Below are 247,182 nucleotides of genomic sequence, written 5' to 3' on the forward strand. Positions count from 1 at the left end.
CTAAAACTTAAATTTCCACCTGTTTACTCACATGTCATTTTTTCCCCATCTCTCTTTTTTTCCATCTTCACTACTTTAAAGTTTCCAAAAACCCACAGGCCTGTTTATTTTTTCAATTCTGACTTTCCCCTATTGTACTTCAATTTTTTTTTCCTCTGCTGTTTTTAACCTCTTCTGTTTCTTTTTTTCTTTTCTTCTCTCTCACTCTTATGTTATCTACCTTAGTGCCATCAATGCAAACTTCTCTAAATGCCAGTTTTGGAGAGCTGAGTGTAAGACAAACAACAATACAATGATGACACTTCCTCATTTGCCATTGGTCCTGAGCAATAACCACCCCATTGCTCACAGAACTGTATTCTTGATAACAGTGGTAAATATATTCACCAAAATGTGTTCCTTGAACAGTTCTTGTTCATTTAGAAATATTCCACCTGTTTACTATTAGGAAAATATAGACTAGTTAATTTCCCACTTATTAGGTGTTTCCCTCTGAAATAGAAGTTATCATAAGGATTAGCATACAGCTGCAGAATTGCAACAAAAATGTAAGTTTAATAGTCTTCAGCGTTGAGAGTAAGCTGTAACAGTTCATTTGGGTACATGTCCGGAATAAAGTGCCAGAAACATTCAAACACACAAAATATCTTTATTACATGTTTATTATTGTGTGGCCTTAAAACCAAATGCTACAAACAGCATTTATAACATGATATTAACTAGTAAAAAGGGAGTTTAAAGGGATACCAAAAAGAGATCTTAACACAATATTACGGATAACTACTAACATGATATTGGTTAGTAAAAAGGGAAATTAAAGGAAAAATACTATGAACAACTTATTTATGTAACAATATTCAATGATAAAAGGGGAATTAAAGGGATATTAAAAAGTTTGTTCTCTCAGTTGCTTCCTATCAATAAACTGTGCTTACCCACACAGACAGGCCAGGGCTGTCAGTATCTGCAGCAGCTGGTCGGTACCCAGGCTTAGCGGGCGTCCCCGCGGAGCAACACGGTCTCGGTGGCAGGATGGGTATCACTCCACTCAGCAGTCCCGACAGCCCATTTTTATCAGCTCCACATTACACTACGCAGGGCCAGTAGGCAGTATAAGGTGATGCCTGAGTGGCAGCCAAACACCGCCTAGTCATTACCTCATGGCAGCAGTCTGCGCATGCCCTACATGTAGGGCAAGGGGAGAGTGACCCCTGCCCACATAATCTTCCTCCCATCATCATCTTTCTCACCCCTATGTATGACCTCTACCATTGTGTTTCAAGGGTAGATGTATCTATCTTGCAATGTGTAGCAAAACCAAGGAAGAACTCAGCTCTGATAATAGGGGATATCAAGCTGACTTGCTAAAAAGCACAATGGACTTTACAATTAACTTGCACCATAAAGTTACACTGTACCATATTCTAGCTGGTTTCACATCCTAATATGATTTCTTTCTCACGCCTCTATGCTCCATTGATCATCTAATTCAAAAGTACCCCCCTTACATAAGCACACATATTTCAGTGTAGCCAAACCTTTCACACTTTCTTAATGTGTTTACAGTCTCATGGTCTTGTGAAAAATACCAATGTCATTGCACAACTCAAGATGCAGTCCTTAATGTGTTCTGTTATCTCCCCAAGCTCTTACACTTACATAATTCCCTGTGACCTCTTTGGCTATGTTCCCCTAGGACATATTGAGGATACCTGTACTATTGATTAACAGTAGGTACCTGCCATTTCTGTGTTAGCTGCACACTTAGTGTCACCTACATGTCACTGTCAGACCTAGAAGCTCCACATATCCTAAACTGCATTGCTAATGTCTTAGAGGAGGCTGAATACACCATCCATTTACCTCATACATTTCATATTAACACATTATACATAAAGTGCATATTGCTTTAGTCTCTACTGACAATACCATATGTTGCTTTCTGTAAGCCAAGACCTCACATTTATGTCTGTATTACATGTGGGGCTACACCTCTCAGGGACATTGTTTTGTGGAGTAAATGCTTTAGTACAGGCAGCATGCCCAGCTGCCTATATCAAGGTGGGTATTCACACCATCTGCTTTAAGCATGTAAGCAGAAGTGCTGAGGCAGGAGCTACAGCTGCCTATGTAGTCAGCAGAGAGGCTCTTTTGCTCTGCTGAATAAAGTAGTGCTAGTGAGAGAACTTGGGTGCTGATCCATAAAAGGTAAATGTACAAAATTTTAGATCACTTCAGCTTCTGTTTTGGAGAAAGCCAACAGGACCTGACACAAAACCTGGGAATGGATTGCTCCTGGGTCCATTCCCAGCAGGCAGTATGAATGGGCCTGCACCAGTTGTTGTTCTCTGTCTCAGACAGTCCTCCATTGTGGTCCCAGCACTTCTCATGCCACGTGCACTCTTGGTGGTGAACAAACACCACTTGCACAGTGGGCAAAGCTGTCTTTTTATCCAGGGCGCCCCTGTGCTCCCTCAGATAAATGTTCCAGGAATAACAAGGAACTACCTGTTCCCTAGGAGATCACTCAGGCTGACCTACAGTTCTCTCTATCCTTCTTCTTGTCTTTATTTTAAAAATATATGTAACATTAACCTTCTTGCAGTCATCAGGGTCCTCTCCTGCTTGCCATAACTTTCTGTAGATGGTGACAGTGACCTTGCCATGACACTGGCCAGCAATATTGATGCTGTGGAGTGACCACCACCTGACTCTATGGGTTTGAATGCATGCAAGATGTCTCAGTGCTCCCTAACTGCTGCTCTCCCACTGCCCTTCTCCTCCCAGCCTGTGCTGATATGTGCAAAGGCCAGACAGCATGATTCATATGTGACAGCTAGTACAAAAAAAGCTGCTGATTTCTTCAACCTGTTCTGTGTTGTCTTTCCCATCCACTTGTGGACCCATGTTATACCTGTAAGCCAAGGTGTCTTTTTACCTTAGTACCCTTTACATCCCTCACTAATTTTAGTTCCAGCTGGACTATAGCCTCGCTGATTTTACCCCTCAGTGCCTGAGCAGTGCTCTTTGCTCCTGCTCCTGCTTCTGCATATTCCCTGTCCATATTGTAGGTCCTCAAGATGATCCTTGCCTAGCCACACAGGCTGTCAGCTGAAGCTTCCTATGCTCCTGCACAAGGGTATAGTTCATGCACGAGCTCTCAGTAAGTCCTCTTTAAAAACCAATTAGCTCTTCTGGGGCCCTTCATGGCTGCTTCCCACAGGCTATTTCCTGAATAAGTCAGTCTGCTCACCCAGAGTCCCAACTCCATGGCTCACCTTCCTGGCTCTCTGCTGCATCTGTCACCTCATGGATGCTGCAGCCCAAGCAGTGCTCTGTGACCCCTCTCACCCCTTCTTCCCTGCTTCTCAGCAGAAAGCCAGGCCAGCATTAAGCCATCAGCCGTGACTGCCTGCTCTTGCATTTGTATTAGGAAAATATCACCACTCTCAAAATCTCCTGGACTGTCTGCCCAACGCTGTGTTGTTCTTCCAGCGCACAAGCAGGTGGCTGAAATCCCCAGTGAGGACTGGGGCTCCAAGTGGGAGGCTTCAGCCCCTGCCTTCTCATAGCCCACAGTCTGTAGCACTCATCTATCACAGCATCCCCCAGGTTGCTCCTTGACCCAGAAACTCCCACCAGGCCTGTCTCCAGTTTGATACTGGGACACTGCTTTGTCAAGGAGCTTCTCAGTGTAAAGTGTGATGCCCCCATGTCTTCACCTGTCCTTCCTAAATACTGTGTATCCATCCATGTGCCAGCTGTGTGCACCACACCACAGAGCCTGTGTGTCCCTGAGGGCAGAGACTCTGCGACTGTGCCTGATGGTGCAGCTGCTCCTCCTGATTGACAGGCATTGTGCATCACGGTACAGGCACCTGAGGGAAGCCTAAGAATGCCTGTCTGTCAATGCAAGCAATAATGGAATGGCTCAAATCTGCCTTATATAGGCATATAATTTGTAGCTGTAGAGAGAAGCAGTGAAAACAGCCTGGTACCTTGGAAAGCCTCTAGAAAGATATCCTGCATGTTTAACTCCCAGTCTTTCACCTTTCAGATATATCCAGGGCCATGTGGTAGTTAGTGTCAGATTGTAAGCGGAGTCCTCACTGAACGTATAGAGGCTTTTTAAAAATCAGTGGTATTACTTTGTGATGAATATCAGCTACTTCCTACTGACGGCATTAACCTGCCCAAGGGATTAGCACATACTCATATTAACTGCTTTGAAGGGATAAAAAAATCACTATTAATGCAATTTTCATGAGTGTTTAATGTTATATTTAAAATTATTACTGTGGTTGGTGTGATGCTTGTCAGGGAATGGTTGAAATTTCTAGATAGAGTTCCATAAAACATTTCACAGAAGACCTATTTTAAAATGCAGCAGCTTTTAATACCACAGTAGAAGAAAATAGATTAAAAAACCCCTTACATTGGTGGAAATAGGACTTTTCAAGTACAGATAGAAGAAAGAAATAAGCAAGGAGGCAAAAAAAAATCACAGCTTGCTGCTTCTCCATCCTCTTTCCCAGCCATGAAAAGTGCTAGTTTTCAACTTCCACATGCCAGAATGATGCCCGGCACGTATCAGCCAACTTTAGACACTCTCTGCATGTATTTTGCCTTTGCACAGGGAATCACATGGCCCAATTTCCTTTTCAAAGTTACTTATCCCTCATTTACAGCTCTCTCAGAAAAAATTCACCAAACAACTTTCGACGGATTCACTATCTGTCAGATCCAAAGGGTATCACCAAATAATGAGTCAGTTACTGAATTCTTCCTGGGCAGTTTCCCATTTCATTTGTAAACTCAGATAAAGCACTTCTGTGCAGTGTCCTGCCCAGGGGCAATGCAGTGTCAGGACTGACAGCAAAGTCAGCTTTTAACCTGCTGCTTTCAACATATGGCTTCTACTTCTTAGAACTCTATTTGATGGAAAGATTTTGCACTGATTAGGTAAAATTTTTTAAATTAGTGAATTCATGCTGAGTCAACCACTACTTTTCTAGGGATGGGGAATAGTTTGCAGTCATATATAAGCCTAAAAGCCTTTCTGATTTATTTTTCAGGTTTATTTCCTTAAATGGTAGACAACTGATGTACTGGTCTTATATAATCCATAGAAGGATTTGGTTTAGAAGTACTGTTAACCTTTTAGGAAAATGGACTCCTATAAATCGGATCTGTTTTGTGAGCAATAGAATTAAAGGGCTTTGGACTGAAACTAATGGTTTTGAATGTAGTTCTCTTCTTCCTGGATATGTCTTCCATGTACACCAGATGCTAGGTGCTCATTGGAAGAGAGCATTACTCTGACCCCAGGAATGACTGAGGGATGGCCTGTTGTTCTTCTGGGCTTACCTGCAGCACTTGAGGAGGTTTCAGTTTGGCAGACAGACAAACAGCTCTGTGTTGGCACATGCTTGTTTGAAGATACGGCGTATGAAGAGCGGTGTTTCCCTGGTATCTTGCAGTTAGTGTGCCAAATCCTTGATTTTCATGCTGCCATGTAATAACTAAAGTAAATATAACTTTTACAGGCTAATAATGACTTGATAAGGATTGTAACCCAGCAAATCATCTTTGCAAGTACACAAATGTAAAAAATACTAATTGTACAATAATAAAACTCTGCTTCCCCCCTCTCACCCCACATTTTGCACTGCCACTGGTTTTCAGCAAGTGTTGGGCCCTGATTTTTGAAGCAGTGCATCTAAATGGGCTGCCTGACTCTCACCCCTGGACACTTGCACAGAGGTCAGTGCACAGCTCTCTGTTTAATGGCTGCAGACCTGCTCGGGGCACACTGGATTTAGCAGCACGTTCTCACACATGTTGCTGCTGACTCTACCCAAGACTCTGCTTCAGTCAAATCTCATTAGATCTTCGTTTTGACAGCCAGAGGCAGAAAGGAACTGTTCTCCTGCCAAAAATCGAGTCCCGGCTCTAAAGCATGAAAAAGCTGGAGATCTTAAAAATAGAGAGAAAAATTTAACTTCAAAACCCATGTGTTTTCTACAATTGCATTTTCAATGGGTCTGAAATGGGCTTGCTGGAATTCAGATATTTAGCATGAGAGAGAGTGAAATTATGCAAAATGTGAGCTCAAATGACTACTTTGGTAAAGTTACCTGAGATTAAAAGAGCCTGTGATGTGACGTCTTAGGTAACCTTAGCTGTACTGCTGCGAGCTCTGCCTGTCAGGTAAGGAATGCATCATCCCACAGCTTGTCAGCTTCTTTTTGCAATCACCACCATGGCACATTCTCCAGCGCTAAGACGGTAACTATTTCTACTTGTTAAGCAATTTATCTCTTAACACTTGACCAGTAGGGTTAAATGCATGATGCTGGTAGGTTCCTTGCTAAAAAATTCTGATGTTACTTTCATTTTGAAAAGATTTTACAGAGGAGGTCAATAGTGATGTCCCAGTTTACAGCTTCACATAACTGCAGTAGAAGGTAAATAATAGGCTGAAAGTCACGTTGCAGACTAGGACAGCCTGGAATGAAAGTCCCACATAACAGCATCCAATTGAGAAGAAATTATGTATATGAAGGGTGACTTCTGTTGAGGTATTGGACTAGGGTCTAATCAGGATCTGTACATATAAAGGAGAACCCAAAGCAAACACTGGAAGGATTACAAACAACTAAAACTGTATTGAGAGCTCTGAGATAGGTACATTCAGATAAATCAACAACTCTGTCAAGATAGAGAAAATGGATGGAGAAGGGATGTTAAATGGGGACCAGAAAACTATGGAATGTATCTGAAAGTGTCTTCTTTCCAAAGAGACCAAACAATGTTGCAATAGGATGAACTTTGGAACAAAAGGAAGGTTTATGGCAATACATGGCTTATTTAAAATTGTTTCTAAACTCCTATTTTCAGACCCTTTTTTTCTCTTTTAAAAACTAGAGTAGTCCTTATAGTCCCAACCTTATATTACCAACACATGTACGAAAAATCAACAAACTGGTGTTTGTTTCTTCTCAGCAGAAAGAATATGTTTTGTATAAAGTGGTACCCCACCATATTCTTTGGCACACTGATAATGTCTAATTCTGTGTAGAGAAAAGGTTTCTGAACCTTGAGACCTGCAAGCAAACTTAACTTGTAAGAAAAGGTTCTGTCACTACTATCACTACTTTTTCAAAGTTTCAGACATCATATCAGCTTCTATTATAAACTGTATTTGCTGATCTGTTTTTGCATATTCAGCTAGGCAATTTCCCTCAGCCCAGCACAGTGGTATTTCTCAACTCACACAGCAACTCTGTTTGTGGCAAAATAATTGACTATCAGAGCAGGCTGCTTAACAGAGTTTAAGGCATTATAACAGTAACAAAAAAAATTATTTTAGAGCCTAAAAACACAAGAGGTTGCACACTGTATTGCTAAAACCCACATGAGGCTAAAGCCACAGCACTCACTGAGATGGGAAAAATTCTTGGTTTGGAGATCTGCTCCTTGTATTGCTCTTTTTTTTTTTTTTGGTGCAGCCAGTTTTATGTGAAGAATATAACCACTAGTGTCAGGGCTGGACCTTCTTTTGCCACAGAGTCACATCCTTTTCTTCTTCGCTGTCTGTCTAGCCCCATGGCGCCTACATTCTTGTCTGCATCGCAACACAATTTCCTTTAAAAATCCATCTTTTCCCCATTTAACCTACAGTCTTCTTGAGAGGTGAAAGATTTCAATCCTCCTGGGCTGAACCAAATCTGTGAATGTGGCCTCCCACTTGCTGGGTGAGGCTATCAACCATCAGGCTATCACACAACAGACCTACAGCATCTCTCTGTGCCTCTTGGCTGGTTTGAAGTCCCCAGGAGATTTCGGCACTCATCCACCCGCTTCTGAGTGCCAACAAAGAGACAGGAGCTTACTCCTAGCAATTCAGGTCTGGCAGAGTTCTGGGCACATGTACAAAGTCTCAGTAGTTTCCTGGAAGACATTTTCTGATGTATGCCATGTATCAACAACATAAAACCAGTAAAATCCTGTAATTATTCCTGCTCTCTGTGAAACACAAAAAAATTGAGTTTCTTAAAGGTGAACTAGCTCTTTGATCTAGTTCACAGTATTACCTGAAAAACAACTGTGCAAACTCACCTTAAAGGAGAGAATGAGGCAGTGCTATGAATCTAAACAGTGTTTCAATTAAACATTTAATCTCTTGAAAGCATAACATCATGCCTAAGATCCACCTAAATCCTTCTTTGGATTTGACTCCCCATCTTAGATTACTAATCATACCTACTGCATTTTGCATTACTGTGAAATTGTTTATAAGTCAGCTCTTATCATGAAATCCAGTACTACAGAAAAATTATCACAATAATGAAAATCTACAAACCAAACAAATCCTCTCTTTTCCTCATGAAGTCAGTCTTCAGTGTAGTGCATCCCAGAGCTGAACTTTTTGTTGCATTTCTTCACAGAATCCTTTTAAGAGGTAAGCTTGACAGCCTGATCTGATAAGAAATTATGTCTGTTTGTGATTGTGTTGGGCCAGCAATGGAAAAAATAAAAGCTTTTTGTTAGCTCTCTTGAGCCTCTATTAACTGCAACACACAGAATGCCTCCAGCTTCTGAGGTGACTGTTAAAAAGACAAGTTGTTTTTGTGACAGCCAGCTGTTGTGACAATATTCTGTGAAAGCATTCCTTCTAGCTGGCTAGGGATTTGGTGTGAACGCTTTCTGTGTAATGCACTGTGTCCTGCATTTTTATTTGGGGCTTACATAAAAAAACTACTGAATGTGGTGCTTGTGCTGGAGAATTCTGGAAGATTACAGCTTTTCTCCTGATGGTGCTGTAGAAATGTAAGCCAGTGTGCTTGTGGAGAACTGCCAGACCTCAGGGGACAGCTCCATGTAGCACAACATAACTTCATTCCTGATGCTACAACCTAGAACAGCTTCTTGCTCTAATGTTGGGTTGGCCCCTAATGGTCTTTGCCAGAATAAGGAATGCCCTGTGCCATATTACCCAAACCTTGATTAAAAATAACTGAACGTTAATGCACTTAATTTTGACCTAGTTCAGGCTTCTCACATGCTCAAACATGGAAGCTAACCTATTGTATTTAGAAATGCACTGCCACATCTGTCTCTAACTGGATTAACTACATAGACAATTGTTATTGTAAGTCATTTCAGTAACTACAGCTCACTATATTATTGAGTTGGTATTAACTGGACCACAGTATTAGCATGTCACAGCTTGCTTTGAGGAAGAGGCAAACCACCAAAGAGGCTGTGTGCAGCTGGCCATGTTGGACTTTGCTCCCTCATCTAATTTTTAAATTCACATGGCTATGACTAGTACTGCTCACAAGGTGTGGGCTGGGAATAACTGATCCAATTAATCACCAAAATTCTCCAGCTACTGGCTGGCCTTATTATGAGGATCTTTACAGAAGACAGTCAAGTCAGAAGAAAAATCCTGTTTAATGGCATATATGTACCATTATATACACAATGAAACACAAATGATAATATTGTGCTGTGTCTGCTTTTTCCACAAGGTCTGTATCGCACCTGGAGGCCCTTCCGTGTGCACAGATGGCACAGACTGCCCAGGTCCCTGCAGAGCTGGGCACCTCTCCCCACTGACAGCATCCCCACGGTTCAGCATCCTGGTGAAAATCCCAAATATGTTTGAAAATGGAATTACCAAAACGTGGTGTTCTACGTCAAGCATAAACAGGAGAAAAAGCTCCAAGCTCTGCTCCTGTATGGTAACAAAACCGTTCCTTTCTGAACAACTGCTGGAAATTTCCCCTTCTTTTTTTTTTTTTTTTTTTTTTTGGTTGTCACAGAATTGATAGGGTTGGAACGGACCTCTGGAGATCATCTAGTCCAACCCCTGCCAAGGTAGGGTCACCGAGACCAGGTTACACAGCAACGCGTCCAGGTGGGTTTTGAATATCTACAGAGAGGGAGTCAATGGGGAAATGTCACCCAGCACTTCAGAAAATTGCAAACGCGGACGTCGAACGCTGTCTCCGCTCAAACCGACCCAGTTAGTAAGTTAACTGCGATCTTTACGTGCGCTAAGCACCTGGACAGCGCTTACCGGGCAGCGCCGGCACCGCGCGGGGGGCGGCCCCTTCCACTGGGCACAGGCGGGGGCTGCCAGCAGGAGCATCCCTGCCCCAGTGTGAGGGACCGGCCCCCGGGCTTGCCTGGCGCCCACCCGCCCAGCATTTCCTTGCCTCCCTCCTTCCTCCCTTCCCCGCGTCCCGCCCCGCCGGCCCCGCCGCCCGTCCGCACCCCCGCCAGTGCGCGCGGCGGGGCGCTCGGTGCGCACGCGCTCTGGCCGCGCCTGCCCCGTTCCGCGCACCGAGCGGAGCGGGGGGGCCGGGCCCGCCCCCTGCGCCCGCCGGGCCGCGCTCGCCGCTGTCCCCGCCCGCCTCCGCCTCCAGCTCCGCCCGGGCGCTGGGAGCGGCGGCAACTTCCCCTCAAGTCCGCCCGGCGGCGGGGGGATGATGCGACCCGTCTGAGCGCGGCCCGAGAGGGGCGGGCGCGCCGAGGACAGGCAGCGCCGGCAGCAGCGGCAGCCCCGCCGCCGTGGTCAGAGCAGCCCGGCAGCCGCCCGCCTCAGCCCCCTGCCCTCCCCCGGCCGGGGCGGGAGCCGCCGCGGCCGTCCCATGTCCCGCAAGGCCAGCGACAATGTGGAGTACACGCTGCGGAGCCTGAGCAACCTGATGGGCGAGAAGCGGCGGCGGCAGGCGGACGGGTCCGCCGGCTCGGGCGCGGCGGCGGCGGCGGGCGAGCGGAGCCTCATCGCCGCCGAGTCCTGCTCCAGCCTCAACAGCGCGGCGTCGGGCGGCGAGCTGGAGCGGGCGGCGCGGCGGCAGTTCCAGCAGGACGAGACCCCCGGCTTCGTCTACGTGGTGTCGGTCTTCTCCGCCCTGGGGGGCTTCCTCTTCGGCTACGACACCGGCGTGGTGTCGGGGGCGCTGCTCCTCCTCAAGAGGGAGCTCAACCTGGACGCGCTGTGGCAGGAGCTGCTCGTCTCCGGCACGGTGGGCGCCGCCGCCCTGTCCGCCCTGGCCGGCGGCGTTCTGAACGGGCTGTGCGGCCGCCGGCCCTGCATCCTGCTGGCCAGCGGCCTCTTCACGGCGGGGGCCGGCGTGCTGGCTGCCGCCCGCGACAAGGAGACGCTGCTGGCGGGACGCGTGGTGGTGGGGCTGGGCATCGGTGAGTGCCGCGCCGCCCCGCCGGGCTCCCTCCCCGGGGGGACCCGGCTCCTGCCCCGCCGGAGGCAGAGCTCCCCCGGGACAGGTTTAACCGAGGCAGAAATCCACTCTTGCTGTGGGGCAGCCCGCGGGCAGAAGGCGAAGTGGCCCCTGGGGTGTGCGGGGCGAGGGGGCTGGCGAGGGGAGCGCTTGGCTGAGCCGGGTCCGGAGCGGGGTCCGGTGGCGATCGCGGCGAGGTGTGCGAGAGGGCGGTGTGTGTGTGCTTGCCCTACTCGATTTTACTTACAGGTGGTGTAGTCCTGACCCTTTTTGGGGAGAGTTGTCCCATTTCTGTACGAGGAGAATAGTCTCGCATCCTTTCTGCATTTTCATCTTTCTGGTGGTCTGTCAGTGTCAGCAGCGCACACCGCAGGCTTTGCATTTGAGGGGGTTCTGGGAAGTTAGGGGCGACGAGGAGATCACGCCTATCTTTCCGAACTGTAAAGACCTCCCTTCAGGTTCACTGGTCAGCTTTGCTTGGGCACTTGGGCGCTAAAGGAATGCTTCTGGGACAAGATGAGGTAGTAATCTCTCTGGTCTAAATGAGATGACGCTTGCTTTGGAAGGCTTTGGATTTCATTAATGGCATCCTGAACGTGAATTGCTGCTCTTTGATTACCTTCCTATATGCATTGCATAACTTGCAAAAGCAGTAGGTTCGGGTAAAACTTTATAGTTGTTGCAAAGAACTTGGAGTGACGGCTGTTTCCTCCAACACATGAGATTGGTTTCTGTGCCAACTATGTCCTAAATATTCTCCAAATTTTGGTTACTCTTCAGCTTCAGCTGCCATCGTGTCAGGCAGTAATCTGAATTATACTTGTCATCAAAGATGGGCTGTATGAGGTTAATCAGAATCCTGGGACTATAGTAGGTATTAAAAAAAAAAGGGGAGGAAGAGAGAAATGAATCTTTGTTATTGTGATCTTGCAACCCTTTCTACGTAAAAGCATGAGGACAAACTGAGAATTAAGACTTTTTTCCCCTCTAGTTAGCAAAGTTCTGTTTCTTAGCCATTGAATAAATATTTGAATCCTCCGGCTTGTTATAGACACACTTGCTGTGATGCGATTCATGGTTTTATTAAGGCAAAAAGTTAGTGAGTCATAATGAGGGCTGTCAGAAATAAATTGACTCTGTCTACAAAAGGGCTCATGCTGGTTTTCCTGTACATTAGGGGACATCTTCAGGTTGCAGTTTACCTATCCCAAGTTGGGTGAGTTTTCTTATTTTTTAAATGCTACCTCTGTATTATTTTTGTTTAATCAAGACTTCAGACTGCAGAATATTGATAACATTTGTTATAAAGTTCAGTAGACAAGAATACTGAATTTCACTATGAAGTGGCATAACAGGAATTTTGATGGCAGTATGTAGTGCATATATTTAGTGGTAGATAGTAAAAATATCAAATTTGACATCTTTTTGTGTTTGTAAAGCTTCTCATGTTCTTTGACAATAACTGGTTACATTGACAACTTCAAGGAGGGGGCAGAAAAAGGAAAGGGATGGATGGTTTTCTTGACTCCCCTGTATGTGTGTCTTGTAGAGACATACACAGACATGTTGGAATTGTTTTACAGTGGTGCAAATAAATGACACTGGTATTGTTGGAGAGATACGAGACTTGGGGCTTAATATAGTTAATATATAAATCACAGAAATGGAAATTGGGAGATAGGGGTTGTTCTTTTGTGCAGCTGTAGATCTCTTTTGTGGTCAGGGGAGAGCAGTCTCTCTTTGGCCTCTGTCCACATCAGGGACAGAGGTGGTGGTTCTGTTGGGGCTCTGGAGAGCTGAAGAACTGAGATATTTTCTGAGGACTCTGAGCACAGAGACACTGTGTGCCTTTGTGATGTTTTCTCCTTTTTTTTTTAATCAAAGATTGCTCTTCTTTATGTGATGGAATATATGACCAGGAACAGAGCTTTGCCTCGAATTGCTGTAGTGAAGCATCACAAGAGACTCTAGGAATTGCAGAGTCCAATGCTAACAGTTTATTTTACAGAAGAAAAAACCCATAGTGGTTCAAGGCTGTTCTCATATAGCAAACTGCAACAATCTCTACATTGAATTCCCCACTAGAGGGAGCCTGGATAATTTCATGAAGGCATTAGAAATTGGAACTTTTTCTTTCATATCTTGGAGGCTTCTGACTGTCATTTTACTGCCCACAGTGACCCAGAACTTCCTAATGTTGATGTAAAGAAGTCTGCTTAGTAACATGACATTTCCGTGATAGTGTGAACTGCTAAAATGTGAGGGTGCAGTGGTGTGGTGTTATGAATGCTTTCCTACCTGAAAACCAGTAAAAACTTCTTGACTGTGTATAATTTTATACATTTTTGAGGTCTCTTTCCTGTAGCTCTCTGCAAATTGCCTATCAAGAGATCCACTCCAGAAATATGTGTTTGCTTGCATTTAATAAATTAATTACTCTGTTATGGGCAGTACTGTGGTGCTGTAAAAGCAGATGTGGTGGTTACCTATGGGACTTCCCTCTGCCCTTGCTGGTACAGGGTGGATCTGTGTTGATTTTGTCCATTTGAGAAAAGGGCCTTTTTTCTTGTGACTGTGATTTATAAAGGCCTACAGTTAAATTTTCAAGGATGAAAACCACAGGATGTATGCTGAAATGAGGAACATCTCTCATTTGTCTGTCTTGTCCATTTCTTACAGTTTTCTGTAGAGATGTTTTGAGATGAAAAACTGTCCTTTTCAGCAATTATAGAAAGAGATGTTTCTGGAAAATAAAGACCTTCTCTCAAGGACAACCCCAAATCCTCTTTTATTGCAAATGCTGAATATATTTTTATGGTGGAAACAGATATGTTCCCCTTCTCTCCCACCTTCCCTCGTGTAAATACAAAATATAGGCAATGCATAACAAGGGGATACGTGTTCAGCATGTGCTTAGAATATCCTTAGATCTTTTCAGGTCTGAATTTCTGAATTCATGACAATTCCAGGCTAAATGGCTTAAGGGCAAGGTTATAACCATTATTCCCTCCTGCCTACCCCTTCCTGAGGGTGTCCCTGACTCTTTTTGTCTGAGCCAGATGTCAGGAATGCAGCATTTTGACAGATATTCATTGCAGCACACGTGAGCAAAATTCAGACATATGAGAAATTGAATTGCATGTGCTCGGTAGCACTTTGTATGAGCTTAGCTAGGAAAAAAATGTCATTGGACCTTCTGCATCTGATAATGCTGAAGGCCTCAGCCTGTTGCTGCAGGGTGCCCAACCACACTTGGTACAGGATTGAGGGTCAGCATAGTTTTGCCCTGTGTTGGCTGCTGTAGTTTGTGTGCTTGACAGGAAAGCCACGTCCTTCACTTGGCTCATCTTCGGTCTGAGGCCTTTTGGCCTGAGGTCAGGCCAGAACTGAAAGACATGAACAATCATTAGCTGGATGATTAGATTCTCCTGTCTTGTTTGGCATGCAGAATAAATGGTGCTCAATTAATGATCAGCTTTTCAGTGTTTTGTTTTCTTGCTCAGTGTATGGCTTAGGCATTGCTTAATGGACATGCTACCCAAGCATAGTTACTTAGGACTACAGTATGTGCATGTTACTGGGTCTGCAGTGCAAAAGGCACCTGCCTGGTTAGGTGCCTTATCTTCTCCTTGACCCCTGTCTTTGGTATGTCTTCACAATGTGAGCCTCCTGCTCAGTGCTTTGTGCTTAAAGTGTCTGTAGGTTTTGTTGGGTTTTTTTTAAAGGCTGTATTTGAATGTGACATATGTAGTGTTCCTGGTAGCATCTTTTTAGTACATATGTAGGTCATTTTCTGAGCAGAGAAAACAAGATTGTACGCAGAATTAGACAGGAGTGAAAAGCGCTGGCATATGGTTCAGGGCTCCCCTGGTGGGACTGCCTTCTTCTGACAGTAAGGTTCAATAGCAAATACAGCAATAACCAAATTTAACCGAAGGACTTGGATCATATAATACCAGCTCTGTATTATGTTTCCAGTGTTAAAATAAAGGTCCACCACATTAGCTGGACTACCAGATGCACTGTGAAAATATTAGAAAGTAATTGGTATGACCTGTTGCCTGTGAAAGATGAGGATACGTGTGCCGGGTTTTATTATTACTTTTTTTGTACACTACTGAGCTTTTTCAGGTGATACATATTTTTATCTTGGAAAAACAGATTAATCTTCTCATTCCCCTTACCTAACTCCCCATGGAAAGCTCTAAAGCTTCAATCTGTTTTCATAACTGAGTGTCCATCAGGTTTTTTCAAAGGAGTTTACAGCTCAGTACATTTTAGAGTCACCCTCAGCCGCCAAATATGCTGGGCTGCTTCTGACAGATGCTTGTAATTTTCAGTCCAGAGTTTCATAGGCTATTTTTTGTGCTGGAGACAGTGGTTTGTTAATATAAGCTGGCAGTAGGGATGGAGGGGAATGGAGAGACAAATTGCTGGGTTGTTGGAATCAGCTCTTTTACTGTCTCTGCCCAGAGGTGCTCACCCAACTTTCCAAGGCCTAAAGCTACTGACGTTACTGTGTGTGTGCAGGATTGAATCTCTGTATCTTAAGAGCGTAATCTCTTCTTGTGCAAAAGCATCTGGAAGGATACATTAGCTTCTGACTGGAGCTGTGATCTTGCAGGGTACCAGGATTAATTTAAGATGAAAAACTGTATCTTTTGAAGTCTCCTCTAGTTTTGTGTGCGTTGGACAATATACGCGGTGCTATGCTCAGTTTGCTGTCATGTTGACAAGCACTAATTCCTTTATTGTTATTAATAAATCTTAATTAATAAAACTTGAAATTGTTTTTCTAAATGATGTCTCTAAAACATGGGAATTTTGTGAAAAAGTTTTCCCTGTACTTGGTCAAACTGTTCTATCAAAATGTAGTTCCTGTTGTATTTTAAGTATTTTTGTTTATTTTGGAAAAAATAAAAAGCATCCGTTTCATATGTGACATAAAAATGAAATTTTTATGATCTCCTTACTCCTGCTAAAAAGGCAACTTGAAGGAAACTTGCAGTGTTAAACACAGGTGTTTCCTTACCTAACTTGAAAAATTCATGTGGACACCGTATGTGGGTTTATTTTCAAACAAGGGACCAGTGGCATCCACTTACCATGATGCTGAAGACAGCAAATCATTCACCTGGGACTCTTAGGCTTTCTGATGTGAAGCTTGGGAGGAGCCTGGGTCTGCACTGAAGCTGCTGAAAGCCTAAAAACAGTGACTGCTGGAAATTAGGGGAGCAGAGAAACCTTTGTTTTCTTTTTGCAATGATTATGGCTGTGAACAAGTATCAAGAGAAGCAGCTGTTAATTATAGTATAAAATATGGTAACAGGGCTTTGGATGAGTGTGTAGCCATTTCACTACTTCAGCTAAACTCTCTTTCTGTAGGTCTTACGATGCACCTTGAATTCAAACTCTTCTAAAATACGTTTTGCATATGCTAACTGTAGAAATGAAGGGTTAAAAACACATTCCTGTTCTTTCGATTTCTGATCTTCCTCTGTTTTGTTGGCAGATTTAGACTGGTTTTATGAAGGTTTTATTCAAAATGCCTGTTCTGAAGGGGAATTTTTTGTCCTTGGTTTCTCATTTTGACTGTTTATATAGCAAGTCACTGAAGTTGGGTTTCTTGGCTCAGACAGTCTGTCCATTCTTCCTTCAAAAGTCCCTTACAGACATGCTGCTGGTGTGGATGAAATGCCACATGGTGACCTTGGAGCTCCCCACAGATCTATCTGGGTGTGGATAGGCCACAACATGCTTTCAGCCATGGTGTTAGCCAATGTGTTCCCACTCCTGCCTTGGGTTGATCTCTTATTGGACTGAATAGCAAGGGTGCCTGCCTTTCTGCAGCTGGGGACAGACTTCTTTCTCGTGTTCCTCCCCTTCAAACAGCGCATTCTTTTTTGACGTCTCTGTGTGTGTGCCCTGGTGGTTGCTCCTGGGTTGACTTTCATTGAAGTTCTGCTGTCTCTTTGTGTGACCATGTGTTAGTGAGCTCAAACACAAGTAGTTGTGTGAATTACAAAAAAAGAAAAAAAAAAAGGTGTATGTTTATTGATATGTTCAGCCTTTTACTGTAGGCTTTTTCTTTACTTGTCCTTCAGGGGTCTTTCCCACCATCCCCTGGAGATGGGTCTTTCAGTTGTGTCTATTCAGGATATGTCAACCCAGCTTCTGTACTTGAACTTTTCTTCCCCCCTCCTTTATTTTTCCACTGTAGTTCAGCAAGGGAGCAGCTCTCTGGAGGAGGTTTGTCTTCTGTGGCTAATCTGAAAGTCTCCTTGGTCCTCATAGAGCTGATGTTTTCCAGGAGCACCTGGCACCGACCTTGGGGCTCATTCTTTGTGTTTTACAGCAATAAGTGAATTCTACTTCTGCTCCTGAGTGACAGGACTATTTCAAGGCAAAAAAAAATTTCCAGGCAGTGTGGAGAACCCCAGTGATACCTGATGCTTTTAGCACATGGGCTGACAGGCTGAACAGTCTTCAGGGAGAATTGGGATTTCTCTGGGAGGCAATTGCTTCAGGCCCCAATTCTGGTCTCTTTTCAACACTGTGTTTTTGGGGAGGTCTGAATTTTCACAAGCCTCATGCTAACTGGTAGCATTGAGGAGCTCTCTAACCTAATGAACAGTCAGCCAAGGACATACTCTGTTGTCTTTGAGGCAGGAGTGATGTGGTTGTCAATCTCCACAGACAACAGACACAATAATAGGAGATGCCAGAAATGGAGGACCTGCTGTGTAAACAAAAATGTGTATCTAAAAGTAGAGTCACCTGGCATTGCACATATTTTCATAGTCTAGACAAAATTAAATAGCTTTAGAAATCTGTACCTTAAGTGGGAGCCCTGTGGCAAGAGTTTTCAAGCCTTTTCCCAGAAGTGGGAGTTTCTGCAGGCTAACCTGCAGAAACAAGAAGTAACAATCCTTTTGTTTCCCTTTTCATTTGTTCAGGAGCCTCATGTATGTGGTTTTCTCCACTGTTGTTTCCCTTGCAAGGGAAGTAAAACCAGTAATTGTGATTTTAATGTGTCTATGGACATAATCACTTTGGAAAAAGATTGTTTTCTGACAACTGGAAATATTAGGTATGTCTTTGTGTTTAGCTACAGCTCTTCTACTGTGGTATCATACTCTGGAAATACAGGGGAATATATTCCAAGTCGGAAGAGCAGAAGGGCCTGCCTGGGGTTACACATGTTGTACTGCCCATGCTGTGAGGTGTGTGGCCTTGTAAATAGGGAACATGTTGTGGTGAGCACTGCTCTGAGAAACATTTACTGAAGTGATTGCTGGCATGTGCCAATGGAAAAAGGGTTTTAATTTTTGGTTGTTCATAAGAAGTTCTTTTCTGTTCTTTCACTTAAATATTTGTTCTGTGCAAGAACAGCATAGAAACCCTACAAAGCCTTGAACAAGCTACCTTGCTTGGTAACCTCTGATCATTTTCTAGGTATGTTTTTGTAGTTTTAGCACTCCTACTCTTGGTTCACCAGATAAGGACTTTGAACTTAGGCCTACTCGAAGGCACCAATAATTTGAATTTGAAATCCATCTTGAACTGATTGCATCCCTAATGAATAGTTGGATGTAGGATTTTTGAGTTGAGTTGAATGTTGGCTCTTTTTGTGTTCTCCAACCTGTTGGTTGTTCCTGTCTGACTGTCTTTTTTCCTTCAAGTTGATGGTCATAAAAACGTGAAGGTGACCTTAGCAAGTGTCATTAAATGACTTCATGTTGTTAGGGCTGATACATTGCTGTCAGAGCAGTGCCATCATTCATAAGCCATCAATCACATTTATTGTAATAGAAAAAAAGTTAGGTATTGGTAGTATTTGAAAACTATAGCAATAATCTTGATTCATGCCCTTCTCTGAACTGCCTTTTACAGTTTAGTCAGGTCTTGCTTTGGCATCTGTCCGACTTCTGAGGGCAAGAGATGAACAGGTCTGCAAGTATTCTTCCTTTTCCCTGGTGCAGTACCAGAGCAGAACTGCTGGGCCCAGAGGATGAAGAAGGGAGAAGGAGCACTAGTGCTATCCTGTTCTCGTGCCTTGTGGTGCAGTTTAACCTCCAGCTGGTGGAAATGGGCTGCTCCTGTTCCCATCCCTCTGATTTCCTCCCCAAAATTATCATTAATTCTTGTCCAAAACATGTAATGGTACCACAGTAGTTGGTAGTTATCTGTGATTCTGTGGGGTTTTTAACCAATATTGTGAAAATTCAAGCAGTATGGCCCACTAGTTTTTTACAGCTTTAATCCTGGAGGAACTTGCAGTACTTAACCTGGAGAAAATAAATTTGTTGAATTACTCTCTCATCAGCTGCACATTCAGAAATGGATGGGCAGTCAGGATTCAGTAATTTTTTTAAGGAAGATTATCCTCATACTGAAGACAATTAACTTCTGAGCCTGTTGCAATTTTTTCTTCTGCTGTTGTACCATAGGCTTCACATTCCACCATTCAATTGCAAAAATTATCAGGAATTATGGAAGGAACAGAAAACTACTATTTTAAAGATGCCTATAGAAAGTTGGAAGCAAAAGCTGTGTATTGAAGCTAATAAATATACTTAATAAAGTAGTTATTCCTGAGATTTTGATAGGAAAAATGGTAGATAACCAAATATATTGTGATGAAAGCCATGACAATGAGACCAAAGCAACTTCAGAAACCTAGAAATATAACAGAAGCACAGAGCCTACATGAGGTGTTGAAGACAGGGAATGTTTTTGCTACCTGTTTGAACATCTAACTGGGAACGGTGAGAGCTGGGAGCCTAAGTTCTGGTATAGCTAATGGAGGATGGTATACTAGAATCCCAAAGTCAGATAACTCGAGTCAATGCTAGTACTCCTTTGGAATCTTTTTGTCCAGCATGTGATAGTAGGAAAGAAATTCTGCTTCTTATGGCATTTTTTGCTGTTCCTGGTTGTATGAGGACTTACTCTGCCTAACTGTTATTTTGAACTTACTTTTCTATTTGTAGCTGCCCACCTAGGAGGTTTTATTTAACCCATAGATTAATACATAATCCATATATTAAGGAGATAAAATCGTAGGGACTTGCCATTAAGTACTTGCTCTCTAATTTGGTTAATTTTTTTTTTTAGGGTTGTTGGTTGTAGCTGTGATGGATCATGTAGAGTCTAAAATCTGAGGAAGGCAGTGTGGTAATGAATGAGCTAGAGCACAGTGAGCATGGAGGAAGTACTGGTTAAATCCAAGGCTGTGTGTGCTTTAAGCATGCAGTTTGGCAAATATTGGCATATAAGTGACCTTTTTTGTTTATTCACAGGTCCTTGGTTATTGGACTGTTGAGGTCAGTAGTAGCTATGGCAGCACAGGAATGGGGAATCTGCCTGAGGGGAAAAGGTAAGTCTGGTTTTATTCACTATGGAGTTCAGCTAAGTCTTTTGCCTCATAGATTCCCCGCTCCTGCATTAATCATAAGCACTGCTGACCTCACCAGTCCAATTCACATTGGAACAGCTTGGTACGAATGGAAATCCAAAGCCACCTGTGCAATTTCAGGATCTTGAAGATAGAGGTGGAAAAGTCGAAATGGCATTCATAGGCATTCATGACGTCTTAGCCTAGGAATTCAATCACTATGATAATATTTTGAGTTAAAAAGTTGGGTCTGGTTTTGTGCTGTATGTAGTTCTTGGGTAAGAGGAGTAATAAAGCACAGATCCTTCCTCTTGTAATGATTGACTGGCATGTTCCTGGAAAAAATCATTGGTGCATGCAGCAGAAATGTGGGCACACATTGAGTAGACCATTACACAAATAATGACAACTCTTTTAGTGAGTGGGAATGTACTAAATTCTTTTCTAAAATTCTTTACTAAATTCTATGATAGCTTGGACGAGAAGATACTGTTTGTAAAATAGTACCTATTGGGGCTGGGCAAAATAGTTGTTTGTACCTATGCTCTATGTATGCTCTATGTGATTTCCCCGTGCATCTTACTGTCCTGCAGGTTCAGGGCTTCCCTTCAGCTCCTGACCCCTCTCTGCACATTTACTAGCTAGGTTAAACAAAATATTATCTTCTGAAAAAGCTATAGTTTCAAGGCATATTTTTTACCTCATGCTCTGTTATTTTACTTTCCTTTGCGTCTGCTGGTGGTGACTTTAAAGTAAGAAGAGATACTGTTTGTGTTTTGGCTTTGAATCTGCCTACTCTGTCCCCACCTACTCCTTCCCTTCATTCAAGAGCTGTCTGTTGTATCAGTCTGCAGAGCCTCTCCCTGATTCAAATTTAATTGCTTTGCCTGACACCTAAGTACTATCTGGGCTATTAATCATTATCCTCTTAGATGTGGAGTGTTCCTTTGCACAGAAGGAAACAGTGCTCTGATCTTGTAACCCAGGAGTGTTCAGATAGCTTTTCCTCATAGCTCAAGACCAATAGGGTTGTTCTCCTCTGTAATACCAGTTGGATCTTCAGCAAGATCTGAGCCTGCTGTTTAGAATAGCTGCATTTAATCTATTCAGAAGTTAATTCTCAATAATTCACCCTGTGGTGGTAAAATTTCTGAGGGACTGTGTGCATGTTTTCTGGTGTTCCTTACCTAGAATCTTAACCTGTTTCTGGCTGACTTAATAGAGCCTCTGCCCCTGGTCACATGCTCCCTTATATCTTTGATCCCTGAGTATGGATTTGTGTGTGTGACTTTTAGATGAGTAGTTGAGGCATAAATCCCTCTGGCAGCTTGCTGGTTGGATGTTGGCCTGCCTGTTAGCCTCCTGTCTCAAGCTTTGGTAATTCATTCTGCTTTTCTTCCTAGAGACTCTTTCCAGGATACATGAAGTGAAACTGTGCTTGTTAAGTGTGATGAGGACTTCTTGTGAACTACTTTGCTACAGTCAGACTAGTCAGTTTTTCATTTTATCTAGCTGCAATGGCTTATTATCCCCAAGTTTCCCCTACAAGAGAAGCTCATTTGGACTGTGTTATAGGAAGACTACAGTTCTTGCACTGCTGCATAGAAGGAGGAACTGGAAATGTGTGTGCTAAAGTAGCACTACTTGAACCTCAATAACTCATCTGCCGTACTTGTCTTTCCTGACCCATGTTGGTGAGAAGGAATGTCTGATCCAGGCCTTCTAGACAACCACATTGGGGAGTAGGAATGCAAACATCTGGAGAAGTCTGTGTATGTGTGCATGCACAGGAAGAATTGAATAATGAAATAAAATTATGTTGGTGGATATTTTAATTAGGAGTTGACTGTATTTTTGTGGTGAGAAGAAATGAGATTGAAGGTGGATGTGCAAGAGGGTACTGTGAACCAGTTGTGCAGATTTTCAGGATTAGGGTGTTTGGAACAGATTCCACAGCTGTGCTCTGGAGGACAGCAGAAGGTATGAAGAACTTCACTGAGGTATGGGGCCATTCTTTCTGCTTTATTTTTTTTCATCCAGTGGGAATATGCTGTACTTGGCTTAATCCTTTCTTTTTTGTTAAATTTTTATCAAGTAGGGATGTATGTTTCTTGACTTAGATAATATGGATTTGTATGTTTTAATGCCTGCACAGGGTAACTAGTTTTCATCTGTGCTGTGGCAATGAGCAAGAGAGAGAGCTTCAAGAGGCCTGAGGTGGTAGATCTGAATATCATACTGAGCTACAACTGCAAAATGTAACTTTAGGCAGATTTTCTAGGGAAGTTTGGAAGACTTTTAAACTGATATTTGAAGATAACACACATCATATTATTTATTTGTTAATACTTATATTTATCTTCTATGGTATTTTGCCTACAGCAATGCTCTCTTTCTTACTTAAAGTAAATGATTCAGCTAGTTGTAGTAAAACATAAAACTGCCTGTGTGTATGCTTCTCAGTCTTGCACAAATATGTTCCCAGTGTCACTGAATCATCCAGAAGCAATGCATGGCTCTTTATTTGGATTTCTGTTTGTCCTACATTATCAGCACTAAAATACACGTATCCCTAAAGCAATAATAGTTTGAGAAGTGTTAGGTTTACTCTGTATGCTTTTCACAGTTGCTCTGAGTGTTCTTTGGTTTGGATTTCTATTTGTCATGGATTATCAGCCACTAAAATACGTACATCCCTGAAGCAACAGTATGCCAGGAAGCGTCTGGTCTGCTGCATTTCACTTCCACCCTTGCTCTGTGTGTTTTATACTCTGGAAATTTGTCCTGTTACTGGGTCTGTAGTCATTATTTTATAAATAATGGTAGCTTTTACCACTGCAAATACCAGATTGGATTGCCTGTTCTAGGTCCTGGAGCCCATACAATTTGCTTGTGTGCTCTAGAAGCAATTAGGACACTATTGCAAGAAAAAGAATATTGTTTCAAGCTGATACAAAGAGCTACAGACACGTAGCCTTGAACACATCTTGCCATAACATGAAGTTTTTCTGTGTTATATAGTTTTGCAGCCTCAAGCTTTAATTACAACAATTCCTATGTTAAAATAAGTTAAATACATGCATGTGGTGGTTTCATTTTGCCATTCAGAAGGCTTTCTGACTTTAAGTACTGCAATGAGGGTGGTGAGGCACTGGAACAGGTTGCCCAGAGAAGATGTGGATGTCCCATCCCTGGAGGTGTTCAAGGCCAGGTTGGATGGGGCTCTGAGTAACCTGGTCTAGTGGAAGGTGTCCCTGCCTGTCTCATGGCAGGTGGGTTGGAAATACATAATCTATAAGGTTTCTTCCAACCCAAACCATTCTGTGATTCTATGAATAAGAAAATATCTGTTGTACTGTTGAAAGACTTGACTTGCACAACGTGAGATCCCAAGTGTCTGATGCACTTTTACTTAGTAAACATAAAACCAGCTCAATTATTCTTGAATTTGTCACTTTCTGGCATTTGGATCTTCAGGTGACTGTCGTACTTTATGCCTCCATTTTTCCTTCTGTAAGGTGTAACTGATGTTTGCATTTTCAAAAGGTATTCTTAGACTTATTTAAAAACAAATAATAATCTTTATTTTTATCAGTCATAACCTGTTCAACACTGCAGTTGCTCTGAATGCACTTCATATTCTGATTTTCAATTTCTTAGGTAGTTTCCTCCAGTCAGATCTCTTCTCTCCTCTGTCCCTCCTTGCTGTGCGTTTGGCCTTTAGACATGCAGTACTATTGGTGGTACCAGTCAGAGAAATCTCTGGAAAGCCTAACAGTCAAATCTTAATGAAATGCAGGTAAATTATTTGTTACAAATAACAATTAATGGCTGTTACATAATTCCCACTTGGCTTTGTAACTGTAGGTACTTCTATTTAACTGGAAGTGCAAACCATGCATTGATAGATACATATATATATATATATATATATATATATATATATATATATATATAAAAATTGTCACATACTTGTCATTGCACAGAAAAATTGCCTAAAATCAACCCACCTCTAAAAGCATTCGAAGATGTATCTCAGTGGAATAATGTAGGCTTAACTTCCAGAATGTAATCTGACATGCTGTATCACTGGCTGCTTATTGTTCAGTTACTCCCACGAGCCTATTCTGTACTTTACAAGCAATTGGCAGAAGAATCGTTAAAGGACTTTGCCACTAAATGCTTTTGGTAATTTATACCTAAGCTTGAATTTTCTGATATGGTGTATTGAAACACTACTCAGATGGTCTGTACGTATTAGCAATTAAAAAGTCCTTTGAACTAAGCAAGGAGAAGAGTGTAAACTCGGAGTGAGCAGTTGAATGTGGATGTGAACTTGACAGTATTTGAAAGGTAGACCTGAAGATAATGAGCAATAGACATTTAAATTGCCGGAGGCACACACTGCATTGGAAGCACAGTCTGTGTGAAGTTTTTCTAGCTGTCATAGTATTGTGGTAGGTTACAAGTGTTAGGGAGGGGGATTCTGTTCTTAAGGAAGTCATCTTTGGTAGCAGGAAGAGTAACATTCTGGTAGAGCAGAGACTTCTTCCCAACATCATCTGCATATAAGCCTGTCATCCACATGTGTGTTTTGCAATGGATTGTAAAACTTTATGAGGAAAATACTGTGATTTTATTATTTTCTTACTGCACACAAGTATAAATGGTACTAACTGGGCAGGTAGGAGGGGGTAGTGAGTAATTCAGAGATCCAGTCACCTATGAGCTGTTTTGTGCTTCATTGCCTGTTCCTAGTGCTTTATTAGAAGCTATCACAACTGGTTCCTTTCCTACTCACAGTTACTTTATTAGTGCTCAGTTTAATGATTCTTCCTCAGTGGGTAATTAATTCTCCCTTCTGATGCTGCTCTCCTGGAGTATTGTCAGTAGTCCCTACCTTTTGTTTTGAGAAATAAGAAAGAGGAAGTAGACCAAAAATGTTTTTAAAGTGTAAATAAAGTAATTATTTTTACTTTTCATTGAAAATTTAATTATATGTAACTGAGTTTTACATAATTGATGTTTCAATTAAATCTTGCTTTATGAATTTTAATTAAAACATCAGGTGAAATGTGATATAGGGAAAATCAAGACGGGAGACATTAATTACTTCATAGTGTTTCTTTGGAAAGAGTCCTGTGAGCATTCAAAGCTCCTTCTCTGCTCTGATCTTTGGATTTTCAGTTATCCTCAAATAGGGAAATTTCTTTATAAATTTTTCACTGTGGAAGTGGAATAATGCTAGTGTGTAAGTGCAGAACTTCCAAAGTTTGTATTTCAGAGAGATTTTGGATTTAGTTGTGTTTCTTGGTGGTAGCTTGTGCATGAATCTTTTCACTTAAAGCTTGAATCTTAAATGAGAATGTCTTGTCACTTCGAAGGAGGATGTGGCTTCATTTTTAACTGTAAACCTTTCAGTTTTAGGGGTGGAATCCACTTCTTAGTGGGGACGGATATGAAGGAGTTAAATTTATAGGAGACTTTCTGTAGTAGCAGTGCCTCAAGTACAGAAAAGCTGGGTCACTTAGAGGCTGGGGGACAGGAAACTGAACCAGTGGAGAATTTAATTGGCTGGTTTGTTATCTTGCAGGTTACACTGATTTATTGCAACTTGTGTGGTGCAAGTCACAGGAAAAGCAGATTTTATCTTTAAAAGGATATTTGCTGCATCTGTGTTAATTGGAATAGGACTGTCAGATATGCTTTTTTAATTTTCAACTCCTAATTTTTTTTAAAATTTCTTGTTTTCAGTTTTCTCACTGAATAGGGGCAACAGAGCAGACTGCTGGGTAGGAGAATCAGTGCAGTGCAGTGAGTTACAGAAGGGCGCTTCAGATACCCATCTTTATTTCCTTTTAATCTTTAGATTATCTAGAGTTACCAGGATCTTGTATAAATTAACAAGAGAACATCACGGTGTTTGCCCAGCTTTCACTGTGGGCTGACCTGGAGCTCTGCCTGAATCCTCCCCTGCTAACATGCCTGGAGAATGAAAAATAGGGCAGGAAAGAGCTCCGCTGCAGGGGCTGTGCTCTGACCTGCAGTTCTTGCATCTGTTTGAAAAAGCCCTCTTACCAGAATCACATCTGTTGTTTGGAAGGTGACTGTCCATTACAATGCAGTTCTAGAGCACTGCAGATTGTCAAAAGCTGAAAGTCACGAGAGCAGCATTTCCCAGGAAGCTCTTTGGCAGTCTATTTCCCTGACGAAATTTAGCAGTAATTTCTTCCCACCTGCAGCATCCACCTACTCCTGGTTAGCTGAGGCTTCCTCAGCTTTTTGTCCTTTAGATGTTGGTAATGGAGCAGTTGATCTGTTCCTTTTTTTCCTTTGGCACTTGACACACTACTGTCTTGCTTTCCCCCCCCCCCCCCCCCCCCCCCCCCCCGCAAATGCAGCAGCTTCATTCTTCACTTGTAACATGTCCTTTTTGTCGGCATGAGCCACTGATGGAAGTAAATATGCACCAAAATAGTTTAAAGTAACCTTGTATCTCTTGACGGCTTGAGTTGTAGTTGTGATAGTCTAGGAGAGCAGTCATTGCTATGAGTAAACCTGTGCAACCTCAAGTTCAGAATTGGCTTATCCCTCGACTAAGAACAGTCTAATGCAAGATCCTTGTTGTAATAGTTAAAACCCTCTCTGAGATGTAACCGCTTTACTTGAGAGATCTTTAGCTGGGATTCCTCCAGGTGATGTTCTCTTATTACAGCTGCATTGCACTGGCACCGATCAGCTGTTATTGCATTGGTAGCAGGGAAACTCCAGATCATAAGGAGTAGGATTCATGGAAGCTAGACATTTAAGCTGAGCTGCTTTTCATAAAGCAAGGTTGCCTTAACCCACGTGCACTGGGAACACCCTTACTCTTCCTAGCATGCAAAACGTGTGCCACAGAAGGTGTCTTGAGGGAGAAGTACTATATTGATTTCTACCACCACCCACAACCTCCACTACTGCAAATATTTTCCCATATGGTCAAAAAGATGTTTTATTATCTCTGTATGGATCACTTGTGTTTGTAGGCACAAGCTTGTTTGTGTATGAAACTGCTAGTATAGAAGAAAACTGAGCAATCACTGTGACTTGTATATTTTCATTATAACCACAGCTATATTACTGTCATGAGTGCTACTTGCGTTATAAAGATATAATTGAAACTTAGTTTTTAAAATCAAGCCTTAGGCTGTAAAAGGCTTACAAGACTTTTGTTTATTTTTTAGAGCAATAGTTATAAAACCATAAAACTGGTATGTCTTCCTACAAATCATGCTGTTTCTTGCACAACTGGATAAATAAATGTAGTAATTAATATAAAAATATAGTTCTCTGTGTTGATGTTTGCAATGTATTTACCCATGGCAAGCATGAAATTACTGGGAATTATAAACTAGACAGACAGTATTTTTATGAATGGCTTTCCTGAATAGTGAATAAACTCATTCAATGTTATTTTTTTTCTCTAAAATACTAAGTTTGCAATGAGATCAGTCTTTCTAATTTTTATTTTTAACTGCAAGGGGTAGGTAAGAAAATGCATTCTTCTGCTCATCTTCATCTGGAGCTTCATGTTTAGAGTCAGTTGCTGGACTTCTGGTTAACTCAATGAAACCTAAAGCAGTTTACAGAGAAGTTAGCCAGTGTCATTGTTTTAATAACTGCACTTGTAGAAAGAGGCACAGTTGAAATCAGTTTATGTCTTAGTTGAAGAGGGCTTTCAGGTATAAGCTGAAGGCATGCTCTTAACTGAGCTAGAGTTTGGCTTCCAAAGCTTGTTCATGTTTGCACAGATACCAGTTCTCTTAGAATTATTGTAAGTTGGATAAAGCATCTCTGTAGTAGGACTAGGGGGAAAATGGTTTATAAGCAAAAGTTTAAAGTTAAAAAGGAATATCCGTTTTATGTGGAGCTTTCAAATCATTACCCTTTTACTCTGAAAATAAAATTTCTCTGCCCAGAAAATACTTGCTAATCCTTGAAGCATTCAACTCTTGTTCTGGGTTTTTCGATGTGGGATTGTTGGGTTTTTTAACTGTGTAAAGGCTGTGTGCTGTTTGTAATGATGGCTTTCTGGCACATATGAATGGTTGTGTGGATAAGCCCTGCCAAATCTTTCTGGGTCATTTTAAAACCATACTTCCCTGCTGGAAATTGCTGTTTGCTTGGCTAAGTCAGCAGAAAGAGCCGGATTGCCACCCTTCAGCTGCTCAGTGCCGCAGCACAAGTCCTTGCCAGCCACCAGATCAAAAGACTCAAATGGCAAATGGGGTAGTAGGGATGTGGATACACATCCTGATCTCCTCCCTTGCTGGAAGGGGAGGAGCCACTGAATGGGGAAGCAGCTCCTTATCTGTGGCTGGGGGTGCCTCAGGCCTTGGCCACATTCAGTGGCGAGTTTTTCCTAAGTGTAAGCGAGCAGCCTGTACAGTGAACAGTCTGCATGTGCTGAAAAAGGTCTACAGCAAAGCACTGCTTATCTCAATTACTATTTATTTAAACTAAAACCATCACTCTTAAAGTAGATTAAGTAGTACTTGAGTTACGTGTTTATACAAGCTGTAATAAAGAAAACTACTATTGTATTCATAATTTTCAAGTGAAAATAAAAAATGCTCTTATTTTCTGAAGTGAGAAGCTTTTGTTATGTGTTAAAAATAAAGGTTGTTTTGAGTGGTATAAATATCTTGACTGTTTTTCACAGTGTGAGATCTGCATCTTATAAGTTTACAGAATAGTTCTTGGTCTTGAAATTAATTTAAGAAACAGAATAAATTAAGACTTTTTACTAGTTGCTTTTGGTAGATTTTACTCACTTCTAGGGCTGATTGCTAATCTTGTATTCTTATAACAATTAAAAAATGCATTTCTTCACAATTTCTGGTACCTTTCTGAAATGGGAACTACAGCTGTGAATGACAGGCACAGGTTCCCAGTGTGGCACACTCAGTGGGATACTCAGGAACTAGGGAGTGGAGAGATGTCTGTCTGGGTGCTTCACAACCTGGATTAATAGGAACATATGCTAGCCATAAAGAAAGACTGAATACGGGTAACTAGTTCTGGGTTGCTGGGAGGTGTAAACTATGATGTGACATGCATAGTGCTAGTCATTCTCATATGCTCAGACACTTGCAAAGACCTTTGCTTCAAAATTTCTGCATTTCTCTAGTTAATTAAATCCCACTCTTTCCTTCTGACTTTGTCTCTCCAGATAAATTTTTTCTTGACTTGTTACTGTGGCCTTGAATAACCTCAAAATAACTTTGGATAAAAAAAATTATTTGTTTAAAAATATTCTCTTTCCAAATGAGCTGTTCTATATATAGTACCAACACTGAGGCTGAATTGAATAGGACCCTGCTGTTGAAGTGGTTCTAACACTTAGAATCATAGAATATACTGAGTTGGACCCACAAAGATAATTAAGTCCAACTCCTAGTCCTGCACACGTCACCCCAAGAATCACACCATGTGCCTGAGAGTGTTGTTCATAGGCTTCTTGAACTCTGTCAGGCTTGGTACTGTGACCATTTCCCTGGGGAACCTGTTCCACTGCCCAGCCATCCCCTGGGTGAAGAACCTTTTCCTAATATCAAACCTAAACCTTCCCTGACTCAGCTTCACACTGTTCCCTCAGCTCCTGTCACTGGTCACCAGAGAGAGAAGATCAGTGCCTACCCCTCCACTTCTCTTTGTGAGGAAGGTATAGGCCGTGATGAGGTCTTCCCTCAGCCTCCTCTCCTCCAGGCTAAACAGACCAAGTGCCCTCAGCCACTCCTCATACAGCTTCTCCTCAAGGCCCTTCACCATCTTCGTTGTCCTCCTTTGGACACTCTATAACAGTTTAATATCTTTCTTTTACTGTGGCACCTAAAACTGCCACAATATTCAAGGTGAGGCTGCACCAGTGTAGAGTGGAGCGGGACAATCCCCTCCCTTGACTGGCTGGCGATGCTGTGCCTGATGCCCCCAAGGACATGGTTGGCCCTCCTGGCTGCCAGGACACTGCTCACTCATATTCAACTTGCCATCAACCAGAACCTCTGGGTCCCTCTCCTCAGTGCTGCTCTCCAGTGTCTCATTCCCTAGTCTCTATGCACATCCAGGGTTGCCCCATCCCAGGTGCAGAATCTGCCACTTCTCTTTGTGAGCTTGTGCTGCTGACTTGAAGAATCAATAGCGGATAACAAAGTGCCATACTAGACTGAAGAGTTTTCTAGTGACATCCCTTACCTGCACTGCAGGGAGACAGAAGACTTCCCTGTGGGGTGGCTCTGGTCAGCCTATCAGACACTCTGATCCCCTCAGGAGGGTGTCACCTATGACAGCTACCCTTCTTTTTTCCTTAACAGGTAGCTGTTACTGTTACTGTTACTTTCATCTGACTTCAAAAACTTTCTCAGTTGGCTTTCATGTAGAATTCTCCTGTTTGTCAGTTTTCCCAGAGAAGAAGCATTTTTCTTCTCTAGCTCTCCTTCTTAAGTCTTTCGGTGTCCACAGATTGTGGCATGTTTTGTATCTCCCTGTGCATTGGGATGTTATTTTAGTAGGACTGAATGGCTTGGTTGCCTGGCTGTGGGTAGTGTTTTTTAAATTACTGCCTGTGTGCTATTAAAGATTACTGCATTTTTTGGTATGTTTTCTTTTAATAAACTGAATAAACTAGGCTTTACCTTCACACTCTAACCTGTACAGGGTTTTGTCTATCTTCTGTCTAGTGTCATGGCTCACTTACTTTTTCCCATTTTGTAACCCCCCGTTTCCAGATTAAAAAGATTCCTTGATTTACAGAATTTCTGTGTAGGAAAATAAGTATTGTGATAAATAGTCCCTCCTTGATTATGCTTTCTTGAATGTTCATGTCTCTTTACTATGATATATGATTGCCTTAGGCTGTTCTGAGATACTGTCCTGGAGATGCTAGAGAAAGGCCTCAGCACTTTAATTTTACAGGAATTGTATTCTGTGTTGGCCTTTTAAGTTTTTTATGAGCTGGATTTAATTCTGTATCTTTTGAACAAGGAAGAGCTTGAAACTTGAAATTACTTTTGCGTAAGGCTAATGCTAACTTTTTGGGGCGTTGCATTTACTGTATGACAGCTGTGGTTGTTTCTAGTGGACACAATTTGAGGTTTTCTTAAGCAAAGAAGGGTTTTGTGGTTTTGATCCTTACTGATAACACACAAGAGTGAGAAAACCTTCTCGTGGTCAACAGAAAGAATTATTCATCCAGTCTTATTAAGATATGATTGTTCTATATATCTGAAACAATATCAACTAGTGAGGAGCTTCCTTTATATTTCTCCAGATTGTTCTGGTCCTTGACTCCTTCACAATCGGATGCCACATAGTAACATAGGTTTTTTGGCATCAATTACAATATTGGCCACACTGTTTTGGGCTAGTGACTAGATAGGGACATAAAGATCTGCAATTACTTGGTGTATTAGATGTTCAGCAGCACAGGTTCTTTAACTATAATGAACCAGCTCTCTATGATTCAATGGCTTAACGTTACAATAAAATACCAGACTTAAATGAAGGCTGCTGATGTTGACCCCTTTTCTAGAAGAGATGTACCTAAATCTGTCCATCACTGTGATTTATGTTCTCACAAAGCAATGTGGTCTTAGTGCTAGCTGTTTGTCCCACTGCCCTTGGGCATTTCAGGGCTCTGCTGTAGCCAAGTACGGTTGTGCCACTGCTAAGAAATGGACTTCTACTAATCTGATGTGGGAGAGAGATTAAAAGGGAAAGTGTGCTGCCAGTCATCCTTGAAATAACTTAAAATAACCAGTTATAAACTGCTGATAATGCCTTTACTAGATATGTGCAATGGGTGGGTGTCATGGTTTGAAATTGCCCCCCTGGGAGCTGGGGGGCCTAGAGGTGTTTGGGTGCCAGGGCAGTCTCCCCTGGAGGGCAAATCACTGCCCGTTTTGTTCGCTCCTGTAAAAAATCATATATACACAACCGGTGGAAGTTGTTGGCAGTCGGTTGGTCTGGCTGCTGCTGTGTCTGCTGCTGTGTGGGTGTGTGGGTGTAGAAGGCCCAGGGGTGGCAGGGCCCCCTTTCTTCCCCTCTGGAGGGAAAGGGGGCCCTGTGGCCCACAGCCCTGGCTAACCCAGGGTTGGAGGCAGCATTGGAGTGAGTGTGTGTTGTGAGGGAAGGGACTCACAACACCTAAAGGTAAGTGGGAGAGAGGAGCCAAGCCCTCTTCCCCCCCCCCTCCTTTGCAGCTAGACTGCGGAGGGGGCTTCTTCTTTTCCCTCCCACTGTCAAGTGGAGGCTCAGCTCGGCATTGGAGCTGAGCCGAAGTGGACGGGCGGAATGCAGCCTGGTGCCAGGGAGATAACTCCAGGTGAAATTGGAGAGGGACCAGAGAAAGACCCGGAGGATGTCCTTGCAGTGATTTAAATGGAGGACAGCCGAAAACTCGGAGGAGGAATGAAGATTCCAAGACGTGTACTGTAATAAGCTGAACTAAACTACAGCAGCATGGAACCGAGGTATGAGAGAGAGAATGACAGAGCAGAGATGGCATGGAACCAAGGAGAAAGGACTCAGAGCTACCTTCTTGGACTTCGTGAAGAAGAAAAGACTTCAGCAAACAGCTGGAGGTTGGTGGGGGGAGTGAACCCTTTTCCCTGAACACTCCCACGAGAGAAAGACTGCTTTACCTATCAGCCTGAAGAGCTTTTCCTGGACTGAATTGAGGGAAAAGCTTAAAAGGACTGGTAGAAGTGTGTAATATTATATATATAGTTGCTTTTAGCTTGTACGGTATTTATAAATGTAATAAATGTAAATATACTTCCCCTTTCCCCCTATAGAAGCCTCTTGCCTGAAAGTTTCTCTTCGGTGTTGAGATAAAATTGTGGGAAGGGGTGGGGGAAGCCTGGAAATTGGATCTTGGATTTTTGTGGTGTCTCAAACCACCACAGTGGGAAACCTAGATATTAGAGGGGGCTTGAGCTTTCCCTGATGTTTGCACTCAAATACAAGCTGTTCAATGAAGATTTTAGCTTTATCTGCCAGGGAAGTGGTTAGTGTAGTAGAACAACATTCAAATGCACTGCTTTCTCAAGTATTTCCTATTAACATGTTTCATAAGGCACTCTAATATCCCCTTAAGTTGACTGTCGTTACTGAAAGCTGAAGTGTTAACTGTAACAGCAGAAAAGGACTCTGTGAGACTATGAAAAGGCTTAATTTCTGTTTAGGTTGAGCAGTACAATTGTAATATGTTGTGGAGCTGTTAAAATGTATCCCTTTTCTCTTGATGGATGTTCTTTACTCCACAAACTATTTAAATTGATTCTTCTGTAGACTCACAGTAAAGACTATACAATTACTGTAGAACTTTTTTCAGTTCTTTCAGAAAGTTAACCAGTGTGTTACCCTTATCCTCCTGAGTGTTACTAACTAGTCAGATGTGAGCAATGTTCTAAAATTATCCATTGGCAAGAAAGCTGTTTTTGTCAGAGTAAAGCAAAAACCTTAGAGTATAATTTTGTGGGAACACAACTGAAAGAAAATACTTGATGAAAGTCTCTTTGTCTGTATAACCTGACATACTTCTGGGGTCAACTGTGTTTCCGAGGCACTAAATTTAGATTGCATGTCCAGTATCCAGGGTGTAAGAAGTTTATTAGATTTTGTGCAAAGTTGCTGGAAGAAAACATTAGCCTGGTGTTCAGCTGTGGCTTGGCTAGTTTTCCCCTGTCACCTTTGGAATTTACTATTTAATTACACTCCCTCCTCACCCCCACAAAAGACTCACCTTGACTTTGCATTCAGACTTTCTCGTAGCATAGCAACCTCTGCTAATATTTAATTCCTGATTCTCTTTGCCATAAACTTGCTTCTTCATCAGGTTGCCTCCACAAAATTTTAAAGTTGGTAGCATTAAAGTTTAACATTTTGATGAAAACTTGCTCTTACAAATTCATTCTAAGCTATGTGAAATATTTTGCCTTGGTGAAGTACCTCAGTACAGTTTTATGTGTTAGTAAAGGATGCCTCATTCCCATGACTATTCTAAACCTTTTTCAACTTTTATTTTTGCCTTTTCATTTGGAACTCCTAACTACATATTTCTATAATGAGCTGTGTGTGTTCTTTGTTGTTAATAGAGATTAATGACTGAATTGCTTTACTCTCAAATAGGAACAGAGATATCCTCACTTTTTTTTTTCTGATTATTTTGATTATTTCATATCCTAATTTTGGTTTCCAACTGGACAGTCTGGAGTCCTTTGGCAGTTCATGCCACTCCATTGTCATACCTAGTCCTGCCTATGGGCCAGTACAGTCTTTTGATCTCATTGTGAACTGTTTAAGGGAGCCAAGTGGTACAAACCCCACCAGGCAGGTGGATATCCTTTTAGCTGACAGTATTCCCTGGTTTACCTGGTGTTAATGCAAAGGGCCAGCATCTGCTGGACAGAAGGAGGGACAGAACCATAATGCAAAGAGACACCAGCTCCTCGATGTGCTTCCTTAGCACTTCTAGTTCACCATTAGTCCTCTTTATTCCTAAATATGAAAAGCTAATTGAGATGCATGAGGTTTTTTTTTAAAGTTACCCAATTTTTGTCACCTGTCTCTTGTGTTTATGAACCTTCTGGGTAGTAATCTGAACAGCAACAACAACAGTTTGTCAGGAATCTTTCCCTATGTTTTTGCTGCTTCTGACACTGGTTATTGGCTGATGCCAAGGAAATGACTGACACATCCCTACTACCTTAGGGCTTTTTTATTATGCAAGGAGTAGAAGTGGATCTCATTTAATATCCTGTCTCCAGCTTTTTTTGCTCATCTGTTATTTTTGTGATGCACCTTCCCTCCTATCTGCTAGAGACATGACTGGAGCTGTAGTGTAAGTCCTGATCTGGACAGGGGTGCATTTATATCCATGTGATCTTGCAAAAAAAAAAAAATCTTTAAAATTATTCCGTCTCCCTAGCATTTATTCTCAAATGCTTTTTATAAACAAGAACTCTGATTCCTTTGTTAGTCCTTGTGTTTTGCTACCTAATTTCCTTTCTTAAAATATATTTTTAATTCTAATTATCATAGGAGTTGTCCTTTATTGACCATTTTATCTCTCCTGTCAGTAGGTTTACTGACTTCATTCCTGAATTTCTTAATGAATTTTTTATGATGCTTACATGTACATACTGGAAATACCTTTCTGGATGGTAATGTGATTCTAAAAATGTCTTTTCACACCTGCATTCTATTGATTGTCCTAAAATTGAGCTGTGTACTGTCTTGTCTCTGCTTTCCAGTGGTAAATCTGCAGATTATCGGAGGAGCCTTAATAATTAGTCTCCTAAGTGATTTTAGAAGTGAAAAAACATTTAATACGATGATTTCAACCCATTGTGTGATTTAATGCTTCCTGTATAATAGTTAGATGCATCTTCTGGTCTAAATTTAAGGAACCTTCAGTTATGTTTTTTCTAAGCTATATCCTTTAATGAGGACAAAATGTTCATGTCTTGGTTACTCAAGTGAAGAGAGACTGGACTTGCCTGCTCTCTTGTCTCAGATTTCCTAGCTGTGGTGCACAACCTCCTCTGACAGATTTCCAGTTAATTGTTTTAATTTTCTTTCCAATGTCTTGTCACTTATCAGCTTTATTAGTTAGGTAGTAATATACTTGCCTGCAGCAAGAATCTTTTATTTGGTGGGAGCAGTTTAACAGTGAGAACATATTATAAAGTGTAAATGAAAGCATTCTCATATGAAAGATTAAGGAAAGATCCTATTGCAGCCATATTTGTTTTCCTAGGAAAGCAAATTTTTTCAAATTTCTTTAATATCTAGCTATTAAAATAATCACATAACAAATACTGGTTATGTATTTTAGAGATTTTGATACTTGGCTAACATTTAATGCCTTGCTTCCGACTATACCTTTTCAGAAGAACTTACTGTCCTATGGTCTAGTGTGTCTTAAATTGAAATTAGAGGAGGAAAGTCTGGAGAACATTGACGCATTCTAAGGCAACTAAAAGCAAATCGGGAATGTAAATACCACTATGGAATCTAAAGCATTGTTTCCTTAAAGTGATAGGATTTTTTCCCCTTCATTTGGTCTGTTTCATAATAGCCGTTTTTACTCATGTTGGGTTTTTTTAGAAAGAACTTTGCTTTTGTGTGTGAGTGCTTGCTGGATGGCAGTCAGATAAACTGAGGAGGCTTTCCTAATTGCTTCCTGTTTCCTGAAACTTTCTGCTGCACTCTTCGGACTCAGAATAGAAAAGCATGTGTTTTGACATTGAAATGATAACTGAAAATATGTAACAAACATGTCTTCTGCATTGAGGCTTTTGCTTAGATGTTTTGAACCTACAGGTTTTGGGATGCACAGTAGAGGAAGTAAGGTCTAAATAGAAATCCAGAAAGGCTATTTCTGACAGCAACACTGTGAGAAGTCTCAGGGTGAGAAAGCTGGTGTGGAAGCCACAGAATTGCAGAGTCATTTTGCTTGGAGATCCACATGTGGAGATTGTCAAGGTCTAACTGAGCATGGTTCTGGACGGCCTGCTCTAGCTGACCGTGCGTGAACAATAGTTGGACTAGATGATCTCCCAGTGTCCCTGTCAATCTAAACAATTCTGTGTGATTTTGAACTAATACTCTTAACTCCTTAAGCTTCCCTAACAAATATTGTTCTGTTCATTGCAGGTTTGATAATAAATAATTTCAGCTATTGTATTAATGCCAGCTGGATAGCTGGTATCACTGGCTTGAGATGTGCAAACTTCGCCTTTCTCTGCTTATTCCTGTAACCATTAACTGTGTGGAAAGAATGCAGCAGAAACAGTAAATCTGTTGTCATCATGCCTCTTGTTCAAGACTGTTCACCGACATGTTAACTTTCATACTACCCTTATGTTATGCAGCAAGCTTTAGTTTCCCTTGTATGTAGCAAGTGTCATGTTAGCTGTGGCTACCAGTGGTTCTAGCTGGTAGTTCTCAGGGCTGATGATGTGTGTTGAACATTAGTGATAGCTGATGATCTGGTCAATGGCATGGCTCTACTTTTTGGATACCAGAGAAGTGTTTTTGTCTGGTATGTTTTGAACAAGATTTCTCTGCAGGTTCTGTGTAAAATCAGTCTTCATTAATAGTTGAATGAGGGGGAAAAGTAGCTTTTTTACAGGGCATATATTGGTTTTGGTTTCCTACTGCTTTACAATGAAAAACACATGCAGATGTTTCCATCTTTACCTCTCAAGTTAGCCTCACTACATCATTACCCACGTTCAAGATATTCTTCTTAGGACTGTATGTTAAGATATATGGGAAGATGGCCACACTGCCACACTGCAGCGGGGGAATGAGCATGGGCATGTGGGGTGGCACACCCAAGGCAGAGTGGTGACTGGGAAAGCCCAGTCTCCCTGGGCCAGGGCTGCCACAGCCATAGGGCACTTCCCCTCTGCCCCAGTGGCAGCCACTGCCTTGGATGGGTTCTCAGTGGCTTTTCTTTGCAGCAAATGGACACACTCCTGTGCTTTCCTGTAAAGGCTTTTCCCTTGTATGTGCACTGTCTCCATCACTTTGATTATCATTAGTTCAAATACTGACATGAAAGGTGCGAGAAAAATATCCCTAATAGTGAGTTGTGCTTGAATATTTACTTCTCTGTCAAACATGCAAAGGACTATTTGAATGCTTCTTTCCATGGTGCCTTCTGGTTGGCTTTGAAAAGTGGTTGAATAAATTTTTAATGCTTTTTTTTTTTTCCTGACACTTTTATGTGGGTTTTTTATTCCGTGTGGGTTGCTCAGTCAATAGGAGGAGGAGGAGGCATCATTGGTGTGTCCTGGGAGACTCTGCCAGGAACTGGGTTCTCATGCTGAGAGGCTGCTGTGAGTGTTTACCTATCGCAACAAAGGATCTTCTGATGCCATTTTATTATTAAACAATATATATTCCTTGCTTGAGCTTTTGGAGGCTCCCAGCAGTCCTGTCAGGCTAACCTTGTTGCTAAAGATGGTTTTGTGCTCTTAGTTTGGTGAGTGAGCCAGGCAGTGGGGAGCTGGCCAAAGCCCCCACTGTTTTAAGATGAAGCCCTTCTACTGTGACATGAGCCAGGAACTGTAGTTGTGCTTCAGAAGTCATGTACATGCCTTTAGTTGACCCCTTTTCTTGCCGAGGCTGTGGCACTGGCCCGTGCTGGTGTGAGTCCATGTGGACTCATTGGAGCTGTCCCAGGCTGGAAGTTTTGGTGTCTGATGGTGCTTGGCTGTGCTCGCTGTGCTCAAGTTGTAACTCATCTGACTTCAGCTGAAATGTGTTTTGAGCATGTGTTGCCGATGTACTTCAAGTTTTAACTACAAAATAAATTGCTGTTGGTTGTCACTGTAGGTTCTTTTAAGGAAATAAGGATATAATTTGCTTTAAATGAGAGCGCAACTTTGTTGGTGGATTTGGACCACCAAAGCATGTGCCACACCCAGCTCTGCTCTTTATACTCTTGAACTCTGTTTTTACAGTTTGTGTGTGTGTGTCCTCCTGTGTGTGTTCCTCGTGGGCATTTCTGTCTTTTGCACAAATAGCTGTGTCCCCTCCCAGCTCCTTGTGCACCCCCATCCTCCTTGCTGGAGGAGTGGGGTGTGAGGCAGAAAAGACCTTGACTCTGTGCGAGCACTGCTCAGTAAAAAAACATCCCCGAATTATCAACACAGTTTCCAGCACAAATCCAGAACATAGCCCTATACCAGCTACTGTGAAGAAGATTCTCTGCCTCAGCCCAAACCAGCACAAAATGGTATTTTATGATGAAAAAGCAATGTAGCGTCTCTCTCAATTTTATAACTGTAACTGAATTTATTCTTGTAGGTGTAGCATCTATGACTGTGCCAGTGTACATCGCAGAAGTTGCCCCACCGCACCTAAGAGGCAGATTAGTCACCATTAACACTCTATTCATCACTGGAGGGCAGTTTTTTGCAAGTGTCGTGGATGGACTCTTCAGCTACCTCGCGAAGGATGGGTGGAGGTTTGTGAGTCTTCCTTGCTAAAAGCAAAACTGGCATAGTCTTGTTTTGGTTGACAGCTATAGTAATTCTTGTTTACATATAAAGTGGTCAAACTGTATAGTGGAATGGAACTTTAATAATTAGTTCTTGCCAAAATAGATCCATACTGCTTTCACTTAAGCTTATTATTCACATATGACTGTACTAAACTTTAAAGTGGAAGAGCAATAAATATGCATCAAAAGCTTGAATGATTGTCATGATGTTTATGAAAATAGCTTGCCTTTTGCATTTAGAATAATTAAATGCTGATTATTCAAAAGGCAAATTTCCAGTAAGTATGATGCTGTATGTGCAAAATAGAGGTGAATTTCAAATATTCTTAATCTGAGCAGTAGCAATCTAATCAGAATTGAAGGGAAGGCTATTGTAGCATAACTTTATAGTTAAAAGTTTATGTTACAGGATAATATGAATCTCTTTTAGTCTACTTTATGGATATTATGTTCTTCCTGTAGACATCTCTTAAGTGTTTCTGGACTGCAGTCTTATACCTGCTATCTTTGCAGTGATGTGTCATTTGAGAGAGATGACAAATTTCAGTGGCTCGGTATTTCACTTGCAGAGCTGACTTGAGTAAAACAATTAACAGAAATGTGTAGGAGGAATAACTTATACTCTAGATTCCAACTCTTGGAAATTCATGCTTAATTATATGTGCTTTTCTTTTGAAACACTCTTGGGAAAGGGATGCATGTTGTTGTAGGGCCTTAGATTTCTGTTGCTACAACTTGGAATCATTTTGCTATTGGAACTTTCTAATTTGAAGGATCCTCTCCCCATCCCCAAAAACTTGAAACATAATATGTTTATGTTTTCTGGCTTTTAATGAAGTTGAATAGGGACTTCTAGGTGTGCTGATGTTTGAGGTTTAAGTTAGGAACAACTTAATTGGGACCAAGTACATAGAAGAACTTGGAAGCTGATCTTTTCATAGTATATAAATAAATACACATAAAAAAAGTTAATGTTTTCTTAATGAATTTATGGCTTAATCTGTGTGTGACTGAAGATTCAAGAAGTTTGAGATTTTTACTTTTTGTCCATATAATTGTTTCCTTTATCTCTTTTGTAAAAAGATATCACATTTTGACCTTAAGGAAAATGTTACTTCATGCCAATTTTGTTTAATTTTAATTGAATTTTAAGTTTTAGCTCTGCTTTGTGCATTCTGGGATACTAGAGCTCAAATGAAAATAGCATTTTGCATTTTACATGAAATTTTTGATGACCTTTTCATTATAATGCAGCTACATTCTCTGGCCATATGTCTACTTATGGAGAGCCGACAAACATCCTTCACTGAAAGAACAACTTAGTTTAATAGACTTGCAAATCCCTTTTTGCAGTTAAAGAGATATGCTAAATTCTGAGAAAAGTTAGTGGCATGCAATAATGAATTTCTAAGTGAAATACAAACTGAATTATTTGATCCTTGATGCCAGTTATGTAGTGGTTGCTTTATTATTTTAAATTAACTCTTAGTCTTAATAATTTGCTAACATAATGAGTCCCTGTGCATGTGGCTGGGTGGCAGAAACAGACAAGCAAAGGTATTTATTTAGAAATGAAGCTCTGAGTCACAGTTACTGTTAGAGGCATTGTGTACTTTCTGGTCGGGCAGATTTTTGAGTTTAGGTTACCTCAGTGGTCAGGGATTCAGCTGGAGGAAACTTTTGAGGATATGTCTTTTTTTTTCTCCATTAGTGCCCTGACATTTGGGAGGTGAGGATGTGGTTTTAATCTGTGTATTTCGGTAAATACTAGCATACTGGAAGAAAAGTACAAGCTAACAAAATATCTGATAAGTATTGGCGTTATTGTTTTTTGTTTAGTTGTTCAGGTAAACTAAGATAGGTTCTCTAGCTCAAAAGCAGACTGCTAGGCTGCTTTGGAAAAGATCAGTCAAAGAGCCAGTGTTTTGATATAGAATGTATCAGGTGTTTCCAAATCAAGCAGTGACACAAGGAAGTTACCATCTTTTGATATGTTACTTTGTAAGTATGTTTAATTAACATAGAAGATTGAGTGGAAGGCAGTAATCATTGTCAAATGCAGATTTTATCTTTTTGGAAAACACCCACTGAAATGCTGCACAACTGTTCTAAGAACATCTGCATTGGTGTAACTTATTCTACTGTTTGGATCTTAAAAAATCCTAATCTGCTATAATTCAGGCCTTTTAATCTGTCTGAACTGAGAAAATTAAAATTATGATTAAAACCTAGAACCTGTGGATTGAGTAAGAGTGGAAGTTTGGGTATTTAATCCGATCAGTGTGAGATGCTGACCTTTGAAAATCTCCAATGATGGATGTTCTCATTTTGCAAGACAGCTTGCTTAGATATTCAGTCACTCTTAATGTGAAGAACTGTTTTCCCCCATCTTCGATCTAAATTTTCCATGTTGCAACTTGTGACTGTTGACTCTTGTCCTTTCACAGGGTACATTTGAGAAAGTCTGTCTCCTATGTGAGCTTCTTTTCAGTTACGAAAGATGCAATTAGATCTTCACTTGATCATCTCTTTTCTGGGCTGCACAAACCCAGTTCTTTCAGCCTCTTCTTTTATGTCACACACTCCAGTTGCACAACCATCTTAGCCATCCATTGCTATTCCTGGTTTGTAGCTTTCTCTCATGTTGATGGTCCCAGTTTTCCAGGCTCTGGAGAGGAGCAATTATTTCTGCAGCCTACTGGCACGTGCTGAATAACTTCTGCTAAGGTAGTAATGCTGTGTTTTATATATGTGCCAAGTACTGCTTTTTTGAATTGAGTGACATCTAACTGTTGACAATGCATTGTGCAGAAACAGGCTACCACCTCAGTGATGAGGTATCCAGGTATTCTCAGCTGCAATGCTGGAGTTGTTTATTGGGGACAGTGTACCTGTCTGTCCTCAGCTAGTTTACTGCAAGCTAAGGCTGATCAGGGAAGAGTACAGATGGTCTCTCGCCTGGAAAGAGTGGCCAGTAAACTCACAGAGAGAATTCACAAATGTGAATTCATTACAAATGTGAGTCATTACATATAAGAAGAAAAATTACAGCAATTACTGTATCTCTTTGTGACTGAATGGCTAAGTATTGGAGTGCTGCAAAAAACCAGTAAGGAGCCTTACTTTTTCTTGGCTCTTGTTCTTGGAAATGCTGGATATTAAATTAAAAATAAACCAAAGAAAACAAATATTTAACCTGACCCTTATGTCAGGTTTGCTTTATAAACCCTGCTAATGCCATCTTAATAGTATTGCAGCAGTATGTCAGAGAAGAAGAAATGTTACAGCAGACTTATTAAATTTCATGCTGGATTTTTTCAGGTCTGCTAGACATCTGGCTTCAAACGCAAAGTCTTGTACTCTGTATAGGAAAGAACTATATTAGATTTCTGGAAGCCGGCTCACTGCATGAAATGTCTAAAATTGCCTGCTTTTACTTTAAATTGGTTATATCAAAATGGCTTGATCTGTAAATTGCTTCAGCTCTTGAACTTGCAATGGATGTACACTGTCAGTGTTTTCCTTCTGGCTTCTCCTTCTCCTCAACTTTGACCAGAAGTTTGTGTATTGGAAACTGACTTTAGTGGGGGAGCACTTTCTGTACCTTTCTTTTTTATCTTGCCTGTGATAAACAATCCAATAGAGTCCAGCTGGTAGCTTTAACAGCCTTGGATCAAGCTTTCAGGAGTCTCCATTGATTTTGCCTCCTAAGGTGATTGCAGGTACCCAATTGCTTAGTTCTGGAGGCTCTGCTGCATGTAAGGGACTAAAGGGTTTCCAGTTTGACAGAATACAGCAATGGTGTTCTTAATCTCTATGGGCTTGTTTTACTCTTCATTTGAAACAGAAAAGGCTTTCTAAATGCCACTCCAATGAAGATATTGAATATACAATTTGGTGAGCTTCAATACTGTATGTGTAAAGGTAATTCTGTATACAGTTACCAAAATGTTTGTGGAGAGAGAAGAGCATAGGAAGAAATGAGGACATTAATGAATGAGAACAGTAGTGAATGAGGCATGAGAACATTAGTGAAGATATGTTGGCTGAAGACTACTCAGCTAATAAGCCTTCCACAAGCTTTATGTTTTTAATTCATTTTCTTCCTTATCCTTCTCTTTTTTTAACTGATGATGAATTATACCATTCTTAAAGTGTTACAAAATAAGGGAGTTGCTCACAGAGTTCTTTCTAGACTTTTGGAAATTTTGGCTGGTTTTAAGAAGGACTTGAAGACTCACCTTAGGAGTGGGAAGGCTGGCCTGGCATGCACATCGTCCTGGGATGGCTGTCCTCTTTGCATTGCCTTTTGGGTGTTCTTTTCACCATTCTCCAAAATGTTGTACTGCCCACATTTTTCTTTGTTAAATCCACAAATGCCTCTAAGAAAGTGTTTTTCCATTTTCACTCAAAATGCATTTGGACTTAACAAATACATTTGGTTCGTTACCCCAAAACAAGGTTTTCAGTAATGGTTGTGCTTTCTTTCCTACTCTATTAGCAATCTCATTTCATAGCATACTTTGTAAAAACATCCGGGTGAGAGACTGCTGATTCACCTGTGTGAAAACATGTATCCTAGGGTATGAAGAGAGGAGATAGAGGAGAGATTAGCAAATCTCCTTAGTCTCCTGACTGATCTCGAGGTGTGAACCTGAGTACAGGCTACCTCGGTATTCAGAGGGGCTGGTTTCTCAAGGTGTTTTAGTGGCTCTGTCTCCTGATGTGAAATAATGTACAGGTGACACCAGCACTGTTTAAATTCTTTAATGGAAGTGAAAAAAAATCTCAGTGAAGTGTAAATGGGAGAAGGTGAGATTTAAAAAGCAGAACAAAATTTTACATTGTTCCACAATTCTTGTTATCTTTATAGAGTTTTATTGAAGGAATATAAGAACGTGGAGTGTATAGACCAGAACCACTCATGAAAATTGGTAGTATGCTTGTCTTTCACACTCTTTTACCTCACTTTAAAAGGATTGAATAATGGTATCCCTGGGTGTTGTCACAGGTGTCAGTGCTGATTCTTGGAAACATAACTCTGCAACTAGTGGAAAGTCTTTGATGAGTAGAGAACTAGCCTTAAGGCTGTAAATAATAACCCCCTGGGCATCTAAAATACAGTTTTGATTTAAAACCTAACATTGCATCTGAAGATTTAAAAGCAGACTCTCTAAAAGATCTGGTATAAATTGCTGTGCTGGTGAAATGATCTTTTTTCAGTGTTTTTGCTTATAGACAGAAATTTTCAAAAATAAAATGACCACACGTCTATTACTGACCAAATTATGCATTTGTTTTTTTTGTCTGGTTTTGGGGTTTGTTTTTTATACATGTCTGTGAAACAATTAGCAGTATTTCAGTCTCGTTTTTGACATCAACAGTACCCATTTTTTCTCTGTGCATTTGCTTTCTCTTTCTGCTGATTATGTTCACTGAAGGGTTTATCAGTTTCTAAACTAGTGAAATTTCAGGGTTTTCATTTAGTCTGACTTAGTGTCCTCAGGACCAGTGGCCATAGAGTCAGTGGTGGCAGAATAGTCAACATATCCATCAGATTTCCTGGAAATGAAAGAAAGGGTCATATTTTCGATGACCTTGCAGAATATATGATTCTTACCCCCTTAACTTACAATGAGAAAGAATATGAAGAGAGGAGGATTTGATCTGTAAACTGCAGTTTCAGTAACTGTAACTGAATCTTCTTATAGCATGTTTTTTTAGGCAAATAATAGATATTTATTTATTTGCTTATTTATTTCCAGGTACATGCTGGGCCTGTCGGCTATTCCAGCGGTTATACAGTTTCTTGGATTCCTGTTTCTTCCTGAAAGTCCCCGCTGGCTCATTCAGAAAGGCCAGACTCAGAGAGCACGGAGAATTCTGTCTCAAATGCGTGGCAACCAGGCAATCGATGAGGAGTACGACAGTATCAAAAACAACATTGAAGAAGAAGAAAAAGAAGTCGGAGCAGGTATGCTGAATGTTTGCTGGCCTCTCTGCCTATCAATGAGGAGATAAAAATCAGAAGAAATGTTGAAACTGTAGCCTGTGGGAACTTGATATTTTGCTTTTTCTTGTCTGTTTTGCTGTTTAAGTATTTCATGTACTGGTAGCTTCAAAAATGAATAGGTATTTCTATGATCCTGTAGTTTTAAATTAGGTTCTGATTTCTTAAGTGAGGAAAAAGTAAAGTTGTATAGCATTCTAAGTTTATACTACCTACAGTTATGTGACATTGTACTAAAAAAAACAATCAGTTTAGGAATGCACATCTCGAAGAGTGAAAATAAATAAATAAAGTTTGGTTTCTTTCATCAGTGGAAAAGGCCAAGCAGACACTAGGGAGGTCAGAAGGCATTGTAAATGCCTGAATTATCCAGAGGCCCCTTCCTAGTTGGCAGTATTCTAGTCAAGAAGCCTTTGAAAGATATACAAAACTAGGCCTGTAATACAGAGATTCTGTTTCAGTAAAGGCAACTTCTGAAGGTCCTTTTGATCTGCTGCCAAAAGAAAAGGCATCTAAATCAAATCCTTTTTTTCACTGTTTTGTGTCCTTACACCGTATTTGCTCAAAACTTTATTTACTTATGAAACAAGATTACCATTTGATTAAATTTCTGCACTCTACATATTTTTCCTTTACTTTCTGCTGAAAGTTTTAACTTGGGAATCTCAAGTAAGGCTCTTAAGTAAGAGTCATCTTAATTCTTGCTTCCTTAATCATTGATAGGAAAATACTCTAACTTCTCAGAGCTGGTGGAAAGAAAAATGGAAGTTGCTTTGCATCTGTGTACATTGGGATTCAACATCTTATAATACCTATTCTCATTGCCTCGAGTTTGACTTTGAACCTTATAATAAATAATTACATGTCTGCAAAAAATTATTTGACACATAGTTGAAAGGATTTTCAAAATTTTCATCACTAGTGTGAAGCAGGGCTGGATTTTTCCCTCCCATTATGTTTTTGAGGCTTTGGATACTGTTTTTTCCTGAGTTCTTTGGGGAGTGGAGAATGAAGTTCATAGAGGCTAGTTTGGTAAAAAGTGATGAAGTGGATATTCATAGAACAGCTTGGGCTTAAGAGTCCTGTGCTAAGGTTCTCCATCCTAATTAGGGATTGGACTGTTCAGTTCTGTGTTTTAGTGCTTTGTAGAAATAAAAGGAACAGGCATTTGGCCCACCCAGACCCTTTTTTTCCATCACTGGGCTATAGGGTATGACCTTGTTTCTCTAAATCTTTTGCCATGATGCTTTTTCATAATTGTGAACCCAATGTGGTGTTGGTAGTAGGACTGACTCGGTTTTTAAATCAGTCCTCTATACATTTGTAACTTGGACTGGCAACTAATTATAAGGTTGTTTTCTTGGATGTGTGGGTCTCTTGGTTTCCCCTGCAAACTTCCCCCACGACTGATTTTATTTCTGGAATTTGGTTAAATCAATCACATTCCTATGAGAAAGCTTGGTTACAGAGAATTGTTGTTTTCCTCTCAGGTAATTGACAACTTCAGAGTTGTCACCTAAGGGCATTTAAAAAAAATGATGGTAGTTACAAGTGTATGCTGTCCTGTTTGTTATAATGCTTAGCAGACAGGCATTAGATAGCTATGGTCACTCTTGGTTTTGATTATAACTTCATCATAATTGCACTTCATCTCATTTAACCCAAGTTCTTCTTTGTTATATATGTTGTGTGTCAGCATCAAGACATACATTTTTACGTTTCTGTGGATTACAAGTGGTATTTACAAGTGGTGTTAAATTGTAATTGCTTTCATTTCTTGAGGAGCTGTCCAGCTCCTCAGTGTAGTGCAAAAGTAACTTGCTGTTCATGATTTCATTGCCAGGTTTTCAGGTATTCACAACTTAAATGTGTGCTTCTGCAAAGACTTTGCATTTCATTTTGCTGTGGATATTTTAGTTGCAGGGTTTTTTTGTTTGTTTGGAATTTTTTATATGTATTGCTCTAATACTTTTTTTATTCATTTCTCCTATTTGTGGCAGACAATGTTTTTAAAACACTAGTTAATAGCAATGACAAATGAATGTAGGAATTCCTGTCAGACATTGTGAACATCATTCCAGTTTCACAAAAAATGCAATGACCCTAAGCTGACAGAGTGTGTACGTAACATTCAAGGAGAGATGACTTTGCAGATTGAAAATAATCTGGCTTTCTTTTAGGTAAAAGTACCTTTTCCTTTCTTGTCCTTTTCTTTCTTGGAAAAGAACAGATGTTCTTTTTCATTGATTGATACACAAACATCTTTACCAGTTCCTTAGGGCATCAGTTTCTAAGTGAAGCTAAGCCTGCGTTTGACTCCTTTTCTGCAAGGGAGTAACAGAATGTGGCCATAACATATTCTTCAGTCCCACACTAAAAAACTGTAATGCCTTTTCTAACTGCTTCACCAACTGTTCTTGTCACGGAAGAGTGAATCAAAGGGAAACTTCATGTATGTTGTTTAAGCTACCTTAAAGTTTGGGTTTAATGTGTCATAAAATCATAGAAGTTCATTGCATTTTTCACGTGGTCATCAAGTAGCTTCTGTCTTCAATATAACAAAAATGCCTTCTGCAACCAACTTTAGCTGGAGTGGGATACCTGTAAAGTGAATGATTCACATTTCTTTATCCTTTCTAATACATTCAGTCAAATCAGTGCTGCTGATGCTGCTTAGCAGCTTATATTTTAGCATTTTCAGATTGGTATCAGGAAAATAATGTATCTTTTTGACAAACGTTTTCCCCATGACTGGTTATGCAAATGACATTTTTTCTGGCAGTCGTGGATACTGCTTTTTTGTGCTCTATTCTGTACTCACAGTGGGACTTTTGGTTTTGTAACCTTGCATTTTGAGAAGCGAAGGGGAGGACGTTGCATTCTCCAGTAACATTGCAAGACAAGTCAAATCTTGGTCGAGTCCAGCTAGTCAGCATCTGTTAATGTCATTGCCCTCTCATATGGTGGGACCGTAGTGCACAAACGAGGCAGGAAAATCAAGGATAGAAGAACTAATAAGGAAGATTTTAGGAAAAGAATGCTCCTTAAGAGTTGTGGAAAGAGTAGTTTACATGTGCAAAGTGGCCTTCCCCTTCAAATATGCTGTGGATCTCACAGATCCCCAGTCCGTGACTTAGGCTCTGAATCCTTATGGAATAAAATGGTCAGAAGGGGTTTGTGGCTGAGAGAAGGATCAAAGACATTGCTGGTAGAGTGTTCTGGCACAACTCTTCCTAGCAAAACATGTCTGACTCACACTGCTGCTGAATTGTAGTTTTTAGTATAGTTAAGGCAGAGGTTCTGTACTGCACTTTAGTTAAAAACAGGCAATCAAATCATAGCAGTGCAGATAAGCACTGGCACAGGAGCTTAATACACAATCATAGAATGGTTAGGGCTGGAAGGGACCTTAAAGGTCATCTAGTTCCAAGCCCCCTTCCAAGAGCAGGGAACCTTCTACTACACCAGGCTACTCAGAGCCCCATTCTCTCTGGTCTTGAACAACTTCAGGGATGAGGCAACCACAACCTCTCTGGACAACCTATTCCAGTGTCTCATCACCCTCAGAGTAAAGAATTTCTTCCCAATATATAATCTAAACAGTCCTCCTTCAGCTTAAGGCCATTCTCCCCTATTCTGTCCTTAGATTCCCCTGTAAAAAATCCCTCTGCAGCTTTCTTGTAGCCCCCTTTACTTTACATACTGGAAGGCTGCTGCTCTAAGGTTTCTCCAGAGTCTTCTCTTCTCTAGGCTGAACAGCCCCAACTCTTTCAGTCTGTCTTTGTAGGAGAAGTGCTCCAGCCATGTGAAAAGCTTAGTAACCCTCCTCTGGACTCATTTCAACAGGTCCACATCCTCTGTGGGCCTCAGAGCTGGATGCAGTACTCCAGGTGGGGTCTCACAAGAGCAGAGTAGAGAGGGAGAGTCACTTCTCTTGACCTGCTGTTCATATCTCTGATGCAACCCAGGATACTGTTGATTTTCTGGGCTGCAAGCATGCACTGTTGGCTCATATCCAGTTTTTTGTCCACCAGCACCCCCAAGTCCTTCTCAGGGCTGCTCTCAATCCATTTTCTATCCAGCCTGTATTTGTGCCTGAGATTGCCCACACCCAAGTTCAGGACCTTGCACTTGGTCTTGTTGAACTTCATGAGGTTCACACAGACCCATCTCTCAAACCTGTCAAGGTCCCTCTGGATGCCATCCCTTCCCTCCAGTGTCTCGATCACACAACAGAGCTTGGTGTAGTCAGCAGACTTGCTGAGGATGCACTCGATCCCACTGCCTGTGTTGCTGACAAAGGTGTCCCAAGACTGCCCCCTGAGGATTGTCATTCATCACTTTGCCTGGACATCGAACCATTGATCGCAAATCTTTGAGCGTGACCATCCAGCCAATTTTTTTATCCACCAAGTGGTTTATCCATCAAGTCTCTCCAGTTTAGAGACAAGGATGTTGTGTGGGACAGAGTCAAATGCTTTGCACATGTCCAGGTAGATGACTTCTGTTGCCCTTCCCTCATCCATCACTGCTGTAACCCCATCACAGAAGTCCACCAAATTTGTCAGGCCATGTGTATAGATGAAGTAGCTTGTACTCCTAAGCAAATTAAAGGGTGGGATTTGTAATTTTAATTCTAGAGCAAGTACTTGGGAATGAATTTAATGTAGTCATTTGTGCATAACACTAAAGTTATCTACCACACTTTTTGTAAAATTTTTACTGGCTGCCAGTATAGTGGTAATTTCTGACTGGAAAGAAATCATTATAGCATTCAATGGAGACTTTTTAAATAGATTATTAATTTCCCATATGTTTGACAATACCATAATGATCAGTGCAAATCATAGAAAGGTGTCAGTTTTTACTGTCTTTCTGGGTGAAAGCATCTGCAAATTGCATGGCTTTTCCTCACACCCCTCCATGTAGCTGTACTGAGCTCTGATGTGCTGGGGCACATGGTATTTCACACAAAATCAGTAGTGATGAGTACAGTACTAACTTAGCATCTTGATGAAATGAACATCATTTGCATTAAGACTAGACATTTATTTTTGTGTAGATGAAGGATGTGTAACTGTGAATCGTAATTACGCTAGGGGAGCAGTGTAATCTCCCCCAGCCCTATTTATCCCACATTTCTCTAACTCGTGAATTAGGCTGAGATTCTTGACCTTATCTGCTATGTTTGTGGACCTTTGCCTTTTATTTGTAGTTATCCATGTACATATGTCAACTTCTGATCATGAAGATGTCTTTGCACATGTTATGCTTACTAATTCTGGCTGTGTAAAACTGCTGGAGCTCAGTGGTGCGTGGAACCTGCTGCTTCTGTGAAATTCACCAAACTGTTTATAAAATCGATCATTACAGTGTAATATTGTTTAACCTACCATTCTGTGTCTGTACCAGAATGGGCACTGCTTCTAGATTAGACATCTTCTTTTGTTTTCATTATTTTAATGTGGTTTTTTTGTAATAGCCAGGCTTTTTTTGTGACACTGATAAAAATGTATTCATGCCACTCTTTCACTCCTGTAGGCTTGACTCACTTAACTTGTTTTTCTATGTTTCCTATTGGATCAGTGAGTCTGTCTTCTTTTTTATGTTTGTATTTCCCCATTGGAGATAAATGTGTTATGATATAAAGGTAACCACCTCATTGCTGTTAGGTTTCAGCTCATAATTTTACCCAATTAACTGTCACTTAAAATATTATATTATTAGGCAGAAGATATGGACCCTCAGTTCTTCCTGGTTCCAGTATATTTCTATTTCTTGCACCTTTTCTTTTTAAGTAATATTTTAACTTGTTAGTATTCTTGGCTGTGGCTTTGGCTGGAACCATTTGATATGCATCTTTCCACGGAGATGGTAAAAGCTTGCAGTGTTTTCATTCTTAATCATAATTCTCCCCTCATTTCTGGGAGTCCTTTTTATCCTAAGGCCATTGCCCAGCATGCTTGGTGTTGAAAAAGAGATAGACATGCTTATTATTATTATTGAACATCAGCTGGAATCTGATTTAATTAAACTTGGTAATACTGTGATGCTCTGGTAGGACTGTGCAGATCTCTGAATGATTCCACTTCCACTAAAATCCTTATTTGAAGTTAATTCTTCTTTTATGATAATAAGTGGCTTTTGTTAGCTCTAACCATGAAATTAGATGGAAGACTTTGGGGCAAAAGGAAACAAAGGATTTGTTGAAGAAATCCCCAAATTCAATATGATTGGTAGTGATGTCGGCCTGAAATTCTTGCTTGGCAAAACAAATGCCAGGGTCAGTTCCAGGTGGGTTTTGTCTCTAGATTTTGTAAAGTGTGGCCAATGCAAGAGGTGCTTGAAAGTAATGTCTTAGTTTCATTCCTGTATTTTAGCAATTTTACATATCAAAGTATTATTTGTCTTTTCCCTTAAGAACAAAAATTCTTCCTGTGCATGTTTCCATTGGAATTTATTTTGAGTTGAACCCATAAAAAAAAGTACTCCTCTGGATAATTTAAAATTCATGCAATGCAGACAAATAAAACATGGAGACATTTGATCTTGAGAAAATATACTAATTAAATTCAATGTATGATCTGATAACAAGAAAAAGCTTTCTACAAAACTTGGCAAAGAGTATTGAAAGTATGAATTACTGTATAAAACAATTGATAAAAAGAGATAAGATTTTTGGTTCTCTTCCATCCTTAAAGTCTTTTAAAAGGCTGACTTATTCTTGCAAATATGACTTTTCAGAAATATAATATCTAAAAAAAATTATTGTTTTTTATCTTGTACAGAAATATGACTGCTATATTTTAAAAATAATAGTTTGTTTCTAGTATCTTAGAGCTCTGGTTATACTTCAAGAATCCTGCTGTTAGCATGTTTACCTGGCAGGGTGTTTCGAATCAGTCTTGCTTCAGTGGCTTATGAATCCCTTAATCTTCCACCTTGGTTTTCAATGCACTGACATAAAATGAATGTTTATCTGGAAATGGTGGTTAATTGCCTATCTGAAGGGCACATTCTTCCTGTTAGACTGATTCAGCTGTGTGTTTTGGAACAAGCTCTTCTTTGCCTGAAGTCCAGACTTTCATGTATGGTAGTCCTTAAGGGCAGGAAAAGTAAAACTTCGTAAAACTTCCTCTAAGCATAGAGGAAGTCCCACTGAAAGGTGGGACAGTTTGTTTCAGTTTTGTTTCTTTTCCCCCACTTTAGATTTACCATGAAATTTCTGGAAGTACACTTAGCTTTCCACTGACAGTGTTATTAGCTTTTTATTAGTTCACAACTTCTTAAGCCTACAGAAAATTCGACCTACAAGTCTGGAAAATAAAATTTAAAAGACTTCATCTCTTATCAGTTCAATAAATTTGAGCATAATGATTTTGTTTTAAGCCAAATGACATTATTCACAGATTGAAGCTGAATTTGCTGATCTTTGGGTAGTTCAGAACTGCCGCTCTTCTTCTGAGGTTGATTGTGGGACTACATCTCTGGAAGCAGTATTGGATTGCAGTCCAATACTAGTGCATCACTGAACACTCAGCTGCTCCCTGTGCTTTGTTTAGGAACAGGTATCTGTTTTGTGAAAAAAATAGGTTTCAGAGTGGAACAAGTGTTTGAAGAGTTTGAAGACTCGTGATTGACATCCTTTCATGAGAGATCGTGGTTTTTCTGAATCAAAAACTGTCTAAAATAGAGACCATGAATAAAAATAGCATGTTTTATTCATGTCCAGGGGAATAGGAGTTTGTAACTTGTGCTTGAAAAACAAACAAATCTCTATGCTCTCCCCCCCTCCTATTTTAACTAGAATAGTTTATTTTTATTTCTTAATATGAACAGCTAAAATTAGATATTTTTGGCTGGCTGTCAGGTATTGTAATTATCTCTGTTTCATGTTTATTATCTGTTAGGGATAGCTATAGTACTTCAAATTTATATAAAAGTATCTATATATTTTAACACAAAACCTACTTTTTTTGTATTTAAATAAGGTAGACCAACTGACTTGGACTAGATGAGTTTCTAGAAGCTAATGGCTTCTGCCCCCAATTTCCATGCCTTCTCAGAACTCAGTCCAACTCTGGAAAGGAATAAGTTAGACACATTTTTTTTGATTTTCCAGAAGTAGTGCTTAGTTGTATAATAGTTGGCCTGTTATTAAAAGTCTTCTATATAATAGCACAAACTTTAAACAGCATTTTTTACTTTATGCATTTACGGTAGTTTCTTCTCAGTAAGTCAGGGGAAAACCCCAAAAATAGTGTGACATATGATGAGATTTTGGGAAAGCTGGACAAAAGATTCCTGGCAGAAGTGAACTTGAAGGGTTTGGGGAGAATATTTTTGGTCAACAAAAATTTTGTTATGCAAAAATTTGCATAACGTAAGTAATAGTAAAGGCAACAGAAAAGATGAAAAGGGGAAAAAAAGACAAAAAAATTGCTGAAGAAGGTGATTTTTGCATTGTTGGGAGGCAAACCTATTCTCATTTCTTACTCAGTACAGAAATGAGAGAGACAATGAGAGGGGGGAGACACCTGTTTACTGTCCATAACATACATGGTGTGTTACATGGGGAAGGGAGCCCATGGAAGCAAACTGGGCCTGGGGGAGAGAAGCCTGTGTTGGTAAAAGCTGATGGTAGGATTTTAATGCTGGGATAGGAGTGAAAGGGCAGAATACGTCTGCCCAAGGGAAAGTTACAACATTTAACTTGGCTTAGCATGTCTTGAGGCATCTGGCCATGCACCAGCCTTGCCAGTGATGGCAGCGAGATAACCTCTTCCAGATCTTGGCCTGAGGGTTTGTTGCTGCTGGTTTGCTCACCAGGCTCACCACTCTGCTTTGAGTGGGCCAAACCAAGACTATGAGCCTTGGAGTCAGTGTGCTGGAGAGCAGGCTTGGTTTGAGGGGGGTGCCTACAGCGTGGTAGCTTAGTTGTGTTAGAAATGGGAAATACAATTTTAAATTTCCTGCATAGTCTTGGGCAAGAGATGGGCACACACTGCCTTCAAGGAGCATTTGCTCTTTGGGACTTCATTTTCTTCTAACGTGGTTACACTGATGTACTTGTTTCTCATCCAAGATTGTGGATCTACTTTTTCTTAAGGAGTTATAAAATTACAGTACCTCTAGAGCTGCTAATGGTATTCAAGAGCTCAGTTAATTAGAAAAGAAAAAAAAGAAAAAGAAAGGAAGGCCTGGTTCTTCATCATTTCCCTGCTGGATCCAGCATCTGCACTGAATACACAATTCTAAGCTGAATGCTCGCACTTGAGCTGCCTGTTTACATGCAAGAGGGATTCAGACAAAATGTACAGTGTTGTGTGAAAATGTTAATGGGTATGGGGGAAATTTTTTTATAGACTGCTGAGGAATAATTATAACACTTTGCTAAGCTTAGTAATATGATTCTGTGAGTTAGCTCTAAGAGCAGGTTCTGTGGCAAAAATTGGAGATAATCTTGTAGCTTCTTTGCTCTCTGACCTTGTGAAGATGAGTAGAAATTCTAAAATGGATTTAAGGTTTTTAATAACAATATTTACATGTAAATGCTGCAGATAAGTAGCTGAGCTATCTTCACCTATTGGTTCAATTTTAGCCTTTTCAGCATAAGCAATAAAATCAAAAAAGTTTTCTTTTTTTTTTTTAATTAATCTTGTTTTGCAGTGTTGTATTAATACAGAGGAACCACATCAGTGCAGAGCTGACTCTTCATCTGCAGCCTTCTATGTGACAGGTTTTGCACTAGGGCAGGACTTGGTCCAACCAGCAGATGTTAATAATTCTTCAACAGCAGTAGTTTTTCTCTGATTCTGTAGTCAGATGAACACAGTGTTTATATAGCCTGTTTAAATTGAAGTATTTTGATAATAGAGAGGAAAATGGGTTATAAACAGTGTTTGCACTTACTTGTTTTACATAAGACCATATTCTTTTCCTACAGTCTAGTCAGGCTTTATTCTTTCTGAAGGCCTTCACCAGTGTATTGCCTGCCTATTTTTTGTCAATCCTCGTCTTTTTCTCTTACCTTTTAAAATAAGGCATTGGGGGTTTTTTGTCTCTCCTCCTTTCCAGACACTTCGTTCTTCTAGCAAACCTGAGGGTTCAGTTCACAATAAGCAGCTGTCCTTACACACCACCTGATAGTTAATCTGAAGTATTCACACACTGACCATTTCAGTAAATCTTGTCAACCAATGTGACATCTGTCATAACCGGCACGCTGCCATGTGTGGAGGTTTTGTTTGACTTAAGACGGATTTTGGAAAAAAAAAAAAGTTAGTCCTTTGTTGCTGAGTATGTTGCTACTTTGTCTCCCAAACTGTCCATGCTCCCTTACACAAATAGTTTTGAGCTTTCCCTGTGTGTTAAGAAAGCAAGTTGTTAGAAATAAGTGAGAAATGTTGTAGTACTTCCATGTTGACTATTTGAATAGATATGTATTTTGGTCTAGTGCTTTTATTGAAGAGATAAGAAATAGTTTATTTCTTTACATTAATTCTGTTTGACTAGTTTTTATAAGTGATTAACTGGTTCAGAATTGTGTTTCAGTCATAATTTTTTGGATAGGAAAAAGTTAGAATTCTGCTTTGCTTTTTGGTCATGGGTTGTGGTTTTTTTTCTAATAGTATCCCCTAAGGCATTTTGATGCACAGTAACTGTGTAGTAGTGTGCTAGTCTTGCTGTAGAGCCAAATCCCTAGGAAAGAGCTTTCACCTTGTGTTATTTCACTCAAGAACAGGAAGGGTGAGCACTGTCTTTTCCTTTTATCATCTGAAAGATTGTGTCTGTGGGATTACTCTTTTCTTGTGGTTTTTCTGTAAGTGAAGTACTTTTTAGGAAATTTTTTACACTATTTTGTGTTCTAAAATACCACTGGTCTCCTGGAAAATGTCCATGTAGAGTAGAGGGGATTTATACGGCTGAAATGTTTGTGTGTGTGAGATAACTAATGCTGCATGAATAAGTCACAGTGAATAATTTTCATCATTAATTTAGACTTCCTTTCTTCTTGTCAGTTGTCTGGGGAAACTGCAGTTTCTTTAGATATGTTTGTTTTGAAAGTGTTAAAGTGCTTTGGAATTTTTCTATGTGAAAGCGTAGCAAATGCATTGCAAACTTGAAATTTTACTATAAACTCTTTAGAAATTGTGGCTTTCACAAGTATTAAACAGCATAACAATCATATTCTAGAAATACCTGCACAAAAAAAGCTCTGATTAGTTCAATTAACAAAACAAGAAAACTTTAAAAGGCTCAGTAAGACTGATCTCTTTCTGCCCTGTTTTCAGGCTTTTCTTTTGCTGAAAAAACCCAAACCAACTTCTCCCTAACAAATTAAAAAACCCTCCCATCAACAATTCCTTCACGAAAAGCCATTTGTTATTTTCAGCACTATTTTTTTCCCCCTCAGGAAACCACTATTCTGTTAAATGTCTTTTTCCTGTGAGGAAAGGATCACTCCACTGTTCCTGTAATGGTCAGTTTGTGTATGGGGTTTTTTATTGTGAATAGTCAGAGGACTCGATGATCCTCATGGTTCCCTTCCATCTCAGCATGTTCTGTGATTCTGTGTAAATACTGCTGCATTTATGGAGAATGGTGATTGTGAACTTTTTTATTGTGATTCTGCACATACTTGAGTATTACTATTTCTGTTGAATAAGAAATAATGCTTTCTAAGCCAGTATAGTTCAATGTCTATGGATATTCAAATATTTACCAGCAGTCTTATGGAAAATGTTGTTATCTAGTCAAAGTAAGTTATCTCTCAGTGCAGCCATGGTGAATTAAGAATGAAGAAATAATTTTTTTTTCAAGATTGTGATTTATATTTAGAGGTGTTCTGTAACTAAATGTTGTGGGAGCTTGAAAAATTTCTGCATTTCCCTGCCATACCTAGTGAGTATCCAATTCCTCCCTTAAAGAGTGGGCTTCAGGCCAGAATTTAGCATTGGTAAACCTAACACATTGTTATTTTTCTCCACTTTTGCTGCAAGGAGCTTGTAGAATTGCTGAGAAACTGCCGAGAGTTCAAGTTACTGTATTGCTTGTGACTACTAAAGTATGTTTAATTGTAAATTTTGCATGTTTATTCTGCCTTTTCTAGTGAAATGACTGTTTTTCCCATTATTTTTAATGTAGATTGCAAAACAAGCATCTTTGCTGTCACACAGCAACCTTGTTCTGTTGGCTGGTCTGCAATGGTGGGCAGGGGCTGGTGGGAGCCCACTGGTGGTCCTGGGGTGTCCATGTGCCCAAACCCATGTGAGCTGGTGCCTGTGAGGACTTCCAGCCACTTCTTTGCCTTGTAGAACTTGTATTTTAGTACTTTACAGAAATAGTATAGATCTTTCTTCTGCTACTAAAACTGCATGAATATGTTTGGGTTTTTATTAGCTCTGAACATCTTTAGGTTTTTTATGTGCATTCTCCTTGGGGTCAGTGGCTTTAAAGAGAGCAGAAATACTGTTTTCTTCCGTGTGTTCTGATCTGTTTCCCATTACTTACTGAACATGGAAAGGTTTAATTACAATTATTTAAGAAAATGGTGCATGACTGCTCTAAACATTACATTGCTATTGAAGCAAAAGTCAGTAAAAGTACACTTGAAATTGGATTGATTTAAGAGCATAAATAATTTTAAAGTAATTCTGTCCTTTTGTGTTTATATGGAGCAGATTGCACTATTTTCTTTTCATTTAAACATAAATGTTGTATAAATATCTTATATAACACAAACCACATGTGATTTTTCATAGTATCTGAGGTGGATGTAGCTCACGTAAGAGTATGCAAATATAGATATAGAAATGAATAAATTATGTCTACTGTAGTGTATGACATAGAAAGTGGATGATTGACTCTGAGCCAAAAGACTTCCTTTTTAGTTAAAGCAAACATACGTTTCTATGGCAATAAAAGCAACTTGAAAATGTAGGTGGTTCTGACTATTGCTAGTCTAAAATAAAGGTGGCAGTTGCAGAATAGTTCATTTCATAGCCAAAAAACCCACAAGGTTTTCATTAAAGAAAAATTAATCTATATTGACGCATACTTAATTTTTAAAATTTTTGAATTGTAAGCTTTTTCTGATATATATATTCCCCCTCCTCTAATTTCTCATTCCTTTTTTTCACTGTATGTAGCAAAAACAGGAGTCTGCATATAAATGCAATGCAAATATTTTGTTGTTATAAATTAGATTTAAACGTTAATAGTGATTCTTATTACCTTTGCATCTTTGGTAATTTGTTGGGACTTTAAATTTTTAATGTTTGTTAAGTGATGATTATTTTTAGTAGTACTCAAGAGACAAGACAAGAGTCTTGTAACAGAAGATAAATTAAAGTAGTATTTACTGAAGAACACTGGATTGGTGGGGTGGGTAGGGGATAATAAGTTGCAACTAAATGGGGTGGAGCATAATCAGAAGTGTTTATCCTACTCTAATTAAAGTGCAGGATAACAATGGAAGAGGTCTGAGACACCCTTTTGCTCTAGATTGGATTGTTCAGAGCTTCGCATTCCGTTGAAGCAGACTCCCAGAAGAACAATACGTTATAGAATATCCAAATACCACCTATTCCTGAGTGAGTGGCCTCAAATTAATCATCCTGCCCCTGTATCTCATACTTATTTCATTCAAGCTGTTTACTCTTTTTGATCTCCAGATCTTCCCCAAATAAGCAAGATAGACTACAGAGAATCCAGGATTTTCTGTGGAATTATGGTTTTTTAAGAAGGGGAGTATGGGCAGCCTAATTCATATATAAGATTATGTTTTGTAGCCAAAATTTCATAGAATCATAGAATCAGCTGGGTTGGAAGGGACCTCCGAGATCATCAAGTCCAACCCTTGATCCACTACTACTGCAGTTGCTAGACCATGGCACTGAGTACCACATCCAGTCTCTTTTTAAAAATCATAGAATCATAGAATAGATTGGGTTGGAAAAGACCTCCAAGATCATCAAGTCCAACCCCTGATCCAACTCCAATTACTATATCATGGCACTAAGGGCCACGTCCAATCTCTTTTTAAAAACCTCCAGGGACGGAGAATCCACTACTTCCCTGGGCAACCCATTCCAATGTCTGACCACCCTCTCTGTAAAGAAATTCTTTCTAATATCTAACCTAAACCTCCCCTGGCACAACTTGTTATTTAAGCACAGTGTGTGCACATGTAGAAACCAAATGGTATCTTTTTGGTCACTCGCACATTTTGATTTTTTGCCATACCTTGACAGGGACAGACCTTGACAGGAACCCAAACTGTTTATGTTCATTTAGCACGATAGGAATATTTGGTACTAGTCCAAGGTTGAAATAGGATCTTTCAGTTGATATTAATGTCAGATATCATTAAATCTTCTTTTGCAGCAACAACCAAGATTTTCTTAAGGTTGTAGCCTGACAATATTTAATGTGAAAATATTAACCTAAATTTCTAGAGATTCTTGTATTATCTACAGAGATTCTTGTATTATCTACAGAGATTCTTGTATTATCTACAGAGATTCTTGTATTATCTACAAGATATACACTCATTTCCCTCATCACAGTGAGTGCTCACTTGACTGTCCTTAATAATTCAGATAATTGGTGTTAAGTACTCAGTGTCAAAGACAACAGATGAAATACCTTGAAAAGACATACAGTTTGTGCCAGCTGACTGCTGCTTGTGGTACTGGGATGGTGGGTTTGAGTGCTCCAGTTCCCATCCCGCAGGAAGAATCAAGACCTAAGGGATGGGCTTGGATATCTGAACTGCCAGGAGCCAAAAAAGGTGTTGGCGTTGAATGCTTTATCAGAGAAAAACAGCTGGTTTTACATGATGTAAATCTGTCAGTAGAGGTACCAAATTGTGGTTGATGAATGATTTTGTAAGTGTAGAAGTAATGCAAGGCTGCATAATGATAGAGACACATTTTTAAATGTAGCTTCATTTGTTCTGTGTTTCAATGCAACTGTAGTGTAACTCAGCAGCATTATAGAGGAGATAGAATTTATTTTTTTGTTATTTAGTTATTTTGAGGCAAATTTTTTGTATTTTACAAATTTGAGAAGTTGTCGCTCAGTTTAGTGTTCTGTTCTCATCCGAGAAACATCCCCTACCATCTGCAGTCTGTTGTCTATTGTGCTGTGTGAGCCTGGCTCGAAATACAAAATATCATCTGGTCTGTATAGTGCTGTCTTTGACAACTCTTCCCAAATGTGACTGGTGGAGGCCAAGATATTCTCTGTTCAGGTGCAAGCAGGTCCATTAGAAACATGAATTCAGATAAATATTCCTAGGTCTTTCATGGATGTAAATGCATTTTATGAGACTGCAGTTTATAATGGGTATGTTAAGAGATGCTGCATCACAAAAATATTTTAAAATAAAGTCTTCTAATGTGCTTTGAGTTTCTAATTTTGTCTTCTTATCAGCTGAAACTGATTTTCACATTCAACTGAGAGTTATTTTGAAATTTAGATTTAAAAAGCTCTCACGCTTCTGCCCTGCTGATAAACTTCTTTTCTTTCCTTCCCTAACTTCAGTAAAGTAAAATGAGCCTGTGAAACCTGTTATATACCTTTTCCTACCTGTATTTTGGAACCTAATGAATCTGAAGAGCAGTGTTTAATTTTAACTCAGAAGTTTGAAAGCAGATTTCTTTTATTATGACTTGAATAATTTCAAACAGTCCTCTTTTCCTCCTCTGGTTCTTCTTAAATGTATTCATTTTATTTGGTGATAAAATTTCCCCTGTATGTTCTTAATGTTCTTGCAAATTTGAATATTGTTTTATGCTGAAATCAGTATTAGAACCAATTTTTGTTATATTTTGTAATAATGGTATTGAGACCTTAATGTTATATGAAACAAAATTTGGGAGTTCTAATTGTAAAACATAAAGATTGATAACTGCTCATCAGTTTTGTGTAAATCCTATATGATACTATACTCAAAAGTGTAATATTTTGTTGCCATGGTGATAAGCACGGTAGTTTTTTTACAGGATTTTTTGTAGCAGCTTATAATATTTGAAGTAGCTGCAAAGGGAAAAGTATCATCTACGATTTGAGTTCCATTGAGAACATAAGCCTTGAATGACAAAACTGTTTTTATAATAGAAGTCGCCTTTAGGGCTGGAGTTGTAGTAATGCATTATACCTAAACTTTACCTAAAACTTGGATTTAACGTTTAAATTAATTCAAAAAGGTTTAAAATGTATTTGTTTGATTGGGAGAAAAAAATTGCAAATTATTTACTTAAAAGATTTAATTACATGACGTATAGACTCTTGTTTGTCTTTAGGGAGTGTCTGTGTGGGTTTTTATAGGTGATTCATTTTTCTGTGTAGTCAGAGCAGATAATGCTGGGTGTAGCATGTAAGGGCTGTGTATATTTTTCCTATGTAATATTTCTTAGTAAAAATGTGTCAGAACATCTATTACTACAGCAACTGAACCAATGCTGTGGTAATACATCAGCAAACTTTTTGTGTTTGGTAAAGTAGCCTGTAATTGTGGGCTAGTAGTGAGCCTGAAAACAAGATAGTTGTGCCCTTTCTTCTTTTTTAAAAAAACCATTTCTTGCTGAACTCTAAAAATTGCACTGTGTTGGTGAACTGTTGGGAAACACAGCATGGAACCAAACTCTTTAATAGCTCAAGCAAACCACTTTCTCCAGTTTTCCTCCATTTGGAGTGTTTTGGACAGGGGGTGTATAAAATGGACTGGGAATAAAGGCTTTAGTTCCTCTTCTAACTCTTCTGCTAGGTACTGGATAGCCTAGAGTTAGTGGTTCTTGCATGGCTTCATTGATGAGAGATCAGCTTGTTATTTTACAGAAAAAGTAGTTGTTGTGGTGTGATTTAATTTCTGAGAGAATTGACAATAGACTCAAGGTATCAAGTGCTTTGACTACAGTACTTTTCTGAGACACAATATAGTTCACATACTGTAGGTGTCTGTCACGTATAAAATGTGCCTACACCGTTTACTGTTCACTGTTACATGGCATCTTCTAATGGTAATAAATCTGTTGCTAGATAATTGTTCTTGTCTCATTTACTAAAGATGATGCAGGGACTCAAGTGACTGCAGGTAGACTGTTGCACATTTGAGGTTTTTTAATTAACATAATGCATGTGTTGGTAGCACTAAAGAGCATTCAGAGGTAATATTAGAAGGACATGCAGAAGCAAGGAGAAGCAATCACATTTCTATGGAAATGAAGTAGTTAAATAGCCTGTAATTCTGTTTATATGTTTGCCTATGTAGTCCCATTAGCCAAGTCTTGATTTAGCAATAGTCAACAGCAAGATTCTAGGAAAGAGTAGAACTTGAGCATGTAGGATATTTTACCAAAGTAAGGTATCATAGAAGATATATATACCCAAGAAACTTCCAGTTTCTGAGGATTTTGGATTTATTATCCATGAAACTCTGGTAACATGTACACTTTTAGCACATTATGCTTACTTAAGCTTTAACTACAGGTTAACTACAGCATGGAACAGAAGTGTTTCATTCTGTAAGCTTTTTTTTCTTTTTATCTGAGGTATTTTTCATCTTTTCAGGTGTTCTCGTGCATTTAGACTTGTTGGGTTTTTTTAAGGTAATAACTAAGTTTTCCAAAAGTTTACATTAACTAATCTGGGGTTTTTTTGAACTGATTTTTTTGGTAGGATTTGTCTCCTGTTAACAAAGTTCTTCAGTCTTCTTTGGGCAAAGTATTTGTTGGTTTGTAATATGACTAGGAAATACCTCTATATAAAAAGCATGCACTTCTGGATTTCTGAGTGACTGTATTTTCAAAATCTGTAATGCAATAAAGTCCTACTAATCCTACTGAACAGACAGGGAGCAGACAAGGGGTTTGCACCAAAGGAAGTTTCCAAGGGTTGCCTGAGGCTTGTAGTGGGATTCCCACAAATACTCCTGCCAATATTAGACCATTCTCAGACTTCTAAGCTGAAGTGCATGTGCATGTGTGTGCACCTTGAGGGGAGGGCAGTGGGCGTGGGGCAGCTGTGGGTGGAAGCTCTTCAGAAGCTCCAAGCGTGGATGTTGACAAAGCTGGCTTAGCACTGACACTTACATCAAATGTACCCAGATGGGTTCTGCTAAACTAAGCAAGTGTTCGTGCTGTTATTCCGTGGCTTAAGTACCTTGGTCCTTGAATACAATCCCACTTCATTTGGGGTGACATTCTCTTGTACATCCTTGTTCGGAGGCTGAGTAGTTTCTATGCAGGTGAAACAACGACCAGTAGTCACTATGTTGTGGTCAGATTCTAGGTACCTGTGGGGATGATTTCTCTCTGGTTTGTAGGTCTCACACAGGTCTGAAACAACCAGATAGTGTGGGACAGGGGCTGTCACAGACACCTGCCTCAGCTGGTGTTACTGTTTTATTTGGAGCCTGGTGCTTGACTCACACTCTCTCACAAGCTTAGAGTGCTGTAGTGCTTTCCTCAAGTATTTTAGAAACCCAGCACCGTCAGTGGACCTTGTTCCTGTGCTCTCTGTGTGTGAGCTGAGCTGCCATGCAAAGACCCAGTAACATTCTTACAGTCTCTTTAAAAATTAATACTAAACAAGACAAAGAAAAAACTTAAGAAGCAATCGCCAAAAATTGCATTTGCTAACTGGGTCAAAGCCTCCCCAAAGACAGACACAGACAGACAATCCACATGCATTACATCTTGACTGGTTCCAAGGTGAAACATAATTTGTATAAAAGGCTTTCTAGTCAAAACATGAGTCACAAATTAATCCCTGATGCGTGTTTGAAGTACAGACCTCCTGAATGATGAGCTCTGGGGAATGCTTGTCACTCTATCACTTTAGGTGGTTCATGTTTTCTTCATTTCTTTAACCTGTTTTTATTACTTCTTGAGATCTACCATTAGCTTTTGATTTCTTTAATTCTTGTGATACTTTATGAGGATAGGTACTGCTTGTTTCTTCTAGTGTTTCAGTAACCATGGCTAATGAATTGGTATCTGCAAGGCATGCTTAGAAAAATTGAACTGAGCCTTGCTGCTCGCCACTGCAGGTTTTGCTGTACTTTAGGGAAATCAGAACTTGAAATTTGCCCATGCTTTTGGTTTGTATCTGTCATGTCAGCCTACCTTAAATGCATTTTCTTTTCTTTTATAGCTTGTTTCCCAAGGATGTCACATCCAAAATGATACAGCGTCTTGTGCATTAGTCATTGGGACCAATGTCTTAAACTTTGCCTATTTGTTAGCGGGAAGTAGTGATCACCTCTGCATTTAGGCTGGTGGTTTGCTGCTTTCTGTGATAGCTTTATGCCATCAGGTAACATTTTCAGTAAAACAGTTTCCATTTAGTGTAGTGCACCATTTGTGAATTGAGTGATGTGGTGGTGCATCTCAGCAATATCCTACCCTGAGTAAATGTACTTTCCAAAAGATCAGTCTGGGCACTTGGCACATGCTGGGACGGTGTTGCTATAATGGAATGAAAAACTTGGGCTTATAGAAGACACTGCTGAAGTTACCCCAGTAATTCTGATAATCTCAGTAATCAGGTGTGAACAACCAGACTGAAAAAGAGAAGGAAGAAGGGAAGTGCTTTCTCACTTGTTAAAAGTGTAGTTTTAATGACACTGTTTTTCTTTTCTCTTCATAAGAGTAAGTTACTTAATGAATCTTTCTGTTCAAACCTTTTTTGGACTATCCATGTCCAGAAAGATTTATCAGTTCTGGGACAAGCAAGGCCATCGGATGCTCTTTTTTGGTATATCTGGAAGAGATGACCGAAATGTTAGTTCTGAGTACGTATTTGTATACATTTACAGATAAAATTTACTTTTCTTCAATTCTTGAAATTTAATATGCCCACTGAATGAAAGAAAAGTACTTTTAAAATACAGTAGATAGATTTTTTTCCTCCTTTGTATATAAAATATGAAGTGGGCTTCAAGAAGTAAATGAATTATTTGTATAGTTCATTCTGAAAAGTCTTGCATTTATTCACTTTACTTTTTTCTTTGGTGCCAGACTGCTGGTATCATGGTGGTGCTCTTCGAGAAAGCAAGAGCAAGCAAATAATAAAAAAAAATCTGTTCTACTGTTATTAACTGAAAAGCTGCAGTCATGCTGTAATTCGTTTTGGATTTTTGCTCTTTAGTATCTCCATGTCTTTGGGACTTGCCTTCCATCATATACCAAATGTGAACAGCCAGAATTCACTGTTTCAGTGACAGATTAATGGGTTTATTATCTTCTTAAATATTTCTTTCCATCCTTGTTAAATAACGCAAGATATTGGGTACACAGATGTTAGATCTATATCACAGTGCTTGAGATTGGAATAATTTATATTGTTTTTAGTACAAAGACTTTTCTTGTTCAAGTTATACAGTGCGTTTGTGGGGAATTTGCAGTCTATACAATCTTTCCAGTTGGTCCTTGTAGTGTAATGTCACAGGGAGTTAGTCATTGATAAACTGCGAGATTAAAAAGCAAATATTTGGCCTTTGGGAGGAGTAAGGTGTAAGTACAGTGTGGTGTTAAGAAAGGTGTTGAGACCTGGTTTATGTAATGAAATTGAGTATCAAATACTGAGTTGGGAGAGTGTTCTCCTACAGTAACATATTAGCAGAGCTTCATGGGCTGACGAGTCAGGATGCTTCAGTGTCCTTGTACAAAAGAAAGGACCTTGTACAAAAGAAAGGGCAGGCTAGCAGTCTGAAATGGCTACTTCAATGTTGATGTCTCTTTTCTAGACAGAACTATATGTTTTTGCTACCGTTACATCTAATCAGCCACTTTTGAGAGGTTCTCTCTACCTGAGGCCTGAGCAGAAACGTATCACATAGGTGACATTTGTGATCATTGTCTTTGTCCACTGAGAATAGAAAAGCCTCCTGTTTTAAATCAATGTCATTGCAATACCATCTATCAGACATGAATGGTGAAGTGAAATACTGCTCTTCTCAATCACAGAATTGAGTTACTGTCCTTTACTGAGGAAGGTCACTTGTTTAAAATCTGAATTCTTTTATTGTAGCACAGTGGGATGACATTACTTTAATTTCTTCTACCTGTATGCTCACAGGTTTGTTTACAGAGTGAATTATCTGGAAGAATCAATGTAAAAAAATACTCAACCTTTCTTCTCACATAAATAGCATAATGTATCACATCTTTGGATGTTCTGACTTCATCTGTAAAATACTATTTCTCTTTAGCTGGTGGACGATTTGAGCACACGTGAGTGAGCCATATGGCAGAGGGTTGTTGGGTGGTTTTGAGGTAAACACTTGGCTTGGCAGCAGCATAGGATGGCACTTTCACTGCAGGCCATCTGTAGAAAGCACAGAGGAAAGAGCAGTCGCCTGACTCAGCTGCAGAGCTTCCGGATGCCAGAGCCAGATCTACTCTCCTGTGTCCTTTTCCATTAAGGGCAACATGTGCTGATCTCCTTTGCTGGTATGTGTGTGGGATTATGCGTCTGGATCCATTCCTCTCCCACAAACTGCTGCCTTCTCAGCTTCTTTTGTAGAGGCTGTTGTTGGTTTTATGAATTTTAGGTGTTTCTTGCTGATAGAAATGTTGCTGGATCCCACATCTTTCATAAGTCTCCCATTGTCTGTTGTGGATGTTGACTTACAGCCTAGCCTCAGTATTTCTCATGGGAAACTTGTGTGCTTTTCCTTAATTATAAGTGATATTGGACCACTTCCATTTTCACATGCTATTTTAAAGTTTAGAATGTAGTGTATTGTGTTCCTCCAAAATGAGGGGGAACACAATGGGAACACAATCACATGGGTTTCACTGTCACCTGGATCACCTTGTCAGCCACTTGCTGCCCCCAATACAGAGTGACCCAAGCTGCTGGTTGATGCTGCTGTTTCTGGTCTGGAAGTGAAAGAGCCAGCATTTCCTCTTCGAAGGTCTGCACTGCACCTGGAAGTGCCGACTGTAAATGCCCTGATGTACTTCAAGCCAAGGCGGGAGCATCAGTTGTATTTTTGTGGCTCAAAATTGTTTTCTTCAAAACTGCCTCTTGAGAAGTTTGGTGGTTTTTTTCTGTCAGTAAATTATAGCTAGACTCACAACCACAGGCTTCTGCTTTCTTTTGTCCCAGTTAAATCTTGCTCAGCTTCCTTAGAAGTGTTGTGGGATTTTTTTAATACTGCAAAGGATGGTTTGCAATATGAAAAAACTTAAAAGAATATAATCTTCAGTCAGTTGCTGTCATTTGAGGTCATAATTAGCTAAAGCCAGTACAGAATCCCATTTGCTGGGGTGTTTCTAAGCACCAGCTGAGAGGGAGGCATGAGGTGCACAGGAGCTGAGACTGCGTCAGGTGCTGTGAAATGTCCAGTGGTATCTGCAGGGTGCAGCTGGGAAAGGAGGAGGTGAGCTGGGATGCTGCAGGGGACTGCAAGGGTGGGATACCTGCCTTGAGACTTGTATTTAAATGATCAGAAGGTATATGCAAGTCAAACTGAAGAAAGCTAGTGTTGTCACTGAGAGGGAGAAAGTAAAATAATTTGAATTTGAAGTGAAGGCTTCTATCTGAAGCTATTAAATTTAAAATGCACTAAAGTAGTGGTCTTCCATGGAGCTGGGACTATGGAGACACACTGCAGTAACATTGATATGTTAATCTCTTCGGTGTTCACATTACTGTTGGCTTTGTAACAATAATGTATACATAAATGTGTTCCCAGTGGAAGAGATTTGTTTGGGTTTTTTCTCATTGAATGCATACTTTTAGTTTCCAATTACTTCCAACAGCAACATGGTAAACACTTCTTTGAACAGATTTTAAAAAGTAAAAGACAACTTATTCAGTCTTGCCATACCTCTTCTGAGGAATCTATCCTAAAATTAAAAACAAATTTTTTTCCTGGTTAGATGTTGGTTGTCCCTGACTATCCAGGATGAAAGAATATAAAGAACATAAACAGCTCTCAGAACTTGACTTTATTTTTCCCCTGTTGCTCCCTCAAACCCTACATTTTCTATCACTATTTACTAAGCTTGTTTAAAAAGATGTACAGCCCTAGTACAGGGATTAGGACCTTACAGTTCTCTAGAGAAAAAAATTATTCTGCAGAAAAAAATTTGTCTTCTGTTTCTTGTCAAAAGCTATCAACAATCATGGTGGAGGACCTGAGGTGACTCTGAGGTTTCAGGCTGAACTTACAAAACTACTAATAAGTAGGGAATTAAAAAGAGACAGGAAAAAGAATAAAACTCAGACCCCCAGGGAGCTGCTGCACAATTGAATACATCATGCTAACTTTACAAAATACTGAATTAATTTTGTCCCATATTTCTTCTAAATTAATTTTAATTAAAACGTGATAGTTCATACAAGCAGATTATAATTGCTTTTTTCCTAGTGTGGCTTGTACAGAATCATTGCAACTGCTGTCAGTAAAGATTCATTGGCTGCATCTGCATTAGGATTTTGGCTCCAAACACCAGTGTAGCACTGCAGTGACTCTTATCTCCCGTCATCACCCCCGCATCCTGTTTGATCAGATCACAGAGTGTGTTAGTGCCCATGGTGTAACTTCCTTCAGGGGAAGGTAAACCAGAGGTCTCCTACAGGAATGCATTCAATGTTCTCAGACTGTTTTGGAGATGTGAAGGTTTAAATCAATGATAGAGTGTCAGGGCAGCTTCTACCAGCCTGTGGCAATGTTCTGCTTAGGGGACTGGGCTAAATCTAGTCAGACATAAAACCTACAAGTGACATGTCGTGTACATCCAGGGACCTCGGCTTCAAACGACTGACCTGGTGATCCCTGCCTACTGCACTGCCTTCCTTGCTGAGATGCACACAGTCATACTGCTTCCTAAACTTCTATTGCTCAGAGGAATTATCTACACAAATGAGCGATCCTCTGTGTTAAAATACATTGTGTAGTTTAGTGTACATGCATATTGTTAAACTAAAACATGTTTGGGCAGGGGGATTATGTGTATCCTCCCCTTACGCTAATCCAAGTTAGCACTTCTCCAAGGATAGGAGGATTTCATGGTATTTTCTTTCATTAAGGAAACCACTTTCCTCTGTGGTGGAATTGATCTCCAAGTTACCATGCAATTGCCAGACTTTTCTTGTAGCTTACTTGTAGTTTAGTGTGTCAGATGCAGAGATCAAGTTAGATGGCTGCTGCATCTTAGCCTTACTCTGCGATTTTTACTATATTTAATCTTAAACATGTACCATTCCCTTTAGATGAATGTTAATTGATGAACAATGATTCCTGAACGCATTTGTAGGCTGGTAGTTATCTCTGGCAAAACACTTGCAGAAATCAGTTTGTGATTGTGGGCATATTTTTCTTTTTCCTTATCTCTCAGTGTTTCTATGAAAAATTATCATTGTCTAGCATGTGTTGCCCTAGTGCTGTCCACTATGGAAAACTTACTCTGTTTGTCTGGTTCCCCAAAGTCAGCCTGACAGTGTGAACTCAGCAAAAGGGGTTTCATTTCTTTGTTGTAGACTTGATTTTATATCTGCCTTTTTTTCTGTGTGCTGTAGAAAGGCAAGTCATTCTTACGTCTACTTTGTGCCTTCTTCGATGCTTGTCTGCTTGTGTCTTCATCCTCTCTAGGTGCACAGTGCACACATGTGTATACAGCTGGAGAATGTACAAAGAAAGATGTGTTTAGGTGAAGAATGGGACTGAATTAGCTTCTCAGATTAGTGTCAGAGCCTGCATGATCAGCAGTAGTGATTTCTCTCAGTGACTACGTGGCGGCTCAGAGAAAGCCAGCAAATACAAGGTCAGTAAATGGAGATGTTTGGAAATCCACCCTAAAATGTAGGTGACCTAAACAGCTCAACTTTCTTCCAGCTTTGCACTCCCTCTGTTTTGGTTTACAACTTTCACCTGGACTTCCTGCCCAAGACATTTTCCTTTTAGCCTGCTTTCTACTCTGGCCTCCGATCGGTAGGTCTGGAGACACACTAATGCTGCTGATGCTTTTGAGAAAGCACGCAGGATCGCTCCCGAGGAGAAAAGGCAATGCAGAAAGAATCGTGCCTTGCTGAATATATCTCCTAAGGAGTCTTTCTGCTGTGCCTTTTGCAGCTGGACGTGCCTATCTCATATTGGCCTTTTTAGCCACCAACGCACTTGTAACAAACGTGGGTAGTGCCCTTCCCAAATCTTTGTTTGCGAAGCCCAGCCATGATGATGAGGTTGGTGACAGCTGGCAGAAGGCACAGTTGGGCAATGATGCTTTTACTGAGAAACAGGAAAATATTCTCCTGGTGTCCATAGAAAGACGCAGATGCTTCTTATATCTGACACTGAAAATTAAATTTCATCGTTTCCTGACCCAACCCAACGCCAACCAGACTGTTTTAACTCATTGATGGTATGAAGCAGTTTTGCCAATGCCTTCAGGTTCATCAGTCTCTGCAGCCTGACCAATTCTAAATGAAGTAATTGCCCCCTCTCTTTTTTTGTTAAACAGGAGGTAGGACTTTATATTTTTTCTCTTGTCTTTAGTGCTTATCCTTCAAACATCTGTTTTTCATAACAAGTTGTTTTTCCTCTGGAAAGTAGGGCTGTGCATTAGAGAGGATGTGCATGTCTGGGTAAAATTCTCTCCCCTTTCTGTGCCACAGGCAATCTTTCTGACTGATCATGGGTGGGAAATTTGCAATTTGCCCTGAAACCAAAAAGGTTACCTGAAATTCTAGCTATGCTAGTGGTATGTTTTGCCCTCAAATCTAGGAAAACCAGAAGCTTCTGGGGAAACTGGAATGCTATTTGGTAGCCACTAGTTGCTAACCACATAGTTGCACTGGGATGTTGAACAGTGCTATGTGAAGTTTGTCTTGCATCATGTTTGACTTCAGATAGTGTCCTTTTAGACAGTGATTAACTTGATTAGAGTATAAAAACATCATAAAAATCTGCTTCACTGGAAGTCTGAGGAAATGTCTGAGAATTCCTATATCTTCTTGGAAAGTGGGTTTCAGGTCTCTAAATAATTGAATACAATCTTTATGATCTTCCTTTCTCTCTGCTAGATCTGTGAGGATGCAGAGAAGCAATGAAAAGGCCCTTGTCCTGCATGCTTCTATCTTGTAGTGCATATTTACTGTGGGGAAAGATATTAAGAGTTATCTTATGCTCTGCTGGATTTTCAACATTTTTAAAGAATTGCCTTTTAAAATATCTTTATAAGGAAACTGCTAATTAACATGGCATTTAGGCAATGCCATTCTATCTTCATTATGCTGAAAATGATGAGAAGGCTTTCCACTTCGACTGTTTGTCTTACAGATTTGCTTGCAGATTTATTACATAGTACATGAGAGACCTCAAACTGTCCAGTATGGAGTATTGATTATATTTTCCCTAAAACCAGCACCATGTGGGAAGATGCCTTTTGCCTGTTGTTTTGCGAGGCATTATAGTATTTTTTTTTGAAATTTCTTTTTATCTAGGAGCTTTTTTTCACCAGGTTAGTCACAGCTGGTGATATAGAACATCTGTGTGATGGGTTCAAAAATTTAAAAAAAAAAAAAAGATTTAATAAAAGCAAGGCCCACAGTATGTTCTTCTATTAATCAATGGCCAAAAAGTATTTCACCTGTCCAAACAATTGTACATAGATCCAGCTACTTACTGTAAGACACTAGCAAGAATTACTCTTGAGGAGCTCTCTGAAGTTTATGCAATGGCTATCTCTCTCTAATTCATGGAAACCAATAAGACTTCATGATGAAGATACATTAAAAACAGTCTGTGCATCTTGCTGGAGGAATTTGGTTGCTAACACTGACAGCATTATAGAATAAATCAAAAAAGAGGTTACTAATCTGATCATCCATAGGCTTTCTTCTTTGTGCAAATAGAAGTAAACTGCTTCCATGCTGGTTTTTTATTGATGCTAATGCTTATATCTGATGCAAAATTGTGAAGAAGCATAGTTTATTGTGAAGTACTTTCTTACATTTGAAACGTCAGGGCAACTGGATCATAAAAATTCATGTAGGCTGTATGAAGTCCTCCAGAAACTGGAAGATTTGAAAACTGTATGAACATCACCTTTTCATACTATTCAGTTCTTGTGAAGAAGTTCTCTCTTTTTGGGATCACTGACCAAGATATTATCATGCTCTCTGCATGTTTGTATTGCAAATTATCACTAGTTCAGCCAGCAATAATACTTAAGCAGCTGTTTGATTTGGAGTCACTGCTCCAGCAAGATATAATCTGCAGTAGCAAAACTTTGGCTCTTTGTTCCTGTCTTACAGACCATAGAGAAAAACCATACACCCACTGCATTGTGGATTTTTCACACTTTGCTGCGTCAGGCAAAGTCTGTCTCATTGCCATTTTGTCTTGCTAGTGGCCAGCACATGGTGCACCATAATTATGATTTTGGTTTTCCATCTGACATTTTATACAGTCCCTTTTCCTGTCTAATCTTGAAACAACCATGTTCTCTGTTCACCTTCATTGTACCCCTTCTAATTTTACAAAATTTTTGTTGTAATCATGACTCCTAATCTTTTTTTTTCCTCCAGCTTGAAGGATAGTGTACTTGATTTGTTACCTTCATCTGTAGCTAAAGCAGAAGCCTAGTATGCTAATGAAGGCAGAATCACACTAAACAGACTGTTAATATTAGTGTGTTGTTAATCCAGAAGTATGATATCATTGTATATGCATTTTAGTACCCAGGGGCCTATTAAAAAAAAGTATGAGTACTGGTGTATGTTGAAACCATTCCATTAATTTGTTCTTTTTCTCGATGTTTCTCCATTTGTACAATATTCCTCTTTTTGAGATGAGGGTGAGAAAGCAAAGGGGACCAGAACTCTGTACAGTGCTTAACAATCATAGAATGGTTTGGGTTGGAAGGAACCTTTAGAGATGGTAGAGTTCCAAACCTCCTGCTATAGGCAGGGACACCTTCTACTTGGCTAGGTTGTTCAAACCCCCGTCCAACCTGGTTTTGAACACTTCCAGGGATGGGTTATCCACAGCTTTCCTGGGCAACCTGTTCCAGTGCCTTACCACCCTGATAGTAAAGAATTTATTTCTTATATCCAAACTAATCCACCCTCTTTTAGTTTAAAACCATTAGCTCTTGTCCTTTCACTACAGACCCTGGTAAAATGTCTCTCCCCATGTATCTCATAAACCCCTTTTATATATTGGAAGGATGAAATAATCTCTCCTTTATTGCTTTGTCATATTTCATACCAGTTAAGGAAGTTGTCAATTTAGTATTCTACACTTGCTGTTTTCAATATTGATTTGTATTCTTTGCAGAGGTTATAAATTCAGGATACTAGCTGCCAGTCGAGTGTGACTGACAGGTTCTTGATTAATGAAGCCTAGTACTGAAATTGCAAAAAGGGGTGGATCAGCTGTTGGTGGTATGGAGGTGGCTGAGTTTTACAGGACCTGTATGTAAGGTTGCTTTTCAGTCACTGTTGTTTACGATAACTGTGAAAATAGTACTAGTAATTCGTATTGAAAAGCCAATAAGATTTTAATAGACGTAGAATGAAGTGCATTATCATGCAGTGTTGTGATAGTCTGTTAATTCCAGATATTCAGGTTGATTTTTTTTTCATATGCTGTGAAGTACCAAACTTACTTTTTCATTAGTACTGGTTGTAATAACTAGTACCATCACAGATCTTAGAATGATGTACATTTCATGTAAGAATCTTGTGGATGACCTCTGAAAGCTGTCTAATTTAATTCCTAATCAAAGCAGAATAAATTAGAGCAGTTTGCTCAGGAACTTTTTCAGTGAAGTTTTGACCATGACCAGTTTGCAGATCTCTTTCTGTGTTTGACCACTTCCATGATACAAAATAAACAGACTTCATATCTGGCTCAAATTTTCTGCATTCCAACTTACCTATTGCCTTCTGTCCTGCCCTTGCACACCTCTGAGGAGCCCAGCCCTATTTTCTCCTTGCCCCTCCACCAGGTGTCTGTAGACAACAGAGCCTTTTCCCTTTACCTTCTCTTTTAAAGTGGAACAATTCCAGTTGACTGATCATCTGCTTGTGTGTCATGTGCTCCAGACCCATCCACCGTGGTGGTTCTTCTCCAGACTCAGGCAGCACTGTGGTGTGCTGCTCCAGCTGTGGGGCTCACAGCTGCTGTGTACAGAGGAAGAAACGCTTTCTTGACCTGCTGGCAATGCTCCTGCCCCTGCTCCCAGGATGTGTTTGGCCCTCTCTGCTGAAAAACATGCTGTTATTGAGTGGCAATGGTTGCCTTAGAGCCCTTTGTGTTTCTGATAGAAAATGGTTAATACTAAAATGTAGTAAATTAGCTAGTACTTTTAGATAAGGTATGATTTTAGGCTGCAGTTCAGGGAAATATTTAAGTGTGTATCCATCATTCTGTCTTCAGTGGAACTCAGCCTGGTACTCAAGTTCAAATGCTTCACTTGAAAAAAAAAGTAAAATGTTGAAGCAGTTTCTTAAGACTTATTATTTTTAGCTATAAGACATTATTTTTAGGTTTGCTGTGCTGTCTGTCGACTATATATCCATTGATGGAGCTGTCCTGTTCTTAGGAAGCCAAAGTTAAAATAGTTTGACTTTAACCTGCAGTGACTTTTTTATTTTTTTTCTCTGTGGTAGTTTTGGGATCCAGCTAAGCTGTACTAAAATGATATTGATTTCAAAGAAGGTTTTTATAACCTGTTTAGATGTGGACCTCATCTCTAATTTAACTTTTTTCCTTTTATTTTTAATGAAGCTCTTATGGTAATGGTATCCAAATTTTAAAAAGTGAGAGGAGTTTTTCAGCCCCTTAGATAAATAGGGTTTTTTAAAACATTTTTAGAGAAATGGTCTAAGCTAAACGTTCTATGAATAAATTAAAAAAAAAAAAGAGTGAACGTGCTACAGATTGTATTCATAAATTCCTGTGGTGACTTTCATTGACCTCCAGGCTCCTTTTTCAATTCTATTAAATTTTCCTTTTTTCCCCTTCCCTCCTTTGTCTCATTCTTTTGAAGGGCAAGAAATACAAATCTGTTTGTTCTGTTAAACTACTGGCTTGTGGCAGAAATGAAGATATTTCATTTGGAAACAAGGAATAGAGGGGGGAAAATAATATCACTAAACTAAGATTTTTTGCAGAAACAAATGGCAGAAAATGTAAGGCTTGAAGTGTGTTGTCCAGGAAATAAAATACAGTATCTATTTAATAATAGTAATTAATAATAACATTAATGCACTAACAGCTGGGAAGATCAGCTTGAGACTAAACTACTAACTTGGTTGGAGGAAACTCTGAGGTGCTCTTTTAATTGATGAATAATGGCAACAACAACAATACAAACACACACACACACACAACATGGCACTCCTGAAACTGCCCTGACTACCGTTTTCTGTTTAGAATCTTTCCTCAACTTAAAATGAAAGAAAAAAAGCTTTCTAATTCCAGATTGCTAAATGCTCTGCACTTCACTACTTGATGGGAGCAGAGTGGGAAGCTCTTCAGGCTGTTACAACACTTGGCTTATTTTGGTTGTGCCTGCGTAATGCTAGCTACATAATCTTATCTTTCCTCCTCTACTTTCTCCAACCTTAAGTGAGGGTCACATAACTGTTTTCTATGTAAGGCAGTTCTGAAGCAGACTGTGAAAAGAAATGTTGATTTTCAGGCAGTAGGTATGCACAAGTCTGCTCTAAGGTACTTTTCCACACCTAGAAGGAAACCACAATATGATCCTTGCTTTTCTCTGTCCCTGCCTCAGTTTTCCTATCAATGAAGGAGGTAAATCTCCCTCTCACTCGTTCCCCCATTCCACTGATCTGCCAGTACCACACTGGAATCCCTCCTCCACCTGCCCAGGTTCTCGTTGGTCACTGTGGCCACTTCTCTCAACTCCCACTGGCATCATGTCATTGGCCACTCTTCTCTCTGTTATCTGTTTTGTCATGGTTTTTTTCAGTTTTAAAGGACTTCATTACAGTAGGTTCTGTTTTCTATAGAGAACTTATCACACAGAGCCAAAATGCACTCCGTTTTTTTTTTTGCTTCCCTACTTGCCACTGCTTCTTGTCCTATTCAAAGGTGTTCTTAACTGCTGCTGCCTTTGTGCAAGTACTCAGTCATATAGATTTTCTGTCACCAGAGCTTTATATCAAAGAATGTGGTATCAAAGGAAAGATTTTTTTTTCCTTTTACAGATAAAAGAAAATGTCTTTGTTTTCAGAACTTCCGAGGACCAACTCAACTTGCTGTCAAAACAAAACAAAAAAATCTATATTAGTGTTTCTGTTCTCAATGTGTGGATTAAAAAGAGCATTTGGAGAGACCATTTATTTGAAATTGAGGTTTTCTGAGCAAACAAAAAACCCCTTTCAGTTCATCTAGGCATGGAAAATCTCCCTTCACTATTTAATTCTCTAAAATCAAAGTGGTTATGTCTAATTAGCTTTTATTTGCTTTTAAAGCAACCTGTCTTGTTAGCATAGAATCATAGAATGGTTTGAGTTGAAAAGGACCTTAAAGATCATTTAGTTTGAACCCCCCTGCCATGGGCAGGGAATCTTCCTTTAGACCAGATTGCTCAAAGCCCCGTCCACCTGGCCTTGCACACTTCCAGGAATGGGAAATCCACAGCTTCTCTGGGCAACCTGTTCCAGTGTCTCACCATCCTCACAATGAATTAATATCTAATCTAAATTTCTCCCCTTTTAGTTTAAAACCATTCCTCTTTGTCCTATCACTATCTGCTCATGTAAAAAGTCCCTCTCCATCTTTTTTATAAGCCCCCTTTAGGTACTAAAAGGTTACAATAACCTCTCCCCAGTGCCATCTCTTCTCCAGGCTGAACAGCCCCAGGTCTCTCAGCCTTCATAGGAGAAGTGCTCCAGCCCTCTGAGCATCTTTGCACATCTGAACATCTCTGGACTCCACGTCTGTCTTGTGTTGGCAACCCCAGAGCTGGATGCAACACTCCAGGTGGGATCTCACAAGGGCAAAGAGGGGCAGAATCACTTCCCTTGATCTGAAGGCCACACTGCTTTTGATGCAGCCCAGGATACAGGTGGTTTTCTGGGCTGTGAGCACACACTGTTGGCTCGTGTCCAGCTTTTCATCCAGGAGAACCCCCAAGTCCTTCTCAGCAGGGCTGCTCCCAATGAGTACTTCTTCCAGTCTGTACTCATAGCAGTGGATGGTTTTGGCTGTGGAAAGCTGAAAAATACTAAGACTCATGATTAGGCAAGCTGATGATCTTTTCTCCTTCTTGGCTGATAGGGAACCACGCTGTAAAGAAGAAAGTTGAAAAACCTCAAACAAGCTTTCTCAAAGGATTAGTGAACTATATGAGGGAGGAAGTTTCTTCTAATGCTGGGAGTGGTTCTTCCAACATTACTGGGAACAATATAAGACAGTGGGAAAGAACATGGTACTTAAGTAAAATTATTTTGCATCTTTTCAGCATAGTTAATGCAGTTTTGATCTTAAAGCTAGTTACCTTTTGATTTGTTAAATTTTACAGAAAGGAAAAATGAATGAAGTTGATACTTTCAGAAAATAATCATGTAATAGACAAGGAGAAGAAAAGGGTTTTTACTTTAGTATATCATTCATACATAGAAAATAATAGCTATATCTAGGTGCTTTAGAGGAGGAATCTTTGGTGAAGTAAGATTCTGCAGATGATGCAGAGAAAGCTGTCATTTTGTAAGGAAAGTTAAAACAGAAATGGTTCCCATGTTTGTCCTCTGTTACTGAGATTGCAAACCGAACTTTCTTTTCTTTGGTCCCTTATTTTTAACTGTAGATCAATTCCTTGAAGATTTATCTAGGTGGAAGAGAGGGTATTGACTGATGTTAGAACAAGAAAAGGTCCAGAAAACAAGTCTGAATCTTGAGTTTAATTGATGCTAAACTGATGAGTGACTGTCTTGTTGCTTGGCTAAGCCTGCTTTTTTGGAAACAACCCTCTACAGCAAGAGCACGAAATGCTGGCAGGATCCCTACATAGTTTTAGGCTGTTGCTACAAGCTGTTACCTAGATTAGCTGGCAAATAAATGTTTGAACCTGCAAATGACTTTGGCAGAGCCCAGTGTCTAACCATAGTTTCCTGACTGTGAAATTTTGCTAGGTATTCTTCTAATAATTTGTGGGATGGGGAATCACAAGATTTCCAAGCACCAGATGTCTGCCTGCATTTGCTGTGGGATTTTATCCTACAATATTTTTATTCCCCTGGAAAAGAATGCAGTACATTTTCACACGGAGATGCTAAGATGTCATTAATACCCATTCTTCTGCTTTCATTATATAAACTCCTTTTAGAACTAGAGCTTTTGTTGTGTTGCCTTTGAAAATTATCTCTGTCTTTTAATTGGCAGTAGATCACACCCAAGCTCCTATGATTGCCATACACTTCATTTTATCGGCAGAGGAAAATCAAAGTGCCTTTGCCAGGAGATTCGAAATGTCCAAACCTAATTTGTGGGTTATGCCTAATAACAAGGATAACAGCTAAAATATAGGAAACTGGCATTACATTGTAATATTTGGAAAGCATCACTCACTTTCAGAAGTAATGGTTTGACAAGAACAGCTTCTCCTCCCCTGTTTAGCTCAGTGTAATCTAATAAGGTTTTTTTTGGATGTGAAGCTAAACTTCCAAATCCTATATTTTGCCTTTTGCTTATAAGGATGAATGTCTAGTTTGGTAGACAGTTTGGATCAAGCTATGGAATATCCACTTGGATCACAGCAATCCACTTCAAGTATCACCACTTCAAGCAGTGTCACCTTCTACAGCAGCAGTATGCTTGTTTTTCCATTACTCTTTATCTCATGCTGCCATTTTGGACTCTCATTAGAGCAAGCTGTAGCGTGTTTTGAACTTTTGTAAAAATTATGTGTTAAAGAAATTTACTTCAGATAAAGGAGTTATCTGAAACCACAGCACAAAAAATCCAACCAAATCTAGTCTCATTGAATTAATCATGGCATTAGGAGGTCTCATCCTTCTGACTTAATTTTTATTCATAGATTAGAAGAAGGAAAACAAACATCTTGGTGCTTTTTCAAGTTAAATGAAGTGGTTCCGATGCAGGAATGTGTCTAAATCTAGCTGGAAAAAAACAACAGCAATTAAGACAGAAGTATCACAAACCAGAAAAATCGGACTTTTTGGAGACAAATATCTATTTTTTCCTTTGTAAAAATTGCCAGATATTTAATTTTTTTCCTGTGATTTATGTTTAAATCATCTGTGTCCTCTAGTTCTATGAGCAGCTAAGTTGCTCCATTTTTTAAAGACAATGATTTTATTGTTTTGTGCCATTTTAATGTATTGTCATAACTAATGGCATATTTAAGGGTTATCAGAAACTACTGAAGTACAGTTTTGGTTTTCAGAAGACTGATTTTCAGAAGAAAAATTTATTTAATTCTGAAAACTTGGTTTGTTTTTCATTTTTTACTTTAGACCCATTCTCTGTAGTTAAAACCCATGTTCTGCCTAGAGGTGTTTATTTTTAAGAAGATTGTAACATATGAACTCAACAATATGGATGGAAGGATTAATGACAGGAAAATGCAAATACAATATAGTTAATTTCAGAGATAGATAATTTTAATAAGAAGTTTCACACTCATTTTCTGTTTTAAAAACCACTCACCTCACAGTCAGAGTCCTTTGGGCTTTTTCATTGAGTTGGTAATGCTCCTTTAATATAGAGATTAGCAGTTTCTTTTATTTCTTTCATTCCATTTATTGGTTTGTAAACCTGAAGGCTGTGAATTTTATGAAAGAAAATCCTTTAATTTTGTGTATGCCTATTTATATGTGGCAGTTGCCATGGTACAGATTTGGAGTGAACCTTTTTAAACGCTGACTTGAGCGAGTATGATAATTTTTATCATCATTTTTGTGATACAATTAATCAGAAGTCTGAAAAATTCCAAGTGCTTATTGAACTTAGCTGACTGAATGTTCTAAATGTTTAAAGTGTGAAATTCTAAGGTAAAGGTCCAAACTTTAGTGCATGTGCTCTATTGCAAAATTTCTGCAGGGCCCCACTTCAAGCGCACAAACTGATTTGTGCAATGGAGTTTTGTTGAGACTTCATGACTCCCTCTGAGTTGCAAACCATTGTCTGAGAACAGCTGCTTTAATTTCTAGCTATTCATTTTAGTGTCTCCTTTCCAATTGTTTTGTACAATGAGTCATTGTGAACAGAATTTTATATAACTTCCATAAAATAGATGAGCGGATCAGGACATCAGTTGCATCAGTTCCTTAGGACATTTCTGCCTACTCTCCTGACAGCCCCTGCTGTAGAGTTCCAGCTTATTCAATGAGCATGACCATTGATGATGGACTGTAAGATGTAGGTTGGCTGAAAGGTCCCTTGAGGATAAAGATAGATTTTGAACTCAGTTAAGGCCCTTACAGGAAGTTTATGAAGAACAGAAGATCTCAACAGCCTGGATTTAGAATAGATGCTGCAGAATCAGTTGCCAGATAAGGTTTTTAAGCCCAAAGCCTCCATGCTCAGGTGTGATGCCAAATATGAGAGCCTGAGAGCTGTCACTGGTGAATTAAAGTTCATAGGTACATTTGTTAGTAAATCTTTTTTCTTTGTGAAGCTTGGAGTTGAGGAGAAATCCCAGAGTATGTCTGATCTCTGGACTGCTCCTAGCTAGCAGTGAGTGCCAGCTTTGTGGTTTTTCCACCGAGGAAATGCCAATTTGACTATGGAACCCTTTGATGTAATTGTCTGCCCAGTGATGTCATGTGTCTTGCTTGAGAGTATCTTATGAGATCTATGGATTGACTCTATTTATCTGTCATCAGATTTATCTGTCACTTGATTTTACTTGAAGACATTTTGAGGTAATGGTGTGGCTAAATGGCAGGACATGTGGGACTGTGTACTGTCCAAATATTAACGTTACTTGTAAATCAACTAGAAAATACATAAGGCTGTATTCTGCTATTAATATTAAGGAAGCAAAGTTAAATGATGATACAATTGAGATATGAATTATAAATACCATAATTTTAAATGAAAATAAATCTTTCTTAGGCAGGTCTGATTATCTTTCTTAGGCAGGTCTGATTATCTTTCAATGAAGAAAGTATTATCTAAACCCCTTGCTTGAGTCCCACTCTTGAAACTGTTCAAAGGTTGTCAGCTTTCTGAAGCTGGAACTCTGCATGTAGATTCTTCACTAACAAACCCATGTAGGGTTTTTTACTGAACCAGTACTTTTAATATTTTCTGTAGTTTTAGGAAAGACTTTGAAAATGTAAAATCGTAGATCCTTTTCCACCTCCCTTTTTTTTTGGATGGCAGCAATTTTGACCTATTCATATTGTGATTAGATGTTCTGAGTGGGTATGCCAGATGTGGTAAGATGTGTAAGACATAAAATATTTCATCAGGTGAAAAAGCACTACTCTGTGCAGAAAGAAATTAATGTAAATACTAGAGTTGGGGATTTTAAATTTTTTCCTATTCTTTCATAGCTTTCTGTACTACTTTTTTTCTCCCCTAGGATACTTTGAAAGTTTTAAATAGAGAATAAAACTTTGTTAGCCAGAAATTTGGGGTTTTTTTCTTCATTAAGAAACTGTTTTCTGCATTTTGAATGCAGCCTCATACCATTGCTACCAAAGGTATGGAAAAAATGTAATTTCTGCTCCCTCTGCAGGCCTCTAGAGCTGTGGAGAATAGATCTATCCTATACCTTCAAATACCCACACTTGCAACTGCTTTGTGGAAATTGGGTCTTTGAGGGACTAGGGAGAACACTTCATCTCCAAAATCCAGATCTTAGCAGTGACTAATGGCATTTCTGAAACAACCTCTCAATAACAGTGGAAGCTTTCAGAAAGGAAACAACAGAGATAGCTCTTGAGTACATTCAGTTGCAGCAGATGTGCCATCTGTTAGTATGATATAGGAGAGCTGTACATTTGACATCAGTAGCAGACACTGTGTACAAAAATTGTTTCATTTTTTTGCTTGGGCTTCCTGAAAATTGTCTTTGTAGTACAGTGCAGAAAAGCAGAACTGAAATGACTGAATTGTTCAAAAATAATTGAAATAATTCAAGTTCGTTTGAAACTAAGGTGCAAAGCCTGCTATGCCTGGCAACATTGTCTTGATAGTGATCACTTAAGAACTATTATGTATTCTTTTGTTGTTGTCTTGTTTTTTTTTAAGCTGGACCTGTGATCTGCAGAATGCTAACATACCCTCCAACTCGAAGAGCCTTAATTGTGGGTTGTGGTCTGCAGATGTTTCAACAACTGTCAGGGATTAACACCGTCATGTATGTATTTCCTACTTGCTTCTCTTTATAAAAAATTAGAATTAGTCAATTAGACCAGTAGCAGTTGCAGATGATCTTCTGGACAAAATCTGAAATGTGAAAAGTTGAGCATGAGAGATGGAATTCTGGTTGGAAATCCAGATGTTGACATATTTGACATCGCAGAAAATTGGTACAAGAGGATGTTAGTATAAGGGCAAACGTTTATGCAGACACAAGAATGCAAACTACTCTGGGAGATGCATTTTTCTGCGTTATGGTTTGTGGTCAAAACTGTGTTTGTCTAGACAGGAAAGTATATTTATGGTTTGAATTTGTGTGCAAATAGAGCAAAAGAGGGTGAGAGTTACACTGGCTGTGTTAATGAGATGGAACATTCCTGTGAAGTGCTATAGGAGGTAAGATGCTGAGGGAAGAACCATTTCCTGTTATTACATGGTTCTGTTATGTGTATGAAGACTCAGTAAATGTGGAAGTGAAGGATGATGCACTGGGTTTTCTGGTAAGCTGTCAGCTCACAAGAGTAGTAGCTCTTGACAAACATGCAATGCACAAGACCTTGTTTAAGATGAAATTACTGTTGGGCTGCCCTACAAGAGTAACCATAATGAATATGTTTGCCATTTTGTTTTAAGAGGAAGTGTAAAATATGTTCCTGTAACGTCTTATGGAAAGAACTGTGCCTAAGGGAGCATGCTTCTTAGGAAATTGTCAAAAGGAACAGCTAACAGGATAAGGCTTTTACTGGTGTCAAGTGCTACCATATTAAATGTTAAACATCTGCCATCTGTCATAAGGGAGAGAAAGAAACCCCAAATTCAGTATTATTGAACTGCAAAGGAGGAAAATCTCTAACAGGTAAAGAGACTTCAAAAAGCAGAGATTGTAACCAAATGTAGGAAACACTTGGATGTGAAACTGGTAAGTTATGTGTGAAAACCAGAAGACAGGCACAGAAAGAACTTTGAGAAATTTTTCAGTCACATCACAAACAAGAGACCTCTAGTAGTCTCCAGGCCCAGTAGGAATCAAGATATTGTGAGAACACGAGCAGAAGATAAATATTTAGCACCAAATCTCACAAAGATTCTTCTTGCATTTGTGTTAATTATATAGAATATATGGAGCTGTTTTCACTGGAGGTTACTTAAGATGTCTCAGGTGGTCTGTTTCAAACTCAAGTATTGGGGAAGAATTTTGAGATCAAACTGATTAAAATGAAAAATAACAGGTCTGGAGTAATCTGAATACGTAATCACTGAATTTGGAAATGTAGCATAATTTACATGAAGCTACAGCCTAGAAAGTTTTATTTCAGTCTTTATCAAAATTAAGTAACACTTCGTAGTCAAATGGGAAGATATGCATTTAGAAATATGAAGATGAACATGTACACGTAGAATAAAAAGTAACAAAAAAGAGCCAACATGATTGTTGTAGACAGATTGTAGCTTAGTTGGATGTGAGTTCATGGTCATGTTAGGACTGTATATCCCATATGAATTAACCATCCTAGTCCATCACAAATTCTGGCAAAGTTTCTTTCTTGAAGAAATCAGATAGTCACAACAGTAGGGGAGAAGTCCTCTCTAGTTGATAATTATTTAAGATAGGAAAAAAAAGAATGAGAATAGAAGATGAGTTATCACAAGCCAAGAGTAGACTCCTACAGGGATCTATATGAAGATCTTTGCTGCTTTAATAAGTCTGTGAAAGGAGCTAAACAACAAAATATCAGCTTGTACTCATACACCATTCACGATATTAAGATCCTTCAAATCTGTGAACAGTTGTGGGAAGAATGGCAAGTGCATTAACTATACAATATTATACAATAATGCTTGCAGGAGGGAACTGGCTAACTAACATGCATGGCAGTCTAAATTGTTACTATTCAAAAAAGAGGGCTTGAAGTTGCATTATCGTTCTATGCAAACATCCTGACGACATCCATGACCGATCGGAAATGGTACCAACAGTTGCAGATGTCCTTTCTTTTATTAAGGATAAACCAGGTTATGTGTGGAGAAAGAGATGCCTGTACAGGTTGATTAGGACTCTGCAGCTTTGAAAAGAAATTAGGTCAGAAGAAATGCAAGAGGTATATGAAGCTGCTGATGTTATGGAGAGGATGGGGAGATCATGATTATTCATCATTTCTGGTGACACGTTTTTGATGACTCCTAGCTCTTACCCAGCAGTAGGTTTAAAATAAGTGATTTTTCATGGAACACATAATTACATATTGGAACTCATTGCCACAGGATGTTACAGATGCCAAATGTAGAAGTAAGTTTAGAAGTTAATTAGGGAAACTTACATAATAAACATTATTAAAATGTTATGAAATACGATATGCATACAACCTCTAGCCAAGGACAGTCATTCTCACAATTTGGTTCTTGCCACTCTAGGATGCCTTATTAGGCTAGAACAAAAAATAGACAGTTCACAAGGTTTATGACACTGGTAGGTTGACTTTGTTTATTTTAAACTTAGTATATTTTAAAATCTCAAACTCCTTTCTATGTAGGAGGCTTTACAAATAATTTGAAATGGACCAAATTTGCTTGTGGATATGTAGGAGGACAGAATTACAACTATAAAACGTAGTTGAACCTTAGCTTTAAAATAATAAAATGCCTATAATAAACACATGAAGGCACTGTTGTTAAAGGGCTGGATTGTAAGCTACTTGCAATATCCAGTGTTTTTTAATAATTCAGTTTAACTAAATTTTTCATTATTGGGTGTGCAAGAAAAACATTCTCCCATGAAAGCACATTTTTCAAATACAAGTAAGCAGCTGTCTATTGATAGTTTACTTACATAGAAATTGGTGATTGCCTTCTAATGCTCTGATTAAATGGTACCTTAAGGAACTGTCAGATTGCATTGAACCTCTAAGCACTATTTTCTTCTTCATAGTGTTTAGTTATGTCATTCTGGGATTGCTGTTCTCTTGCAGCAGGAAAGCAGGCACTGGTTATGGTTGGAGGATCTGGGGTTGTGTGGACTTTATTTCAGGGCTTTTGCAAACGTGTTTACTAAAAACAGTAATGAAAAAGTTTTAATGGTTGGTGTTCACTGTACCTTTGGTGCTGCTATAAATTCTTGTTTACTGGTATCCCTTTCTGTAGGCCACAGAAGAGTAGGCTGATGACCCCAACTTGCTGTTGCCTGGCTTTCCCTGGCAGAGAATTCAGCCTCTGGTTGCCCCCTTTCTCCTTGTGTATTTCCATGGCACTCTGCTATACCATGACCACTTAATGTGGCAGCATCCATGATGGGCCCTGACTTATTCTAATAGTCTGGCTTGAGACTTTTCACTATTTCTGATATAAAAGAATTTGTTAAATCTTGTATTTTACTGTAAGAAAGTGAGGCCATTGGGGTGAGTTTGTATGTGTCTGAAAACTCATTTAAACCCCCATAATCAAATCATAAAGAGAAATGAAAATATAAAGAAGAACACAATTGTAGAATGATTTAATACTTCCTCAGTTTGTATATGCTTTACTGAGTAGCTTAAATTTTAGGAAAGAAAAAGTCGAATCAAAAAGTATGGGTGTTTGAGAATTTTGCAGGAGTCTAAAAATAGTCACTGAGTGTGCCCAGTAGTAGAAGAGATCCTAAAAAGCAAATAAAATATCTACAAGAAACACATGGAGACAACAACAAAAATCTAGAGCTTCCATGGTGGTGTTGAGAAATCTGGTATAAATTTTCTGCTTAAAAATTGGATATCATTAGTGAAGCCAATGAGAGAGATGAAATCCATGTGTAGTTGGATTTCTTTTGAGGATAGGGAGAGGAAAACCAGAATTGCTGTAAGAATTGTTGAAGACTGTGCTCAGTCCTTCTCATTGTGCAATAAACTGATCTAGTTTTTGCACAGAAATAGTTTCATATCATATTGAATCAGCCATGTACGTGCATAACATCCAGCCGTGGGGAACCAGGAACTCTCATCACGAACAGGATGTTACTGAATTGGTGAGAACGGTATGTGGAACAACCTCTGCATTGAGGAGGTGGATCTAAAAGAGAAGCAAAATGTAAAAATAGGCTAAGGAGATTGTGACTCTCACAGGAACAAATTCTAACATGATAAATTTAGTCAGTAGAAGAATAAAGCTCAGTGACCTATTGCTTAGATTCCCTTTTTTTCCCCCCTAAGAACAAGGATTCACTGCTGTTTGATAAAGTGCCTGATGTAGAAAAAATACTTTGGTTTTGTTATGGCTCTTGCCAGCTTAACTGACCTGTAAAAGATAAAGTCACACAATTTTAGACAAGCATCTCTCACGCTGGTGTGAGCAGGTCTGAAATGGTTTAACTTTTAAGTTTCTTATCATTCCAGTATTTTCTCATCTTGAAAATGGAAGCTCACAGTTTCAAGCTTGGAGTCCCAAATCTGGCTGCCAGGAGACTGGGAAAGGCCCTGTGAAGGAGATTATATTCCAGAGGAGCAGTTACTACAGATTAGCTTCATAATAGTAATATATCCCAGAATTTTGTTAGAACAGTGGTGTTCAGATATTTTCAAGTGCACAGTCACCCATAGTCAAAACTTGGGGGAAGACGACCATCTTAAGGTAAAACTTGAAACTAATTTTTCCCATCAGTTTCTTATTTAAGAAAAAAAAAATATAAGAAGGGAGTAATTCTGATTTTGGGTGTGGGAGGAGGAGGGGGTTTGAAGGATTTAACTATTTCAGATTGTTTGGTGAAAACCATCATTAGAGTACCTGCATGTTTTATCTATATGCTCATGTTCCTGCAGGACTATGACTTCTGAAAACATTTCTGGTACTGCACAACCTCATTGCAGTAAAAAAACCCAAAAATGGAGAAGAAAACTTTTGGAAAAAATCCCAAGTTGTCTTGAATACTAGTCAGTAATATAGCCATAACTGGAGGGAATTCAGTATTGTCGTGTCAGAACTGGACATAGGTAGTGTGGCCTTGCTGGAGTTTCTGCTGCTCTTTTGGAGGCTTGCTGTCTGTTCCCACAGACTGCTTGTGCCCTCAAGACTGTAAATCTAGATAAGATTGAAGGGACAGCTGTATCATCTTGTTATTATTACTCTCACAAAACTTTAAGTGGACTTGATGAAAGCCAAAGAAAATGCTTTGTTCTGCAGTTGAAACACTGGGCTTGATGTGATGCTGATTTAGTAATTTGCCATTATCTTTTCACCTTGTGTCAGAAAAGCTTTCTGCAATAGAAAAGTGGTATAATGTGTCAACAGGGAGAGCTTATGGCCTTCAGTATTTCATATACACCTTCTTTACTCTGGTGTATATGATGTGTTATTCCTATTTAATGAAGGGGTTTTTTTATTTCCAAGATATCCCTGCGTCCCCTAAAAGTTAAGTGAATCCACGTATAAAATGTATTGGTGTTTGGATTTGGTCCACAGATGCTTTTGAGTTCTAACTGTCTTGCTTTTTTAATTTGTGCAAGCAAACAAAAGAGAAAAAAAAAAAAAGAGATGATAAAAAGAAACATCTTTTTTCAACTGGCAGGAAATAGGGAGTGCAAGAAAGTACTATATGGAGAAGAAAAAAGCTTAGAATAATGAGAGAGGAAAAAAGCTGGATAAAAGAAGAAAAATACAAAAGAGGACAAGAAGAGGTTATGTAACAAGTGGAAATTGAAGGTTTGAAGATAAGTTAAGAATATGAAAACAATTAACATGAAAAGTGAACAAATACCGTACTGAATGTAAATGAGAGAATGAAAGAGAGCAGGAGTAGACCTGGAAAGAAGCCAGAATACTTTTGGAGTTTAATAGAGGCTAGAGAGGAGTTTAATGGAAGCAAAGCACATTTCCTGACAGGTTTAATCGCCAGGTCTATTGTGCAGCAATTGCAGAGCTGAAACCCAGGAGGAGCAGGGGGCAGAGTGCACCTCACTGTAGCCTTAGGACCGAGCAGAGCTTGGGGTTTCTGCTCCACGTAGATGTGCGGCTGAATCCCCAGAGGGATGGTGAAAGTCAAGATTGAGAAACTTGCCTTTAAATTCCAGTTTTTAAAAAAATTAAATGCTGAATCAATAACATTGGACAGTGACTGCAAATAAACCATTAATTTTTTTGTTGAAGATTATTGGATAAATACCTTGTTTTGTGAATTAAAGCACAAGTAGTAGCAAGTCTGTTTACTCTTTCAGCATCATGTATCATTAATGACTGAATGTATTTACAAGTTATGATAGACTTATAATGAATAAGCTGGTCATAGACATGAGGTTTTGCTGGAATATTGGCTGATGATTTGGATATTGGAAAATAGTTGTTGAGATCTGTAAACAGATCTACTGGCAAAAAGTAGTGGTGGTTCATATTTTTCTTGTGGGGTGTACCCAAGCATTGATTTTTAAAGTTGTATAGGTTTCTATTGTGTTCCCTGGCTCTGTATTTTAAAACAAAATCCGGAAAGTAGCATAAAAAACAAACAAGCAAACCCCCAACAAACAAAGCAAGCCCCAAGCTGACACAATGCTAAAATGTCATCCAAGTTGCACAGCAGTTACTGAAGAACAATGTATCTTTTATTGTAGACATAAATCCAGATTGGGCAGAACAGAATGCCACGTGGCATTTATTTTTGGATGGCCAGTAACTTGTCACCTGAGTTGTTCTTGAGTACTCTCATACCCCACTGTGCTTTAAGTCTGACTGAAGGAGGGACAATTACATTAATGTTTTTTCCAGATACAAACTTTGTAATGTTGTCAGGATAATTGAGAAGATTTGGTAATTGACAAGTCCGATTTTCTCTGGTGAGTCCATAACATTAAGCCTGCTGCCTGATTAGGTTTTTATCCTTCAATATTTTTTGTGAGTAAACTGTCCCATTTATCTATTTCCTTTAAATTATGCATTTTCCCCTTAGGCTGTAGGGGATGTTTAATAAAACAAAAAGAAACTCTGTGTCGTATGTCCACTTGTTTTTCAGATAATAATCCATTGGGGTTTTTATAGGTTTTCATAAATCCTTCCAATGACATCTTTTGGAGAAGTGACCTTTCATTTTAACATATTATCCTTCCTTTTTATCACAAGATGTTTTAGGTAGTAGTGTGTGCAAACTCATCACGTAAACAACTTCAGTGTTCTGTTTTCACAGCTGAGCTTGTTTCTTGTAAAGAGTGCATTGAAAATAAAATGTATTAAAAAAACCCAAACCTCAAACTGTTCACTTAAGTTTGGAAAATTGTCATGCAGCCTATAGAGAGAAGTGGTAGCTTTGGAACTGTGGCTAAGAACAAACTCCAATTTGGAGGTGACAGTGTTTCTTAAAGTACAATATCTTAGGCTGGGCAGAAGCAATTCACATGTCAGCAGCTGGGCTGCTGGTGGGGTAGGTAACAGAAATGCTAAACTCCCTTTCCTGAAATGCTGTCAGTAGGATCCATGTGCAGTATTTACAGCACCTGGGAAATGACCATTTTAGCAGAGTCAATTCTTTCCCTCTTTGTTTGCCTTCATCTCCCCTCAGTACAGGTCAGGGAACATGACCATAGTTTTCCAAACCCTGCTCTGGTGTTGTTTCTTCTTCTCAGTTATTGGTAAATACAGATGTGAGAGGACAATACTACCTGGTAAGAGGAGTGTGCCTTAGTAAATCTGCTAGGAAGTGGCTGAAACATAAATGTGTTGGTGATAGGATGCCAACAGCTGTATCTATTAAGTAAAGCCAAACACTTGAGGCACAAGAAGGCAGTTCAGTAAACCTGAACATTTTTCAGTTCCAATACTGCTGAAGTTTATGTATGATTTTAAAGATATGTATCGTTTTAAAGATACCTCCCATGCTTTAGAACTTTTGTTTAAAGAGTGAAATGTTTTTCACAAATATTCTTGTATGTGCTTGTTGGATGGCCTACAAAACCCTGAACAGCATTAATGGTTTAGCTCCAAAGGCTGTAATTTATCAGTTCAAATAACTGTGAGAGGGTGTTTAGGATATGAGTAAGAGACTGTATTAAAAACAAGTCACCCATGTGTCAGCATTGCTAACACTAAACCCACACTATGCTAAGGTTCTACTTAAAAATAAAATAAAAGAGAAGAGAAAGAAAAGCTTTCTTCTGCTCTGCTGACCTTGTGTGATGGCCAGTTTAAAAGTTAATTTTTCTGAGTCAATTTAAAAGTATGGATTTGTAATTCGCTGTAAAACAAACAAACAAAAAACTGCAGCTTGGGCTATTTGGACAATGCCATACATCAATCTTCAGGATTGCCTCTCAGACTGAAGCTTCTCACTTCTAATGCAAGTTCTGTGTGCATTTCATGTTCTTATTCCTTTTGAAATAGAAAAGGAAAATCACAGCTTTAGGTCACTAAAAAAACCCAACAAAACAAACCAGAGAAAAAAAAAACAGACAAAACAAACCAGGGAATCATGATGTTGTTAACTAGATCAAAGCTGTAAAATGTACATCTTATTTAAGCTGCTTGCTTCGTCAGTCTAACTAGCCAGAGTTTTTGGAAGATAGCTGTTACAGGTACATCCTTGTCCAAACTATTGGAGATCAAAGGATAGATAACTCAGATATGAAAGTTTGGAAGCCTTGAGTATCAGGAAGATCAGGGAAGTAGTTCAAGATATTATATAATGGGATGAAATGAATAAAATCTAAAATGATTATCAAAACATAGTTTAGTGCTTAGGGATATTAGATTGAGTGTCTCAAGGGAAGTAGGAAACACTCATGATTTCTAATGAATATAGATGTAACATACTGTTACAACAGAGAAAATATTAGAAAGAACATATTTGATTGGGTTTTTGTGATGGAATTAGTAGACATATAATAGAACATTAATGTAAGTTTAAAAGTAAAGGCTAATTTCCTTTAAATTAAAATTTTATATTCCGTCTCTTCTTATAATTCTCATAATCTACCCATTTATTGTTAAAAAAATAGAACAAAACCAAACACAACTCCCACCTAAAACATTGGCAGACTTAAAAAATCCTAGACTGCCAAACACATTAAATGATATTGAAGTGGATGTTTATTTGCATTGTAATTTTCATCAGGTGTAAAAATAAAGAACAGAAAAACCTGAAAGTGCAGAGAAGGCAGGTTCAGGGTTCTGATATGAAGTATTGTAATGGGCATTTAAGACTCATTCTGTTTTGAAGCACTAGATTTTTTTTCCATTTCACAAATCTTTAAATATTAGTGTTTTCCTTATTTGTCTGGTGCTGAACACCTGTTTTGTTGTGGAGGTTTTGTGTTGTTTGTGGTTTTTTGCTGAGTTTTTTTTCCAAAACTTGAACCCTTAACTCAATGAGTTGAAGAATGACCATGTGAACTATTTTTTATTCTATTGTCTTTTTTGACTTCTATCTTGGTTTATTGGCTTAAAAAATATATACTGAAGAATGGAATAGCATGAGTAAAAGTAAATCTCATGGTATAACAGCTGCAATGATTTGCCACAGTCTGGACCTATCTACTATAAGGTCAGCTTGATGGTTTGGTTAGTTATTTTTAAAATGTTGCAGCTGTATTAAAAAAGATTCTTCTGAGTATTAGCTGACACTTCAATTAAAAAAAAATTAAAAACCTCAACAAAACCCGAAGTCAAATGTCTTTATTAAACTGGCATTTTTCAGTGTAATGCTTTCACAGAGGGAAATTCTTTTTAAGTTTTGTCTTGAATGTTACTGACACAAATGCTTGTAATATCTTCATTTGGAAATTAGTGTTTGTTTTTATAACCCTTTAAAAAAAACACACAAAGAATTGTATAGGAGTTAACATACCAAGTTATTTTAAAAGAAATCCTGCTGTCTGTCTTCTCATTTGGAACATATTTTATTTTTAATGAAGTCTGATCAGCAGGGAGTATGTGCACAAGTGCACAATTTTGCCTCCAGTTTTCCATACAAATTAATGTAATCTTCAGTGGAAAACCAGCCAGAAGGTTGGACACTTATGTTAAAACGTTGAAAAACAACTAACAGTCCTGCTGATTGTACTTTTTGTTTTACCTTAGTGTGATTTTCTTAATTGTAGGTGATAAAATCTGTTCCTATAGTTCTTCAGGCTGTGAAAGCATATTTAAAGAAAGACTGTCTTTTTGGAGATAGCATAAAAACAATTTATTTAAAGAAGGAGTTTATTTGAACCAGTATTTTCTAACATTTCTTTTGATGTTTTTGAAGGATTCGTATGTTTAATAGAAATTTTTCCCAATTTTTCTGCATTTGGTTTCTACTCTGCCTTTTGCCTGTAGTGAATTCATAACACTGTTGGATTTCTATCTGTTGCCTTGGTAATAACTTTCAGGTCACCAGTCTAGTGTTAAATTTCACTGCAGGGCCATGCAGGAGGAATTGTGTGAAAATGTCTTTGCCTTAGATCCAGTATATGCACAGTGCAGCTGTTAGGTCACTTAAATTCATCTCTTTCAGTTTGTTTGTGTGTAAAGCCAAGTAATGGAACGAAGTCAGAGCAGTGATGCTGTTTGTAAATCATTCCTGAATGATTGCTGGAGGAAGTTCCCTAAATAGCAATACTGGTTTGTTTGCTTATTTTAATGTAGTATTTATCTAGACAGCTCCTGAATCGCAATTTGGTCTCAACAGTTTCTCTTGTGTTATACATTTCTAATAATCTTGTAAAAAATTCCTTTTTTATGCAACTGTTAAAGTTTAATATGCATTATTCTGTTGAACTGTACATTTTTGTTATCTCTAGCATTTATTTTGAGACCTATCAGAAAATCAGATACCAATCAATGACCAGTTTCATTTTTTTTTCTGTAAGGTACAGGAGAGTAGTAAGGGGAGAGGGGTTTGTTTGTGTAATGGGTTTGCTGTCTTGTGAAAACCTAGAGGGCACATATTATTCAAATATTGGACTATATTCTTAGCAATAAGGAATTGTCTTCTTCTTAAATGAAAAACAAAGAATATAGAAATGTGAAACAATTCAAAGCTTACAATGTAACCGATCTTGAAAAGACACAAAATTAACGTGTAAAAGGTCACCTGGTTAGATGCTGCCTGATACAGCAACATGAACAACCTCAGTGGAATATATTACTGATCCCATTCAAACACAGAGTAAGAAATATGATGCCCTTTAGATCTGTTTACTCACCTTTACTTTAAGGGCATAGGAACCGGTTCTGTAAATTGGATTCTTTGGAGTCTGTCAATAAGAGTTAAGCTGCCACAGGCTAGTCAATGTGCCTTGTACCACAGAGGTGGAGAGAGACACACACAAAAAAAAGGTTGAAAGGTTATATGCAATGCAAAGATTTACCATAAATGAAAATAGTCCAGAAATGGATCGTGAATAAAATATGGTGGCATCTAAAGGCTAATCCAGAATTTGTTGTTGTGAGCAGTTTGCAAAACAAAGAGATTGCTGTTGTCAAAATAGGCCATATGGAAGGTGTGGTAATGGAGTACAGTCACCAAATTGAAAGAAAATTAGAAATCACCGTTGAGACTCTTAATTCCTCAGTGCGCTGAGAAAGAACTGTCTGTAAGGCCAGTGAGGAGGAGAGTCCGGGGAGGGACTGGGATATCAGGATGGGGAAACTAAACAACACTTGATAGTGTAATATGCTACTAGAAACAGCTGATGTGGCAGAGGGATTAGATGATGCTGGGGAGGGAAATTAAAAAAAGAAAGTACAGAAAGAGAGAAGAAAATCACATTAGCTGGATGGACAGTGCTTTAAAATGTGCTGTAAGACCACTGTTGGAAAAAGAAATTGATTCCATGGTTAGAAGCTTGCCCTTGCTTTCAACAGAATCTAAGACCCATGTCTAGGTTTTTGCCTTTTGAAAACTGGGTAAGTAGGCCTTGGTTGTCTGTGACACTTGAGTACTCATTTCTGCTGTGTCCTGTTAGGATATGCTGAAGCAAATAGTTATGTAAAAGAAAAGATGATTTTATATGAATTTATTTCTTTTGCAGGCTGCTCTAAAAGCTCTGCTTGCTCTGTAGAAAAAGAAAATATTTTTTTGTTTTTCTGAATGAAGGTTATTCCTGAAACTTACTCAGCTGAGGGACAAATGAAACCAGGAGATTCCTGCAAAGAACACATTATCTTGCTTCCAGTCCTTCTAACAGGGACTTTCAGACACTGCACTATATGCTTGCAAGAAACTTTAAGCACATTTTCCAACTTAGGCAGGAATTTACTGCCCTTAAGTGACATGTTTTAGCTTCCTGTGGTGTGTTTGTAGTGTGCATATTACAATAGTATTCGCCCAGTGATATAATTTCGTACTTTTGAGCGTCTCTGACTCAGACAGGAGACTCGTTTGGGCTATTTGCTTGGAAGAAAATTGTTCAGCTCCTGTAAACCTCTTGATCTCCCTGAGTCTTTTAGTGTTCAGAGTGGTATGTGCAGGGTCATGCAGAGTGGCTCAAGCTGTATGACTGTCATTGGCTTGGGCAGCTCCAAGGTCTGTCTTTCATCTTCTCTTGCAGTATCAAAGCTGATCTTTTCAGTGAATCAACTTTTGGCTTTTTCTGACAACATAATCTTACAGTGATTCCATGCTTACTGCAAAATAAACTATGATGTACAGAAGCATTGAAGTATATTTGCCATACATAGTTTAACATTTCTATTGTAATCATGACTTAGGCTCTGCGCATTAGCTTGTTACTTTTTATTCTCTGTAAATATAGTTATGAAGAGGTTATAAGCAACTATTGTTTGTAATATCTTTCTAAACTAGATACTCTCTATAGAGAACTTGTTTGGGGATTTATTCTGGTTTCATAAAAGACATTTTCCTTTCCTAACAGCAAAATTCTCTGTCTGGAACGAATTAACTGCCATTCAAGGACTAATCTCTTCCTCCATGGCAAAAATTTCTTCCTCTGTGGTACTGCTCTTCAGACTGACTGCTGCAGTCACTGTCACAGACACTCCCCAGAGGTTTCAGACCAGAATCACATCTGCTGCTCTGAGTCACAACTTCATTCTGTCTGGTGGGGTTTCAGTGTTCATTAAGCTAATTAATGGTTAAGTACAGCAATATGACATGGCTTGGCTGTTTTGTCATGTCAGTAAGCTTTCTCAAAAATTTTAGGTATCGGCTGTTTTCTGTGTCTAAATGAGTGTTTGGTTATGTGCAATATTTTAAAGAAGCAGCTTTTTCATGTTGGCATTAAAGTCAGAAGAAGTACACTGCTGCCTGGTATTGCTTGAGCTGAACAGAGGTATCTAAACCCAGAAAAACCTGTATTTGGAGAAGGCAAAGGCCAGGCAGAAACAACTCTGTAAGGAGAATCTTTACCTATGCGAAATTAGAGGTACTATGAGGAGAGAGGAGCAGAGGAGGGAAGATGGGAGCAAAACATAATGCTAAAATTCACTTGCTTTCCTCAGTAAAGCAGAACAACACATAGCACTGAATCTGCTGCTGCTTCATTGTCCCCTGTGGTTTTCCCCCATAACAGACTTCCCACCTAAGCTTTAGGCACCTGTATGGTTTTTCCAGGCTTTTGAGGGAAGGTGCTGAGATAGTCGCCTTGCAATCCTCTCAGGATAATAATACCTAATTATATTGTGTGCATAAGTAACTGTTGTTTATATGTGTTATGAATCTAACAACTGATGTAGATGGAGGGATTGAGTGCACCCTCAGTAAGTTCTCAACACCAAGTTGGGTGGGTATGTTGATTTGCTTTATTTCTGAAATATATGGGTAGAAACAAATATGTAAAAAATTCCCACGTTATATATTACTGATATTGATAAAGGTGTTTTGTGTGTTTAGCTGCCTGCAGTGTTTCCAAATAAAAATTTACAAAATACGTGTTAGATACAATAAACAATACTCTCAGTGACCACAATATGTCTTAGCCAAATTGAACCTATTGATGGTAGTGTGGCATGGTCTTCATTGAGAAATCAGACATCTCTAATCACTGATGACTGATATGAAGGGCATAGATTTACTAGCTTTTGGAGAAGGTTGGACAGTGTGTGATCAGGTGGTGAGAAGGCAAGTATGTATCTGTCCATCGCTGTTCAAGGGTTTTGACTCTGCAGTCTTCTAAACCCATGTTTTCTTTCCACTGTGCTTGAAGTCTGACTTGACTGGGAGAGCAGGACTATTGCTTCAGGAGATGCCACCTTACCTGTGGGAGCAGATTTCCCCAGTAGTGTTAAAGAAGGCTTGATTTTAGCCACGAAAGGGCATTGTGTCAAATAAGAGTAACCTTTATTACTTACCCAACAAAGTAAACTAATTTTTCTGTGAATTACGCAGTAATTCATTTGTTTTTCCTGAGACACAGCTATTGAGGAAACTTTCTTCCATGACATATCTGCAGATATCTGTGAAGAGCAATAAAGGGAGGCATACTCTAATGCTACAGGGCAGTTATTTGCTGTATACATACTACTATTCAATGTATTTTAAATACTGTGACATTTTTGAACTTTACAACCTACATAGACAGCTCTGCCAGATAAGTATTCTTTAAGATTTTTTCAGTGTATTTTTCACATAGATTGTCTCTGATTGTTTTCTATGCCTCCCCATATGAGAGCATGACTAGCAAAAGCTAACATTCTGTCAGTGTTCCTTATTCAGAAACTGTCTTTGTATCATACACTTTTGCTTCTTCTCAAAATAGTCCTGATAGTCTCTAGTCTCCTGTTATGAGGCACTCTTTATGCTTATAATAAATGTTGACAACTCCCAGCTCAACAGTTATTTCCATCAAATGCAGACTGTTACGTCACTCAGATTTCTGAGTGCCAACCTGAGATAAGGACTTGAATGAAAAGGCAGCTGGCTTAAGGTTTATGTCTGGAGAAAATGTTACTGTGTCTGGTAAGGGGGTGGCAACAGTCTAAAGCAAGAGCAGCATGTCAGCCTCAACCTTCAGGAGTTAATGCCCAAATCTCCAGCATTCATGGACAAAGCACATATTCTTTTGGCTTCTCTCAGAAGTATTGCTGATAAAAATTGTTGTGAGATGTTGAGAAGTGGTGCTTGCTTCTTTCCAACACGATGGAATTCAGCTGCTCTGAATTCAGCAGCTCCAGCATGTTTTGATTAAGAGCACTGTGTTGAACTTTGGCTTATTCAACACACAGGGCTCTGCCGATTAGATCTGTCCCTGTGAGCAGCTTTCTGTAGCCACTGGGCTAGGTGTAAAGAGCTTAACAGATTTTTTTTTTGTAGTTTGTTTGTTCTCCTTAAAGAGCAGAGTTGGCAGGTAGATACACTGTGCAGTTGTGCAGGAAAATTCTCAGCAGTACCAATCTTGTATTTCCCAAGTCCAGGCATCTCAACTGTGTTATCTGCTGTAAGTTACTGACCTTTAATTTCCTTTTTCTTTGCAATACAAGTTTTCAAAAAAGGCAGCCTTCACAGAGCAGAATCTCCATGAGCGGTAGAGGTTCATGGTGTCAGTGTACTGACATGGTCGCAAGTCAGGGATTAGTGGTGCTTCCTCATTATCTCATCTCTCTCCATCTGTTAGCATCCATTTGGGTTTTTGCCTTGTGTTTATATAGCAAGCTTTTGGGAGAGGTCATTTAATTGTTCTGTATTTGAACAGTACTGAGCACACCGAGTTCTTCCCAGTGGTAGAGTCAGATAGTTCAGTAATGCAGTCAACCTTTAGGAATGAGGCTATGTGATGTTTTACTTCTAACAGTGTAATTTTGCCAACAGTTCTCTTCTAAGGAATTGTTTTTATCTCAGTGTGGAATCTAATGACCTGATTTCTCCCTTCCCCCTAATGCCCACCTATGGAAAGCTTGCTCTGTCTTTTACCCAGGCTTTTCTTCCGGAAAGAAGGTCGTAGTCTTGCACTGCTGAATGTCACAGACAACAGCTTCTGCACTGGCCATAAGCATCTCATTTCTCTAACAAAGGTAGTCTTTCCATTTAAAAGGAAAAACCCCCAAACACATAGGTAATCCTTTCTATTTATTGCAATGAGAGAAATAAGCTTTACTGATGATATATGACAACATTTTTAATAAATGAAGCTGAGATTTTTAATTCTTTATGAGAAATGGTTAGGTGTCACCCTTTCTTTGCTAGTGAAAGTACAGTCTGGCAGTTGCAGTGTCAGCATTGTTGTTTGAGGGTACAATAATTATCAGAACTTATCTTAACTTTCTAACCCCAGAATATTTGTATTTTATATTGCAGCATGCTGTATCTTACAGTGAAATATTTGTCTTCTGCAAAGAATGCCAGGCTCTCCCTGGTCAGGAGCCGTGGGTCTGCTGAAACCCCAGTGGTCATGGAGATGACAATAACAAGACCAAGTTTTGCATGCTGTAGAGGGGTGTGGAGAGTCCAAGGCTGAGGCTTGAGGTCAGACTGAGAGGAAAAGGTAAAATTTTAAGCAAAAGAATGTGTACTGTAGAACTAGAACATAAAATAGCAAGTTAGTAAGAGATAACTGTTGAGGGAATTTTATTTCAAGAAATGTGTTAACTTCTCTGCACATTAAAATATGGAAATAAAATATGTTGTTGTGGGTATGTGATTTTATTAGAAACAATTTAGGAGGAACAGTGAATATGTGTAGTGGAGTCTTGCTACTGCATATGCACACACTGTTCTTCTCTTGACAAGGATTCTCAAACAAGCTTTGGTTTGAGACAAGCAATGTCTCTCTCTTAAACTCAGCTTACTTAAGTTGATCCTGGATGTTTTTCTTGATGCATTGAATAGATCCTGGGATGGAATTAAGCCCAAATAAAAATCCAAGAAGAGTGAAGACAAAGGCAGCAGTCAGGAGGAAAAACCAGGCAGAAACACAAGCAAGAGTTCAGATAAATAGTGGAGTTTTAGTATGCTGATGTATCTGTTAACTTCTGTTATATCTGCATGGGAAATATTCAGAACAAGTAAGATTGTATTTTATTAAATGTTATTTGAATGCTAGTTCATAAAATAAATCTGTTAGCTCTTAAATAAATAAATATTATATTAACTATGTGCATGTACATAATAAATAGTTTCATAAGTAGTTTGCTCCAAACATTTATGCCATATCTGAGGAAGTTAGTAGGGCCAGAATAATCAGTGCAAAATGTGGGAACATTTGCCCAGCATTTATGTGGGTTACCTTCAGTGAGGGTTTTTCCCTCAGAAAGAGGAAAAGCCTATTTGTGAACAGCTTTGCTTGAGGAGATTTTTACTCTTCCCTTGCCCCATAAAATAAGTGTGTCTGCACAGTGAACTAGTGCTGCTTCATATTTTTGTAGATCTCCATCTTCCATTTGGTTTTTGATTCACCTCTTGTAAATGAAATCTTGCTCTCAGGACTGCTGATTGGAATGTCCTCAGGCAAGGAGACCTTTCCTTTGTGCCAATGAAACTCATAGAAATTTCATTTATGTGATGGATTTTCTTCTCTTGATTTCACTGTTCCTGCACCTCTGGGATTAATTTATCTTGGCCACTCTGAGAAGAAAAGGACTTTCGTTCCAGTGTTATTTCTGGAATCCTCCTTAGGAGACCAACAGAACTTGTGCAGTGAGAATACATAGTCACAGTCCTCAACTGCCTGATGCAGAATAGTCTGTGAAACAGTAAACATCTATATTGCATGCCATGAAGGCAGTTGTCTTCCATCAGCAGACTGTCAGGTTGAGATGCCATTTTTAGCTAAGGTTGCTATTTCTGAAAGGACCTTTGGGAAGAATTGACTTTGTGTGAAAGCTGGCGCCTGTTGCCCTGTAATTCCTACTTCTTTAAAATATTTCAGTTCAAATTCTTTTATGCCCCTAAGTTCTCTAGATACCTGTCATGGAAATTCTCAAATGTGAAGTAAATTTTTCTTCAATGTGACATTTTAGAGCAAATTCCCAGTTACAGGATTCGAATTAAAGTTGTCAAGAAGACTGGCTTTCTCTAGAGACCTTAGTAAGGCACCTGATAACAGAATTTCATGCATATTCTCACTTGAGTTTTCATACAGTTCTATTCTTTTATCTTAATGCAACTTTCATTCTGATTTCCAAGCAACCTGTCTAGTCAGAAATGATAAGTATTCACCAGATCATCAGTTCAGTAGAACCTACTGGATGAACTTTGAATATAAACCAAAAGGAGTTAACAAACATTGCATTCTACAAGCAGTGCATATGGCATCACCATCATCATCAAAGAAAGAAAGTCCATAAGAAAAATCAAAGTTATTCTATGCATTTTTGATAATACATTTTTGCCATTAATTTTCTTAGATTATACTCAAAAACAGGTAGAGTAATTACTCTTCTGAATCTCCTAGAGCTGAATTACCTTTGCCTCAGGCAATTTTATGCTGTTTTTTACTTACTACATTATTCACATAAACCCCAGAAGATTGTTCTAAACAAACCTTGTATTGGTTGCCATTTGTTTTTACCTGCTGAGTGTGCTTGAGTGTTGAAAAATGTGTAAAAATACAATTTCCGTGTAAAACACAATTTGTCTCATGAATAAGGTGATGGCGTAGTCAGCTTTGTTTTTGTTACTCACACTGTGGTGATAGGACTTTCTTCCTCCTTTCTGATTCAATGAATTTGAATGTTTGACTTCTCTGGCTCTCTGCATACATTGTGCTGTATTTTACATACTTGCTATTGTTAAAAAAAAAAGAAAAAATAGCAATAACTAGTGTATCATAGATGTCTTGAAAGTGTACTTTTTTCTCCCCTAATCCAGTAATATATGAATCATAGGAAGTTTCAGAAAGAGAGGACATTATATCCATTAACAGCAAGCATTACTATTGACTTATGAATACAGGAAAACATAGAAATGTTTCATTAAATGGTGGGAAAACCAGACAATTTTGTGGTAGTCAGCCTCAAGCCTAATAAAATGTATTTGTGTTACTATTGCCTTTTAAAGGCTTATTTGTGGAACAGGATAGTGCTGTGATAAGTGGTGTAGAAATATAGAGCAAAACAACTCTTTTTTCAAGAGATTACAGTTAGAAATTACTGAGTACAGAAGGAGTGCAGGCAATTAAAGAAAAATTAATTTAAGTGTGAAGAATAATTGGATAAGGTAAAATGGGATAAATAGGATCCAGTGCATTGATTTAACAAAATAAACTCAAGCTGTGGAACAACCAGATATTTATTCTTTGAACAAGCATATGATTTTGCTGGAAAACTTCATTTATCTGGAAAGTTTTGATTTTTTTCATGTGAAAAATTTTGAGTTTATCTTTAGTTCAAGAATAGATGATATTGCTCAAGAACTGTAAGATAAATAAAGATCTAAGCAAAGATGTGACAGAAGGTTGTGAGGAAAAATGTATTGTACTGGAAAGACTAATTAATCTTGACTTAGTATTCTTGTTATATACCTTAGGTTTCCTTTTGCTAATAAATTTGAAATAATGTTAGGATTCATTGCCACTGGTGATAAATGTGAGCTCAAAATCAGAGGACAGTTCCTAACTGCTGGAAGAGGGTGGTTATGGAACATAATGCAAGGTGGAGCTTAGCTGATTTTATGAACTGCATTGTGGTTTCTCACAGTAGTGTAGGATTGATTTGGGAGTTTCATTCTCATTTTTACTTTTAGATAAATCTCAGGAAAGTTAGAAATGGTATTCACATTTCTTAAATGTTTTAACTGCTGAGTTGACATCCAGTGAGTAAGTGAGGAGGAACCTTAAGAGATCATTTGGTCCACCTTGCTGATCCAATCTGAGCTGCCTTCACAGATTGGGTTACTCAGGGCTTTACCCATTTGAGATTTTAAAATCTCTAAGGATGAATTTAAGCCTCCCTGCTTAACCACGTTTGTGATGAAGAAGATTCTTCCCTTATTTTCAGGTGGAATTTCACTTCTTGGAACTTGTGATGATTGTGACTGAGACTGGCTCTGTTAGTAGCCTGACTTAAGTTGTGGAAAACACCTGTAGTGTGTTCCAGACTACGCAAACCCACCTCCCTCAGCCTCTTCTCATATGCCTTAATCCTTTCAGTGTCCTGTCTGGTACTCTTACCTAGTTTGATACTATCAAAAATCAGGTCTTTCATGTTTTAAAATGATGTTAGAACTCAAAGAGGGTAACTTCCTGCAATAATATGCAGCAGACTACCTGCATTTTAAAGATTTTATTTTCAGCACCGGTAAATCTTGGTTCTGTTGTAAATATACATCTGGTATAGTGAAGCAGAAGTAACATGGGAAATCTCAGGGCCCTGTCATCGTACTAAAGGATGTGTAATAAATCTTTATTTCAGCAGCATATTCTGCTTAACTCCCACTGAGACCTTTTGTTCTGTACCTGGCTGAGAATTGTATAACCCAAGATGCTACTGTTTGGTACATTAAATTGATTTCCACTAAGATAGTACATTGATGGATATAAAATAGATTCTGTATTGTGATTACGATTAGATTAATTTTTCATTAAATTGTGTCATTAATACACAACTAAAAAATGTAATCTTTCTTCCTCATACCTTCTCTCCATTTCTTTAATTAAAAAAGAATACCTTAGTTTTAATTCACTTTGCTTTTGTGATTAGTGTTTGCCAAGTGCAAGGCTTAGTGCTGATGCTGTTACTGTAGCCTTTTGAAGTGTTTTTCAAGTATTCCTCACTTGAGCACATCAGTGCTAATATTTTGCTGAGGATTGTTGCATGTTATCTTCAAAGCAGAGCCAGTTGCTCCAGTCATATTTTGCAGAAGAGGATCCTCATATGGAGAAGATGACCTTGACAGCACTTTCTTATCAGTCTGAAAAGTAGCAAAAGACGTTTTTAGCTTTTTAACACTTTAAGAGAAAGATCTGGATTTCATTTTCATAACCCTGAAGAACAACCTGACTCTTTATCTCCTCCCTTTTTGACATTTCCCCCGTTCAGCATATTCCTAAACTGTAACTCAGACCTCCATGGCGTACTTGTGGTGAGCATTAGGAGAACTGATCAACACCTACCTTTGTTTTCCTTCTCTTTTCCAGTTGTTTTCAAGTATTATCCACATATAAATCTTCTCATGAGAAGCGTGGAAAAGGTATTTAAAGCTTTGCGGAGGAGAAACAAATATGAAGAAATGATATTTCATCTCCAAGGTTACAAATTCATAGAACTGAGATTAAAGTTTAGATTTTGGATCTCTGCATTGAGCTCACATGATGAACTCTGAAGGACAGAGAATATAATTCTATCTGGTAAAGCTGTCCTTGCACATAGAATAATTGGTCTGAATTGTATAAGCTGCCAGGGATTTAAAACTTGGCAGCTTAATTAGTTCCAACAAGGAAATGATAAACATGAAAGCGATCTTTGCCCGAAGGTAACACAGGAAGAGAGACCACGGGTGGGGATAGTATTTGCTTGAAGCAGTAATACACAAAGACTATTCTGTATCTGTCCTTTACTAGGCATTCACAAGTAACAGTGACTTATTTCAGAGAGAAGGTAAAATGTCGTTTTAAAAGGGAGTCTTAAAAATATCTAGCATAGGATCTTTTGAGCTGTTTATTGACTTTGTGTTAGAAATTTTCATGCAATTTTATCTTAAACTTTGTTTTATATGTATTTTCTAGCAGCCTCACTGACTTTTAAATGCAAAGTATATGTAAATATTATATGTAACATATGGTGGCAGTAAGTTCCCTCCTATGTGGTTATGTCATATATAAGAACACTTTAAAATTGTCTGTATAAAGTTAGAACAGAATTTCCCTGTCAAATAGAAGTACACAGCATATAACACGCTTCAGAGATTATCAAACAAATCTGTTGTCTAGCATATGGTTCATAGATTAAAAGGCTACTGTTCTGCACTGTAGAGAATCTAACTCTTATTACATTAGCCCTTAGCTCTGTGGTACATTAGTCTTCACAGTGCTTTATATAGCTCTAATAATTCTGATGTGGTGCTTAATTGCTACATTTTGTATTGTAGAAAAGAGAAATGTGTTTGTCTCTTTCAACAGGTAGCACATTCACAACACACTGTGTTGCTTCCATTGTGCAGGCTGTGGTGATACATTCCCAAAATAACCATTCAGTGCTTTTCTAAGAATGGTGTTATTTTTCACAGTACATTAGAAATGTATTGTAGCCCTCTGCTAGAGGTCTGTTTCGTAGCTGCTTCAACTTTCTCATTGTTTCCAAAGGGTAACAATAATTCTTATTCCCATTTCTGAATGACAACTGGTGAGGGAGTCACAAACTTTGCAGCAGTGGCAAAACGTAGTTGCACCCACTTAGCAATTAAGAAAGTGCAAGCTAAAAGCTAGTCCACAGAGGAGTGAGTAAATTCAGTTTCCTCAGATAAAATTTCAGAGGTCTTCAAATAGAATAGGGATGGAATAGTGTGTCTGTGAAGGGAATTCACAAAGGTCAGCAGCCTGTCCAGAGGACTAGCAAACTGTGCTGTAGGAGGTGGCGAGGGGAGAGGTAGCTCCCTCTGGAGCAGGACAATACCTGCCTCCTCTTGCATAGAATGCAGTGTCTAACCTAGGGTAGGTCTTTCTCAACAGCAGTCAGAAGGGTCGCTTTAAGGTGCAGTAGGGCTTGGTGATTCCAGTACCCAGCGCACCATGAGGCACACTTGTTGAAAGAAGCTCAGCTTCTGCAGATTCTTCTCTAGATTTGCTACTGAAAGCTTATTCTGGGTCTTAACAGCTGATGGTGTTACGTTTTTGTATTAAAATTTTTGGACTGGGAATTATAGTGCAGATCTCACCTTTGCTGTAAGCACAGTGTATCCACAAAGCACAGTCAGGTCACAGAGTGAAACACTGTGGGTAGGAAAAGTCTAATGAGATTCTCAGATTAGAGATTCAGAGTTTGAGATTGATGCTTTGTTTGTTTTTTTGGCAGAAGAGCAGAAATGTGTGGTTGGGATTCTTGCAGATTAATTTTTAGTAAGCAAGAGGTAAAGAGCTAGGCTCTTCTGGCAATTTTTACTGTTGAGAGTGAAGAGGAAATTTTGAAAGCAGCATCTAGAAGCTGCATTCGGGTAGATTAATCATTCAAACATCAGAAATTAAATCCTTTGGTTTTTTGATTGTTATTTATATGCTATGTTAACATTGCTTGTGTTCTTTTACCCATCCTGAAAATGAAATGAAAAATCTGTTTACATTGGTGATATCACTGCAAGAAGTGTTTTGGATCTGCCATGATTTTTTCCTTATTCTGATGGAACAGATGGGACAAAAGACAACAAAAAAAGACTGTGTGATAGAAGCAGACACTGCTGAATTAACATTCACACTGCACTCATTTAGGTTTGCTGTGCAATTACTTTTGTTTTCTAAGGAAGGAGAATACACAGGTCTGTTGAGATCTAACCTATGTGCAGTGTATGTCTGAAATATATTACGAGGGTAATATTTGATTATATGAATATTAAAACCTGAGATTGGATTTAGAAATCTCAATTAAAGCACCACAAGTGAGTGGCATGGATTTGAAAGATGCTGAACACCTGCCATTTCTTAGGATTTGGTGCCAGAAAAAAATCTAAAACTATGAATTCCTGAATGCAGATTTGAAATGGTCAGTTGAAGTTGTCAACCTATGATATTTTTTGCCAAAACTAGTACTCCAAAAAAGGATCTCATCTGCCACCACAAATAATGAGCTCAGTTGGTATCACTCCAGAATTACCCTTTTGGGTTTGTTTTTTAAACAGTCCTGAAATGACTTTTGATAATAAGGGTACATCTGTGCACTTGAGCCCAGGGAAGACTTTTGTGCCAGCTATTTCTCAGAGCAGTTTTTTTTCCTACATGGGACATATGCTTAAAATTGTTACTGGTAAGGGCGTTGTGCCCGGCAGTGACTGCAGCTACCGTGTGCTCCTAGGCACATAATGCTTGCTGTTGTTCCTCATTGCTCATCGTGGAGTTTTCCCAGAATGACTGTGGGATTGGTGCCAATAGCTTTTTTAATTATTTTTTGTGTGTTTCTGGAGCTGTAAAAGGCTAATTAAGAATGAGAAGAAAGTTTATATTTAATGCAACGTTGTTAAAGAAGGCTTCCACCATTGATTCCAACATCATTGTGTGTATGTGTGAGGGTTGTCACAGTGACTTTAAGAGCTCCTCCCTAACAACAAAGCAATGCTGGAGGCTGCTATGGCACAGCAGGGGCTGTGTTGTTCTGTATGTGGGTGCTTCCATCCTGCACCATTTGCCAGGGCCTTTCTCAACCTCACTTACCTTGCAGATGAGTTTTTCCTCACTGAGTCATTAACTGTTGGCTTTCTCATTTCTACTGTCCTTTGTCCAACCCCATGTCCCCAGCAACAGAGTCTGCTGTTGATTACATCTTCTTCCATTTCTTTTCATTGCTGTCTCCCTTGACAGTTGGTCATCTCAGTAGCCTTCCATGTAGTTTTAGTTTTGTCTTTTGTGTATGTTCTTACCTTTCCGGAAGTGTGACCTGTTCTCTGGCCTGATGCTTTCTCTTCTTGAGGGACTGGGATATTGTGCTCAAGTATTTGAAACCTGATCCAAAGAAACCCAAAGCCGTTAAGACCGTAGAGGAGTTTCTGTTGGTTTTGAGCTGTCTTGCTGCTCCATTCTTAAGAGCAATGTTGTCTCTGGCCACTTGATTTTGATAATTATGACATTGGGACAAGCAGGAGGGGAGTTGAGGGGCAGTTGCAGACTTTCTCAGTTTTAAAATTGACGCTAACATCCAGTTCAGTGACTGAAGAAAGGAGGTAATCATTCAGCAGGTAATTATTGGTTTCTACAAAATAGGCAAGACAGATTTAAAAGTTCTTAGGAAATATGCGTTAGAAAGTGTGCTGGTTTAAAAGTTAACCAGCAGGGGGAATGAACTCAACTCAAAGGAGAGATTATAAGTCAGAATAACAATTTATTAAAATAATACAGTAAGTACAATAATACAAACAAACAATTGGTCTCAACCCACAAAAACCCAAATGTATAACCCAGTACCCTGGGGCCTGAACAAAGTGGTGTTCCTTGGGCCCTGTTTGAGTCCAAAGTAAAGGGAGAGGGGAAGAACCTGCTGGTGGGAGAGGTGCTGCAGTCTGACCAGAACTGGTGATCGCAGTCCAGTGGTGGTCTAAGTCTGGTTGAGAGCGATGAGATGCAGCCGTCCTCTGGATCCCACGAGTGGGTTGAAAAATGTTCCAAAACTCCAAGATTATATATCCTCCAGTTCAGGCAGGAATGCTTGGTACTCCCCTCAGGGTGGGGAGTTTCACAAAGGGTGTGAGGACAGAAACATCCTCCTATCTCACAGGCCTCTTAACACCTAGTTTATAGCCTGAGGAGTCAGGCTCTATGGGCAGAGGGTGCGAATAGTCTATTGACAACAATAGTCTAGTTTCTGGGAAATGACATGGAAGGCTATAGAATACAGTTTTGGGTTACACCCACCATGATGAACTGATCTCAGTTGTCCTAACTAGGACAGAAAGTCAGTCAGAATCTTAAATAAAAATGAAGATTGGTAGCCACAAAGGCTTTATTATGTCTATGTTAATTTTTTCTTGATGATCAAAAGATACTACAGTGACACATTCATTATTATAGACAAATTTTATGCATTCTTAGGAAGGATTCATTTGAATAATTTTCGCGGATTGAGCTCTGAAAGTGTTAAACTGTGCAAGATTAATTAATAAAATAATTATTAAGGCAACATCATCTAACTAAAATTGAAAAGGATGGAGTCATAGAATACTTTGGGTTGAAAGGGACCTTACAGATCATCTCATTCCACCCCTCTGCCATTCGCAGGGATACCTTCCAGTAGACCAGGTTACTCAAAGCCCCATCCAACCTGGCCTTGGATACTGCCGGGGATGGGGCAGCCACAGCTTCTCTGGGCAACCTGTTTCAGTGACTTAGCATGCTCACAGGAAAGAATTTCATCCTAATATCTGGTCTACTTTTTTCATGACCTTTCAAGATCACATTACTCCAAACTTGCTAACTTCTGGCTCTTGCAGTAAGACTGTTGTGTATATATTCCTCTCGTTTGCCCCTGAGCTTGATTTAAACACATAGGCTAGCTTGATTTTTTTTTTTTTAATGGTACATACATTTTGCAAGTCTGTTGATTTTAATGAGGACTGATTTCATTTTTTAGGATCCCAGACACATTATGGCAGGCACTAGAATACCCAGGAATATTAAACATAATTTAAATTAAACTGAGATTGTCAGAATAAATGAATAATTGAACGAGGTATGTTTTGTGAAACACCTGGGGGATTTTCTTTTCCTGCTTTTATATATATTAATTTGCAGACAGCACTTATCTGCAGTGGGACTCTGGAGTGTCATTATTCTGCTGCAGGTCGTACTGGTGGACAACTGCAAATAGTCATCAGCCTTCCTCCTCTTCCCAAAAGCCTCAGTGGTCTTTACTTTATAAAATAGAGATGGTGGTGATTTTCTTTCATAAAGGTTTTGTTGAAGAGTTAGGCACTTATAGATTGAGCAGAGACACTGAAGACAAGGTGAAAAAGTTGACATTACTTGTGGGTTTTTTGCAGTGCAAAACATACAGGTCTTACAGACTCCAACCTGTTTGTTCTGTTCTGGAAACTGCATCTCTGTTTTGGGAAGAGAATGATAAAGACTTTGTTCCTTCCAGTTCTTTCATTAAATTTCCAGTTCTGCCTTACACTCTTCAGTTTAACTCTCCACACTTTGTTGCAGACTTATATAGAAGTTTGGTATTATTTTTCTGCCTAATTTTTCTTTTCTTCTAATTATTGGATCTAACACTTCTTTGTATTTTACCATTTTTCTATTATGAACAAGAAAACAATTTCCCTCCCCCATAGTTTCAGGTCAGACCTCTGAAGGACCCACATAAACAGGTGAAATGACTGAACATGAAAAGCACTTCGGCTGTTGACAAAGGTGTATCCAGTGCAGAGCAAATAAGTAAAGAAAAGAAGAATAGGAGTTTTTCTCTAGTCTCACAGCAGACACTGCAACAGCATTTTCAAATGAGCCAAAAGGTGTGTGACAGTAACCCATTAATTTAGGGAAGTGAATTCCTTTGTGTATCTTGGTGATCTTAATCCTTTTAAGGTATTTTTAATCTCTGACAAGCTGATGCACTTACGTTGCTTAATAACTATAGAGTTTAGTCTGTTTGGACACGAAAAAAAAAATCTTGACATAATTATGTGGTAATTCTTAAATCCTTTTCATGTACCTTGCACATGGTTAACATGCTGAATCAGAGAACCCATTGGAGATATATATATATATATATCTGTCAAAGAGTATTACATGCTGACTGTTTTTATTATCACAATATACTAGTTGTGATATGTGTCATTCATGATGTCATTTCACTCTGTGCTGAAAGCATTTATAACACAATCCATCATTACTGCTAAATGGGGAATTTAGAGGCATAATTACAGTAGGTAAGTGTAGAGTGGCTGTCCCTTAGGTTGCCTCCCAGGCACTGATTTTGAAAAATCCATTATAGATTTTGAGATGATACAGCAGTGTTTTCCTTGGAGAGCTCCTCAGGACTTCAAAAGTAGAAGTACAGGAAAGAATATTCAACTGTTGATCTTAAATTGGAGTCCTATAAAACATCAGAGTCTGCTATGAATTGGCAGGCTTCAGTAAGATTTCAGGATCTACTCCTTAGATATTTTGCCTTCTTAACCTGAAAGTAAAGGTATGTGTGCCCAAACAGACCTGTCTTATATCTGAAGTTGAGTTGCTTTAGGAACTAATGAGCAGGAAGAGTCTTATTGACATCCAGTGGATAGAGGACAAAAGAATTTTTGTTTGTACATTGTCATACAGGCACATCTAGTCTCTGCTGTGAGAGGTGCAGCTGATGTGCACAAACAGCAGCATCTTATAATTCATTAAAATTATTGTTAAAATCTCTTGGAACATAACAATAAATATGACAAAGTGTTCTCTGCTGCCCTGCTGAAGCAATTCATCAGGTGGAGTAAAACAAGATGAATTGTGTTTAACAGAATGATATTTGCCACAAAGTTTGTGTGTGTTTATGTCTGTCACTATATGGGCTTTCAGACAGTGGCTGAGGTTGTTCAACAGTCCCTTATATGTGTAGATAATGGAGCATGGAGTTATTTATTTAAATATACTTTTTCTGTGTGTGTGTGTAAATATCATTGGTCACATTCTCTGTGATTTTTAAATGCAGAAGATGGAATCAGGCTTTTTGTGATTTGTGAAACATAATAGCTATTACAATTTTAGAGAACAACAGAGTGTCCTGCCAGAGGGACTGACACTGAAACAGTTCTGTGCAGAGGAGAACCTTGAGACAAGGTAATAAAGTTGGTTTGTGTGCTGCCAGTCTGCAGTATGGCACAAGCGTAGATCATGAGATAAGTTTTCAAAATATGAATTAAAGGAAGGTGGTATATGTGCCAAAGGGGAAAGAATCAGGTCATACAATTTTAAACAAGATGCTGCATTATTTTAAAAAGTTAGCAAATAGACAGCTAAAAAGTTACAATCAAGTTGGGTCAGAGTACAGAGTGTGAGGATGGCACAAGACCTGACAGAACTAGTTTGACTGGACAGGTTTGCCCCATCTGTCACTATATGGGCTTTCAGAGGGTGGCTAAGATACTTTGATTCTCCCTTTTTCAAGTTAACAGGTGGTGTTTTAAGATTTTAATTTTTTAAGGAATCTAAAGGCTCTAAACTGACTAATATGATAGTCCTGGGACTGATGCTAAATCATAGTGATTAAATGGATTTTTACAGCTTTTGTGATTAACTTCTCTAATGTCAAAGGTAAGATTTGTTCTTATCCTTGCTGTGACTTTCCATTTTCATTGTCCATAGGTAATGGAGATTCAGCATCCACAAAGTTTTTTCCAGCAAAAGCAATTCCCTTTGAAAAGTAGGTCTATGCTTAGGTATTTCATAATATCAGTGCTACAGTTAATATTACTATTTTGTATTATGGCAGTTCAGAAAGGAGGTGATCAAATTTGTGTTTCATAGAATCACAGACTGGTTAAGGTTGGAAGGGACCTCTAAAGGTCATCTGGGCCAATCTAGCTGCTTAAACAGTGGGATTAAAAAACAAGGTAAGAGATTAGGCAGACATGATTAGAGATGTAGGCAGAGAAACAGCAGAGTTTCAATAAATGTCCAGGTCTCCAGACTGACATCCATGGTTGCTCTGAATGCAACTTCCTCAGTGGAAACTGCAGAGCGTAACTCTTCCTTCTGACTGTTGTGTGTAGAACTTGAAGTTGGGAAGTTGAACCACATGATCCAACACTGATTATATGATCCAAGGTCGCTACATTGCTCCACAGTCTTTATTTCAAACAAGTCTAACCAAGGGATATTTTTACTTTACTGCTTCTACTGTACCTTCTGCTGTGCCTACTTCCCTTCCCTGGGCTTCATGCAGTGCTTAGCAGCGCCATAGCATCCCTCCTGTCAGAGAGCCTCCACATCTGGAACATCTGCTGTCTTTGGCTCCTTCCAGATATATCAACTTCTTCCTATTTTGTTTTCATTTCCAGTACTTTGGCATCTAATTTCCCATATGCTGCTCTTGCTTTCTCCTGCTGTTTCTGTGGGTTCATCTGCACAGATGAGTTGCCAGAGTTTAATGCATCAGTGAAGCCGTGGTAATTCTGCAGGACCTTAGTGATGAAAGTGTCAATTTAAACTTTCTTGATTAAATCTCTTTCTTAACATTGGTGTGGATGTGTGGGACAGGCAGAAGCAAGCTTGCTCTGTCTGCAAACCTGCTTTGCTCTAGGTGTTCTCAAGCTTGTATAGTCCATCTTTCAGTAAACTGCAGTTACTCAATGTGCCTGGCCTCTTTCCAGCAGTGGTAATACCAGTGGGAGTTCCCTGGCTTGTGTTTCTTGTTTCTTCAGTGTCTTTGAATTTTCAGAAATGCCAGACACAGTATGATTGTTGAGCTCAAGCTGCAAACTAAAGACTACGGTGTGTACATCTGCAGATTAAAAACATTTAGTAACAACAGTACTATTACACAAATTAATTTTCAGTTCTCTGTAAAGGCAGCCTTAGATTTATTCATTAATTTCGCAAGAATTACAAAGTCTGTTCAAAAAGGCTGACATCCTTAGAAACTCTGGTGGAGTGGACTTGGTATGACAGATGGGCTGGAGCAGCCCCTTGTGAAAAATGGGCACTCAGAACTCTGATAGCACCTTACTGACGGGCTTTTTTTTTTTTTTGACTGAGAGCTACAAAGCCTGGCATGATGGGCTGTTTCTCTGTTGCTGAAGGAGGTAACCTGGGAACCTGATGCATCCAGAATTGTCTATAACACCTGCTTGAAGGGTGGGAATTATCCTATTCTTTAAACACTGGATATTGTTGCAAAAAAACCCCAACACCTCACTCTAAAAGAGAAGAGGGGGAAAAGTGTTTTCAAGTGCTTAATTTCCTTCATTAACTGTGCATTTTCAGTATATAATCAAAAGATTAGTATGAGGATTCTTAAATTTGTGGAAATGTCTCCAGTTTTTTTTTAATGTATACCAACTCTTGATAGAACAACTTCATAATTTTTACATCTCAGAAACAAACAGTATTAAAGATTTTCTGTATATACCCAACTGTGGTGGGTTGACCTTGGCTGGACACCAGGTGCCCACCCAGCCACTCTATCGCTCTATCACTCCCCTTCCCAGCCAGACAGGGGAGAGAGTAAGATGGAAAACAACTCATGGATTGGGATAAGGCAGTTTATTAAAGCAGGAGCAAAGCGGAGGCTTGTGCACATAAAAGCAAAGCAAAAGATAGCAGGGTTTATTTTCTACTTCCCATGAGCAGTGATGGTCAGCCACTCCTGAGAAGCAGGGCTTCAGCATGTGTAATGGTTCCTCAGCAGGCAGCCACTGGAGACAATGAATGCCTGCCTTCCCACTCCTTTCCTTAGCTTTTATATCTGAGCTGGCGTCACATGGCATGGAACATCCCTTTGGTCAGTTTGGGTCAGCTTTGACCTGCTTGGCTCCCCTCCCAGTGTCTTGCCCTCAGCTGAGGAAGGAATGTTACAGCACAGACACTGTGCTGCCCTGCCAGCAGTAGCCAAAACACCGGTGTGTCATCAACGCCCTTCTGGCTACCAATGCAAAGCACCGCACTGTGAGGGTTACTGTGGGGAAATGAACTCCAGCTCAACCAGACCCAATACACCAACACACTTAATTTGTGTGGCTTTATAATTGCCTGTATTTATTTGCTTTCTAAGATACAGTACTTGCTTAAAAATTCCGAGGATACACAGGTGCTTTTGTAATTTTTGTTATGTTTTAGAAAATAAGCTAGGACTGCACAAATTTGTCACTGAAATTGCAGTTCCCTGCAGGACCTGCAGTATTCACTGTGATTGTATAATATCACAACCTAACTTTTTTCTACCACATAGGTTTTTTACCTTGTCAGGAGGAACTTAAAAAGACTGATGTCTTGTTATTTAAATATACAGATAGGGCTACACAGGTTGGTATAAAAGATGGGAATACTAAAATAAGTGAACATAAGCAAATTGATTTAGTAGTTATCATAATCTATGCAAGTGCCCTTTTAAATTTTTGAAGTTAGGTTGCTATGCCGTGAACATCATTGCCCAGCACTCAAGCTTTGGTAGCTTGGCATTTGGATTTGCAGAATTTCTCTGCTTTGTTTTCCTCAGAAACTAGAACACATTGTTTATTTATGGATAAACAATAAGCTTCCAGTTGAGGATATATAACCTGTGAGTGCAATGAGCAACCAGAAGGAATGTTGCTGGCAGACAAAGTAGACATGCTTTTATGTGATTCTTTATTCTTTGCTTTTTTCGACTGTATAGATAGTACATTATACATTGCTGCTGACAACTGGCAATTTCTGACTTCCCTGTAGAATTGGATTTTGAGAAGATTTGGATGTGTGGAGTTAAACATGGCTTCCCAAAGCCTTGTCTGGTGGAAGTAAATGGGAGTTTCATAGTACGTGTCAGCAGGCCAGGACTTAACATTTATTGTTATTTTCCTACCCTTAAGAAGAAAAAGGAAGGTGTATTGGGAGATCAGAGACGGAATCATTTTGGTTGCTAAAACGGGGCGGCATGATGTAAGTTTTGACAGGCAGTTAGCAGTTTAATTTAGAGCACCTTAAGAAGTGAGGACACATTAATGTTGGCATTTTGATGTCTGTCCTTCATGAATCTTCCTCTCCTCAGGAATACTGCAAGATCCCTTGCTGAGATCTCATAGTGTGCATCTGAGATGAGCCTAGATGAGGTGTTGCAGTCAAACCTGCGTGGACACAGACACGGGGTCCTCCATCTGAACAGTTTCACTGTGGAGGTCCTCTCCTGCTGCACCACAAGTTGGTTGCATAGGCATGACCTCAAATAGTTGTCCTAGGGAAGAGGAGCTGAGGAAGGGAGCTGGGAGGCTCTAAATGTCTTGTCTTAGCCAACAGGCGAGAGGGTAACATCCAGCCATAGGCACTGTCATTTATGGCTGGTAGTGTCTTAAATGGCATCTGAGCATATTGTACATCAAGGATTATTGATTTGAAATAAAAAGCGGATTATGTTTACAATAGAAAAATAAGAACCACTACAATTTCTGAGGCTGGCACATCTGGACATTAAGACAACAAGGGGACATTAAAGCAAGCTGCAGTTTGACCAAAAAAGAAAAAAAGTGAGCTTTGACATTTTTGATGGTTATTACTGTGTGATAACCTGTTGGCTGTGAGTGTTTGAGGGCTTGAATATTCAGTATTTCAGTCAGCATAAATTAATAGAACAAGATGAAACGTGCTTCTACAGCATGAACAAAAGTACTCATGTGTTTTCTTGAGGGTTTATTTAGCTCTCCCTGAGAACATGGGCATAGTATCTGTGTTCATTTGATCTCTGTGAAAAATGGTAGAAGGCTTCATTTCTCCTCCCTTTTCATTTTCTTCAGTTGAATTTTTTATGAGTTATTGTTTATGTGGGAGGACTGATTCCTTTTAGAGAGAAGTAGAACATTCTGTCAAATTCTCCTGTTGGATGCAGATTCACATCCCTGCAACGTGGTGCTAAGGAACTTCAGAGCAATCACATTCTGGTTAGACAAAAGTAATACCACAGAGAGGGTTTCGTGAGCTTCAGTGGCACTGAAATAAAACTACAAAACCTAAAATCAGGAGGTTGCAAGTGTCACTTGCAACATGTTGGATGCCATAGATTAATTCCGTATGACCTTTAACGGGAGTGAAAATCTATTTGATTTTGAGCTCTCTTTCCCTAGACAGTACACTGAGTGCTAAAATCCCATGTATTGGCATAAAAATAGATAGAGCACAAAAAAGTGGCTGAATTTGAAAGCCAGATTAATTTAAATTAAAAATGCAAACCCCATTTGTAGCAGAGTATGACTGACCATTGAAAATACAAACAACCAAGAGAATAGCAGTTCGTCTGTTGATGTCCACCGGTCAAAACCAGTCAGGTGTGAGTTATGCCTTGGTTATGCCTGATTTCCCAGGATAATTGGATGTCAGTCTGCAGCTGCATTATGCAGGAGGTCACACTTGATATTCGTTATGATCTTTTTCAATTTAAAATCAGAAACTATAACATGAGCCAAATTGAAATAAATGGTGTTCGTATTTGTCTCTCCCTCCCCTCATAGGTACTACAGTGCTACCATTCTGCAGATGTCAGGAGTGGAAGATGACAGGCTTGCAATCTGGCTGGCTGCACTGACAGCATTTATAAACTTCATTTTTACTCTTGTGGGAGTCTGGCTTGTTGAAAGAATGGGTCGCCGGAAACTTACACTTGGTAGCTTAACAGGTGAGTGTTTCATTAGTGTTTAGTATCTTCCTTATAATTATTAATAAAAGGAAAATAAAATTTCAAGAGCAATTTTTTTCAAAGTAGTCCTCTTTAAAATTACAGTGTTGTTGCCATCTTCTCCCTGAAATCATTCAGCCTTTCAAGACTAGTAGTATAGTACCACAGTTAAAGGCTAATTTAAAAATGACAGCATGTTATTTTTTCAGGTGAGTTTCTCCTTCAAGCCATGTTTAACAATGTTTTTATTTAGCTTTAGCTTTTTTTTCCAATTTAAGGAATCAAATGCTTGGAACTTCACTCCTGGTTATTTTTTAAATCTCCTATGTAATTCCTGGCGGATAAACTGGAATTCAGAACCATCTCATGAAGAAGTACCAGGGAAAGCATATTGCATAACCATTGCAGCACTTCTTAAAAAACAATGCAGTTTTTGCATAGTTACCTCAGATACAATGCAGTAAATACCTTACATACATTAGTGTTATTTTAATTCATCTCCTGTATGAGATACTAAAGGGCAGAATTCTGGGTTTGTACATTTTATCCAAATATTCAAACACCGTAACTCATCACAACAGTCTTCTCTTGGAAGCAGGAAAATGCAGAGCAAGCACCCACCCTGTGTTTAGTATGTCCTGCCATGAACCTGCTAATTCCCTGTTTATTCCTGCATCATGGGCTCATTCTGGCTGAAGTGATCTGTGACTGATGCCTGCCTCTGGCTGAATGTCTGGAAGGTTCAGACATTTTCAAGAACATGGTTTCGAAAAGAGAAACAGTTCCTTCTCCTCTTGAAATAATGTTCAGAAGTGTTTGGCTGGGAAGGTTTAATGTCTCCATATTTTGTTCTGTTGTTGCTGTCAAGGATCCAAACTTCTAGTTAGTGCAACACAGCAGAGTGGGACCAGCTGCCATGTGCAGTTCCCAGCTTCCAGTTGAGTTAATCTACACTCGAGTATTTGAATGTGTTTATATAGGCAGAACAATGACAACCCAGTGACATGTCTGGGTACACAGATACGTTTGGTACACAATTACTCAGATCTTTAAATTGAAACATGCAGTTTGGAGGCAGTTTGGTGTTCCAAGTTGCAATAAATGTGTATTTGCTTGGTTATAATTTTGATTTGGAGTCAAGAAACCTGAAGTGTTTTTCACAATCCAAGTTCAGAAATGAGGTGATGACAGAGGAGATTGTAAAAGCACATTACTCACGTCTTAAAAGATATCAACAAAAATCTCAAATTGATACTTTTATCACAGTCTGCATGCAGATCTATTAAAATGCCTCTCCCCCATAAGTTCTTTGATTCCTCCAACCAGTCTGTTTTCTTGTTTTTCTGTGAAGCAGATTTCTCCAGGCCCTGCACTGACGCTTCTGGTGCTTGGGTGCCACCTCTCCTTTGTACTCTGTTGGAACAGAGTATTTATTTATTTATTGATTTGACCCTAATAATCTCAAATGTCAAGCTAGCCCCTCAGAAGTTTATCTGGACTCAGCTGTAGAGCTGTTATTCCCACATGGACTTTTCATATGATCAGAGCTCTTTGCTTTTTGGCTCTGTTTAACATATTCAAAGGCTGTACATTTGAAATGTAGATATAAATGTCTCTTACAAAGCATATTAGTCGTGGAACAAAGTAGGATATAGAAATAAGACATAGAATTAACAATGCATTAAAGGATTATTTGCTAATGATGTGTGGACACAAAGTAATTGTTTTGTAAAAATTTTCTTTCTTTTGTGGTCAGTTGCTGGCGCTCGGTCTGCAGCATCACTTGAGCTGTGCTGCATTGCTTCCTGTGGTTTTTATCATGCAGCCCCTCCTTAAGAAAAGTACAAATAATGACAATAATGAAAGCATATGTCATCTCTCTGTACCATTTAGAATTTTTTTATTCAACAGTTGAAACTTTGATTTAGGTAGTGGTGGATATGATCTGTTTTCCTTAACAAGAGTGCTGTGTAATAGAATGATAATTACTAAATCTGCTGATGGATTTGTTTTCCATGTTGAGTTTTCTCAAGAGGTAAACATATTTTTTACTGCTCTTCTTTGCATTTCCAAGGACATTAACTTTCACACTGAGTTATTACTGGCAGTTTGTCTGGTCTTTGGGGAAGCTGGGTATGCCCCAGTCTCTCATTGCACAAAACGAAAACAAAACTACTATTTTTGCCTACTGCTGCACAGCTGTGGGGTTTTGTTTTATCGATAAAGGCTAATTTATTAGATGTTTATTAGAGGAAAACCTGCAAGAATAACCAGAAGAGAGATAGTAACATTAATATTTTGATTAAAAGCCGATATACTGTAATTTCATTTTGTAAACTCATGTGCTTTTCCTGCTTTATGAAAACTTTGAGAAAGAGCTATTTTACATTTCATTTAATGTGTCTTTATAATTTTCAAAATATTAGAAACTTTTGAAAAATTGAGCCCTTCATATAGGGTTAAGAAAATTATAGTAAACTGCTACTAAAAAAAAAAATGACATTTTTCTTTCTCTTTACTGCAGTTACCAATTCATCTTAGTTTCACATTCATTTTATAACTGGTTATCATTTCTTTATCTTTCTTCTTTTTCTTCAGTTAACTTCTTTCTTCAAAGCTGTTAATTGGGAAACATGCAGGAATTTTGACAAGTATGTTATCCATTTTATTTGTGGTTTTCTTTTTCCCCTTCAGAATTTGTCGATTTGAAAGCAGGGTGGTACTTGAGCATTGGACAATCTGTGTCTTTCTAAAACAGAGAGGATCTAAAATATCTTCAGGATATTTCTGGGTTTTTTCCCATTTCAGCTAATGATGTGCTATAATTGTTTGTTTTTGTTCATCATAGCACAACTTCCCACAGAATGAAAACATATTAAACTTCATTTCCCCAGGTTTACATATTGCGTACTTTTCCAAAGAAATAAGACATTTACAGAGGTTCTGGAAGTGAATGTTAGTGTATTTGGTTAACTTGAAAGACAGACAAGGCATATTTAAAATGAATATGAGTAAGATTGTAAGCCCTGTCTAAAGATATTTTCTGTCTGGTTTATGGCATTTTGAAAGTACAGTAAATCTAGTGTAATATCCAACCCGCCCAGAATACTGGTATTATTAGCGTACCTACCGGCCACAGCAGTACAAAGCCAAATATGGAATAAATTGAAATATCTTACGGTGAGTAGGTGCTTTTTCCACACACAGTTTGAGTTTAATGTCTTCGTTGCCTCGGTTCAGGTAAATGTGTCATTCAGCCTTCTGCACTTCATGCACATTCCTTCCTGTTGGCCATAACTGCTGCACAGGCACATTCATGGATAATTATATTACACATCTTTGTACTTAAGATATTATTTATCTCTCAGGAAAAGGTTTCCACATACTTGGTGAGTTTGCCAGCTGGGAAAATCTCGCTTTTCTCTTTAAAAAGACATTCAAACCCACCCCCAAAACTGCCAATACATCCGTTCTGTTCTCCGCCCAGCAAAAATAGTTTAAACTTCAAAATAAAGACCAGATAATGCATAATTTCTCAAAGATTACCAGACTGACATGTTGAGGGGTTTAGTGTAATGGCATTTCTAAAGGTTCACACAGATGCGTTACTGAGAAAATTACTTACATGCTTTTAACATACAGAGCAAAGAGATGATGAGAAGTATTTGGAATTTAATACAATGTCTTTCATTTGCCCTTAGTCATTAAGCTATATCACTGCACACTTGTAAATGTGTGCTACCTTCCTGCTGGGATGTGCTTCCGTGGTCCGTGAGTCTGGTTTTATGCAGTAAGAATAACGTCATTGCGCGATCAGTCACTAACTCACAAGTAATGTTATTACTCATTTTCTACTGCTATTACTAGATCAGGCCATACATGTTGTATATGACCTCTCAAATAAAATATGCCACATAAATAGTGAGTATTCAAATAGGTATACAGGGTATTTTGTACAATGTAGATCTCAATGCATCGTTGAGTAGCAGGATGTAAAGGTTTTATTAGGTCTGAGTTTGAAGCACTTGCAGTAGTATCATGAGTAGTGAGGTATGTCAGTTTTCATTAAAATGATGCAGTATATTGTGTGTGTGTGACAAATAAGGTAGGAAAACTGTGAGTTGTGTTGTAGTAATGACCTGTTGCACAAAATACAAACCTCTTTTGTCATCTTCCTCTCCTCATTTTGCCCAGCTCTTGCACAAGGAATTTGTTGGGGGAGACAGGAGCAAACAGATGGAAAGAGAGTTTTTCCTAGCAGATGTTATGTCTGCTCTTTGAAACAAGATCAGAAATTGATGTTGGACTTTTTGATGGTGTTTTTATTAAATGTCAAATTTCTCTCATTTCACAAAGGGAAGTAGAGTCAACAAAAAAGCTGATGCTATTTTCTTTTTTACAGAAAAGTCTGCAAGTCTGGGTGTGAGAGTGGGAAGAAGTGTGGTGATTTCAAAGTCGCTGTTAAATTTTATCTTTACAGTAATGTTTTAAACACCAAAAATAATATTATCTGTTCATTCATGCAGTTGTCAATTTCACATATTACAGAAGTGTCAACCTATTAATTTAATATCTGGACATTAAACTCGATGCACTCGACTTTAACATTTAACCTAATTCAAGATGTGGATGTCGCAAAGGGTATTTTCTTAGGTTCTCATCACAACTCCTTAGGGAATGCCTTGTGCATAGTGATGGAGTGCCTTGCTTTTCCAAGCAGAGTTCAGTTCAGTAGAGAATTATATCATGTGCTCTAGAGAAAAGTATCACATTGTTCTTTATCTGTATTTTTAGGTACTGCTGTAGCACTCATTATCCTAGCTTCGGGATTTTTGCTATCAGCTCAGGTCTCGCCAAGAATCACACTTAATCCACCAGATCCTTCACATCAAAACTCTACCTGCACAAAATACAGGTGAGATTTCATGATCATTCATCCAATCTTCTTGAAGATTGTTTCCATTTAATTGAGTTTTACAACTTAGTGGAGTAATAGGCAGTTATTCACAAAGCCTGGCACAAGGAACTAAACTAAATAGCTAAAGGTTAAATCCTAACTTCCCTCTGTAGAGAAGATTAGACCCTGATTAAATTCTCTGAATAATCCTTTGGAGTTTCTTGGACTAAATAAGATGGTTAAGTGGCAAATTCCACATTTACCTCCTGTGATATATCACACTTGCTACAAGTCATAGTGTTCACAAAGTCAGGAATATTTCACAAGGAATTTGTAAAAATACTTGCTGTTATTCATCTGCTTGTACATTTGTCATGCATAACAGCTGTAAACTCTTCAAGAATGTGTGTTTCTTGCCTGTGGTTTTCCTGAGCGGAAAAAAAAAATAAATCTTCAGTTAATTACATACCAATTAATAATTAAAATAAATGTGATGCTTTTGACCTATTTTTCTATAGTAGGTAGAAGATGCACTTCCATATGCAATCATAGTTTCAAGTAACATTACTTCTGGGGATTTAGGAATGTGTAATACTCTGTATTTTGTGAGTTTTATTCACATGTGGGTGCTCTTTTGTTCAGTTAGCTGGCAGACTAGAAATTTCCCTATTCAGAGAAGACTAGTTCAACGGCTGAAGAAATTCTTACTTATGTTCAAAATCTGTTTTACAGGTGTTTGTAATAGAAATAAATGCCAAGAAAGGAGAGCTACACCTTTAGATTCCTAGCAGTGTTGGCTGGTTCATGGCTTTTCTTATGCTAGAGCAATGTCTTAGATGAAAGATTCTAAGGATCTGGGGAGGGGATGGAAGGTATTCGTTGAGTATAAATAGATACTAATAACTGCAACATGAGATACTACCAGATATAAGGATTTCTACATGCAAAATCCTGTATTTTTACTTGGTTTTTACTGTGGAGCTATACAGCAGTATTTTGCAATTTTTGAGATGGGCATGTCTACAAATGGTGAGTAGTCTGGTTAAAAGATGTAAAGGAGGAAGAGCTACCAAATGCTCTCCTTTTGCAATAATATTTCCTTAAAAGAAGAATGTGAGAAGGATTTGCCTAGGACTTCAGTTAACTGTGTGGAAGGGAAATTTTTAAAATTGTTTTAGTCATGAGAAAGTAGATGGTATTTTCACCGTTCCACTTGGGTTAGAAGTTCAGCATAACATGCATGGTCTTGGAAGGAAGAGATGGAGTCTGCAAACCAAAGGAAAGCTAAAGGCTGGATTTTATGCCGTGTGGCTCACCTCTCCCTCCTTTTTGGCCCTGGACGTATTCCCTGTGGCAATTATGGAGTTGAATCAAAGAGATTCTCAAACCAGAGGATTTGGAAGTAAAAGTCTACTCTGAATAATGCCAGTGTTCCATATCTTCTTTGCTACTCCAAGAACAATACTGTATAGATAGCCTCCACCTAGGGCAGCAAGTGTTACTGCAGAGAGTTACAAACAGGATATCCAGTCAAAGTAAAAGGAGGTAACTTAATGGCAGTGGTCTCTTGCTGTTTAACCTATATTTTAGCTTGCACCACTGTAACTGTTGGTGTCTTAGATTGCTTAGCATTGTCTCTTGCAAGCCTTCAAGAGGTCTCAGAAAGTTTGGGAAAAGCAAAAGGCAGCAGGACTTCAGAAGATGGACAAGTAATGCCATCTCACTGTAACTGCTTTTGAATATGTGTGCCTACACAAATGCAGCTCACAGTCTTCTTCATCTAATGGTGACACAGTGCTTCTCTGAGGTGAGCTATCCTTAGGGTATAAACCTATTTGCAGCCTGGGCATTTCAGAGTGTGGAGGTGTTTCCTAAATATAATTTGCATTTGTCTTTGCCAAAATGTATTTATAAGTTATGGAAACTTCAGTTATTTTGCTGACAGAAGTTTCACTGACACTGTTCAGAGTAAAAATGCTTTTTATGTTTGCAAATCTGTTGTGTTTGAGTAAATGGGGGTGTCCATTAAGAAACCCTTGGAGCTACTACAAACAGTATGTTTGCTTGTTGTTCCTTCAGATCCATATTCCTCTGCACAGATTAATTCCTGCTGCTAGAATAACAATGAAGATAGAACAGACTAGCAAATAAAGAGCATAGTCATTGTCCTAATTCAAAAAAGCACCTAGGGCTTGAACACTGTGTTCTGAAAGAGCTGTGCCATGCAAACAGAGTAACAAGATACTTGTACATGTTTACAGAAAACAAACCAGTAACATATGCTGTGAATATCAAACAAAATATTTTCATTTAGTGTAGGGATGTACAATATCATAGTCAAACAGACAAAAAATAATCCATAAATCTGTGAAACAAAATTTGAATCACAGAAATAATGCAAATTTAGCAGGACACTCTGAACACTGAAATCTGTTTTGCCTTCTCACAGGTGGAAGTGGGTGTGTGTCTCACTGAGGAGGGGCAGAGTGAATGCTCTCTCTGTGCCATCCTTAAATCAAACTTCATTTTCACACTCAGCTGTGTAAGGTTGTGTAGATAATTTGCAGTGTGGTCACCTGCTTTGTTTGATCTTAATCTCCTCAGCAGCCATGATCTGTTACATATCATCAAGGCCACAGAGAAGCTCAGAGGTAAATTTAAGAATACAAACCAATGCCATCCCAAAATTTATCACCTTAGAAATGAAAAGATGAACTAGCCATTCCTATTCTGACTACCAAAACTCTATGAACATGTTCCTGTTTTTACTGGGAACTTGCCTGGTTCTGGAAGGGGGTCGAGGTTGGGGCATTAGGACATTAGTTACCCTCCTACCTTTTCTCAGTCTTTAAAGAATCAGTGGTGTGACTGTTTGGGAAATTGAGCCATTTCTGTAAAATGACTGTTGTCCTGCTGCCTTATATTCTTAGTCCTTTTGTCTCCTTTTATTCATGTGTCTGTCTCTCTCACTGCACTTCTTGACACTTGGTCAGCTCTAGAAGGCATAATGTGAACTTGCTCTGCTTAAGCAAAATTTTTCTTCTCAGTTACTGTATGAAAATGGTAAATATTGTGTTAAGCTTAGGTTAACACTCATATCTTAAGGAAATAATACCTGTGCACAAGAAGTTTCTCAGGATCCTTCCTGAACACATTGTCTTCAGGCTGATTAGAATAATACAGGCGGTGCCAGCTGTGCTGGGCACACAAGGACTCTGCTGTTCATCTTTGAATTAGTCACCCTCACGTGGTTAATGTTCCTAAGCTTGTTGTACAAATACACACCACCGAGATGGAGGCACCAATATTTAGTACTCTAACACAGCCATTTTATAAGATAGCTAATGGACAGAAATATGTATTTTCTTTATGAATGTAGCAAAAATATATAATTGTGATCAGTCCTGAAAAACTCAGCTAACCTAGTAACTGAAGCTGGTTTTATTGTATTTAATAGCCTTAGGATACATATAGTAAGTGTATTAGCTATTGTGCTTTATTTTATTGACATAACTCATTGATAGTGAGTTATTTATCAGCAAACTAAGTGTTGGTACTCTGCATAATGTCACTGTATCATGGAACCAGTATCTTTTAAAGTGTGAGTCTCATTTTCTGTTTCTAATACCAAAATACTTGAGCTACTGGTCTTACTGACAACTGAGAATTGCAATAATAAATATAGTAATGTGGTTTGGCTATTAAGGTAAAAAAATTATGAATATGCGAAGAGATAAAAATGTTTGAGAATACTTTTGCCAGCTCTTATGAAGTGTAATTAAAATTCTGATAGTTTGTGTTGTAGAACTCTGAAGTGACCTCAACATGGTCTTGGAATATATTAAGTGAATAATATAAGGTTATATTGCTTGGTAATAATTTTCTTTTTGCTGGCATGTTGCTCCTATCAATCAAAACTTGTAATTTAATTTTAAATTATAAAGAATAGGAAGGAGTATGTCAGTCCATGTAGTAAGCATCTTTAATGGGAGTGAGGAAAAAGTCCTCTCTTTAATTTAAACACAAAGATCTAAAAAGTGACTTACCTGAACTATAATATCTATGAGTGCAATGCCATCCCTGTAACTTGTTAACATTTCCACATACTTTGACTCAAACTCTGCACTTACGAGGAAATAAGGCATTGTTATTCATATAGTAACCTACTAACACTTCACATCTCTGCCAATACTTCTAAGACTTTGCTGTTTAACAAAAACTGAAACAATGCTTAGGGAATTTTTTTCTAGTTTTCCAAAGTGATGATGTTACACCTTACATGGTCTGCAGGTTTTAGTCACACAAGGGTGATTTTAATCAAGTTTGAACAAGGCTTCTGTCTGATCTACCTGGAAGCTGCTAGTATAGTATCTATGTGTAGGGTCTCTTTGGAAGAGTAGTTTTAAAAACAAAATATGCTACAGAGACTGCCATTACATCCAAAATAAAGGTACATATAAGTCAGATGTATTTGTTCCTTATTGTCTGTGTTGCTCTGTTCCAGGAATAAATCAGGAAGCTCTTATGCTAGGGGCTATATAAGTTCAGAAAAAAATATCATCAAAGACAAGAAACAACTGATTCCTGTGAGCAAGTAGATCAGGACACTTTTCGTGAGGTGTCAGTATTCCAACACAGTATACCAAGGTGTTATAGCAGTACTGGTGTAGCCATGAGGATCTAAGGACTAGGTAAGGTTTGTAAAGAGTGATTTCCTTTATAGGACTGTGACAGGTGGGAAGAATAGGTGAGCCTTCGGGGTCCTCACCAGATCTAAAGCAGAAGTAGCAAACACCAAGAGGCCAAAAACAGTTGCTCTGAGGTTATATAAATTATGTGGCATAGTTGAGGCATGTGAGCCTTTGTGAAGAAGGTTTAAGGAACATTGGAAGAAAGCTAATGTGTTTTTGTGTGGCTGGTGTATCAGGAAGGATAAGGATTCAGTACTGGTCTGGAACTCTAGGGAGGACACCAAGGAATAGTCTCAGTGGACTAGATGGAGTAGGAGCCTGATTTGAAGATGAGAAAAGCTTAATCATACTTGAACATAACTGTGATTTAGATCTGTTGGAGTAGCTGTGTGGTAAATTACAGAATTGCAGCCAGCACACAAGTACTGTGATTATAAATTAGAGCTTTTCCTTATGGACATCACTGAGTGGATACATGTGTGGTATCACGTGTGGATATACACCCAACAGAGTGCTGGTAGACCTTACTGTCATTTGATCTCCTATAATAGCAGGAAAGTGCTCTTGAAGTCCAAGTGGGTTTTTCTCATTCTTGGTTAAATACTGTATTTCCTGTGTCCCAGATATGACAGCTGGAAGTGGTATCAGGCAGTTAGCGCACATTTTCACTTCTTAAAGCATCCCCTATGTTCTCGTCCAGTTATATTCAATCTAAATCTAGTGCTTCACTTTTGGAAACAACACAGGAATCATCAGAACTGTAAAGAGGGGCTTGATTTTGTGCCTGAGGCGGGGTGAAACGTGCAAGCAGCACAAGATGTCAGACACAAGCATCAGGCAGTTTTCAACACAAAATGAGCTTGTGTATAAAAATGAAGTAAGCTATTTACCAAAAAACCCTAAGTTTCCTAGTTTTGTAGGCGGCTGAAGGCATCAATATCCTGACATGTGAACAGAGCTGATACTGCAGTATCTGTCCAAAAGTCCCTATATTTTTTTTGTTGGATTTAATACCTTGGCTGTTTGGATTCATCAGTTGCCATTTACTGCGTCCAATTGAGTAGACATGTCCTGACCAGTGATACTCAGCTCATGTGTCTTGGGCATTTTCTTTCATTTGGAGCTGGAGGAAGAGACATTGTCTGGTTTTAAACAGGAGAATACAAGCACAGAAGCAAGGAAGTTTGTTGTTGTTTTATAAGGAACTGGAAAGCAACTACATTCCATGCTAAGGGAGGCAGAAGACTATGTGCATAACCAATCTTGAGAGCAAAGATTAAATCTGAGGGCATGCTAGACAGAATGAAAGATCCACCTGGCCTAGGATCATGCTTCCACTGTAGCAAACAGCAAGCTGGAAAGAGTAGAAAGCAGGGGACAGTCAAAGTGGCATTCCTTCCAGCCTGCAGTGATTTTCTGCTTATGTTCTCTCTGGGAGGGATTTGCTAATCCTCTGTAGATACTACAAGATCCTACCATCCCTACATTGAGCCTTTCCTGAAATGGTTTTTGTTGTTCCTGCAGTTCTATGAGTAAAACCTTATTCAGGAATATGAATATTTGCATCATACAGAGCAGGAGCAGTGTGTTCAGCAAGCCCATGACACTAGAATTTACTCTCTGGAGAAGACAGGACATGAACAAAATGTCCTGCATAAGTATCTCAAGTTGGAAGGGACCCTTAAGGATCATCAGGTCCAACTTATATGTTGTGGATGTATCAGATCTTCACATATAAATCCTTCTTCACATACTTGGGCTGCTTGTGCAGCGTGTGCTCGGTGTGAATGATGAATCCAAAAGAAGTGGAAGGAGTCTGTCCCAGAAAACGTCTGTATTTGGGGACATTTTGATACTCTTGAGTGGCTGTTCATGCTACTCACATAGTAGAATATTATGCAGTCAGGTGTTACATTCTGTCAAAGAGCTACACAGTCCACAATATATTATCAGGTTTGGTTTGCATTTCTGTAACCGGACAATAGGAAGATACTGATACATTTTGTATTGGATAACAGAACATAGAAGGCGGAGTTGTAAGTTCTTTAAAATGTGGCAAAAATTAAAATCAATTAAATGTTTTGAAATGAATAATTCAGAAACTGAGTTTCATCTCGAAAAAGACAAAATAGTGTGACAACAAAAGAAATGGCACTTGCAGAGCAAGGGTAGTGGACAGAGGTCTTTTTAGTGCTGAATCACTCAACAAAAAGTGGCAAAGTACAACTTGCAGCTCACATTATGAGACTGCTGAGAATTGTAGGAAAGTCATTACTTCAAAGGTTATTTTGCAAATTTAAAGCACAAAATGTAATGACAAACCAAACATAAGCAGTGGGGGAAAAGCAATTGTGAACCTTTTATTGTCATCTGGAGGGTCACTTTGGCAGGTCAGAGATTTTATTCAGTATTTTTAGAGACTGTACTGGAGGCTCGTAAACTACACCGTTAGGAAGAAAGAAAATAGTAGTTTTGGTATAAAGAAAAATGTGCACATCTAGTCAATTAATAATTCATCCCCACACTGTAAGATCTCTGTGAAAGAGGATGGTGCTGTGAACTTTGTGATCAACCTCTAACCTAAGGAACGGTTAATCAGGCAGCCTGCTCCAGAGCAGAGTATTCTGAAAGCTGCTGATGCTCAGGCTGGCAAGAAATTGCTATTGAGGGACCTCAAAGTTAGTGCTGTCTGCCTTTCTAGATGTCAGTTATTCCTGTTTGGTCAGATAAAGAGAACATGTTGACTGTGTTGGCAGAATCAGAGGGAGGAATGGCAGATTTGGGGATATATATTCTAATAGTCCATCAGCTTCTCAGTAAACATGCTGTGACGATGAAGCAGGAACCCAGAAATCCCATTTCATGGCAGTTCCCCATAAACTGAAAGGTCAAGCTGCTGAGACTTTTGTTCTGTTGAGTTCATGCCACACTGATATGCAAAGAAGCTGGGTGTCTTTGAACTTCTGGAGCCTCACATTCCTGGTTGTTGTTATTCTGCTACACAGACTGAAGCATCTGAAGTCTAGACACTTGCCTTCATGTTGGGTTGCCTAGGAGCCCAGCTGGTAAGCAGGGAAGGAAACAAGGACGTTATAAAACCTTTCTGCTGTAATGCTGCCTGGTTTCATCAAAATCAAATAATCTCTCTCAGGTAATTCAATATTGAATTGTCAGTCTGGTAGAGAACCATCCTGCCTGGGAATTTTCAACTGACTCTTCACAGGTGAACTTGTTTTCAAGACACTGGCTCATAAACTTAGCACAAATATAAATATTTCATGATAAAGTAAAGGAAACATATCTCCCATTTATAATTGGATGCAAATTTCCTTTTCTACCTAGACATCCTGGAGTATTCTTGTATAGAGCTTTCGAGACCATAACTGATCTGTGGTGTAGATTTGAAGAATTATCAGTATTTTTGTAGATTTATCCTCTGACATATATTTGGATATATATGGGTAGGGTCGATAAGAAGGTACATTTGAGGACAGAAAGGAGCTCTGTAGTAAGTTTTATGTTGTGCATTTCTTTTCCTGATATATTCTATGTCCTATATTATTTACATTACTATGAGCAGGTATGTCAGAATATGTGCTCAGTTTCAAATTGGTTAAATAGTTTTGTTTAGCAAACAGCAATGGGACTGGCATGAATAAGGACATAAGCCTGAAACTACTATATATTTTATTTCTAGAATAAACAGCCCCAGCACAAGATGTCTTTGGTTGGTTTTTTATTGCTTCTCTGAAAAAAAGTCTTCTTTGCTTATTTCATGCTGTGTCTTCTGTGATCATTAGACTTTATTAACTGACACAGATTTCCTTACTGTGTTATGAAACAGTTGTAATGTGTATATTTTGGGATTTGGGAGGAAAAAACATTGGTCTTCATCTTATCAAAGACAACATAAAATTTTCTGTCAGTGATAAAACAGTGCACAGAAGAATGTTAAATGTTTTGAACAGCCTACCCTAAATCTGCTGGGAGTTAGATTTGAAAGGGCTTTAAGTCTTGTATATTGAATTTCTGTTTTTCCTTTGACATAAATTGGTCTTGTCCCTAAAACCTAAAGTCAGAGCCTGATTGTATGAACTCATTGTATAGTTAATGATGAGAAATCCTAAAGTAAAGGCTGTAAATAGTTATTTAACTGTTCAATCTGAAAGGCAAGCTTTGGAAAAGCTGTGGAAAATAATAATTTTAAATTATTTAAATTCTTATGAGAAACTGTAACCTCTGACATTTGGCATGACATGAAATCCAGCATCCCTTATTATGTCGAATGCCAAAAGGAAGACCAGTTAGATTTTTGATGTTAAAGGTCCTTTCCAACCTAAATTATTCTATGATATCCAATAAAACCGGAGGATCAGCTGACAACCATCAGGTAACAACCATATAGACACTGGAATCAATAATCAAATCTCTTCATTTTTTTTCTGGATGGGAAGGAGAAATAAATAAGATATCTTCTGCTTCCTACTTGTCTGATTACTGATGCCTAGCACCAAATGAGGTTACGTTGCATTATCCATAGAGTGAGCCCAGCAGGACAGAACAGACAGAGCACAGCCCAGCTCTGTGCTTCATCTCTGCATTGATTCTGTTGAGGACGCTAAGGAAAATGCTGAGGTATCCAGTCCCCATCCTGTCCTCTGCTGGCAGCACCATAAAGATGACAATCATTGCTGTGTCTCATTGTCAGTCTCATTGTCAGTCTCTGCATTCCTGTGCCTTGCTGATGTTCTGGCTGGTTTCTGGTATTTGACTGCTTAATGTAAAATGTAAAAAGAATAAATCTAGAGAAACCTTGAATCCTGAAATATTCTGAAGAGAGTTATTGCCTAAAGACCATTTAATCTGTTAAATTCTGCACATGGCGTTCACACTGAATATAATTTGCATACAGTTGACTTAAAAATCCACTTCTTCACTTGATAGCATGTAGTATTTGGAAACGACTGCTTTCTATGCCAGGGTGCCATGCTGGATGTGCTGGCACCCTGCTTTTTATAAATTCAGGTTGTTAACAGGTACTTTGATAACATCATTTGAGTAGATGATATTCTACATTTGAAAATCATATATCAATATCCTGTTTGATATCATGAGATTCTTATCACTATGTGAAAATATTATAGTTTTATACATTTTTTTTAGTATTGTTATTGCATACTTAAATACATTTGTGATTTATAAAAATGTTTTTATTCAACTGCTGTCTTCTGTTCCTGTCAACTCTTGGTCTGCCCATTGCTGCACTAATACCGATGTAACAAAAGTCTCACTAAGTCTTGCTGCTGTAATATGGGGATTGTCCTTCCCTTTGAAAATTGATAATTGCAGAATTACAATTTTCTCATTTATCTTTGCAAGAGAAGAAATGTTTACTACGGTTAGATAATATGGTTGACTTTTATCTGAAAGTTTTGTTTCATCTCCATTGTAAAAATATTTTCTGCAGTTAGTATCTCAGTTAAGAGCTGATATAATGCAGCTTTCCTCATTAAAAAAAAAAAAGCTGTTCAAACTTAAATTTGACGTGTCAGTTAAGCAAGAGGAAGGTATATTTAAAATAGATATATATTCTAAATGTAGACAACATGGAAATTCTGCTGTAATTTCATAGTTTAGAAAGAACACAATAGCAAAGAGCACAAGTTTCTGAAACTTGGAGAAGTAGGAAAATACAAACGAATACGCTTTTTTAACATAGTCCCAGCCCTCTCTTTTTACCACCTACCATAAAATTGACCTTCTTGTAATTCTTTTAGAAACATCATAGTAAGAAGAATTTGAATGACTAGATTTTAAGCATGTACTTTCAGACTTTTTAAATCCTTATAATCTGCTTTACTGTTTTAGTTTCTTGAGACTTTGTTATGCAGTTACTTTTACTTTATCTCATAATGGTATAGTAGATTAGGCAGATTATTTCTTCATTCACAAAGTCATTGTTGTGATAAAGATACACACTCTGAAAAGATTATTTCCTTGATTTTGTTATTACAGGAGTATATGTTGAAGCTATTTTGGTCACTGTAATTATACATTTCCAGATGTTACATTTAAATTTTAATTTTCAGATTTCTACACTTATCCTATGTTTTACAGTTGCTCATTCTCCTATTTTTTAACTCCTAAAGTTCTGCTTTAGAATATATCAGGGGCTTTACAGATGAAAATGTGTGTCTGAATCTGAGATGGCTTCCAAGGAAGATAAATGCCTGCATAGTTTAATCACAGGAGCAATGAGTGAGTGTTTGCAAGACCTGGTGAAACTTGTACTGGAAACTTTCAGATAACTTGCACTGCGTGGAGAGCTTTGGAATGCTGTTGTAGCTCACACACCTACATCCCACTCAGTTTGATCTCAGGGACAGGTTTCAGACTGACACCTAAGGGAAATATCTGTAGAGCCCTTGGTGTCCAGGCTCCCAGTAGAGGCAATGGAGATGTGGTCAGTGCAACCAGTGGTATCTAGAGAACGGTTTTGCTTCTAGTCACTTGAACAGTTTACAAGACTGCATTGAGGAAACTTTGCCTAAATGTTGGCGTCTCATGCCTTTTGAGACTCCCAAGGAAATCAGAGACATCTGCACAGAGCTGGCAAGTACAATGCATGGAAATGATCTGCAAGAGCACTGTACACTCTGCAGTGACAGGTAAAGGGCAGTTGGGATATTTTTGGGCACCAGATGCCTGTATGTGAATTGGCTCCATTGACATATTGACTCCTTCCACCAAATGTTACGGGAACTCGGGTGCTGAGTTTCCACGTGGACACACATGGTATTGTGATCTCAGACTGACTCTCATATCTGTACATGCCCAAATTCTAGTTTGGTTTTCAGGTATCATGTATGATAGGACAAGGGGGAATGGCTTCAAATTGAAGCAGCGCAGGTTTAGATTAGACATTAGGAAGACATTCATTACTGTGAGGGTGGTGAGTCCCTGGAGCAGGTTGCCCAGAGAAGTTGTGGATGCCCCATCCCTGGAAGTGTTCAAGACCAGGCTGGATAGGACTCTGAACAACGTGGTCTAGTGGCAGTGGGGTTGGAACTAGATGATCTTTAAGGTCACTTCCAACACAACCATTCTATGATGATTCTTCCTCTGCAACCCCAATCTGTCTTTTTTTAATTAAAGTTCATTCTGTGAGTGAATTATCTTAGACCCTCGTCAGGGACGAGGGACATTTGCAATTGGACCACCAAATGTGTCACAGAAGAAGGTGAAAGCAATATGTGATAGTTTTTTTAGAAGTTCTGTTGTCTTGTCTTCAACACTGACAACTGAAATACCTGCATTACAAGACTGACTAGGAGATGCTGTTGTTTTTGACATGTGCAAATGAACGAAGTGTTGTTTAAGTATTTATTTCTTTCTCTTTCAGTTATTGTAATGGATGTATGTTAGATCCAGACTGTGGTCTCTGCTACAAATTGAATAAATCAAGCGTTGTTGAGTCCTCATGCATTCCTGTTGATAAAGATTCTACAATGAAAGCAGCTTGGGGCAGGTACGTCACTTTTCAAGATTTTTTGGTCTTGTGCTCTACAGAGAGTGCATTTTATGCTATTGATAACAACTTTGCTTTTACATAAAAAGTTACTCTTAGGATGTTCTGAAAGAAAAAAATAGTTTGGCATAGTCAAAAATGGGTGATTACTTTCTAACTGTTCTAAATAAAAACCTTGACCCTGATGTGTGCAGCCAGGTTGGTGTAGTCTGTCACTTAGGAATTATGGCAAAAGTACACTAACAATTAGGTAAATTACCTTTCCTTAATGTTTTCGTTCCTTTGAGGTAGCATATTCACTAGTTACATACTTCAAGCTCTCTGAATTAATCTTCTTTTTAAATGCTTTAATTAAACCACACTTTTAATCTCGGCCTACTAAAGAAACCAATCAGCTCAGCTGAATAAACTAAAATGATCAAAGTCTGAAAAGTTCAAATTGTCAGAAGCATGGGTTTTGGCCACAGATTTCTGTGTTTTTGTGTTTAAAAGCATTGTCATGCCATATGTTACACTTGGGCTGTAAAAACACGGGCATTCATAGGTAAGTCAAAATGCAACTGCAAAATACATCACACCTCTTTCTTAAGCAGCACAAAGATTCCCTGTGAAGTCACAGCAATCTTCAAGTTTTCTGAAGTACTGACTATTCTTAAGGAATGGCTTTATGAGTTGGAATACTGTCTTGTAAAGGCTTTATGAATACTTTAATAATGATTAGGGCTTGGATTAGAGTTTAGAATGGTTCAGAGCCACAAAGGAATTAGGTAATTACTTCTGATAAAAATACCTCCCCATAACTCATTTCAGCCACCCACACATCATGAACATACTTGGGAAATAGGCAAAGGTTTGTCTGGTGGTTTGGGTTTTGGTTTTTTAAAATTTTTTTAACTTTCATATGTATTTCTCAGGAGTTAAAACCAAGTGCCTTAGTGGCAGTGAGTCATATTGGACAAAGGTGAAAGGTATGAAAATACCTACTAATTGTAGAATCATTAATTTAAAATTACTCTAAAATTGCCCTCCTTTTGATTTCAGTACCATTAAAATCTTATGCCTATTAATTCATTCCAGATGCAGAAAAGAGAAGCTTACATTTTTTGTCATCCAAATTTAAAAGTACTATGATCATTTTGGGGCTATTACAGTTAATAAATAACAATGAATACTACAAAATGTCATCCAACTTATTTGTTCTGTGACTAATTTCAAGGGTGCATTATGCAACATACCTTGCATACTGCCTGATATCCAAATATATTCTGCAGCACTTAGACTCTCATATTTGTAAGGTAACAGATGTCTCTTTGTATTCCAAGTAAACATTCATTTCCTATATGCTGTAGTTTGAAGTAACGTGTTTGTAATTGGCCAAGTCATACTAGCATGCAGGAAGACATACATGGAAACAAAAACTTGTTATAAATAGTTGATAGATAAAATCAAACTTTATTTAATTAGGCATTGTTACTGTATAACATAGAAAATGTGGGGGTCAGCAGTCCTTTCATATTCATGATTCACTCTCACATAGCACTCTTTGCTATACAGCCTATTGAGGTAAACTAGATAAGTAAGAAGAAATATTTCCTTTCCAAATTGCAAAATGCAATATTTCCATTTTGTGCAAGAATTTTGTAGCATGAGGACACTGGTTAAAATCTTGCAAGAGAAAATGAAACTATTTTAAACTTGTTGTATTGGTTGTCACTGGAGGGAAAGTCCTGCCTTAAGACAGAAAACCAGTAAAATATCCACATTTCTTTTTTCAAATATTCATCCCCATTTCTAGTTCTTATTTAATTAATTTCTATCTCAGGTGGCTCCTTCTGTGCTTTCCAAGCCCTGTGAAAGAGAGAAGCATTTTGCCTCCTCAGCTCCTTCTCCTCCTCATCCTCACAGACACGTGTATTTCTGCATACTAGCCCAGAAGGAATCGCCATAGGTTTTGATTTCCAAGGGTTCACATTCACACACCACCCCACAGCTCCATTTCCTCAAATCCTGAGTCTGCTTTAAAGAAAAATCAGTCAAACAGAGCCATAAGATTTCCCTGCCAAGGAAGGAGATTGCTGCAGGGAAAACAGCATAGTTACATCCCCACTTGTGTCTCAGAGCAGCTGGAGTCACCTGGATTTCTCTGGCAGCATAGGGAGAACAAGTGCCTGAGAGAAACTAACAGCACTGGTGAAGGAAATGGCAGCCCTTCCTTTCACAAAGTTACTTTGTCACAAACTAGACATACAGGGGCAGTTATTTTAAAAGCACATGGCATTTTTACCATCAGAAAGTGGTTCGATAACTTGAAAGATGATTTTGTGACCTGTGGACAGCTGATAACCATAACTATTACATGCAACCTCTTTGTAAGTCCTGTGTGTTCTGATGGCTTCAGGCCATTCAGTAATAGATGGATGGGTTTAAATGGCTTAAAACCTCCAGAGTTATGCTGGTCTCTTATGGCAAATTTATTTTGCCATTAATGATGCTCAGGAGAGAAGAAAGACCTGAGCAATTTGTTGGACCTCAGATGTCTGAGCATTGTCAGAAGCAGCAGCTCTCACTATACTGCCTGATGTGGGAATTCAGAGAACGAGCTTCTCCTGGACTTGGGCTGATAGTGCTGTGCAGGGCATTTCTGCTGCTGTGATCACATTTTGTTTATGATTTTCCTGCTGGAAGGCTGGGAGCTTCAGCCATGGAGAGATGCCTGCAGTCGCACCATACAATGTGTGTGCACCCACACAGCTCTGCAGCTGTCTGAACCTTGACTGCACTTGCTCAGGGGCTTATCTATTCCTGATATGTAACCTACGAGCAAGGTGAGTGGTGCTTAGAGGCACCAACAAACAGAGAAGCTCTCTGCAGCCATGCAAGCTTACATAGAAAGCTCCTGTTTATAAATTTATAGCTTTGCACTGTTTTTCACAGTTGGTCCCAAGGTACTTCAGATATAGCAGGCAATGTTTTGACTGTTATCATAAAATACTGTAATGTACTTTTATTTGCAAGATGTTTCCCCAGTGCCAGACAGGTGTACTCAACACCACCTCTGTGTTTATTGTTAATTGTATTTATTTGGTTGCGGTAAGTTCTGAACATTGAGAAGTTCTGGGGAGGGGAGGGAAGAGAGCAGAGATTTCAGTCTCTTGTGGCTGCCAGCAAGGCTGTTTATGTTGCTGTGGTTGTCATAGAAACCCAGGAAGACAATTAAAGCATCCACATATTTTTCAAGAGGAGTATAGCGTTTGGGTGCTTTTGAATATGGGGATCTCAGTGGCTGGCAGAGGCCCTGGGGGAGGGAGACTGCGTAAGAATAAATCTGACCGACTCCAAGTCAGACCCTAAGCAGTCTGGGTGATGTGCAATGGGTGCACTTATAAGATCATACATGCAAGACAAGCAATAGAGATTTATTTTTTATTATTTAAGCAATTACATAAGCCTGACTGGCATTAGAATAACAGAGAGAGGAACGTCTTGCCCAGGGCACTGGCACAGGCAGGTGCTTTCCTGCCCTTGGTCTTACTGAACCAGTTAACATAACAGCTGTTGACACACAAACTTTGCTGTCTCCAGCTCTGCCCAGGGACACCTAAAGGATGATTTCAAGACTGTGAGCAAGAATATTCTTAAATTATTCACTTTGTAGTAAAACAAAAAGAACTATGTCTCCTCTCTGAATGTGGTCTGAGGGTTCTGTGTTGGGACTCTGTTCTCCAAGATTTAGGGAAGTTTTGCACTTAGCAGTAACACAGAAAGGCTTGCAGTTCTGTTCTCTTCATGAACATTGAATTATAAAATCCCCGTGAACTTAATAAAAAACATTATCTCACTTTTACACATGGGGATGCAATGGGAAGGTTCCAAGAGGAAGGTCAGGTGACACAACAGAGATCATGGGCAGAGTCACTCTCTCAGCCAGGTTGGAATGTGGAGGTGATTGCTTTCAGAGCACAACCCAAAATCTAGGGTTTTTTCTGCACAATTACAATTACTCCCACAGTACTCTCAGAATCCTTGAAACTTCTGTCCGTGTAATTGGAATAACCCTAAAGGTTGGCCAAGAAACTTTAAATTGCATTAATATCCTTACAGTTGAAAGAATAACTGCTCAAGGAAAGGAGGTACTAACAGTGCCTTGACTTGACATTAACCTTGACATGAGTGTGTTGTCAAGACGACAGCAGGCCCACAACTGTGAGCTGAAAGGCTCTCATGAGTAACTCTGAGCAATCTTCCTCAGGAGAGAAGGATGTTGATTTTATACAGTAAACAATTATGAAGAAATAATAACATCATCTAGAGATCAGAGACAAGCCTAGAAGCCATCCTGTCCACAAAATTAGCTGGCAGGTCTCCACAGTCCCTGAAGAAGGACGATTTGAAACAGAAATCTATAAAGGGAGAGAAGCTGACTGATTTGCTTTCTTCAGCCATTTTTATTAACTTTGTTAGAGGAACATCTCCTTGCCACAGGAGTTTAATGCTTCATGGAGAATCCTGCTTTTGTCAATATGAAGAATCATTCCCCTCTGTCAGGGCAGTCAGTGCAAAGGCAAGAGTGCAAGAAGAGCTCTGTGTTTGGAAAACTCTTTGTTTTCCTCTGGCCAGTGCTCTTGTGAGCTTCTTCCTTCTGTGTAAAATTAATGGCATGCTTACAGATGTTCAGTAATGCTACTATGTGTCACTGTGTGCCTGTTGCTCATATCTGTCAGTTTGCCAAGGAGTTCAGCTGTATCTTGGAAACCTGTTTTGGGGAAAAGTGGGTTTAAATTGCCTGGGCAGGAAGCAGGTCAGGCAGGCAGTCAAACCCTGTTTCCCAGATTCGGAATAGTTTTTCACCTCAGGAATGTGCCTAATGACTTTGGCATTTGAGCCTGGATGCTAACTAGATTCCACTGGTTAAAAAAAATAAAGTCATGGCAGTTCATTAGCTGGATTCTCATACAACAGCCTGGTTTATGTCCAACGGGGGACATGCCAGTATCTGTCACAGCCTCAGGAGTATTCTGGGGAGCTTTACATTCATGCAGTGCTGCCTGTTGTCTAATGCATAGCAGATGAGATAGATCATGTTAAAATTATTAGAATACTTTTTCTTTGTAAGAAAAAGTATTAGATTTTTCCAGAAATGTCAGATTGCTTTTCCTGCTTGTAAATAAAGACAGACATAAATAAGTTTATTACACTTGTTTTGCTAGTCACAGCATTATAAAGATGTTTTTGCAATGTGACAAGTACATTTGTAAAAGTTGCTGTGACTGCTTTACTAATGCCAAAAGAATGTATGTGCATATTCACACATTTAAAGACTGAGAATCTATTGTCAGTACGTAATGGAGAATGGCATTACAGGCCTTTACTGTTACCATGGACAGACTAACAGTAGAGCAACCTTGCAAGAATTAAATACTTCTCTGTCTGTTGGTAGACTTCAGTTGTTTTGTCGTGCAGGAAGTATTGGTAGAAGATTTTATTGCTGAAAAGGTAATTTGTAATCTTTTTACAAGGATCTGTATTGAAAAATGCTGCTTAATTTGGCAGCAATTAGAGGAGAAACTAGTATTTCTCTTATTAAGTCTTTGGATCAATAGATGAAGATTATACATACAATTACAGTGCTCACATTTGCCAAATAAAAAGGTAGTAGAGGGAGTAAATGATTCAGGAAAGTAGCAGGATCAATAGAATGTTTACATCTGCGTGTATTTTGGCAGAACTCAGAAGAGTTTTTATTATGACCAGCAGTCTTAGAGAAATCTCTTGATGGACAATATGCTAAATGTTGACTAAATTGAAATATTCATCACTTCAGTAGGAACCAGAACATAGAATGGCCCCTCTTTGCTCCAGTATTGTTTAGGAAAGAAAACCAAAATATATGCAGTTTCAAATAGAATTAAATTCTGATTATCTTCCCCATGACTAGTAAGTATGGAAACCTGGAGCAGCAGGACACAGTCCTATTCATCCTGTTTGATTAGGAGTCTGTTCTTCAGCACAATGCTATCTAATATGTATTAGTGAGGTGTGCAAGAACAGAAATGAAAGAAAGATCTGAAACTGATTACGGTCTTTGTCAGCCTAAACTCTAAGGCACAAGGTCTTTTCTGGGAGGAGGCTATTAGACAGGATAATCACAGGCTAATAGTGGCATATACTGGTGGCATAAAAGCTAGGGAGGTAGAAGAGAAACTTAAAGATGTCTAATTGTCTTATGCATATTTTAATGCCATCTCTGCTAACTTGTAAAAGTGAATAGGAAGAATAGAAGGATAAAGTAATGCAAAATATTGTGTCCTTAATCATAGATGGCCCTGTTTTTGGTGATGCAGGAGTAGGTAGCAAAATAAGTGCAATTTTAATATTGTATCTGCATTTTAGGTCTAAAATTATGAGCAGAGCAACATGATAATCTAAACTGAAACTGTTTACATTCCTTTTGGATAATTACTTAGGAATTACTATTAATAGCTCTATCTCAGTACATCTACTCAACCAGTGTCAAATTCTGGATGCTTGAAAAGAAGGACAAATATACTCCTCATAAGTCCTGTTATGAAGTGAATGTATTCTGACTGTGAAATGCCTAGTTTACATGCTAAAGACAGAATTTATTTGTTAGGGACGCCCAGCAAAAAACAGGATTTTAAAGCAGGACTGGTTAGTTTGAAACATCATTTGTACATCTGTTCTCTACCTGTGGTCATTTTTATTGCACTTTGCTGCTAAACACTGCTTCTGGATCTTACTCCATGTTACTATTCTGGTAGAGGATGGTGAGGAGACAGATGCTGACAGCCATTTGGGTTACTGGTTGCAACAACTACTTCAGATGCTATAACATTGAGGTAACTGGAATATAAAAGCTAAAGTGGACCCTGAGGCTAAAACATTTTCAAATGCTGTTTTGTGTCTGTGAAAACTGTGTTATTTAAATGGCAAAATGTTTGAGTCAGTGCTCTTCATTTTAAAAGTGGTCCAAAGAAGAAGATAATATGGTGTTTAAAGTTTGCCTTTACATCCTGTTGAAGAAGCAAGCTTCTACTCATTTCAGTCATTCTCTGGTCAGCTGAAGGGGAACTAGAAGGAAAATACTTTTGTTTCCTGTTTAAAAAACATGTTTGCTTCAAGCTGACAAAGGAGATAGATAGGAAAGTGAAGGGGAAAAATGCCAATGTGTATGAGAGAATTGTCAGTCTCTTATCAGTGTGTGGATAATTCCTGCAGCTTTTCTCACTCTCTCTGTTATGAAATGTACATTAGAGAGTCTTAATTGCTCATAGGAGCCTGCTGCTAATTAGCTTCTTCAGCTGCTCATCTTTTCAGGGACAGATTGAAAGATGTCTGTGCCTCACCAAGGGGGTTCTCCTGGGGCGATTTTGCAGCCAGGGCAGAGCCCGGCCCTGGCGCTCTGCTCGTCTGAGGGGATGGGAGAGAGGGGCAGAGGAGAGTGTGAGCGTGCAGGGAGCTACTGCTGGGGATTTCCCCTTCTGCCTTGGAGCCAAACCAAAGGGAACTGACTCATATTTGGGAGCATGTGGATTTTTTTTCTGAGGGGAGAACTTCTGATAGTTTTTTTCCCACATTTGTTCAGTTATAGACTGTAAAGTTTGGATTTAAATAAAAATCTTCAGTGAAAACTGTTTCAGTAGATTCCTTTAGGCTTTTATGCTATGAAATGGATTCACTAAAATGAAATGTTCTCTGTTTAGAGGGTGGAAAATATTTTTGAAAGATGCATGTGGTTAGGAAGTTTTATTGATAAAGAACCTTCAACAGGGTTGAACTCAGACCTCCATACAGCAGCTTGTATCTTTAACAGCATCCCTAATAACTTTATTCCTTAATAAGTAATTCTTCAATAATCACATGCAGTAAAATTATGGTATCTTACCTTCTTAAAGAATTAAGTTTTTAGAGTATTTTTTCTCTTTGAGGGAAAATAAATCAACACATTTCTACATTAGGACTGTTCAATTCATTTGATGAGTTTAATTCATAGAAATTATGGTGTGTGCAGTCTGTCTGCATGTGTGGTTCATTTCCTTGAGAATGGAGGCAGTAATGTCAATCTCTCACCGGCACAAAATGAGCTAGAATTATCGATTCATTTGATTTGAAGTCGTGACCTTATTTTAATTCAGCTTGTTGGTTAGCACAGACCAGGAAATGGGCAGTCTGTTAGGTGGCAGGTCATACTTCTCCACAGCAGCACTTTGGGCATTTCTTCTTGCTTGTAGGATGTATAGACCTTCTTTTGTCCCATAGCTTTCCACAGCTGCCACGTTAGCTTTGCATAGATAATAATGAGTTGAGTTTGAGGTTTTGCATGATTATTTAGTTTTTGAGACCTGTGATTCAGATGATCTATATTCCCATTTAGCATATTGTCTTGGCAAAATAACTGCTGTTAAAAAGCATTTGTCTATGTAAAACACTTTAGATGTCAGAGTCCATAGAAGGTAGATGATTTATTTGATTTCTGCTGGGTTCTACTGTCAGATCCCAGACTTTGAGTTGCATGTAACAATAAAGTCTTTGGTACCCAATCTTCATATCTTCATAAATTTTATATACTCGAGATAGTGTTTCCACTTATCATTTCTATATTTTATGAAATTCGTTAGATTTGGCATATGTATTGCACCTGCATGCACAAATCAAAGCAGAGTAACAGTCTGTGCTAAGTGCTCGCTCTCACAAATCAAGCATGAAATAATTATCTTGTTATAAGTGGTCTTAGAGCCTTGGGGCTGTATTTTCAGTTACAACATTAATGATTTCCAGTGAATTTTAAGGCTGACAGCAGAGGAGTCATTCTTTGGATAGCTCTGTTGGATGATTTAATTCAGAGCCTCCCCAGTATAGCAGGGATTGACAGGGATGCAGTGCTTCATTCCCCTTCTGAAACACCAGTTTCTCTGAGATTTTTAGGGCAGAGCTATTGCCACCTACTGGAATCAGGGAAAATTCTTTTTAAATGGTACTGTTCCATCGTCTATTTGAAACAATGAATGCAAGATCTCAAATGTAGTCTGGTTAGATTTCAGTTGTGATGGCAGACAGTTGCTGGCAGTAGTTAAAATGTAATATTTGTATCTAAATTGCTGTTACAGAAAATTAATGTAACAGTTCAGTACTCAGATGGAAGGTTAAGTTGGTCAAAATGTTATTGCTAGAACTATTGAAACATAAACTTTATATGTGTGTCAATAACTAGAAATTAATTGGAGCAGGCAAGTGCTGAAAATACATGCTAATCCATGTAATATTGATCTCTATTTTAAACTCCTTGTCCTTATGGGGTTTTTTTGTCTCAGATTCAACAAAAAAAGAAAATTCATAAAATAATTTTTCCCCCCACTCCTTTCCTTTTATTTCAGTAAAAATTTCCAAAGGATTGATACTCTATTCTCTCTTCACTTCCCATTGAAATATGTGGTTGATTGGGATTTTAAGGTTTTAACAGCTCTGTGGAAAGTTGTTTCTGCACAGTGATGGTTTGGCAGACTGTGTGAGGCACAGGGTCTGCTGCCTGGAATAAGCAATAAACTAACTGTAAAACCTCAGCAGTGCCTGCAGGCACAGAGTCTGACTTGGGCTGTGCTGTAATTGTGTCACCATATGTGGTTTGATTTTGGGGTTTGGGTGGGATTTGCTTTTCTTTTCTAAATTGAACTATAAAATCTGGCCATTCTCCCTTAACTTCATATACCAACTTTCAACATGAAAGTACAGTTTTACAGTACCTTGGTATGTATAAAATTTTGGGGTAATTAAAAGCAATACTTTTTTTTTCTCTTTCTTTATTGTTTTCTGAAGTATTTGGAAGCATTAAGGAAAAAAAAAAGATTGTAACACTGAGACAGAGCTTATTTCATCTGGAGGGTGAACTTCCAGTGAATATTTCTTCTAAGTTACTTTCATACTAAGTTACAACAACAATCTTGCTTTCCATGTCTTTGGTCTTTTTTTAACATGATCTTAGAAATACTTTTGGCAACTGTAACTCAAGTGATGCTTTTGAGATGCTGATGACATTCCTTTGACACTACTACTGACACATGGTGAACAGCACAAGTGTCAATAAAGGTTACTTGTGAGTGTAAGTAATAGAAAGTCTGGATGGAATTTGTTTAAATCAACTTCAGATGTCTAAAATTTTGACCTTGAGCTGTCTTGTAGTTCCTTGGCTAATGGAGTGAAAGATGCTCCATTTTGTTCCTTTGCAGCTGGTCTTTGCCTGTGGTTTATAGAATAAACTTTCTTATGGCGTGCCAGCAATTCTTGCATGCTGTTCTGTTAATAATTCTTTAATTAATATTAAAATATTATACTTATTATAATTGAGCCCTACACTTGGCCCTTTCCACCAGTATTCCTTGAGATGATCTGTCTTTATATACCACATGAAAGAGCTGTCTCCTGGGAGAATGGATACTTCTACAATAACTAGGCAGCTGGTTGATATTCCTGTTATAACAAAAAGAACTTTAGAAATTATAATTATTAAGTAAATGAAATTTAAAACAGGTGAAAAACCAAATGAGATTAAACATCAGGTAGAGATTTATTTTATGGTAAACCTGCATGAAATTTTAAAGTGCTGCATTTGACATCATAATCTTCAGACAGTTTATTTCAGTAATTCAATTACTGAGTATTCATGCTGCAGGGAGATACAATCAGAGAGACTAAATGCTTTTAAATCTGGAAAGAGAAGCTAGAAATTCTTCAGTTCGATTGCCCCAGTTCTGTCAGTAATTTGATTGCAGTCTGGTGCTCCATGCATAAGCTCCTAAACATGTCAGAGTAGGGATGACCCAGGACTTCCACCAAAAACCCCAGAAGCAGCAGAACCACTGCAGTTCAACGACCAGGAGTGCAGAGATACAGAGAGGGGTTTGAACACAAATGAAATAGTTTGTATGCTGGTCTGTCATAGATGTTCAATGCCAGTCTGTCTTTAAAAAAAATACTTCAATGCATTTTTGTCCTGAAGGAGCTCAAACAGAATGAAGCCTACCTTGCCTGCAGGCAGTAATAGAGAGTGACCAAATCTGTCTGGTTTTTTGCTGGAGAGCCTTGTACAGCACAAGTGAGCTCCAGGAGCCCCCAGGCTGACTGATAGCCACTTTCCAGTTAGCACTCATCACTGAGATTCCCCAGAGGTTTGTCTGTCAGAAGAAATGCCCAAATCATTAATGTGCACTCCCTCCTTTCAGAGAAATAAGGGAAGCCAGCAGTGACTGGATGAAACCAGACTGGATGCACATGCTCACTGCTGCTACTGTTCTGTGGTTATTTCTGTATAACCACAGAAAAGCCACTAAACAATCTTTAAGGCACATTCTGGGGTCACAGGAAGTCCACACGTCCTTCTCAACCATGATGACTGCCAGGAGAGAAATAATAACTCATTCTGTTTCCAGATTGCCTCTGCCCTACCTTTTTGCTGGTTGTCGTGTGGAGAGACCTTTGTGCTCATGTTGTTTAAAATTTGTGACATGGCATCTATTCCTCAAGCAATTAAATATTCCCAGATGTCACTTCTTGCAAGGGTTTGCCGTGTGCCTGTGCCCATGCTGCAGCATGAGATGCTTCTTTTCAGTCTGTGCTTGATTGCTTTGAACATGATTAAATGGAGGCTTTGTGGCAGCTGCCAAGGCAGTGGGAGCAGTGATTCTCATATGTCAGTGGCCACTGTGCGTGCAAGTCACATCACTGAGCCACAGCCCCATCACACACATCATGTCTCCATCCAGACCTGCATGTGAATACATGATACTGTTGTAGCACCCAAGTTGTGGGTCTTGCCCTCTACCACATCGTGGCTGTTTTCCACTCCATCTGGTAGAATGCAGTGGTTTTCTTGTATTTTTTGATATTACTTTCATACTAAAGTATCTATTGATCATGAAGAAGCTTCAAAATGCTGGGCAGTATCACCTCCATTATATTTACTCGAATTTCTAAACATTTTTAAGTTCTTCAAGAGTTGATAATACTTGAAAGAAAGAAGTAGTGAGAACTGCAGCATTTAACTGAAATTTTTCAATACGAGAATTAGGACTGAACTATTTCTCCATCTCTTACTGGATCTTTTTGCAAGGATTGGATGAGACTTTTTAAATACAGCACTGAAATCTGGGAGGCTTCCTGACTTGCTGAGGGCACTCCTCTGGAGCCCACCTCTTTATAAAGCGTTTATAAAGTGGTTGGAGTTCTCATGCACATCAGTATTTGGAAGCTGCAAGAAATAGTAAAATTTGTCTTGAAAGAGGAACAAAAAAGGTGAAAGATTTAGGGTTAGTAAAGTTGTTCAAGGACATGCACAAAGTTTTGTGGTGAGAGGTGAAGTTTCAGTGCACCACTGGACTCAACCACTTGTAGAGGCACAAACTTTAGCAACAGGATATGCTGAAGGGACAAATCTAAGATTTATATGCTTACTAAGAGTATTTCAATAAGGTCTGTCAGATAGTTTAGCTCTTGTGATACACTCTGTGGTTATTTTTAATTTTTTGAGATCAGGGTTTGTATTCTGCAGATGAAAAAACAGGAAAAGGTCTTATAAAGTACACAGATCTAACTTGTCTGTAAACCACTGGAGTTTGTCCTTGAGAGGGGGGAAAGTGCAGAAATCTTATATTGCCTGCTGTTGCCTTCTGAGCCTTACCTGAAATGATTCACTCTTTCATTGCTGCTTTTGCATACACTTTTTTAGCTTGGAAATACACAGAATAATCTTTAAAGTTGCAAAAATATATTCTGTGTCTTCTCATGAAAACATTTAGCAGTTGTGGGCTTTGCTTCTCCTTTAACATTACCTTGCTGTAACTTTAACCTTGCATGATGTCTAGTTTCAGTGAAACCTTCTCTGATATTTTTGAGAAATATTTTCTACCACTAAATAACAACATATCAAGCTAATAAGTGAGTCATACTTTAATTTGGGAAAAAAATCACTGTCTCTACTAAAAAGTGGTACCTTTAAACTCTTTACTCAGTTTCATGAAGAATCTCTCCAAAAATAATTACCAGATTGTACTCTTGATTATTTATTGTATACACTGGTATTTGATTCTCCATCTTGTAATTACTGTTCACTGCTGTCAGTGTTGCTGAATTTTATAGTTACAAACCTTAAAGTAGTCTTCTGGGTATACATAATAAACACATTTTTTTCATGGCTTCTTAGCTGGAGAATACCTCATTTTTACAGTTACGATTTCAACCTGTCAGCCCCTTAGCTGGTGTTAACCAAATTATCTTCTACCAGCTGTTTGTTGAGTATAGTCTTAGATTTGGATATAAATGGATACAGATGGGACCTCTATGCACTCAGTTTGTGAAGTAACATATTTAGATATTTGAGGATTTGATTGAATTTATTTTTATAAGGTACTAATTTTGTTTAAATATATACATAAAAATATTTTGAAATCCTTTCCCAGAAAACAATGCAAAAAGATTTTTTTTAACAAAACTAAACCACAATATTTATGATCTTTCTGTTCCTTTCTTTTTGTCTTCTGTTCCATGTCTGTTGAAAATCGGAGCAGTTTTGATGTATTTCACTAAAAAATGAAAGAAATAAGCCATATTCCTTCATTTGTTTTCCCTCAGCTGAACAGCTAATTTTGTACCTGAAAGTGTCCAATGTTGAAAAGAAACACAAAATACCATGTTTTGAAACTGTGGCCTGTTATCTGGTGATTGAAGTAGTTAAAATGTAGTTAAAATGATCATAGGCAGAAATGCTTCAGGGACAGTGACATTCAGCTAAGATGCTTATGCTAAAACCTAATTAAGAGTTTGCATTTTGATCAGGTTTTAATTTGAATTCTGCCCATTAAAATTCTGTACGTATGACTGCTGTCATTAAAATTCTGTACGTATTTGTTAAGTGAACAGTTGATTATGTTTCATAGTTGTATGACCTTTCACAAGTTTATGCACTGTTAATATAATACTTGAATTATTTATTATTATGAAATCATACAATTTAATTATTGCTAGTTAATCTTAATTTATACTGGGGTAAACCAAGTGTGTCCAGTCAGGATCAGAATTTGGACTAGAAAAGGACATTCTGTAGAGCACAGAGACATCAGATGTTTCCTGATATTTTTATTAACATCTGATACTTTGGAAGAGTAGGAAAAAGCTTGGAAAGAAAAATAAGTCAATCTCTGTGTAGTGTGATTAAGGTAATTGTGTCTCCTATAACAAAAAAACAGGTATATACTTATTTCTGCTCCCAGTTTTTAGATGTGCTGTAGCTGGGATTGGTGTACGTGTATATCTAATGGGTGCTGTCAGCTGTTGTGAAATCTGAGATGGTTGGGCTCTAACACTAGGTATAAACATTACTCTTCATTTTCCTGTTCGAGTACATTTCTCAAGGTAAGGAGTGCATGAAAGATGATGAGAGAAGCCTGTTGGATGGTGTTCTGACAGTAGCAGAGATTTGTCTCTCTCCCCTCTTTGTAGATATGATGAAAAATGAAGCTTGAAACACTTGGGGTGTGACAGCAAAATGGGAAAGTGTAGGCAATGGCCTGGAGGTGGCCATTTCCAAGCAGGGCTTGGAAAGCACTAGTGTAGGTGTCCACCCTTCAGAATCCACTAATATGTGGTTACGAAAGTACTGAAATATCCATATCAGCAAACAGCTGAGAACCCCTTTGGTGTGATTAATTTTGGAGAACTATTTGTCTTGGGGAAAAATTGCTCCTGTTTTCAGTCTGTTGGTCAGTTTGTTCAGATTGAATAACAGCTCCAGCAATCTATTTATTGGGCAAATTCAGATGCAGTTGCAAAGATGAAATTTCTCAGCTTGGGAAAATGCACATTTGAATTCAAACTCTCTGAAGATTTTTAGCTAAATAAATAATATTAAAAAATGATGTTCATCTGTGACCAGATGGCTGGAACAGCCATAAACCAGAACAGTGTATTAAGTCTCGTGCAGTTGTGTGTTCTGATGTGAATGAGAATCATGGAATCGCTTAGGTTGGAAAAGACCCTTTAGATCATCAAGTCTGTAGTTATAACAGATAGATCCTGTAGCAGGGGGGATCAGCGTGATAAAGACTGTTTTTCGTCTGCTGAGGTGCAATTTGTGTTCTTGCTGTGAACTAAACTATTTTTCCAAGCTTTTGAATCATGTGCTAATATTTTAAAAATTCTTTGCCAGCTATAGCAAAAGCTTCAATGAGTGTCCAAAAGTCTGCTGGTGTTTTTATGCAATGAAGGTTAAGCAATGTCTAGCTGAACCCCATGACATTTTATGGGAATGGTTTCTTAAGGCTGCATCTGTTTGTTCTTTTCTTGTTTCTTGTATGGTTTTTTTTTCAATGCCATCATCTGGTGTAAGAAGCTTCATCTGCATATTTTTAGCAGCATCTGGTTTAATGGATGAATTATTTCTCTTTGTAAACTACAGAATCAGAGAGATAAATGCAAACTTCTCCAGAGATGCATGGAGCTTCTGAGGCACAGAAGGCAGTATCTAGGGAACTGTGAAAAAGCTTAGGAATTATTGATTCAGACACTAGTCAGGTTTAAATTAATCTGATTGCCTTAAGGTCAAGAGTTGCAGTTCACTTGATACTTTAGATAGCATCTTACCATGTGTATATATAAAAATTAAGCACTTAAGCAGGGATTTTTCTTTAAATCAGAATATGCTGATTTGTAGTGAATCTATACCTTATGGTTTCACTAGTTTCTATGGGTTGTGCTAATGTAACTATTTTAGGTGTATATGGGTGGATTAGAGAGGCCACTTGATGGACAGGGTAGAGGCGGTTTCCAAAGTTCTCCTTAGTTACATGTCTGACTACCACTAAGTTATTATACAGTTCATCTGGTACCTTGCTAAATTCTGTCCTCTAAGTAATTTAAAGATAGATAGAGGTTTGTTCAGACAAGTAAATGTCTTTAGCAGAAGAATTGGGGCTTGAAGTTATGAGACGTAACCCAAATGTTAAGGTCCAGATTCTTCCACCAGATGAGTAAGTGTTTGTGGATAAATAACTGTAGTTGTTCCCACAACTAAAGGAACAAGTTGTTCCCACTTCTACAGAAACCTTCCTCAATCCAAACAGCAGCTACTCTAAATTATGTCTCTTTGGTCCTCTGTTCTTTCCATGACAGACTTCAGATGAAAACATGAGTCAATAAACTTGGCATAAATTTATATTGTTCAGTGGATTGGCATAATATAAAAGTCAGCACTGTACACAGGAGACTTTAAAAATCTCCTTAAAGGAGTTTTTTTCTAAATCCAATATGTTTGTGTTACACTGGAGAATAAGTTGACAAATTGTAGATTACCATCATCTTGATAACCCAGGCACAAAAGTCTGGCATAAGAGCAGTCCTTGAGTAGTTTTACTCTTGTCAGAACAAAGAGATGAGGGATTAGTGAAACTGTGAAGTAGCTCTCAAATCTTTCAGTGCCATCAGCACCTGATGTCAAAGTTCATCTCAGAGCAGAATGTGTAATTTTGAAATATGTGTGTTTTAACAAGCATTTTAGGGAGATGAATGATCACATTAGTGATTTTCTTCAGAAGTAATTTCCTTAGCCTGACTTGATTTGAATTTTGACCTTTTAAGACTTGATCTAAATCCATTTAAGATGCTTCTGAAGGGCTTAAAAGACAATGAGAAGTCAACAGCTTTCATATTAAAATTATTTGAACTGTTCAGAATGAAACATTTAATTCTCACAGAAGCCATATCTTTAGGGCTACACAGTCCTCACTCTACAGCAAAGCAAAAATTAATGGAAATTGGAGAGAAAAATCAAATTGGTCTCTGTCTTGTACCTGTGCTCTGTCATGAACAGCCATTTCCTGTGCTGTGGTTCTCAGTGTTGCACTTTAGAATTATTATACAACCAAATTGGGTCAAGTATGAGGAAAATTTTTATTGATTATCAAAAAAATGAGTATTACCCAGCATATTGTATATTCAAATTCTTTGCACTGGTACCCGACTGTATCATTACACTTGTAAGCTGTTTACAGGAATTGGCTGAATGGTTGTACTCAGAGTATTGCAGTCACCAGCTTAATGACCAAGTGAACACCAGTGACAAGTAACATTCCGTAGGGGTCAGCACTGGAACTGATGCTGTTTAAGATCTTTGTTGGCAACATGGGAAGTGGTCTGGAGTGCTCCCTCAGCAAGTTTGCTGACAACACCAAGCTGTGTGGTGCTGTCGACACACTGGAGAGAAGGAATGGCATCCAGAGGGACCTTGACAGGCTTTAGGGGTGAGCCCATGTGTTAAACAAAGCCAAGTGCAAGGTCCTGCATGTGGGTCGGGACGATCCCAAGCACAGATACGGGCAGGGCAGAGAAAAGATCAAGAGCGGCCCTGAGGACAAGGACTGGGGGGTGTTGATTCACAAGAAGCTCAATGTGACTTAGCAATGTGCAGTCACAACCCAGAAAGCCAACCATGTCCTGGGCTGCATCAAAAGAAGTGTGACCAGCAGGTCAAGAGAGGGGATTCTGCCCCTCTGCTCCACTCTCATGAGATCCCACTTGGAGGGCTGTGTCCAGCTCTAGGGCCCCCAGTGCAAGAGAGATGTGGACCTGCTGGAGCAAGTCCAGAGGAGGGCACAAAGATGATCAGAAGGCTGGAGTACCTCTGCTATGAAGACAGGCTTGAGAGAGTTGGAGTTGTTTAGCCTGGACAAAAAAAAGGCTCCAAGAAGATGGTAGACAGATTTCCAATGCCTAAAGAGGACCTACAAGAAAGCTGGAGAGGGACTTTTTACAAGATCATGTAAGGACAAGAGGGAATGACCTTAAGCTGAAGGAAGGTAGGTTTGGATTCATTGTTAGAAAGAAGTTTCTTACTATAAAGGGTGGTGAGGCCCTGGAACAGATTGCCCAGAGAAGTTGTGGCTGCTGCATCCTGGGAAGTGTTCAAGGCCAGGTTGGATGGAGCTTTGAGCAACCTAGTGGAAGGTGTCCCTGCCTGTGGCAGGGGGATTGGAACTAGATTTTTAAGGTCCCTTACAACTCACACCATTCTATGATTCTATCATTTTCTTCTGTGTGTTTAAGCTCATGAAGCGATGGGTAGTTGCTCATCTGCTTCCATCATATATGCTCCCTTCATGCAGGACAAAATTCATAATTTTATCTGATAGTACTTTATACACTAATTATTAATATATTCTTCAGCAGAATAATAAATCTTGTAGAAATAGTAGTATAGCAGTAGAATTAGCACAGTAGCAGAGCTTGAACAAATCTCCAGCCTTGAAGGAGTGTTATTTTTGAACGTATCCAGCACTGCAAGATGCTGGAAAATGCAGATGTCTTTGCTTTTATTCTGTGTACCCTGCTGGTTTACTACTGAAGGACTAGCAAAGCACAGTTCATTACTGCAAGGTTTCTATTAAATCTAGTCTCCAGTGCTGTTTTTCCTGTTTCATTGCGCTGAATCTGCTTTCTTGCAAAAAAATTTCCTCTAAGTTATGGGCAGACAGCAGAGAATAGATGAGTGGCTTCAGCCATAGGAGACTTCGGAGACATCTGTTTTTCCCTTGTATCATTTGTGTTCCACTCTGTCAAAAGTAGGACACACCTGGAAGATGGCAGGGGAGGGAAACATGCTGACCTGCCTGCAGTTGTGTCTGTATGAATCAGCAGGTTGGTTTGTGCTCATGGAGATGGATGCAAGATAATAAACCAAGTATGTCTTTGTTTACAGTAGTGTTTGAGAGAAAGCGTGAGCACTCTCTGAGGAGCTGCCAATCTGCCTGGGCAGAATGGAGAAGCCCATCTCAGCATCAAGATGTTTTAAAATGCTCATCAGCTTGTATTCAGTACAAACACCTGCAAATGAAATTAGAGTAACAGCAAATGAAGCAGAAGTGATGATGTTAAAACTGTGAAACTGAGCACTCCTTTAATCTTGCAGTGGGGCAGACACAGAGGGAGCAGCTACGCAGGGCTGAGCAGGAGGTCACAACGGGATCACTGAGTGTTCAGTAATTAATCTTTTAAACACCATTTCCTTAACACATAAGGAATTTACAATTTAAACATGGATTTTTCTCCAGCACAGTTCAGTCTTCTGTATGCCATGTATCTGGGACACAGCACAAGCCTGATTTAACCCAAATGCAGTGAGGAGTATGTATAGTGGTAGGGAAACATCAGGGTGGACACTAACAGGGAATGAACCATGTCTCACACTCATAACATAGAAAGAGATGCTGAGCTAAGTCATGAAAGAGCAAAGTGATAGAAGAAGGAAGTTGGAAGCAAGATGAAGAAGTAGCAAGGAGGGAAGCAGTACTTTTGGCTGAGAAAAGGTGAAAAATCTCTGTCACAGAAGCTGCTGGTGTCTTAGGCTGATGGGTGCTCCAGTGGCCAGGTAGCATCTGAGGCCATGAGCTTGCTGGATCCAGGCACAAAGGATGTATCTTTGAGAGAGATGTTCAGTTGACCTGTTTTCTCTTTGTTTTTCACATCAAGACTGAAAGTGAATCAATGCCCTGGATGAGATGGCCTTTCCAGGAGAGCTCAGCAAGGCAGAGCTGTGGAAAGGTGCACACCAGGACTGGCTGCATTGCTGTCAGCCCATCATGGCTCAACATTTCTCCACTTGGTCAGGTGCTGCTCAAGTGCAAGGTGGACCTGCAAATCTTACAGCTTACTGCCACTAAAACAGCATTAGAGTTTGCCCACTTTTCACATGTGCATTTTTCCAGTATTTGTTGGGTTCATGGCTGGGCTTCACGAACGAAGATTTGAGGAGGGCTCTGCCCACGTTTGTTACAAGCGTGCTGGTGGCTAAAAATGCCAGTACGAGACAGGCACATCCGATTTGTTGGGTTAACGTCTCTCCTTTAAGTGTATTTGATCTTTGGATTTCCAGCTGTCCTGAAATTGGATCTGGGACCTCACAGTGATATCCTGCTTTAAGTGGTGTCCTTTTGATACGTCAATGACGACATAAGGAATATTTCTGCCCCAGGAGTGGTGGTGGGTTGGCCGTCAGTCCTTAGCACATTCCTGTTCAACCTGGGGCTGGCTGGTTGTTTCCTAACAGAAAAGTTAGAGCAGAAGTATTTTGTTGGAATTTGCTCTTGAAAGTCAACTGCAATGGTAATGGATCCTCTGAAGCATTTCAGGGTGTCTGTTGCTCTACCATCTCACAACCTGTTGCCCGAATATCACCCATTTCAGGCATCTTCATTCTGGTTTCCCTACTGTCAAGAGAGTCGTATCCTTCACATAAATGCCCAGCTGATCTGGAAATCATAACCCAGGCAGATGTTCAGCTCTGTGTGATTTCTTCTTTTCAAGTAAATAACATTGTTTGCATATGAAAGAGTAGTGTCTGCTTAAGTCTTCTCTCCCAAAACTACATGGTTTTTCATCTGTAGCAATTGATGTGGCGGCAGCTGAAAAGTTTCTCTAGTTGCATTTATGATTTGTCTCTTTAAAAAAATGCTAATTTAAAAAAAAATTGTAACAAAAACTCAAGTCACCAGTATTCCTTTAAAATATATTATATTGTTGGCAGTCAGATGGAAATACCTGATTTTATACCTATTCCTCAAAATGTGTAATTTCCACATGGTCCTTGGAATAGAGACACTTTTTTTTTTGAGTAGTTAGTTAGAAATGCTGCCTTTTTCTTAAATGTGTAGGAAAGAAAATACATGCCTCCTTTCCTTACAACTTCACTTGACCTTGGCACACTCCATAGACATTACTGATTACACACAAAGTGTGCAGCAGATAGTTAGTTCATCAAGGCTGTAAGGACTAACTTCCATCTGACCTTAAATCCCTGGATGCAGCATCTTTAGCTCAAAATCCTGCTGCTGCAGCTCTTTTTGTACTGTGTGATGTTCATGTGAATGGTCTTGTTGGTTTTGGTATCACCACTTGTGTAGTAAAGACTGGTTGTTGGACATAAATCTGTAAATTCAAGGCAAGTGTGTAAATTCAGGAATGTTTTGCTGATTATTCTTTGTAAGACCAGGCTTGAGAAAAAAACATGTTTCTGAATTTAAAACTTTCCTCAAAGATCTTGATAAATTAACAGGGATGAAGCTTTTTTATCTTAATTGTACATTTGTCAGCTTTTCCTAAGACATTACTTGCTATGTTTATATTGAGATGTCACCTATTTCCTTAAAGTTCTTCAATACGAAGTTTTTTTCTTTTTCAGGTGTTCAAATGAAACAGTGTTCAAAAAAGAAGATTTGTTTTGGGCATATAATTTCTGCCCCACTCCATACTCTTGGACAGCACTGCTGGGCCTTATTTTGTACTTGATTTTCTTTGCACCTGGTAAGCAAACATTTGTTTTCACATGTAAGTTATGCAATTGTAAAATATCAAATAGTGAGGCTACATGTCAAATTTACTTTTGAGTCTAGCCATTAGACTGAGATTGATCTTTTTTCCCTAATTCTTAGGGATGGGTCCTATGCCCTGGACTGTCAATTCTGAAATTTATCCACTTTGGGCTAGAAGTACAGGAAACGCATGTTCTTCTGGAGTCAACTGGGTTTTCAATGTGCTCGTGTCACTGACGTTTCTACATACAGCTGAATATCTGACATACTATGGTAAGTAACAGTATGTGTTCATATGTGTAGTACTGCCGCTGGCACAGAGATTTTCTACAGATTTTGGGTCCCTCAGTTGGTTTTGCTATGAAATGTCAGCTGTGAATGCAGTGTTCTCAACCCACTGTGGTTCAGTAAGACTGGAGATCTGATACAACCTGCCTGGATTATAGACTTTGGCCCAGATTTCATAAAAAACATTTATTTCTGTCCTTAACCAAGAACCTAGACATTTGGTTAAAACAGAGAAGCTGGAAAAAATCCCACTTCTGACTTAGTGAAATATGCTGATTCCCACAGGATCTGCAGTTTTTCCGTTCGTGGTGGCATCCAAGGCCAATTTCAGATGGTCCTTGCAGAAATATAGGTGTTGATTAAGTCCTGTCTGCGGGAGCCTGTGGAGTGTTTGTCAGGTTACTGCTCAGCCACTCCAGCACAAGTCATTTAAATTACATTAAGCTGCCAGGCAGCTGATGTGACCTTCACATCATTACTAGTACAGAGCCTTTCAGCTCTACTTGTTATTTCTTTGAGCCATCAGTCTAGCAACACATGGCAGGTAAATGTTTGTTGGTCCTTTGGTACCTTCTCTGCCCCTCTAGGTATAATGGATCGTGGGCGGGAATGAGCTCTTTCTCAATATTAATTGTCTCTACAGAGGACTTTTAAATTATAATTAGGTGTAAGAGTTGCAAGCGTTATTTTAATCCTGACTCATTCTTTTGCTAGAGTTTCTCATTTTGAGGAGTTGTCTTAATGTGTCCTTCACTGTCAAGATAAACTAAGAAAGCTCTTACCTTCCACATATGATTTTTTTATTTGGGCATGTGATTGTCTAATTGCTGTTTATTTTAACAGCAGACTGACTTACCCAGAAGGGATGTGCATTATTATCTTTGGCATGAATTGAAATTTTCTTTTTTAATTTACTTTGCTGCAGAATGGTGCGATAAAGTGTCCTGCTTCTACACCCACAGCCCTGCAGCTCGTTGTTATAATCCTGTCCCTCCAGCCTTTGCTTTTACACACTCTTTGATTCCCAACCTCCTGCTTCTGTCGCTCCCTCTGCTCAGACACAGAACGGGTGGGAACCTCTGTAACTGACTGTGCCAATTGTTTTACGTTGCAGGAGCCTTCTTCCTCTACGCAGGGTTTGCTGCCTTGGGACTAATCTTCATCTACGGCTGCCTTCCTGAGACTAAAGGGAAAAAACTAGAGGAAATTGAGTCTTTGTTTGAAAACAGGCTATGTACATGTGGTATGTCAGATTCTGATGAAGGGAGGTATATCGAGTATATTCGGGTGAAGGGAAGTAATTACCATCTTTCTGACAATGATGCTTCTGATGTGGAATAATTTTCAGCTGCTGATGTATTTAATCATTTAAAAGCCTTCTGGGGGGGAAAGCAGCTCTCTGATGACCTCACTGCCCTGCTTCTGGTCTGGTTCTCCTTTCTACTGTGCAGTTAAAAATGCCTTCATGTTCAAAAATGCTCCATTTGGAGGAAATTCAATATGCTAGTGTTTTCTTGATAACTAAAAGCAATGGCTTCCAAAAGAGGTTGAATTTCACAGTTATGTGACTTTACCAAGTGTGCACAACGCTGCGCCGTCCCCAGGTATTTAGTAGGGTGCACTGTACCAGATGAATACAGAAGGCTATCCTAGATGGTCAGGGGCTGTCCTTATCTTTAGTCCTGACAAGATAAAGTAATTGAGTAACTAATCAGAAAGCAGCTGACAGCTGTCAGATCCCCATCCCATTGCAACCTAGGACATAGCTCTGCTGTGCAGTACAACGAAGGATGAATGCATAAGTTGCTGTAACAGTAACCATTTCAAAAGGTTGACCAATTGGGAAAATACAAATATCTGTTTTATCCATCAGAGGCAACATTTCCCAAATTTACCCTAAGTGAATTCCCGTTGTTATTTATTTGAGGTAACAAGCAGACAGCCATATTCACCTGGATGGAGGTTCAGGAGGCTGGCACGTGTCCGTGCTACACTGGGCTATCGACCCACTGCTGCTCTTGAGTACACACTATGGTCAGGAGTTTGTGTTTGTGAGAGAAACCGCCAAAATTAACTACTGACAGCAGGAAAACAGAGCTCAGTATGTGGCCACACATACAAATGAACTGGTATATATTGCTAGGTACAACACAGAGGCGTCAGTTAGAAAAAAATTATGTTTGTTTTCCTTTTTTGCATTTGAACATACTGGTTTGTGCCTAGTTTTGAACATAAAATATTGTTAGCTAAGGGAAAGAGAAGGAGGGGAGAGGGTTTGTGCTGCTAAATGCACAGTGGTCATCCCTCCCACGCCTTCTGCTTGTGAATAAATATTGCCTTCAGTTTATCTCCATATGTGCAGAGCAGATGACTCCCAGCACACTTTTCCTTCAAATGTCCTTAGTCAACCGGTGTCTTGCTAGATCTAAAGAGAAATATTAGCAATGGGCAGAAGCCTGTATCTCATATTAATTGCCTTACCAAAGCATTGCAAACTTGTCAAGAAAATGTCAGGCACAAAAATCAACTTGGCTGCTTTTAGCATGGTAATGAAAATGTGAATGGTGTTTTATTCGCCTGCCATGATTGCTTGCCTTGGCAAATTGAATTTTATACAGCTACATAAAAATATTATCTTATTTTTTTCCTTGTCCTGTCCTCCTTGCTTTAAGTTATCAAAGATATGAGTTTGAAAGCATCAACAATTCAAATTCTTATCTTTGAAACATTTGCTTCATGAAAGAATGTGGAAAAAATTCCTCTGCCTGTGGGCTGCCGCCCATTTATTTGGTAAAAATACATTTATTTTTCCTTGTGTAAAGATTAAAGAAGTCATTGGGTTCATTAGCTTTTATAGATTTGATTTGTGGGGTTTTCTTGGGTTGAAAAATATTTTTAATGTAGGATTACTATCAAGACCAAGCCTGGACATTTGTTACTAGATTATTTTTATTGGATAACATGAATTTTTGTTGTTGTAAAGAAGTCTGACTTTATGTTATCTAATCTTCTGTGGGGGAGTTCCTACTCTACAGTTATTGACCTTCAGGGATTGGGTGTATTTTGTTTTATTTTCTTTTTTACTTCGTTAATCAAAGAAATATTTTTTGAAAGAAAACATTTTAAAGCATCCTTCTGTGACTTGCCTGGGACTAAAAGAGGAAAACAGTGGACAAAGGGAATTTCAAACGAATCATTGCAAAGAGCAACTCGACCTTGAACGTCTCCTGTGTGGTGAGAGGGCTGGATTCTCACACCTTCCATCTTGCCTCCCTTTTAAGCGCACAATATTTTTATGCTTGAAAGCACCAGCTGTTGAAAATGCTCAGATCTCCAGCCCTGTCCATTGAACATGCTCAGGTCCTCAGACCTATCTACAAATGCCCCTGCAGCAGGATGGCTCCGTTAGGCTGTCACCTCTCTGAAACCTTCACTGAAGGTGCAGCACCTGAAAAGAGAAAAAGGGATCCTTGGCACAGACAAGAACAAAATCATTTTAAAGACAAATTAGTTTCTTTCTGAAGCCAAAAAAATATGTGTTTGAAGACCCTTATTCGGGGCAGTTTCGTTACCTAGAGCAGTGTGTGAATAGGTGTATAACAGCCAACCTGTGCTCAGGTGGTTGATAGGTTTAAGTGGGTATTTAAGTGGGTATTTATTTACTGGCTTTTGAGGATAGGGACTTACAGTTCTGATCCCCTCACAAGCACGAGGCCATGCTCACTTTACACCTGTGAACATTGCCTTGCTTGATGTGTTTTGCTGGAGCAGGTGCGAGGCAGGACCCGGCGTCCCTGTGGTGGCCCCGAGTCAGTGCTGCCCTCGCACTTGTGCCCACAGGGAGAGGAAACCACTGCAGTTACTGGGCATAGCTAAAGCAAAGTCACTGGAAAGATTGCAGTCACAAGGTCAGCCTGTTCTGTTTTGCAGGCAGTGCTGCGGCTTTTTAGCAGCAGAAGACCGTCTCTCTCTGCCAGCTTTGTTTCATGGACGTTTTCAGAAGTGGCGCTCAGTTACACAGCACTGGGCTCACTTTTTCACTCAAGTTTGATCTTACTGAAAACAGTTTTCTGCAGGTTTGTATCCCATGCCCTTTTTCATGAGGCATAACAATTGAAACGTGCAAAATACATTGACTTCTTCATTGTCTTTCCCCCTTTCGTGCCCACAGAGAGCTGGGTTTAAGTCTTCCTTTTAGGGTTGCTTTACACCAAGACAGCATTCCATACTTCAGAAACACTGAACCTAGTACCAAGCATCATGTGTAATAAAAGTGAAATCAGACACTTCTAATTAGTCTTACACAGTTAGGGTTTTATTTTTAGAATCTGTGAACATTTACAGTTTATTAAGAAAATTAGATAAATGTTTCTATTTTGCAGATTTTTTATATTTATGCATATTTTAAGTTTTAAGAGATTTTTGCTAAAGGTAGACTTAGTAACATTCCAGATAAAAGAATAAAAATACAATGTAACTGAATAATTTCTTATTATAAGATTTTAATTTATGAAGTAGCATAAATAATATGTCTAAGCACAAAATTCTTTTATTGAAAACTTTCTGCAGAAGATGTGAAATTGTTTCTTCATAAGGACTGCACACAATTCAGGTATTCAGGTGCATCAGGAGTGCTAGAATAATACTGCTGGTAGAGTTGGGCATATTGATTATACACAACGATTTGAGATATTTTAATTCTGATTAATCTACCAACTCTACGTGTGAGCTAACAAGTATAAAAGAAACAAGTCCTGATGCATTTTTAATATTTTTAAATTTAAGTCACATATAGTAGTTAGTTCATCACATTGAAATTAAAAATTGGGGGGGGGGGTGAGGTAATTTGCCACTTGTTTCTTCCCCTTGGCACTTCATTGATCAAAATAATCTTTTAACAAGAGAACCAAACCTGTTTTGGAAATAGATGTAGAGTCAGAGCAAGGCCTAGGACTTGTTTGGAGGGCTGAAGTTGCACTGCTGTGCAGGCACCTTGGATAGGTCGCGTTGCTACCTTGTGAGTTGCAGTGACAACCCTGGCGGAAATTGTCCCGGAAATCCTGGGAAAAGAAAGAGTACATCACGAGGACCATTGTTCCAATGCCAACTGGTTTCTGCGTGAATTGATAAATGCAACATTTCACTCATGCAGGAGTTAGGGTTGGGAGGGGAGAAGAAAGAAATGATGCATGAAAAGCCCCACGAAGTCTTATTTCAGTAGATGGGTGTGACGTAGCCAACAGGAGCAGTCATTTGTCGTGGTTTATCCATGTGGGATAAGGATGGTGAGGCCAAGGGACTGTGCTTGGTCCTGTGGATAGGATCGGTCAGGCTGTCAGGCTAAGGGGGAAGAAGCTCACAAGTTTTCCTCTCACATACCTACATGGAGGTGAGGACATGGCAATGGAATTGGCAAAGCTGATACTTTTTTCCTTGGTGAAATCTCCTCTGCCTCTTTAGTCACTCAGGCTGAGCACTGGGGAGAAGTTTTGAACTTCAGAGGCTGCTACAGGCCCTGAGCAAGGGTATTCCCTTAGGCCATGGGGGTATTCGCTGCAGTCCCACAGACAGTGAGTGGGCTAATAAAAGATAGACCCTGCACTTCTCAGCTTTATACCCAGCTTTCTACTTCTCAACATCAGTGCTCTTCTAACATGGTCTTCTTGAAATTTTGCTTGTACTTGCAGAAGAGGCTTTGTTAGCTGAACATCACTACTGCAAAGAGGCAGAGTTTTCACAGGATAGAGAGATCTCGGGGTAGAAATCCAGGTAGAAGAGACAGTTTTTCAGAGCACTTTAAAGAGTAAGATATGTGTGCACTTTTTTCTGAGAGAGTCAAGCTAACCAAACCCATTCCTCTGCATTGGGAAGAAAATCAAGCTTTGTGTACCAGGCCAGAAGCAGATAATGCCACAATATGTGCTTTATGGCAAAATGTGTTTTTATTGCGGGTAACATTTACAGCTTACATGTAGCTGCTGCCTATAAAGTGACTCAGTTGTTCTCTGGATTTTAACAAGTCATATTTTTGTGCAAAAATCTTAGTGGTTTTCTATCGATCTTCATCACCTTGTGTACAGCACAGTTAAGCATAATCCACAAGTGGTCTAGATTGTGGCAGTGTTGCAAATGTCAGCACAGTAAAACTCTAGGTGAACATTGTTAAAGAAATATTGTTGTTTGTGATACTGGGGTTTAAAACTCCTCAAAGGCAACTATATATAGATTTTAAAAGTCTGAAAAAAAATGGCAGTTCTTATCTATTTTGTGTATGTTTTCATATAGAGAAGGAGTTTTTTATGTGCCAATAACCATCACTGTAGTGTTTTGTAAATGGGTGTTAATAGTGTTGCAGAGTTCTGTATATGAGAATATACTTTAGCCACAATGACCTGTTAGTGTGAACCAGCGGCATGTTTTTAATCTTACTCACACCTCTCATCAGAGGTGCTCATTCATTGGCTTTAGTAGAGCTCACTCATGCCAGGGGAAGTTTGACGAGCGTCAGGCCTCAAGAATACAGACTTCATCTAAATCCCCACTTTTTCACATTGTCCCTAGACAGTATGTTACATGTGAATGATCTGGCACATGTAATTTTAAAGTTTCAACTCTGGTTCAGTTACATTCCTTGATTTTGTTGAGAAACATTTTGTCAAAATTTGGTTTGACCTTTCATTGCATTTGTATAAATAAGGAGTGTGCTGATTAAGTATGAATATTATCCACCTATTTCTAAAGGAACCATCTGTTTCTGAAGTGTTAAAATAAAGGCAAATTTCTCTTGCTGCCTTAAACATTGCACAGACTTTTGGGAGGACTGAATGTATGACCATCATCGTGACTTCTGCAGGAGAAACTTCATGGATCCCCAGCAGGTTTGAAACGAGATGGTTTCATGGTGCTGAGATGCTGCGTTACACTGCAGGCCCTGCCTAGTGCACTCCTACCATCTGTTTGAGTAGTCCCCATGGAACTGATAGGATTATTCACATGCTTGATATTCTCCATGTGCTCAGTGTCCTGCCGGTCCGGGACATCGCTGGGAAGTGGCACGAGTCATGTCCCTGCTTTCCGTTGTGAATCTCACTCCTCTACAGAATGGTTAACCGGATCTTTTAGTGACAAATGCCATGTAGAATATTTGAGACATTATTGGAGACTAAACTGATAGTAGTAATTCCATGCTGAATAATAACATGCACGTGGTGCCATCAGGCACACTGTAATCCCTGGGCACGTGTTATGGTATTCAGTACAAAACAGGTTTTGGCAAAACTAATTGCTGAGTTGTCCAAGTCATTTCTTAACCATGTCAAACATGTGCCATTTCCATTTCCAACCAGTCAAGCCTATAATGTATGAAAGTGTTGTACATTTTCTGAAACTTAAGTGATGTAAAATTATTTAATTGACTTCTGTTCTGATTGCTTTAATGAAAATAAATATCTTCAAAGAATTGTCAGTGCCAGAAGTGTAAATGAACAAAATAAAAGGTGAGATACTTAATTACAGAATCTTTCTCAAGGTTTCCTTTGTTTGGGTATTTGGGTCACCTTTTAGAGTTGCAGCATTGCATTGCTCAACAAAATGAGCTCAAATAGGCTATGGGCTTACCTGGTAAGAATAACTTTGAATATGATCTCAATAGGATGTATTTCAAATCAGAGAGCAGTTCTGTGATAATGGGTACACCAGGTAAGTGTTCCTTCCTTTCTGGAGAATTTGTTTGAAGAGCTGCATGCAGCTATGCAGAGCTGCCAACTGTCCCAATGACCCCCTCTGGGTTTTTGATGTTCCCTGCCCAAACAGACCAGTTTCCTGACAGCAGTTTATGCCATCAGACTTGATAATTGACTGGGAAAAGAGCAGTCAAAAAAAATTGCTGTTTTCTAATGGGGAAATGTCCTAGCCTTGTGTTTTATTCAGAATCAGTGGGATGATTAGTCAAGAGCAGCATGACCATGGCCATGCTGTGCTGGGGGCTGCCCTGGCTGTGCTCCCCAGTGCAGCAGAGGAACAGCAGCCACTGGACCAAGTGGAAATTGGATCTGTTACCTCCACCTGCCACAGATACCATGATTGAATCCTTGCGAGATCCAGAGTTGGCTCTGACAGAGGTGTAGCCTTTTGGTCCAGGATGCAGAAAGATCACAGCCAAGAGGAGATGCTGGCAGCAGGAGACTGCTCAGTATCTGTGGCGGCGCTTATCTTCAGGAGGTGAGCAAGGAAGCTTGTCATTGTGCTCTGACAGCTTCTGGTTTTAGCTTTCTGGCTGATAGTGCTTATAAAGGTGATGATATTACTTGTCACCAAAACCACATGGCAGCTTTGTGGGATAATGAAAATCTGGTGGCTCTGCTGTCAAATGCTCCATTTTTTTGCCTTCTCCCATTTCCCTCTGCACTAGTTACTATCACAAAACAACTACTGATGGATTGATTTTTGCCAGATGCATTCTGCCATCTGTAGAACTGCACTGCAGGCAGTAACAGTACTTGCTCCAAACCTTTGTGATCATTTTCAGGATCAGACCCCGCAGATATCAGGGTTGGGTGGTGCTGCATCTGAACTGAAGTCATCCATACAGTGTCGCACAGCTTTTGCTTTATGCGTGGCACGAAGTTCTTGCTTTCAAGGCTGCTACAGTTTGTAGGAAGTAAGTGGGGAACTTAAAGTTAAGTGTCTCAGTTTAATGTAACTCTCCTTTTTTTTCTGATCTTGGTGGTTGCCTGCTGAGTTGTGCTGGGCTGGTCAAAGAGACCTGCCACTGATCGTCCCCTGAGCTGGTGTCCCTCCAGTCAGAGCTCCCTGTACAAACGCACTCAGGTGCTTCAAGCTGCTGCAGTTTCACTTCCAGCACATTCACTTGACCCAGAATCAATGGCATCTCAACTCTTTTCCTGATGGAGAGGTTAACACATTCAACCCGTCAGGCAACCGGCTGAAATCTGTGGGGAAACAGTCATGCACATTTGCCATAAGCAGTTCCACCAGTCACATCCTGGGGCTGTTTGTTAACTGGTCTCCATGGCAGGTTTTCACTTGTTTGTTTAATATGTGTGACCTACCTGGTACCCATGTGTGTGTGCACGTGTGTGTGTGTGTGATTAACTGAGAAGCTCTGCATAGACCTGAAGTTTGGAAAGCTTTTGCCTTTTGAGATTTAACCGCAGAACTACTAGAAGTATTTTCTGCATCTTAATTTTGACAGAAAAGTCCCAAGGGAAGTGTGGGCTTAATTTGGTTAAATACTTTTAAAGGAGATTTTGGGGTGTGGATTTCAGGAGGATACAAAGATCCATCTGTTCTGACATGTGAGACCTTTGCCTTAGCTAGCACACTCGGATTTTGGGTACTGTGATATCCCTTGAACGTTCAAATAGACTCCATAATGCCAAAAAGAAGAGCAGGGTGTCTTATATGGAGCAGTAAAATGTATATTGTACAACAGAAGGAAGAAAGAGGATCAAACATCCAAAATGACCTGCCTGCAGTCTTTTAACACATTAACCCTGTCACCACACAGCAAGGGGCTTAGGTGCATTTTATTGCAGGTAGAAAAGGGGGCAGGGAAATGAAAGGCTTCCAAGCAAGCTGTGTTCTATGGATCATTCTTCAGAAGATGGATTTGAATAAACAGATCCTCATAAGGGTGCAGGAGTTGTGCACGGTGTAAGGAGTGTAGAAGCTGCAGCACAGCTGCAGCTTGGGAGCACATCCCTTGGGGGGAGCTCAGGTGTGAGAAGGAAAAATAAAGTCCCTCCACTTTCAGAAAAACATTCCAATGGGGATGTATCCATCCCCATTGGAAAGAGAGTTATTTAAATACCATTAAGGGTGGAGAAGGGGGGCTGAAGAGGTGGGGAGGGTCCATGCCTAAAGGAGCAGTGAGGGTTTGGGGGCCCATCAGGGAGATGGAGATACATGAGCAGTTTTAGGGCAGAGAGGGTTGGATTAACTGAACTTCATAATCAAGGTGATATGCGGAACTGAGACTGCACCAGGTTGCCAAGGCAACATGGGCAGAAAGAGCAAGGAGCAAATCCTGAGGAGGGGCTGGAGGAAGGAAACAGGGCATAAGGTATGGAGGATGGTTAGTGAAGTGAGTGTGGGGACATACTACCTCTGCCACGCCACCATGTGATGACAGGAGTGCCAAGCTGTCCTGGGTGGAGAGAAGCAAAGTCAGAAGATGGCACTGGGCTGAGGATGCAGCAGATTGAATGGTCTAAATCTCTCTCTAAAAGGTGGGGGTTTTTTTCAGGACTCATATTCATAGGCTTCGTGTTCAATTTTGGTTTGGTTTTTTTTTACATTTCTTGGGTGCTGCATTGCACTTTGTTTGCTGCTTAATCTATCAAGAAGACATATATAGAGAGAATTAGCCTTGATTCCCATGGCCAGCTCTCTATTCCTGGCTGCATTTGCCGGTCCATGCATGGTGACAAGGCACAGGAACAGGGTGAGCCAAGCCCTACTCTGCTGGCACATCCTGCCCTTTCTTTAAAGGGCATCCTCATGCTTAAGGACATTGCAGTGCATTTTGTTTAAATGGACACAATTCCTGGTTTTTTGTTTGTAGTCTCTGCCAGTGTTGCTCCTCACAATGTCCCTGATTTTGTGTTACTGGCATGGTTCATCATTGCCCCCAGATTCCTAACGAAAGGGTCCCCAGTCTCCTGAGGAAGAGGTCCCCACCAGGAGCCCCATGCTGCAGTGGCCGTGTGTGCCCTGAGGGAGCAGCACAGTGAACCTCCTGGAGCATGAAGCAACATCCCAGCAGAGTCACACAGGCCCCAGCATGGCAAAAAACTGAGGAGAGAGGCATGGACTGAGCTGGTTCAGACTCCACCAGGCAAAGCATGAAGGGTGGGTTTTGAACAGGCAGCTGTAGCACAGCTGACCAGCTTTTGGTTTAGTGCCATTCCCCAAAACTAGGGGGAGGGTTTGTATTACAGTGCTCAGGGCTGATGCTGCCCCACCTGATCTGTTGTACACGTGTCTCTGGTCCCCTTGGACAGTGCTGTGGCATTTTCAGCCTTCCCAGCCCCGCAGTTTTTTCTTCTCAAAGCCATTTCCACAGCTGAGGCTGATGAGACCCTATGTCCCCAGCCAGCTGTCACCAAGTCCTGTGTACAGTTTTTCTGCCTGAAGCCTTCATTCAGGGTCACTTAGCATAGCTGTCCTTGCAAAGGGAGGTTGTTGGCAGTCAGGTAACGTGCCATCCTGCGAATGCCAAATGATTTCTCTATCCCTAAAGTGGCAGTTGTGGCCTGCAGCAGGTGGCCAGGTCCCCACTGGGAAGTGGTGCCTTAGAGTAAGCGTTGCTGTGAAATTGATGCTTATTTTAATATATTCATGGGGAGATGGCATCAAACCCTGTCTGACTGCTCCCAAGGAGCTCCTTCATGTCCAAGATGTCTGATGTGAGTGTGCCCTGTAGGACTGTCACAAGATGTGACTGCAGTCAGAGTCAGTCCGGCGTTATGTGGCTTCCCCCATGCTCTCCCTGGTACTTGGGATACCCAAGACCCCCACACTGGCTGGGGTTGCTGAGGGAGAGGCAGCTTCCCCTTGCAATATTGGAACTAAGTTGAGGCTTGTTGTCCCCACTGCTCTCCTCTCATGGGCTGCTAAAAATGACGGATAAAAAATCAAGAGCAACCAAAAATTTTGTAAGCTGAGTGAAAGCTGACTGCCACTCCCAGCCTGGTACCAGATGAGATAGCTTTTGTAGTCTCTCTATATGTCAAGTTCCCTTTTGGTGGGTGGGATTCACAGGGAGATGCTGAGGGCATTGGGGCCCCCTTGGTCCCTGGTGGGAGAGCAATCAGTGCCTGTTGTTAGTGCAGCCCCAAGGCTGTTGAACAAGGCACTGAGGCTTTGGCAGTCAAGGACGAGCTGGTGTTGGGGTGCAACACTGCTGCTCTTCATTGCTGCAGGGAAATGTGGGTGAATAGAGGCACAAGAGGCAGAAACTGTGGTCCAAGAAGGTGGAGCAGGGCAGGGCAGCAGCACCCAGCCTCGCTCCTCACATGTCTACAGCTCCCCTTCCTCCAGCCCCAGGCTCCTGCCTTGCTCACAGCACAGGGAAGAAAGCACTCAGGCAGTGGCTGCTGCCATCTGCAGCAGCTGCTGTGAGCAGGCACAGCTTCCCTGGGGTCTCCTATCTGGCATGGCTTATTCCTCCAGCCTGGGTGTCTGGTGATAGCAGCTGACCATGGCCCAAAGTATCCCGCTCCAGCTGGCTCTGCTCCCAGTGGTGCTTGCACTGGGCAAGGTTGGGGATCCCTGCCAGCTTCGGCTGGTCTGGGGTTCTCCAAAAATTCATCTGTTTGGAAAGCATGCAGCTTCTCTGGAGAGCAAATCTCCTTACAGGCCTCCTGTTTCCCAGTAATGAGTCCAGCCCGGGGAACAAAGTAAATCTTCTGCAATATGATGTATTGGTTTGTCCTGTGATCAGCCACAGCTCTGTGTCCTTGGGCCAGGCCAGTGGCACTAAATCACAGCCTTCTCTCCGCAAATGTGCTCAAATGGTTGATTTGGACATGTTTTCTCTCAGCTCTATTAAATAATAAAACGGGCCTCTTTCAGCCTCTTGCCTTACCTTCACTCACTCACCAACCCTCTGTCTCTTGGGCCTATATTCCCCACCACCTCACACAGATCTGATGTATCAGCATCCTCTGCACCACCTGCATGCTGCACGGTCCCGTTGGCTTTCACATCCAGAGGGCTGTGGCACCCAGACTAAGCACCACGAGGGTGTGGAGTCACCACAGTGTGGCTGGGCGAGAGGGTGAACGTTTGGTGCTCAGCTCACAGAGTCAGGAGACCTAGCTGGAGTTCGACATCACCAGCCCTGGAGAAGCAAGTCCTGATTTGGGTGACTGGGACTGTCACCTCTAACCCACCAGAGGCTGTCAGTGAGAAGAGGCTGAAGAAGTGTTGCAGAGAGATTCGCTTTAGTGGGGACAGATTAGGCACTTTATGCAGAGAGTCGGTAATATTTTTTCCAGGAAACCTCATTCTTCCTCAATCTGCTATCTGCTAAAACCCTTAAAAAGCCAATTCACGAGCAGTTTCTATCAGAGAAACAATCACTTGTATGAAGACTTAAGCCTCTCATTTCCTGTAATCCTTCATGAAATTCTGCAAAGCCTCTGTGGAGGCTCTTGGCATAACATCCAGCAATAAACTGCCCATTAATGAAACAAACTTCTGTTGGTGCTTGCCCAGAAACCTTACCTTGCAGGTTACTGTAATTAGAGTTGATTTCAGAGGGAAAAAAAAGTTACCAGCTGCATATTAAAACTGATTCTGACTGAAGCTTATGGTAGCACTTTCAGTAAGAGAGTCTTTCTTTCAATCTGTATTTAGAAGCATTTGAGTGCCACTAATAAAAAAGTGCTCCTGGTTTTTGGATAATTACAGGTACCCTTCTGTCTTTCTCCTCAACAAGAATACTCTACTTACAATTGATGCTTACCAAACACAGTTAACAACACGTATATTTCCATGGCCTCCCTGGAGGCTTAGCACACTGCCAGGAAGAATAATGTGGATGAAAAAGGACCATCTCTGCCTATGCTGGTGCCTCAGAGAAGGCTGGTGGTGCCTGAATGTATATAGTGAGATGACAGTCATTACTGTAGGTTACAAATATTGGTGGATTAATAGCATCAGATGCTGAATTATTAGCTGAAGAAAGCATGATTTGAGGCTACTACTTCCTATTAAATCAAACTCAGCTCTTCCCAGAAATAACAAAAAAATCAGGGGAAAGAAAGCACCTGAGCAGAGGGGGAGACTGGTGCTGAGCTAAGGAGAAAGCAGGAGTCTCTTTTAATGCAATAATAGTAACATAAATACTTTAAAATACTTCTCTAGTAGCTAAAAAGAGCACACTGCTTTACTTGTCATCATTGCCAGCACACAAACCAGTTACAAAGATAGTTTTCTTCTTCTGATTGCTTTGCAATTACAGGTAAAAATTGTAAAGTAGTTGAATTTCATACAGTCTCATCCAAAGACTTTGAAACATGATTATCTACGGTGATTGACATATCCCAAGTGGTGAATTTTTGCACTAGAGACATGTGTGCAGCTCTTACATACAGCCAGTCAGGAGGTGTGTGTCTGGCTCGAGCAGCGGAATTTTAGTCCTTAATGAGAAATGGTGCAGTCTAGGCTGGAACCTGGCTGGAGCCAGACAAATTGTGGGAGCTTCTATGCTAGTGGCTGAAGTGAAAATAAGCAATACCCACGAAAAGGCTCTAAGTGATGATAAATATGAGAGGTAACTCAATAAAGAGCATTTGAAACCCCACACACATATGGTACAACCAGCTCTCTTTTCCCAGTTCCAACCTGCATTCTTTGTCCTGTAGGTTCACAGAAGCAGACTGGGAGTGTGTCTGCTCACAGATCAGTTCTGCAGATCAGGAGTATCTGCCTGAACTTGGGTAGCTCACTCCACTGTAAAACAAACCACAATTTAGAAGTCCCAGCAAAAATGCCACTGTCAGAGAAATCAGGAGTGTAACTTCCATTGTGGGTTAATGGCAGTTCACTTCCGTTTGGGTCACTTCAGTACCTCACTAACACAAACACCAAAGAACTCTCTGACCATGAGGCAATTTTACATCTGCTGGGATAATAAAAACCCTCAAGTCTAAAGCACACAGTGCTGGAGCTTTTAGCTGTAATGTGCCACCCACTGGCCTCTGCCAGAGTGTATTGCAGGAGGCTGACAGGCCAAGGGCGATGGAGCAGCGTCAGCCATGGGGGAGGCTGTGACATCAGACAGGTACCACTGGAAAGGCTGGCAGGTACGTACTGGGACACTGCTGGGAAGGCAGAGATGTCCTAATTTGAGTCAGCATGGGCCATTGCTGGTGTGGCATAATCTCAACTGGCTTTGTCACACTGAGTGAACAACTGTGCCTTAGAAACCACTGTAACAGCTGAGCTTTCAGCAAATCACAGCTGTTACTCAAATAAATTATAGCTCCTGTGGAGATGAATATTGCAGCTTAAAAAGTAAATACTAGGGAGTTTGCTTTGACATTAAATTGAGGCAACCTAAAAAGAAAATCTGCTTATGTCAAACCTTAGGAAGTGGGCAGTGAATTGCCTAAACAATAGTTACATGTTTCAGAAGTTGGGCTATGCAAACCACTTCCCATGGATGCAATTTATACATATAGAAGACAAAGCTATGTTCTTCTAAGTACAGAAAAATCCACTGAAATATCTGAGGTGCTATTTTTAAAATAGCACAGCTATAAACCTCAAGCTGTTGAGCAATGTAGACCTTCTTGTAAAAATGGCTCTTAGCTTCAAGAATAAAACCCAGCAGCAAACACAACCGCTAGTTTGATGATGAGAGCAGGGAGAAAGGATGGTGACAAGTCTCATCCAGGCTGGGTGAGACACGTCCCTTCTACAAAACATAGAAATAAAAAAAAATGACATTGTGGGAATAAGGGCAGTGAATCTTTTAACTGCAGACTCCAAGAGGAAAGCACAATATATTAATCTTAGAGAAGCAAATCTCATGCTCTGTTTGGGGAACAGTCTCCAGCACAGCTTTTGCCCAAGCCCAGTTTGTAAGGAAGAGGATCCCTGCACACAGCCAGCTGGATAATGCCAGTGCATACACACACACAGTTTTTTATACATATACATACATACATACATTTTTATGAGATATACAGAGAGAGATATCTCTGTAGAAGTAAAGGTGTATGGATCTATAAGTAGATGTCAGTGACAGAATGAGTCACCCTACTACCTTGACAAGGAACCTTTTAGAAGGAAATACTATAACCCAGAAGCAATATTATCAGAAACTTTTATTTTGTTGTGATTTGTGACTTCACATAAATACTGAAGAGGAAAGTAGTTCAAATTTTTAATTTGCAGACAGAATACAGAAACACATGAAAGATTTGTTAGTATTAACAGCCAGAGAGCCTATCAATAGATCTGCTGTGGAAGGAAAACTCAGCATTTTTTTAAAATAATAAATTAGTTCTTTTTAAATTACATTCTATTCTATGTGTGCAGATGTACATTTTCTGTTGTTTTCCATTTTTGTATTTAGTATGAACACACAGAAAAGGCGAGTTTGTCTGTTAAAATGGATAAGAACCAGACAATAACTCTGAACTAAGACTCACATCAAAAATGTTTTGAAGTGAAACAGCATCTTTCCACTACGTTAAAAGAAGCAAAGTCAATCCCAAACTACAGAATCCTATGGATATATGGTGAGAAAGCCAATCTAATTCCTAATGCTTATATTTACTAGGGTATTGTAAAATCATGTGTTAACAGTTGGATATTTGTAGAAACCCATATTTAGAGATACCAGTAGTTAGACAGAAATCCATAGGTATTAATAGTTTAAAGCAAACAAACAGCAAAAATATTTTTTGTCCAACCAGGCTAGAAAAATCAAAACATGCCAAGTGAATGAAACACATTGAGAACAGAACAAAACTTCTGTGTTCCCCCCATGCCATTCTAGTCGGTCACTGCTTATCTCTCTCCTTCATTTTATCAATGTAGTTCAGCACCTCCAGAGTCCTTTTGCCAGCCAAACTCAGGTACTCGGCTTCAGAAGGAAGGGCAGCAGTCCCGGCCGCGCTGCCGGCGCCCGCGGGCTGCGGGATCTCCTGCGCCGGCAGTTCTTCTTTCCCCGCGGTGCCGGCGGTGCGGGGAGGAGGGACCCCGACTGGGCTGCGGGCTGCGGGCAGGGAGCCCCCACAGCTGCACACCCGCAGGGTGCCACACTGAGTGGCCACATCCGCCTTCTCTACTTCTGTCACAGAGCGCTCAGTCTGCGACCAAACATCACACCTGGTGCTGCGAGTGACGTGCTCTCTCTTGAGGGCTCGGTGTGATGAGCTGCCCTCGGATGGGGCAGCGTGGTTTTTATTTTTGTCCTCTATGGTGCAAAAAATTAAGCCTTTATCCTGAAGAATGTTTGCTTCTTCTCTAGCCAAATTACTGCTGGGCTGGAGAGGCACAGTTCTGGTGTGGAAGCTCTTGGGGGCCTCTCTGCTTGCTGAGAGGTTGGCATCATGTGTCTTCAAGGACTGTTCATTCAGATATTCTGTCTTTTTGGCTGTGTCTTCCTCTTGACACTGTTTGAATAGAATTGTGCAATTGCAACTGTTTAAATAGTTCAATAACTAAGGACTAAGTTAACGACTAACTAATAACTAAGTTAGTCAAATAAACAGAAAGGCCAGAGCTGTCGGTTTAGGTTGTTAGTGTTTTATTTCATTCTTTTCCCAAGGATGTACTCCTGGCTTTCGGTGCCAGTGCAGACCTTCACACTCACGTGCAATGTATACTCACACGCTATGATGTTTTTGTGTTCAACAATGGCTGAAAACACTGTGTGTCAAATCCTTCTGCTTTACAGGCATGTAATGTAAGGCAGCTATACACAAAGGAAGAGCATCTTCCCACAGTCATGCTACTGTAATTCCACATGGCCAGGCATTATCAACAGAACAGACCACGTCTGTTAAACTACTTAGGAAAATTTACAGCTAATAATTTCTTGTCCTCCTCACACATGAACTTGCCTTGTACAAGGCAAAACCATAAGTAAGATTCCAGCTACATCCACCCTTAGATGCCCTCAGGCATGGAGATGTGATTTGAATGAAGCCCTGCCAACCCTCAAAGGTTGTGGGGTGTACTCACTGTGTCAGGACTACAGCTCAAATAGCTCTCGGTCTGCCTTGGAGAGTAACTGTAAGACTGGTTGCTGAGTGGTGACTCCATATCTTGAAAAATAGATGAAAAAGAAAGGCTACTCACCAGAAACTCCCCAAATATCCAATTCTCAAGTACAGCATGTAGAATTAAACATTATTATTTCTGATGCAGTTTTAAGATACTGTTCAAAGAATAAAATGTTAGCAAGTTCAATCTAGGCAATCTAAGGCAGTAGCCAGTTCTTCTCCTCTCAGGAAAACATATCTTAGCAGAAGTTGTGAGACAGGTGTCCCAAAGCTTCAGCTGTGCTATTAATCAGCAGCTGCACCAGCAGCAGAACTGTGCTACCCAAAGCAAGAAGGACTCTGCAGAGCAAGGGCTGTGAGAGAACACAGCAGACTCCATGTGCACACTGGCTGCCATACAAGTTCCATGCTTTTTTCTTGGAGGCCCATGAGAGATCTTCTGCTCTGAAATGCAGCCAGCACAGCTGACCCTACAGCTACAGCTACTGAGGGAGCTGACTCCCCTCCCTCTGTCCACATGTGGAATGACAGCATATAGTCTAATGGAAGAGAATCTCTCTTCAAGGAAAAGCAAACACAGATGGTTCTTAGCTACCTGGTAATGCTACTTGTCTTTTCACAGTGCTGTATGAATCAGAAAAACAAGCCCTCAACAAATGTAACATCCCAAAAAGATCATTCTCCCTGGCTTTAAAAGTAACTGCTTCAATTTCACATGTGGAGAAAAAAAAAAGTAATAATATATAAATGGTACTAACTTTTCTCCATCTCATGAAGACTTGAACTTGTTCCAAACTTAGACTCTTTCTCTCGTGCTATTGTAAACTGTAAAAAATAATGAAGTGTTAATAGTGAGGGTTCAGCTGGATCAGCACCTCGGGTTAAGAGGAACATTCAGTTTCTATATTACATAAAGGAGCCACTGCACTGTACCACAAATTATTTTAAGAGGTATTTGTACCCTGAGCAGAACCATATGTACCTGGGTGACTTCTACAGGCAAAACATCTAACAGACTATGTGCCAGTATATGTATACTGGCACAAAACTCCTTTACAATACTGAAGCATCCTGCATATAATGTCTGGGCACTGCCTGCAGAATTTGATCCTAAGGGTTGATGGGTAACTTACACAATGTATTTCAGGCATCAGCTGAGGTGTGAATCAAAGCACGTGAACTGTGGGCCTGAAAGGGCTGTCTGTCTGAACCACTTCACTAGAAGCAGTTCTTTCTGAACTCCTTTTATAAACAATGATGGCAAAGAATCTTCCACAGAAGTTAATTCAGTGAAGTTATATTCAGTTTCTAACTGTTGTGGATATTCCTTCTCTGCCTCAAACGAATGTTGCAAACAGTAGCTTTGACAAAAAATATGTCTCTTTAAAAAGTTACCTCTTCAAATCCAAAGAGCTGGTTCTGTCTCCAGGCTGTTTCTTTCATGGACTCGTCATCCCTGAGGAATGCAAACACAAAGTTCTCTTGTAAGTGATTTTTCCCTCCTGTATTTTTATTTTCTTTCTGAGTTAAAGTCCTCACTTGTGACTTTTCTGTCTTCAACTTTTATTTTGTCTTCAGTAACCATAAAATGCTTTCCACTATTGATATGACTGAACTTATTTCTGAACTGAGATTTTACACCAAGAATCTGTTTTTCATAAACTTCATTTCTGTTGAAATGCAAAATGGAATTGGAGAGATGGCAGAAGATAGTGCTGTTTTGTAAAATGGAAGATATTATGGATCGGAGCCTTTGAAAACATGTCTTTTGTAAAATATGGGGCATTCACATGTGCTTACTTTAGCCCAGGGAAGATACTAATTTCCTCTGTGGCCAGTGGAATGTGGCAGAGTCTTTTAGGGGGCAAGCCAAAGCAAGATCTTAATTTCAGGAACTCAAAACTGTCCCATGAAGCAGTATTTCTCTGTACTTATTATAGGCAGATGAGCAAAGGTATAAGGGGCTTACCTGTGCATAAGTTTATTCACATTATACACTACTATTTTCACTGGGAAAACTTGACTCCTCGGTAATACTGTTTAGAATTTTACCTTCCTGTCCTCTTGGCAGGATTTCTCCAATTCAGCAAGGTCTCTGCAGTTATCAATAGTTAATAGTTTGATAATTTCCATGGTACTCACCTTTTTTTTCTTGAATAATTCTGCACATTCTCCTTTAAGTTAATCTGCTGATCATGGTGATAAGCAAATGTCTCTAAAATAAAAAAAAGTAAACCTTGATTTTAAAATGTAATACAATAAATGCAATTTGAAAACAAAGCTTTCTGTCAAGTTTTTAAAATAAATAATTGGATTTAAAATTAAGTGATTGCAATCAGAAAATTCATGGTATGTTTTCAGTCAGGGCAGATACATTTGTGGTTATAAGAATATATGTCTTTAAAAGGAGAATAAAACCCAGAACACATGTCCTTTAAATCTTGATACGCACCAATTTTTTCAAGGTTTGCATGTTTTTCTTTCTTTTCACAGGGTATGAAGTAGTGCTGTCCCTCATTAAAGTTCTGCAGGTCGGTTTTATGAAGTCCACTGGTTTCCTGGTAGCTTGCCCTTGAGTCATTGTTACTTTTAAGAAAAACGAGTTCTGGAGTTGTGAAAATGCCTTCAAGGTGTCTGTCTACAGAACTTTTTTTTTTATTGATTGCAGGATAAGCCTTTCCAGTGTTGTAAGGATAATTTCTGTCAGTCATTTGATTTCTAACGTCAGAATGGATGAAAAAAATGTCAGTACTGCTTTGGTTAACAAAAAGATTAAAATGCTTTGTGGAAGGATTATTGTGGATTGGTTGGCTCTCATCTTCAAACAGTGCCAGAAAGGAACAACTACTTCCAACTTGTGGAGCTTTCAGTTCTGCAGTTTCTTTCACAAAATCAAATACCGGTGCTTTTATTCCCTCACAGTTTTCTGATTCGTTACTGGTCATTATGACTGGATTTTTCCTGGCAGAATTCATAGAGTCTAGCCTGGGGGTGGGGGGTGAAGAGGAGTGGGGGTAGAAAAGAAAAAAAATATTTTGCTTAGTATGCAAAGAAGCAAAATACTGACTGCTAACACAACACTTTATAACTTGCTGATAAAAATCTCAAAGACTTCACTACTCATCACACTTGTTTTTGTCCTAAATGAGCATTATTTCACCTGAAAAATTATGTATTCTATTGTATTTAGTTTTTAATTTATAGTAAGATTGGTTTAAAAGGGGGTCTGTTTCATAATATCTCCAAATATACCAAGCCATGGAGCACATCCTCCAGGGTGTGATTTATAAAAGCAGCCACAGTATGTCACTGCAGCTCCACCAGCTGACCAAAGGCAGCAACTTTGGGGAGGGGATTAAAAAAAAGAAAAAACGAGGAAGATAGTTTCCTCTATTCATAAAAGTAGTTTGTTCCTCAAGATTACAGTTCTCTTGGGTACTGAAAAGCCTAATAAGCTCTGTGTACTGCTTTATTTCTGGTCTCTCTAGCAAGTGACTTCCATTTGTACTTGAGATCAGTAATCCTGATTCAGCACAAAACTCCTCTATTGCACTGTCAGGTGGCCAGTCAGACATTTTATTTTGCCCAGACTTCCCTACCCCACTTCTGAGAGTAATGATTTTGAAGATGTTATCATGCAAACATCAGGGGCTTGAAGGTTATCATGCTTTCACTTACTTAGCTCTTAATCTAACATTTTCACTGTATTTTTTCCAGGCCGGATCTGCTGATCTGACCTTTCAGAAACTCTGAGCAAAAAGTTAAGAGTCTTCAGAAGCACAGAGAATTGGCAAAGAAGGACATTCAAAAAATGACCTTTCTTTAAAATGTTTTGAGCAATGCTGTCAATGGAACTTGAAAACTGAAATGTAGTACAGAAAACTTCAGTGGTGTTCTGTTCAGCAAATACTTGGAACTGGATAAAGATTCTACAGTACTTCAATGAAGTAGTTTCCTCTGCTTACAGAAGCCTCCTCAGAACAGTTTTAAAAGGCTAACCACACTAGACTTTGTTCCTGGAGAAAGGAAGGTAAAACTGTTCTGTGAACCAATTCAGAGGGTTCTTCTTAATTCCAGCTGAACATTTTTTAATGCAAAGTAAAAGTTAAGAGTAGATGAGAAAATAAGACATATAAAATTTTTAGTTAATATTTAATGCCACACCTCTCAGAATTACTGAGAATTACTGAATTACAGAATTACGCACATTGATTACATCATCAGTATGTTACATTAAACAATTGTATAAATTTACACTCTACTTTTCACAGTGAAAGAAACTCCCTTCACAAAAGAACTGCCATCTCTTGAGGTATAAGAATTTATGGCTACAATGGATGAAAACAAAACAAGGACAATATAAAGAAAGAAATGGATTTGAAGAACAGTTGGAAAGGAGATGTTTTTAGTGAGCCATAAATGGGTAGAGGATAACAGGAGGTGCCATAAGCAGATGAGTGCAGGCCTGACGGCCGGGGGAGAAATGAAAGGGGAGGTGTAGGTGCAATAAGGTTATGTAGGGCTTTAATGTAAAGATATTAATGAGGAATTGTCCCAGATATACAGCAAGGTGAATGCTATCCTCATTTTAGGTTTTGCTGGAGAAAACCAGGAGAAGCTACAAGAAGAGTGAAAGATAAGGTGGCTGAGAGGAAGCTAATGTGCCTGGTTATCGTGTGACCAGTGAGATTATCAGTCACTTAAGTCCCCAAGCAAACAGGCTGTAGGTACTTCAGGAACAGCAAAATATTATATGGTCTTTTTATGGCTCTATCCAGCCAAAGCTAGACACTGACAGGAACTTTCAACCAGATGGCAGACTCATAGAATAAAAGGAGTAAAGAAAGATTAGCCGTGTACAACCCCTAGATCCAAGGGAAGAGTCCCAGGAAAGAAAATTATATAAAATGTTCAGTACAAATGAGTCTGGCCCTAAACCATCTATGATTAGAAATATTTTTAATCAGCACATACAAAAAGAAATATATTCTTGAGTTCTAACCACTCTTTAAAAAACAAAGTGCATATTCCCATAAAAGTATTATTGAAAAAATTATAGGGGAAAAGAGTTATAGTAGGATCACATATGAAAGAGCAGGAAAGAAAATGCTTTGTTCATGGAATCCCAAGTATAAACAAGTAGGTGGAGTTGCTCAACTGCTACTGCATCAAGGTCATCAGAAAAGCACTTGTAACAGTGACCAGAACTAATGAGACCTGAGGCAGCTTCACTCTCCTTGTGGCTTAGCAAATCTGAGCTATCGTTCAAGGTGAATTTAGTAACACTATCATGTTTGTGATATTGAAAAAATAGATCATGGTTCCAAATGCCTACCCAAAATTCAGCTTTTGCTGCCTTTCAGCAAATTGAAATAGCTTTGTATGTTTAGTCTTTCCATTTCATTTCAATTTCTATTTGAAAAGCATCAAAAATCAGTGAAAAAGACAAGTAGCAATAAGTTTCAGATAATCTTAGTATTTTTCTTAATTAAACTTGACTGTTATTTCCCTCTTTAGTGTAAAATCACTGCCTACCTATGAAATGGTTCAAACAGTTCCTGAAGCACTGTATCAGACTTCCTGAAAATGCACTGGCTTGGAGGTTTAGTATTCCAAGAGTCTTGATCAGGACTATTTCCTGGCTGAGAAAACAGTAGAAGCTATCAAACTCTGAATACACATAATGGCTATAGTCTTTAAAACTTTAAACTTGGGTTTGCAAATAATATACATGTTTTCCCACCATTTTTACTTCTTTTTATCTTTACAGTGGAAGCCCACACCTGCTAACAGCCCGAGTTCTGTATAACTCATACTTTTCCACCTTTGCATATCAATGTTAATATGCAAAATGTCCTTTTAGCACCCCATCCTCCCATAGTATGAACAAGTTTGATAGACTGTAACAAGCTGAAGTTCCACTGAAGATGAGAGAATCAAAAAACTTTGTCTGGAAGGGACCCCAAGAGTCATCTAGTCCAACCTGCTTAAAACAGGGCCAGCTTCAAGCTAAGGCCAGATTGCTCAGTAATGTTCAGGACAACCACCTGCTCCATGGCCTGTTCTTGTGCTTAGCCAGTTTCGTGGTTATTTTTTATCCTGTACAAACAGAATTTCCATTGTTGAAACTTGTGCCTTCTACCTCTTGCCATTTCTCTGTGTACCTCTGGCTCTGTCCTGTCTGTAGCTCTGTTTGGACTGTAGAAGACACTGGTTAGTTCACCCCACATCCGGGTCTTTCCCAGGCAATGAAAGCTCTCTTTGCTCACTCTCTTCATAATCACTACCTGCTCCAAACCCCTAACAATTTATGTGGCCCTTCATTGGTCTTGCAACACTTTGCTCATTTCTCTCTTGTACTGGGGGGGTCCCAAAACTGGACACTATCTCAGACGTGTTCTCACATATGCTGCTCAGAGCGAAATAATCGCTTGCCTTTGACTACTGGGTGTGCTCATTGTAGCAGCACGTCAAGGGAGGTGATTCTGCCCCTCTACTCTGCCCCTGTGAGACCCCACTTGAAGTACTGTATCCAGACCTGGGGCCTCCAACAGAAGAAGGACGTGAACCTGTTGGAGTGGGTCCAGAGGAGGGCCAGAGAGATGATCAGAGGGCTGCAGAACCTCTCCTATGAAGACAGACTGAGACAGTTGGGGTTGTTCAGCCTGGAGAAGTCTCTAGGGAGAACTTACAGCAACTTTCCACTGCCTAAAGGGAATACAAGAGGGCCAGGGACGGACTTTTTACAAGGGCATGTAGTGATAGAACAAAGTGTAATGTCTGAACTGAAAGACTGTAGTTTTAGATGAGATATTAAGAAAGAATTCTTTACTGTGAGGTCATGAGAAACAGGTTGCCCAAAGAAGCTGTGGATGGCCCACCCCTGGAAGTGTTCAAGGCCAGGATGGGTCTTTGAGCAACCTGGTCTAGTGGAAGGTGTCTCTGCCCATGGCAGGGGGGTTGGAAATAGGTGATTTTTAAGGTCCCTTCCAACCCAAACCATTCTCTGATTATTGACCTGTTGCCATGTAGACTTTAGCCAACAGACAACTATTTTGAGTATGATAGCAACAGACAGTTTTTTATTCATCTTATTGTCCATTTATCTGATTCATACCTCCCCATTTTGGCTACCAGGATCCCATGGGAAACCTTGTCAAAAGCCTTTCTCAAGTGTAGGTAAATAATGCCTGCTGTTCTCCCAAATTTACTGAGCTACTAATTTTGGCACAGAAAGCAATTGAGTCCACCAGGCACAGTATGACCTTGGAAAAACTGATGGCTGTTCCCAGATACCTTCTTGTTTTTCATGTACCTTGGAACTGTCTCTGGGAGCTTAGCTCCCTAATCCTTCCAGAGACAAAGGTGAGATGATACTTCCCCAGATCATGCTTACATTTTTGCAGATGAACATAACACATTTCTTGTCACTGGGAAGCTTTCCTGATCACCACAGTCTTACAGAGACGATAGATATCTGCCCTGCAGTGATGTCATCCAACTCCCTCAATATACTTGGATGGACTCTGTCCAGTCTCATGTATTTCTTTATGTCCAGGTTACTATGGATTCTCTAACCTGTTCCTTCACTACCGTTTTGCACCACTCTCCCCCAACTCCCGACTGAGCTTGAAGAATAGCCAGAGAGCAGAACCTGTCTGAAAAACCTGAAGCAAAGTAGGTTTTGAGTGCTTCAGACTTTTCAATGTCCTTTGTCACTATGTCTCAACTCTATTCAGCACTTTCCTTCATTTTCTTTCTTTGATGAAGCATCTAGAGAATTCCTCCTTACTGCCCTTCTCACCCATTGTGATTTTCAGCTCTGACCATCCTAATGGCACCCCTCCAAGATCAAGGCATGCTTCTGTGTTCTTCCTGGGTTGCCCATCCCTCCTTCTACACTTCTTTGCATTTGAGCTCAGTCAGGAGCTCCCTGATTCAGCCAAACTGGCCTCTGGGACCTACACATTCTCTTGCACATTGAGGTAGACTGTCCCTGTGTTTTGAAAGCATCTTTCTTGGGCTCCTTTTTTCTTCAGATTCCTCTGGGTTTCTGCCTACTCATTTTCTGAACAACCCAACATCTTCCTTTCTGAAGACTTTGAAGCACTTCTTCCTCACTTACCTCAAGACTTTATAATACCACTGATGATACACATAGAATTTGTTTTATTATTTCCAACTAATAATACATTTTCTAAAAAATAAAGCATATTGTATTTGCTATTACTTTTCTAAGGATGACTGTTTCAAGAATCCTGAAGTTAACCAAAAAAAATAGTAACATGCATCAGAACAAATAACTCAATTGTTACTTAAAGGTAATGAGTTAAAGAGCAGGCTTTTCTCGATCCTTTTAGAGCACTGAGAATACTGTAAGAACTATGTTACTCACACTGCAAGATTAAAAATTAGGTCATGGGATCAACTGGGATCATACGACACCCAGTTACACCAACTGTATGTTTAAGAAAGCTGTATCTACAACTATAATACACTTCAGCTTTCTTTAACCAATTTTACAAGCCAGAAACAAAAGAAAGCCAGCAGCATGTGACTTTCTGCAGATATCAGCAATGCTGAGAGCTCAGTGTTAAGCTCAAGTTAAGCTTATTTCAGAACAATAAAACAAATACATTTGTATATATGGACTATTCGTTGCCACCAGCCTACAAGAGATGTTGATCATTTATAATTATCTTCACAATTACACTCTATCTATATACAAAACAAAAGAAAGTTAGTTTAAAATAATTCTGTGGAAGTAAAATGTTAACCAAACCTGCTTTTGCAGCTTCTCTTCATAGGTCTGTTCCCAAATGTCGCCCATTAGGTTTGTGTTGAACTTTTCTTCTGGAAGCTGTGTACAGTCAGAGGACTGAAAACCCTAAGAAGACAATGAACAAGCAATAAAAGCTCTTGCTCAGTTGTCTTCTTGTTCCATACTAGAGCCAACATACAGTAATTCAGTTACTTGTGAAAACTAGACAAAACATGGCAAAGAGAATTTTATCAGAAACTGTTTTGATTTAAGCATAAAGTGTAAAGTAATCAAGCCTTTCTATATCTTTTACATCTCTGCACATATGCCACAAGGAAGAGAAAATTTTTGTGTATTTGAATGTCATGATACGACTTTTTCACAAAAAACATAAGGCTATAAGGGCTTATTTCAGGGAAATACATAAGTACCTATTTAATTTGAAGCATGCACACAAATGTTATCCTGTGGAGACATGGATATAAATACATTTTTACCACTAGGTATATAGGTAAATGATCTGCTGAATTGGTTCTGCGACTTGCACTTAAGTTCCTCTTAAAGACTCACTTTTGTTTATGCTTCTCACATTCCATCATTTCACATTTCTGTTCTTTTTTTAATTTACCTGCTGTTGGCCTCTGTTCCTTTCCCATAAGCTCTGTTCTTCATGACTAGCTTAGAGCACAGATATTCTGAAATAATTTGCAAAATGCCTAAAACAAGATGATCCTTCCAGAAATATGTAAGCAATCGCAGGAACAAATACAAAATGTGACTACAAAATAATATATCAAAATAGTCTTAAAGAGGAAGACTTCACATATTTCCGTATCGATGAGACTTGGTCACTCTTTTAAAAATCACTTAAAAATACAGCAATTGCTGAACAATTTTAGTTTCATATCATAGGAAAAATAAACCTACATTATGCTGGTATTTTACTTTCTCTGAGAGATGCTGCCTTCTGCTTTCCAGTACTTGCTTTTGTAACCTTGTAAAATGAACAAAAACAGCCTATGAAATACAAGATCTGTAAGATTAAAGTATTCTGAGTATTAATTTCAAAATAATTTAGAAATATTTTTCCACACATCTTACAAAGGTCTGATTCTTAAGCAGTTGAGAGCAGCCTGTGTGTGATTTGGTCAGGTCAGGGTCTGAAGCTGGATGGGAAAGCAGTGTAAGTGGATAATGTTGTTTGAATAGCCCACTTCTCAAGATAAAACTAGTGTATGTACCTGACATGAGTAAAAACACACCACCTTTTTTTTAAAAATCTCTCAGCTTCATGTGCAGTGTTTTATTCAGAATCTATTTATTTACTCTCTTACAGTAAGAGTATCATTGGAATGCCAGGAGTGATTGTGAAACTCCCTGTTTACTACGGTATGTATATGGTTTCTTAAAACTCCAAATATAAAACCATCATGAAATACCTTTTCCAGAACTTCATTTTAGCATAACTATTGCCTATTTTATACAAGTACCTGTTCTGGAGATCATCTAGGTTTGACTTATGTTGTGTATGTAGTGGTGATGTGGGAAGCTCTAAGTTGTGTCTCCCAGGAAGTTTTTTTACATTTTCAATGATATCCACATGGACTGGTTTCCTCACATTCTCTGCAATGAAATTATTCGGTATGTCAGAGCTGGGCTTGGAGAAACTTTTGAGGTTCTTGAATTTCCATTTGAGTGCAAAAGCTGTTGTTTTAGACTTCTTAATCCATTTAAAGCCATAGTTTTTCTTTCTTTTTCACTAACAATGCAAAAACTCTATTCTAAATGGCATGATAGTATAAAATTATTCACAGTCAGCTGTTGTGTATGGACAGGCTCTGTTGCCCTCCTCAGTCATCTTCTACTTTTCCTCAGCATAGGACAACAAATTTTCCACAATCTGGTTTATGAATATGTCACAGAAAATGAGAGTCATAGAGTCATAGAATTGTTTAGGTTTGAGAAGACCTTAAGATCATTGAGTCCAGCCATTAACCCTGCACTGCCAAGTCCACCACTAAACAATGTCTCTCAGTACCCCATCTGCAGGTAAAGAGTAGGACTGAAGTTGCAGTAATGTTTCTTTAGAAGTTTAATAATGGATTTTAAGAAAGATAATTTGGGTAGAACTGACAAGATTATTCCAAATGCCCAAATGAAAAAGGAAGTGGATTACAAATGGACCCATTCAACAGCAAAGGGAAAAAGAAATCGATATAAGATAAAATTAATGAATAGAAAATGAGGAAGGTGCATAAGTGTATGTTGCAAACATTAACCCTTTCCTGGCCAGAACCAGGACAGTGTACAAGACTTTAAAGGTGATGTAGGCTGTAGCCAAGGTTATTTGATTCGTCTTATGCCCTGACTTTTTATTCAGTCATAAGTTTTGTATTTAGTTACACCTTTTTTATTTAAAAAATAAAACAACACTGAGTATTAAGTTACAAGTGGAAGAACAAGAACGAAAATAAAAGCAGTAATACTTAAGAATAACTGATTCTGAGAAGTCAGAACACTGTCACTCAAAACTCACCGGTGTTCTCTTTTTTGGTTGATATCTGGTTAACCACATAGAGATTAAGAAGATCTAAACTGACTGCTGAACTTTTAGGAGATGATACTTCCAGAAGCTTCATTTTTGATTTAAGTTTCTTTTTTTCAAAGTATTCCTTAAATTTTTAAAGGAGATAATAAGTTTTTGACAAAAGCTTCAACAACAGACTAGAAGTATAGATAGATATTTCTTTTGAGATTAGCAAGCAAGACTTAGTGAACAATTCCTAATAATAAAAGCACATGATTAAGTACCTCTGCATTCTCACACCCTGTTAGCAGTCAATTTATTTTTTATGGCCTTGAAAAAGACTGCAAGTATAATTTGGTCATATTCAGAATAAGTCACCGTTATCTTGATGCCAAAAATTTAGTCCTTAAACACTCATTTCTCATACTTCATGTATAATCACTAAAAACTATTTCTTTCAAATAAAAGATAAATGTGGCAAGAAAGAAGTCTTTAAAAATTTAAACTTGGGCTTTTTAGGCAACTTATAAGATAGTAGGCAAATAAACTAGCAAGATTACATACCAGATGTGCCATCCATAATGACACAAAGAGTTTATTGTTCCCCAAATTTGTCTTTCTTGACAAAGAAAATAGTCTTGTGACAAAAAAAAAAAGACAAATCTCTATGACTGAGACTTCAGAAAGACTTTTTGTTGCAAGGAATAAGAAGAGATACAACTAACACTTTGAATATATCAACCAGATAATTCTGGAAAATTTAGGAAATAAAAAACGTCATTTTGTAGAGACTTAATAACGATCCTAAAATCATTAGCATCAAGTATAGCAGATTAATAAAATAAAACAAGTAAGATTTATTTTTTCTAACTGAAAGACGGATATTGAAAATTGAAGGCTATGCCAAAAAGAGAAAAAAATAGCACTGGCTTTTCTTCTGAAATGTAATTCCTCTCCTGAATGCAGGTTACATGTAACCAATATACCCAACATGTTCATTGGTAACTAATTTTCAGTATAATTTATTATTATCTTTATCTTTCTAGGCTGATTTCATCTGTGGAAAATATCTATTTTTCAGTTAAGAAGTAAAATCAACCTGTGTACAAATCAACACTTCAAAATTTATATTACTTTGGGGTCCACACCCCTAAGATGTATCCACTTCCCTTCAGTGTCCCAGATATTTTCTTCCCATCACCTCTAAATTACCAAATTACTAATAATTGTGTAATAGCAATTACAAAATTACCACTCTGTTTAGTAATTTAGTGCTACATTATTAAAAACAATCCTGACTTGGATCCTTTCCTTATTTCCCTCCTCCACTGAAGCAAATTACATAGTTTTAACATTAATTATGTGGTTTAGACTAGTAATCCCTGAGAAAACAGATATTTTGAGAACTCGTAGGCCTCCAGGAGACTGGGAAAGTGATGAAGACAACAAGCTGCTGATTGGTTCTGCATTCCCTTATGTAAATGTTTTTATTTCAGTGATTGTCTCCATACAGTCAGCCTGTTTCTCCTACTTCTCTGTATGCCTATGCACCTGCTCTGGGCACTGGGGATACCAGCTTCAGTGGTGGAGCTTCCCTGTACTGCCTCTTTCTTCCCTGCTTGGGACACTGACTTCACTTACTGCAGTTATAGCCATTTTCTCTTACTGTTTTCTTCCTCTTTGCTATTTGAAACATCTTCTGCCAGGGATAAGTTTGATTCTCCAGATTCAAAATACAAATAAGCTGGCCTACTTTTGCAAATGCCAAATAAAGTACTTCAATGAGCCTAACACCCTTTAATACAGCCCAGAAGAATAGCTGTGTATGCATGTGTTAGGCCAGCTGACCATGTGGTTGTCACTGTGAGGCTTCAAACAATCCCATGTGTCAGCACATACCAATGTAATATGGTAACAGCAGTAATTCAGTAAAACTTAAATTGGGCACATTCATTCATTCATTCATTCATTCATTCATGCCCTTCTCCGGCTGCCTCCTCTTCCTGCTGGAATTCAGTGTAGTAAACCTAGCACAAGACTTTTGCTCTAAAAGTCAGGTAAAAACATTTCAACTGTTAAGTTACTGTTTTGAATCTCACTCTAGATGCTTTGAAAGTATTATCTAAGTGAATCCACTAAAGCATTTATATAACAATATAAAATCCAAGGTAGCTAAAACTGTTTACCTTTTGCTTTCTCCTTTCCTGTTTTAATATGATTCTGCTCCTAAAAATGCAAATAATTATTATTTTAATTGCAAAAGTATAATCTTGAGTCACGGCTTGAATTGCTCATCAATGTTATTGAGAATTTAGGACACAAATATGTTATGTTGTGTTATGCTATGCTATGTTGTGTTGTGCTGTGTTCTGTTATGCTATGCTAATGTTATGTTATGTTACATGTTATGTTATAATGGATATTCAGGTAGTTAAGCCAATATATCTCTGTTGAAGTCACCTTGACTGATCTTGGTTTACTCAGTTAAGGACAGGACCACATTGTCTATTAGGCTACTACACTGAACATGAAAAAGGAAAACAGAAGAAGCTTTTAGTCATTTGACCGGTAATGCAACATTTCATCAATTTGTAATTTCTTAAAACTTAAGAAATATTTGTCAATATATTATTTTCTCCTAATTTTCTTTGTCATGCTGCAATATAGTTCCAAAATATATCAGCAAAAAACCCAAAGGAGCACTATACAAGCTTTTACCTTTTTGGTACAGAATATTGCGAACCTTCCACAAAAAAGGTAAGAACAATAGTTTGTTACTACAAGGTGCTGTTGTTTGTGCACCCTAGGAGACAATTATACCTTAAACTATGTATCTCACTTGTAAAACTTAGCCTTAAATGCATTGAAATGGATTGCCTACAGGACATAGTGCACAAAATTGGACGTCATGGTCACTGCTATGAGCAGGGTGAGCACGGCTGCATTCCTTGGGTCGGTAAGATTAGGACATTTGTGAGGGTTAGAAATATTGAATATCCCCTCGGAATGACTTTTTTTTCTTTTTCTGTTCTTAAGGTTAGAACAAACTTTCTAAACATGCGCAGATGACATTTGCCCTCGTAGTGGGGAGAAGCCTTAGTAATAGGTAGTTTTTCTGGCACCTCAAATGCAAATCCCAGGCTCACTTAAGGAACCCTGACAGATACTACCAGCAGCAGCAAGCAGCAGGTTGATTTGTATTTGCTAAGTGTGTGCAATACTCCTACACACTGTGTTTTCTTAGAGAGGGTATGACAGACAGGCATTTAGGACAACATTGGGTTTGGGGTTTTGTTTTTTTTTTCAAACTGAAGCTCTCCCTTCCCCCTGCTTCACAGAGGCAATATTCAGAAATCCCATTTTGCTGGGAAGACTTCCAGATGAGTAAGCCATTCTTTTAGTTTGATTCTGCATAGAGTCAGGAAGATTACAAAGTTGTGTTTAGCAACACTGCTTCCCAGTGGCTGGCAAAATCTGTGGGGTTTACATTTCTAGTAGATGGGCAGATGGCACAGCACCTAAAGAAACTTTATGTTATCTTATTTTTTTTTTTAACATTACATCTAAGTTTGTGGTATTTTACTATTTCAGTGCATCTCAATACCTGTACATCTTTTTCTCTAAATGGCAACCACTGCTGTTCGTTGAGGGTGTGAGGAAAGGCCTCACCCAGCCCCTGCCTGTGGAGAAACACTGGGCCTAAACATGCCAGCCCTGCTTGGGGCGGGATGGCTGTGCCACCACACAAACCACAGCGCTGCCCAGCCTGTGAGGGGACACCAACACAGCACGGAGCTGTTTCTGTCAGCCTTGGAAGAGTTTCACTCACCGACTGCCACCAACCCAGTTCATTTTCTGCTGCTGAGGAGGGAGGGAGGGAGGGCTGGAGGTGGGGGCGATGGCCACGACAGAGATGGTTTGCAGCCCCCCAGCAGGGCCACAGGGCCCTCCTGCAGGGCCTCCTCCTCCCTGGGAGCACCAGGGCAGCTGCTCTCCATGTCCCCAGGCTGGCAGAGAAGGAAAGGGTGGTGCAGGGACAGACAGCCAAAGGGGAAGGATGCAGAAATCAAGCAAGGCAGCTGATGGGGAGGAAGTGATACTCTGGTTGCTGCTGCTCCTCCTCTACCCACCATGTTTCCATACAGGCTGCTGCCAGAAGCCATTGCTCTTTTGCAAGGGGGGGTCCTTGCAAAAACCTCTTGCTGTCCCAAGTGAACTGATTTGTCTTTCAGGGCCAGCTTGTCTTTGCTACAACCACCATACTTTTAAGGCAAGAGAGAAGCACCTTCCTCCCCATCCCGCTCTTCCTCAGGTAACTTAGGGGCAACAAGGGAATCAATGAGCATTTTCTACTAGCAAGTGTTGTTGCCCTTGGGTCTGTCTGATGACCTTTTGTGTGCAAATGTGACAAACCCTCCAGGAGAGATGCAGAGCTGCAGGTGCTCCCTGTGCTCCCAGGGCATCTTAGCAGCAAAACAGCTCCACTTGCTCCCTTCCCTGTGACTCCCTGCCATTGTTTCAGCAAGTGAAGGCACCCATTTACAAAACAATCATCAAATTTTACATGAATCTTTTCCTGTGGCATTTCTTTACTGAGTTATCTTTAGCCTAATGTTTCTCAGGGTACTAAAGTTTGCTTAGCATTAGTACATCAGTGGGAAGGATGCTCAGAGTAGATATTAGGAGCCTAATATTAAAAATGACCCAAGATTTTTTTCTTTGTAATACTTCTAATTTGATTAGGGTGTTTATAGAATCTGAATAGTATGCATAATTGTTTATTGTAACAACGTTAGATTAAAATCATCACAATAAGTAATATCTATATTTTAAGTCTATGTGCCTCTACAGCTCATATGATAGATGACAGAATGAAAGTTAATTTAACTAATTTCATCACTTCAAACATTAATTTTTATTTTCAGTTCCATCTAATGTAAATGTTTCACATGTTCATACTATGTCTAAGATGAAGTTTCATGCCTAACATATTCAAATACATTTTACTTTTGTTTTTCTAATACATCATGTTTTCTGTATCACCATTACCCTTACTTTTCTATAGTATTGTCTAGATTTAAAGAAAAAAGTGCACTTTTCTTTATGTTTGATTTATTTAGTCTGGAAGTTAGCAGTTATTTGTAGAATCCTGGAAAAGTGACACAGCAGCTTCAATTAATTATTTTTCAACATAAGAAATCTTCTCCTCAAATTATTTTCTGCAGATAAAGACCTTTCAAACATCCATAAAATAAAGAATCGGTTCTTTTTTGAGGAAGGCAAAGTAAACAATTAAATAAAACCTGAGATGTATATGACTATATTTCCAGTATCTGCATATTGTGCCTTGGCTGTCAACATTTGAAAAGTTTGAAATAATTGTTTTGGATGTCTGAGTGACATCTTAATTTTCAAGAATTGCAGGTCATTATTGTTAATTTTTAAAAGGTCATGAGAATGAGCTTCATGGAGCTTAGTTGATTTTCTGGGAAGTGAAGTAAGTATAGAAGAAAGAGACTTTCTCTATGTGTCAAAAACTGAAGTTTAAAGATTTCCCCTTTTTCTAACTTTTACAGCCACCCTTCAGAATAACTGCCTCTCATGTTGTTTTGTTAAGAAAGTATTATACAGGATCTTCTTCAGAACAGCTTTCCAACCTCCATCACTGGAGTTTTCCTCTCTGATATGCTTCTTCATTATCAGATCAGCTCTAGATACAAGTGACATAGCAAAGCAGTTCAAAGTAGTGTACCATTTATCTGATGTAAGAATGCATTTCTACAGAAGGCTGGTGTTGAAGTGTTGACTGTGCAACTCAAAGCATCCAGCTTTAAGTAAGTAAGTAAGTTTAATAAGTAAGATGCAGAGTAACTGAAATGCTTTTGAATCTCTATCCAGGGTAGGAATTTTTGGTACTTTTAAATATCAGTATGCACTTATTTAGGTCCCTAAATATCAGGGAATGCACAACTAATACTAGGAATGCACAACTAAAAGAAGCCTGACTGTTCCAAGTGGAAGCTTTCCTTTGGCAAATGCAGTGCTTAATCTTTGTCTACAGAGTTGCATGTAAGTGATCTATGTCCATTTCCTCCTTGAGAGATCAGTTTATGAAGAAATAAAGCAACACTATCTGTGGTGTTTTACACTAACCTGGTTGATTGTTCTGCCCCAAAAAGTTCTTTTTAAAAGATGGTTGTGATATTGCAAAGTCATAAGAGTCTGAGGAGGTTTAAAACAGAGGACAAAACTTGATTTAAAAACAAAGTTGCTCCTTTTAAAAGCAGCTCCTCTTGAAAGACAGACCTCTCTTTCAACTAATTTAATGAAAGGCCCTTCCTCTATTCACCTTAAAAGGGTATAGAGACAGTAGATAGTAGAGAGGCTAAACAGTTTCCAAACATAGCAAACTGGTCAGCTCAGAGAGAAGCACTTAATCTGCCTGGGTCAAAATCCAATGCCCATCTGGGAAGAACACGGGATTCGATCTACATGGCAAACCACCAGCCAGGACAGTACCACTGACAACAGTAGGTTGACACATTGCTATATGAAGCAGATGCCATTCTTAGCTCGTGTTATTTAGATGGAATAATTTTTCACTGAATGAACCCTCAAGACTAGGTGCAGTCCTTGGCTTGATGGAGAACAACGCACGACATCTGTTTCAGAATCTTGTGCTGAAAACCCCATTTTATGAAAACAGTATTTCTATAAAGATTAAAAAAGACCAAAGAATCCTCTGCAGATGTGCTAAATTCCAGTAAGGAAACAATGTCAGTCTTGTTAAGAACAAATTAGGAGAGGGAGCTAAAAGAATTAAATCTTTAAATGTGCTAGGAAAAAGCTGAAGGATACCAGACTTGAAAAAAGAAACAGTCTGAACCACAGCAAACAGCTATACTGCATTCAAAAGAAGATAACAGTAAGGAACATGAACTCTGAGAAACACAAAAATACAATTACATAGGCCAAAAAGAATTTGGGAAACAACTAGGCAAAGGAACCAAACTACTAAATCACTCTTCTTCACATCAACTAGGAGCAAAAGCTTGCTAGGGGGCCAGTTGAGGGCCAAGGTAAAATGTAAGTGCTCAGAAGAGACATGGATGTTACAGAAAAGATAAGTTAGTCTTCTTGCATCGGTACTCATTGATGAGGAAACTGGGGAGAACTTTATGCAGGAATCCTTTCTGGAGAACTCAGTGAGGATCAGTCCAAAGTGAAAATAACAACAGATAGTCAAAATCATCTTAACCAAGACAGAACAAAGACTAGCAAAGCACCAGGACTAAATGGTATTCACTGGAGTTCTATAATGAAGCACTATGACCATGTATAACTTGATTTTGGAGTAGTTTTAGAGAGTAGAGGGTAGCAAATGTGACAATTTTGAGAAATAATAAATCTGCGGCAATCCAGAAAGCTTACTTCTGCATAAAAAAATTGCAGGAACTATAATATAGGTCAGCATGTGAAAAGCTGACCTATAGTGTACCTTCTGCAGACAGAATTTGCTGCCTCATAAACATGTAGAAAAGAGCGATTGCTGTTGTCTTGATGGATTTAATTAAGGCTGCTGACAACATCTGTTACTTAAGGTTTTAAGAAAACTAAGAAGCAATGAAATAAAAGGGAAAGTCCTGCCATTTATTAAAATGCAAAAGAAAGGGAGGAGAATATTTAGTTCTGGTATCGCTGTAGTCAATGGCTGGGGGCTGATATGGAATAGAGGTTGACAAACTCCTGAGATGGGAAAGTTGCTGGGTGAGAGGAGAGTGGGAGAGAGTGAGGAAGAGTGAGCTCCACTGCTGAATGCCTCTTCCAGAACAGGCATAGGTGGCCATAAAGTGGAGCCTGTGGGAGTCAGGGTAAAATCAAGATGAAAGGAGGGATTCTTCATACATGATATGGTAGATCTGAGGAATTGCTTGCCACAGACGTTATTATTTGTATAAGAGTTTACATTATTTCAAGAGAGACTGGACAAGTACTTTTAAGAGTAGAATATTTAACAGAAAAACCTCTCACTCACAAAATTCTCACAGTTAAAAAGGGTCAGAGGTTGGGAGAGTATGAAGCTGTAGCAGGGGAGGCAGCATCACATGTAATTGCTATTCTTTTTCTTCCTTGGGTATCTGCTTAGAGCTATTGTTAGAGGCAGATTCCTGTGCTGGATGGAGCACTGGTCTGAACCAGTTTGCTTCTTCTTAATATTTAGAAGTCTCCCAAATAAGAGTTAATAAATAAACTACAGTAGATGATCTTTGTGTTGTCATACCAGCTGCAAACCCTCAAAAATTCTTGAGGTATGACAAAAGGATGGCAGCAGATCCCGTGTTTGGGGTGTAGGAGTAGAAGAGATTATTTTCCTGGATTTATTCCTGCCTGCACTTTTGCAGAGTCAGCACCATTGCTAACTGATACCAGCTACATGATTTTACCACTTTTACCTGTACTATTGCACTTGGCATATAGCTTATTTAAAGTGTTCACAATGCACTTGAGAAAAGGTTTAATAAGGTAGCATTAGCATTTTCTTCAGATGAGCTGAGAATAGAAACCTTAAACAGAAAGAAACTCAAAGTAAAACCTGAAAAACATATGTAACATATTCAAGACTTCTGAAAGCATAAAAAAGACACACACTGATTCAGCTGAATTACCTGTATGAAATAAGAAATAAGCTTAACAAGAAAGAGGAATATGTCTAAAAAATACAGATATTTAAGTTTTTAAGTATTTAAGTGTAAATACTGAAATGGTAATTCTTTGTCTGAGATCCTAACTTGGCAGTTTACTGTGGTTGGAACAGCTGACATTGATCTTCTCCATCCTTGGCCTTTTCCCTGTCCCTCTCTCTTCGTAAAGGGAAAACAACTTGTTTACACTTCTTTCTAGAGCTGTATTCTATCTAGAGTCTCACTGTTCTCAGAAGTCAGAATTGTTTGTGATTGGTCTGCTATTGAATGTCCCATCAGTCAAATTACTCAAATCCTTTATGGATAAACTATCAGAACCCACAAGTCATACAGGGTTCAAATTTACAGCAGCAAGTATGCATCTCCCTAAAGACAGAGTAAGGGAAAGAGGACTCCTGGTGTGGGAATGCCCCCCATTTACACCATCTCTGTGATGTCTACACTCAGGAGCCAAACAACAGAGTAGGATCTCCCTATTTCCTCTCTCCTCTCTTGCCATAACACACCTCTGGCTATTCTGGGTACCCTACAGCCCCATTAGGACCAAAAGAGTTGGAATCAACTGCTCGGTAGGATCAGGCCAGTCTCACCCCAGTGACACTTTTTCGACAAGCTTCTACATCTGTGATTTTAAACCTGAAGCTCCTTGCTTGGCTTAGATCTCCAGATCCTAAAGGAATTACAGTGTCTGGATATTCTACTGAGGTATATGAATATAGTCAATAGCTTCTCTAAACTAGACTGAATAAGCAGATAATTTCTGCTGATACAAACTTGAAATCAAATGTCAGGGTATCTTATCACCCTTTTCTGATAAAAACATCAAATTTGTCATAGGTGTGCCTTGACATTGCAAACTCTTTCTGTGGGTGTATTTCTGTACTTATGTAAGTGATGACATTAAAGTAAACAGAAAATTTGGAAGTACTTCAGAGTAAGGTATTTACTTGATTAATGGCTTGTATGTTCATCCTCTCTTGAATCTGGCTCAAGCTGAGTCCTACTATTCCCACACCACTATGATAAAATATACAGCTCAAAATTAAAGAAAATAACAGATGCTCACAGCTCACCATATTACAGTACATCATATTTTAGACATTATTTACAGTTCAGTATTAGTATTTGAAAACAACAAGCACTGTGTGGATTCATGACATGTTTTACACATACTCATCCACATAGAAGCTGCTATGTACTGTATACATGACCTATGCATATCTAAATATTAAAGATCATAAATAGTAATGATTTAAAATGCATAATTTATATCTATTTTTCAGTATCTTTATTTTTTATTTTGTATGTCTTTATGGCACAGTGGATAACTCCATAAGCAGTGAGGAAATTCCGGTTTACTGCACACTGACATAATGGCTATGGGACCTTCTGTTAGGATCATATAAAACATCAGGTAAATGGCCTTTTGCTTAAAAAGTTGCACGCTTTGTTTTTTCAAACACTGAATCAAAAGATACAAAAAATGATCATGGAGTAGGACTGATTGATATCTCTTGCGTAATTGCCTTCACATTCCAATTCCACTACCTCCACTGCAACCACACAGTTGTGCAAGGACCAAGTGCTGGTGTGGGAGCCAGTGGGCATAAAACAGAAGAGAAAAAAGAGGCATCAGTTGCCATGATTACACTCTAGTTCCTACATATTCAAACATTCATGGACGTTAGTCACTCTAATACTCAGTATTGCCATTTCTTTTTCCTCCTCAGTTATTAGTTCCTGCACACAAGTTATTTTAATGCATTTGGTGAAAACTAACCATATGACTAAAAAACAATCATTTGACACTAACAAATGTGTTTTTCCTTTAGAGAGGATAAACCCCCAAACATTCTGGTTCTAATATCAACACCCCTCCAATCTCACAGCTTCAATTACTCAAACTTCACTGAGCACTGCACCAATATTACTGCAGCTTTATTAATTATTTTTCGAGTAATATTGTGAACTTTTATTATGACTAAATGTAGTAAAATTGCTGCCTTCAGCATTAAAAAAATATAAAAATCTAACACCTAAGGCCATGCTTCACAAAGAGGAGTTTGTGCACAGACTACTGAGCAGGACTGTGGCAGAGCAAAACTCTTGAGGCAGCAAGAACAGAAGAAAGAGAGTATTTAAAACAACAGTTTAGGCTTTTCTTCATGCTTTCAAAAGGAGGAAATACATTCCTTTTATTGACTGCAACACTGCACGGTCAGATTTGCTTCACTTAAATGTTCCCACAGATCTGACTGTGGGGTGTACGTCTGCACTAACCACCAAGCCACCAGAAATTTCAGTCGTCCAGGATCTTGCAAAGCGAAAGGTCAGCAGACATGCAGAACCAAAAGAGATCTGTAAACTTTCCCCTTTGTAAGAAAACGCTAGAGTAATGGAATATTGCAAATAGCTGTGGTTTGGCAAAATCTTAGAGTATGCTGTGGTACACACAAGCCAGAAAGAGAAGTATGCAGTTGGAGATCATGATTAAAAAAACAACAAAGCCTAAGTAAAGCAATTTCTTAGCCAGTGTATCTTGTGTCTGTGCACTGAAAACCCTTCCTATCTTACTGACAAAACAACCTGCAGTGAAATCAGGCCTACCTCCTAACTGAAAGTTAGCTGAACTGCACTAGGTCAGATTTTGACATTTTTCTAGCTTTATTTGAGTTATTCAAAAAAAAAAAAAAAAAGGCTAGAAAGGTCTCTGTCTAGATCTCTAGCCTGTCCTCACTGGTAAAAATACAATAAACTCCAAAATTACCCCACATCTTCTCTAAGTAACTGTTCAGCCCATTGTAGACAGAATTTGTGCAAGCTCCTAGGAAGAAATGAGAAATAGATGTTTCTTGGTCTTTTCCTGCTGGTCTTGGCTTATTGGACTTTTTGGAAGGCACCCGGATGTTGAGATAAATGATGTCTGATTTTTAAAAGCAAAGCTTGCTCGCTCTCAAATCAAAGATATCATTCCTTCATCCTGAAGCTTCTGTTGCTCTCTAAACATCATCACTGCACCCTGCTCCCACTAAAGGGGGCTGCTTTATAACAGTAAAGTGACTTAGCATTTGCTGAGTTACCGAGAGACAGGTGGCCTTACTCTCCATTTCTAGGGAAAGGCCGGGCTGCTCAGCACTCCTATATGCTCAGCACATTCTTAAATTCTGCTTTTATATACACAGCCTAAACTAATGCTTTATCATACACCATCTTATACAGCTCCCTTACTACTACATTTTCAAGGTGTAAAAGAACCTGAAGTATTTTTTAAGTACTCTGATTCTCCCCCTGCAGTTTCAAATACAGCACCTTTTCCAAACAAGGTAAGAAGTAGAAATAAGAAATTAGGAAAAGAGAAAAAATAAAGCATCAAGACGACTGCCTTTACGGTTGATTCCTTTGTGCGAAATTAGCCGGGTTTTGCTGTAGAGGCCGTGCGACTCGGTCGGGGTTGTTTTGGGCTGCCAGAACACAATACCGGTTTCCTTTCGGCGAGCGGACAGGAAACAAATTACGCGAATTGTGCAGGCGCTGCCCCGGAGCCGCCGAGCCGCCCGACCAATTTCCGACCCGGGGCCGCCCGAGGCCACCGGCTCCGGCTGTGCCCGCCTTCGCCCGCGTCAGTCCCGCACCGGGCCCCCCCCGCGACGGCGCTTCAGCTTCCCCGCCCCGGGAAGGCTCGGGGTCGCCGGGGGTGACGCGCTGCCCGCCGGGGCTGCCGCGGGGACCGCGCTCTCCCCGCTGCCGCCGTCCCCTCCTCCCCCCGTGCCGCTGGCGAGGCCGCGGCCGGGGCCGGGGGCGGAGGCGGCGCCTGCTCTACAGGGCAGGCGGAAGGAAAGGGCGGACGCAGCCGGGGGCGAACCGGAGCGCTGCAGGGCCGAGCGCCGGGGGACCAGAGGTGCGGCTGGAGCCAAGCGCCGGGAGACCCGCCGCGAACGCGGGGCAGGGCGGAGCTCCGGGGCACTCAAGCTGCTGCCGCTACCGGCGCTGGTGCGGCCGCGCCCCGAGCTATAGCGGTGCGGCCGCGGCGGCCGTGCGGGGCAGCCGGGCCGCTGCCGGTGCCGCCCCGCGCGGCGCAGCCAATGGTGGTCGGCGGGGCGGGCTGCGCCGCGCAGGGCCGCGTTGTGCAACGCGCCGCGCTTTGAAGGCACCGTCGCCCCTGGGAGGCAGCGCTCACTCGGCATCTGTCGCGGCAGAGCGGCCGGCGGCCGGCCGGGCCCAGCGCCCCGATGAAGACCCGGCGGGACCGGCCTTCGCGTTGGGCATGATCCGCCCGCGGTAGGAGCGGCGCGTAGCGGTGCCCCGGCGGGCAGGATGGCCCACATGCTGCATGCGGCGGCCCGGCGGGTTCAGTGGAGCAGGACGGGCGCCGCGAAGAGGGCGGCGTGCCTGCTGGCCGCGGCGTACGGGCTCAAGATCCTCTACCCCATCATCCGCGGGCGCGTGAAGCGGGCGGGCGGCAGAGGCGGCGCCCAGGATGAGGGGGGCCAGGCGGCGCCGCACCGCGCCAGCGGCCGGGGCAGAGCCTCCCCGGCCGTGGACGCGGAATTCTTCAGGCAGCTGCTGGAACTCCGCAAGCTCTTCTTCCCGAAGCTGGTGAGTGCCGAGCTGGGCTTGCTTTGCCTCCACTCGTTCGCTCTGGTGTCCAGGACTTTCCTCTCTATCTATGTGGCCGCCCTCGATGGGAAAATTGTGAAGAGCATCGTGGAAAAACAGCCCAGGAGCTTTATCTTCAAGTTAATCAAATGGCTGATGATTGCCATCCCAGCCACTTTCGTGAACAGCACCATACGGTACCTGGAGTGCAAGCTGGCCCTCGCCTTCCGCACGCGCCTGGTGGATCACGCCTATGAGACCTACTTTGCCAACCAGACTTACTACAAAGTGATCAGCATGGACGGGCGGCTGGCCAACCCCGACCAGTCTCTCACCGAGGACATCATGATGTTCTCACAGTCTGTGGCACACCTCTACTCCAACCTCACCAAGCCCATCCTGGATGTTGTGCTCACCTCCTACACCCTCATCCGCACAGCGCGGTCCCGGGGGGCCAACCCCATTGGGCCCACGGTCCTGGCTGGGCTCGTCGTCTACGCTACGGCCCGTGTGCTCAAAGCCTGCTCGCCCAAGTTTGGCAAGCTGGTGGCCGAGGAGGCTCACAGGAAGGGCTACCTGCGCTTCATACATTCACGCATCATTGCCAACGTGGAAGAGATCGCTTTTTACCGAGGGCACAAGGTAAGTAGGAGAGAAATTGGAGGGTGTTGTGGTCACTTCCACAGTGCCGGAGCAGACCCACACTTTCCCTGCTGCCCTCCCTGAGCACTTTGGGTCCCTCTGACATTTAAACCTGTTTACAGCTTAGCACTTCCCATTTCTTAGGAAAATGCCATCACACAAGCAGTATCTGGGGGGAGCAGATCACAAGTTCCCTTGAGCTCTGGCAATCTTCCGGTTTTGCAGCTGGATCTTATGCTTTTCTAGAAAATTTATCTCCATTATTGTTTTTCCCCCACCCAGTCCATTCTGATTAACTTTCCCAGGCTTTTTTTTTTCTCACCCATTTGTATGAGCTACCAGGTTTAATACTGCAGAAATAGCAAACAGGGTACACCAGAAAGTCTAGGGGAAAACTCTGTGATAGCTCAGAGCGCACTACAACCTCTGACACTCTTTTACATAGCTAAGCAAAGATGTAGTCATCAGAGTCTTAAAATAGCTTAAGTACAGTACTTCTGCAATCATAGTTACATAAACTAGTAGCTTGTTTTAAAGCCACCTGATTAAGAAACTCTTCATATTTTTATTAGAAGTGGATTTTGGCTGTAATACCTTTCAAACACAATTGGAAAAAAAACTTGTTTCATGTAAGGTGAAAATGAAAGCTGGAAACCAGCCTGAAGTATTACTCTCTGAGTCCAAGCAATGATTATATAAGGTAAATGGTTTATTTTTGTAGACACAATTATTCTCAAAAGCTACCTATCATAATGTTTTAAGTGTAGCTAAATTAAACATTTTCTCAATTCCCACATATCCGGGCTTGAGCTGAATACATACTGTATTGACTTGCAACTCTCTTTGACTTGTTAAACCTCTTGGGATAGTTCTCTCTTCTCCCAGACTTCTTGCAAAAACAAGCAGCTTTGCATTTCAGGGATCAGCTCTGCAACTTTAAGTCACTGGAGATAATTGATCCCCAAACGCTGCCCAATATGAGTTTCAGGTTTCTGTGAAACTCTACAGCTGCAGCTTTATTAGAAGGATGTGGCATCAATCTTATTATGGTTGTTAGAATCAGCTGCTGTTGTGACTGCCTTCTATGTTGTTCTTGTATATATCAGAGATCTTAAAAGAGTTGAAAACCTGCCAATGTTCTATCGAGGGACGATAGATAGTGTAATAAGATGGTGTAAATAAGAAGCAGGTGCACTGACTTCTGTAAAGCTGTGCACTTTTGCTGGGAGACTGCAGTAGAGTGAAAATAAAGTACCATCTAGCAGATGTGATTCAGAAGTCACAGCTCTGGGTGCTGGATTATTTCAGGTGCATATGTGAATGTATCTTGTATGACATGTGCATCTTTGTTGCATTGTATAAATGTTTTATTTTTTTAACTGTAGGTAGAATTGAAACAGCTGCAAAAAAGCTACAAAGCTTTGACAGATCAAATGAATCTCATTTTGTCCAAACGTTTATGGTACATCATGATAGAGCAGTTCCTGATGAAGTATGTCTGGAGTAGCTGTGGTATGATTATGGTCGCTGTGCCCATCATTACTGCAACGGGATTTGCAGATGGCGGTAATACATTTTTTTCTTAATTTCTAAATGTTTCTTTAAAGTTATGTCCTCAAAAGACTGTACTTCCCCTGAATGCCACTCATATTGATTTATTTTTCACAGACTTTATTACAACATCCCTATCCTGTGTGTAACTTTCAAGCATAGCAAGTCAGCTGAGGAAAGAGCAACACAAATGATTCAACTTTGAGCGTAAGCCTGATAAACAGTATGAAGTCAGGACTTAGACGATCCTTGTGTCACACAAGATTACGATGTTAATTGCCATCCTTTTTCACTAGCTACTCTTGGGATGGTAGGCTGATGTTTGCAGCATCTCCATTTACAAAATGATACTATGAACTTTCCTAGAGTGCTTATCTCCTCCTTCCATAAACCACAGTGTAATCAAAGGTAATTATAGGTCATTTTTCTCTTACTGTTGACCTGTTAGGAACCGCTGGTTTTCCCTGACTCTATGGGCAAAGAGAAGGTGAAATTCAAATTCCAGACTAGGATGGTATAATTTTTGACATCCTGTCACAACTTTCCTGGAAGTGAAACAAAACTCAAGTAGTGTTTTTATTGCAGATGCTTTTAAAAGATAAATAAATTAAAAAAAGAGAGAGAGAACAGAAAGAAAGGTAATTAAGGAATAGTAGTGAAAGACAAGTGGGTGATTTGGTTCAACAGGCTTCCTTGTGCACAATTAGTACCACAGAATGTATTGGAATTCCACAGGATTCCTTAAACACAGATCCTACGATGTCTGTAGAAGGATCAGTTCCAAGTTGGATACATTTAATCAGAAAGGAGTGAATTCTTTTCTGTGCAGTAGTTATATTTTTTTCTTGGTAGTTATATTCCAAATCAGGACTGTCCCACTGGACAGGCTTGATGTGACCTGTGGGATGACTTGAGGCGGTGCCCACATGGTTTAGCTCACTTGCAGTTGTGTCGATACACGGCTGGGTGTTCAGCTGTCTGAGCTGCTGCCCATCACGTGGCTCAGGAGGGCACTATATCAGGACCCTGGCTGACATCCTGGGAACAGCTTCAAAAATATCAGGATGTCTTGTTCCAAACAGAAGAGGTTGTACAAAGGCATTTCACCTCACAGTGAAGGTTATCAGCACAACAGAAAAAGTGATAAGAGTCTTTCTGCTAGAATGGGAATGAGTACAATCGAGAAAAAGAGCGTTTAACCACATGTTGTAAATATCTCCTTGGTATTAGAGCATGAATAAAAAAGGACTTGTATTCATGCTAAACTAAATAACATTCCTGTTACCCATGACTGTTCTTTTGATAAATACATTTCAAATGTGGGAGAAAGGAAAGACGCAGCAGTGGCTCGTGTTGTAAAGCAGAATATTTGTCACCAGCAACCTAAACTGATAAAACATGGGTTTTATTGTGGAGTCCTGAGGCATAACATAATGGTGGGTGGCAGACATAATACTGACAACACTGTCAAGACCAGTTCGAGGTATTACAGGTATTCAAAGAATCAGGCATACCTGAAATTACCACTGACCTGCCTGGGAAAACAGTGCTTTGTGCCTCAGCAGATCAGATACAAGTTCGTTCACATCTGAAGGAAGAGGTAGTGGACTTACTACTTTGGGATGTATCAACAGAGTCAGGGATATGCACAAAACTGGTACCATGGCCAGACTTGAGACTACAGTTGTAAAGCAAGGGGAAAAAAAAGTAAAAAAAAAATATTCTTCAATAATAAGAAAAAAGGATCTTTTTTAACAGTAATATTTCTGACTGAAATCTTTAATTTTGTTACATATTTCAGGGAAGAAATCAGCTGGGAAAGCCAAGATTCCCACTTGATAACACTTCTCATTCTTCTTGTGTTAAATCATTGGTGTTCCAAATGTTGAGTCTCTCATCAGTTTTTGCAGAGTAACTGTTTTTGGAAGCAAGACTTTGATTTCTCTAGGCACAGTAAACATTTATCTTTGTTTATAAAATAAGTATATATATGTATCAGTTACATAAATTAAGATGAAAATGGAAATGCTAGTTTCTGTATGAAACAGAGACAGTCTGTCTGCTTTGTTAAAACACAGTTCTTTCAAATGCAGCAGGCCAACCATATGGAAAATGTTTTGGACAAAAAGTTCAAGTAACATCATATATAATATAAAAGCTTGTGTTTTGGCACTGTGAAATGTTCACAAATTCTATATAATTTTAGTTTTTCAAATACCCCTAAATTAGCTGTTGCAGTGGTTTGTAGAGGTCTCCCAACTCCTCCTCGATGAGCTGGCCTGGGTGCTGGAATCAGCCGTCAGTAAATTCTGCATTTACCTTAAGGAGGAATGCTGCATCAGTGTAGTTAAACCATGCCTGGTGCATAGTATAAGAGAATAGGATGTTTTGCATAACAAGATGAATTCCATATGCTCCTACTTATTCTTTGTTACCAAGTTATCTACAGTAGTTACTTTCACCAGTTCTTTTTGAAAGATTGTCTTTATAGAGCTAAGGTTTTCTTAATTTAAAAACTGTTCTATAATAGCTCACATTCTAATAGTAATTTAATTTGTAGAGATAATTTTAAGCAGAATATTTTAACAGAAAACTTTTTTTTTTTACTTTTAGAGTTGGAAGATGGCCAGAAACAGGCAATGGTTAGTGAAAGAACAGAAGCTTTTACTACATCACGAAACTTGCTGATCTCTGGAGCAGATGCTATTGAAAGGATTATGTCTTCATACAAAGAGGTGCTGTACATCTGTCATATGTGAAACAGTAGAGAAAAAAGTAAAACAGTTTACGTTTAATTTAAAATATAAAAAAAGTTGTAAAGTTTTTTATTAAAAAATATTAAAAAACAATTAAAGGCAGATTCTGTTGCAAAGAAATCCATGGAGATCTTTGAACTGGTAGTTTGATCAATGAAGAGTCTAAAGTACACAGCTGCCTGTATGGTGCAACACATGGTTGTAAGTTTTAATACTTGTGTTCAGGTGCCATTAGAGAGTGATAGAAGTTCCTGGAATGTGAGTGATAAAGGTTCAAATTCCTCTTCTGTTTGGAGCACAGACCTGAGTTCAGGCTGTCTGCCTCCACTTCTCTTGGAAGTGTCATAAAATCATAGAATAGTTTGATTGGAAGGGTCTTTAAAGGTCTTCTAGTCCAACTCCCTCACCATGAGCAGGGACATCTTCAATTATGTCAGGTTGCTCAGAGCCCTGTCCAACCTGACTTTGAGTACTTCCAGAGATGGGGCATCTCCACCTCTAGGCAGCCTATTCCAATCATGTTTTGTATGAAACACAGGGAGAATTGAATAGTTATTTCCTGTCTACATAAATGGTGAGGCTGTTTTCAGTATCTTGTGAACCTGTTAAGTTGTAAGTAATTTTGCAAAGTAGAGAAATTTTAGCAGGAAAAAATCCACTTTGGGACAGCAAATATTCTAGAAGTACAGGATATTCATCTGAAAGATTAGAGATATTGTTTCAGATCCTTACCCAAATTCCAGTAAAGTTGGGCTTTCATCTGTGGTCTCTTGGGGATTTCTCTAGGTGCCAACTGTTAAGCCAAAGAAAAGTGAGACGGTGCTGTTATTCTCCTCAACATTTCCTTCTCAGTGTTGGTTCTGCATTCGTTAATTGGTGTTTGCTTGGCCCTTTGGTGGGAACCCCTTTTCCCTGTGCAGTGTGAGGAGGCATGCATTAACTAGGCAGCTAATCAAAGACTATGGATTTTGTTACTGGGAATCCAGCCACAATAGCTACAACTTTGTAAATTGGAGGAGGTGGGGTAGTTTGGTGCCTTCAGATACAGACTCTGACAAAGCCAGAGTCTGTGCTGTTTTCAGAAGGAATCCTTCTAATGGGCTATGATTTTTGACCTATGCTCCTTTAGCTGTTTCCCTGCTTGGCCTCTGCTCTAAAGATACTACCAGATAACCTATTATACACTGATGTAATTTCTATTGTATTTTCAACATTTAAGTCATTTATATAATGTACATGAGGACTTAGAAACTCTGGGGGTTTATTTTTTGGAAACAAAAATATCCACCATGTAGTAGAAGAACTGAACCAACTCACTTTTTTATAACAAGACCAATTCTATGAATTTCCATCTTACTTTTACATTTACACTTCTCTTCAAGAGATGCAGCAGTGCTTTAACCACATTGTCGTTCCCGTTTCATGACTCGGGCAGTTTCCACAGGACAGAGTACTTCAACCCACTTCAAGTGGTAGTGCAGTTCCAGTTCTTGCCCACCTGATCCACCAGGGCAGCCTTCTTCAAGACAATGTAATTCAGCATGCAGAGGAGGAGGGCTCGACTTTTCTTTGCAGTCAACTGTTCAGGTGGGAGTATTTAGAGTTTTGACAAAGTGAGTCTGTAGGGTCATTGTTTAGAAGCTTACTACAAGTTATGTTTCTTGTGGAGCACAGCTGGTACAAGTTTCATTTGTAACATGCAGGATTCTTTCCATCACCCTCCAATGGAGTGATGGCCATGTGGCCAGAACTAGCACTCACTTCTGAGTCTGGCACAAATAGGGAATTATGTATGCTGTAACAGGTGATCTCAGTCATGGAGTGTATGTACTTAACCACAGCAAGCTAAAGATTTTATAATCTTTATCTAATTTTGTTGCTATTCTTCTTTTTCTCTATGAATTTAGTATAAAATTAATCCTTTTAAATCCATCTAATTTATAATAAGAGGCCTGGGTTTAATTCTTCGCTGCCAGCAGATGGAGGCAGTTCTTTATGAGCTCTTGGTGGTGTTGCTGCTCATGAATAGTAAGTTACTAGGTCCAGGGATCTGTTGTTTCTGTCTTTACCAGGTGGAAATTGTGACAAAAGGACCAAAAAAAAATTGAGAAAGCCTTTTAAGAGACCTCACCATCTTTGAAACTCCCAGTTCTAATCCAAGGTCTCAGATTTAGTTCTGGTGCTGCAGTATGCAGTTGCCAGAAGAATAATTTCTGTTTTGTACTGTATTTTAAATTAGGATGCCCTGGTGCTTCTCTTGTACACAGAAAAGCACACTTTTCCCACAGGAGGTTTCAGGAAAAAAAGGAAATAAACATAAATAATTATAGATGCCATTTTTCTCACTTCTGTGGACCTTTATTTCTTCTGGAAAATGCAGAAATTTTGTTTATCTCTTGTATGACAGGCTATCTGTTTTCAGATATGTTAGTAGCTATTCTGTGCTGCTTAAAGACTCTACTGATCCACAAAAAAGATCAGTCCCTGCAACCTCTTCATTTATTGGAGCTATCATAGCTTACATTGGCTGAAATCAAACTGTCCTTTCTGCTGGCTGGTAGCAGCTATGAGTGGCATATGGATTAGCACAGAATCTTGAGGAATGAAAATGGATTGGTGTTGAAGGACGCTTTGTTGATCCTGTTGATCTTTGACCAAACATTTGGTTAGTAGAATTTGTGGAGTATCACTGAAATGAGGCATTTATTGTTTCTCAGGTCACTGAGCTAGCAGGATACACTGCCCGTGTCTACAACATGTTTTCAGTCTTTGATGAGGTGAAGAGAGGCATCTACAAAAGAACTGCTGTTATTCAAGGGTCTGTAAACAACAGCAAGAATGAAGATAAAGCAGAGTTACACATTGATGGACCCTTAGAAATCAAAGGTAATTAATTCATATTTGTGTCTGTTTCCCAGGGGATGGGAGGGAGGCATGGTGCAGTGGGACAGGAGTGAACAGAGAGTTTTTTTCTACAACTAATCTACCTCTCAGCCTAAATGCCACAGAGGCCATGTTACCTTTTCATTTTAACCTCCTGCTGGCTTGTAATTCTGTCCTTAAGGTTTGCTTTTCTTATACACAAAATGACTCATTTTTTTTCTGTGAAACCTTCAAATGAAAAAGGCATTTCAACTATACTATTATTGATGGTGGTGATATTATTATTCTTACACAGACAGTGCCTGTTTCCCTTGGACACTTCATTTTTTTCAGAAAGCTGGGACTAACATTTTCATCTTCAAACATCACATTATTTTGTTTGAGGCAGAGGGGAAGAACAGATTGGTTCAGTAGTTTTTGACAAAAATACTATGTTTTCAATGATTAAAGTTCAGCCCGTGCTCATTTTTTCGTAATTTAGCGGGAATCTTCAACTGAAAAAACAACTTCACCCTTGTCCTCACCTCTCAAATGATCTGCATAAACCTTTTCCCTCCTGTCCCTATCCTGTATCTTTCTGGTGCCACTATCTTTCTGTCTCCACCGTCCCTGGGGCATTTACTGTGTACATCTGTTTCTTGCCATGCTCCATTATGTGATGCCTCTCTCTGCCTCTTGCATCCAGCTTCTGTCTGTCGTACTTAAAGGCAGCTTTTGCAATGGCTTTATCCTCACTTTCCCAACTGACCATTTCTGCTGCTTCCCTCTGTGATGTTGAAAAGCCTCATTCCCTCCCTTTGGCTTTTGGAAACTTAAGCCTCAGTAGAGTTAAGGACCCCAAAGGGCTCTTTATGAAATAACTTCTTGCAGTAATTTCAACAGTGCTGCCCTTCAGCTCAGATTTCTCAAAGGTCCTCTGACAAGGTCCTTCACAACTAACAGTCTGATGCAGCATGGTGGGTAGGTGTGGAAATAGCTGATGTCTTAATTTTGTAGATCTTGGTAATATTTGGCTGACATTAAAAGAAATAGCATTTTATAACTGTTGCATTTTGTCATGTACATGAGAAAAGGTTTGTAGTTCCTGGAGCAACAAAGTAATTTGGGGACTCTTTTTAGATAGATAAAACGAATCCCAAATACAATTCAGATAGGCAGGCATGTTGTTTATGTTCCCTTTTGGTCTAGTATACATAAACCCCCCTCCTTTTTTCTCTGCAACCTTTTCCCAAGATTTCATTCCACTACATTTCATCCAGTCTGAATTCCTCCTAAGCCATGGTGACTAGCATTTGTTCTTGAGTGATTGTAGCTCTCAGAGGCAGCTAGCCAAGACCAAGCATTGTGCACAAGGATTTAAAAAGAATTTAGGCCAGATGAATCTAGGCCACAGGCTCCACACTTTTTATGACAAGTCCTGTTGTTGTAATAGTGTTTTTCCTCCTTTGTTTTGGTCTTGATACTTCAGAAATCCCTGAATAGTGGATTTGTGTGTGGATAAAAGTACACGTGTCTGCATTGTTAGAAAAGAAAAATCTTAATATTCAGCTTCCCCAGTGACTCTGAACATATAATACTTATTTCCTTTGGAAACATCCAGTATAAGTCTATGTAACTAACCGATGTCTGTTTTGTGCCTTGTATTTACTGTTGTCAGTAAGAATGTGAAAATATGAACATGATAATAATTCTGCTTTATAGTGTATCTAATAATTCATAATTTAAAAAATTAAATAGGATTTTGTACATCTTGTACAAATACTATCAAATTGTATTTCTGATTACACATAAATATACTTTAAAAGCATACTAAAGTTGCAATCAAATGCTGCGAAGTTGGGATTAGGAAATGAGAATTAAGTATACTTAATGCTTACTAGCTTACTGTATTTTATCCTAGATTTATTTTAACTACAGTGTCTCCACTGTATCCAAGTAATTTCTTTTAACAGCAAAACACTTTTTTTCCCCATAATCTCATACTGGACACCACAGAACTGTTTTAAGTAAAACTTATTATGGGAAAAAAAGAATTCTGGGTCTGCTGCATGGCACAGAAATTTTTGCCCAGGTTGTTATAGTTTGACAAAGTTGCAAGCAATTGAAAAAAGAGCCTCTATATGGAACATGTAAAACTAACCTTAACTGAAGGAAACGCTACCAGAGCCTTTTACAATGAACTCAGCTGTGCATTACTTACATTTTCTTTGTTCACAGTAGTCTAAGTTGTAAATAAACAGCTTTCTAATACAAAGAGAAATCTCTTTCCTTTGCATCTTTTCTGTAAAGGTAATTTCTGATATTTGTCTAGGAACCCAAGGGGTCAGGTTCTGTTAGAGAAGTCTGTTAACAGGCGACTGAGAAGTTAGAATTAGTTTCATTTTTTTACTGTTTCCAGGAGAATTTATTTCGAAGTCCTTGTGTTACAGCATATCCAAATGTCTGATAGAGATTGCATATTTAAATTTGCCAGAAATCGAAATACTAAGTGTATGTACCTGATGGAAATGTTACATGATCTTCTGCAAATACTTACAAGACACGTTTGCAGTGTCTGTGGCATCAAAAAGAGATGGAAGCAAGCCATTAAACTTTTTTTTCTTTTGCTTTTGTTGCTGGAGGAGACTGAAATGTGCTCCAACTTTCAGGGCTGGTAGTGATTTCTAATTAAATCCTCAAAAGAAGGTTCACTGGTCTGCCCATGGCTAAGGCTGTGCTTGAACTTTTTTATTGATTGGTATTAAACAGCTATTTCAAATAAAATATAGTAAATACAGGTAGAATTTAAATGAACACGTCTTTATAGCGCATCATGTATTTGTGATGCTTACTGTGCATTATGTTTATGATCAAATTTAGGATTCATTGCACATTCTTGGCTACTACTGACAGTGTCTTTCTGACTAGCTAAGATTTATTATTCAGATTTTCCACTGGAGCACATAAGAGAGCTGTTTCAAGCACCAGTCTGTACTTCTCAGCCGTGCACAGAGACTGTCACAAATCACTGCTTAGTGGAAGGCTTTGCAAACTGTTAATTTTTATTTTTTTTCTTTTTTAGGGAAAGTAATTGATGTTGATCAAGGAATTATTTGTGAAAATGTTCCTATTATTACTCCGAATGGCGATGTGGTGGTTTCCAGACTGAACTTCAAAGTAAGATGATATGCAAGAATCTTCTGATTGTTGCCATCACATTAACATAAACAGCACAGAATTCATATACCTTATGTTAAGTACTTGGAGGAGCATATGGATAAAAGGGAAAGTCCAGAAAGGTAGGCATAGTAGCTTGATAGAGGCAGACATATGTAGTTTATCCTGCTCAAAGAAAGAGAAGGGAGGATTTCTGGTGCTTTTGCCAGGTGAAAAACCAAACTGAGATTTTCAAAGGTGAATATGGCAGTATGCATCCATCTTTAGTTAACTTCAATGGAATTGGGATGCTTTACTCACACAGGCTCCTTTAAAAGTCTGAGTTCACAGCAACAGTGAAAAAATCAAGTCTGTAGTTTCACTTGATCACCACAAAGAGCAGTGCTGGCTAACAGCTGACAGCATTGTTCACAAGTCCAGCTGGGGAGTATTTACTCAGTACAACCTTTATTGTTTTTGAAAACCTATTTCAAATACTTCTTGCTATCTGCTCACAATTTTAATGAATGACCTTTATTGAATTACTCCCATATGTATGCTGATCTGATATTCCATTGCAGGTGTTACTACTTTTAAAAAGAACTGAAGTTATCAGAACACTAACATGAACAATTCCAGCAGGTCTTCTAATTTAGCTAAAGCAGTGTTCCTTTTGCCACCTCTGTGGTGTAGGAATTAGGAACTAGGTGAAAAGGGTCCTAGCTATAGCAAAACTTGCAATAACTTCAGTGTAGGAATTTCAGATTTGTAAAATCATAACTTTATGGTCAAACAGACATTTATATTTATTCATTTGGCTCAAGAGGCAGAAACAAAGAAAATATAACAGTCAATATATTTCTGTAAAGCACAGACAATAGCATTGTGATTATGCATAAATATACACTCATATATACTCAGGGTAATATTCAAATGAGTAAAAAAAAGTGGATTATAGCCAAACTAACACAGGTAATTAAGTGGGAAAAGGCAATATGAAGTAAATTTTCTGAATAATTTGATAGGCCTCCCATTGCTGCAGTTAATATCAGAGGTAGGCACAGTGCTGCTCAGTGCTCCGTTAACACCGTTGGACCTAATCTGCATTAGAATAATTGATCCTGATTGTGGTGTATTGACACTGTAATATTAATAATAATTGACACTGTAATAATCAGTGTAGTTTATAGAGACACTCAGACATAATAGAAATTATTTTCATTATCTCAGCCCACATATTATATCTAAAGCCACTGTTTCCAGTGTAGTTGCATGAATATGTGCAGGTAATCAATGAAATGGGTTGATAATTTGATATAAATGCTCATGTAACTCCCTCTTAGGGCTCTTAGACTGTCTTGTGACACATATATTGCATAGTAACATCTTTGTGTTTTCCTCCTCTTTACAGGTCGAGGAGGGGATGAATCTTTTAATCACTGGACCCAATGGCTGTGGAAAGAGTTCACTCTTCAGAATTTTAAGTGGTTTGTGGCCTGTGTATGAAGGAGTTCTCTACAAACCCCCTCCGCAGCACATGTTTTATATACCACAAAGGTATGTGTCTTGCTCAGGGTGATGCCTTTTATCTAGTTACATGAATTTTGACCCTGCTTCTCTTACTTTTAATCTGTGATCTGTACAGCCAAGTTAAAAGGCTGTAAGCACAACCTCAGCTCTATGGAGTGTGCTTAAAAGAAAAGAGATCCCTTCTTATTGGTGATGAAGCATTGTTAGTCACTGCAAAGAGCTCACATACATTTGTGTTAGAGTCTATGTTCGCTGATGGCTAATGTTCTGGATGTTTGGAATCATGGGAGCAGACTAGAGTCTGAAAGAAATTTGAAATAGACCTCACATATCTCAATTCTGATTTCACTTTAAAACCAAAGATCAAAACAAATGAGTATTTTGGTTCCTAAGTGTTGAAATAATATTCAGAACTTTCACACCACAAGACCAGAATCCAATCCAATAGTAACTGCAGATTGCCTTTTTAATAATATGTGCTCATTTCACTAAGGAGTGTGCCTTTTTTGTGCTTCTTTTGTATTCTGATATGCTGTTTGACTCTCAGTGCATATTTTAATGCAATTGATTCTAGAATATCTCCTTAGAGACTTCTAACTACATTGTTTTGCAAAAGCAAAATCAAACACAGAATCTCTTACTTTTGTAGTTTGTTTCTTCCCGTGGGCAAAAGAAGTATTCATGGTACAGTTTGTAGTCTTGTTTAAAAAGTACAAGCTACTAAGCTGAATGGAAAATATTAACTGATTAGTAGATTTTCCTTGCTGCCGGTGAAGGTAGCAAAGAACACTGCTCTATAATTTTCTCAAATATCTCTATAATTTATCACTAGTCATTGTCATTTTTCTGATCCACTCAAGGGTTTTAATCAGGAACTTGGAAGAAAATACTTTATTAAATGTTTTTCAAAACAATATTTCAGAATACCCATTGTGCAGGACATTCTTAAAACCAGTTTTATTCTCATACAGAAGAAAAGCTATTCTGAATTTTTGTCTTGCAGAAAATTTTGAGTTTCAGCCACTTCCATCCTCTGTGTGATCCCAGCCCCTACTCATATCAACACCTATGGCTGGCTTGCCTACAGCCCTTCCTCTTTACTTATGTTCCCTTTATTCTGTGAATGCAAACAAACTCCTCTTGCATTCAGGCAGATTTGGCAAAGTGCTGTTTGAGGGGATTGAATCACATCTGCTGGGTTTTCATTTCCGTAAGCATGTTCCTTTGTTAGCTGCTTCCCTAACTTTGCAGTGCTGGGGGAATTCGTCCAGCAGACCTCTTCTTTGAAACATTTCCAAAGTTTTGGCCAGAATTCACCCAACATCTTTGCAGCCCCCTGTTACCTAAGCTATGTAGGGATTGGCATAAGTATCACTCACATACAGTCCATCCTAATAGCATCCTGCAGGGGAAAGGTGCTGCTGTGGTGTCTTTGGGACATCTAAGGGATATTGCCATAGCTCAGCTCTGTCGCTCTTTGTGAACTCTGTGCTTCTGGGAGTATTTTTAGGCAGTACAGAGATATTCCCTTTCCTAGGGAACAGAACAGTGTCTGGGAAATGGGGCAACAATGAGTGACAGAGAAGGCTCTTCTGCAGAAGTGCTATGCCTTGACTGTTGCTGAAGATTCTGAAGTCTACTTTGGGGGAGTTCAGCTGTGTTGCTGTGGGTTCTGGTGGCTCAGAAATGTGGCCTGTCACTCATCAATGTCTTGTATTTGGAAAGGGACTGAAACTGAGTCTTGTAGGGGTTTGTGGGTGAATGTGGCTGAAGGGAATTATAAATGACAGCAGTTTGTTGGATGTCCTTGAGGATCCCAAGTTGCTTTTTTGCCCATTGTATTTGTTCTTTGGGCATACAGAGTCTTCGATGAATATCTGAGACACTAAGAATTACTTGGAGCATATTTTTTTCTGCCTTGAATCTACTTCTGAGTGTTTTAACAGTTCATTTAGTTATGGCCTAAGTAAATTACACATTCAGTTGGAGTTTTCTGTCTGTCCCTGGCTCTAGTATACACTTAGAATTTCTGTAGTGGTTTGTGAACTGTTCTGAAGTCCACAAATTAAAGAAACTTGTTTTGTAAGGTCCTGCTGGTGCAACCATTTTGCTTATTAACCCTGTGCAAATTGCTGCTTGATCAGGATTCTCTTCTGTTTATTTTTTTCTCGACATAATCCTATGAATTCTAGATTAAAAATATAGTGTCCTGCCTACATTTCACGATGTATATATTTCAGCATAACTTCAGGGAAAATTGTTCCTGTCAGTCTGGCAGATGTTCTGGACTGACAGGATCTGGGAGTTGGTAGTTGATGTCAACCTGGCTTCAGCCCACCTCACTCTTTCATTTGGGTAGTAGGTGAAAACTGTGGTGTAGCAGAAAGCTCTTGAATTGGTGGATGTCCATCAGAGCAGCAAGTTAGGATGACATCACTGTGTTTAAGTGTATACATTATGTCTCTGGTCTGAGAGCATGGCAGGTGGCTTTCCATGAGTGGACAGTTAGCACTGAGCCTGGTAAGAGCTCACTTCTGCATGCCTGTGGCTGAGTTTAATTCTGCATCAGCCCTTTTTGAGTCAAGCGTGGGAAGCCTCATCTGCTCATGTGAATAGTGGAGAATACAGTGACTACTGAGTAACAAAATACTCCATAGTAAATAGGAGCTCACTGAAAAGGTTATTTTTTCGTCTCTGTTTGTAATGTTCCAGCATAGTATTCCAGAAGTATGTGGGAAATCACGTGTCTTTGCTGAGATCAAAAGCTACACACAAAAGTATGATTTATTAAAAAGTGAATTAGCTCATTGTATACTCGAAATTTCATCAGCGCTTCAAGGACTTTGTAGTTAGCATTACTTAGTGGTATGTACACTTTAAAACAGAGCCTTAAGAGTTCCTATCTTTTTGGGGTTTTTTAGATTGCTTAGCATCATTACAGTGATTTTTTTACATTTTACTGTGAATCGCTGTGAGGGTTTTTTTTCCTCCCCTTATATAGGCCTTGCAGAATTTGTCTTTAATCAGTCACAGTTCTGGAGGAGGCTGATGGCACAAACTGCCCTTTTTGGGGGGCAGGGTGAGAGAAGCCCAGGGATTTCAGCAGTTCTACCACTGTCTGTGACAGGCCTGTACAAGAGGAGGATGGGCAGAAGAGAGGGAGACCAGAGAGGAGCGAGGTTTGATGGGCCTTTAAGCAGTCCAGCATCATTTGGTGCCAGAATAAGCTTGTTGGATCAGTGCTAGGAACTGGTCAGAGCTCAACAAGTTGTCAGATCTCATTGGAGCCTCAGTAACTGGCAGAACGTGTGTTCTTATCCCTTCTTTTACTTGTGTCTCTTTTTCTTTGCAAAGTAAAATTTGTTTGTGTTAACTACCTCTTTGTGTTTCTCTTTAATAAACTGGCCAAGAAGGTAGCATGAATCAAAAAAGAAATGCTTGTGGCACTCTAGCTGGTAAGGAATCATGATTCAAATCAAAATTCAGAAACATAATTTTAAATAATGCATAATTAGCAGAAGTATGTAGTGGTTAACATGGGTGCTGATGCTAAAGATATAACCACAAGATGTATCTGTAGCACTCGGGGAATTAATGAAACAGTCAAGCCTTTCACAGCATATCAGCAGTGCATCTGAAAGTAGCTTATTTCTCCAGACTGTGCCATGTTTCTCCTCTGTTGGTCTTAAACATAGGAGGAGACTCCATCTCCATGGAATTAGTGTGCTCTAGCACACAATTCCTCCTACTCCAGTGTTACTTGCTCTCCAACTTAAAGCCTCAGCTTTTTCAGTTTAAGGAAATGCAGATTCTGCACATGTTGGCTCTCATTTCCTTAGTTCTCCATCATTTGATATAAACACCAGCAGAATTGCACACCTACATACTTGCAGGTTACCTTGACAACACCACAGGAATATTCCTCACTATCTCTGCACTGTAAAGCTGCAGTAAAGCTCTAATTACCACTGGGTTATTGATATAAATTGTTAATAATTTTCTGCCCACTGTGTCTTATTGTCTTATTTGCATGGAGGAATGTCTCATGCAGTCTTTCTTTGTTCCATAACCTTCTATCACAACTCTCAAGTCTTCCTAGCACAGCACATATCTAAAATGTCCATCAGCATTTTTTTCTGTCTTTCTTGAGGACTGTTTCACATTTGTAGAGCCTGGACTAATTCTTAATCCATACTTCTTCCTCCTCATCTATTGTCACTGTTTTTTCTCTCCACTTTGCTTCTGCTGTAATTTGGGTATTTTTGTGAGAGATGTGTTTCTTCAGTAGCGTGCGTAGTTTCTCTATTATTCTGTGTGCCATTCTAGTAGAAGACCAACCCACTTTGTCAGCGGTCACAGTGATGGTCCAGTTCTGTATTCTCTCTCTTCTTCTATTGCTCATTCAAGTAGGTTTCTTAACATTTCTTTCTTTCAACACCAGGCTTATCAGATGTTAAAATGGAGGCAACCAAAGACGAAGTAGTATCAAATGTAGTTTGTTCTTGTCATTTAAAATTTATATACCGATATCTTTCTGCCTTCTCATTAATGCTAGGACAGCATGGAAGGTAACAGTTTAAAGATTTATCTGGCCCTTGGAAACTGTTTGGTTTTGCATACATCTATCTGCTCTATTTCTGGTGTGTTTGTCTGGGGTTCCTTTACAAGTCTTTTCCTGTCTGGCATTTTTCCTTCTGTATTCTAAAAATATCCTTGGCTACTAAACAAAATTGCATCAGCTACAGAGATATATTTCCTCTCCTTAGCTCTCATGAGTAATCCAAATGTCTGATGTGATTTGCCTGAGGTAGTCCAAGGATATTCATCACGTGGATAAAACCAAGCAAGAATGTTTCAGTTCTAAGTGATGTAAATAGCAAAGTGATAAAATAAAAGTAATTTTGACATTATAAGCACATGAAAATGTGAAGATTATAGTATGATTCAAATGTTATCTTATAATGGAGGTAGGTAGTAGTGGTGCTGTCATCCTAAGACAGTTCTTGATTATGTAAACAATTTAATCTTGCAAAATTGTTGTGTTTCACTTTCGGATACCCTATATGAGAGAGCTTGTGCATATGGAATACATGTATATATGGTTCTTCTGTATCAAACTGCTTTCTCATTAGCATGTTACAGAAGTGGCCTGAGTGAAGTGCTGTGCAAATATGCCTATGGGAGTTCTGTTGCCTCATCTCATTTAGATTGGCTCAGATTTCTCTATGCTATGCTGTATTTTACACATTCTAATTTCTTGTCAACTCATACTGCTCTGCATTTAGCTATGATCCTTTTAATTGAGTCAGCTGGAGTTAAACTGTACTTTGGCTACACATGCCAACACTGCACTAGAGATTGTCACTGTCCTTCAGCATTTTGCTGACAGTACACCACCACATTGACTCGGTCTTTTGATACTTTTCCATCAGTTCATGTTATGCTGTATAGATACCCATTCCCTGGCACACTGGATCTATCTGTAATACTTGCTATTATCAAGTTCATGGTGCTCCTTTTCAATGTGTTTATTTCCAAAGTTCACCACTTATCTGACAGATGAGAAAAAGGTCTGTGGTAGAGAAGCATTAACACAAAACATAACACAGCACACTTCAGTTTGCATACTATTGACAGATTTGCTTTAACAAATTGCTTGTTACTTTTTATCTTCTTTTTTCTTTTTTGAGATAAATCATTTCAAGACAGCTCGTGGCCTTGCATGTGAGAGGGCTGTTAGGCTCTCCCCTCAGCCAGGGCATCTTTCTGGCATTCGTATAGAAATGCTTGCACTTCTCCTTTCTGATTGAAGGAAGTCCTGTCTTGCCTCCTCTAGAACAGTAAAGTTCTTGCCTTGCTGCCCTGTAGGCTGGCTGAAGCTTTGCCTGCCAGGATCACTGCGAAACCTCTCCATTTCCACTGAAGGCTCACTCACAGCTGTGAAGTTTGAACATTTATTGTTAGGTCTGTGTGCTGACTGTCACAAGTAATGACAGTACTTCTTGGTAGGACATTGCGAACAAAATTCACCAGCGCTAACAGTCAGAGGTGGGAAAAGATTTTATGGATTAGCTACTACTCCCTCTTGAGCAATGCCAAGTGTCTTCTTTACTGGCCAGACACAAGAGTTAGCTAATTAAAAAACAGTTTACAAGTCTTTTCTTTTATTAAGGAAAGTCTTGCATAAATCCCAGACTGAAGTCAACTTGCTGCATTGGGGTTTAGTTTGGATTTAAAATGTATTTACATAAATTCAACACTGATCTTAAGGGCTACTGCTAAACTCATTTTTGTGAAGGACTTCAGCATGCTCTGGGGTTTTGGTCCCTCAGTCCCTTCAGACTGGGGGCATGTCTGGAGCAAGCTGTGACTATGGGAAGTACCAAGAGGACTAAACATGGGTGAGAAATTGAGATGTGTTGATACACACTCAACTTTTACTCCATATGGAGACTAGTGCATTTCTGAGTGGGCAGTTGTCTGAAGCACGGAAGCCAGTACCATTGTTTGCTACAAATGAAGACTCTTGTGACAAGTTTGACTCACCATGAAAGTCCAGGCTTGATGTGATGCAGAGATTTCAGTATTATCTCTTATCTGCTGGTGGTTTTTTTAGTTGAAGCAAGGGCTATTATTACTACCTTCTGTATGGATGGATAGATTTCATATGCCAGACTCACGGAGATGTCTCACTTAAAGCACAATATGATCATTTAACTCAATGCAAGCCAAATCCCTTTTATTTGTGATCCATACAACCTGATAATTCAGAAGATTAAGATCCACTCAGAAACTCATTGCATTCCTTCCAAGTGACAGATACACAGAGGTGTGATGTAAAATGTTGTCAGCTGCAAGTCTGACTAAATACCATAATGTGCATGCAACTAAAAGGTGAAATCCATTTTTGTAAATAAGGGACTATCCCTCCCATTTTGAGTATTGCTTGTTTTGGCTCCTGCACAAGAGTGGATGTCACTAATATGTAGACCTTCCTCCATTTATGTCTTTGAAATGTTTTCCTCAATGTTACCGAAGAGCTGAATTTTTGTCTACGAGGACACAAGTTGCAGGAATTTTTCTACTATCAGCTGCTCTGTGTTTCATAATGTATTTTGGACACCATGTTCTTGCCAGCATGAGCTTGCAATGCCTCCACCCCCACTTGGTCCTTTTGATAGAATATTGAGTATGAAAAGTCCTCATTCAGCACCAATAGTTACATGTTACCTGTACAACCTTTCGAGGTATCCATGTGTGTACCAGACTGTTTATGGAACTTAATTTAAAAGCTGGGAAAAGTAAACTTTGAACTTTTTGTAAAGTAGATTGTCAGATTAGTCTTGAGAAGCATTTTATAAATACAAAGGCATCAATAGATTATAGGAACTGACTACATGGCTGGTATTTATAGGACCTATCCCACAAAACAATTGCAATCTATTTAATCTGTGTTAGGATAATTTTGCTGATGCAAACAGCTCAGAGAATCATAGCATGCCTTGCGTTGGAAGAGACCTTAAAGGTCATGTAGTTCCACCCCCCTGCCATGGGCAGGGACACCTTCCATTAAACCAGGTTGCTCAAAGATCCATCCAGCCTGGCCCTGGACATTTACAGGGATGGGGCATCCACAACTTCCCTTGCCTTTAAAATTTAGTTTTGATAGCAGTGTCTGGGGAATGAATTCACCTACACGTTAACTGAGAACTCTGTGTAACTTAACAGTGTTAGGGAGTAATCTGGGGGTTGCATTTACATGACCTAGTTTTTGCAGAGAAATGGCATTACTGTGTCTGGCTTGAGCAGTTACCTCCACCTTAACTGCCCTACATTGCAACTGTATAACAAAGGATCTTTGACAGATGTACAGAATGGCAAGTGTTCACTATTTCAATAATACTTTACCCAGGAATTTCAGAAAACATGCTTCAAATGCCTTATGCATATCAAATTATGAGAAGCAATTTAGTTACATAATACTGGGAAACACCAGGGAACACAAACTACAAAATCTGCCTGACATAAAAAGCTTGATATGAAAAGGCTGAAAGGATGTTGGTTTTTGTGAGAGAAAGACAGCTGAAAGCTCTAATAACAAGTGTATCAAGTTCCCTGAGAAGAAGTATTTTCTCCTCTTTTGTACTATAGTTTTCAACCAGAAACTCAGTTACAGTGCCCTATGCTTTTAAAAGTCCAGACAGTAGACATAGCCAACACCTTCCTCTTGAAGAGAAGATAGTAGTTCTTCTCATGCTCTACAGGCTTTGCCTTTTGCCTGCCCCTGTGTCCTGGGCTCCAGAACTGTGTCCCAGCTCCAAGGTAATTCAGCCTTCTCCCAGCCTGTCCATGGTCTGCTCACTCAGACACATTCTTAGGTTCTAGTTCTGTGTTTGCCTGCCTTCAGGCTGACGATTTCACCCTCTGTCCCTCCTCCAACTCACTGTGGTTTCCAAGGTAAATATGAGTTCAATTCAGCACAGTGCTTCTGTTCTGCATTTCTTGGAGACAAATCCATTTTCACTACTAGCTTCCCACCCTCCAGAGAAAAGGCCATTAGTAATTTTTTTTATAGAGGTCTTCAACCCCTACCCCCAGCAAGTTAAAGCAATAAACTATGAACTCATACACCAAAGGCAGAATGTGTCTTTGTTCATTTAGGCAGCTAAAAGTTAGACATTCTTGTGTGAGCTTTATCATGAGTGAACTGTCTACCTCTGGAAGGTGATTTGCTGTTGCAATGCACCAATGAAAGCATCCATTGTTCATGCCAGTGAGAAAGGTATACATACTCTAAGGCATTAATTAAAATAGCTTTTATTAGAGATAAGGAATAAGTTGATAGCATAGATAATCACAAAATTACAGAATGTTGAGGTCGGGAGGGACCTCTGAAGGTCATCTGATCTACCCCTGTACTCAAACAGGGCCACCTAAAGCTCTTTGCCTAAGACCATGTCAGATGGCTTTTGAATATCTTCAAGGATAGAGACCCTCCAGCCTCTCTGGGAAACTTGCTCTAGTGCTTGATCACACTCACAGTGAGGAATTGTCTCCAGATGCTCATATGTCATCTCCTATTTCAGTTTGTGCCCATTAGCTCTGATGCTGTCACTGGGCACCACTGAGAAGAGCTCAGCTCTGTCCTCTTTGCTCCCTTCAGGTATTTATATACGTGCTAAGATCCCCTTGAGCCTTCTCTTCTCCAGACTGAAGAGTCCTCGATCTCCCAGTCTTTCCTCACAGGAGGGATGCTCCAGTCCTTTCATCAGCCTCTGTGCTACTTGCATCCCATCAGATGCTAAGAACCCAGCATTTTGCAGCATCAGACAGATCTCTAGTCACAGCATAGCATGCTACACTTGGTCCCATCCATGCTAAGGTTCCTTAGCATTATGGTCTTTAGGACTCTGGTAGGATTTTCTTAGAGGTAAACAAAACTATTTGTCACTTCTACTGTCAAACCAAAGGATGTCACCATGAGAACATGGCTGCTTCGCTTCGAGATAAAGACAAGGATGCACGGGTGGTGTAATTGCTCGTGCCAAGTGGGAGCTGCTTGCCTGCTCCTCCATGGTGATTAGCTGACAAAGTTTATCCTGCACCCAGGAGATAAGTGCAGCATAACACAGGCATGAAGACCAAGCTGTATGTGCAGCACAACCCAACACAGTGCTGCTAAGTATAGCACAAGCCTACTCAGGTCAACTGTTCTGTAGATCACTGACTCCTTAGTACACCACAGCCTTCCCATTGGGATCACTGCAGCTGTTCATCCTGTGTGCTAGGACCAGTTCACTAGAGGACACCGTTGACTACCAAGAGATCCTGGGACTAACTCAGACTTGTATGAGTAACTTCTAGGTGAGATGAGTCTCTTCTGCAAACAATGCTGAGTAGTCCCCAGAACTCTGGGTTTTCAGTTCATTGTTCTTGAGTCATTAATTATGTCATGGTCTCATGGCAACAGATAGCAGGTGGGGTTTTTTCTGCAGTTCAGCATGTGCGCACCTGCCTAGCTTAGATGGAAGTGTGTCTTTCCCAAGAGGGAAGACTTTTTCAGGCTTGTTTATCCACCTAACATTTTGCATTAATTATATTCTATCAATTTTAGTTTCAGCTAGAGATTACTACGGCTCCCTTGTGGAGCCATGTCTGATACCAATAATGCTTATAAGCATGTATCCATATAATACGTGGTGTGTCTCTGTCATGTTCTGTCCTGTGTAATGCAGTGTTTCACAGCAGCTAAGACAAGAAAGTCAGTGCAGTGTGTGACTTCTCATTTGTTGGCAGGGTGTTTCACTGCAGACATAACTATTGCTCTAGTACGACTTGTGTATTCATATTGCAGACATGGAAAAATTATGCCATGGGAAACTAAGCATTGTAGAAACCCAGAGCAAAAGCACCCTCTGCTCTAGAGGTTTCACTGTCTGCACTTCCTCTTCTCTTTGAAATAAGGTGTCACTTCTCATCTACAAAACCATGAATAATTTGGGATCTTCCCAAAAGAGGGAAACTGCCCTGGTCATTGTGTTACATTGCTGTGATAAAAATCAGAAGCACCTCTTACGCTGGGGTGTGCCTGGTGGGACTGGCAGGCTAGAATCTTTTCCAGAACAGTTCTTTCTTCAGATCATTGGTCTTTATGATCATTAATCCATATAATCCTTTTATCATCAATACTGCCAGAGGTATGAAAAGACTGGGCTTAAACATACATAAACACTGTATGTTTAAGAAAAGGAGCGTATTTTTCCTTGGTGACAGCACCAAGGCTGACACAGTTCAAGGAGCATTTGGCACATGGTGTGTGACTCTTGCAGATGGTCCTGTGCAGGGCTAAGGGTTGGACTCAATGGTCCTTGTGGGTCCCTTCCAACTTGGCACGTTCTGTGATTCTGTGATTTGAATGATTCATTGCAAGAGGTATAATTATTTCAGAATGCTGCTTGTATTTTGTAGAATTTGTTTGGGGTTTGATTTTAATTATACGTGTGTTTTGTCACAGGATACAAACAGGCTGAACTCGATAATTATGTGAATTGTTCACCTTAAACACATTTTGACATCTGATCAGTTCGAGTAATATCGTACATGATTTTAGTAATGGTGAATAATCATGAGATGAGATGATACCTGAGCATGAATAGCACTTTAATTTAAAGGCTTATTTTACCTCTTTGCTTATTATTTCCTCCCGGATTGTTTTCTTGCAGAGATGTGCACAGCTTCTTTGCAAAAAAAGCCACAGTGTGATTAGTGTGATTTTTTCAGTCTTTGATATCAGATTCTAATTATATTCATTGAGAATTCAGCTTTTCATACTGTGCATTTAATTTCCTGTTAACTATGTTAGTGGCCATAAGCTGATTACATTCTACTCAGGTGACTATCTATCTGAAATATTTAGCGGATGCTCATGGCTAGTTCTGTATGAGTGGAGAGCAAAGTTCAATGTAGGCTATTTTAAAGAATGATCAACTATTTATATGTTTAGAAGGGTTGCTGAAAATTCAGCTGGCCCTAAAATCCCTTGAACTAGACACAGTGCAATAAACTCACCCTGCTGTGGTTTTTTAAATTTTGATAAATATTGTTTATTATTTTTTAACTTTTTGGTGATACCACCTTCTGTTTGAGAGTAGTGGATACTTAAAAAGAACTTAATTCACATTCATTCAAGGCATTTTATTTTCTCTAAGTTGTAGTGGTGGTGCCATCAATTATATTTTTTGCTGTTTATTTTATTAATATCATCCAAGAACTATTAAGAATTCAGTCAATTTTAATTAGTGGAGGCTATTTGTTGATCACTGTTGATCAAGCTTTGCTGCTGTTGAAAACAGGAGTTTTTACCATTGATCTAAGTCAGGAGCATTGCAAGAACTGGAGTTTTGCTGAGGTGATTGCAGACAAAGTATAACAGCTCCTAAAAATTAGGATCTTGCAAGCAAGGTGGAATGTTCAAAATGTGTGGATTCCCAAGATGATCAGGGAGAGATTTCGAGCTTTTGGAAAATGATCCAAAATATGTATGTAGTAGGTAAAGGGAGCCACCTAGAGTTAACCTATAGGAATCTCCAGTTATAAATGTATGTCTGATCTTCTGCCTCTTACTGCAGTTTAGGTGCCAAACAGAGAGAGCTAAACGTTAAACCCATTTATCTCTAACAAGTCCTCTCCTGAGAGCAGGCACCAAAATAAGATTAGAATCTCCTTTAATACGTTTTTACAATGCTACTGAAGGATTACTATAGTTGCTGCATTTTATATTAAAGAACATTGGGAGAAAGAAATTGGTACTAAAATCTCCTTCCTTCCAGCTGAGGACTCTGACTGGTATAGTATATAATTAGGCTCTTTCCAATAACTCTCTCTGGACATGTGGTTCCTGCCTCTTAACAGTAGTTTCTTTGCTTCAGTGGGAAGATTAGAAGGTGCCTTCCCTTTGACTCCTCTTTAACCAGGATGGTAGCCTAGAAAAATAGCAATCTGATGTCCTGCAAGCTGAGAAGAACTTAGCCTGTAACCAGTTCTTGGAAGAGATTTGCTAACAGTAAACTTGTCATACAGCCCCTCCTCTTGCATCTCTAGTAGCTGCGGTGTTTTGTGCTGGACTTAAAACTGTTGCTCTCATATTCTATGCTGTGCTGGACCTTCAGGGGATCAGACAACATTTGGCTTTCTGGACTGGCAATTCTTCAGTGCAAGGCCTGACTTTTAAAGATCTTCCAAGTTTCTAAGGAAGATACTTCCCTGGTTGGGGCTTGGACTCCAGTATCATCTTCTTAAATAGAGGTGCCTAAATTTGGAATACATTTTATTTTAGTTGTCAAAGCAAGCACTCTGAATTGCACTCCGAAGCCATCCCAATCTCCTTTGAAAATCCGAGCTGCAATTTATCTGAAAAGGAGAATCCCATGTGTAGTGTTCCCCTTTTTCTCTCCCACTTGGATGTATCAGACAGGCACCTTGTCAGCCAGAAACAGAAGCTTATAAAATGGGTCAGTCAAGTGTTTATAGTTGCATTGCACATAATCTTTCCACATAAATTTGCATATCTATGAGAATAATAGTGCAATCATTACTGCAAACACACTTGGACAGTGAATGGCAAATGGGGTATGAATTGCTCAGTTGGGACCATGCAAATGGGTCTCAGAATCACGAGCCACGTGTTTTTAGACTTCACCTTCCATGGAGGAAGTGTTAATTACAGCCTGTGCCAAGGAAGGTGAGATGAGCTTTAGACTGTACCTGGAAGCAGTTCCTAGGGCAGTTACATTGGACTAATATCCTTTAACTTCTGATGCCAGACACTTAATTAAGGTTTATTTTTGGTCCCTTTCGTATTCCAGGATGCTTGGAGTTAAGACTCTGACCATTCAGATTGCTTCAGAGACTCTTAAAATCCATATTGATTAGTTGCTGTAATTCTTTAAAATAAGATTGTGGATGTCAGAACAGATTATAATTTCTGTCAGCACAGTTTATTTGCATGGAAGATGAAAACACCTTTGAATACATTCAGGAAGTATTTGTAAATATTTCAAGTGGATATGGCTTGTTCTGATTTTGGAGCAGAAATTTCTTGGCATCTAAGCAAGTCATCTTCCTTAACTTGCTACCCAAAGTGTGAAGTGCTCTGCTCTTCAAGACATCAGAGCATTACTAGATGTTAGTAGAGCCTGGCTACCGTGTGCCTGTGTATCTACAGGTCCTTTGAATTTGCATTATACCTTTTTCTCTGTGCCTAACAGCTCCAGCATACAAGTCCTGTTTGGAAAGACAAGTGACTGGTATGTACTGTACTAGGTTTTGTAGCGTGTGCCCCCTTCTTCCTTCCCAAAGCAATTGCAACAAAGAGACCATATCATTGGCAACACTTGTTCTTTCTCCCATATGATTTCTCTATTATTTTGCCAGCATTGTACACAATGTCATGTATCAGTAGGGCCCTGGGGAATTGTCCATACCACAGGCTTCAGATTGCAGCATGTCTTGATATCATCTTTCTTCCCCCCTTGCACTGCAAGGGGGAAACTGTAAACCCTAGGGATGATTCCTTGTTTCTAGGAGAACTACAAGAAGTTCTAGCAGTATTACAAGAAGTTACCATGCTACAAGGTGAAGTGCTAAGTGCACCAAACTAAAATTAGTGATGTAATAAAGGCATCAAACTGACTGAAAAGGCATCAGTTTATGAGAACTGAAAGTGTCTCTTCCAATAAATGCCTTGATATTCCAGAAAACTGGGCAAGAACGAGTAAGTTTTCTTAACTTTCTGGAGGTTTGATACCAAAGCTTTAAAAAAGGATTACTGATTTTAAATCCTGTATCTCAAAAGCAGCATAGAAATCTTTTTTCAGAAAGCAGAGAAAGAAAGAAAACCATTGCAGAGCTATTACCGTCAAAGACATGACCTCAGCATGGCAGAGGAGTTGCTTTTGGAGTCTGTAAGAGTGCTTTCTTTGAAACTGGAACCCAGACATTGTGGCTGAAAGGAAAAACTCCATCAGAAATCAATTCAGTTCAGTTAAACTCGAGTATTACTTTAGGACAAAAAGACTGTTTTTGTTGCTTGAACTGCTAAAAAATTAATGAAAACAGTATTTTAACAAGGAGCTTACTGACAAAACCAAAATTTCACTGTTGCTGCATCCAGTTACCCATACTTCTTACTGTTTAATGTCTACCATACACATGTAACCTCAATTACAATAACATCTGATGTTTAACAGGTTTTAGTGCATTTAACTTTGTGGCACCCATGGTACGTAAGGAGGTTATTGTCTTCAAGCGACAGCTAGAGAATTCTGGTTTAGTCTGAGATTATGAAAGTATGAGTTAGTTGAGATCTCATCTAACTTTAGCAGTTTAGAAGTTAATTATCTAAGTTGTCTGGGCTGTGACCCCCCATTGAGGGAGAAGACCCCCCAGGTAGCAATCTATCCCCACCCTTAAATGAATGACATAAACCAACTACAGAGGTGCTTCTCTTTGTTGTCAAGACTTGGAGCACAGAATGAGAAATCTCATGCCAAGAAAGATGAAGTGTCCCCTCAGGGACACAAGTGGCTTCCTATGGGATGGGGGAAGCAGAACATACTCTCCCACCTCCCAGGGCAGACCTGTAACCATAAGCCGTTCTTTTCTCTGCTAGTTAGTAATTGATGGGATTTGTAACTCCACTGCAGGCTGGGCTTTTCTTTAATTTTCACAAACTAGGTGGGGAGAGGCATGCTTGGTAGTGCTGGCGTGTTTAGATGGGAGGCCACAAGGAAAATCCAGCTGTACCAGGAAGCAGTGCTGGTGACTCAGTAAACAGCATGGCACCAAGTGTCCTGGCACAGTGCTTTTGAGCATTGCCTTCCTGATTGTGCTATAGGTTAAATCTCAGAGCTGCTAGTCATTACAGGATCCTACTTCACAAGAGTAAGGTATTAAAACCCCAGACAAATTACATGATAACTCTGTCCTCCTTGCCCTTACCTGCAGCTTCACCTAAATTACACGGTGTTATCCACAACCTTGATTTAAACCTTTCTGAGTACAGGTGGAGGTGCTGTCTTCTGTCCCAGAGGTGGCAGCAGTCTGGAGCAAGTGAAGTGATTTCTACATATGCAACAAGTAAAACCCTTTGGGATTATAGATGGAGAGCACTACAGAAATGTAATATATTGTTACTTCATGAAGTTACTTAATATTTAGAGTTGAAATTTTGCAATATCGCAATAAATGTAAGTGGTTCACTGCACTTGGTGCTAGTATTCATGCAGCAGCCCAGAGCGACACTCTTCCCACAATAAGCAGAGGGCAGAACAGTGAGCAAAGAGGAGCAGCAGTGCTTGTGTTTGACTTGTGGTTCTGGTTTTGCTCCATGTGGGTGCTTGCCACAACAGGGAGATGACCAAATATTTGCAAGCAGTTCAGAACCCCTGCCCTTCCCACTCTCACCCAGCTAGTCGTGAAAGTAGTTGAACTATGGGCAGGTACAGACAGTTCACCATGAATGTTTGCAGCACTAAAACCACTGCAGTTGATACCAGCTTGCATTTGACTTTTAGTTCATCTTGCAGCTTTAGTTCCGTAATTCTTCGTTTGTTGCGTTGTGAATTCCTTCACCTTACTCTGTGGTGTATTGTAGAGACTTCAGAATAACAATGGGTAAATCTGCCCCTTCTGCAGACCCCTCCGAGGGAAGGGAATAAATCTGCCCTGGTATTACACATCTCTGCCAGGCAAAGCCTCTGCATGGCTGAGACCTTCCCACCACACAGGTCCAGAGCACTTTAGGGAAGACAAGTGACCTCTTGTCAGTCCACTGTGAAGTTGTTGGAAGCAGTTCTTGGTGGCAAGAGCAAGCTGCCTTAAAGCCTCCTCATTGCTGGCCCAGTTTTGTTTGCTCCTCTCTATCATCCCCTGGCACCACAGCTTTAATAAGACCAGCATTGTTTTAGCTGATGAACCCAGAGGGAGTTAGTGGAACTCTTGGCAGAGAAAGCAAGACAGAGTCTGGAGGCTCTGTTCTTTGGCTCTGGCCTTCCCTTCCAAACTCAGAATCTCACAGACTGTCCTTGGAGTGTTTCTAGCTTCCAAGAGCTATCAGCAGTATCTGTGGGACAGGATGGAGATCTGTCCTTCACAAGAAATCCTTAGAAAAGGAGCAAAAAAAGAAATGGTCAAATAGATGTATCTTAGCTTGCCTTTGCTATCCTAGCCTGAATGGCCTGGTATCTTTTAGAAAGCTGTGAAGCTGTTCTTTCAGCTTACTTTATTTGAGACTAGGAGGACTTTTGGGGCCTGGGCTGGGCACAGCTCATGTCACTGTGGAACTGTCCATAGCCATTCCAGAGACACAACCATCATTGAGAACTCTGGCTTCAAACTGGAGACAGATAGTAAGATAGATGGTATTACCTGGTCTGGAAACATGGTGATTCAGAAGCTGCTTCACATACAGCACAGCCTTGTGCTTGGCAAAGGGAGGCTGGTTCTGGGAGGTTTAATGTGATCAGCCTCCCTAATGTATGCTATTTTGCAATTCAGAAGTGTTACACAGGCTTCTAGAGCCAGCTAAGTTATGCCTGGTCACAATTCTGCACTTTGGAATAGTAATGTGCAAAGGAATCTTTCAGTGCCTGACTCAGGTGTCTCCTGCACCATGGAATTCTTTCCCAGTTTGAGATGCAATGTTTTTGTTACAACTTGTTTTTAACATGTGAGTGTTTAAATCAATTTCTAAATCTCTTAGAGTATCAAACCTTGAATACAGCATAATTTCACTGATTCCAGGTGAAGGCATTCAGAATGGACTATAAAGTGGATATTTATTCTGCTTGATCTGTCATTGTGTTTCCATGCTAGCACTACCCCTGTTGCTACCCAGTAATCAACTATTGTGGAAACGATACATTGTCCCTAGGGTAAGGTTAGAAAAGTGTTCAAGCACAATGCATCCACTGGATAAATCCAGTTTTAGCAACGTGGTGTTTAAAGCATTATATTCTGCTCATAGAGCATCAGCAAGATGTACTCCCTGGAAGCCAGCCTCACATTACCAGTTTCTCTGTATTTTTTCTCAGGCCCTACATGTCGATTGGAACGCTACGTGATCAAGTCATCTATCCAGACTCAGTGGATGACATGCATGAGAAAGGCTACCAAGACCAAGATCTGGAGTCTATTCTGCAGATGGTTCATCTGTACCACATAGTTCAAAGAGAAGGAGGTAAATTGCATATATTTGTAAAAAGCTTTACAAAATCCTTTCCTCGCATGTGTATCTTAGTGTGACTGACCTTCACTAACTGAACTGGCAAAACTGGATCCAGGCCTTTTGTGGTTTTGGGAGCTGCACAGCCACGTGGTTGTTGCTAACTTCTGCTAAGGGAGGTAGAAGGGCTGAGTGCTCCTCTCCTCCCCTCCCCAGTAAATCCATGCCCAAGCTGAACATCACATCCTTGTTCTCTTGTAATGGCCAGTCTTTTCCTGGTATTGTAAGATCACTGACCTTCCATCATTTTCTTAGAAAATGTAACCTGTCTTAATATCTTGTAATGTCACTGACTACATAAACTTGAAAGCGTGTGAATGAAGAGAGAGTCAGATCTGCTTTCACCTCCTTGGTTTGTGAGATCACCAGGAGTATGTGCCATGAGAAGGAGTGTCAGATACCACCCCAGCAGAGTGAGCAAGTTAAAAATAACCAAACAACACTGGCTGACAGTAGAGTGTTGCCATCTACTGCTTGCTATTTAAGTTGCCATGTGTTCTCAGCATTGTTTTTTCTCAGAGTAGGGGACAATGTAAATACAATGGCACTATAAATATCAAGATGTTAAAGTTTTCTTTTGTGTCTAAGTAACTGGAGCATTTCATGGCTTTTTTTTCCCAAGCATAGCAATAATTTTTGTCCTTCTGTTCCTACCAACCACTAATCTCTAGTTTCAATTTCCTCCCCTTCATTATGCTTTTAAAACAGACACAGGACAAAGTTGGTAACATTTAGAGAAAAGAAAAAAGATCTTTAAACCACTCTAAGGGGCTGATTTGCGAGTGCTGAATGTACCCTGCTTCTCTCTGCTAGCTGTCGAGACTCCTTTTTGAGCAGGTACTTTGGGTGCATTGCCTTGTAATGTATGTGCTTGATTACTCTCAGGATCATTCTGACAATAGAGAGTAGTGCTTCAGCCACTGGGAATCCCAAGGCAATGTCTAAATTCCCATTTCTGGATTGCAGCCTGTTACTCTGTTCAAAAGGCAGAAGGTGTCTTTTATTTTTGAAGTACGCAATGGACACTTCAGTGTCTTTTCTGCACATTTTAGAGTGGGGGGTTGTAATTGTTTATAGCAACAATTGTATACTTCACCTTGCAATCCTTTTGTTAGACTCTCATCTTTCCATAGGTTAATGCTTTTTTATTAAGAATGTGATAATGACTGTTGGCCCTTGAGTTGCAATAGAAAATAAGAATCTGCCATCATTCCGATTCATATTTTTATTCAGATCTGATCCTATGACACAAGAATTGAAAAAGTGGGCAGAGATCTAAACTCAGTGATCGGAATAATTGCAGATAAGGCCTCTACTCCCTGCACTGACATTATTCCTGTTAGTATTCCTGAGCCATTTGCTTCAGTCGATGAAGTGCCCAGATTGCAGAAGAACAAGTGGAAGTGTTAGGGAGCTGGAAAAGGAGGAGCAGTTAAACTGCCAGTGGCAAGAAGTTACTGTGGAGTGTGCATTCATTGTGTGTTGGTACTTGTAGATGCACTGAACAACACATAACCCTCAGCAGCCAAAACCATCGCCCCAGCAGTCTCTGAATGTTCATCACTGTGGTTTCTTACTCTGCAGCTGGAGCATGTAAATGATGGTGAGGCAGTTACTGTGCTACGTACAAGAGCCTTGGCCAGAGTCACTGTTCTGTATTGCCAAGCTGAAACCCCAGGTTTGGATCAGTCTCACTCTACTTTCTCTGCCAAAGAAAGTACTTATTGCTGACCCCATTTTTGCTCTTCTGCCTGTCTGACTGCACATGCACAACACACACAATCTATTAAAAAGTCTGGAGGACACTGTTAATGTTCACTGGTGCTCTACTGAAGCTCAGGGTAGGGGCACACTGTGCAAAAGTTCGCACAAACAGATGTTGGAAAAAAACATGTCTTAGATACTTTGTGATCTAAAGTGACAGAAAGGGGCAAAGCCGGAAAACAAGAAGGGAGATTACCACATACCAGAAGTTTTTAGGACCATAATATACTTACTTGTTCCCTCTTCTCCTTGAGCATTTGCAGGAGACAAGTGCCAAGGTAGGAGCAGAGAGGAAAGCCTTGACATATGATTTGTCACATGACTCAGGTTTCATATGCTCACATATTTTTTAAAGCTGCCCTGGTCTGGAACAAAGACTCATATTCTGGTTTTTTTGAACTAGCGGGACAGAGAAATACTTGTTGAAAGTGAACAATTGAAATTTTTTGTTTATACACAGATTAATATTTCTAGTGCCAGTTTTTATTTTATTCTTTTACTTAAAATATTACTTTTAACCTAAAATTATTTTTATTAAAAATGGAGCTTTATTCTTTGTGAAATAGTGAAAAATCCCATATAAAGCTTGTAGAACAAAGGATTTGCCCCAAACCACCTTTGTCCTTTCAGCAAACTGCTTTGATGCTTGACAGACACTGGCATTTTACAATAGAAAAATTTTTTGCTGAAAAATTCCCAGCAAATTTCTATTTATATATTATATACACTTTTGGAAAATGTACTACATCTAAAAAAAAAAAAAGAAATCATTCTTAGTTACTCAGATCCATGTGGATATATGGGATATGTCGATGCTATTTTGAACCATTTCCTTAACTGTTCTAAAAATGGAGTGAACTATCTGTCAATCATTAAGTTATAGAAATCTAATATAATTCTTCAATATTTATTTCTCTTCTCCCTCAGAGCCTTACCTCTGTCTCTTCCCTTTTCTCCTATCCCCTGCAGCATTAAGCTCAACCAGGCAACAGGCTCCTTAGGGCATGACTCTCTTGTACTTTAATTGACCACGAAAGTCATGTGTGTATAATCTGATGCTTTGCAGTTTTGTGTTCTGCTCTTTGTGGGCAGTTATGAAAAAGCCAGATGGAGCCAGAAGTACACAACTCTGACTCAAATTATTTGTTCTGGCGTGATTTTATTGTCTTTAGCTGAATTACTTCCACATTGCACAGTACAAGGGTCACCACATTCCAAATATAAGGTAGCCAACAAGAGCCTGACGTTGTCCTTGTTGCAGCCAAGGACAGAAATTCTCCTTTTTCTACCAATACTGTTTGACCCAGTTAGAAATAAATAGAATGGTTACAAGAATTAATAGCCCAGTTTTTGGCATTTAGCTTCTGTGTTACCCTCATGAAACTTTTTTCAGTTAGTATCAACAGAATACATCAAATCCAGCAAAACAACAGTCTCCTTCTCCACCACCACTGTTGTGGATGTCACTGAGCCCAAGCCCTCGAAGAACCCAGTGCAGTGGCTGTTGACAGTACCCCCCCTTGCTGCTGGAGGCAGAGTTCCTTTCCTCCTGAGGCCCACACTAATGTTTTTCTCACCTGCTGGATATTAGAGGAATGCTGTTTTGTTACTTACCTTTATATTGTCAGTAAGGTGCCCCCTCAACACTTGCAAAGTTGCTAGCTCTACCAGAACCATAATTTCATACAAAATGTGGGTAGCAAAGAAGGTTGTATTCAGCGTGGGTGGTGAAAAAGCATGTCCAGAAATCGGGGGTAATATCATGGAGATGTGCTGTAGATATATCTAAGGTGGTTCCTTTTGGCCTGCTTTGAAAATCTGTGTACATTTAGCAAGTGTCAGTTGTGATGCAGCCTTAGGCTGCCAACAGCCTGTGACACAAGCGGAGCCATGAGTACGTGTAGCAGCACAGTGAACGCATGACCGGGCCTGTCTGGCTAGGGCTGATGACATTACTGAGCAAGTTCAACCTGTTTATGGTTTCTCAGCACCCCAGATTATAATTATTCCTCATTATTTTGCACATTTGTCATATCTTTGGGTCTTGTCCAGGGAACCTTTGTGCTAGGCCACATATAAACACACAGACAAGCCCATTTCCTCTCTTTGACATTTTTTCATCTGATTGTTTTAGCCCTGGATTTACTTTTGTTACTGGTACCAGCAGGAACTCTGGAAGAGCTCTGCCAGCTTTTCCAGTGGCTCTGCAATTCAGAGACACAAATCCTTGCAGTGTCACGCTGAGCTGGGGTTCATACAATTGATGGTCTCTTTGTTCCTTCCTCAACTGTGGGTTGCCCCTGCATATTCATCCTGCACAGCACCCGGGCTCTCTTCCATTTGGACAAGTCCTCAGAAAATAAGCTGTGCAAGAGGCTTCCATGCCCAAAAATTCACCAGGGGTGGACTCTCTGGCTGTGTTAGCCTTTCTTCTGTCAGATAATGCTCCAGTCCATGTCTGATAAGGCACACTGGAATGGAAATCTGGAAAAAGGAAACTTTAAGCATATCTTTTCATGGCAGCTGAATGCTCTGTCTTGCATGAAATGCTTGTATTCAGAAGGATGAAAGATACAGAGGGCTACAGATCCCAGGTGTAACCATTTTTTTGTTGCGAAATATAGCTTGTGTTTTCCTTCAGAAAACTGAGATTAAAGGAATTATAAAAGAAACCATGCAAGAAAATGAGATGCTATCATGAGGCTATCAGTGGTTTCTGCAGACAACTGTATGTATTTCTCTTGCTGTTAGTGTGCCCCAGCACATTATATGTGCTCTTTGTCTTACTGGCTGCAAAAGGCATTTCTGTGACATCCAGTGTTCATCACATCTACATCAGGGCTGTGTGTAACAAGAAGCTGGGCAAGGAATTTGGACTCCGAAAGCTGGGATTGTGTTTGCACCTACTGAGAGGTTTGTGCTGGGTTCATGGGCGAGCCATTTCATTTCTTCCTTTGGGAAGTGGATGTAGCTGTGGGTGACCTAAGCTGCTGACTTGGCTGATATTTCCAGAATGCTAATGACCTTCACTGACCTATGCCACGTCAGCAGGAAGAAACGGGAGACAAGTAGGTGCACTATTGTTCATGCACAGTGGGGAGTCTGTTTAGTGTGAGTTACAATGCCTAAGTGTTCAGAGGAAATTGTTCAGACATTAGAAAATAATTTTCAAAAGGGGTAATATAAAAATGCACACTTCCTTATCTGTTGTTTGAGGCATTCCAAGTGGGAAATGGAAAAGTTCAGGGAGGGAGCTAGGCAGGAAGAGACGAGATGCACCTCTCATGTTCAGTTAGAATGTAAGTTGAAGTGACCACAGAGATGACCATTGTATCCTGGTAAAAAGAGGGTAAATCTTACACCTTTAGAGAAAATAATAGAATGATTTCGCTGACAAGAGAATGCTTCTTCATGCCTCACCATGCACTCTAAGGCACGTGGTGTGACTCTTGGGAATTGTCATGTGCAGGGCTGAGAGTTGGACTCAATGATCCTTATGCGTCCCTTCCAACTCAGCATATTCTGTGATTCTTCTTGAACTTCATTCCCTTTTTGTCTTTTAATAAGCCTTTAAGAACCAGCTGATCAGGAAGAAACTGTATGAACACAGGCACTGCTTCCCCAGGCACATGTGCACACATGCACACCCACCCACACCCAAGCTCAGATCCTGGTCCCTGGAGCTCATCTGTATTCTCAGCTTAAAAATAACAGAACATAAGAAGCAGCTTGAATGTTGTATTTAGAAGCATAGTTGTTTTTATGGCTTTCATGAAGGACTGTTCCCATCCCTTCCTAGAACCCTTTGCCAAAAGGTGTTTTACAGTGTTTTTTGGAAGCTCAAAGTGTCCCAGCACCGGGACTGCTCAGCAATAGCAGCCTCTGTATATCTGTTCCCTTTACCAGAGTATATCCAAATGGTGATTCAGTTATTCACTACACAACTCCATCTTTGCTTGGAGCCTGCTGATAGAAAGCACTGGATGTGCCCCTGGGAGGATATCTACTGGGATCCTGAAACAAGAATGGAAGGAAAATAGGGAAAAACTATAGGATCACTACAGGTGATGTCTTCCTTCTGTGTGCATGCCTGGCTTTAAAATCTAACTATATACAATTTTATTTAAAAATAATTGCATTATATTTTCCAATTTGATATAGAGAAAATTCTTGAAATTCAGTCTGAAGTTATCAATTCCTGGTTTTGGTCACACAGGCCCCCTGCTTTACTGAGGGTTTTTTCAGTCCTGTCAAGCCCAAGCCCAGGCAGAACAATCCCCAGCTTGTTGCACCTTCACAAGCCCCTTTTGTCTCACCTTTATTCAGTTACCAGACATGACACAGCCCATCCTCCTTGCTTTATCTTATTTATAGTCTTTTCTGGCAAATGTTTATTTTCAGTTTGGCAGTGGCAGAAAAGGGGTTTTAACTTTTTAGTTACAGTGTTTCTGGGCTGATTTGGAAAATGTTCTCTTTCTCAGCCCTGCTCCAGCTGCTTGTCTCATGAGATGATCTGTTGAGAGAAATGTCTTATCAGATTTTCGCTACATCCATACTCTCCCTTTTCAAAACTCATTTATTTTGCTACTCTATACATCTGAATTGTTTGACTGAAGACTTATTTTCAGTAGGGTAGTTTGTTATTTGAAGTTTTTCATTAGTGGGAATGAATCATGCCAGAGTACTCACAGAACACCAGTCTGCCCTAGAATTGCAGATAAAATGCCTGATGCTCCCATTGCATGTATCTGAAAGTGATAAAGAAATACATCAGTTAGAGGCCATGCAGAATATTAAATAAGGATACCCCCTGTTATAGCAGTTGTGGGTTATTTCTAAATACAAGGTAGTGGGAAATTTGTATAGAAGATCCTCCTGTCTCTGTGCAGTTTTGCTGCTTGTCTGTGTCTGCAGCTGTGTTTCTGTTGAGTTTGCTGACAGTTTTCTTTGCCTACTGTGGTGAATGCAGTCCAGCACTGCTCTTTGGGGTTTTTTTTAGTTTATTTTAATTTGTTTTTAAATTTCCACTGATAACTTTAAAGAAAAAATAGCAAATTGTTTCAAGAAACAAACATGACAGAATAAAATTATTAGTTACAGGTCAAAGAGTTTTTTCAAAGAGACGGTAAGTAAAGTTTTTTGACAATATCTACATGACCAAAAGGTTAAACTCCACTTTCGAAATTTACATGATATGAGGGACATTTTTCCAGTTGATGGCCAGTGGAAAAGCATTGAGGTATTTCAGAAGATGTGATCCAGAACCCTGAGCTATCTCTTCTGCAGTGGAATTGCTCTTTATGAGATATTGCAAGTGAAGCTGCATTTCCTTCATAAACTTACATGGTCCTGACTCATTTTGTTTGCATTTCTTTTAAAAGGCTGGGATGCCATCATGGATTGGAAAGATGTCTTATCAGGAGGAGAAAAACAAAGGATGGGCATGGCTCGGATGTTTTACCACAGGTAAGTGTTAAGATTCATTCCTTAAGTAGCGTTTGAAAATGAGGAAGGGTTTTGCAGGTTTCCTGTTACAATTTGAGCTGTAGTAGGCTATAATCTGCAATATGCAACACTGCCAGACAGCTGCATAGGGCCTGCATAAACCTTGTTGTTTATTCATACAAGCTTTGCCTTTAGTTTGAGCAATGTTTCTTAAGCTTTGCTTTTGGCAACATAACATTACCTGTTGGAGATATTAATTTCTTTAACATCTCAGGCACAAACACCTTCCCTCCTACAATTGTGGCAGAAATCTGATGGACTGTTGCAGAAGGTCTTGGAGTTTGATAGCCAAGCTCCAAAACCTTTTGTTTTTGGAGACTGCAAGCACACAAAGACAGCCCAGTCCACACATGGCAGTCCACGGAAAGCTGCTGAGTCAGCTGTATCTACTGCCCAACTTGCTGATAGGACAAAATAAGCCTAGGTCAAACTAGGACATAATATTTAGATCACTGTGTACTCAGATGGACCAGGAAATAAACCCCATTTTTCCTGGAAGTTGTCTCTGCACCTGAATAATGCATGGAAAGTTTATGTTGTTGCTAGCCAGCTTCCAGCTGTAAAGAGAGACAGCTGTCTGGCAAAAATAGCTCTCTCCTTTCTGTTGTTGTTGCAATGAAACATCATACATGGGAATACTGTCCAAAACCTAGAAGAGTAATGTTCTTCATCTGCTTTTGAAAGGCCGAAATATGCATTGCTGGATGAATGTACGAGTGCTGTAAGCATTGACGTCGAAGGAACGATATTCCAGGCTGCAAAAGCTGCTGGGATATCCCTCCTTTCCATAACACACAGACCTTCTCTTTGGTAAGTATGTCTGGGGCTTTATCATGGTCCTTGCTTTTAGCTTTCTGACAGGCAGTGGATTGGCCTTTACTCTTTCTACTAGGGCAGTTGTTTAATCAGTATCTACTGCACTTTCTAAGATAACTTGTCTACAGCTATAGTGATTTAAATTAATTTAGCATTGATTTTTTTAATTCTTTGAAACTTGTTTATTCCTCCCTCTTATTTTTTTAATGTGTTTCAGTTATTAGCATGCAAGTGTCTGAGATGCAATTAATAAGTCTACACCACAGCCACAACAGATATAACCAGGTTGTTCTGTAAAGGTGACAAGATACTTGAGGTGTCCTGGGGAAGTTTACCAGTGTGGGGAGAAGATGGGAAACTTGCCAAGTGGTTAAATTATTCCTTGTTCTTCCATAGGAGTAATACATCTGGCTTTTTAACTTCAATTGTATGTTCTCTATCTGCAGCATTTGTGAGCTTTCAAATATGGTTATCTGGTAAAATAAGAAATATTGGAATTCTGAGAAGCATCATTCTAGGAGGGAGTACTAAGTATAGAAGAGTCCCTGCAAGGAAATAAATGTAGTTAATGTATAAAAGAGACCAAGGGCAAAATGAGACCAAGGAGGCATAAGATAACTTTAGCAGAGACTATTTGTTCTGAACTCCTAGATCCTGCTGTCAGACTGTTTGCTTTTTTTAAACTGATGACAAAAAAATCCATTATTAGTATGTTGCCTCAAAGGAAAGAAATTGTATCAGTGTTTGCTTCTCTGAAAAGGAATGGTTTCCCTAGCATTCCTTCTTCCTCTGTGTAGGTGATGACAGTGGAAATGGTTTTTGTTGAATCAAGACCTAAATGTTAAGAAAAAATGAGTATTCTGATAGAAAAAAAATGTTCACATAGACTTTTGGTTTTAAAATAATTTAAATTACGCTTATAAAGAAAAGAAATATTTCATCTTGTTTAGGTTTGCCGGTTTTTTAAAACCACTGCTCAAGAAAACAGGTATTTGAGAGCATCTCATCCATAAATGATTATAAGAGGGAAGTTATTCAAAAGACCTTTTGAGAAAGGTCTTTTGAGTTCAGTTTCTTACCAATATTTCTTGTTTCCTAGTATTAGTGCTATTCAGGAAGGCTTGGGATTGCTCTTGTAATCTCCACAGTATTACTGAAATGATCAGAAATCTGGTGATTTGTGTGGTTCTGGAGAAGTAAACAGAAATCCTGAGTATTTAGAAATAAGCACACCTTTAACTTATGTATGCTTTCACAGGGACTGCACTGCAGAGTAAAAAAAAGCATGTTCACATGCTATTTTCTCCTCTTCAAGATTATACCAGGAAATATTTGCTCTTTTAATCGAAATGTTTATTAAAACTTTCCTAGACCACAGACACTGGACATCTCAGTCAGCTCTTAGCTTCTTGATTTTTTGGGATTTGGTGGGGCAAAAGTAGAGGGATAGATGGGGTCACAAAGAATAATATGCAGGAAGTGCTCAATGTAAGTCTGGAGATTAATCTTTTTTGAGTCCCACGTCATAAACCATTGAGTTTATTAAACTGTCACATTCCCTGGATGGGATTTATAATCAGTGTTTTATGATGCATTTCATCTTCTGTAATTTATAGTGATAAATTACACAGTCATACCAGCAGCTCTGAGGGAACTCTCTGCTCTTGGTCTTGTACCTCCTGAAAAATGTCTTGTCAGGTCTTGACAAACTCCACATATAGACCTTTGAATATTTTCAGTGCACACACCCTGATACTCACTGAAAGATCTGTGACTCCTACACAGACTTTTTTATTTTGGCCCCTTGCAAATCAAACCATGTTTTAGGACTGAAGGTGCCTTTAGCCAGCCTTATAAGATGCAGGGAACAAACTGAAGTGTAATTTGAACAAACTCAAGTTTTATCAGTAGCAGCAGGTGCACTGTGCCTGCCTCACTGTATTTTCCACTAAGGAGGTAAGACATCTCTCAGGAAGCGGGGTAAATAAAATAAACTGGGACTAGCATTCCTGAGGAGAAGCAAACCGTGTCTGTCGCTGCTGTTCAAGGCCCTGGAGAAAAAGGCATCTGATGGAGTTGAAGTGAAGGCAACTGTAGCCACAGACAGTGTTTCCAGGAGGGAGGCTACCACCTAGGCCAGAGACAGCAGATGATGAGGGAACCACCACTGCAGGTGAGGGCCTCGGTGAGCCCTATGGGCATATGGCAGTGACTGCCCCACTGGGAGCCCACAGCGGTGCTACAGTGAGCTTACAGCGGGCACCACTGCTGAAGTTCACTGGATGGCCTAGGGGGGCCCTGGTGACAGACTTTGAAATACCCAAATCCCTCACGCAAGACTGTCCCGGGATGATGAGTCATTGAAGAAAAGGTCTTGCCCAGTGATCCAGGACTGAACACCTCTCAGATTCCTGAGAGGCACCATTGAGAAGAGACAGACATCCAAATTTATTTGCAAAAATGGACCATCTGTTCCCTGAGCCGTTACTAATGTTTTAATTTCTACTGCAGGAAGTACCACACTCACTTGCTGCAGTTTGATGGACAAGGTGGCTGGCGTTTCGAGCAGTTGGACACCGCTATCCGTTTATCACTGAGTGAGGAAAAACAGAGACTGGAATCCCAGCTTGCAGGAATTCCTAAAATGCAGCAGAGACTGAATGAACTGTGTAAAATCCTGGGAGAAGACTCAGTGCTTAAAACAATGGACAAAGAGGAATAAATAATTTATGGTTTATGTTTTTAAAAGTATTTTTTTAGTTAAAAGCATTACAAATTCAGCCATTGTCCTTTGCATGCATTGTGATAGAGGCTTAGAGCATAGCGAAACACAGCCAGCAGAAAATAATGCTCTGAATGCTATGTAAGACTTTAGCATTTTAGTATTAAGGAAGAAAGAGGTTGAACTGTGAAAAGAAAATAAGCAAGTGCACAGAGTATTAGATTAGTCATTGCAGCTTATGTTAATTCCTAGTGAAAGCCCGATTCACTGCAAGAAATGGCCAATACACTTAGGTTTTGTGGGTGAATTTTTGCCTGAGACTTGGCCTGCAGAATGTGCTCTTGTACCAGGTTACTGTGCATATGATATGCCTGCTACGCAGAGCAACTGGGCATGAAACTCAGGCATGGAGCACGGCAGAGGCAGTATCTGGGTGAGTATGCAGATGCATGCAAAAATCTCATCTGGGTATAAGAAACATTCAGCCCATGTGAAACAAGACTCCTGTTCTACTACTGAATTGTATACACACCTTTACCTGCATTTTTATAGGAAATAACATAATAGGCTGATCAGAAGACAACTGTCCGAGCAACCCACTGCCCCCGTGACGGAGAAACAGGGATAGAGCTAAATATATAATGTGCTCGTGCTGTACTTTATGCCACTGCACATAGCTTCAGAGGCTCCTTGCCCTTCATGATACATCAGTTCCTTTGGGGGATTATTTATATCCCTTATTCAGTAGCCTCTGGTGGTGTGGATGGAGCACTGGGCCTGGCATCAAGTGACTTAGTTTTTGCTTGACTAAATCATTCATTTAGATCCATGTGTCTGATCCAGCCAGCATCCATCTCTGTTCCTCCATTGGTATAATCACAACATAGACACTTGTTTGTTCCATGAGACACTTTATGACAGGAAGGACTGTAGGAGAAAGAAAGGTCAGTTTCTAACAATAGACTGAATTCTCAGCCACGACTGTCCTGCCTGTTAAAATGCTCAGCATTTACAAAGGTCTGTGAAAAGTTAGAGCATTTTGTAACCACTAATTAATATGTCTGCCGTATTTTGGTGAAGTGGCTGAACACTGCCCTCACCGTGAGCAAATGCACTGATTAACAGGTTTGCTTTCAAATGCACTCACTGATTGTCCTGTCTGCTTTTCAGTCAGTAGGAACATGGTCCCCAGTCAGTCAAAAGGTGCTTAAATAGAACGGCCTGAGACAGTACTGGCCTCCATGCCTTGATGGAGGCAAAACCTGGAGAATTAGAAATAAAGATGTGAATGTATTTAAGAGCTCCTGCTCTCTCTGGCTGCAAGTGCATGGCAGAAGGGCAGCTTGGGAGTGAAGATCAGATGTGGTAAGAGGCTTTACAGATGGGTAAATGAGCCTTAGCTGAGATGTAGCGATCCTGAAATTTGTTGGTTCTTTTTTTCCCAGAAGTGTGATTCCTTAGAAGATTTATGTCTGTTGTTCTCAGTCTGAGAAAGGCAGTGCATAAGCTGTTAAGCACTGCTAAAGAGAGGAGAAATATTTTAGGGGCATTTGCTGAGATGGAAATGCTTGAGCATCCTGAAGTTAATAGAAACTGTTTCCTTTTTCTGATTACTTCACGAAAACGGGGAAGGTGAATTAATTCCATCTGCCAAATCCTAGTCCAGTGCACTAATAATTAGCCCATATTCCTTCTCACTGTGTGCTCGGCTTCATGTTTGGTATGGCACTTCCACCAGAAAGTGGAATAAGTCTGCTCCCTCCAGAATCTGTGGCTTGAATGTAACCCTGTAACTTAGCCTGGTGACAGCAGTTTGTTCCTTTCTTTAGTTTTGCTGTAATTTTCACCCACTGAGACATCCCACTGACATAGAAAGGAATGCTCCTGGGAACTTTTGAAAGGGCTGAAAAATTAAGGTTCAAGAAGTTGTGTAAAAAAACTAAAGAACAGACTGGAGGTCACTGCTGTGGTGGCTGACATGTGCAGGCATTTTAATTTGCAAGTGTCTCTGCTTGTCCCTCTCCCTGAAGGCGAACTTTCTCCCCTCTCATCTTCAAAGCAAAATTTGGAGCTGCAAAGGAAAAAAAGAAGTCAGCCAAGAATCTGTTCTCAGTGAGCATGAATGAGATGACTGATGAGTGTAAAAAGCTTGCACGTTTTTGAGTTATGTTTCTCTAAGATGTGGTGAATCAGGCGCACACCATACACATGCCCTTGTCCCAGCTGCTGCGTATCCTGCTAGCTCAAACCAGCCACCTTTCCACAGGAGGACCTGAGGTGGAGGAAGGGGCATTATTGTTCCCCCCCACACACTAAGCACTTTAATATGTGGCTAGGAGCTGAACCAGGGTTGTCCACTCCCTGAATGAGTAGGACACTGAAAAGTGATGAAGAAGTGGCCCAGTTTGGTACAGCTCCAGGTATCCCACCAAAGCTCTGCTCTGGCCCTTGACTTGCTGGGAGCCATTATGGACAATGCAGCATCTGAAATCTGCTGTACACCTCGCAGAGATCAAAGTGGCCATCCCTCATGGCATAAAGCAGACATCTTCTGAGGAAACCATGTTTAGTAGAAGAAAGTTTTTTGATGTTTTTTTTTAATGAGATTATGCATAAAACATACAAAAGATATATATGTTACTGATGAAATTTTGATGAAAACTGAAATAATACCAGGATCAATGTAATAGTGTTTTCTTTGAAGTTTGACATATATTTCTTGAATCCAGAAATAGACTTAACAATTCCCATCTAGTAATGTAATGTAAAATATTCTAGACTCTCGCTCAACTATTCACATTCTTGTAGGCATGGCAAGAACATTAGAGGCTGGTATGAGAAGAAACACTTCTCTAAATAGGAACTTTCTGAGTGATACTGAACCAGTTTTAGAAGGATTTTCTGTACTGGTGGCTCATTATTTTTAAAGCTAGTTTTGTGGCAGGAAGAGAAGCTGCCCTGGAGATATTTTCTGCGAACTTTCTCTGTTGTTCCAAGGGCTAATTGAGACTGGGGTGTCTGTTTCTGTTTCTTCAGAGTTTTACAGGGCATAGGCAAACTCATTTTGTGCTGCTTCGGACCCAGCCGAGCAGAGGTGCATGCTCCCTGCTCAGGAATAACTCAGGGAGACAGTTCTGGAGCCGAGGCACGGGGAACACGTGACCCTTGCAGTGCAAGAGGGTCAGAGTGGGACAGGATGCCGTGGTGGAATGAGAGCTGCTTATCACTGTTCATTCCCTTTCTGTCATTCAGGAGCTGTGACTCCCTGGGAGGCCGAGGAAGTGACTTTTTGGTCTTCTTTCTACCTGTTGTATCTAGCTGGAGCTAGCCAGATCCCGCTCATTGTGTCATAGCACCTGTGCATTCAGGGCAGGATGCTGCACAGTGCTGAGCACACCTGGCCCCCATAAGCACCCTCTCACCCCCCAGGGCTCAGGGCAGACTGGACTTGCCTGGGTCTGCATCCTAGAGGAGTACAGGTGCTGAGCAAAATTCATACCAGCCTCAGGCAAGGAGTAACTGTACAATAAAAATATGAATTTTCCACATCAGTTCATTCAGGTAATGCAGGAATTTTTTGGAAGAATCTTCAGAATGGGAGGACACGTTTTTTGTGCATGGGATTTCAGTATTTTAAAGTGGGAGGAGTTTGTTTTTCACTTAGTTTTGGGACCAGAGTCATTCCTACTTTGGACTTGGAAGCCCTCCTTCTGCAAGGACGGAAGACCCCACATGTCTTTTAAAAGACTTTTTGAAAGCAGTGGGATTTGTATTTGAGTAGGCAATGAAGGACTGGGTAATCACTGGGATATTTTAAAGAAAATTGCATTAAAAAATTATCCCCTAAAGCAAATGAATACATCTGCAGTCCCCTCAATATGTCTGAATGGTGACAGTGCATGTCAAAGTCAAATTTATGGGCCAATCGTATAAAGAAATCCCCTTACTGAGCTGTTCGTGAAGCTTAAGAGAACTGAACTGCTAATCAAATGTCTTTGTTTTGTTTATGTTTGATATTAATGCCTTTTAAGAGCAGACGATTTATAAAGCAATAAAATATGCTTTACAGTTGTAATTTATTCCAACCTCAAATAAAACACATTGCATTTACTTTGAGTTTGCAGTGTTCCTTATGAGTCACTCACAAAGCAGTCAGGACCTGCCTCCATGTGCTCTGTAAGTCCTTTCCCATCCCTGGTTTCTGTGATGGAGCAGGAAAGCTTGGGGTGGATGTTGTGTGTTTTCAAGTTAAAACAGGTGTTCCTAGATCAGGCTGGTGTCAAAGGCTGCTATGAGGTTTCTCATGTCTCATGCCCATCCACTTCAGTGTGTACCTGATTTGTGACAGGAAGGTGACAAGAGCTGCCACCCCTTGCTGGTGTGTTCGCAGGGGGACTGGGCACCCAACAGTGAGCCAGAGGACCGTGTCAGTAGTGCAACTTCAGGTGTCCTCAGCAGCATCTGTCCCAAGGGTTGTTATTGTGGTCTTTGTAAGATACAGTTATGCATAAAGCACCAATGTCACAAATATTAACAAGCAAGTGACCACGATGGCCTAGCAAAGGAGAGGGTTTTTTCTTGGGGAGCATGAGGACGTCGGTTGAGTCCTTAGCTGCTTTGACAGAGCTGGCTGGTGTCTGGCCCCTTCCCAGCTGTGTGGTAGGTGTTGGTGAGGTACTGCATGGTGGCACAGGACCTGGATTATGCAGCTGGGGAGCCAATGGTGATGCTGGTCACTTGAGAACTAGATTCTTAAGGGTAGCTGAAGGCCAGTCCCCTGTGCCTCCCTTCCAGCTACTGCACCCACTCAGAGACTGGCAGAGAGCAATGTCCAGGGCACAAGCCATCAGAAATTCACTTTTGAGGGTCTGTGGGTGGGCTGTAGACCACATACATTAGACCAAGAGGAGACAGGCTTTATTGTAGTGGAGGAGGTGAGCTGAAAGCTCAGGTTGCACTTGAGTTTCTCTTTTTTTGACATGAAATGTTTTGGTGTCCACTCCTTGTAGAGCATTCCTGCTTTCTGATCAGGCCATCAGAGGACTGGTGCCATGTGTTTTAAGTGCCATAGTCCTGAGCCATAGTCCCTGTGTGCTCAAGGGTTAAGTATTCTGAGAAGAGAGGGAACAGCAGGACTCGTATTATGGGAGCAAAAAGGACTTAGGAAATATTCAGAGCAAAAATGTTCAAAGACTTCCCACACGTGAAATTTTCTAGTAAGTGGGGAATATCTGGAAGAACATCTTACATGTGTCTCTATGGCTTATTTCTGATTGTAGTTTCACTCTGCAGCACCTGCTTTGTATTTTTTAAATTAGTGTCTTTAACCTCATGAAAGTGAGACCATCTATGAGAGGATAACAGTGACATTTCAAAAATGCTTCACCCACTCAATGCAAGTTCTATGTGTCTAAACAATCTGATTTTAAACAGGTAATTAAGAAAGGGAGAAAGAGATTGTGATGGTGGCTGATGCAGGGCTGAGAAGCCAGTTGGGTCCTGGGGCTGAGCCCCCAGTGAGAAACTAGGCTGGGATGAAGTCTGGGAAAAACCAGTCCAAGAGAGCCCATGGGAGAAGCCAGATGTTGAAATAAGAGAATAATGAAACATGTCTTGGACATAATGTAATTGTGCAATAGCACATTACTTCTCTTGTTGTCAAACATACAGAGACAAGCTGTCTCTGACACAGCATTTGTAGGATAACACAAACAACAAAAGAAAAATGTTCATTTATTGATCAATTTTAGCATTAAAAATTGTCAAAAAAGTTATTTAGGTTGAAATGTCTTTGAAAGAGTATATTTGTTGGGTTTTAGTGCTGAATTTCAAATAGATCAGATTCATAATGCTTTTCATAAAGATTTGGGTCTTTGGGAATTAGAAATTATTCTTGCCTTAAATGATAAGCAAGATATTGAAGGAAACTCAACCTATTTAATATTTAAAGCAACCAAAAAAATTGCATTCAATAATTCCAGTATTCTTGTTCTCAGTTAAAATGTTCTTCTCCTCAATTACAGCCACACTGTGCTATAAATACATCAAGTTTATGAGGTATTTCTCTATCAGTTGGTGTTTCCTGTGCTGGTGTGTTTGGAGATCTCTATCTTTATTAGATGGGTTGTGCTGGGTCTTCCTTCCCATCCACATGCTGGTGCCTTTGATGGCAAGTGGTGGAAGAGAGGGAGTGGGGTGGTGGATGTTGTCAAATACGTCCGGGTTTTTTTATAGATAGTCTGCAAACACTTTTAGGAAAAGTCTTAAGAAATAATATCTGCACAACTAAAGTAGTAGCTGACAGAGTACTAATCCAAGGTACTAAGGTGCAACAACTGGTAGTGGTAAAGCTGGGCTCTGCTTAAATGTCTACTCACAATAATAAGACATTCTTGCACTGAGTGAACACTTCCCAGCATCACTTTATACCTGCAAAGCTAGGGTGGTTTAAAAGTTACACAGCTCATACTTGTGAAAAACAAATAATACGCTTAATCCTAGCCCACAATTTTAATCAGAGGCCTTTCATAATGTTCTTTGGAGTTTTTCTAGGTAACACATAAGTATAATCCATTCTTAAATAATAACATTCCTTGTCTGAGCTCTGCTATTCAACCAAAATCCCTTTATAGCCAGTATGAAATGGCAGTGACAGAAGCAAAATTCTGAAAATCCCCATTTTCTTCAAAGTGCAAAATGAGCATACAAGGAGGTGCTGTTGCAGTCTTTTATACCGTAATCATGTTACAGAGAATTCAACTACTTGCTCATTTTCCATTATGTATGTGCCATATGGCTCATTGCTGAGCATTAGAGGATGAGGACTCTGTTTATTGGACTCTTGCTTGCATTATTATGGGTGAAAAAAAGTGATTGATGTATTTCATGCCAAGATGAAAGTAGAGGCAAGGCAATCCGGTCTGGAAGAACAACTGCACTTCCTTTCCAGAGACTTCTGAAGGAAGGTTCAATTCCTCTTTCAAGTCATGGGCTTCTGTCTGACAGAGGGTTTAATTAACAACCAGGAAAAAAACTCCAGTGGCAGCATTAGTTTTAAAGATATTAAAAAATGTCTCTTTCTAAATAATGAGCCTGCTGGATGTTCCCTTACTCAATCTGATCTGGTTTTGTCGATTTCCTGTGACCCACTCGCCCTGCTCTGACACTGGGCAAGGACAGAGCTGTGCCACTGAGGGCTGGGCCCCTCATCTCCGTGTGGGACACCACCAAGGTGCCTGCTTCTCTGCCCCTCTGAGTGACTCTGGGAAACCTGAGGTTATTGCATTGGCATGGGCTCCAACCGTTCCAAACTCCTCCCCTCCAACCAAGAATTATTTCCTCAAAAACAATCTTCTCACTCTCTTGACTTTAACTCCTATTCTGCCTGTCAAAGATTCCAAGGGAGTCAGGAGTTCTCAGCAGCACCTTAAAGACAAACCAGATCAGATGTGCTGAAGCATGTTCTTACATAGGACATGGTGTAGAGCTGTATCACCAAATACCTGCCTAGCCTGCCGTGAGTGTAAGGCCACGTTCCAAGCTTTTTGGTTCAGTTTGTTTAAAGCTGTGCAAGAAGATGTGTGTTTACTTCGCTAATTCAGAGCCTTATGCTGCTGCAAGAGGCATAAATGAGATACAGAAGCTGGAAGTAGAAAAATTCAGACTAATGAAGCCAGGACAGGTTTTACTTCTGATGGGCGCTGGAGTACTGCAGCAGAAAGTGCCTGTTTGGCACAGGGCATTGTTTGATGGCATCTATGGCTTGTTTTAAGCAGTGCCAAACCAGTCCCTCCTGGCCAGCAGGAAAGTGGGAACTTCAGTGCTGTTGGAGTCAACAGGACTGCACACCCTGTGCTTTCATGGACAACGCAGCCAGCCTGCTGAGCTCTGCTGCACAGAAAAGCTACTGTGAGCTTGGGAGGAAAGGACTGAAGACGTGGAGCCATGAAGGATCAGTCTCTCCAACTCTTTTCCTGCATTTGTAGGAAGCAAGTACAGACAGACCTGAGCTGCCCTCCCCTGGCACTCATGAAGGCACATTTAATTAGCATTGCCCACCCTGAAAGGCACTTACTTCTTCTCACAGGAGGTGTCCTGCATTACCCAGTGCCAGGCAAAACACGATGCGT

General features: G+C 39.7%; 3 protein-coding genes across 9 annotated transcripts; 2 read left to right on the forward strand and 1 right to left on the reverse strand.

Annotated features, from left to right (window-relative positions):
* Positions 1-10,430: 10,430 nt before the first annotated feature.
* On the forward strand, positions 10,431-163,127 carry SLC2A13 (solute carrier family 2 member 13). 2 transcript variants are annotated; one of them, XM_051805018.1, is made up of 11 exons: positions 10,431-11,214; positions 39,514-39,673; positions 45,475-45,683; positions 82,939-83,047; positions 116,684-116,847; positions 121,642-121,762; positions 133,838-133,963; positions 155,196-155,317; positions 155,446-155,598; positions 156,728-156,856; positions 159,544-163,127. In XM_051805018.1, exons 1-11 carry the CDS (start codon positions 10,662-10,664, stop codon positions 159,561-159,563), a joined length of 1,866 nt encoding a protein of 621 aa, XP_051660978.1. In that variant the 5' UTR covers positions 10,431-10,661; the 3' UTR covers positions 159,564-163,127. The 2 variants fall into 2 exon arrangements, with proteins under 2 accessions (XP_051660978.1, XP_051660977.1); XM_051805017.1 differs by having other exon boundaries at positions 156,728-163,127.
* An 8,328-nt stretch (positions 163,128-171,455) lies between these two features.
* Positions 171,456-196,857, reverse strand: CUNH12orf40 (chromosome unknown C12orf40 homolog). Of its 6 annotated transcripts, none has more exons than XM_051805218.1 (13): positions 196,754-196,857; positions 186,856-186,895; positions 184,679-184,814; positions 183,633-183,765; positions 183,070-183,136; positions 182,164-182,268; positions 178,917-179,023; positions 175,834-176,366; positions 175,524-175,596; positions 174,777-174,837; positions 174,140-174,206; positions 173,341-173,423; positions 171,456-172,769 (listed from the first exon to the last, which is right to left on the reverse strand). In XM_051805218.1, the coding sequence occupies exons 3-13, from the start codon at positions 184,779-184,781 to the stop codon at positions 172,155-172,157; spliced, it is 1,947 nt and encodes a 648-aa protein (XP_051661178.1). In that variant the 5' UTR covers positions 184,782-184,814; positions 186,856-186,895; positions 196,754-196,857; the 3' UTR covers positions 171,456-172,154. The 6 variants fall into 6 exon arrangements, with proteins under 6 accessions (XP_051661178.1, XP_051661177.1, XP_051661174.1 ...); XM_051805217.1 differs by lacking the exon at positions 196,754-196,857 and adding an exon at positions 188,796-188,829; XM_051805214.1 differs by lacking the exon at positions 196,754-196,857 and adding an exon at positions 188,499-188,650.
* A 582-nt stretch (positions 196,858-197,439) lies between these two features.
* On the forward strand, positions 197,440-243,169 carry ABCD2 (ATP binding cassette subfamily D member 2). Its single transcript, XM_051805212.1, has 10 exons — positions 197,440-198,609; positions 199,995-200,175; positions 202,774-202,895; positions 205,634-205,802; positions 208,861-208,955; positions 210,346-210,491; positions 228,056-228,201; positions 235,392-235,476; positions 236,200-236,325; positions 238,843-243,169. Exons 1-10 carry the CDS (start codon positions 197,686-197,688, stop codon positions 239,051-239,053), a joined length of 2,205 nt encoding a protein of 734 aa, XP_051661172.1. The 5' UTR covers positions 197,440-197,685; the 3' UTR covers positions 239,054-243,169.
* Positions 243,170-247,182: the final 4,013 nt, after the last annotated feature.

The sequence above is a fragment of the Manacus candei genome, unplaced genomic scaffold, assembly GCF_025592945.1.
Source record: "Manacus candei isolate 608988 ecotype Guabito, Panama unplaced genomic scaffold, ASM2559294v1 h1tg000063l, whole genome shotgun sequence".
Taxonomy (NCBI): Eukaryota; Metazoa; Chordata; class Aves; order Passeriformes; family Pipridae; genus Manacus; species Manacus candei.

Bases quoted from the DNA above. Each gene is read 5' to 3' on its own strand.
- SLC2A13 (XM_051805017.1), top strand. From the start codon at position 10,662: ATGTCCCGCAAGGCCAGCGACAATGTGGAGTACACGCTGCGGAGCCTG. The intron at 83,048-116,683 runs GTATGTATTTCC...CTCCCCTCATAG, and splicing joins TCAGGGATTAACACCGTCAT to GTACTACAGTGCTACCATTC. The intron at 133,964-155,195 runs GTACGTCACTTT...TTTCTTTTTCAG, and splicing joins ATGAAAGCAGCTTGGGGCAG to GTGTTCAAATGAAACAGTGT.
- CUNH12orf40 (XM_051805213.1), bottom strand. From the start codon at position 189,254: ATGCCACAGGAAAAGATTCATGTAAAATTTGATGATTGTTTTGTAAAT. The intron at 186,896-188,954 runs GTGCTTCTCTCT...TTGCATTTTTAG, and splicing joins AGAGCGGGATGGGGAGGAAG to GAGCAGAATCATATTAAAAC. The intron at 174,838-175,523 runs GTGAGTACCATG...TGCATTCCTCAG, and splicing joins AATTATTCAAGAAAAAAAAG to GGATGACGAGTCCATGAAAG.
- ABCD2 (XM_051805212.1), top strand. From the start codon at position 197,686: ATGGCCCACATGCTGCATGCGGCGGCCCGGCGGGTTCAGTGGAGCAGG. The intron at 202,896-205,633 runs GTGCTGTACATC...ATTGTTTCTCAG, and splicing joins TTATGTCTTCATACAAAGAG to GTCACTGAGCTAGCAGGATA. The intron at 228,202-235,391 runs GTAAATTGCATA...TTCTTTTAAAAG, and splicing joins CATAGTTCAAAGAGAAGGAG to GCTGGGATGCCATCATGGAT.